Source organism: Oryctolagus cuniculus, chromosome 19 (assembly GCF_051225735.1).
Source record: "Oryctolagus cuniculus isolate XC-2025 breed Fujian yellow rabbit chromosome 19, ASM5122573v1, whole genome shotgun sequence".
NCBI classification, from domain to species: Eukaryota; Metazoa; Chordata; class Mammalia; order Lagomorpha; family Leporidae; genus Oryctolagus; species Oryctolagus cuniculus.
In genome coordinates, this window is record NC_142885.1 from 47,527,916 (window position 1) to 47,786,939 (window position 259,024).

The window sequence follows — 259,024 nt, forward strand, 5'->3', positions numbered from 1 at the left end:
TACAAGCTCAAATCCAAGTTGATAGGCCTATGATGTCCCAAATCATATAAGCCAGGGAGGCTCCACTATGAAAGCAAGGATGCAGATAATATATAGTGCAGTTTTGCTACATTAAAAGGCAGTAGAATTTTGGCAAGCAAAATAGCTGAGTTGGTCAGGGAGGTTAGGCCAGTAGCACAGGTATCAACAGTGATCCACCAAAGGGGGTACTCCAACGTAAGGGTATGGATGGTCCAGTCTGAGGCCACAAAAGGCCATTAGCAATTGGTGATGTCCCTAGAATTGGTGGACATGTGACTTTCAAGATGCCCTTGAGTGTGGCTGGACTGCTCAATGTCAAGTAGGATGATCACAAGTTCTACCCCTTGAGACACATGACACTACCCCTGTATCTGGAAGGAGGTAGCTGATGTGAGATGACTGATGGTGGCTCTCCAAATAGACAAAGTGTCTGACATCCTCATTAAGGACACAGACTCCTCAGGGTGTGGGTTTGTTTGGTCTCTGAAATACCACTTCCATTTAACAAGAGATTCTCAGTGGCTGGAGGCAAGGACCCAGCTCATGATGCTGAGGGAGGTAGTCCAAACTCTCTGTGAGTCAAACAGTAGTGTCACTAATAGCTCAAAGCTAATTTGAAGTCCTTTACCCATGTGACCCTCAGAACCAAAAACTATCCACAGAGTAGTCCTTAGTGTTTTTCTTTGGAAGTGTGCCTGACCAAGGTGCATCCTTGTGGGTGACTGGTGAGATAAGTGGGTTTTAGGGTTCACTAGAGGTGAGGAAATTGGTGTTACCAGAAGGTGAAAATGTGCTGGGCTTCCTTGGTTGAAACCGAATCACTGAGGAAAAGGAGATATATGTGGATTTCTTGAGGATTTTTTCTGAATTCCTTTTTCAAAATATAGACCAAAAATTTGAGGTTGCAAGATCTCATCTCGTGTGGAACTAAGGTCCACACCCACTCGGTCAAGAAGTCCGTTGCTGATGTTCGAGGCCCATTTTTCCTCCTCCTCTTGATTATCAGTTGAAACGATGTCCTCAACATAGTGTCACAGGTGGATGCTAGGTGACAACTGAAGGCCAGCCAGATCCTATTAACAGACCATGAGCCCTGCAGGACCATAGAAGCAGCCCACTTGAAGTCTCATAAAGGTGCATTGTTGGCCTTTAAATGAAAAAGTAAATGCTGGGGCTGGTGCTATGGTGCAGCGGATTAATGCCCTGACCTGAAGCACCAGCATCCCATGTGGGTGCTGGTTCAAGATCCACCTGCTCCACTTCCCATCCAGCTCTTTGCTATGGCACAGTAGGTAAGGCTTCAGATAACAATGCTTCCATTTCATACTGTAGTGCTGGGTCATGCCCAGCTACTCTATTTCCAGTACAGCTTCCTCCTAAGGTGCATGGATAGACAGTTGGTGATGTCGGAAGATCTCAGCCCTCTGCAACCTATGTAGGAGAAGATGATGGAGATCCTGCTCCTGGCTTCACCTTGGCTAATCTGTAGCTTTGCAGCCATTTGGAGAGTGAGGTAGTGGGTTGGATGATCTGTCTCTCCCTCAATAATATTTTTTTCCAAACAAAAAATCATTAATATATAACAATGGCCAAGGAACTGTGACAGAGTTGTTAAGATGCCATTTGGTTTACCCATGTCCCATATCAGAGCACCTGGATTTCAGTATAATCTTCCTGCAGTCAGGTTTCCTGCTAATGCACACTCTGATGGAGAGCAGGCATTGCGTCAGTTACTTAGGTCTCTTCCACCAATATAAGAGAACTGGATGGAGTTCCTGGCTTCTGACTTTGGCCTAGCCCTTCCATAATGTTTGCAGGCTTTGGTCATGAGGTCAACAGATGGAAACATCTTTCTCTATCTCACACTGCCATTCTAATCAGAATATAAAGGCTTCAATTCACTGTATTTGGCATGGGAATTAAAGACATCATTTTTGGTGGCAGCACCCCATCACAGAGTATCCAGGATCAATACCTGTCGCATTCAAATCCAGGTTCCTGCTCATGCATACCCTGGGAAACAACAGAGGATGGCTCAGATACTTGGGCCCTTGCCACTCAAGTGGAGTGATCCAGCCAATGGGAAATCTGTTTTCTTGTCTTTCAATGAAACATAATGAATAATGCTTAAGTAAGTGAATAAATAATTCCACTGGGTCCAAGGCAGATTGTTTGGGACTGTCCTAGGGGCAGCTTTGCCATTCGGGGGTGGTGGCTGCACATACTCGCTGAAGAATGCCTAACAGCCTCAGTGGCTCTCTTTTGTTCTTAATTGTACACTGTCCATTGAAACAAAGAGGCTCCTGCTGTAGTGTGGTGTTTCACATGCTCTGGACACCCACTGCAGCAGAAAAAGGGACAGTTTATGTTCACCCTCTGCGCAAACATGACACCATCTGTTTGAGCTTTCCAGACAAGTTGGACAGGAACTTGATGTAGTTCAGTGAGAGCTGCCAGCTGCCAACTCTGTTGCCTGGTGATTTATAGACTACATCCTGTCAGGAACACAGCAAGGTTGCCCTTCTCAATATGGCCCTGTCCAGTCTTTGAGCAGGCTTTGTGTCTCCATCCACAGCAAGGTGGGTACATCTGTGTGGACTTCCTTGGTGTCTGAGATACAGCACTTCACCACCTGAGACAGTTGCAGATGAGGCATCAACTTTTTTAACCATGTCGTGGGTGGTACTTGGCAGCATGTGAGGGGCAGCCAGCAGTCATCTGGTGCATCCAGACTTACCATCCCACAGCACACAAGACTCTGCATTACCCAGGTGGAGGTGCCAATGTCTGAAATGATCCCATGAGAACATGTTACTTAGATGCTGCTGCCAGCAACACTCTGCACACAACCTTGAGTATAGGCCTTCCCTTAAGAAGCTTCACTGTCTCACTGGGAGTCTGTGGAGGGACACGGAAAGCAGTGATAAACCAAAATATTGAGGTTGCAAGCTCTCATCTCGTGTGGAACTAAGGTCCACACCCACTCGGTCAAGAAGTCAGTTGCTGATGTTCGAGGCCCATTTTTCCTCCTCCTCTTGATTATCAGTTGAAATGATGTCCTCAACATAGTGTCACAGGTGGATGCTAGGTGACAACTGAAGGCCAGCCAGATCCTATTAACAGACCATGAGCCCTGGAGGACCACAGAGGCAGCCCACTGGAAGCTGTGTGGGTGCATGCACCCATTAGCAATGGCAGTCCACAAGTCTACCAGGTACTACTCTAATTCCCATATGGCAAACGACAGAGAAATTTTCCACAGGTAACCTTCAAGCATTTTTGACATGTTCTTATATTTATGACATTACATATTCCTCAACACAACTGTTAACAATAACTGAATTCAACAACATTGTAGAATACATGATGTTGTGCATGGAAAAATGGAAACACTCCACCAAAAAATGGTTCAAGATAAAAAACCAATTCAGTGACGTTACAGGTTACAAATCAACATACATAAACAGTTGCTTTTTTATATTCTAATAACCAGCTTGCCAAAAATGAAATCTAACAATTAATCCCATACGCAATAGGGACAAAAATAAAACATTTAGGAATAAATGCAACCGATTAAGTGAAAAATATCTACAATGAAAATTCTAAAACGCTGAAGAAATAAATCATCAAGGACTCCCAAAATGGAAAAATATAACCTACACATGGATTGGAAGAATTAGTATAATTAGAATACCTATATTACTTAAAGCAACCTACAAAATAAATGAAATTCCTATCAAACACCAATGACATGTTTTACAGAATGAGAGAATAATCCTAAATTCCCCAAGAAAAAAAAAGTGGAAGTTCTCTCCTCCTTTCAGAGAAAGGCACCTCCTTCTTTGATGGCCCGTTCTTTCCACTGGGAACTCACTTGCAGAGATCTTTCATTTGTTGTTGTTTTTTGTTTTTTTCTTTGTCTGTTTTTTGGCCAGAGTGTCTTGGCTTTCCAGGCCTAAAATACTCTCGTGGGCTCTTTAGCCAGATCCAAATGCCTTAAGGGCTGATTCTGTGGCCAGAGTGCTGTTTAGGACATCTGCCCTTCTATGAGTCTGCCGTGTATCCTGCTTCCCATGTTGGATCGTTCTCTCCCTTTTTAATTCTATCAGTTAGTATCAGCAGACACTAGTCTTGTTTATGTGATCCCTTTGACTCTTAGATCTATCAGGGTCAACTGTGAACTGAAATTAATCACTTGGACTAGTCAGATGGCATTGGTACGTGCCACCTTGATGGAACTGAATTGGAATCCCCTGGCACGTTTCTAACTCTACCATTTGGAAGCCCTCACTTTTTAAATTTTTGGTTTGTTAAGAACAGTGTGCAAACTGAAATGGCTCCGCAGTGATTCTCAAAAAACAGTAAAATCCCAAATATGAAAAAAAGCTTATCTCCTACTCATTGTATTGCTCTGATGCTATTCAATTACACATACACATGAAAACATACTACCATTTTTCTTAATTAGAGGAAACAATCTAAAATAAATATCCATTCCCATCTTAAAACACAGCATAGTAGCCTTTCGAATGAGCATGACAAGAAAGAACAGTTCAGTTATTTACAGGTTCTGGTTTTGCTTGTCTTAATTAACCATTTTCAAATACCATAATATCAGTTGTGACATTAATCATTTAAACCCCTTAACTTTATACACCAAGTAACATGCTGCTATTTTTACTTACATTTTATCAACAAGAGTTGTACAGATTTATGGGCTAGTGTGACATTTCAATACTCATATAAAATTTGTACTGATCAAATCTACATTAATCTTTCGACATTATTTTATGGATAGAGCCTTGAGCTAACCTTTATTTCATTTTCTAATAACAGATGTAATGGATTACTGTGAGCTACAAACATCCACCTGTATGATTCTAGGAAATTACTCAATAATCTAATGCTACTGCAATAATCATCCGTGTCTATGTTTCCTCCTAGTTTTAATATTGCAATTCATTTCAATCAATAAGGGGGAGGAGCAGAGAGAGAGAGAGAGAGAGAGAGAGAGAGAGAGAAAGATAAAGACACCACCCATCTAGTAGTTCATTACCCAAATGCTCAAAATACGCAGGGCTGATCTGACCCAGGCTGAAGCTGGGAGATGGTCTCCAATGTGGTAGCAAGAATCCCACTACTTAAGCCATCACGGGCTGCCACTGGTATCCTGAGCATTGTCTTTCCCACTATGCCAAATGTCTACCCTTCAAAAAACTTTTGGGACATACCCTCATATAGCCCTGGCTTCCAGAGGAGGAGGCCACAGTCCCCTGTCTTGACCCCATCACTGCATGGACTCCTACTCCCCAATCACCACACATGTCAAGCTCCTCCTCAACTCCAGCCACAGCATCTGGTTTAAGGGATCCAAATGAAGACACTGGGAACCCTGGCCCACCAGGGTTACCAAACATGCAGTCACTGGACATAAAGGCCCACATCTGAGACAAAAGCAACCTGGATAACCACATGTCCAAAACTGAAACTGCATCATTGTTACACCACATATTAAAATCAACTCAAAATGAACTGGAAGTCCACACAGAAGATCTGAACACTTACAACTTATAAAATAGAAAATTCCTTGACATTAGCCTCAAGAGCGGTTGCTTATGTGTTAATTAAAAACAGAGAGCAAAAGCAAACAAAAGGAAATGAAACTACAACAAACTAGTAAAGCAATAAAGCAAAGATCAATGAAATGAAAAGGCAAACCAATGAATAGGAGAAAATATTAACAAAACATATGTGTGATCAAGGAAGTAATACAGGGAATGCATACACTAAGAAGCAAAGAATACAATTACAAAAGGACAAAGGACTCAATCAATGTTTTCCAACAAAGACAGACAATGTACCCAGTGGGTATGTGAAAAAGTTCTGAACATTGCTATCATCAGCAAAATGCAAATCAACATGACAATGGTTATTATCTCATATCTGTTAAACGGCTACTATTAAAAAGTTAAAAGATAAGTATTGGGCACAATGTAGAGCACACAGAACACACAGTATTGGAGGGAATGTAAACTGTACCATCCATTAGGAAAAACAATATGGAAGTTCCTCAAAGAAAATCTAAAAAGGAACAACCTTTATTAGCCATGAATCCAAAAGAAAATCACCATCTCAAAGAACTGTCTGCACCTCCACATTCACTTCAGCATCATTAACAATTTCACCATACGGAAATAACCCAAATGTTTGTTGATGGACCCATAAGGAAAAATGGGATACACATACAGTGGAATCCTCGCCAAACCTTAAAAAGTAAATGTTTACAAAGTTTAAATGTCTTTGAAAGCTGCACTCTGAAAACTACACATATACCAATTCATTGCAGGATTTCCTGGACTCCATGCCTGTTCTCTCACTATAGCACTTCAGTAGAAAGCTTCAAATATTTCCAATATTGAACTGCAAGTCACAGTTTTAGTTTTCCCATTCATAATCATTGAGGCCTACATAACTCACAAACAAAATTGTATAAAGGTGAAACAAAGGCATTGTTTGTAGCAAACTCACCATCCAGTTTTCCCCCATAGATCTGACTTTCATTAAACAGAGGAAAAGCATCTTAAAGATGTCTGGCATAAAGCACTCTAATTTTGGAATTTCCCCAGAAAGCTTCTATATTTTAACTTCTTCTTAGTAGTACACTAGAAATTGCTAGCCTAGGATTTTTGTGGGAGACGCTAAAGTTTAATGGTGGTCACAGGAGCAGAGGCGTGGAAAAAGTGATGGAATTGAGACATAAAAGCAAAAAGCAAAAGATTCCCACATTCCTGCGGCTTTGAGAAGGGTATAGGGACCAGCCAGCCTTTGAGATGCCTGGTGATTGTTATCAGAGAACATCTGTGGATTGGGAGCATGAGACAACAAAAGAACAGATGTTTCTTGGTGTGTTGTGTGTGAGGGAAAGGAATTATGGAATCAAGGATCAAGTTTGAAAATAGCCAAAAGGAGAAAACCATGGGCAATATAAACAGGTCTAGCTAATGATGGGAGAAAAAGCCAAGACCTTCCTGAAACACAGTACAGAGATAAGGCTGTCTAGGATGAGAAGACCAGTGTGAACAAACACTTAGTTTTAACATGGGGTCATTTCAACTTCTGGATTTGAACAATCAGCACTAACAGGAACACCAAGAGTGGATAATGAGGAAACTGGAACATCCATGAGGACTTGCATCAAGGGGTGGTTTCTGAGTAGTCACTGGTCAGCATCTCATAAGATGAGGTTCAAGGAATGACCCTTGGGTGTCAACACTAGTAACTGCTAACCAGAAGGAAGGCAGACTTCATTCACCACATACTGTAAGATCCAAACCACAAAACACAATACCTACGGATTTTGAAAATTTGTGTTGTTTAAAACACAGGGACAAATAGGGATTTCATTTCATCAACCGAAGTTTTAGAACCAATTACGTGGCAACCATTGTGGATACTGTGCAGAAACAATGCCCCTGCCTTCTCAGACCTAAAAATGCTCTAAACATATCATAATCCAAATGATTTCAATATTTCATATTTCAAAATCTAATGTAGAAGTAAAAAGAACCTGTATTGAGTTATTCAGAACCTTAATAGTTTTATAACTGCAACAAATATACTTAGGAAGTAATGCTGACTTCTAAAAATTTCGGTGCCATCCTCTGACTAGGAGTCCCCATACTCCTAGTCAATGCAATAATATGACTGGGACATGTAAATTTTGCATGATATGTCTCCCCACATAACCACATTCATTAACACAATATAACAATGTATTCCTCAGGAACTTTTTCAAAAAATTAGGGAAACACTGGATAGCACAGAGGCAGAATCAGATTTCAGTGGGGCAATGACAACAATATGCAACCATCTTTTTGGGTTTACCACTCAATGCTCTCACTGCTGTGTGGCAGAACCTTCAATGCAAACTGAGATAAACTATCTTAGCAAATTAGGAAAAGCAGGAAGCAAATCCTGCGAGCAGGAATTTCCTTTCTCGATGACCAGATCCATTTTCTCAGCTCCTATACACTAAGTAGAACTATAAACCCAGAAAATAAAACAAGAGACCTGGAAATTAACACAGTCACTGGGCATCTTAATTGCCCACCCAAAAGAAGATGACTCACCTGCTGCTTCACCCATCCTGGCATCAGAACTCAGCCAGGTAGGCTCACACCTCCTGGAACTCTATGTGATACCTCCGAGCACATGTATGTTTTACAATATACAATTTAAAATCTCTTTAGAACATATGATATAAAATTTATAATATATAGTAAAAATTTATAACAATATATAACATTCAATTTATAATGGACAATATAATACACAATTTTTTCTTCCTTCCCCCTGGCTCCTGAAGGCCCAAGTATCCCCTGCCTGTGTCCAGGACTGGCATATGATATGCACAAACATTTCAAGAAGACTCACCAGGTGAGGATGGTCAAACCTGAGGGTCCTGTGGAATCCACTGCCACTCCCCGACACCAGCAGTCCGGCCCTTGCTGCAGTGTTGTTCTTGGCTGCTCACCTCCTTATTCTTAGTGCTAGGGCTTAGCACACGTTCCAATGAAGAACTCCATGATGCTGGACACCAAGAAGAGAAAAGGCAAACAGCAGCACTGAGCACCCTTTTTATAAACTCAGAATTCAATGGCATGCATCAGTTCTGATTGTCCAATCAGAAAACAAAGACCAAGCCTACGCAGGCCTGCACAGCAGGTATGGCTCCAGGCTTCTCCTGAGCTCTTACTGTCAGTCCCAAGTAGGAAGTGAGGCCAGGCTCCAGTGCGGTGGGGCCACAGGTTGATTGTTTGTTTCACTTTTGTCATGGAAATTATTCCACCATTCCATTTAAAATTTGACAGAGTTTTTCTCTTTCGGTACCGTATATACTCAGCTGCTTTTTCTCCTCAGAGTGTTAAATAAAGTGAAATTGCTTTCATATGACTCATGCATTGGGAGTGGTGGTTGTTTTTCAACCTCTGGATTACAGAAAGAAAACAAGTATGGGATGCTGGCATTGCAGGTGGTGGCTTAACCCCCTGCACCACAACACTAGCCCCTACCCACAGAATTTTAGAAGCCCAACGATTCAGAAACAGATTGTCTCATATGTGGAAGGAAGGCAAATGTATAGTTCCGGTAAGTCAGAATTATTTTCACTGCAGTAAACAAGAAAATACATGATATTTCAACTAGATGAGGTGTCAGATATCACACAAAGGATTCATTTAGCATCATCGTTACCACTGCTGTATCTTTTCCTCTAACAATTGGTTTAGACCCTTGCTTTAAGTTTGTGGCCAGCCTTGGAAAGCTGGAAATCTTGATGCCAAACACATGTGAGATGAAATTTAATACAGAGGCATACCAGCTAGAACCACAGCCTAGACCTAATTCTAGTGTTTACCTCTTGGCGATAATTGGAAATCATGAACTGTATATAAGTAAGAAAACACCATCTCCACCTCCAGATTCCACATTAAGCACCATGTGCACTGACCAATAATGCTTTACTCCCTCCTCTTTACTAAAAGAATAATAAAAATAAGTCTATGATTGCTGCACTATGTTTATAAGATACCCCTGCTTAAAGATCCACCATTAAATACAAAATTTCAAGGTTGCAGAATAACTCTAAGAGGTTTCTAACTCAGAGAAAGTTCCAGGAGGCAAGATCAGGCCTATCCTAGTCTCTAGAAAAGTGGGCAAACCCTCAGGGCCGCAACTATTCCCACAACCCCCGAGGGGACTCAAAAACATGTGAGGGAGCAATATTGAAAAGTCACAAGTTGAGAGACTGTGGACTAACGGAACCCTGACAACCATCTAAATTAAAAGAGAACCATCATGCAGACATTGTGCAGATACCACACCACCTGTGGGTAAGACTTCCCAAGTGTGCACAGCACCAGCCCTGGAAATGCCAGTCACAGAGTGTAATGGTGCCCACGGGAGCTGTGCAGTGTGACCACTTTGCCAGTAATAACATCTCTACCCAACAGCTCTCAAGTAGCTCATGAGTATAACAGCTACATCGTGTAAAAACTAGCAGAAGTGATTTTTACAGTTTCAAGAATATCTACCAGCTCACCTCACACAAGTCAGTATGTGTCATTTCTGGGGAACACTTTATCAGCAAACTTCAACAAAAATTTCAGTCAAGGTTTTAGGTCAGTGAGTACTGTGGGTCTGCAAGATTCTTTTTCTTTCTACTTGAGGCTTTCTTTGAATGGTTAAAGGTTCTTGTTTTAAAACATTTCATATATTTTAGAGGAAGACTTACAGAAAGAGAGGGAGAGACAGAGAAAGAGGAACGGCTTCCATACACTAGTTCACTCCCCAAATGGCCACAATGCCCAGGGCTGTGCCAGACTGAAGCCAAGAGCCAGGGGCCTCTTCTGGCTTTCCGACGTGGGTGCAGGAGCCCAAGCACTTGGGCTACCTTGTGCTGCCCTTCCAAGTGCATTAGCAGAGAGCTGGATTGGAAGTTTAGCTGGGACTTTGAATCAGTGTCCATATGGGATGCTGGCATCACGGGCGGTGGCTTTACCACCTAAGCCACAATGCTGGCAACAAATGTTCTTATTTTTTACTTTAAGATTTACAAAACTACCCAGAAATCTAGAAATTTTATAACACAGCTAATAACTCTGACAGGAAGAGAGTTAATAATGGGTGCAGTAGGGCATCTGGTACAATGGTTAAGCAGAAACTACCTGACCTGCTGAGTGGACAGTGCTGCCTGTGACTGTCCTCCAAACTTACTTTATTTTCAGCTGTGAGCACCAGAGCTTTGAAAGCACATTTAATAATGTACAACACAAGGAGGCAGAACAAAAGGCAGTCAGGCACAAGAGTGCACTGCTCTAGTCTTATCTACACTGAAGGTGCGGAGGTCTGTTCAACACCTGTGTAAATTTCAACAAAGTCAGCCTTGTGGTAGGGAGAGAGCTGGCATGCAACGCCACTTCATTCTACAGAATGCTGACAGAGACTTGCTGTCTAGTGGTTCAGATGCTGCGTTCTAGTGGTTCAAGTGCTACTGTACATGAACAGCATCACTCTTTCAAAGACACACACATGAGGTTCACAGTTTCATTTGCCTTAACGTAGCATTTGACAAAGAAAGTAGGTAGCTCAATTATCTCCCTCTAGCAAATCAAAAGTCAGTGCAGCTCCCGGGATTCTTCTGGAACCTGCCTAACTGGCTCTTTTCTCAGGCTTTCTGTACTTGCTATTGCCAGACCCAGCTGGATGGGGCCTTCTACAGGTTATCATGGGGCTCAGGCTTTACTGCACATGGGTCTCTATTCAAGAGTCCCATCAGCAAAGAACCTTCCAAGACCATCTGAATGGCATCCTTTCCTGCACCTCGTCTCCCCACACACACCTCCTCCCTTGTCCTTTTCTCTGCTTTATTTTTCATCTGAAGTCTTCACCATACTTGACATTATATCCTACTGGATGTGTTCAAGGCTGACCCACTCTAGAATGCAAGCTCATAAAGGCAGACCATGGTCTTGTTTATCAAGCTATTCTCAGGGTCCATGGCCAGTAACAGCCTTCAATAAACATTATCTGAATTAATAAACAGGAATGGAAGCCAAACACTTCTGTTTCCAGCTTAACAGATGCTCACCTCCCTGTTAGCTTTAACAGACTCCTCTACACTGCCTGCCCTTGGTGTGCCAACAGGCAGTGATGGAAGGGCAGCTCTCCCCTTCCAGATGTCTTGTGCTAAAGCAGAGATGTGTCACTGAAAGGAATGTGAATTATAAAACCTGGTGTTGATGAAAGCACAGGAGATTTACCTCACTGTTTGTGGAAGTGTAGATGGATGCAACCCTGGAGGATAATTTAGAAGGACATAGCAACATTTTCAACAGGACTGTACTTGACCTAGTGATTCTCAAATAACACAGGTCATCAAAAGAGCAGTTCCAGGGATGCTCAGGGTATGGATATTCTAGGTTTCTCACTGCAGTATTGTTTTCATGGTGAAAAATCAGAATTCTCACACAAAACAGCAACCACTTATGTTGGAATACAATGTAATCTTATACAGCCACTGAAGAGAATTAGATCTATATGTTTATAATGATACAAAAATTACTATACTGGCAAGTATAAAAGAGAAGATGGAAAACCATCCTTTAAGAGCACAGTTCTGCACAAAGTCATTTCTATGTGCATGTGAGCACTGTACACATACAAATACCCCTCCACACACAAACACAAACACAAACACAAACACAAACACACACTTTTATTAATGCAGGGAAATCACCTGTAAAGGGGCACACAAAACTGTCAACAGTGCCTTGGACATCTCCAAATAAAACTGAGGGTAACTTCCATTTTCTTTTTTTCAACTTCCACTTTCTAAATCATAAATTTTGTAATGTGCACACTTTAGGGACAAGTAAATCACATTCAGAATAACAAAAAATATGCTAAACTTCATTTAAACTCTAGAGCCAAACATTTTCAATATTTATAAAACTAAAATTCTGGGCTCTGGTATCAAGTTCCAGATGAACAAATGCAGCCACTATTTCAGGCTTTATTTACTCCTGACCCAATGAGGCTGGGAACACTTTTCCTATCCTCTGCTCAGGGATAAAGCCATAGGAAGAATTAAAAGCGAAAACAAAACAAAGAACTTAGGGGCGAGCGCTGTGGTGTAGTGGTGACTCCTGTGGTACCAGCATACCATATGGGCAGCAGTTTGATTCCTGGTACTCCGATTCCAATCCAGCGCCCTGCTAATGTGCTTGGGAGAGCAGCAGAGGATGGCCCAACTCTTGGGCTCCTGCAACCCCTAATGGGAAACCTGGCTCCTGGCTCTTGGCTTCAGTGCACCCAGCTCCAGTCATGGCAGCCATTTGAGGAGTGAACCAGAGGATGGAAGATACCCCTCTCCCTCACACCCTCCCTCAATTCTTGCCTCCCTCTCTCTCTCTCTGTCTCTCTCTCTCTCTCCCCATCTCTCTGTAATTATGCCTTTCAAAAAAATCTTTTAGGGGCTGGAGCTGTGGTGCAGTGGGTTAACGCCCTGGCCTGAAGTGCTGGCATCCTATATAGGCACTGGATCAAGACCCAGCTGCTCCACTTGATCCAGCTCTGTGCTATGGCCTGGGAAACCAGTAGAAGATGATCCAAGTCCTTGGGCCTCTGCACCCACGTGGGAGACCCGGAGGAAGCTCCTGGCTCCTGGCTTCAGATTGGCGCAGCTCCAGCCATTGCAGCCAATTAGGGAGTGAACCAGCAGATGGAAGAACACTCTCTCTCTCTCTCTCTCTGCCTCTCCTCTGTGTAACTCTGACTTTCAAATAAATAAATAAATATTTAAAAATATTTTTACAAACCCTTGAATTTTGACATTAATTTATTGTTAATAATAATCATACATCTTTATGGGCTACAGTGTGACATTTCCAAATGCATATACAATGTCTACTGATCAAATCAGGGTCACCAACATTCCTTTGCCTGATATCGCTTTTTGGATACTGGAGTCCTGAAACTGCCCTATTCTGCTTGTTCACGTAACCCATAATGGGTTACTGTGAAATACAGTCAGCCAGCCATGCCTGAACACCAGGGAGGGGGTTTTTGATCAAACTCTAATTTGATGTGTGTTATGAAACTCCCTCTATCCCCACCACCCATCTTCGAGTAAACATCGTTTGTGTTCAAACTGAGGTTTTTAGCTTCCACTTCTGAGGGATAATGCGAAGTATTTATCTGTCTGGCCTGTTCCACTTAACATCCTATCCTTTTGAAATATGCTGAAATCGTTATTAAATATCAAGTGGCTTATTTTCACTTAACATGATGTCCTTTGAGAAACATTTTTACAACACTGTTAAGTCTAAAGAGGTCATCACGTATATGCATTACATTTAACTTACACCCACGAATACTCTCTAAGGATTACTTTGGCTTTCACAGAAGATGAAACTAGGGCATGGAGAAATTAAGTTTTGTCCTCAGAATGCAGAATTAGAATCAAATGCTCTGACTTGAAAAGTAGCTCTGTGGGGGCCGGCGCCGCGGCTCACTAGGCTAATCCTCCGCCTAGCGGCGCCGGCACACGGGGTTCTAGTCCCAGTCGGGGCGCCGGATTCTGTCCCGGTTGCCCCTCTTCCAGGCCAGCCCTCTGCTGTGGCCAGGGAGTGCAGTGGAGGATGGCCCAGGTGCTTGGGCCCTGCACCCCATGGGAGACCAGGATAAGCACCTGGCTCCTGGCTCCTGCCATCGGATCAGCGCGGTGTGCCGGCCGCAGCGCGCCGGCCGCGGCGGCCATTGGAGGGTGAACCAACGGCAAAGGAAGACCTTTCTCTCTGTCTCTCTCTCTCACTGTCCACTCTGCCTGTCAAAAAAAAAAAAAAGTAGCTCTGTGGGCCAACACTGGTAAAGTAGGTAAAGCTTCTGCCTGCAGCACCAGCATCCCTTGTGGGTGCAGGTTCGTGTCCCGGATGCTATTCTTCCAATCCAGCTTTCTGCTTATGGCCTGGGAAAGCAGCAGTAGATAGCCTAAATTCTTGGGCCTCTGAAACCATGTAGGGGACCTCAAAGAAGCTCCTGGCTCCAGTTTTTGAATCGGTTCAGCTCTGGCCACTGTAACCATTTGGGGAGTGAACCAGTGGATGGAAGACCTCTGTCTGTAACTCTACCTCACAAATAAATACATCCATTTGTAAAAATTTGCCCTATCTCCCACTGCTTTTCAGAGAGAAGGTGGATAAAAAGGCGCGCTGGACTCTAAACCCGTTTGACAAAAAGGACTAAGATTCTGATCAGGAGCAGTAGTAAGCAGGCTTTGAACCACAAGATAGAATAAAAACTATGTTTCTTATCACACCAAGGGTTGGTCCATTACCACTCAAAAGCAAAGCAGTTCATCCTTGTAATTATGCTCACACAACATGCTTGTGTATACCCTAGCACATACTCAAGATTTACTTTTAAAGATGAGAAAATGCCAGCTTTGATAAAATGAATATGCCAGCACTTGAAGGGAAAATAAAACCTTTAGAAAAAAAGCAATGAAACCACCAGATTGTGAAATGAATACCTTATCCGCCAGCAAGTTTCTGAAAGCTGTTTTTCTGTCATATACAAACAAGGTGTCCAAACTCAGGACTGAAAAACACTTTCTACCAGTGCCACACAGCCACAATCCTAAATTATTGTTCTTGCCAAGGCTTCAAATAGAGGCTACATTTCTAATTATTCTGGGTAAGCTCCAAATCCCCTCAGGTTCGAGCAAGCAGCAAATTGTATTCTAATGCTGCAAAGTTCTATCAAGTTCCTAGTACCACGGGTTCAAAAAGTTCTAATAAACTTAAGATGGTGAATTTACTGACAACAAAAGATTGCCAAAAAGACTTTTCACATCCATTTCCTCAGGTTTTTACACAAAAGGCATTTTAACGTTGCTATCACAATATAAAGGATAAGTAAAGAATGACCAATCACACCGCCACTGTTAAAGTCAGAGATGCTCTGCTCATCTGCATTCCTTGTATGTTGAGTCCTATTAGTGAGTCTCAAACACCATTCTGCAGAACTTCATAGAGTTTTTAATTTCACAAGGCTGTAGTGATTGTATCTGGTGCCCAATACAGACAACCTAGTGCTATACTGCTCAAAAAATCCCAGCAAACCTTGTGGTCAGTTCAATTCTAGAAGTCTTTTCTGCATTCTCATTTATTGCTACTTATATTTCTCTGCTTTTTTATGACTTTTGCACATGGAGCATTCTCTGTAATAACTTCAGGTCAGACTTCAGCCCCTGGATCCTCAAGCGTGCAATAATGTACAGTCTGCAGGGCACTGTAAGAAGTCAGCAAGAAGTCCCCTGGTGTTAACAGCTTGAGCAATATTGTTTTCTCCTTTAGACCACACCATTAAATTGCTTTCATTATCTATAAAGGAATTCTTTATGTCACAGCAAGTAAGATCCAACGCTAATTCAAATAAGCTAATTTCAACCTAACAAAATAACTTATTCCTAATAACTAAAGGAACAAGACAATCACAAAGATTTGTAGGTCGGCGCACCACGGCTCAATAGGCTAATCCTTCACCTGCGGCGCCAGCACACCGGGTTCTAGTTCCGGCTGGGGCTCCCTGACCAGGACTAGAATCCAGGGTGCCGGTGCTGCAGGCGGAGGATTAGCCTATTGAGCCATGGCACCAGCAGCAGTAAGTTTTTATAAGACCATCTCCCCACCTTTTGAGGCTCTGCTCCATACTAGTGAAAAGACACAGTTTTACCATCTAAGCTACACACAGATTCAGCGAGAGCAACATGGGTTGCTGTGCCACCCTGGCATCCCAGCAAGATCCCATAGTCCCCGCAGGAAGCACTCAGCTCCACCCTGAGGTAGCACTCAAATCCACCATGTGTGTCTGCAATCACAGTTGGATATCCAAGTGGTCACACAGATCCGAGGAACTCTGTTACATGTTTTCTGGCATCTGAACACTCAGAAGTCAACTCAGTACAACATTTCTAGCGGCCAGAGCCTCTACACCTAGGACCAAGCAGCTCAGAACATGTCCTGGGGGTGGGGGCAGTGAACTTCCCAAGGCAGGAAATATTCAAGTTGCACAGAGTCTTGACCTCTGATCCAGGATCCATTTGTGGGGCCTGGAGGTCACCTTAGTTGTAAGGGGGCTGTTCTGGATGCAACATTTCTATCATCGGCCTTGTGTGGACCTTGATTGCAGGCTCAGGGCAGCAACAGAGCAGGAATATCCTTCTCCCCTGAGTCATTTGCCAGTACAGTTCTGAAAGTGTCGTGCCAAAGAAACATCAAGCAGAGTCGTGGGGACTCAGTACAGCTCACAGAAATTGCAGGGGGCCTCTGTCACACAGCAGCATTCCAGTTCCTCTCAGTGCTCAAGGTCGGGGAAGAGCAGCCAGGGACTTTATCCAGTGCTCCATTCTGGGTTTCACGGGCCTAAGACCTTGGACCATCTCCATCTGCTTTCCAAGGCATGTTAGCAGCCAGCTGGATCACACGGGGAATGGCTTCTGGGAGGGCCTGGCACGCTGGGGTAGCAGGTAAAGCCACCGCCAACAGTGTCGGCTTCTCATATGGCTGCTGGTTGGAGTTCTGGTTGCTCCACTCTGATGCAGATCTCTGCTGTGGTCTGGGAAAGCAGTACAAGATGGCCCAAGTCCTTGGGCCCCTGCACCCATGCAGGAGATCCGAGGGAGGCTCCTGGATCCCGGCTTTGGATTCACTCTGCTCCGGCCATTGCAACCAACTAGGGAGTGGACCAGCAGATGGAAAACCTGTCTGTCTCACTGTCTGTCTGTCTGTCTCTTTCTCTCTCTCTGCATCTCATCCTCTCTGTGTGTAACTATGAATTTCAAATAACTAAGTAAGATATTTGAGAAGAAGTAAAAAATTTTAAAAAGGAAGACATAGCTATAAACAAAATACTACATCAAGGCCATCTACTAGAGCATATGTCAAATTGGAGACTATATGCATTAAATACCCTATTAACACCGAATTTGAAAAGCTATCTAACTCCGTCTTAGAAAACATTCAGGTAGCCATTCATTGTGTTCTTCCTTAAAACATTCTGTGTGGTTTACCTGTGACTTACGCACCAGGAAATATTTGTAATTTATTTATTCAACACTTATGTACCCAGTCACACAGGACTTGAAACACCTGTGATCTACACAGTTCTCCACTGAACACAGGTCTACTTTCCAATACCCACCTTCCACAGTCTAGCCCTGCATTTAATCTATGGATCATATTTGAAACAGGACAAATCATGTCTTCCACGAAGCAAGAGAGAATACAGAAAGATAGCATCTGAGGTCACTGCTGACTTTTTCCATGAGCATGTTATCATGTTGGTACTTTTTCATTCATTTCTCAATGTCAGATGAAAATTGGGAGGGAGGAAGTCCAGCTATCCCTATTTGCAGATGACATGATTCTATACGCATGAGATCCAAAAGATTCCACTATTGAAACTCAGACTAGAGGTTGGCAAAATGGCAGGATAGAAAATCAACAGCCTTTTTATACACAGACAAGGTCATGGCTGAGAAAGAACTTCTGAGACCAATCCTGTACACATAATGACAGAATAAATAAAATGGCTACGAATAAAATTAACCAAGGATGTTCAATATCTGAGAATCACAGAGGATTAACGAAAGGGATAGAAGAGGACAACAATAACAAACCAAATAGAGAAGCTTCTAAACTGTAAAAGAAACACTCAGCACTGTGAAGAGACAACTAACAGAAAGGGAGAAATTATCTGCAAAGCATGCTACTGATAAAGATCAATGGCAGAAATTAACAAGAAACTCAACATCAGAAAAACAAACCAGCGACACAAGAAAAGGGCAAAGGACTTCCACAGGCATATTTCAATGAAGAAAATCTAAATGGACAAAAAACAGAGGCAAAAATGCTCAGGATCGATAGCCATCAGGGAAATGAAAATCAATAATAGAACAGCCTTAGGAACTGGGGGAAAAGGCACCCTCATCCACTGTTGCTGGGAACGTAAACTGGAATAGACCTACGAAATGAGCCACCCATGTGCAAAGAGACTGTAGCAGCAGGGAAAGCGAAACAAACAAACCAAACAGACATGAAGAAAAGTCCAGGACCAGATGGCTCCACCAGTGACAACGCCCAGGGAAAAGATCATTAAAATCCGTGATTCGCAAACCCTTCCAAAAAGGAGATGAAGAGGAAAAGCCTTCCAGTTCATTCCATCAGACCAGCCTTATCCCAACATCCAACACAAGCACATCATAAGGAAAATGGCACACACATATCCGTCATGAATGTGTCACATGCCTCAACAAAATATTACCAGACGCCATCCAGAAGCACAACCAAAGCTTAGCACACTGTGCGCAACCGACAGTTACTCCGGAAATGCAAGGGTGGCTACCCTACAAAATCAATCTATCCAAGAACAGAATGCACATGGGGAAAGCCCACAAACTATTCCGATAGACACAGAAAACCTAGTTCACAAAAACTTCCACGACGTTTGCGATACGAAAACACAACTCATCACATCAGGAACGGAACGTACACCTCGGCCTGACGAGGCTCTTTCATGAAAAAACCCACAGAGCGCGAACGTCACAAACAACGCGAGGAACCCGAAACTGGCCTCCTAGACCAGGAAACAGACACGCACTTTCGCTCTCCTTCCTCCCATCAACAGTCTCTGACGTCTAGAGCAGGGCGGCTGGGCCCTCCAAAAGCAAACAGACGGGAACGCGGGGCCGTTCCGGGAGGAGACCGAGCCACCTCTGCTCCCGCACAGCTGCTCGCACCCTGGGGACCCATCCAGACCGTCCGCACAGCACGACCGCGACCCCACCCGCGCCTTCGGGACCCAAGAGCAACAGGCACGCGGCCAGCCAAGACGCCCAGCGGGTAACCGCAACAGCCGCGCGTCACTCACCTCCAAGGGGGTCCGGTCTGCTGCCGGGTCAGTTGTTGTCCGCGAAGGCCGTTGCTTCCAGAAGGGGCCAAAGAAGAGCAACGCGCCTGGGAAACGGCACGGAAGCCTCGGACGCGCAGCCTCTCCTGATCCGGCCTGCCCCTGGGGACGCTGGCTCTCCCTCAGGCTCGGCCAGCAGCGTCGAGGACGGCTCCTCTCCTCACGGCTTGTGCAGGCTCTGGAGCCGGAGAGGACCCGCGGCGCTGACTCCCAGCGGAGCCCCACGGGGCAGTCGGCGCCAGGCTGCGTGCAGGTGCACTTCCGGGTCACAGTGCCAGGCGCAGGCGCACTCCCCACGGGCCGTCACCATGGCAACCCAGGACGCACCTGCACACTGCTGCATCCAGCGTCCCAAGCCCCAAGGCCCAAGGCCGCTTCCAGTCCCGCCTCTCCAGGCTGTGACCAGGGACGCAGACGCTGATGGCCCAGGTTCTCTGGACCCCAGCTCCCTGCCTCGTGGGAGTCCTCAATGGAGCTCCTGCCTTCTGCCTCCTCGCTTCTGCCTGGCCCTGCGCTGCTCGTTCGTTGCTGCCACGTGGGGAGAGAAGCAGTTCACGGGGCATCGCCAGCTCGCTCGCGCTCGCTCTCTCTCTCTCTCTCTCTCTCTCTCTCTCTGAGTGATCATCCATCTGGGGGTTCACCCCCGAGGTGGCTACAAAGGCCGGGACTGGGACAGAAGCCAGGGACTTTAGCCGGCGCTCCATTCTGGGTTCAGGGGCCTAAGTCCTTGGGCCGTCTCCCTCTGCTTTCCCAGGCGTGTTAGCAGATAGCTGGATCCCATGGTGAACAGCTTCCGGGAGGGTCAGCACTGTGAGGTAGCGGGTAAAGCCACCACCCGCAGTGCCGACTTCCCATATGGGCGCCGGTTCGAGTATGGCTGCTCCACTTCCGATGCAGCTCTCTGCTGTGGTCTGGGAAGGCAGCAGAAGACGACGCCCCAAGTCCTTGTGCCTCTGCACCCAGGAGGAGACCCCGGCGAGGATCCTGGCTCCTGGCATCAGACACTCTCAGCTCCGCCCATGGCAGCCAATTGGGTAATGGACCAGCAGATGGAAGACTTCTCTTCACTCTCTCTCTCCCTCCCTCCCTCCCACCCTCCCACCCTCCCTGCCTCGCTCTCATCTGCTCTGTGTGTAACTCTCAATGTCAAATAAATAAATATGATCTTCAAGAAAAGTAAAGAAATTCAAAAGGGAAGACATAGCTATAAATAAAATACCACATCACGGCCAACTACTAGAGTTTTTTTAGAATGTGGTATTATATGCATTACCCACCCGATTAACCCAGAATTGGAAAGAGTTTAACTCGGTCTTAGAAAAGATTTTGGTACCCAGTCATTCCCTTCTTCCTTACAAACATTCTGCGCGGCATTATCTATGACTTGCGCTGCTGAGGAAATCTTTGGAATTTACATATTCACACGCTTATGTACCCACTCCCACAAGCACTTGAAACACCTGTGGTCCACAGAGTTCTCCCCCCGGAACACAGCTCTGCTTCCCAGACACCACCCTGCAGAGTCAAGCCCTGCCTTTAATGTATGGATCATGTTGGAGTCAGATGAAATCATGTCTTCCACAAAGGAAGATTAATACCGAAAAGCAGTGTTTGATGTCCCCTGGCTCTTTTTGAAATTGTTTTACAGGCAGAGTCGACAGTGAGAGAGAGAGATACAGAGGAATGTCTTCATTTTTCGTTTTTCACCACTTCAATCGGAAGCCAGCACCCCGGTGCATCTCCTGGTCTCCCATGCGGCTGCAGGGCCCAAGGACTTGGGCCACTTTCCTTCTCAGGTCTAGGAATGCCCGACATTCAAACAAAGGCACCTCGCAGCTTCTGTCCGCCTCTGACCTTTTATGAGGCTGGGTTCTGTACTCGGATGGAGGGTGGTAGCAGACCCCGAGTTTTCTTTGTAAAAGCTTTTTGAAAATTCAAGTTGAAGCATTTAAAAAATTTGTTTATTTATGTAAGAGGCTGAGTGACAGAAAAAATGCCTGCAACAGCCAGGGCTGGGCCGGGCCAAAGTTAGGAGCCCAGAGTTCCTTGTGGGTCTCCACGTGAGTGGCAGGGACAGAAGCACTTGAGCCATCACCTGCTGCCTCCCGTGGTGCACGTGAGCAGGAAACCAGATCTGTAGCATGGAGCAACCGAGACTTGATCCAGACTCTCCAGTGTGGGATGTGGGTGTCCCAAGCTGCAGCCTTACCTGCTGCACCACAATGCCTGCCACAGTTGGAAGCATTTTAATGAAAAATTTTAGCTTACAAATTATGTATGTTCCTTTTAGAAATCTGGAAAAATATAAGTGGATATTAAAAAATTAATTCCTCATCCTGCATCCTAACTGTGCATAGACAGGCACACTTAACATTTTATGTGTGTTTATTTAGTATTGTTTGTTCTTTTACAAAATTGGATTGATTTTATAAATTCAATTTATTGTCCGGTGCCGTGGCTAACTTGGCTAATCTGCTTGCAGCGCTGGTACCCCAGGTTTATCCCGTTTGGGTCGTCAGATTCTGTGCCGGTTGCTCTTCATCCAGTCCAGCTCTCCGCTGTGGCCCAGGAGGACAGTGGAGGATGGCCCAAGTGCTTGGGCCCTGCACCCACATGGGAGACCAGGAGGAAGCACCTGGCTCCTGGCTTCGGATGGCACAGTTCCAGCCATAGCAGCCATTTGGGGGGGTGAACCAACGGAAGGAAGACCTTCCTCTCAGGCTCTCCCTCTCTCACTGTCTAATTCTGCCTGTCAAAAATAAATAAATAAAAAATTTACAAAATTGAATTTGTTTTATAAATCTGTATTCTGATTTTTGAAGTAGCTTAAGCCTTTTTCATATTATGAAGGTTTTTTTTTTTTTATAAATGTCACTTTTATTATTTTTTAAAGGTTCAAGTCCTGGACACTGTGATTCCAACCCTTCTTCCTACTAATGCACACCATGGGAGGCAGCAGATGGTGGCACAAGTACTTGGGTTCCTGTCAGTCACATTCGAGACCTGGATTCAGATCTAGGCTCCTGGCTTTGGCCTGGCCCAGCCCTAGCTCTTGTGGGTATTTGGAGAATGAACCAGAATATGGAGGATTCCTCCCTCTTCCCTCACTTTCTCTTTCTCTCTCTCTCTCTCTCTCTCTCTCTCTCTCTCTCTGTCTTCCTCCCTCCCTCCCTCCCTCTCTCCCTCCCTCCCTCCCTCTCTCCCTCCCTCCCTCCCTCCCTCTCTCCCTCTCTCCCTCCCACCATTGCTATCTCCCTCCCTCCCTCCCTTGAAATAAAATGAAAAACATTTTTAAATTACATCAAAAAGAGTAAAAATAGCCATACATCTACTATTTATCGACAATCACTATTTTGGAACAATTCAACATTCATTTTACTTCACATTCCCTACCTTTTGTCTCCTGAATTATATCAAGTAAATGCAGACATGATGCTCTTTTACCCATAACTACACCTGCATATATTTTCTAAGAACAAAAACATTCTGATATAATTTCACTTTGATAATCACATTCAGTATAGTTGTGATTATACAATAACATCAGGTCGAGCACAGCATACATTAAATTTCTCCAATCATTCCAAAAACATCTTTAACCTTTTATTTTAATCCAGAGTACAAGGAGTCTTCAGAAAGTTCATGGAAAATGAATTTTATGAAAAACATCTATTCTTGCATTTCCATTTTTTGCACCAAAATAAGTTTATTTTCATTCTATTTTTCCAAGAACTTATATGAGTAAGGACAGCGTGGGCCGGCACTATGGCAAAGTGGGTTAAAGCCCTGGCCCGAAGTGTCGACATCCGATATCGGTGCCCGTTGAAGTCCTGGCTGCTCCTCTCCCAATCCAGCTCTCTGCTATGGCCTGGGAAAGCAGTGGAGGATGGCCCAAGTCCTTGGGCCCCTGTACCTACCTGGGAGACCAGGAAGAAGCTCCTGGCTTCACAGCAGCACATCTCTGGCCATTGCGGCCATCTAGGGAGTGAACCACTGGATGGACGATCTCTTTCTCTGTCTCTACCTCTCTCTGTAACTCTAGCTTTCAAATAAATAACAAATCTTTTAAAAAATGACAGTGCATAGCACTGAATTGTTCTCTCTCTTCTGTCTTTAAGCAAGAGCAGTCTTTACAACTCTTTCTACTAAGTGAGGATTGAAATACCAGTATCTACCTTACAGAGTTAGTGGGAAAGGGCACCTAACGACGGCCAGCACCATGGACTCCCCCACTGCCTCCACGGCATCCAGCAGCCTGCTCTCTGTTGCACTTGTTGGTGGGAGAGGGCACATAATGACGTCCAGCACCATGGATTCCTGCTGTGCCCCACAGCATACAGCAGCCTGCTCTCTGCTGCACTTTTTGTTGGGAGAGTCAACAGGAATCACAGGAAGAAAGAGCCCAGCACAGCCTCCTACACCTAAGGACGCCCAGCACCATGGACTCCGCCGTGCCCTTGTGGTATCCAGCAGCCTGTTCTCTGCTGCAAACAGCAACACCTCATTCCAGAAGCCTGTGAGCCGTGTGAGTTCTTCCCAAGGAGCAAACGGGGCCCACATGTGCTCCCCAGTAAAATGCTTCTGAGAGGGGCAGACTGAGAGCCACTGCAGGGTCAGTTCCTGCTGGCAGGAGGCCACAGATGAGCCTCTGCCCCTGAGCCAGACGCTGTCCCTAGACGAGGGCTTCACGGTGGCCTCCTGACTGCAAAGGTGGAACCGCAAGTGATAATTCACAGCCTGGACCAAAATCCCCAAGGGCCTTGGCTGTCCATCTTGCTCTCCCATGACACTGGCCTGTTCTGCCTTTTTCTGTGCAGGAGGATGGGGTCTCCCCATGATAAGAAGAGGTAGAAACACCAGAGTTTCCCTCGGCCTCCTCCAAGTGAAGAGACACCAAGTGGGAAACCCACTCTTCCAGCACTGTGGTCTCGGCCTTCCCAGTCTCCAGATGTGAGAAAGCAATTTCTGCTGCCTGAGACACTCGTCCTGTGGTGATCTGTTCCAGCAGCCCGAGCTGCCCAACATGGAGTAGCAGGAGAGACCCCAACAAGCTCCCTGTTACAGGAAAACAGATGAAACGGCCATGCAGGGAGCTGAGCCACAGACGCGCGATCAGAGCTGTGAAAACTTCAACAACTCCCCAGAGAAGCTGGGGGCAATTCTGAGGGGAATATGCTCACAAGAAAGAACAGGAGCCGGCACCGTGGCTCACCAGGCTAATCCTCCACTTGTGGCGCTGGTATCCTGGGTTCTGGTCCCAGTTGGGGTGCCAGATTCTGTCCCGGTTGCTCCTTTTCCAGTCCTGCTCTCTGCTGTGGCCTGGGAGGGCAGTGGAGGATGGCCCAAGTGCTTGGAACCTGCATCCGCATGGGAGACTAGGGGGAGGCGCCTGGCTCCTGGACTCAGATCTGCGCAGTTCACCGGCCAGAGCGGCCATTTAGGGGGTGAACCAATGGAGGGAGGACCCTTCTCTCTGTCTCTCTCTCACTGTCTAACTCTGCTTCTCAAAAAAAAAAAAAAAAAGAGGATAGAACAGAAACACAACTCAGAAGCCACACACTCAGGGGAGGAGCAGGAGAAAGAGGCCCCGTTCATGATCCATGCCACAAGACACAAAGCCTTTGCCTGTGACAGCCAAAACACTGGGAACACAGGACAGAATGAGACAGGGTCCTTGTGCCACACACCTATAGGATAGCATCTGGCCTAATGCTTAGGACACCCATGTCACACATCAGCGCTCGGGCAACTGACTACAGGTTCCTGCCAGGGCAGTCCCTGGGAAGCAATGGTGATGGCTCAAATAACTGGGTTCTTGCCACCAATGTCAGAGACCTGGATTGAGTTCCTGATTCCTAGTTTCAGCCCTTGGGCCATTTTGGGCATTCTGGGAGTTACCTAGAAAATGGGAGATCCCTCTTCTCTCTCTCTCTCAGACTCCTTTGCCTTTCAAATAAGATGAAACAAATTAAAACTAAATGCCTGTGATAGTGGTTTGTGCTAGAGACTTGATATCTTTATAGGTATACATTTACACATACATACAATCATATCCCAAGAAGTAAATAAATAAATTCTTAATCATAAGACCCAAAACTCTAAAATGACTAGAGAAAAGCAGAGGGGAAGGTCCATGCCATTGGTCTGAGCAGTAATTTCTTGGATGTGACCCCAAAGGTATGGGAGACAAAAGCAAAAATTAACATATGAGATTGCATACAAGAAAATCCTTCCACAAGCAAAGGAAACAAGCTACAGTTCTCTCAGTAGAGAACCAACTCACACACTGAGAGAGGATACTTGAAATCATTTATCAGCTGAGGGGCTAGTATCTTAATACAAAGAACTCAAATGAATCAGTAACAAGAAAACAAACAGCCCCCGAATGGACATTTCTCGAAAGAAGACATACAAGTAACCATCACCAATTATCAGAGAAATGCAAATTAAAATCACAACAGAGAGGCCAGTGTTGTGACACGGTGGGTAAGCTGCCACCTGAGACACTGACATCCCACACAGGCACTGGTTTTTGTCCCACTCACTTCACTTCCAATCCAGCTCTCTGCTAATGACCTGGGAAAAGCAGTGGAGGACAGCCCACATGTATGGGCCCCTGCATCCAGGAGCTCCTGGCTCCTGGCTTTGGCCTGGCACAGCTCTGGCCATTGCAGCCATCTGGGGAGCAAACCAGCAGATGAAAGAGCCCTCTCTCTGTCCCTCCCTCTCTCTTCCAACTCTAACTTTCAAATAAACATATAAATCTTCAAGATAGATAAACAAAAATAAAACCATATAAGATGGCATGTCACTCCACCAGACTGGCTATTACCAAAAGACCCAGGCCACAGGTGCAGAAAGAAGGATCTAGCACACTTCTCAAGGGAAGGTCAGTCAGTGCAGCATGTTGAAAAAAAGCATGGGGGGTTCAAAAAAGCTAAAAACAACTCAAACTCTCCCATGACCCCACCATCCCACATCCAGATTTATGTACATGTGCATGTAAGGTGTATATGTACATGCATGTAATGTGTGTGTGTACATGCGTGTGGAATATGGGACATGTATATGTGTGATATGTTTCTGTACATGCATGTGATATGTACCTGTGAATATAATGTGTGCATATGGTGTATACATGAATACATATGTGTATATGGAAGAGCCATGTCTGCAATCACATGTCCACTGCAGCACTGCTCACCACAGTCAAGACAATGGAAACACATGAATGCCCCTTGGCAGGTGAACAGACAAGGAATGGCAGCTGCAGCGCACCCAGGAATACCGGACCCAAAACACCCACAGGAGGGTAGTCATTTGCAGCATGTTCATGGAGACGAAAGTCACGTACTGTATATGAAGACTCCAAAGTCCTTAAAACACAGTATTGAAATGTTCTTACTGGGGCTAGTGTTACAGCACAGGGGGTTAATTCACCGCCTATGTCCCCAGCACCCCATGTGAGCACTGGTTCAAGTCTTGAATACTCCACTTCTAATCCAGTTCTCTGCTAACATGCCTGGAAAAGGAGCAGGAGATGGCCCAAGCTTAGGCCCCTGACACACACACTGGAAACCTAGATGGTGTTCCAGGTTCCTGACTTCTGCCAGGCACAGTCCCAGCCATTGTGGCTATTTGGGGAGTGCACCAGCAGATGCAAGATTTTTCTTCTCTCCCTCTGTGTGTGTGTCTGTATGTGTGTGCACACGCGTCCTGTCTGTGTCTACTCACCCCACACCCATAACTGCCCTTCATGTAAATAAGTAAATCTTAAAAAACAAACAAAAAAAACAGGCAGGGGAAGAAATACAAGAGAGCTAGTCTGTCTCCAACCCATGAGAACACAGCAAGAAGATGGCCGCCCTCACCAGGAACCCAACCATGTGACCACCTGGGTCAGACTTGCAATGCTGAGAACCATCAGTAAATCAATGCATGTGGTCGGGCCAGGCCAGGTGTCGGATTTGTTACAGCAGCCTGAGCTGACTAACACACCCCCAACACCTCTAGAAGAGCATGTGACCACCTGACACAGCTAACCCGTGAACTCATGTCCCCACACGGCCAGACCTGGTGCTGCAGCAGATACAATTCCCATTGCCCTTGGCTCTATCTCCTTACTGCCATCACCAGATGGGAGAATCCATCATTGCCACTTGGGGGGAAAAATCACAGAATTCCACTCCCTTAGGATGACCACCTTGCTAATCTGGACAAGAAAGTCAAGAGTGGGAATTGAGAAATTGTCTCTTTAATGTGCCTGCAGTAAGCCACGCTGCTAAAAAAGTGCCGGGGTGACATCTTTGATGGGCGAGTCACATGGCCGGTGGCAGGCGCCATGGAGAGCTGACTACAATGCACACCTGGGAGCAGGTGAGCTCTCAGAAATGAGGAAGCTCCTTACCGTCACTCAGGTCCAGCAGGAGACCCTTCTGGCAGGAGAAGTCCAGGCTCGCTTTCATGGTGACAGTGAAGGTGGCCGCCTGCCCAGGCTGCAGAGGAAAGTGGGTGAGGGTTTCTTCCAGCTTCCAGCTCAGGAAGTCGCCATACAGTACAGTTTCTCTGCAATGATAACAACAATAGTGATGTTGATGGTGATAGCAGAGCAGAGGCACAATGAGACTGACACCAACCCAGCTGGGAAATTCTGGCACACGCTCAAAAACAAAGACGACAAGCATTCAAGATGTAAGAGAGCAAAAACTCCAGGAAAAGTCCTGAATCAGAAGAGGCCATGAGGCACAAAGAGGAGGGAGAATGCGTCATGCTCGGGCACGGGCCCCCCGCCAGGCCACCATCCCTCCTGGGGAGCCGTGGGACCTGCGGACGAAATGAAGGCCTGTGGCTCTGGCAAGTGAAGCTAAGTTTCCCCACCATGAACATTTCTGTATTGTACTGCTGTGAGGGAAACAGACCCATGTTAAGCAGGGACACCGCTTCAGAGAAAGAAATCCAGAATCAGAAACACACAGCTAAGAGCAGAGCGTAAGGCAGGGCCGGCGAGGAAGCGGCCTTGGGCCTGGAGCACCGTGTAGAATGGTAAATCCTCAGAGCCGAGATATGTCCACAGACAGCATGGGGAGAAGGCCACTGCATCTGGGGCTGGTGCAGAAGCTGCCCACGGTGACCTCTGCAGAGAATGGGGCCGGGGGTCATCATCACTGAGAGCAAGGCACCCTCTGGAAGGATGGGAAGAGACACAGGGGACACCCAGTGTGGCCTGGAAGCAGCCATCCCTCCTTCATTAGCAACTGGGAGTGAGGTGTCAGACAGCCAACCAAGGCCCAGTATTCTCTGCAGCCAGCACACCTGGGAAAACTGACAACCTCCAATGGCTGCGCCACAAGGTCCCCTTCCAACTCTGCTCCACTGAGAAGCTACCAGCCCCACTGCCCTCCTGCTCACAGGGGCAAGCACAGATGCTGCACAGCCCTGAGCAGTGAGGTCCAGTGTTTGGCCAGCCAGCAGAACAACACACACACACCGATCACATGAAGGGTGGGTTGGTCATGGCTCCCGGGGAGTGCACTGCAGAGCCCAGCGTCCAGGAATGCAGCACCAGGAAACCTTCCCAGAGAGACTTGAGGGGAGGAGGAGAAGCCAGGGATGGTTACTAGGAGGAAGATTCTGGACTTGTGCTGTGTCCAGCACGGTCTCGGTATGTGGCACAGCTTAACAGATGTCACACTCAAAACCGCCTTCACACACTGGTTTTGTGGTCTGCCTCCTGTGTAGCTGCAGCACCTGGGGACTTCAGACATTCAGAGCAGCTATCCTTGGTAGGCATGGCACCGCCCTAGCCACAAAGATCACTGAAGCCTTGTGTGTGTTCCTACTCTCCAGTCTGCACCGCAGCCCTGAGGTCCAAACTACCCCGGGACACCTGATCTGGGTGCTGTACCAGCTCCAGTCAGAAGTTATGCCATCCCTCCCGCACCACAGATGGGACCGAGACCCTCCAGCGACCCAAGAAGTCTACAAACATGTTACGTGGATTTTAATGAACTCCACTTTTTTGCTTTTGAGCCAGTCAATCCACTCAGGATGGAATGGGTAAGAGACGCCAGGTGACAGAGAGCCAAATGGGCCTGCTTACTGGGGCCAGTTCCAAGGCCCCAAGAACACAGGAAATGCAAGCTGACTGCCTCCACGGCCTGTGCATGAGCTACACCAGCAGCCACCCCCTTCCTAAGCACAGCTCATGTCAGACAAGACACCAAGCCTTGCAAAACCTCACCTCCCAACATTCTCTCCAAGCTGTTTCTAAGAGCACAGTCTGAAACAGCAGCCACTGTGTCAGCTGCCAGGTTCACACAGCAGGGGGTGGGCAGGATGGTCAGGTAGGCCCTGAGCGAGCACACTGCAGCAGGAGGAGCACAAACACTGAGACGCCTCAGGAGGGCACTCCAGCCCCACATGCTGCCAGCTCTCCTCCAGCAGCACAGCCTGTTGCCTCTGTGGAGAGGGCCAGACCCACTGTCACCACAGTGGGGTCCCACCTGTCTTTCACAGTCCCACTCACGGGCTGCATTCCTGTGGGCCTTGTCTCCCCCCCACACACACATACACCCAACCCTTCCACGCACTGACAAGTAGTATACTATATCCAAGGGACTCATTCTCCTACCAATCAATCAATGGAAGCCACCAGCTCCCACCACTGAGAACCAGCACCTGCCTGGAGAGGCAGGCACTGTGAGGGTAACGAGTACCTGCTTTAGGACAGGGCATCTGGGCTCACCTACCAGCCCTGCCTACATGTCCTAGGTGAGCCACCAAACTTCCGTGTCTGTCAGTTTAGCCATCTGCAAGATGGGCTGTCATGCCAGGTCAACAAGGTAATAGAAGCCAAGTGCTTAGAACACAACCCAGACTAGAACAGCACTTGGCCAGTGTTAGTGATTCCTCCCGTGCCTCAAAAACCCCTCTCTCCTTGTCCTAAGTCAGTAGTCCCTCCCCAGGGCCATGTGAGCATGAGCTAGCCCTGCAGAGTTTGGGACCCTGGCCCAGCAGTCAGCAGGCACACTCTAGCACTAGTTGCCACCAGAGTTCTGCCCCTCCAGCCATGAACAGTACCTGGCACGGGGAAGCATACAATAGTGACAACAGCGTGGACCAAGTCACGGTGTTCAGTTTATAAATAGAACAGTTGGAAACAAGTTCCACGGGAAAAAAAAACAGGATGCCACACTGAATGTACAATGTAATTTCAAACGCATAAAAGTACTCAAGTAGAAAAAAATGAAATATATCTGTACACCAATATTAGTGTGCTTTGAGTCAGGAGATCACGGGTAGTTTCAAATGGTTTTGTATTTTTTGAATTTTCTACAATGAGCTTTTATCATGCTTTTATAAAGAAATACACAGAAGGATACTTCAAGAAGTTCACAGAAAATAGAATTAAAGGCTAAGTTTATTTTGATGCCAAAAAATGAAATGCGTGCATATGAGGAACCTTCAAAATGTTCATGAGATATGTACATTATGAATAAAGCATGCATGGATTTCAAAAGCGTCTGGCACCAAAATAAATTACTTTCAGTTCTGTTCCTCCATGAGCTTTGGGAAGTCCCCTTGAGCCTGTGCGAACATACACACACACACACACAAATGCATATTTGTATAAAGCTGCGCTAACAGCTCTCTAAGTCTAGGCCCCTGTCCCCCTAACCTGGTTTCATGCAGGGAGAAGCCTGTGGGTCCAGCCTGCACATCCACATGCAAGACCAACCACACCAAGGCCTGTGGCCCACCTGACAGAGAAAGGTGGGTGCTGAGCCAATGCAGATGCCCTCATGGTGCCCCACGCTACAGCAGGGCAGTAGTGATTCCTGATGACAGGGGCAGCAAATCACAGGGACTGTGTGTCCCCTAGTCCGAGGCTTGTCTCAGCCAACTGAATAGAATTCCCTGGGGCAGCGGATTACCTCTGTGGCAGCCATGCCCATTGGCAGGCAATCAGATGCCTACAAAGAGTTTGGCTAGGCTAAGGAAAAACTAGCCCTCCTACACTAATTAGGTGAGCTCTGCCTCTCCACACCACTACTGCGCTCACTTGGCAAGGCAGGGACCATCCGGAGGGACCATCCAGCAGGAACACCCCAGGCAAGCAGGGCAGGAATTGGAGCAACTGCCTAGTGAGCAGCTTCCCAACAGAGACGCTCCATCCCAAGTCACAAAAGAGCCGATTACAGGTCGGCGCCATGGCTGACTAGGCTAATACTCCACCTGCGGGGCTGGCATAGAGGGATCTAGTCCCGGTTCGGGGGCCGGATTCTGTTCCGGTTGCTCCTCTTCCAGTCCAGCTCTCTGCTGTGGCCCAGGAGTGCAGTGGAGGATGGTCCAGATACTTGGGCCCTGCACACGCATGAGAGACCAGGAAGAAGCACCTGGCTCCTGGCTTTGGTTGACATAATGTGCCTGCCATATTGGTGACTTGGGGAGTGAACCAATGGAAAAAGGAAGACCTTTCTCTCTGTCTCTCTCTCTCTTTCACTGTCTAACTCTGCTTGTTAAAAAAAAAGAGCTGATTACAGCACAGAGAGTTCCAGCAATTTGCCCAAAGCCAAGCAGCTGGGAAGTCGTGGAACCAGGAGTCTGCCTAGCAATGGCCTCCTCCTGCCTATCTGAGGTTCTGAACAGAGATAGAGTGAACTCCAAAGTGGAGGCTGTGTACAAGGGAACTTCATGGAGGGCATGCAGAAAACAACACGGAACACTCAAGCACGGGAGCTCTGGTGTCCGCCGACCTGAGTGTGAAGCCCAGCTTTGCCCTTCAGCAGCTCTCGGGACAGGGAGGGCTGTGAGTCCTCTGACAGCCAAGATGCCCTGTCCTCAGAGGAGGTGGTAACAGAGTCGGCATGATGGTAACACGAAGCAACTATCCCTATTTGCAGATGACATGATTCTATATATATAGGAGATCCAAAAGACTCCACTAAGAGACTATCAAAACTCAGAGTAGAGTGTGGTAAAGTGGCAGGAGAGAACATCAGCAGCCTATTTATATACACAGACAATGGCATGGCTGAGAAAGGACTTCAAAGACCAATCCCGTTCACATAGCTACAAATAAAGCAAATAGCTTGGAATCAATTTAACCAAGGATGTTCAATATTAAGAATCACAAAACATTAAAGAATGAAGTAGAAGAGGGCACCAACACACACACACACACACAACAATAAAAAATTGAGCAGCCTCTGCACTGCCAAAGAGACACTCAGCAAAGTGAAGAGGCAAACTAACAGTTGCAAAGCATGCAACTGATAAAGAATCAACTGCCAGAAACTTTCAAGAAACTCAACACCAGAAAAACAAACCACCCACTCAAGAAATGGGCAAGGGACTTCAGCAGGCAAAATATTTCAAGAAAGGAAATCTAAATGGCCAGCAAACACATGCAGAAATGCTCAGGATCACCAGCCATCAGGGAAATGCAAATCGATACTACAACGGCCTTGAGGATGTGGGGGAAGAGGCACCCTCATCCACTGCTGGTCAGATTGTAAACTGGTATCGCCACTGTGGAAGAGAGTAGGGAGGTAAGTCAGAAATCTGAATACAGACATAGCATATGAGCCAGCCATTCCACCCCTGGAAATAGACCCAAGGGAAATGAAATCAGCATACCATAGAGAGTGATCTCTGCCTGCATATTTACTACAGCTCAATGCATAGTAGCAACGATGTTCAATCAGCCAAATAGCCCATCATCCGGAGAATGAATAAAGACATTATGGGCTATGGACACCATGACATGCATATACGGACTGCATAGCCTGGCTACTGTGCATCCTACTGCAGTAAGCATAGCCCTGTGAAATCCTCTCTGTCTACACAATGACTTCTTTTCCTTCAATATGTTCCCAGTAGTGGGTACAGCCATACAGTTTTCCATGTTGACAGGACTAATTTCACATGGGAAACTGGATTGCTACACAGAATACAGACATCGGATCCATGAACCCAATTTTACCTTCAAACACTAGAACAGCAAAGTATACCTTGAGAAACTGGAAGGAGGAAAAAGATTCAAGCGGAAATCCACCCAACAGCATAGAAAATACCACAACAGACATTCAGTGAGACCAAACTACAGTGCTTGAAAACTCAGTCAACCTGACAAAACGTTTATCCACAGGAAACAGGGGAAAAAAGGAAAACAGACTCAAGTGACTTGACAAAAGAAATGACAGGGAGGACATCGCTACCAACCTTCCAAAAAAAAATGATCCAAAAACACTATGGAACAACCACGGCACAAGGACTTGGTCAACCTAGATAGAGTGCATTGACTCACAGAAAGATGCAAACCACTAAAACTGGATACAGTGAAACAAGAAACTCTGAATATACTTATAGTTTGCAAAGAGACTGTAGTAGCAGGGAAACCAAAACAAACAAACCAAACAGACATGAAGAAAAGTCCAGGACCAGATGGCTCCACCAGTGAGAATGCCCAAGGAAAAATAATTAAAATCCGTGATTACCAAACCAGGAGATGAAGAGGAAAAGCCTTCCATTTCATTCCATCAGACCAGCCTTATCCCAACATCCAACACAAGCACATCATAAGGAAAATGGCACACACATATCCGTCATGAATGTGTCACATGCCTCAACAAAATATTACCAGATGCCATCCAAAAGCACAACCAAAGCTTAGCACACTGCACAACTGGCAGTTACTCTGGAAATGAAATGGTGGCTATGCTACAAATTCAATCTATCCCAGAACAGAATACACATGGGGAAAGCCCACAAACTATCCCGATAAACACAGAAAACCTAGTTCACAAATTGTCCATGTCTCTTGCAATACTAAAATACAAATCATCACATCAGGAACAGAAGCTACACCTCGGCCTGACAAGGCTCTTTCATGAAAAGCCCACAGAGCGCGAACATCAGAAACAACACGAGGAACCCGAAACTGGCCTCCTAGACCAGGAAACAGACACGTACAGTGGAAGCCCCCAACATAGACCAGATGGAGATGAGGCTCCCGTGAATCTGAGTAATGTGTAAGTATCACCACCACTGCATCATAGAGAACGGGGACAGTAACTGCCTGCTGAATTCACTGCCCACATCTGGGGGCCCAGAACTAAAGGAAGACTCATTGCCCAGTGGCTTGAACTGCTGGGTCCCAGACTTGGTGGCTGCCCATCTAGCCTATCAGGAATCCATAACTAGTGGGGCGGAGGGCTACATGTTACAACCAGCTACAGCACTCTCCTCGCCTGTCCAGAGGGCTTTTCCTTCCTCAAAAATGCTTCACTGGAGAGATGAACTCTGGGGCTGAGGCCACACAGCCCTAGGGGCAGGAGGAATGAGAAGAGGTGGTGTGTGGCAGAGAAGGGAGGTACGAGGAACATCAACCCTGACTGTAGCTGACCTGCAGGAGGCACCTGCCAACCAGAACCCCAAAGGAAGGGGAGGAACAGGTGGCAAACGTGGGCTCAGTGCTAAGTGCTGTCACCGAAACACCACGAGCCAGGCAGCTGGTGTCTGTGCATGCTCCCCTGAGCAGGTACCTGCTAAGATCGGTGTATATATTTTCCCCCTGACTTCTGCATGGGCTCTGCTCCCCATCCCATCTTAGGGAGGTCACCAAGTCCACACAGCATCCAGCACTCTGTGGTCCAACCCTGACCGCAAGCCTGTGAAACGGTGCCATTCTTTCAAGTATAATTCTTTTCGTGAGTGTGGTACACTGAGATCCCAGGATAACCGCCTGGGAATCTGGCAGCCAGTGGTCTCCGAGCTGCAGGGCCAGGCATCCTGCTTTCTCCTGCCCTTCTGCCCTGCTCACTTAGGTCCCATCTGTACTCCCAACCAGCGGAACTTAGCAAGCCCCACAGTGTGCGCCTAAAGGCCTTCCACTTTCTCTTGAGATCAAATTTCTCCATCATGACCCTGGGAAGAAAGCCACTGCCATCTGGCACACAGTGGGCCACCAGGCTGGAGGGCTCTTAGTCACTCAGGAGTTTCCAGGTCCTTCTAGGAGACACATCCAGAAATCCACTCACTGTGGCAAGTGGTGTGGAGCAGGAAAACATAGGATGTATAACAAGAGCTCCATTCCATTAGGTGAGCAGGTCTGACTCCTACACCCCGCCGGTAGTCCCCCAGCAGTGTTTATGTACTAAGTACATGCCTGGTGTGGCGACTGGCATGTAAACGTGGTGCACATACGTTCAACTGTTGCCAAGTGAGGTGAGCATCTCTGCAACAGAGGACAAGCAGACCATGTGAGGTTGGAGAGGTGGAATTCATTCCGCTGGATGGGGAAGCTAAGCATTCAGGAGGGGACACATGGCCTGGGCTGCAGAGAAGAAAGAACTGGACATGCACAGAGGACAGCCAGGAATGAGTGGAGCCCAGCAAGCAGTGAGTGCAGAGGCCATGGAGCCTAGTGGCACAGAGGTGGGTCCAACTCATCCTGCAGTCTCCAGGGCACAGGCATCACCAGCAGTGGGAGGCACTCACTGTGGGCTCACCCAGCAAAAGATGAACAGCTGATGGCAAAGGACAGACACCCGAACAGGCAGAGGCAGTAATGGTGGGGAAGGGGAGCGGAGCGCCTAACCCCTCCCTGGACAGCCCGCCCTGTCCCTCTGCTTGACCAGGACATGCTGCACCTGCCCCTCTACAGCTTCGGCACCACATCCTCAGCCACATGAGGACACAGATCACAGTCCCTGAAGCACATTGGGCACCATGGGAGAACAGAGGGAGAAATGTGGGCAGGGAGCCTCTGAGTGTAGGCTAAGAAACTGAGTAGAGGAAAACGATTTTAAAATGTTCAAGAAAGGTGGAGGCCTGCGCTGTGGCATGGCAGGCTAAGCCTCCACCAGTGACGTCAGTATGTCATATAGGCACCCATTCGAGTCCCAGCTGTTCCACTTCTGATTCAGCTCCCTGCTGATTGCCTGGCAAAGCAGCAAAGGATGGCCCAAGTGCTTGGGTCCCTGCCACCCATGTGGGAGACCCAGAAGAAGCGGCTGGCTCCTGGCTTCAGTTTGGTTCAGTTCTGGCCGACGTGACCCTCTGGAGAGTGAACCAGCAGATGAAATATTTCTCTCTCACTCTCTCACTCTGCCTTTCAAATAAATAAAATAAATATTAAAAAAAAAAAAAGAGTTCTAGGGGCCGGCCCTGTGGCGTAGTGGGTAAAGCTGTTGCCTGCAGTACAGGCATCCCATATGGCTACCAGTTCAAGTCCTGGCTACTCCTCTGCCAATCTAGCTCCCTGCTAATGCACATGGGAAAGCAGGAGAGGATGGCCTACATGCTTGGGCCCCTGCACCACACGGGAAACCTGGATGGAGTTCCAGGTCCCTGGCTTCAACCTGGTCAAGCCCTGGCCATTACAGCCATTTGGGGAGTGAACCAGAAGATGGAAGATCTCTTTATCTGTCTTTCCCCTCTCTTTGTAACTCAGCCTTTAAATTAAATAAATGCAATTCTTTGTAAAATAGATGATAGATAGAGAGAGGACAGACAGACAGAGAGAGACAGATAGACAGATATACAGATCAATATGACCTGAATATCTATGATGTCTCCCAGACACCAGCAGACCAGGGCAGCATACCTCAGCTCTTGTCCCCACTCACAGCAGTGGTGACATGGCACTCACTCTTCAGACACTCTGGGGAATTACTCATTCTGGAATTACTGCATGAGGGGAAGACTAGATCCCAGTGAGTATCAGGAGCGCATTAAGCCTCCAGCAGTCAAATGGCTCAAGCTAAGTCAGGCAGCTGGTCACTAGCAGACAATCCAGCAACAGCAACATCCAGGAGAGGGAAAGCAAACCCTGAGGAATCTGAGCAGTGTAAGGGGCTGGGCTGTCCACCACACACACGTGCAGCAGGAACAGTGTATGAGAAGAGGTATGGAAACTGCTGCCTGGTCTATGACCCACCCGGGCACAAGGACAGAATGTCAATCACGCTCCAGTTCTCACACACACAACCCTGGGAGGCCAGCATGAGGACACTCAGACACCGAACACTCTGCTTATGTTGTAGGAAACTTGTGCCTTACATGATGTGTGAAAGATACAGGGAGTGCCACACTCAGGGACCACCTGATGACAAACAACCAAAGCCTTTATGGCTAACACACAGCACACAGCAGCGGGCAGGCCAGTGAGCAGTCTCTGTGGCTGCAGTGTCATGGAAAGCTACACAGCTCAGGTACCAGATTCAAGACCAGACCCTGCCTTGTAGGATGCCCTTCCTGTTTGTTTCTGTGCTAACAGACAGAATGAAGAAAGCACCTTCTCAAAATCCCACAGAGGGTCGTGCTGCCAGAAGGAACAGGAGAAACAGAAGTCTACTGTGGGGCACACGTCATTCATTCTCCCCCTGAGAAAAGTAGTGTCAGCATCTTAACACCGAGTAGCACTGGATGACGATGCAGGGACCACTCAGCTCTGCCTGTGGTTGCCGGCTTCTCCCTGCACCCGGCCTGAGCTCCAGCATCCGTGGGAAAAGACGCAGCCCAAGAAGCTCGGCCCAATCAAAACCTGCATGAATCTTCAATTATGCTGGCATGGAGTCAGCACTTCTTGTTGAAGAAAAATGACATCCAGGAGTGTGGGGGGGGTGGCTACATATGTGCATGTGTCTGCATGTGTCCACACCCTCGCACACGTGGATGACAGGACATTTGTAGGAAAGCTTAAACAAACAGTAGAATTTCTGAATCTGGGACTATTTAAGCAAGAGTGAGAACTGACATCTTCATAAGTCTACAAAGGATGACTTGTTGCCACTGAATTATAAGTATAGGGTTAAATCACTAGACAAACCTGGTCCTGAAATGCGGTGCAGTGTAACAGCTCATCTCCCTGGAAGGAATGTGTACACACGGAGACAAAAGACTCCACTAAGAGACTATCGAAACTCAGAGTAGAGTGTGGTAAAGTGGCAGGAGAGATCACCAACAGGCTATTTGTATAAACAGACAAGTCATGCCTGAGAAAGAACTTCAGAGACCAATTCCGTTCACATAGTTACAAAGAAAAGAAAATAGCTTGGAATCAATTTAACCAAGGAAGTTCAATATCTGGAAATCAAAAAACATTAAAGAATGAAATAGAACAGGACACCAAAACAAACAAACAAACAAATTGAGCAGCTTCTGCACTGCCAAAGAGACACTCAGCAAAGTGAAGAGGTAAACTAATAGTTGCAAAGCATGCAACTTTCAAGAAACTCATCACTAGCAAAACAAACCACCCACTCATAAATGGGCAAGGGACGTCAACAGGCTAAATATTTCAAGGAAGGAACTCTCAATGGCCAACAAAAACATGCAGAAATGCTCAGGATCACTAGCCATCAGGGAAATGCAAATTGATACTACAACAGCCTTAAGGATGTGGGGGGGAGGGAAGAGGCACCCTCATCCACTGCTGGTCAGATTATAAACTGGTATCGCCACTGTGGAAGACAGTATGGAGATAAGTCAGAAATTTGAATGCAGACGTACTGTATGAGCCAGCCATTCCACCCCTGGAAATATACCCAAAAGAAATGAAATCAGCATACAAAAAAAGTTATCCCTGACCCCATATTTACTACAGCTTACTTCACACTAGTAAAGATATGCAATCAGCCAACATGCCAATCCCCTGAACACTGAATAAAGACATTATGGGAATAGATACCATCCACGCATATGCATACTGCATAACCTGACAATTGTGCATCCTACTGCAATAAGCAAGGGCCTGTGAAATCCTCTTTCTCTACACAATGACGTCTTTTCCTTCAATATGTTCCCAGTAGTGGGTACATCCATACAGCTTTCCATTTTGACAGGACTAATTTCACATGGGAAACTGGATTGTTACACAGAATACAGACATCAGATCCATGAACCCAATTTTACCTTCAAACACTAGAACAGCAAAGGACATCTTAAGAAACTGGAAGGAGGAAAAAGATTCAAACACAAATCCACCCAACGGCATAGAAAATATCACAACAGACATTCAGTGAGACCAAACTACAGTGCTTGGAATCTCAGTCAACCTGACTAAACATTTATTCACAGGAAACAGGGGGAAAAAGGAGAACAGACTCAAGTGACTTGACAACAGAAACGACAGAGAGGACGTCACTACCAACCTTGTTAAAATAATAATCCAAAAACACTATGGAAAAACCACTGCACAAGGATTTGGTCAACCTAGATAGAGTGGATTGACTCACAGAAAGATGCAAACCACTAAAACTGAATACAGTGAAACAAGAAACTCTGAATACACTTCTAATTTGCAAAGAGACTGTAGTAGCAGGGAAATCAAAACAAACAAACAAAAATATACGAAAAAAGTCCGGGACCAGATGGCTCCACCGGTGAGAACTCATATGGAAAAGAGAATGAAAATCCGTGATGCACAACCCTTGCAACAAGGTGATGAAGAGGAAAAGCCTTCCATTTCATTCCATCAGACCAGCCTTATCCCAACATCCAACACAAGCACATCATAAGGAAAATGGCACACACATATCCGTCATGAATGTGTCACATGCCTCAACAAAATAGTACCAGACGCCATCCAGAAGCACAACCAAAGCTTAGCACACTGTGCGCAACCGACAGTTACTCCGGAAATGCAAGGGTGGCTACCCTACAAAATCAATCACTCCCGGAACAGAACACACATGGGGAAGCCCACAAACTATCCCGATAGACACAGAAAACCTAGTTCACAAAAACTTCCATGACGTTTGCGATACGAAAACACAAATCATCACATCAGGAACGGAACGTACACCTCGGCCTGACGAGGCTCTTTCATGAAAAAACCCACAGAGCGCGAACGTCACAAACAACGCGAGGAACCCGAAACTGGCCTCCTAGACCAGGAAACAGACACGCACTTTCGCTCTCCTTCCTCCCATCAACAGTCTCTGACGCCTAGAGCAGGGCGGCTGGGCCCTCCAAAAGCAAACAGACGGGAACGCGGGGCCGTTCCGGGAGGAGACCGAGCCACCTCTGCTCCCGCACAGCTGCTCGCACCCTGGGGACCCATCCAGACCGTCCACACAGCACGACCGCGACCCCACCCGCGCCTTCGGGACCCAAGAGCAACAGGCACGCCGGCAGACAGACCCCTAGCGGGAAACCCCAACAGCCGCGCGTCACTCACCTCCAAGGGGGGTCCGGTCTGCTGTTGGGACAGAGGTCAGCGAAGGCCGTGGCTTCCGGAAGGGGCCAAAGAGGAGAAATGCGCCTGGGAAACGGCGCAGAAGCCTCAGACACACAGCCTCTGCTGATCCCGGCCTGAGCCTGGAGCCGCTGGGTCTCCCTCAGGCTTGGCCAGCAGCGTCGAAAATGGCTCCTCTCCACCCGGCTTGTGCAGGCTCCGGGGCAAGAGCAGACACTCAGCGCTGACACTGAGTGGAGAACCCGAACCAGTCAGCGCAGGGCGTCCGGGTGCACTTCCGGGGCACAGCGCCAGGCGCAGGCGCACTCCCCACGGGCCGTCACCATGGCACCAGAGGACGCACCTGCACACTGCTGCATCCAGCCTCTGAAGCCCCAGGGCCGCTTCCAGTCCCGCCTCTCCAGGCTGTGACCAGGGACGCAGACGCTGATGGCCCAGGTTCTCTGGACCCCACCTCCCTGCCTCGTGGGAGTCCTCAGTGGAGCTCCTGCCTCCTGCCTCCTGCCTCCTGCCTGGCCCAGCGCTGGCCGTTCGTTGCAGCCACTTGGGGAGAGAAGCAGTGCAGGGGGCATCGCCAGCACCTACTCTCTGATCGTCCATCTGGGGGTTCACCTCTGAGGTGGCTACAAAAGCCGGGACTGGGACAGAAGCCAGGGACTGAAGCAGAAGCCAGGGACTTTAGCTGGCGCTCCATTCTGGGTTCAGGGGCCTCAGTCCTTGGGCCGTCTCCCTCTGCTTTCCCAGGCGTGTTAGCAGATAGCTGGATCCCATGCCGAACGGCTTCGGAGAGTGTCGGCACTGTGAGGTAGCAGGTAAAGCCACTGCCCAGAGTGCCAGCATCCCTTATGGGCGCCGGTTCGAGTACGGCTGCTCCACTTCCAATGCAGCTCTCTAATGTGGTCTGCGAAGGCAGCGGAAGATGCCCCAAATCCTTGTGCCTCTACACCCAGGAGGAGATCCCGACGAGGCTCCTGGCTCCTGGCATCAGACACTTCCCAGCTCCGCCCATGGAGCCAACTGGGTAATGGACCAGCAGATGGAAGACTTCTCTCACTCTCTCTCGCTCTCTTGCTCTCTCTTGCTCTCTCTCCCTCGCTCTCACTCTTTTCCACCCTCCCTCCCTCCCTATCTCCCTCCCTCCCTCCCTCTCATCTCCTCTGTTTAACTCTCAATGTCAAATAAATAAATAAATAAGATCTTCAAGAAAAGTAAAGAAATGTAAAAAGGGAGATATAGCTATAAGTAAAATACCACATCAAAGGCCAACTATTAGAGTTTTTTGTTTTTGTTTTTAGAATTTGGTATTACATGCATTACCCACACTATTAACCCAGAATTTGAAAAAGAGTTTAGCTCGGTCTTAGCAAAGATTTTCGTACCCAGTCATTCTCTTCTTCCTTACAAACATTCTGTGTGGCATTATCTCTGACTTGCACATGATGAAATTTTTAGAATTTATGTATTCAGACACTTCGTATCCACTCCCACAAGGACTTGAAACACCTGTGATCTACAGAGTTCTCCACGGAACGAACACAGCTCTGCTTCCCAGTCCCCGCCCTCCACAGTCTAGCCCTGCCTTTAAAGTATGGATCATGTTGGAAATAGGCCAAATCCTGTCTTCCACAAAGCAAGATTAATACCGAAAAGTAGTGTTTGAGGTCCCCTGGCTCTTTTTGAAATTTTTTGACAGGCAGAGTGGACAGAGAGAGAGAGAGAGAAATACAGAGAAAGGTCTCCCTTTCTGTTGGGTCACCGTGCCGATCCGAAGCCAGGAGCCAGGTGCTTCTCTTGGTCTCCCACGTGGGTGCAGGGCCCAAGGACTTCGGCCACCTCCCACTGCCTTCCTGGGCCAAAACAGAGAGCTGGACTGGAAGAGTAGCAACCGGGACAGAATCAGGAGCCCCAACTGGGACTAGAACCCAGGGTTCCAGCATCACAGGCTAGAATAAGCCAAGTGACTTGCGACACTGGCCGCAGTTAGTTACTACCTTTCTAAAATACAGGTAAATGCACTGTAGGGGATCATTACTGAAGGTATAGTGAAGTAAAATGTTTTTAAGTTAGTAAACCTCTATCCTATCAAAAATAACTTCCTAATTCATTTGTCATCAATTTAACACATGCAAATTAACTTTATTTCAAATAAACACTGACAAAATTAAATCTTCTTTGTTGCATTTTTCTCTTATATTAAATTAAAATAACTTACTTTTCACTTTTTGTGAAAATCTGGCGCCCTGACTGAGACTAGAACCAAGGGTGCCGGTGCCGCAGGCCGAAGATTAGCCTAGTGAGCCATGGTGTTAGCCGGTCCCCTGGCTTTTAATGGGAGCTTAATTCACTATCTCCTCTGTTCAATTTTCTGTCATTTCCTCCTGAATTTCCTGTTTTGACTCAAGGGTGCTACCATCTTCTTAGTCTTGGAAGTCTCTGCACACTCTATGTGCCTGCTGTGTCCTGTGTCCATGTGAGTTGATCTCACCTTGGCCCCTCCTGCCTGGCGTGTCCTCTGTCCATGTGTGAGCTGAGCTCACCTGGGCCCCACCTGCCTGGCGTGTCCTATGTCCATATGAGCTGATCTCACCTGGGCCAGTTCTTCCCCTTTCCACTCTCATGGCCCTGGTGCAGATCTCAGGTCCCTCCTGCTCTGCAAGCTGCAGCACCCTCTCAATGTCATGCCTCATCCCCTGGCTTGGCACTTCCCAGCCTACTCATCACAGGGTAGGGAGAGTTTGTGCCTTCTCCTTAACTCGGGACCTGTGGGACTGGCCTTGTGTACCCTGAGAAGTCTGGGCTTTATCTCAAGGACACTCATGGTTTGCTTCAAGCCATGTTTTTAGCCTGGTTTCATACTTTCCCCATCTACATAATATGTATTTGGTTTACTGGGCATTTTTGCTTCTCGGAGCCCGTCATGTAGTTTGGTGCTGTTCCTGCTGGAGCAGAAACTCTGTGCTACTCCTTTCCCCAGCTCCCCTGCTGTTAAGAAGTCAGCAGATTCTTCCTCCTCTCCTTTTGATTACCTGGCTGAGTTCTCAATGAGATCAGTTCATTAGGCTCCTAGCGTCCCTTAGCTAGCTGATCTCTCCCTGGGTTGTGCACTCCCGGGGACAGGGAACCTGCTGTCCTTCTTTCCCTGTAAGCCAGCCAGTCTGTGTGGGGCTGAACAACTTGACATTGTCTTTTCTGAAGGTTTAATAACCCAGGCAGAGTGAGAGCCAGGAGTTAGAGGACTGCTGTTTCTCTTCAAGAGATGGAATCTCGCTGAGTGGTGTCAGGGAGGGTCTTCCTCACAGGATGATGGCTGCTTAGGCAGTGTCTGCGTGCTGGGGGGAGTGGAGTGAAATCTGGGCACGTGGTGGGAGAAGTGGCAGACCCCTGACCTGGGGTGAGTCTCTGATCTGTGGAGAAGGGATGTCAGTGACTGTGTGTGTCCCGGGTTTGCACTGTCTTGGATACCTGTTGCTGCTGCCGCAGTCATCTCAGGTCTAGGAATGCCCGACATTCAAACAAAGGCACCTCGCAGCTTCTGTCCGCCTCTGACCTTTTATGAGGCTGGGTTCTGTACCCGGATGGAGGGTGGTAGCAGACCCCGAGTTTTCTTTGTAAAAGCTTTTTGAAAATTCAAGTTGAAGCATTTAAAAAATTTGTTTATTTATGTAAGAGGCTGAGTGACAGAAAAAAAGAGAGAGAAATCTTCCATCCAGTGGTTCACTCCACAAATGCCTGCAACAGCCAGGGCTGGGCCAGGCCAAAGTTAGGAGCCCAGAGTTCCTTGCAGGTCTCCACGTGGGTGGCAGGTACAGAAGCACTTGAGCCATCACCTGCTCCTCCCGTGGTGCACGTGAGCAGGAAACCAGATCTGCAGCATGGAGCAACCGAGACTTGATCCAGACTCTCCAGTGTGGGATGTGGGTGTCCCAAGCTGCAGCCTAACCTGCTGCACCACAATGCCTGCCTCAGTTGGAAGCATTTTAATGATAAATTTTAGCTTACAAATTATGTATGTTCCTTTTAGAAATCTGAAAAAATATAAGTGGATAGGAAAAAAATATTTCCTCATCCTGCATTCTAACTGTGCATAGACAGGCACACTTAACATTTTATGTGCTTATTTAATATTGTTTATTCTTTTACAAAATTGGATTGATTTTTGAATTGAATTTATTGGCCGGTGCTGCAGCTCACTTGGCTAAGCTGCCTAAAGCGCCGGCACCCCAGGTTCTAGTCCTGTTTGGGGTGCCGGATTCTGTCCCGGTTGCTCCTCTTCCAGTCCAGCTCTCTGCTGTGGCCCAGGAGGGCAATGGAGGATGGCCCAAGTGCTTGGGCCCTGCACCCACCTGGGAGACCAGGAGGAAGCACCCGGCTCCTGGCTTCGGATCAGCACAGCTCTGGCCATAGCAGCCATTTGGGGGCTGAACCAATGGAAGGAAGACCTTTCTCTCTGTCTCTCCCTCTCTCACTGTCTAATTCTGCCTGTCAAAAATAAATAAATGAATAAATTTACAAAATTAAATTTGTTTTATATATCTGTATTCTCATTTTAAGTACCTTAAGCCTTTTCCATATTATGAAAGTTTTTTTTTTATAAATATCACTTTTATTATTTTTTTAAAGGTTATTTATTTGAGAGGCAGCAGCTAAGCCATTAGCTGGGACACCCACATCCCCCATCAGAATGCCTGGTTCAAGTCCTGGACACTGTGATTCCAACCCTTCTTCCTACTAATGCACACCCTGGGAGGCAGCAGATGGTGGCACATGTACTTGGGTTCCTGTCACTCACATGCGAGACCTGGATTCAGTTCTAGGCTCCTGGCTTTGGCCTGGCCCAGCCCTAGCTGTTGTGGGTATTTGGGGAATGAACCAGAATATGGAGGATTCCTCCCTCTCTCCCTTTTTCTCTCTCTCCCTCTCCCTCCCTCCCTCTCCCTCCCTCCCTCACCCTTCCTATCTCCCTCCCTCCCTTGAAATAAAACGAAAAAAGTTTTTAAATTACATAAAAAAGAGTAAAAATAGCCATCCATCAACTCTTTATCTACAGTCACTATTTTGAAACAATTCAACATTCACTTTACTTCACATTCACTGCCTTTTTGTCTCCTGAATTATATCAAATAAATGCAGACATGATGCTCTTTTACCCATAACTACACCTGCATATATTTCCTAAGAACAAAAACATTCTGATATAATTTCACTTTCATAATCACATTCAGTATAATTGTAATTATACAGCAACATCAGGTCGTGTACAGCATACATTAAATTTCTCCAATCATTCCAAAAATATCTTTAACCTTTTATTTTAATCCAGAGTACAAGGAATCTTCAGGAAGTTCATGGAAAATGAATTTTATGAAAAAAATCTATCATGCATTTCCCATTTTTTTGCACCAAAATAAGTTTATTTTCATTATCTTTTTCGAAGAACTTACAAGATAAAGGACAGCGTGGGCCGGTGCTGTGGCAATGCATTTAAAGTCCTGGCCTTAAGTGTCAACATCCCATATGGGTGCCAGTTGAAGTACCAGCTGCTCCTCTTCCAATCCAGCTCTCTGCTATGGCCTGGGATAGCAGTGGAGGATGGCCCAAGTCCTTGGGCCCCTGTACCTCCCTGGGAGACCAGGAAGAAGCTCCTGGCTTCGGATCAGTGCATCTCCAGCCATTGCAGCATTCTGGGGAGTGAACTAGGAGATGGACAATCTCTCTCTCTCTGTCTCTACCGCTCTCTGTAACTCTGGCTTTCAAATAAATAAAATAAATCTTTTAAAATAAAGGACAGTGCATAGCACTGGATTATTCTCTCTCTTGTATCTTTAAGCAAGAACAGTCTTTCCAACTATTTCTACCAAACGGGGATTGAAATACCAGTATCTACCATAGAGAGTTGGTGGGAGAGGGCACCTAATGATGCCCAGTACCATGGACTCCCCCGTGCCCCTGCGGCATCCAGCAGCCTGTTCTCTGCTGCAAACAGCAACACCTCATTCCAGAAGCCTGTGAGCCATGTGAGTCCTTGCCAAGGAGCAAACGGGGCCCACATGTGCTCCCCAGTAAAATGCTTCTGAGAGGGGCAGACTGAGAGCCACTGCAGTGTCAGTTCCTGCTTGCAGGAGGCCATAGATGAGCCTCTGCCCCATAGCCTGAAGCTAGATGAAGGCTTCACGTTGGCCTCCTGACTGCACAGGTGGAACCGCAAGTGATAATTCACAGCCTGGACCAAAATCCCCAAGGGCCTTGGCTGTCCACCTTGCTCTCCCAGGACACTGGCCTGTTCTGCCTTTTTCTGTGCAATCAGCATTGTACTTCTGTTAACCATGGTCAGCAAGGAGGGAATCACACACACACACACATGTCGTGTCCCACGTATGTGTGTGGCTCCCTCATGGCATTTACAAACCACAGGGTATCCAGCATGCTACTTCTGACTCACTTTTATTTCAAAAGACAGAGGAAAGTGTTCCCATATGTGAGCCACAAACTGCCACTTCGTTCTAAACTTAGGATGGCAGAGGGAATGCCTGAGCCTTTCCCATGAGAGACGCCAAGGCTACGACACCACCAAGCAGGTCAGCATCGAGCATTGAAGGTGCCACCCCTGGAAATATACCCAAGGGAAATGAAATCAGTATACCAAAAAAGAGTGATCTCTGCCTGCATATTTACTACAGCTCACAGCTCACTTCACACTAGCAAGGATATGCAATCAGCCAACATGCCCATCACCTGAAGACTGAATAAAGACATTATGGGCTATGGGCACCATGACATGCATATACGGACTGCATAGCCTGACTACTGTGCATCCTACTGCAGTAAGCATAGCCTTGTGAAACCCTCTCTGTCTACACAATGACTTCTTTTCCTTCAATATGTTCCCAGTAGTGGGTACAGCCATACAGTTTTCCATGTTGACAGGACTAATTTCATAAGGGAAACTGAATTGCAATACAGGTATATATTACAGAATAGAGGGAGCGGATCCATAAACCCAATTTTACCTTCAAACACTAGAACAGCAAAGTACATCTTAAGAAACTGGAAGGAGGAAAAAGATTCAAACACAAATCCACCCAACGACATAGAAAATATCACAACAGACATTCAGTGAGACCAAACTACAGGGCTTGAAAACTCAGTCAACCTGACAAAACATTTATCCACAGGAAACAGGGGGGAAAAGGAGAACAGACTTAAGTGACTTGACAACAGAAACGACAGAGAGGACATCGCTACCAACCTTCCAAAATAATGATCCAAAAACACTGTGGAAAAACCACTGCACAAGGATTTGTTCAACCTAGATAGGGTGGGTAGACTTGCAGAAAGATGCAAACCACTAAAACTGAATACAGTGAAACAAGAAACTCTGAATACACTTATAATTTGCAAAGAGACTGTAGTAGCAGGGAAAGCGAAACAAACAAACCAAACAGACATGAAGAAACAAAGTCCAGGACCAGATTGCTCCACCAGTGTGAACACCCACGGAAAAGATCATTAAAATCCGTGATTCCAAACCAGGAGATGAAGAGGAAAAGCCTTCCATTTCATTCCATCAGACCAGCCTTATCCCAACATCCAACACAAGCACATCATAAGGAAAATGGCACACACATATCCGTCATGAATGTGTCACATGCCTCAACAAAATAGTACCAGACGCCATCCAGAAGCACACCAAGCTTAGCACACTGTGTGCAACTGACAGTTACTCCGGAAATGCAAGGGTGGCTACCCTACAAAATCAATCTATCCCAGAACAGATACACATGGGGAAAGCCCACAAACTATCCCGATAGACACAGAAAACCTAGTTCACAAAAACTTCCATGACGTTTGCGATACGAAAACACAACTCATCACATCAGGAACGGAACGTACACCTCGGCCTGACGAGGCTCTTTCATGAAAAAACCCACAGAGCGCGAACGTCACAAACAACGCGAGGAACCCGAAACTGGCCTCCTAGACCAGGAAACAGACACGCACTTTCGCTCTCCTTCCTCCCATCAACAGTCTCTGACGTCTAGAGCAGGGCGGCTGGGCCCTCCAAAAGCAAACAGACGGGAACGCGGGGCCGTTCCGGGAGGAGACCGAGCCACCTCTGCTCTCGCCCAGCTGCTCGCACCCTGGGGACCCATCCAGACCGTCCGCACAGCACGACCGCGACCCCACCCGCGCCTTCGGGACCCAAGAGCAACAGGCACGCGGCCAGCCAAGACGCCCAGCGGGTAACCGCAACAGCCGCGCGTCACTCACCTCCAAGGGGGTCCGGTCAGCTGCCGGGTCAGATGTCCGCGAAGGCCGTTGCTTCCAGAAGGGGCCAAAGAAGAGCAACGCGCCTGGGAAACGGCACGGAAGCCTCGGACGCGCAGCCTCTCCTGATCCGGCCTGACCCTGGGGACGCTGGCTCTCCCTCAGGCTCGGCCAGCAGCGTCGAGGACGGCTCCTGTCCTCACGGCTTGCGCAGGCTATCCGGCAGGAGCGAACGTGGTGCTGACTCCCAGCAGCGCACCACCTGGCAGCAGGTGCCAGGCGTGCAGGTGCACTTCCGGGTCACAGTGCCAGGCGCAGGCGCACTTCCCACCGGTCGTCACCATGACAACCCTGAACGCACCTGCACACTGTTGCATCCAGCACCCGAAGCCCTTAGGCCACTTCCAGTCCCGCCTCTCCAGGCTGTGATAAGGGAAGCAGATGCTGATGGCCCAGGTTCTCTGGACCCCACCTCCCTGTCTCGTGGAAGTCCTCAATGGAGCTCCTGCCTTCTGCCTCCTGCCTCCTGGCTTCTGTCTGGCCCAGCGCTGCTTGATCGTTGCAGCTGCTTGGAGAGAGAAGCATTGCATGGGACATCACCAGCACTTTCTCTCTCCCTCTCTGAGTGATCGTCCATCTAGGGGTCCATCCCCGAGGTGGCTACAAAGGCCGGGACTGGGACAGAACCAGGGGCTGAAGCAGAAGCCAGGGACTTTAGGCCGGCGCCATGGCTCAATAGGCAAATCCTCAACCTAGTGACGCCGGCACACCGGGTTCTACTCCCGTCACGGCGCTGGATTCTTTCCCGGTTGCCCCTCTTCCAGGCCAGCTCTCTGCTGTGGCCCAGGCAGGCAGTGGAGGATGGCCCAAGTACTTGGGTCCTGCACCCCATGGTAGACCAGGAGAAGCACCTGGCTCCTGGTTTTGGATCAGCGCGGTGCACCAGCCGCAGCGCACCAACCCTGGTGGCCACTGGAGGGCGAACCAACGGCAAAAGGTCCGGCAAAAGGAAGACCTTTTTCTCTGTCTCTCTCTCTCACTATCCACTCTGCCTGTCAATAAATGAATAAATAAATAAATGAAGCCAGGGACTTTAGCCCGCGTTCCATTCTGAGTTCAGGGGCCTAAGTCCTTGGGGCGTCTCCCACACCCATGGCTTTCCCAGCTGTGTTAGCAGACAGCTGGATCCCATGGCAAATGACTTCCGGGGGGAGGGTCAGCACTGTGAGGTAGCAGGTAAAGCCACCACCTGCAGTGCTTGCATCCCATAAGGGCGCTGGTTCGAGTACAGCTGCTCCACTCACTTCCAGTGCAGCTCTCTGCTGTGGTCGGGGAAGGCAGCAGAAGATGCCCCAAGTTGTTGTGCCTCTGCACCCATGAGCAGATCTCAATGAGGATCCTGGCTCCAGGCTTCAGATACTCTCAGCTCCGCTCAATGCAGCCAACTGGGTAATGGACCAGCAGATGGAAGACTTCCCTTCTCTCTCTCGCTCTCGCTCTCGCTCTTTCTCTCTGCCTCCCCCCATCTCTCTCCCTCCCTCTCATCTGCTCTGTGTGTAACTCTCAATGTCAAATAAATAAATAAATAAATAAGATCTTCAAGAAAAGTAAAGCAATTTAAAAAGGAAGACATAGCTATAAATAAAATAAATACCACATCAAGGACAACTACTAGAGTTTTTTTTTTTTTTTTTTTTTTTTTTTTTTTTTTTTTTTGTTTTTTTTTTTTAGAATTTGGTATTATATGCATTACCTACTCTATTAACCCAGAATTTGAAAAAGAGTTTAACTCGGTCTTAGAAAAGATTTTGTTACCCAGTCATTCTCTTCTTCATTACAAACATTCTGTGTGGCATTATCTATGACTTGTGGAAATCATTGGAATTTACATATTCAGACACATACTTACCCACTCGAAGAAGGACATGAAACACCTGTGATCTACAGAGTTCTCCACGGAACACAGTTCTGCTTCCCATTCCCCGCCCTCCACAGTCTAGCCCTGCCTTTAAAGTATGGATCATGTTGGAAATAGGCCAAATCGTGTCTTCTGCAAAGCAAGAGAGAATATAGACAGGTAGCATCTGAGGTCACTGTGGACATTTTCTACATGCTCATTATCATGTTGGTACTTTCTCCTCTCATTGCTCAATGTCACATACAAATTGGGAAGGAGGAATTCCAACTATCCCTATTTGCAGATGACATAATTCCATATACAGGAGGTCCAAAAGACTCCACTAAGACACTATCGAAACTCAGAGCAGAGTGTGGTAAAGTGGCAGGAGAGAACATCAGCAGCCTATTTGTATACACAGACAATGGCATGGCTGAGAAAGGAGTTCAAAGACCAATCCTGTTCACATAGCTACAAAGAAAAGAAAATAGCTTGGAATCAATTTAACCAAGGATGTTCAATAGCTGAGAATCACAAAGGATTAAAGAATGAAATAGAACAGGACATAAAAAAAAATAAAACCACCACAACGAAAATTCAGCAGCTTCTGCACTGTCAAAAAAACACTCAGCAAAGTGAAGAGGCAAACGAACAGTTGCAAAGCATGCAACTGATAAAGAATCAACTGCCAGAAACTTTCAAGAAACTCAACACCAGAAAAACAAACCACCCACTCAAGAAATGGGCAAGGGACTTCAGCAGGCAAAATATTTCAAGAAAGGAAATCTAAATGGTCAGCAAACACATGCAGAAATGCTCAGGATCACTAGCCATCAGGGAAATGCAAATTGATACTACAACAGCCTTGAGGATGTGGGGGAAAAGGCACCCTCATCCACTGCTGGTCAGAATGTAAACTGGTCTCGCCACTGTGGAAGACCCTATGGAGATAAGTCAGAAATCTGAATATAGACGTACCATATGAGCCAGCCATTCCACCCCTGGGAATATACCCAAGGGAAATGAAATTCGCATATGAAAAAGAGTAATCTGTGCCTGCATATTTACTACAGCTCACTTCACAGTTGCAAAGGTATGCAATCAGCCAACTTGCCGATCCCCTGAAGACTGAATATAGACATTATGGGCTATGGACACCATGACATGCATATACAGACTGTAATGCCTGGTTTCTGTGCATCCTACTGCAGTAAGCATAGGCCTTTGAAATCCTCTCTGTCTGGCCAGCACCGCCATAGCTCAATAGGCTAATCCTCCACCTGAGGCGCCGGCACTCTGGGTTCTAGTCCTGGTCGGGGCGCCGGATTCTGTCCCAGTTGCTCCTCTTCCAGTCCAGCTCTCAGCTGTGGCCCGGGAAGGCAGTGGAGGATGGCTCAAGTGCTTGGGCCCTACACCCGCATGGGAGAACGGGAGAAGCACCAGGCTCTTGGCTTTGGATCAGTGCGGTACTCCGGCCATAGCGGCCATTGGTGGGTAAACTAACGGAAAAGGAAGACCTTTCTCTCTGTCTCTCTCTCTCACTGTCCACTCTGCCTGTCAAATAACAAAAATTAAAGAATTCCTCTCTGTCTACACAATGACTTCTTTTCCTTCAATATGTTCCTAGTAGTGGGTACATCCATACAGTTTTCCATGTTGACAGGACTAATTTCACATGGGAAACTGGATTGTTACACAGAATACAGACATCGGATCCATGAACCCAATTTTACCTTAAAACAGTAGAACAGCAAAGTACATCTTAAGAAACTGGAAGGAGGAAAATTTTCAAATGAAATCCACCCAACGGCATAGAAAATATCACAACAGACATTCAGTGAGACCAAGCTACAGTGCTTGGAATCTCAGTCAACCTGAAAAAATGTTTATCCACAGGAAGCAGGGGGAAAAAGGAGAAGAGTCTCAAGCGACATGACAACAGAAATGACAGAGAGGGCATCGCTACCAACCTTCCAAAATAATGATCCAAAAACACTGTGGAAAAACCACGGCACAAGGATTTGGTCAACCTAGATAGAGTGGATTGACTTGCAGAAAGATGTAAACCACGAAAACCGAATACAGTGAAACAAGAAACTCTGAATACACTTATAATTTGCAAAGAGACTGTAGTAGCAGGGAAAATGAAACAAACAAACCAAGAAGACATGAAGAAAGTCCAGGACCAGATGGCTCCACCGGTGAGAACTCCCATGGAAAAGGTAATTAAAATCCGTGATTTCCAAACCCTTCCATCAATAAGGAGATAAAGAGGAAAGGCCGGAGGCTAGGATTAGCCAAGTGAGCTGCAGCACTGGCTGCAGTTAGTTACCTACTAAAATACATGTAAATACATTGTAGGGGATCATTACTGAAGGTATAGTAATGTAAAATGTTTTTAAGTTAAGAAACCTCTATCCTGTCAAAAATAAGTTCCTAATTCATTTGTCATCAATTAAAACATGATGAATTAAGTTTATTTCAAATAAACATTGACAAAATTAAATCTTCTTTGTTGCATTTATCTCTTATATTGAATTAACATAACTTGCTTTTCACTTTTTACGAAAATATGGTGCCCCGACTGGGACTAGAACCCAGGGTGCCAGCACTGCAGGCGGAGGATTAGCCTAGTGAGCCATGGCGCCGGCCGGTCCCCTGGATTTTTTTTTAAATTTTTGACAGACAATCCCACTCCTGACACCAAAAAAAAAAAAAAAAAAAAAAAAAAAAAAATTTTGACAGACAGATTGGACAGTCAGTGAGAGAGAGAGAGAGAGAGAGAGAGAGAAAGGTCTTCCTTTTCCGTTGGTACACCCTCCAATGGCCGCCCCTGCTGGCACGCTGTGGCCGGTGCATCGTGCTTATCTGAAACAAGGAGCCAGGTGCTTCTCCTGGTCTCCCATGGGGTACAGGGCCCAAGGACTTGGGCCATCCTCCCCTGCACTCCCGGGCCATAGCAGAGGGCTGGCCTGGAAGAGGGGCAACCGGGACAGAATCCGCTGGTGGATTCTGTCACCACTGGCAGCCTTGCCATGTACAGCAAAAGCACCAGGAATTATTCCCTTTGTATATTCTGGAAGCAGATGGTTTGTTTCCATTAATTTAATTCCACATGTAGATGTATGGCAGCTTGGGAGGAAACTAAAGAAAGAATGATGGCTTTAATTTTTCACTGGCAACTGTGTTGCTCTGAGATGGCTACACCGGGCAGTGTGTTACATGATTATTGTGCTTCTGCCTCCTAAGGGTGACTACACCAAAGCTGAGAATCAGGAGACTATGGTCCTCCCGCTGGTTCCCCACCCACCTGCTGTGTGACCTTAGTCAGTCACCTCTTCTGCCTTTACTTCCCCTGTCCATAAAAAGGAGGAGAGTAACACAGGCCCCAGCCATCCTAGGCCTAACTAGAGACAAGGGCCTTTGGCCCTTTGGAAGTTAGACAATCTATGGATAATCTTTGTCTCTCTGTCTTTCTGCCTTTCAGGCAAACGAAAGTAAATTTCTGGCCGGCGCCGCAGCTCAATAGGCCAATCCTCCACCTGCAGTGCCGGCACACCGGGTTGTAGTCCCGGTTGGGGCGCTGGATTCTGTCCCAGTTGCTCCTCTTCCAGTCCAGCTCTCTGCTGTGACCTGGGAGTGCAGTGGAGGATGGCCCAAGTGCTTTGGCCCTGCACCCACATGGGAGACCAGGAGAAGCACCTGGCTCCTGGCTTTGGGTCAGCGCGGTGCACCAGCTGCAGTGCGCCAGCTGCAGCGGGCATTGGAGAGTGAACCAACGGAAAAGGAAGACCTTTCTCTCTCTCTCTCTCTCTCTCTCTCACTGTCCACTCTGCATGTCAAAAAAAAAGTAAATTTCTTTTTTAAAAAGATTTATTTTATTTGAAAAGCAGAATTACAGAGAGAAAGACACAGAGAGAGCACTCTTCCATCTGCTGGTTCACTCCCCAAATTGGCTCCAACAGTCAGAGTCAGACCAGGCCAGAGCCAGAAGCCAAAAGCCAGGAGCTTCCTCCAAGTCTCCTACAGGGATCCAAGCACTTGGACCACCTTCCATTGCTTTCCCAGGCATACTAGCAGGGAGCTAGATCAGAAGTGGAGCAGCTGGGACACAAACCGGCACCTACATGGGTTATCAGTGCCACAGGTGGTGGCTCAACCAGCTACACCACAGTGCCAGCCTGAAAATAAATGTCTTTAAAGATTTTTAAGACCGACCAGGTGTGGGCAAGACCCAGCGGAAAATTAAACTCAAGGCAGGGAAGAGAAGGTGACTGGGCTGCATGTCTGCCAATTGCCACCTGCCAGTTGCCATGCATGTCACCCACACCCTGCATCACCAGCAGTAAACACCCAGTGGGGTTGCCCAGTACACAGACGAGAGACAAGAGTGTTTGCTCCCGGGGTTGCACCGGGACTTGCTGGGAAGAAAGCTGGGGAACTTTCTGGGGTGATGGAAATGTTCTATATTATAGAGAGGCTATATTATATAGCCCTTGATGAGGGCTTAGATTACACAATGACTTGGGCTAGCATCAGTTGAAACTCATTGGATGAAACATGCTAGAGCTGCACATTTCAGCACATGTGCATTTTATCAAAAACATTGAGCTCAGAAGCAGTCACAGGTGCTTCTGAAATCTGGAACTTTAGACAAGATATTGGGCGCGGGGTTGGGGGGTGTAGGTAGGAGGCCAGAGAGATGTGTTACAAAGCAAATGCAGCAAAATGCTAAGTATGGAAGCTACACAGCAGGCACACAATTGTTTAGATAGGATTCCTGCAAGTCTGCAATGAATACTGTCCTGATAGAAGGCAGGAAAGAAAGGGATGGCTGACACGGGACTGAGTTCCAGAAAAGTTCAAAGGCACAGCAACAGCAAAGGAAACAGCAGCCCAGAGAGGTGGAAAAGCTACACCTTGGGCTTGGCACTGTGGTGCCGAGGGATAAGCAGCCTCCTGCAATGCCAGCATCCCAGATGGGCATCAGTTCGAGTTGCAGCTGTTCTACTCCTGATCCAGCTCCCTGCTAATGAGCCTGGGAAAGCAGCGGAGGTTTGTCCAAGTGCTTGGGCCCCAGCTACCCACATGGGAATCCTGGATGGCGTTCCTAGCTCCTGGCTTCGGCCTGGCCCAGCCCTCAAGTGCTGAATCAGGAGGCGGCCCTGGGCTGTGGGAACCATGGGATCGGCCTGCTCCTGTCTCCCAGTCTTCCACTCAGTAATTGGTCTTCTGAGGATCTGACCCCTGTTCAGATCCAGTAATGGGAACCAAGGGCACGAAGGGGTCAGCATCATGCCTGTAGCATGTGGTGTGTGATCTCCACTCCAACCAGGACTGCACCAAACTAAAAGAAGCTTTGAGGTTTTCTGAACAGTAGCTATGTAAAATATCACTTGTGCAAGGCAACAACACAAACTTCCCAGGGTCTGATGCACTGACCACACCTACCCTTGGTGGGGAGCAGTTTGGAGGTGTCCAGTGTCTCCAGGGGTTCCAGGCCAATGTTTTCTAAGGTGACAACGAGTTGCTGAGTCTCCCTGTTGAACAGCTGCACAGACCCGTTGGTAGATATCTCGTCACCAGAGGAAGGCTGCAACGAGTGTGCCGATCTAAACCAAAAGCAAGGAGAATAAACTGAAGGAAGAAACCAATGCTGTGCAGGAATGATTCACATCAGGGGCCGCTGCTGAGGTGCAGTGGGTAAAGCCGTTGCCTGCAGCACCAGGCAATTCAAATCCCAGCCGCTCCACTTCCAATCCAGTTCTCTGCTAATGTGCCTGGGAAAGCAGCGGAAAACGACCCAAGTGCTTGGGCCCCTGCACCCATGTGGGAGACCCAGAAGAAGCTCCTGGTTCCTGGCTTTGTCCTGGTCCATCCCCAGTCATTTGGGGAGTGAACCAGCAAATGGAAGATGGATTCTCTCTCTCTCTCTCTCTCTCTCTCTCTGGATGATCGATTTTCTCTCTCTCTCTCTCTCTGCCTTTCAAATAATAAATTAAAAAATCATTCACATCAGGTAAAAGGATGACCACATTTTGGCATTCAGAAATAAGTGCTAGAGAATCTTGGCTTTGAATGAGAAATTTGGGAGCCAACCATGCTGAGAACAAGTAGGGTTCTGTAAGCCAGGCACACAATGTACCTCGGCTCCAGGCTCCGATCAGAGGCACTTTTTTTTACCAAACCAAATCCTGAGAAAATAACAGCACAACAAGTTGGGGCGACTTCCTCTGTACCATCTGTAACAGCGCTCCTTGCTCCTAGGTCAGGGAAGGAAAGCCAACGCACAACCTCCCTGCATGACCCCTGTGCAGCTTGCACATCAGTGGCTCCTGGGGGAAGGTGTCAGGACGTAACAAAACTCGGCCGGGACTAATCACTGGGCATCTCACACAGCAGGGTGCCCAGGCCCTCTGTGCTTCAGGAGAGAGGGGCAGAAGGAGGCACCCACAGTGCAGGAGCCCCGGAGCTGTGAGGAACGGTGTCAGAGTGAGACTGCAGCTGGCACTGCTGCAAAGGCACACTTGGGATGTGGCACTGGGACCCAGCTCCCACCGGCAGCACTGTCCTCCTCGGCCCTGTGCTGGCCCCAGAGCCTTCCCAAGGCAGGAATGCTATCAGCTCCTAGCCAGACACCTAGTGTCTAATAGGTACTTATTAAGAATGTACTGAGCCGGCGCTGCGGCTCACTAGGCTAATCCTCTGCCTGCGGCGCCGGCACACCGGGTTCTAGTCCCCTGTCAGGTCCCGGATTCTGTCCCAGTTGCCCCTCTTCCAGGCCAGCTCTCTGCTGTGGCCCGGGAGTGCAGTGGAGGATGGCCCAAGTCCTTGGGCCCTGCACCCCATGGGAGACCAGGAGAAGCACCTGGCTCCTGGCTTCGGATCAGCGCAGTGCGCCGGCCGCAGCACCGCGGCGGCCATTGGAGGGTGAACCAACGGCAAAGGAAGACCTTTCTCTCTGTCTCTCTCTCTCACTGTCCACTCTGCCTGTCAAAAAAAAAAAAAAAAAAAAGAATGTACTGAACAGACTGATAAGCACCTCAACTCTGAACCTCCTGTGTGGCACACAAAAGCATTTCGGCAGTGACTGCCCGAGCCCAGGACAGAGTGACCACTGCGTGTTCAGTGGCTGCTTGCTTGGTGCCTGGCCCGGTGCAGCATCTCTCAAGGTGTGGAATGCAGGGGCTGGTGTTGTGGCATAGCAGGTTAAGTCGCTGCATGCAACACTAGTATCCCTTAATGGGTGCCGGTTCAAGTCCCAGCTACTCCACTTCCAATCCAGCTCCCTGCTAACACACCTGGAAAAACATTGGAAGATGGTCCAAGTATCTGAACTCCTGCCACCCACATAGGAGAGACCAAAATGAAGCTCCTAGTTCCTGGCTTCAACTTGGCCTTTGTGGCCATTTGGGGAGTGAACCGCAGATGAGATCTCTCTCTCTCTCTCTCTCTCTCTCTCTCTCTCTTTCTCTCTGGGTGCATGTGTGTGTGTGTTTCTCTGTAACTCTGCCTTTCAAATAAAAATAAATAAATCTTTAAAAAAAAGAGACTGGAAGGCAGGCAGAGCCGCATTGTGCCCACACACGAGCCATCAGGCCACACGCCCAGCCTCAGTCCTCCTGCCAGGCTCTGTGCCCCCCCAATGCCCACAGGGTTCTGCTCCTTTGCATGGCCAACCTACAGGGAGGCCTGTGCACACTGTGCCCTGTGCTGAGCTCCTTTCTGTCTCTGGGGAGCTGCCTCTCCAGGGCTCTGCATCTGCCCCGTCCTTCTCTTCTCAGTCACATTTCACTCCCTTCCTTACGGTCTGTGTTTGACCATACTTTGTAAATCCCACACTTTCTATGGAGCCTTCCTGAACCCCACAAGACAGGGTCGGCATCCCCTCCTCTGGTTCTCACATTACAGGAGCAGTCAGCAAATCCTGATGATCGCACCAACCCCCTAAACCCCCCATCCCCCCGACAGAGAGCTCTTCTAAAGGGTCATGGCCTAGGTCAGGGTCCTGGAGCACAAGGTGGCACCCACAGATGCTGGTGAGTGGATTCCACCAGTCACAGGGACCTTTATAGCAGCTTAGTTACAATCAACACTTAATTAATCAAGAGTCACTTGAAAAAACATTTATTTATTTGAAAGGCAGAATTAAAGAGAGAGAGAGAGAGAGCGAGAGAGAGAGAGCACTTCCATCCACTGGCTCACTTCCCAAATGGTTGCAAAGGCCAGGGCTGGGCCAGACCAAAGCCAGGAGCCAGGAGCTTCTTCTGGGTCTCCCACCCATGCAGGTGCAGGGGCCCAAGCACTTTGGTCATCTGCTGCTGCTTTCCCAGGCCATAGCAGGGAGCTGGATTAGAAGTAAAGCAGCCGGGACACAAACCAACACCCATATGGGATGCCAGTGTTGCAGGCAGCTGCTTTACCCACTACACCAAAATGGCTAGCCCAGAGAAATAGGGGACCTTTTTGTAAAATATGTCTTATACCATTTTTTCAGTAAGAGACAAAAGGCAGCCAGCCTGGCCTTCGATGCCCCTGCTGGAGCATGCATCAGGAGCATGTGTCAGTGTGTCTCTACTGCTCAGCTGCACTCCAGGTGTAAATGGGCCATATTTGGTTCCTATGTCAGGAGCCCTGCTTGCCTGTCTTGCTCAGCGGCAGCCCAGGTACAAATGTGCCACATTTTGTTCAGCCATTTGCCCGGCAATGGGCATCCAAGTTCTGCCCGCTTTCTGGACTATTACAAAAATGCAGCTGTGAACATTCATATACAAGTTTCTGAGTCACTGTGTGCTTTCCTCGGTCTTGGGTAGACACTGAATTTCTGAGTCACATGGTCAATTTACATTCAACATTTGTAGAAACGGACAGGGTTCCTTGGAGATGGCACCCACATGGCGAGGGTGCAAGCTTCTCCAGCACCACACATGGCTACCGCCTGTCTTCTGACGACAGCCACCCTGGCAGGTGTGAGCAGGAACCTCACACGGTACCAGCTCCAGAAAGACTGATGATGCCACACACCTTTCCAGATTGCTCATTAGCTCCTGGGAAGTCTTTCATGGGGAGAGAGCTAGCCCATTCTTCTGTCAACCTTTCTAATTGAGTTGTTTGCTTTCTTAGTACTGAGTTTGGGTGTTAAGTAGCAGCTCCTTACCAGAGACATGATGTACAAATATTTCCTTCCAGCCTGTGAGCTGTCAGGTTCATTTTCTTAATGCTATTTCTGGAAGCACAGCAGTTTTTAATTTTGATGAAGCCGATTTTTTATCAGTGTTTTCTTTTGTGGATCTTGCTTTTGGTGACATGTCAAAGACCTCTTTGGCCTAATACAAGGTCGTGAAAACTCTCACCAGCTTTCTTTTCAAAGGCTGGTGTTCTGAGCCCTCACAGTCAGGTCTGGGATCTGCTTTAGAATTCATGTTTCCTGCATTTCACTGCATTCCCCAATCACCTGATGCTTTCTCCACCTCTGACAAATGCTCCCAGCTGCCCACTGTGCGTGGCTAACTCCTGCTCCCAGCTCCTCGTGGCCCGCAGTGGGGTCCTGAGGGCAGTGCCCATGCTGGTTCTGCCTTCTCCATCTCTCCCACTGAACACAGCCTCCTTGAGCACCAAGCCCCAAAATGCTGGGTCCACGGTTTCAGCTCTGGCACCTGGCCCGCTGCCTAGCAGGCAACAAACATGCATCAGACACACAAACGAGCTTAAAACCTTTCAGAAAACCCCAGACACATCTGATAAAAATAGCCAAACGATGTCCAAGAAGTGTCACCCCTGAGGGCAACAATGAGAACGCCCCAAATCCAACAGCAAGGAAAGAGCGGTTATGCAATCCTGAGATATCTTCAGGGTGTCCTTTTTAAAGCAACTAAAACCGGGTTTTTTAAGACTCTGTGAAAGTGTGAGGAAAAGCTTATTGGCCGGCGCCGTGGCTCACTAGGCTAATCCTCCGCCTTGCGGTGCCGTCATACCGGGTTCTAGTCCCGGTCGGGACACCGGATTCTGTCCCGGTTGCCAGGCCAGCTCTCTGCTATGGCCCGGGAGTGCAGTGGAGGATGGCCCAAGTGCTTGGGCTCTGCACCCGCATGGGAGACCAGGAAAAGCACCTGGCTCCTGGCTTCGGATCAGTGCAATGCGCCGGCCGCGGCAGCCATTGGAGGGTGAACCAATGGCAAAAAGGAAGACCTTTCTCTCTGTCTCTCTCTCTCTCTTACTGTCCACTCTCCCTGTCAAAAAAAAAAAAAAAGCTTATTAATGTGATTTCACAAAAACTCATCTATGACTCCGTGTTCAGACAAGTGTTTTCTAAAGTGGCGGGAAGCACCTCCAAGCATTTACGGTGACTGGCTCCAGGCCTCCTGACACCCACTTCCCTTTCTCCTTTACACTTCCCTGTGATGCTGAAAATCTAAAACAAAAATAAAACAATCCCATATGGGTGCCAGTTCAGGTTCTGTCTGCTCTACTCCAATCAAGCTCCTGGCTAACAGCCTGCGAAAAACAGCCCATGTGTTTGGATCCCCACACCCACACGGGAGACCTGAATGAAGTTCATGGTTCCTGGCTTCGACCTGGCCCAATGCTCCCCGTTGCGGCCATCTGGAGAGTGAACCAGAGGATGAAAGAGTTCTCACTCACTCTGTGTGTCTCTCCCTCTCTTTGTGACTCTTTCAAAATAAATAAATATTTCTTTAAAAAATAAAATAAAATAATTCTGTCAGAAGAGTGATTTTCTTAGATGCCCTAAGATCCTGACTGTTTTTGGAAGAATAATTTCACATTTGGTCCTAGCCTTAGTATGGGAGATCTTGACTGCTCTAATTTGTTCTGGGTAAAACGTATGAACTACTGCAGACTCTCAAGGCCCCCTCCTGCAGATTCTGGGCCTGCAAATTCTGGACGCATGCAGAGCCTGTGTGCCTCACGAGGGAAGGCTCCACAGGGCTGCTTCCTGCCCGCAGCTGGACACCTGCACTCACCAGCTACCTGGGCAGGGAGGTGCTGATCTGCAGTCTTCGCAAAGCAGGGATAACTTCCATGGTAGAGCTGCTGGTCTTTATTCCCAGGAGGTGGTCCAGCAGGCAGTCACTGACAACACCAAAGACGGTGGTGTGGTAACCTGGGACACAGGAAAACAAAGACGTCACAACTCCCAGCAAAGCTCCATGCCCCACGTCCACCTTCATGTCCACTGCTGAAGTCCCCAACCAGCAAGGGCAACCCTGCAGAAGACCTGGGTCTTGGTGCTGGCTCCGTCACCTGCTAGTCCCTGCCCACAGCCTCAACATCCCTCGGGCTCCTCCTTTGTGGTGGGGGTTACAACAGCACCTGTACTCCCATCCCACCAGGCTGACTGGGCCCAAATGGAGAAGCTCCTGTAAGCCATCAATCTCTGCACAACCCGTAGTCAGCATCTCAGCCCGGGACTCATTTGCTTTTCAGATTTATCCATCTCCACAGGGAGGATGGCAGTTAATATTCCTTCCCGGGATATAATGCAATTTAATGAGTATTTGAAAAATGCTTCAGAACCTTCTGTTGAAAGACGAAAGTTCAAGAGCCAATCATTATTATTGCAGCGGCTTCGTGATGGGGTGAACTGGCTGTGTGTGTGTGAGCACTGCCGTTTAAGATGAGCAAATTTTCCACTGGTGAGATAAGCACTTGAAACTATTTAAGCAAAGCTGTAGAATGGCTTTTGAAATTTAGCTAATTATTATCAACAGCATTTACTGTGCAACAAAATGAAACCATACCCAATGGCTCGAGGCTCAGGTGACAACCTGCCTACACTTGTGTGAGCCTGGGGTGTGCTCAGTGGAGAAGGCAGCATGGCTTTCAAGGGCTCCTGGGGCCCCAGCAGCCTCCTCAGTCCTCCTGTGGCTCCTGCTGGCTGGAAGCTGCTCTCTCAACACCACTCCAGCTCACCCCCCTTCAGAGAGTGGGCTTGTCAAAACACCCCTGCAATGGGCAAAACACTATTCTCCCCACAAACCCACATCTGGAACCAGGGTCTCTCGCATTTCTCTTTCTTTTCTTTTTTTTTTTAATTTTAAACACACTCTTTTATTTATTTGTGGCTCGATTACAGTTTTTTTTATCTTTTATTTAATGAATATAAATTTCCAAAGTACGACTCATGGGTTACAATGGCTTCCCCCCCCATACCGTCCCTCCCACCCACAACCCTCCCCTTTCCCACTCCCTCTCCCCTTCCATTCACATCAAGATTCATTTTCGATTCTCTTTATATACAGAAGATCAGCTTAGTATACCTTAAGTAAGGATTTCAACAGTTTGCTCCCACACAGAAACATAAAGTGAAAAATAATAGATGATTTTTTTAAATGATGATGAAATCAGAGCAGACCTATTGTCATGTTTAATCCCAGTGAGAGTCAAGTTGGGAATTGATAATTTCTTTTCTTTTTTTTTTTTTTTACAGAAGATCAATTTAGTGTACATTAAGTAAAGATTTCAATCGTTTGCACCCCCATAGAAACACAAAGTGAAATATATTGTTTGAGTACTCGTTAAAGGATTAAGCCTCAATGTACAGCACATTAAGGACAGAGATCCTACATGAGGAGTAAGTGCACAGTGACTCCTGTTGTTGACTTTACAAATTGACACTCCTGTTTATGGCATCGGTAATCTCCCTATGCACCAGTCATGAGTTTCCAAGGCTATGGAAGCCCCTTGAGTTCTCTGACTCTTATCTTGTTTAGACACGGTCATAGTCAAAGTGGAGGTTCTCTCCTCCCTTCAGAGAAAGGCACCTCCCTCTTTGAAGACCTGTTCTTTCCACTGGGATCTCACTAACAGAGATCTTTTTGCCAGAGTGTCTTGGCTTTCCATGCCTGAAATACTCTCATGGGCTTTTCAGCCAGATCCGAGTGCCTTTAGGGCTGATTCTGAGGCCAGAGTGCTATTTAGGACATCTGCCATTCTATGAGTCTGCTGAGTATCTCACTTCCCATGTTGGATCACTCTCCCCTTTATTTATTCTATCGGTTAGTGTAATACATTATCCCTCTTAGTATTTTTTTTGTCTGTTCTACTTAATATGACTGGTTTAATTCTGTAATTATCACACAGTTATTCTTAAGTGTTGAAAATTAACTGAAATGTGATCCCTGTTAAACATAAGAGTGGGAATAAGAGAGGGAAGAGATGTATAATTTGGGGCATGCTCGGGCTGACTTGCCCCAATTGGTAGAGTTGGAAACATACCAGGGGATTCCAGTTTAATCCCATCAAGGTGGCATGTGCCAATGCCATCTCACTATTCCAAGTGATCAATTTCAGTTCACAATTGATCATAATGAAAGGACTAAGAGTCAAAGGGAGCACATAAACAAGTCTAGTACCTGCTAACACTAATCGCATTTCTCTTTCAATAGGAGCCTGATATATGTTTCGCCTGCTGAGCAACCACTATTTTATAATCCCTAATTAGAATCAGGCCTTTCCTTACCATTGCTGAAAATTGCTATCACATAATAGTCTGATGACAAAGACTTGGGGTCCACACATTACTGTGCCCAGCAGTACAGAGTCAGCCCATCTAGCTTCGTGCACAAGACACACCAAAGAACAATGCCAACTGCTCTGCACAGAGATGCACAGCTCAGGGACCACTAAGCCTGCGCACATATCGGAGGAAGTAGAAAAGGGTAGGGCACTCGCAATACAGCAAAGGTAGAGGAACAATGTGTAACTCAGCAGGAAGGCTCGGCAGAGGAGCACAGGAACACACAGGGCTGGGGAACTCGGCCTGATGACGAGGGAAAGTGACTCCCACTGGCTGACCACGACACCTTCAGAGGAGAGAGAGGGGTCTCAGAGGAGAGACCGCTTTGGGGAGGGGAGGCAGTACACTTGGGTTGGACATGTTGAACATGCATGTCCCACCCATCGGACACCAGGGGGATAGCTGGGAAGTGCTGGGGCACAGGCCAGGGAAGGGCACCCGACCCCGGGGGTGGTCAGCAGTCTGCAGGGCTGTGAGGTAGAAAAATGCTGTGGGGCTGGGGACACCCTCACCACAGGTGACTTACAGAGGACAGAGAGGAGGACAAGAAACACAGAGCGAGGAGCACCTGTCAGAGGGCTGGGCTGCACGGGGACACCTGCACAAGACCAGAAAGACTGAGGAAGAAGGGCCAAAGAGACAGCGGAAAATCTGGAGGGTGTGGTGTCACCAAGGCTGGAGGACACAGCTCGCCACACATGCAGGGTGGCAAATGAGCACTAAAGCTCCAAGCAAACCAAACAACTGGTCCCAGGTTTAGGCAGGTAAACGCTACTAGTGACGCCACAGATGTGTTCTGGTGAAGGGATAAGGGATAAACTCAGGATGTGGAGGGGTACAGGACCATGGCACCAGTGGCAGAAGGGACTCAACGTGCACAGCCAACTCTCCCAAGATATCCAGCAGATGACAGGGGCTTCCTGAGAGCACATGGGACATCGTGGCATCAGGAGAGGTCAGGGTGCAGAGGTAGGAACCAAGCCATTGGAAGACTGTCTGGAGGAGGAGGCAGACAGAGCACAGGGAGGGCCCCGCCCACCGCAGCAGGAGCCTGGCAGGTGCCAATCACACCCACCAACTTGCACCACATCCCAAGGAAAGGCAGTCGTTCCCCATACCTTGATGGACGAGGACAAATGAGATGGGTGAGAGGCTCTGGACCCTGGTGTATGGAACAGCAGTGTGGCAGCCCTCAATAGCAGCAATCAGAAAAGCCCTTACTGTTCACAGTGATCGTTCCAGTCGTCTGCAGGACCCCTACGAGCGTCACTGGGTACAGACCAGACTTGGCCAGAAGGGAGAGTGCTGCGGGGAGCGACTTGAATTCCACTCCGCTGGTCAGCAGCCCCTGCAGCAAGGCACAGAGCAACGTGAGCAGAACCAGCCTGCACCGCACACCTGGCAACCAAGAACAAGGCAGTGGAAGGCTGTGGCTTCTTAGAACCCACAGAGAGGCCGGTGCCGTAGCTCACTAGGCTAATCCTCCGCCTAGCGGCGCCGGCACACCGGGTTCTAGTCCCGGTCGGGGCGCCGGATTCTGTCCCGGTTGCCCCTCTTCCAGGCCAGCTCTCTGCTGTGGCCAGGGAGTGCAGTGGAGGATGGCCCAGGTGCCTGGGCCCTGCACCCCATGGGAGACCAGGAAAAGCACCTGGCTCCTGGCTCCTGCCATCGGATCAGCGCGGTGCGCCGGCTGCAGCGCGCCGGCCGCGGCGGCCATTGGAGGGTGAACCAACGGCCATTGGAGGGTGAACCAACTCTCTCTGTCTCTCTCTCTCACTGTCCACTCTGCCTGTCAAAAATAAATAAATAAAAAAAAAAAAGAACCCACAGAGAACTGCGAGACCATGCACACGTGATGCACGGGGCAGTCAGATCAACAGCCGCTGTCCTTGATTTTGGTCCTCTCCACCATGTTTCTGATGTTTGGTTTGCTTTCTTCTTGTACCAAATGGGAATATGAACACAAAGGAAAAATTTTTATTTATCTTTTTTTGAAACACTTATTTATTTATTTGAAAGCAAGAGGGAAACAGAGACAGAGAGATCTTCCATCTACTGTTTTACTCCACTAATGGCTGCAATGGCCGGGGCTGGGCCAGGCCAAAGCCAGGATCCAGAAGCTTCTTCCTGGTCTCCCACAATCTAAAAGATGTCAACAATCACCAGTCAACTATTGGAAAATAAAATGTTTAAAAAAATGAACAAGACACCAAAAATTCCAACTACCTTGGAGTAAATCTAACGAATAACGTGCAAGATTTCGTCACAGTTACAGGACCCTGCTGAGATAAATTAAAGAACTCAAGACACAGAGTCCTGCCCTGTTTGTGGGGGGTCCGCTTTCCGCAGCATGCAGTCAAGGAAGCCCTCAAACTCTCAGACCCAGGGCCAGCATTGGGGTGTAGCAGGTAAAGCCGCTGCCTACAACACCAGCATCCCATATTGCTGCTGGTTTGCATCCTGGCTGCTCCACTTCCGATCCAGCTGCCTGCCAATATGCCTGAGAAAACAGCAGAAGATGGCCCAAGTGTTTGGGCCTCTGCCACCCATGTGGGAGATCCAGACAGAACTGTCTTCAAGCCTGGTTCAGTCCTGGCTTGGGCAGACACCTGGGGGGTGAACCAGCAAATGGATTCTGTGACTCAACTTTCAGATAAATAAATAAATAAATAACTAAATAAATAAATAAATAAAATTTTAAAACAAACCTCTTTTATCTGTGGCAGGACAAGGCATGTAGTGGGTGTGCTGGGAGGAAGGGCACAAACATGGAACGCAGGAAGGCAAGATGCCGGGCCTCGATGTGAGTTCAGGATGTATGAAAACTGCATGCACAGATGTGCGCGTGGTGTAGACAGCTGGATGTGTGGAATGCACATACACTGTCTCTAGCTCTGTGCACAGGAAACACCGGCAGCAAAGACACTCTGGGGGCAGTGAGTACGCCTGCCGCCCACATGTGAGGCAAAGGCGTGAAGTGATCTGCGTGTGTGCGTGTGGAGGGGGCGCAGTGGGCAGGGCGCACTCAGAGAAGCTGATCACATGCCTTTCATCTCTAACAGACACACTGGCCTCTCTGTCTTTAGAACAGCCAGGGCAGTGTGGCCACCGCTGCCTGCCTGAAATGTGGGTGGCGTGTGCACGTCTGAAGTGTTCCATGAGTCAGCTTTCGACACAGCACCATGGTATGCCAGCTATATCCAAGTGGTGCTTTTCTCTTGTCTAAGTCTCTACCCTTCCTGATTTATTAAAACACATAATTTATTACTTTTAAACCAGGTAAAAATGCTACTTTTAAAAATGAAAAATATTTATAAGAAACAGTAGCAATCATCTGACACTTTAACTACTTTGGGGTAAATTCCCCCCTTGGATTCCAAGAGTCAGACAGCCACAGCAGAGGCACGTCTGCACGGCCATGTCCTGAGGCCAGTGCACCCTTGTGTAACAGTTGGGGGAACACCGGTCCTCAGTCTCAGGACTGCAGGCTTAACACAGGCTCGGGGAGCAGCCACATGCAGCAGAGCTGCCCAACAGTCCTGGCTTGCAGAAAACTGTGGCTCCACCTGGCAGTCTGGCCCAGCCAGCAGGGGCATCTCTCCCAGGCAGGCGCCATGCATCCCCAACACAGCTCATTGTGTTCCCACCAGGGATGAGGCCTATGGGCCCTCGTATCCCCTGGGTGCCACGCACCCTGTACCTGGCACAGGGCATGACCCTCAGTGAGACACCAGCAGGAAGAGCCTGGTTCTCACATGGAACACGATTATGATTCTGGTCGCAGTACAGAGAACCTTGGGAACGGATCCCATGGTAGTCTGAAGGCGGCACAAGTCCGCCAAGCAAGCATGGACCCAGGGCATGAATCTTCCACACCCTACATGCCGTAACACAGCACCTCTCTCTACAGCTCCCCCTGCGCCTCGATCCCTGTGTCACCTCACAGCAGCACAACAATCTCCAGTAAGCTCCTGTGAACTCCGAAGTGCTGACTTCCAATCTCATAGCCAATGGGCAAAGCTCAGTGCGTGTACAAGCCCAGGGTTGCTCTGTGCCTCAGACATCTACTCGGCAGCAAGCATGAGACACGGTAATGACAAAATATGGACTTCACTCCCCAAACACTTACCATCTTGGGCAAAGCAGACATGTGTGCAAAAATTAGTGCCTCTAACACTAAGCAAAGACGCATATTAGTGACACGCTGGAGTTCTCGGTCACAGAGGCCACTAGTGGTACATACCATATTCTCCACTCTGAGCTCAAATGGCATGGGGTTGTACACCATCAGCTGGACTTCACACACGTCCCCTTGAACCCACTGGACATCTAGACACACACATGCAAAAGAACCCTGGGGTTAGCAGGTAGTTTTGAACTTTTCATGGGGTTTCAGATCAGCCCGCTGATGATTTTCTTCCCACAAAGGTGGTGGCCACCATGCCCATTGTGAGGTGGGAAGTTCAGAGCTTGGTATGCCCTGCTTTCTCTGAAACCATGCAAAGCAAGGTATTGCCACTGTCCTGACACTACACACAGGGTGCCTCCTCCACCCTCTGCAGGCTGAGCTCCTGCTGGCAAAGCAAGGCCACCTCACAAAGCTACAGCTGGACCTGGTGTGGCTCCTTACGGCACACAGCACCCCAAGGGCCCACAGGCTCTCAATGCAGGAAGAAGGCTGGGGTCATTGGCAAGAGGCCCAGAGTGTGGGTCACCTGTGCCCCCAAGACCATGACTTCTCCACCCAGCCCACCTCCTTGTTAGTTGTAAGTCAGCAGCTGCTGGGGAGACAGAACTCTGAAACAACCCCAAGACCGCAAGAAACCCCAAAACAACCCAGAGACGACCTGAGTGTGAACATGATGACCAAGCCACATGACAGGACACAGGTGAATGGTTCCTGTAGACTTAATAGAGGTCCCCAACCAGCTGACTGAGTTCATCAAAAGGGAGATTGCTGTAGATGGGACAGATGTGATCAAGTGAGCCCATAAAGGGGGCCAGACCCCTCCTGGAGGGGTGGCCCCTAGGAACTCAAGCCAGCAGCACAGGGAACTGAGAGAGGGACTGGGGCCAGCAGGGAACAGGGACCTGAGGGGCGGCTGGGGGCCAGCAGGGAACAGGGTCCTGAGGGAGGGGCTGGGGCCAGCAGGGAACAGGGACCTGAGAGAGGGGCTGGGGGCCAGCAGGGGTGAACAGGGACCTGAGGGAGGGGCTGGGGGCCAGCAGGGGTGAACAGGGACCTGAGGGAGGGGCTGGGGGCCAGCAGGAGTGAACAGGGACCTGAGGGAGGGGTTGGGGGCCAGCAGGGGTGAACAGGGACCCGAGGGAGGAGCTGGGGGACAGGGGTGAACAGGGACCTGAGGGAGGGGCTGGGGACCAGCAGGGAACAGGGTCCTGAGGGAGGGGCTGGGGCCAGCAGGGGTGAACAGGGACCTGAGGGAGGGGCTGGGGGCCAGCAGGGAACAGGGACCTGAGGGGCGGCTGGGGGCCAGCAGGGAACAGGGACCTGAGAGAGGGGCTGGGGCCAGCAGGGGTGAACAGGGACCTAAGGGGGGGAGCTGGGGGCCAGCAGGGAACAGGGTCCTGAGGGAGGGGCTGGGGCCAGCAGGGGTGAACAGGGACCTGAGGGAGGGGCTGGGGCCAGCAGGGTGAACAGGGACCTGAGGGAGGGGCTGGGGGCCAGCAGGGTACAGGGTCCTGAGGGAGAGGCTGGGGCCAGCAGGGGTGAATAGGGACCTGAGAGAAGGGCTGGGGCCAGTAGGGGTGAACAGGGACCTGAGGGAGGGGCTGGGGGCCAGCAGGGGTGAACAGGGACCTGAGGGAGGGGCTGGGGGCCAGTAGGGGTGAACAGGGACCTGAGGGAGGGGCTGGGGGCCAGCAGGGGTGAACAGGGACCTGAGGGATGGGCTGGGACCAGCAGGAGTGAACAGGGACCTGAGGGAGGGGCTGGGGGCCAGCAGGGGTGAACAGGGACCTGAGGGAGGGGCTGGGGGCCAGAAGGGATAACAGGGACCTGAGGGAGGGGCTGGGGGCCAGCAGGGGTGAACAGGGACCTGAGGGAGGGGCTGGGGGCCAGCAGGGGTGAACAGGGACCTGAGGGATGGGCTGGGGCCAGCAGCAGTGAACAGGGACCTGAGGGAGGGGCTGGGGGCCAGCAGGGGTGAACAGGGACCTGAGGGAGGGGCTGGGGGCCAGCAGGGGTGAACAGGGACCTGAGCGAGGGGCTGGGGGCCCGCAGGGGTGAACAGGAACCTGAGAGAAGGGCTGGGGTCAGTAGGGGTGAAGAGGGACCTGAGGGAAGGGCTGGGGGCCATCCGCAGTGAATAGGGACCTGAGGGAGGGGCTGGGGGCTAGCAGGGAACAGGGACCTGAGGGAGGGGCTGGGGGCCAGCAGGGGTGAACAGGGACCTGAGGGAGGAGCTGGGGGCCAGCAGGGGTGAACAGGGACCTGAGGGAGGGGCTGGGGGCCAGCAGGGGTGAACAGGAACCTGAGAGAAGGGCTGGGGTCAGTAGGGGTGAACAGGGACCTGAGGGAAGGGCTGGGGGCCATCCGCAGTGAATAGGGACCTGAGGGAGGGGCTGGGGGCTAGCAGGGAACAGGGACCTGAGGGAGGGGCTGGGGGGCCAGCAGGGGTGAACAGGGACCTGAGGGAGGGGCTGGGGGCCAGCAGGGGTGAACAGGGACCTGAGGGATGGGCTGGGGCCAGCAGGGGTGAACAGGGACCTGAGAGAGGGGCTGGGGGCCAGCAGGGGTGAACCGGAACCTGAGGGAGGGGCTGGGGGCCAGCAGGGGTAACAGGGACCCTAGGGAGGGGCTGGGGGCCATCTGCGGTGAATAGGGACCTGGGGGAGGGGCTGGGGGCCAGCAGGGGTGAACAGGGACCTGAGGGTAGGGTTGGGGCCAGCAGGGGTGAACCGGGACCTGAGGGAGGGGCTGGGGGCCAGCAGGGGTAACAGGGACCCTAGGGAGGGGCTGGGGGCCATCTGCGGTGAATAGGGACCTGGGGGAGGGGCTGGGGGCCAGCAGGGGTGAACAGGGACCTGAGGGTAGGGTTGGGGCCAGCAGGGGTGAACAGGGACCTGAGGGAGGGGCTGGGGCCAGCAGGGGTGAACAGGGACCTGAGGGATGGGCTGGGGGCCAGCAGGGGTGAACAGGGACCTGAGGGAGGGGCTGGGGGCCAGCAGGGGTGAACAGGGACCTGAGGGAGGGGCTGGGGGCCAGTAGTGGTGAACAGGGACCTGAAGGAGGGGCTGAGGCCAGCATGGTACGGGGGACCTGAGTGAGGGGCTGGGGCCAGCAGGGAACGGGGACCTGAGGGAGGCCACCTCAGGGAAATGGCTGAGGACTCCATGAGGGGTATGGACACAGACCTCCCCTGATTGAGCCTGAGATGTGGACACAGCCTGGGCATAGGACTGCACTAGATGTCCCGATCTCACTGACAGTGAGGAACTCAATCTGTATTGCTCTAAACTGGGAAGTTGGTGATTTCTTGCAAAGCAATGAGACACCAGCAGAGTACCCATGACGGGTGTCCCAGATATGCCAGCAGGCAGAGCCTGGCTCTCACCTGGAACACCAGTTGTGAAACTGGAAGGCAGAGAAGGAAAGTCAGACCCCGCATGAGGCATGCAGCCCTTCCACACGGCTGCCCCACTGCTGTTTGTAATCACCTCGGGGGAACAGCAGTGACCCTGGGATCACAAGGCAGGCCCTCGGGCTCTTAGCAGGTGAGCAAACCTGCCTGGGAACACCACCGCCAGCATCTCGTGCCACAGGGACTCGGGCCCAGGCCTGGGAACTCCGGGCAGGGCCTAGCAGATAGGTGTTGGCAGAAGGGGAAGCAGAGGCTTTTCCAGCATTTGCTGACCGGAATTCCTCAGCTTTCACGGAGCCTTCAGCTTTTGCAAACACCTTGTGCCAGGCAGCCTGCACAGGATCCAGGACCAGCTCCACCACACCTGTGATGATGACCGGGAGCTGGCATCTTGGATCCATTCACAAGATGATGGCACAGAGTAACACAGTGCAGGACCAGCTGCCACCTGGTCGGAACCAGCACTTGTCTTATTTTACGAAGAAGGAAAACTCTACCTGACAGGTGGGGCGGCCTGACCATCTTAGGCCCTGATAAATCATTGCTCAGACTCAAAACACAAGGCTGTCAGCTCTGGAACCCATGCTCTTTCTCCCTCTACCAAGCTGCCCCTCGGTAGCTCCTGGGACTCAGGCTGCCCTCTCTCTGACGTCAGTCTCTGATAAGCTGCAGGGGCTTCTCCACAAAGGAGCCAGGGCAGCTGTGCTCATCTCACCTGCCCCCTCCACCCTTAGCAGCCTCCCTTGGCCTGCAGGACACTTGTACCCTAGTCCACCCCCAACCGAAGATGAAGAACTCATTGTCTCTTAAACAGGTCCTTATGCCTGGTATCACAGATTCGTTCTCTCTCATAGTCAAAAAAATGATCATTGTGCTTTCCAGGGTGCCAAAAAGAGTAATTTGTACTTTGACAGCCACTACAGGTAAGTCTAAAGTCAATCACTGAGTCTGTGAGAAGTGATTTTTGTCAGAAACAGACAATCCCCTGCCCGTGCCCCTGCCTCAACAGTCCCTCCCTGAAACAGCAAGGGAGCAGGAGTCAGCAGCGGTGAAACCAGCTGTCTCAGGTTCAGCCCATCCCCTGCGCCTGTTATCATCTGTGCAGACACGTGCTTCCATGGCCACGTCTGCCTCTGCCTGTGGGAGGAAGCGCTCCTGATTGCCTGCTGCATCCCGGTACCGAGCCCCAGGCACACGAGTGCCGCTGCAAACATCATCTGCAGGGACTTCAGGAACTCTCTCACCTGACCCTCAGCGCAATGCTCCCCATGAGCTCCCAGCGTGCCCACAGCATGGAGGGCACACGTGCTGACCAGGTGGCCCTGTCGGCTGTCCAAGGTCACATGGTGGGGAGTGGGGGTTGCAGGGCTAGGCTGCAACCCCAGGCTGCCACGTCCTGTCCAGGCCACCCTGCCTGGCAGCGGTGACGTCAGACTGAATCTGGGGATACCGCAAGGTCCTTTCACAAGAGGGAGGAATCTCTTCACTGGTCCAGGCCTTGCCTGGCACCTTGGTTGCCATCATCTCTTCTCAGAGCAGGGCCCAGACGAAGCCTGCACACAGGCACTCAGGCCAGGAATCAGTGCAGGGGGAGGGCAGGTGGTGTCAGCACTGGCCCTCAGGGTCTGCCTCAGCTCCAGTACCCAGTTAAAGATGGACTTACAGAGACTAGAATCTCAGGCAAAAGGGACACGAGTCCACACCATAGGCAGAAAATTGTCCAAAAGATATCAGAAGTCATGGAACACAAAGTACATTCTACTATCCATGAGTATTCAACAAATAATATGCATCTCAGCTGAGTCTTTGGTTATATATTTCAGAAAAAAAACACAAAGTTTGACATTATCCACTGAATATATGAGCAGGCACTTTTTACTATGATGAAAAACTGTATCACAGAGGACAAGGGTGGAGGGCGTGTGGCGTGGCGGTTCAGACACCACTTGGGATGCCTGCATCCTGTATCAGAATGCCTGGTTTCAGTTCCTGCTCCACCTCCAATTCCAGCTTCCTGCTAACATGCACCCTGAGGGGCAGGAGGTGCAGTTCCAGCTTCCTGCTAACACGCACCCTGGGAGGTAGGAGGTGACAGCTGGGGTACTCAGGTCCTTGCCACCTGGATCATTGAGTTCTGGGCTCCCATCTTTGAACTGACCCAGCCCTGGCTGTTGTAAGCATTTGAAGAGTGAACTTGTGGATGGAAGATCTCTCTCCACGTCTCCCTCCCCGCCTCGCTTTCTGTCTCTCCCTTTCAAATAAAATGAAAAGTAAACAAACAAACTTTTAATCCCTGAGTGCCGAGTTCTAAGCCGAGGGAAGGAGACAGGGCCCTGCCGTGCCCTGGCAGGCTGGCTCAGGGCAGGCGATGTGCACCCCTGTCTCCACCCTCTCCATGAACAGGCACCTACAGCACCAGAATCCCACCACGATGAGAACTCCCACCTGGTGTCGTCTTTGGGCCTCATTCACGAAAGGAAGCCTCATCAGTTGCTTAAGAACAAAGAACAGAAATGAGGCTGGATGCTGGGCACGAGCCACAAGGACAGAGACTCCAAGCCAAGCTCCAAGGCTTTGAGTTTAAGGCTCTGATGTCGCTGTCTTTGAATCCTTAATAATGTTGTAACCAGGGGCCCCCTATCCCCTGCTGTGCTGGGCCCGGCGGATCACACAGGTGGCCTCAAGAAGAGGAGCCTGGCCTCCAGCCCCTAAGCCCTCTATACAAGTCTGCTCTAGAGCCTCTCTGGCCCTGCCTCCCCAGTGCACAGTCTTTGCTCAGGTTCAGAGGGGAGGTACCCAGGAGCACCTCTGACACCGACATCCCGTCTCTCTGTTCGACTTCCTATGCACTTGTTCGGCCTGCATGAACTGGGTGGGTAGGGGCAGGCTGTACCCCTCTGGCTTAGCTCAGTGCAGCCCAGTGTCAACGTGCTTGGGACACTTGCACTAGCCAGGAGCTGGGCTCGCATGATTTACTGAACACTGACAGCAAAGGACAAACGGTGTACAGGTGGCTGCCACACCACCATGAAGCCAGGACGCTGTACCTGAGCCCTCAGGAGCCAGGCGTCATCTGCAGCTAACTGGGGCCCACACCAGGTGTGCGTGCACATTAGAGCAAACCAGAGAGCACCTGTCGGGGTGGGACACTTGGTCTGGGGATGTGTGAGCCCAGCTCTTGGCTTTGCCACTAACCAGCTAAGTAACCTGTAGGAAACTATCTCTCTGAGTCTGTGTTTTTCCGTCTGTAAAAGGAGATAAAAATCAACTCCTCCAAAATTAATGTGACAACTAAAGGCACAAAAATACAAGTCAGCCTCTTCTCAAGCAGCATCTGAATGAAGAAGTGATCTCCAGGGACAGAAAGCACAGGTCTGTCTAGGACTCCCACCTTGGTCTCGCCCTGTAGCTGAGCAAACAACTTTTCTTCCAAAGATGCACTGTTTTCAGGGAGTTCTGACAACCTGCAACTTGTTGGTGATGTTTACAGTGAGGCCCTACTAGGAGCTACGGCCAGCCGGTGCTGGAATCACAGGAGAAACACGACAATGAGGAGCTCTACACAGTGCTCCAGTGTCCCTTCTGCCAGGGACAATGCGGCACTGTGGACAGCACAGACTGAGCAACAAGGCCAGTTCCCCTGGCAGTGAGGTCCTGGACAAGCCCTGTCCACTCCATTCACTCTTTCATTGTGCTGTGGGCATTGGGGACGGGGCAGGGAGCAGCACAGAGCTCCCAGCCTCTTGCTACATTGCGGGAGGGAAGCCATAAAGAGGCAAATGTCTAATTGAGTTAAGGAAAGGCACTACCGAGGGGCAAGCTAGGGATGCTGAGGGCAGGGTGGCCTCCAAAGTGCTGGGAGCAGCAGATTCCCCCTCTGAGAAGGCGATATTTGAACAGAGACCCAAGCAGCGTGACTGTGAGTGAGGCAGCGACAGCAGCGGGATGAGGTCCACGCAGAGACCAAACCATGGGACAGGGACAAGTCATGGTGTTCAAGGACCAGAAAGGAGTCATGTGGCTGGATCTGAGAAGCAGAGGTGAGAGAGGCGGGGGGTCAGGACAGGCAGGCAGCAGGGGTGGTATGCGAGGCAGGGCCCCTAAGGAATGAAGGTGCCTTTTCCCTAAAAGGAGGCATGGAATCAAAAACAGAAATAAAGAGGAAGCACAGAAAGCTCTGAGGATCAAAAACCAAGAGCGAGAGAGCTGCTGGCAACCTTGGGCCTCCACACCAGGAGGGGACCCAGGGCAGTCAGCCTCTGGGCAGGGCCCGGCCTTCCCTAAGCTCAGGCTCCTTGTCTAGGAAATGCAGGCCCCTGTCCCTGTAGATCTATCGTGGGGATGCACAGTCCAGCCAGCATGACGGGCAATCCCCGCCCCACATGCAAGGAGGCCCTGGGGTCTGTCTCCAGGGCAGTGAGGGAGAGAGCTCGAGCCATGGCCAGGCCTTGCAAAGGACACCAGGACACAGGACAGGGCAGGCCTGGGGCACACTGTCAGTGGCAGGGAGACATGAACGGCCGCAGGCTGGGAAGGGGCGGGGAGCTTGGAGCTGGAAGAGCAGAGGCGAGGTCTTCAAGAGAACCAGGGTTCTGCTGCTCCTCTCCCCGCATTCACGGGGAAACGGCACCAGGGACACGGCCCAACCCCAGAGCAGAGCTTTCTCTGCTGGGTGGGAAGTCAGCACGGACCCTGTGAGATCACGCTGGTCTCCACTGCCACTCTGACGTCATCTGTGTTAAGTCTCCATAAACACAGCTCTTTCCAGTTCCTGGGACTTTCCTGAAAACGCCTTCAATGAAATAGATCTTTAAAACTCAGCTCCACGGGCAGCTGCCTGCCAAAGGCAGCAAACCAGACAAGCTTCTGTGGGAGGAAAGGCACACACACGGCCAGCCTGGAGCTTTGTGCTGACATCCAGAGGTGCTAGGGGCAGCGGGAGGCAGGGTGAGGGGACAGAGCTGGGGCCACGGGGCCTACCTATCTTCTTGTTGCGCTCTTCCCCATGTTTGTGTGCGATGACCGGCGAGTAGATGAAGGGACTCTTGGCCGACATGTTCTGACCCAGCAAGCTCTTCATTTTCTGTGGCAGGAGGCTGGCGGGGAGGTTCAACAGCTTCACACGCCTGTGACAATTGGCACAGACATCAGCGGCCACGCTGGCCTGGCCTCAGGGAAACAGGACGTGTGGGAGCAACAGTGGATCCGTCAGAGGAGATGAACCAAAGGAAGGGAAAGCACTCAAAATCAGCAGCAGGGCAAGGCAGCCGAATGTCACACACAGTGAGCCCAGGAAGTCCCAGGAACACCCCCTGCCCTGGGATGGGGGCACAGCCGCTTTCTGCTGGCCCCACAGACAAGGCCCAGGGTGAGTCCCCACTGCTACTGCAACCAGCAGGCTGGGCTGCCCTGGGCTCCAGGAGGTCAGAGGCCAACAGCACCTCTACTTTCCCGTCAGCACCACCCGACCCTTACCCTGCCTCCCTGGGGTGGGTCGGCTCACAGACACTCAGAACCAACCCCACACTTCATCTGTGTGTTCTCACTGATGCATCACATCCACTGTCAGCTTGGGTGCCGTTAGTATGATCTCCACATAACCAGTTTTCAAACAAGAGATTAAGTGCACAACCCAAAATCCCATGGCTGGACATGGATGACAGCAAGAGATGCTGGGTCTGAAACCATGGCTTGGGGGGGCGGTTTCTCCTGGGAGATTGTCTTGGCAAGGTGGTAGATCAGCTTAGGAATATTGCTGGGTCTGGTACCCAGATGACAAGGAACCCTCTTTGGATGGGGGAGAACAGCTATGACATCAACACTGCCGGCATCACACCTGCATGACTCTCCACCCCTACCTCCCAGATATAAGGCCACGGGAGCAGTTCTGCCCACTGGGTAAGGGGTGGGAGCCATGCAGGTCCCTCCCAGAGGAAGCCCGGGCCTCCTGCTTTCTCCTTCCGCAACTGTAAGGCCAGACACAGGGAAGGTGAAGCAGCCAGGATCATGGAGCAACCCCAGAGAGCTCAGGGGCCTGGAAAAGGGCCCGGCTGGCATCAGACTTAATTGCAGCAAAGCACTAAGACTGCAATGAGACTTCAAGGGAAATTTCTGCTACCGTGTAGCCCAACCTCTACTGGAGAATGAGGACTGCTGTACCAAACCCACAAAGCTACAACCTTGCCGGGCTCCAGATGGCTTGTACAGTCCACTCCCCTACCCGCTACATACACTCACATACAGCATCCCCACTGCACCCAGCAAAAACACCCGACAACTTTCCATCCCCATCTTTGGAGAGTCTGGGTCACAGCTGTGATTTTCAGCCAGTGTCCCTGGCATTCACAGGCAGGAGCTGCAGCTTACAAACCAGCATCCTGTAAACCATGGGTTACATCCAACATGCCCTGTCCACCTCCCTTCTCCTGTGGGCACCCTGTGTGGCGTTTATCAGGGAGGGTTAGAACCACGCATCTTTTGTCTGCTTCAATTCCGCTGGAAGATTGCAAAGGACAGCTGTGCCAGAGCCCTCTCTGTGTCCCTGCCGGGCGCCCAGTCCTGGACTTTGACTTTGAATAGAATCTCAAGCTTCCACATCTTTCAGAAGCTAAGCTCAAGGCTAAGCAGCTCGTTACTGACTACTGCAAATCCCAGCCCTGTGAACGTTCCGGAAATACCAGCTGCACCACCCGTGGACTCAGATGGGCCCCTCTGAAGGCTGGGCTGAGCCTCAGGCCCATGCCTGGCCAACTAGGGGAACTGCCTGTGGCCAGTGCTCACCATCTGCCTGGGAGACATTCTCAGGTAGGAGAAAGATCATGACCACAGGGCAAGGAGTTGCCAGCGTCCAATCCCAGAGGCCACTGGCACTGCGTGGCCCTCGGCTCTTTCACTGGACAGGTTGGAAAAGTGAGAAGTCCCTGAAAAATAGTAAGATCCCCATGTACCTCAACAGTCACTCCAAGACTAAAGCTGGGTAACACATGTCAGGTACCTGTATTAGCACCTGACACGTAGTAGGTCAACAGAATCCCCTCCTCTGCCCCTTCTTAAAACAACATTTACTTATGCTCACACAGAGCAGAGTCCCTGGTGTAAAAATCACAGTACTGGACTGGAGTGAAGACACAGGTTTCGGATCCCTGCTGCTGACCCCTGGGCTAGGGAGCCTGGAGGGAATTCCTGGATCCTGGCTTTGGCCCAGCCCAGCCCTGGTGGGAGGAGGCAGATGAGTTAATAACAGCCAATAGACGGCCAGCACCATGGCTCAATAGGCTAATCCTTCGCCTTGTGGCACCGGTACACCGGGTTCTAGTCCCGGTTGGGGTGCCGGATTCTGTCCCGGTTGCCCCTCCTCCAGGCCAGCTCTCTGCTGTGGCCAGGGAGTGCAGTGGAGGATGGCCCAAATGCTTGGGTCTTGCACCCCATGGGAGACCAGGAGAAGCACCTGGCTCCTGCCTTTGGATCAGCACAGTGCGCCGACCGCGGCAGCCATTGGAGGGCGAACCAATGGCAAAAAGGAAGACCTTTCTCTCTGTCTCTCTCTCTCTCACTGTCCACTCTGCCTGTCAAAACAAACAAACAAACAAAAAACAAAAAACAAAAACCAGCCAATAGAAGGGGAAATCTCTTTTTAAGATGGCACAAAACGCTTCCGTCCCCCCAAAAGCTGCCTTTAGCAAGACAAAAGTGCCAATCCCACTCCTTTTCCATGAGAATAGCAAGGAAGTAGTGATTCCACCCTCTGAGTTTTCAGTTTACAGTGAAAACAGAAAGAAGGCCCTTTTTGTTTTATCACAAGCAGGCAAGACAGGACAAACAAGATTACAAACCCAGCCTTTTGATGCGTTTTGTCTCAGCCTCCTGACTGTTAGCTATTATTCTGTTTTTTTACCCCCAAAGTCGTACTTAAGAGACTGGACAGTTTCTGGGGGCTGTCTCTCTTGGATAACCCTCCTGGCTGCAGTGGCAGCAGGTTCCTGACTTAAATAAAATAAAGCTCGCTTTGCTCACTGCTGTGTCCAGGTGGAAATGCTTCTTTCACGGGAGACAAAGAACTGAGGATGCCTTTCTTCACTGCTGTTTTACCCGGAATACTGGCTGTGGCAGCCATTTTGGAGAGTGACCCTGCAGATGGAAGATCTCTCTCTCTCTCTCTCTCATTCTTATTCTCGCTCTCACTCTCACTCTTATTTTCTGTCTCCCTGCCTTTCACATAAAATGAAAATAAATTAAAAAAATTTTTTTAAATATGTAAAAGCATTCCAAGGGCTCTTGATGCAACAGTCATGTTTGTTCTTGAGTGTTGATTATGTGTGAGGTCAGAGAATGAAAAACTCATTTACCTGTACACATGTGTGTACTTCTTGGTATGTATACTGTTTTTCAACAAAAATTTTTTCTTATAAATGTGAAACTGTACATATTATATTGTGTCTTTTTTATTTATTTATTTTTATTTGACAGGTAGAGTCATAGAGAGTGAGAAAGAGACAGAGAGAAAGGTCTTTGTTCTGTTGGCCCCTAATGGCCGCGATGGCCGGCGCTAAGCTGATCTGAAGCCAGAAGCTGCGTGCTTCCTCCCATTCTCCCATGCGGGTGCAGGTACCCAAGCACTTGGGCCATCATCCACTGCCCTCCCTGGCCAAAGCAGAGAGCTGGACTGGAAGAGGAGAAAATGGGACTAGTATCCAGCGCCCCAACCGGGACTAGAACCTGGGGAGCTGGTGCCACAAGTGGAAGATTAGCCAAGTGAGCCACGGCGCCAGCCTTCAACAAAGTTGTTTAAAAGAGGGGGGGGGCAGCGCTGCAGCTCAATACGCTAATCCTCCTCCTGTGGCGCCAGCACACCAGGTTCTAGTCCCGGTTGGGGTGCCGGATTCTGTCCCGGTTGCTCCTCTTGCTGTCCAGCTCTCTGCTATGACCCAGGGGTGCAGTGGAGTATGGCCCAAGTCCTTGGGCCCTGCACCTGCATGGGAGACCAGCAGAAGCACCTGGCTCCTGGCTTCAGATTAGCGTGGTGCGCCAGCCTCAGTGCTCATTGGGGGGTGATCCAACAGAAGGAAGACCTTTCTCTCTGTCTCTCTCTCTCACTGTCCACTCTACCTGTCAAAAAATAAAAAATAAAAATAAAAAATAAAAAAATAAAAAGGGGGGAGGGCTCTGAGGGCAAGATCAGCCAGAAAAGTACGCATGCTGAGTTGTCATAGCATAAGTTTTTGCATCTATGTCATTTTATAAAATACGCCCCCCACCACTACCACAGAAAACTGTCCAAGGTTCCTGCTCTAAAGGCAACATAATTTGTTTGGCACAGATCACCACAAAACTCAATCACTCAGCCTGTGACACTGCCTATGGCGGAGTAGGAACCCTGGGGTAAGCAGTCCCAGAGAAGGAATGTTCTTCCAGATTCTATCTGGAAAGACTGGCTCTGCTCAGCACACAGTGGCTAACTGGAATCAAGCAAAGCAATCGTGGGATGCTAGTTAGCAAACTGACAGAAAATCAAGTGGATAGGAGGGAAAAGACAGAACAAAGAGCACTCTTTTCTCTTCTCCCCTCTTACTTCTTCAGCCTGCCTTGGGGGAAGCGTGGAAGACAGCACCAGAGAGCAGGTAACAGAAGGGCGATAGCCGTGAGAGGCCAAACTTGTCCTGCAGGTGAAGCAGCAGGGATATTGAGAGTCACACACAGAGGGGAAGAAAGGGGGGAAATGAGGGAGGGAGGGAGAGAGAGAGAGAGACAGAGAGAGAAAGAGAGATAGAGAGGGAGACAGAGAAAGTCTTCCACCTGCTGGAGCACTGTTCAACTGGCAGCAGTGAGCTGAGCTGAGAGTATTGGAAGCCAGGAGCCAGGAGCCATGCCAGGAACTCCTCATGGGTGCAGAGGCACAAGGACTTGGGGCGTCTTCTGCTGCCTTCGCAGAACACAGCAGAGAGCTGCATTGGAAGTGAAGCAGCCGTACTCGAAACCACACCCATATGGGATGCCTGCACTGTGGAGGTGGCTTTACCCGCTACCTCACAGTTCCACCGTCCCGGAAGCCTTACGCCGTGGGATCCAGGCAGGAGGCAGGAGGCAAGAGGCAGAAGGCAGGAGCTCCATTGAGGACTCCCACAAGGCAGGGAGGTGGGGTCCAGAGAACCTGGGCCATCAGCGTCCGCGTCCCTGGTCACAGCCTGGAGAGGAAGGACTGGAAGTGGCCTTGGGGCTTGGGACGATGGATGCAGAAGTGTGCTGGTGCGTCCTGGGTTGCCACGGTGATGGCCCCTGAGGAGTGCGCCTGCGCCTGGCACTGTGACCCGGAAGTGCACCTGCACGCCTGGGCAGTTCTCCGCTGGCAGTCAGCGCCGCATCCACTCCTGCCAGAGAGCCAGCGCAAGCCGTGAGGAGAGGAGCCGTCCTCGATGCGGCTGGCCGAGCCTGAAGGAGAGTCAGCGTCCGCAGGGTCAGGCCGGATCAGGAGAGGCTGCGTGTCCGAGGCTGCCGCGCTGTTTCCCAGGCGCATTTCTCCTCTTCAGTCCCTTCCGGAAGCAACGGCCTTTGCGGACCTCTGACCCGCCAGCAGACCAGACCCCCTTGGAGGTGAGTGACGCGCGGCTGTTGTGGTTTCCCGCTGGGCGTCTTGGCTGCCCACGTGCCTGTTGTTCTTGGGTCCCGAAGGCGTGGGTGGGGTCGCAGTCGGTCTGGAAGGGTTCCCAGGGTGCGCGCAGCTGGGCGAGAGCAGAGGTGGCTCGGTCTCCTCCCGGAATGGCCTCGCGTTCCCGTCTGTTTGCTTTTTGAGGGCCCAGCCGCCCTGCTCTAGACGTCAGAGACTGTTGATGGGAGGAAGGAGAGCGAAAGTGCGTGTCTGTTTCCTGGTCTAGGAGGCCAGTTTCGGGTTCCTCGCGTTGTTTGTGACGTTCGCGCTCTGTGGGCTTTTTCATGAAAGAGCCTCGTCAGGTCGAGGTGTACGTTCCGTTCCTGATGTGATGATTTGTGTTTTCGTATCGCAAACGTCATGGAAGTTTTTTGTGAACTAGGTTTTCTGTGTCTATGGGATAGTTTGTGGGCTTTCCCCATGTGTATTCTGTTCCGGGAATGATTGAGTTTGTAGGGTAGCCACCGTTGCCTTTCCGGAGTAACTGTCAGTTGCGCACAGTGTGCTAAGCTTTGGGTGTGCTTTGGGATGGCGTCTGGTACTATTTTGTTGAGGCATGTGACAGACACATTCATGACGGATATGTGTGTGCCATTTTCCTTATGATGTGCTTGTGTTGGATGTTGGGATCAGGCTGGTCTGATGGAATGAAATGGACGGCTTTTCCTCTTCATCTCCTGGTTTGAGAATCACAGATTTTAATTATCTTTTCCATGGGCGTTCTCACCGGTGGAGCCATCTGGTCCTGTGAACTCCACTCCGGCTCTGTTCAGGCCCTCAGATAGGTAGGGGGAGGCCATTGCCAGGCAGGCGCTGACTCCTGGTTCCACGACGTCCCAGCTGCTTGGCTTTGGGCAAATTGATGGAACTCTCTGTGCTGTATTCGGCTCTTTTATGACTTGGGATGGAGCGTCTCTGTTGGGAAGCTGCTCACTAGGCAGTTACTCCAATTCCGGCACCGCTTCCTGGGGCTGTTCCTGCTGGATGGTCCCTCCAGATGGTCCCTGCCTTGCCAAGTGAGTGCAGTAGTGGTGTAGAGAGGCAGAGCTCACCTAATTAGTGTGGGCGGGCTAGTTTTTCCTTAGCCTGGCCAAATTCTTTGTAGGCATCTGATTGCCTGCCAATGGGCATGGCTGCCACAGAGTTAATCTGCTGCCCCAGGGAAGTTTCGAGCTGGCTGAGACGAACCTGGCACTTGGGGACAAACAGTCCCTGTGATTTGCTGCCACTGTCACCAGGAAACATTAGTGCCCTGCTGTAGCGTGGGGCACCATGAGGGCATCTGCATTGGCTCAGCACCCACCTCTCTCTTCAGGTGGGCCACAGGTCTTAGTGTGGTTGGTCTTGCAAGTGGATGTGCAGGCTGGACCCACAGGCTTCTCCTTGTATGAAACCAGGTTAGGGGGACAGGGGCCTAGACTTAGAGAGCTGTTAGCGCAGGTTTATACAAGTGTGTGTGTGTGTGTGTGTGTGTGTGTGTGTGAAGGCTCAAGGGGACTTCCTAAAGCTCATGGAAGAACAGAACTAAAAGTAATTTATTTTGGTGCCAAACGCTTTTGAAATCCATGCATGCTTTATTCATAATGTACGTTTCTCATGAACAGTTTGAAGATTCCTCATATGCAAGCATTTCAATTTTTTTGGCATCAAAATAAACTTAGCCTTTAATTCTATTTTCTGTGAACATCTTGAAGTATCCTTGTGTGTATTTCTTTATAAAAGCATGATAAAAGCTCATAGCAGAAAATTCAAAAATTACAAAACCTTTTGAAATTACCCATGATCTCCTGACTCACAGCAAACTAATATTAGTGTACAGATATATTTTCATTTTTTTCTACTTGAGTACTTTAATGTGTTTGAAATTACATTGTACATTCAGTGTGACATCTTTTTTTTTTTTCCCGCGGAACTTGTTTCCAACTGTTCTAATTATAAACTGAACACCGTGACTTGGTCCACGCTGTTGTCACTATTGTCTGCTTCCCCGTGCCAGGTCCTGTTCATGGCTGGAGAGGCAGAACTCTGGTGGCAGCTAGTGCTAGAGTGTGCCTGCTGACTGCTGGGCTGGGGTCCCATACTCTGCAGGCCTAGCTCATCCTCAAGTGGTCCTGGGGAGGGACTGCTGCCTTAGGACAAGGAGAGAGGGGTTTTTGAGGCACGGGAGGAATCACTAACACTGGCCAAGTGCTGTTCTAGTCCGGGTTGTGTTCTAAGCACTTGGCTTCCATTACCTCGTTGACCTGGCATGACAGCCCATCTTACAGATTGCTAAACTGACAGACACAGAAGTTTGGTGGCTCACCTAGGACATGTAGGCAGGGCTGGTAGATGAGCCCAGATGCCCTGTCATAAAGCAGGTTCTCCTAACCCTCACAGTGCCTACCTCTCCAGGCAGGTGCTGGGTCTCAGTGCTGGGAGCTGGTGACTTCCATTGATTGATTGGTAGGAGAATGAGTCCCTTGGATATAGTATCCTACTTATCAGTGTGTGGAAGGGTTGGGTGTATGTTTGTTGGGGGGGACAAAGCCCACAGGAACACAGCCCATGAGTGGGGCTGTGGAGGACAGGTGAGACCCCACTATAGAGACATTCAGCCTGGCCCTCTCCACAGAGGCAGCAGGCTGTGCTGGTGGAGGAGAGCTGGCAGCATGTGGGGCTGGAGTGCCCTCCTGAGGCGTCTCAGTGTGTGTGCTCCTCCCGCTGCAGGTGCACTTGCTCAGGGCCTACCCTTGCTTCCTGCCCACCCATGGCTGTGTGAATGGGCAGCTGACACAGTGGCTGCTGTTTACAGACTGTGCTCTTAGAAACAGCTTGGAGAGGATGTTGGGAGGTGAGGTTTTGCAAGGCCTTGGTGACTTGTCTGACATGGGCTGTGCTTAGGAAGGGGGTGGCTGCTGGTGTGGCTCATGCACAGGCCATGGAGGCAGTCAGCTTGCATTTCCTGTGTTCTTGGGGCCTTGGAACTGGCCCCAGTAAGCAGGCCCATTTGGCTCTCTGTCACCTGGCATGTCTTACCCTTTCCATTCCTGAATGGATTGACTGAGCTAATAAGCAAATAGTGGAGTTCATTAAAATCCACGTAATAGGTCTGTAGACTTCCTGGGTCGCTGGAGGGTCTCGGTCCCATCCGTGGTGCAGGAGGAATGGCATAACTTCTGACTGGAGCTGGTACAGCACCCAGAGCAAGTGTCCTGGGGTAGTTTGGACCTCAGGGCTGCGGTGCAGACTGGAGAGTAGGAACACACACAAGGCTTCAGCGATCTTTGTGGGCTAGGGCGGTGCTGTGCCTACCAAGGAGAACTGCTGTGAACGTCTGCAGTCCCCACGTGCTACAGCTACACAGGAGGCAGACCACAAAGCCAGTGTGTGAAGGCGGTGTTGAGCGTGACATCTGTTAAGCTGTGCCACATACCAAGATCATGCTGGACACAGCACAAGTCCAGAATCCCCCTCCTCCTAACCATCCCTGGATTCTCCTCCTCCCTTCAAGTCTCTCTGGGAAGGTTTCCTGGTGCTGCATACCTGGACGCTGGTCTCTGCAGTGCACTGCCTGGGAGCCATGACCGACCCACCTTCATGTGATCCTTGTGTGTGTGTCGTTCTGCTGGCTGGCCGAACACTGGACCTCACTGATCAGGGCTGTGCAGCATCTGTGCTTGCCCCTGTGAGCAGGAGGGCAGTGGGGCTGGTAGCTTCTCATTGGAGCAGAGTTGGAAGGGGACCTTGTGGCGCAGCCATTGGAGGTTGTCAGTTTTCCCAGGTGTGCTGGCTGCAGAGAATACTGGGCCTTGGTTGGCTGTCTCACAGCTCACTCCCAGTTGTTAATGAAGGAGGGATGGCTGCTTACCAGGCCACACTGGGTGTCCCCTGTGTCTCTTCCTGTCCTTCCAGAGGGTGCCTTGCTCTCAGTGATGATGACCCCCAGCCCCATTCTCTGCAGAGGTCACCGTGGGCAGCTTCTGCACCAGCCCCAGATGCAGTGGCCATCCCCCTATGCTGTCTGTGTACATATCTCGGCTCTGAGGATTTACCATTCTACACGGTGCACCAGGCCCAAGGCCGCTTCCTCGCCGGCCCTGCCTGAGGCTCTGCTCTTAGCTGTGTGTTTCTGATTCTGGATTTCTTTCTCTGAAGCGGTGTCCCTGCTTAACGTGGGTCTGATTCCTTCACAGCAGCACAATACAGAAAATGTTCATGGTGGGGTAACTTAGCTTCACTTGCCAGAGCCACAGGCCTTCATTTTGTCTGCAGGTCCCACGGCTCCCCAGGAGGGATGGTGGCCAAGCGGGGGTACCGTGCCCGAGCATGACGCATTCTCCCTCCTCTTTGTGCCTCACGGCCTCTTCTGATTCAGTACTTTTCCTGGCTTTTTGCTCTCTGACATATTGAATGCTTGTCATCTTTGTTTTGAGCGTGTGCCAGAATTTCCCAGCCGGGTTGGTGTCAGTCTCATTGTGCCTCTGCTCTGCTATCACCATCAACATCACTATTGTTGTTATCATTGCAGAGAAACTGTATGGTGACTTCCTGAGCTGGAAGCTGGAAGAACCGTCACCCAGTTTCCCCTGCAGCCTGGGCAGGCAGCCACCTTCAATGTCACCATGAACTCGAGCCTGGACTTCTCCTGCCAGGAGGGTCTCCTGTAGGACCTGAGTGACGGTAAGTGGCTTCCTCATTCCTGAGAGTTCACCTGCTCCCAGGTCCGCATTGTAGTCAGCTCTCCGGGGCACCTGCCACCAGCCATGTGACTCGCCCATCCAAGACCTCACCCCGGCACTTTGTTAGCAGCGTGGCTTACTGCAGGCACATTATAGAGACAATTTCTCAATTCCCTCTCTTGACTGGCTTGTCCAGATTAGCTAGGTGGTCATCCTAAGGGAGTGGAATGCTGTGATTTTTCCCCCCAAGTATACCTGCTGTGTCGGTGGGATACACAGTGCTGATGATGGAGTTCTCCCATCTGGTGATGCCAGTAAGGAGATGGAGCTGGGGGCAATGGGAATTGTATCTGCTGCCGCACCAGGCCTAGCCATGTGGGGACATGAGTTCACGGGTTTGGTGTGTCAGGTGGTCACATGCTCTTCTAGAGGTCTTGGGGGTGTTTTAGTCAGCTCAGGCTGCTGTAACAAACCCCACACCTGGCCTAGTCCGACCACAGGCATTGATTTACTGATGGTTCTCAGCATTGCAAGTCCAACCCAGGTGCTAGCATGGTTGAGTTCCTGGTGAGGGCGGCCATCTTCTTGCTGTGTTCTCATGGGTTGTAGAAAGATCAGCTCTCTGGTATTTCTTCCCCTTCCCTTTATTGTTTTTTAAGATTTATTTATTTACTTGAAGGGCAGTTACGCATGTCTGGTGAGGGAGACAGACACGGGGACATGTGTGCACACACACACACACACACACTCCCCAAATAGCCACAATGGCTGGGACTGTGCCTGGCAGAAGTCAGGAACCTGGAACACCATCTAGGTTTCCAGTGTGTGTCAGGGGCACAAGCTTGGGCCATCTCCTGCTCCTTTTCCAGGCACATTAGCAGAGAACTGGATCAGAAGTGGAGTAGCCAAGACTTGAACTGGTGTTCACATGGGTTGCTGGAGCACAGGCGGTGACTTAACCCCTGTGCTGTAACACCAGCCCCAGTAAGAACATTCAATCCTGTCTTTTAAGGACTTTGGGGTCCTCGTATACAGTGTGTGACTTTCGTCTCCATGAACATGCTGTAAATGACAGATCCTCCTGTGGGTGTTTTGGGTCTGGGTATTCCTGGGTGCGCCGCAGCTGCCATTCCTTGTCCATTCACCTGCCAAGGGGCATTCATGCATTTCCATTGTCTTGGCTGTGGTGAGCAGTGCTGCAGTGGACATGTGAGCGAAGACATGGCTCTGCTATATACATATATGTGTTCATGTATATACCATACACACACATTATATTCACAAGCACATATGACATGCTTGTGCACAAACATATCACACATATACATGTCACATGCATATTTCACACGCATGTACATGCACACATTCCATGCATGTACATATACACCTTACATGTACATGTCGTAAATCCGGACGTGGGTTGGTGGGGTCGTGGGACAGTTTGATTTCTTTTTAGCTTTTAGGGATGCTCCGTGCTTATTTCAACATGCTGTACTGACTGACGTTCCCTTGAGAAGTGTGCTAGACCCCTATTTCTGCACCTATGTCCTAGGTCTTTTGGTAATAGCCAGTCTGGTGGAGTGACATGCCATCTTATATGGTTTTATTTTTGTTTATCTATTTTGAAGATTTGAATGTTTATTTGAAAGTTCGAGTTGGAAGAGAGAAGGGGGGACAGAGAGAGGGCTCTTTCATCTGCTGGTTTGCTCCCCAGATGGCCGCAATGGCCAGAGCTGTGCCAGGCCAAAGCCAGGAGCCAGGAGCTCCTGGATGCAGGGGCCCATACACGTGGGCCGTCCTCCACTGCTTTTCATTTCAGGTCATTAGCAGAGAGCTGGATTGGAAGTGAAGCGAGTGGGACAAAAGCCAGTGCCCGTGTGGATGTCAGCGTCTCAGGTGGCAGCTTACCCACCGTGTCACAACACTGGCCTCTCTGTTGTGATTTTAATTTGCATTTCTCTGATAATTGGCGATGTTTACTTGTATGTCTTCTTTCGAGAAATGTCCATTCAGGCGCTGTTTGTTTTCTTGTTACTGATTCATTTGAGTTCTTTGTATTAAGATACTAGCCCCTCAGCTGATAAATGATTTCTAGTATGCTCTCTCAGTGTGTGGGTCAGTTCTCTACTGAGAGAACTGTAGCTTGTTTCCTTTGCTTGGAGAAGGATTTTCTTGTATGCAATCTCATATGTTTTTTTTGTTTTTGTCGCCCATACTTTTGGGGTCACATCCAAGAAATTACTGCTCAGACCAATGCCATGGACCTTTCTCTTTGCTTTTCTCTAGTCAATTCAGAGTTTTGGGTCTTATGATTAAGAAATTATTTATTTATTTACTTCTTGGGATGTGTGTATGTATGTGTGAATGTGTACCTATATAGATATCAAGCCTCTAGCACAGATCACTATCACAGGCATTTAATTTTAATTTATTTTCATCTTATTTGAAAGGCAAAGGAGGTTGAGAGAGAAAGAGAGAGAGTGAGAGGGGAGAGGGATCTCCCATTGTCTAGTTCACTCCCACAGAACCTTCATAATATGGAAACGGCTTATACTACTTCAAAAATCAGAATACAGATTTATAAAATAAATTCAATTTTGTAAATTTTTTTATTATTTATTTAACAGGCAGAATTAGATAGTGAGAATTGAGAGACAGAGAGAAAGGTCTTGCTTCCATTGGTTCACCCCCCAAATGGCTGCTCCGGCTGCTCCGACCAAGAGCCAGGTGCTTCCTCTTGATCTTCCATGGGGGTGCAGGGCCCAATACTTGGGCCATCCTCCATTGCCCTCCTGGGCCACAGCACAGAGCTGGACTGGAAGAGGAGCAACCAGGACAGAATCCGGCTCCCCAAGCGGGACTAGAACCTGGGGTGCCGGTGCTGCAGGCGGATTATCCAATTGAGCCGCGGCGCTGGCCAATAAATTCAATTTTTAAAATCAATCCAATTTTTTAAAAGAATAAACAATACTAAATAAACACATAGAATGTTAAGTGTGCCTGTCTATGCACAGTTAGGATGCAGGATGAGGAATTAGTTTTTTTCCTATCCACTTCTATTTTTCAAGATTTCTAAAAGGAACATACATAATTTGTAAGCGAAAATTTATCATTAAAATGCTTCTAACTGCAGCAGGCAATGTGGTACAGCAGGTTAGGCTACAGCTTGGGACACCCACATCCCACACTGGAGAGTCTGGATCAAGTCTCGGTTGCTCCATGCAACAGATCTGGTTTCCTGCTCAAGTGCACCACAGGAGGCCCCAGGTGATGGCTCAAGTGCTTCTGTCCCTGCCACCCATGCAGAGACCTGCAAGGAACTCTGGGCTCCTAACTTTGGCCTGGCCCAGCCCTGGCTGTTGCAGGCATTTGTGGAGTGAACCACTGGATGGAAGATTTCTCTCTCTTTTTTTCTGTCACTCAGCCTCTTACATATAAACAATTTTTTAAATGCTTCAACTTGAATTTTCAAAAAGCTTTTACAAAGAAAACTCGGGGTCTGCTACCACCCTCCATCCGGGTACAGAACCCAGCCTCATAAAAGGTCAGAGGCAGACAGAAGCTGCGAGGTGCCTTTGTTTGAATGTCGGGCATTCCTAGACCTGAGATGATTGTAGCAGCAGCGACAGGCATCCAGGACAGTGCAAACCCGGGACACACACAGTCACTGCCATCCCTTCTCCACAGATCAGAGACTCACCCCAGGTCAGGGGTCTGCCACTTCTCCCACCATGTGCCCAGATTTCACTCCACCCCCCCCAGCACGCAGACACTGCCTAAACACCCATCATCCTGTGAGGAAGACCCTCCCTGACACCACTCAGCGAGATTCCATCTCTTGAAGAGAAACAGCAGTCCTCTAACTCCTGGCTCTCACTCTGTCTGGGTCATTAAACCTTCAGAAAAGACAATGTCAAGTTGTTCAGCCCCACACAGACTGGCTGACTTACAGGGAAAGAAAGACAGCAGGTTCCCTGTCCCCGGGAGTGCACAACCCAGGGAGAGATCAGCTAGCTAAGGGACACTAGGAGCCTAATGAACTGATCTCATTGAGAACTCAGCCAGGTAATCAAAAGGAGAGGAGGAAGAATCTGCTGACTTCTTAACAGCAGGGGAGCTGGGGAAAGGATTAGCACAGAGCTTCTGCTCCGGCAGGAACCGACCAAACTACATGACGGGCTCCGAGAAGCAAAAATGCCCAGTAAACCAACTACATATTATGTAGATGGGGAAAGTATGAAACCAGGCTAAAAAGATGGCTTGAAGCAAACCATGAGTGTCCTTGAGATAAAGCCAAGACTTCTCAGGGTACACAAGGCCAGTCCCACAGGTTCCCAAGCTAAGGAGAAGGTGCAAACTCTCCCTAGCCTGTGACGAGTAGGCTGGAAAGAGCCAAGCCAGGGGATGAGGCATGACATTGAGAGGGTGCTGAAGCTTGCAGAGCAGGAGGGACCTGAGATCTGTACCAGGGCCATGACAGTGGAAAGGGGAAGAACTGGCCCAGGTGAGATCAGCTCATATGGACATAGGACACGCCAGGCAGGAGGGGCCCAGGTGAGATCAACTCACACACGGACAGAGGACACGCCAGGCAGGAGGGGCCAAGATGAGGTCAACTCACACGGACAAAGGACACAGCAGGCATATAGAGTGTGCAGAGACTTCCAAGACTAAGAAGATGGTAGTACCCTTGACTCAAAACAGGAAATTCAGGAGGAAATGACAGAAAATTGAACAGGGGAGATAGTGAATTAAGCTCCCATTAAAAGCCAGGGGACTGGCTGCCACCGCGGCTCATAGTGCTAATGCTCCGCCTGCCGTGCTGGCACCCTGGATTCTAGTCCCAGTCGTGGCGCCGGATTTGCACAAAAAGTGAAAAGTAAGTTACGTTACTTTAATATAAGAGAAAAATGCAACAAAGAAGATTATATTTGTCAATGTTTATTTGAAATAAAATTACTCATCATGTGTTAAATTGATGACAAATGAATTAGGAAGTTATTTTTGACAGAATAGAGGTTCACTAACTTAAAAACATTTTACATTACTGTACCTTCAGTAATGATCCCCTAAGTGCATTTACATGTATTTTAGAAGGTAACTAACTGCGGCACGTGCTGCAGCTGACTTGGCTAATCCTAGGCTCCGGCGCCAGCATCCTGTGTTCTAGTCCTGGTTGGGGCGCTGGATTCTGTCCCGGTTGCTGCTCTTCCAGTCCAGCTCTCTGCTGTGGCCCAGGAATGCAGTGGAGGGTGGCCCAAGTCCTTGGGCCCTGCACCTGCATGGCAGACCAGGAGAAGCACCTGTCTTCTGGCTTCGGATCAGCGCGATGAACCAACGGAAAAGGAAGACCTTTCTCTCTCTCTCTTTCTCACTGTCCACTCTGCCTGTCAAAAAAAAAAAAAAGAGCTAGGGGACCTCAAATGCTATCTTTCAGTATTCTATTTTGCTTTGTGGAAGACACAATTTGGTCTATTTCCAACATAATCTATATTTTAAAGGCAGGGCTAGACTGTGGAGGGTGGTGACTGGGAAGCAGAGCTGTGTTCCGTGAAGAACTCTGTAGATCACAGGTGTTTCAAGTCCTTTTGTGAGTGTGTATGTAAGTGTCTGAATACATAAATTCCAATGATTTCTTCCTGAGCATGTCAGAGGTAATGCCACACAGAATGATTGTAAGGCAGAAGAGAATGACTGGGTACCAAAATCTGTTCTAAGACTGAGTTAAACACTTTTTCAAATTCTGGGTTAATATGGTAGGTAATGCATGTAATACTAAATTCTAAAAAAACTCTAGTAGTTGTCCTTGATGTGGTATTTTATTTATAGCTATGACTTCCTTTTTTAATTGCTTTACCTTTCTTGAAGATCTTATTCATTTGACATTGAGAGTTATACACAGAGGAGATGAGAGGGAGGGAGGGAGATAGGGAGGGAGGGAGGGAGGCAGAGAGAGAGAGAGCGAGAGCAAGAGTGAGAGAGCGAGAGATAGGAGAGAAGTCTTCCATCTACTGGTCCATTACCCAATTGGCTGCCATGGGCATCGCTGAGAGTATCTGATGCCAGGAGCCAGGGAGCCTTGTTGGGATCTGCTCATGGGTGCAGAGGCACAAGGACTTGGGGCATCTTCTGCTGCCTTCCCTGACCACAGTAGAGAGCTGAATCGGAAGTGAGTGGAGCAGCCGTACTCGAACCGGCGCCCTTATGGGAAGCCAGCACTGTGGCGGTGCTTTACCTGCTACCTGACAGTGCCGACCCTCCTGCCAGAGCCGTTCACTGTGGGATCCAGCTGTCTGCCTGGGAAAGCAGAGGGAGACGGCCCAAGGACTTCGGCCCCTGAACCCAGAATGGAGCACCAGCTAAAGTCCCTGGCTTCTGCTTCAGTCCCTGGCTTCTGTCCCAGTCCCGGCTTTTGTAGCCACCTCGGGGGTGAACCCCCAGATGGACGATCACTCAGAGAGAGAGAGAGAGAGAGAGGGAGGGAGGGAGAGAGTGCTGGCGATGCCCCCTGCACTGCTTCTCTCTCCAAGCAGCTGAAAAGATCGAGCAGCGCAGGGCCAGGCAGAAGCCAGGAGGCAGGAGGCAGGAGGCAGGAGGCAAGAGGCAGGAGGCAGGAGCTCCATTGAGGACTCCCACGAGGCAGGGAGGTGGGGTCCAGAGAACCTGGGCCATCAGCATCTGTGTCCCTGGTCACAGCCTGGAGAGGTGGACTGGAAGCGGCCTTGGGGCTTGGGACGCTGGATGCAGCAGTGTGCAGGTGCGTCCTGGGTTGCCATGGTGACATCCCGTGGGGAGTGCGCCTGCGCCTGGCACTGTGACCCGGAAGTGTACCCGTAGGCCTGGCGCCTACTGCCTGGCGGTACTCCGCTGGGAGTCAGCACCGAATCCGCCCCTGCCCGGGCGCCTGCTCAAGCTGGGAGGAGAGGAGCCGTCCTCGACGCGGCTGGCCGAGCCTGAAGGAGAGTCAGCGTCCCCAGGGTCAGGCCAGATCAGGAGAGGCTGCGTGTCCGAGGCTTCCGTGCCGTTTCCCAGGCGCGTTGCTATTCTTTGGCCCCTTCCGGAAGCAATGGCCTTTGCGACCCTCTGTCCTGCCAGTAGTTCGGGCCGCCGTTGAGGTGAGTGACGCGCAGCTGGGCGTCTTGGCTGGCCGCGTGCCTGTTGCTCTTGGGTCCCGAAGGCGCGGGTGGGGTCGCGGTCGTGCTGTGTGGACGGTCTGGAAGGGTCCCCAGGGTGCGAGCAGCTGTGTGAGAGCACAGGTGGCTCGGTCTCCTCCCGGAACGGCCCCGCGTTCCCGTCTGTTTGCTTTTGGAGGGCCCAGCCGCCCTGCTCCAGACGTCAGAGACTGTTGATGGGAGGAATGAGAGCGAAAGTGCGTGTCTGTTTCCTGGTCTAGGAGGCCAGTTTCGGGTTCCTCGCGTTGTTTGTGACGTTCGCGCTCTGTGGGTTTTTCATGAAAGAGCCTTGTCGGGCCGAGGTGTACGTTCCGTTCCTGATGTGATGATTTGTGTTTTCGTATCGCAAGAGTCATGGACGTTTTTGTGAACCAGGTTTTCTGTGTCTATCGGGATAGTTTGTGGGCTTTCCCCATGTGTATTCTGTTCTGGGATAGATTGAGTTTGTAGGGTAGCCACCCTTGCCTTTCCGGAGTAACTGTCAGTTGCGCACAGTGTGCTAAGCTTTGGGTGTGCTTTGGGATGGCGTCTGGTACTATTTTGTTGAGGCATGTGACACATTCATGACGGATATGTGTGTGCCATTTTCCTTATGATGTGCTTGTGTTGGATGTTGGGATAAGGCTGGTCTGATGGAATGAAATGGAAGGCTTTTCCTCTTCATCTCTTTTTTGAAAGGGTTTGCGAATCACGGATTTTAATGATCTTTTCCATGGGCATTCTCACCGGTGGAGCCATCTGGTCCTGGACTTTTCTTCATGTCTGTTTGGTTTGTTTGTTTTGGTTTCCCTGCTACTACAGTCTCTTTGCAAATTAGAAGTGTATCCAGAGTTTCTTGTTTTACTGTATTCAGTTTTAGTGGTTTGCATCTTTCTGTGAGTCAATCCACTCTATCTAGGTTGACCAAATCCTTGTGCCGTGGTTTTTCCATAGTGTTTTTGGATTATTATTTTGTCAAGGTTGGTAGTGATGTCCTCTCTGTTGTTTCTGTTGTCAAGTCGCTTGAATCTGTTCTCCTTTTTTCCCCTGTTTCCTGTGGATAAATGTTTTGTCAGGTTGACTGAGTTTTCAAGCCCTGTAGTTTGGTCTCACTGAATGTCTGTTGTGATATTTTCTATGCCGTTGGGTGGATTTCCGTTTGAACCTTCTTCCTCCTTCCAGTTTCTTAAGATATACTTTGCTGTTCTAGTGTTTGAAGGTAAGATTGGGTTCATGGATCCGATGTCTGTATTCTGTATAGCAATACAATTCTCATGTGAAATTAGTCCTGTCAACATGGCAAACTGTATGGATGTACCCACAACTGGGAACATATTGAAGGAAAAGAAGTCGTTGTGTAGACAGAGAGGATTTCACAGGCCTATGCTTACTGCAGTAGGATGCACAGTAGCCAGGCTATGCAGTCTGTATATACAGCATCTTATGTTGTCCATAGCCCGTAATGTCTTTATTCAGTCTTCAGGTGATGGGCATGTTGGCTGATTGCATATCTTTGCTACTGTGCATTGAGCTGTAGTAAATATGGGGGCAGAGATAACTCTTCTTCTGTTAGCTGATTTCATTTCCCTTGGGCATATTATCTTTGGTGGAATGGCTGGCTCATATGATACGCCTATATTCAGGTTTCTGACTTTTCTCCCTACTCTCTTCCACAGTGGCAATACCAGTTTACATTCCCACCAGCAGTGGATGAGGGTGCCTCTTCCCCCACATTCTAGGCTGTTGTAGTATCAATTTGCATTTTCTTGATGGCTAGTGATCCTGGCCATTTCTGCCTGTGTTTGCTGGCCATTTAGATTTCCTTTCTTGAAATATTTTGCCTGCTGAAGTCCCCTGCAGTTGATTCTTTATCAGTTGCGTGCTTTGCAACTGTTAGTTTGCCTCTTCACTTTGCTGAGTGTCTCTTTGGCAGTGGAGAAGCTGCTCAATTTGTTGTTGTTGTTTTGTTGTTTCTTGATGTCCTCTTGTATTTCATTCTTTAATCTTTTGTGATTCCCAGATATTGAACATCCTTGCTTAAATTGATTCCAAGCTATTTATTTTTAGCACGTGAACGGGATTGGTCTTTGAAGTCCTTTCTCAGCCATGGTGTTGTCTGTGTATACAAATAGGCTTCTGATGTTCTCTCCTGCCACTTTACCACACTGTACTCAGAGTTTCAATAGTCTCTTAGTGGAGTCTTTTGTCCCCGCGTGTACACATTCCTTCCAGGGAGATGAGCCATTGTACTCTACCACATTTCAGGACCAGGATTGTCTAGTGATTTAGCCTTTTAATTTTAAATCACTGGCAACAAGTCATCCTTTTTAGGCTTGGGAACTTGTCACCTCTCACTCTTGCTTAAATAGTCCCAGATTCAGAAAAGTCTAAAGTTTTTTAAGCTTTCCAACAAATGCCCTGTGATACACGTGCATAAAGCTGTACACACATGCAGACACATGCACATATGTAGTCACACGCACACACAGTCCTGGAAGTCTTTTTGTTCAGCAAGAAGTGCTGACTCCATGCCAGCATAATTGAAGATTCATGCTGGTTTTGATTGGGCCGAGCTTCTTGGGCTATGTCTTTTTCCACGGATGCTGGAGCTCAGCCTGGCTGCAGGGAGTAGCCGGCAATCACAGGCAGAGCTGAGTGGTTCCTGCATCGTCATCCAGTGCTACTTGGTGTTAAGATGCTGACACCACTTTTTTCAGGGGGAGAATGAGTGACGTGCGCCCCACAGTTGACTTTTGTTTCTGCTGTTCCCTCTGGCAGCACGTCCCTCTGTGGGATTTTGAGAAGGTGCTTTCCTCATTCTGTCTGGTAGCACAGAAACAAACAGGAAGGGCCTCCTTTGAGGAGGGGCCTGGTCTTGAATCTGGTGCCTGAACTATGTAGCTTTCCATGATACTGCAGCCACAGAGACTGCTCACTACCCTGTCCGAAGCTGCGTGCTGTGTCCTAGCCGTAAAGGCTTTGGTTGTTTGGCATCAGATGGTCCCTGAGTGTGGCACTGCCTGTGAGTTGCACACATCACTTAAGGCACAGAATTTCCTACAACATAAGCAGAGTGTTCGGTGTCTGTCTGAATTTCCTCATGCTGGCCTCCCAGGGTTCTGTTTGTGAGACCTGGAGCGTCACTGGCCTGGCCTTGTGCCGGGTTGGATCGTAGAGCAGGTGGCAGGTGCCGCATGTGTGTGTGGGATGCCCCAGCTCCTTAGACTCCTCAGATTCCTCCGGGTTTGCTTTCCCTCTCCTGGATGTTGCTGTTGCTGGGTTGTCTGCTAGTGACCAGCTGCCTGACTTGGCTTTAGCGATTTGAATGCTGGAGGCTTAATGTGCTCCCTGATACTCACCAGGATCTAGTCTTCCTCTCATCAGTAATTCCAGAATGAGTAATTCCCCACCTCTGTGCCAAAAGGCTCCAGGCCTCTGCACTCACTGCTTGCTGGGCTCCACTCATTCCTGGCTGTCCTCTGTGCATGTCCAGTTCTGTCCTCTCCGCAGCCCAGGCCATGTGTCCCCTCCCGAACGCTTAGCTTCCCCATCCAGCGGAATGAATTCCACCTCTCCAGCCTCACATGGTCTGCTTGTCCTCTGTTGCAGAGTTGCTCAGCTCACTTGGCAACAGTTGAACCTATGTGCACCACGTTTACATGCCAGTCGCCACACCAGGCATGTGCTTAGGACATAAACCCTGCTGGGGGACTCCCGGTGGGGTGTAGGAGTCAGACCCTCTCACCTAATGGAATGGAGCTCTTGTTATACATCCTGTGATTTCCTGCTCCACGCCACTTGCCACAGTGAGTGGATTTCTGGGTGTGTCTCCTAGAAGGACCTGGAAACTCCTGAGTGACTAAGAGCCCTCTAGCCTGGTGGCCTACTGTGTGCCAGATGGCAGTGGCTTTTTTACCAGGGTCATGATGGAGAAGTTTGATCTCAAGAGAAAGTGGAAGGCCTTTAGGCATACACTGTGGGGCTTGCTAAGTTCCGCTGGTTGGGAGTACAGATGGGAGCTAAGTGAGCAGGGCAGAAGGGCAGGAGAACGCAGGATGCCTGGCCCTGCAGTTTGGAGACCACTGGATGCAGATTTCCAGGTGGTTATCCCGGGGTCTCGGTGCACCACACTCACGAAAAGAATTATACTTGAAAGAATGGCACCGTTTCACAGGCTTGTGGTCAGGGTTGGACCACAGAGTGCTGGATGCTGTGTGGAAATGGTGCCCTCCCTAAGATGGGATGGGGAACAGAGCCCATGCAGAAGTCAGGGGGAAAATATATACACCGATCTTAGCAGGTACCTGCTCACGGGAGCATGCACAGACACCAGCTGCCTGGCTCTTGGTGTTTCGGTGACAGCACGTAGCATTGAGCCCACATTTGTCGCCTGTTCCTCCCCTTCCTTTGGGGTTGTGGTTGGCAGGTGCCTCCTGCAGGTCAGCTACAGTCAGAGTTGATGTTCCTCGTACCTCCCTTCTCTGCCACAAACCACCTCTTCTCGTTACCCCTGCCCCTAGGGCTGTGTGGCCTCAGCCCCAGAGTTCATCTCTCCAGTGAAGCACTTTTGAGGAAGGAAAAGCCCTCTGGACAGGCGAGGAGAGTGCTGTAGCTGGTTGTAACATGTAGCTCTCTGCCCCACTAGTTATGGATTTCTGATAGGCTAGATGGGCAGCTGCCAAGTCTGGGACCCAGCAGTTCAAGCCACTGGGCAATGAGTCTTCCTATAGTTCTGTGCCCCCAGATGTGGGCAATGAATTCAGCAGGCAGTTACTGTCCCCATTCTCTATGATGCAGTGGTGGTGATATTTACACATTACTCAGATTCACGGGAGCCTCATCTCCATCTGGACTATGTTGGGGGCTTCCACTGTGCAGTCAGGGACCTGTCCCCCGACCCCTCTTGAGGGCAGGGGTCACATCTTTCTGGTCTCCTTGTCCTCAGAACCTTGCCTCGTGCCTGCCATGAGGCTCCTTGGTGGCTGTGCAATGAATGCTCCTTGCACGAGTGAAACGGGCAGTGTGGAATGTGAGAAGCACACCTCACTGGGGCCCGGGCTTTCTCATCCATCATCCCAGCAGTTTCTGGGTGCCATGTTGTTGTGTCTTCGCCTTGCTTCGTGTTACCATCATGCGGACTCCATTACCACCTCCTCTGAGGACAGGGCATCTTGGCTGACAGAGGACTCACAGCCCTCCCTGTCCCGAGAGCTGCTGAAGGGCAAAGCTGGGCTTCACACTCAGGTCGGCGGACACCAGAGCTCCCATACTTGAGTGTTCCGTGTTGTTTTCTGCATGTCCTCCTTGAAGTTCCCTTGTACACAGCCTCCACTTTGGAGTTCACTCCATCTCTGTTCAGAACCTCAGATAGGCAGGAGGAGGCCATTGCCAGGTAGACTCTTGGTTCCACAACTTACCAGTTGCTTGGCTTTGGGCAAATTACTGGAACTCTTTGTGCTGTAATCATCTTATTTTTTTTTTTACAAGTAGAGTTAGACAGTGAGAGAGAGAGAGAGAGAGAGACAGAGAGAAATGTCTTCCTTTTTCCGTAGGTTCACTCCCCAAGTGGCTGTTATGTCAGGTGCAATGTGCCTACCGAAGGCAGGAGCCAGGTGGTTCCTCCTGATCTCTCACGCGGGTGCAGCGCCAAAGGACCTGGGCTATGCTCCACTGCACTCTCGGGCCACAGCAGAGAGCTGGACTGGAAGAGGAGCAACCGGGACAGAATCCGGCACCCCAACCGGAACTAGAACCTGGGGTGACGGTGCCGCAGGTGGAGGATTAGCCTAGTCAGCCATTGCGCCATCCTGTAATCAGTTCTTTTGTGACTTGGGATGGAGCGTCTCTGTTGGGAAGCTGCTCACTAGGCAGTTGCTCCAATTCCTGCCCTGCTTACCTGGGGCTGTTCCTGCTGGATGGTCCCTCCGGATGGTCCCTGCCTTGCCAAGTGAGCACGGTAGTGGTGTGGAGAGGCAGAGCTCACCTAATTAGTGTGGGCGGGCTAGTTTTTTTTTTAGGCTGGTCAAACACTTTGTAGGCATCTGATTGCCTACCAATGGGGATGGCTGCCACAGAGTTAAGCCACTGCCATAGTGAAGTTTATTCAGCTGGCTTAGACGAACCTGGGACGTGGGGACACACAGTCCCTGTGATTTGCTGCCACTGTCACCAGGAAACATTAGTGCCCTGCTGTAGCGTGGGGCACCATGAGGGCATCTGCATTGGCTCAGCACCCAGCTTTCTTTGTTGGGTGGGCCACAGGCCTTGGTGTTGTTGGTCATGCAAGTGGATGTGCAGGCTGGACCCACAGGCTTCTCCCTGCATGAAACCAGGTTAGGGGGACAGGGGCCTAGACTTAGAGAGCTGTTTGTGCAGGTTTATACAAATATGTGAATGTGTGTGTGTGTCTGTGTGTGCAGTCTCAAGGGGACTTTCAAGGCTCATGGAGGAACAGAACTAACAATAATTTATTGGCTGGCACCACGGCTCAATAGGCTAATCTTCTATCTAGCGGCGCCGGCACACTGGGTTCTAGTCCCGGTCGGGGTGCCGGATTCTTTCCTGGTTGCCCCTCTTCCAGGCCAGCTCACTGCTGTGGCTCAAGAAAGCAGTGGAGGATGGCCCAAGTGCTTGGGCCCTGCACCCCATGGGAGACCAGGAGAAGCACCTGGCTCCTGCCTTTGGGTCATCGTGGTCGTCGGCGGCAGCTTGCCAGCCGTTTTGGCCATTGGAGGGTGAACCAATGGCAAAAAAAGAACTTTCGCTCTGTCTCTCTCTCTCACTATCCACTCTGCCTGTCAAAAAAAAAGTAATTTATTTTGGTGCAAACATTTTTGAAATCCGTGCATGCTTTATTCATAATGTACATTTCTCATGAACAGTTTGAAGGTTCCTCCTATGGAAGCACTTTAGTTTTTTTTGGCATCAAAATAAACTTACCATTTAATTCTATTTTCTGTGAACTTCTTGAAGTATCCTTGTGTGTATTTCTTCATAAAAGCACTATAAAAGCTCCTTGCAGACAATTCAAAAAATACAAAACCATTTGAAATTACCCATGATCCCATGACTTACAGCAAACTAATATTAGTGTACAGATGTTTTTTCATTTTTTTCTACTTGAGTACTTTATGCATTTGAAATTACATTGTACATTCAGTGTGGCATCCTGGTTTTTATTTTTTTCCATCGTGGAACTTGTTTCCAATTGTTCTAATTGTAAACGGAATTAGAAGCTGAAGGTAATGACGTGGCCCATGCTATTGTCACTATTATCTGCTCCCCCATGCCAGGTCTTGTTCATGGCTGGAGGGGCAGAAGTCTGGTGGTAGCTAGTGCTAGAGTGAGCCTGCTTTTTGATGGGCCAGGGTCCCACACTCTGTAGGGCTAGCTCATCCTCATGTGGTCCTGGGGAGGAACTACTCACTAAGGAAAAGGAGAGAGGGGTTTTTTGAGGCACGGGAGGAATCGCTAACACTGGCTAAGTGCTGTTCTAATTCCGGGTTGTGTTCGAAGCACTTGCCTTCCATTACCTCGTTGACCTGGCATGACAGCCCATCTTACAGATGGCTAAACTGACAGACACAGAAGTTTGGTTTCTGAGGACTCTCCAGACTGACTTCCATAGTGGCTTGACCAGTTTGCATTCCCACCAACAGTGGGTTAGTGTCCCTTTTTCCCCACATCCTCGCCAGCATCTGTTGTTGGTAGATTTCTGTATGTGAGCCATTCTAACCGGGGTGAGGTGAAACCTCATTGTGGTTTTGATTTGCATTTCCCTGATTCCTAGTGATCTTGAATATTTTTCATGTGCCTGTTGGCCATTTGGATTTCCTCTTTTGATAAATGTCTATTGAGGTCCTTGGCCCATCTCTTAGGTGGGTTGTTGGTTTTGTTTTTGTGGAGTTTCTTGATGTCTTGGTAGATTCTGGTTATTAACCCTTTATCTGTTGCATAGTTTGCAAATATTTTTTCCCATTCTGTTGGTTGTCTCTTCACTTTCCTGACTGTTTCTTTTGCAGTACAGAAACTTCTCAATTTGATGCAATCCCAATAGTTGATTTTGGCTTTGACTGCCTGTGCCTCCCGGGTCTTTTCCAGAAACTCTTTGCCTGTGCCAATATCTTGAAGGGTTTCTCCAATGTTCTCTAATAACTTGATGGTGTCAGGTCATAGATTTAGGTCTTTAATCCACGTTGGGTGGATTTTTGTGTAAGGTGTAAGGTAGGGGTCTTGCTTCATGCTTCTGCACGTGGAAATCCAGTTTTCTCAGCACCATTTATTGAATAGACTGTCCTTGCTCCAGGAATTGGTTTTAGATCCTTGATCAAATATAAGTTGGCTGTAGATGTTTGGATTGATTTCTGGTGTTTCAATTCTGTTCCATTGGTCTATCCATCTGTTTCTGTACCAGTACCATGCTGTTTTGATTACAACTGCCCTGTAGTATGTCCTGAAATCTGGTATTGTGATGCCTCCGGCTTTGTTTTTGTTGTACAAGATTGCTTAGGTATTCGAGGTCTCTTGTGCCTCCATATGAATTTCATTGTCATTTTTTCTAGATCTGAAAAGAATGTCTTTGGTATCTTGATTGGGATGGCATTGAATCTATAAATTGCTTTTGGGAGAATGGACATTTTGATGATGTTGATTCTTCCAATCCATGAGCATGGAAGATTTTTCCATTTGTTGGTATCCTCTTCTATTTCTTTCTTTAAGATTTTGTAATTCCCATCGTAGAGATCTTTAACGTCCTTGGTTAAGTTTATTCCAAGGTATTTGATTGTTTTTGTAGCTATTGTGAATGGGATTGATCTTAGCAGTTCTTTCTCAGCCATGGCATTGCTTGTGTATACAAAGGCTATTTTTTTTTGACAGGAAGAGCGGACAGTGAGAGAGAGAGAGACAGAGAGAAAGGTCTTCCTTTTGCCGTTGGTTCACCCTCCAATGGCCGCTGCAGCCGGCGCGCTGCGGCCGGCGTACCGCGCTGATCCGATGGCAGGAGCCAGGAGCCAGGTGCTTTTCCTGGTCTCCCATGGGGTGCAGGGCCCAAGCACCTGGGCCATCCTCCACTGCACTCCCTGGCCACAGCAGAGGGCTGGCCTGGAAGAGGGGCAACCGGGACAGAATCCGGCGCCCCGACTGGGACTAGAACCTGGTGTGCCGGCGCCGCTAGGCGGAGGATTAGCCTAGTGAGCCGCGGCGCCGGCTTACAAAGGCTATTGATTTTTGTGGATTTATTTTATATCCTGCCACTTTGCCAAACTCCTCTATGAGTTCCAGTAGTCTCTTGGCAGAGTTCTTTGGATCCTCTAAGTACAGAATCATATCGTCTGCAAAGAGGGATAGTTTGACTTCTTCCTTCTCAATTTGTATTCCTTTTTCTTGTCTGATGGCTCTGGCTAAAACTTCCAGAACTATGTTAAATAGCAGTGGTGAGAGTGGGCATCCCTGTCTGGTGCCAGATCTCAGTGGAAATGCTTCCAACTTTTCCCCATTCAATAGTGTGCTGGCCGTGGGTATTTCATAAATTGCTTTGATTATATTGAGGAATGTTCCTTCCAAACCCAGTTTGCTTAGAGTTTTAATCATGAAAGGGTGTTGAATTTTATGAAATGCTTTCTCTGCATCAATTGAGATAATCATCTGGTTTTTCTTCTGCAGTCTGTTAATGTAGTGAATCACATTGATTGATTTGCGAATGTTGAACCATCCCTGCATACCAGGGATAAATCCCACTTGGTCTGGGTGGATGAATTTTCTGATGTGTTGTTGTATTCTATTGGCAAGAATTTTATTGAGGATTTTTGCGTCTATGTTCATCAGGGATATTGGTCTGTAATTTTCTTTCAGTGCTGCATCTTTCTCTGGCTTAGGGATTAAGGTGATGCTGGCTTCATAGAAAGAATTTGGGAGGATTCCCTCTTCTTCGATTGTTCTGAATAGTTTGAGAAGAAATGGGATTAGTTCTTCTTTAAATGTCTGGTAGAATTCAGCAGTGAATCCATCTGGTCCTGGGCTTTTCTTTTTTGGGAGGGCCTTTATTACTGTTTCAATTTCTGTTTCAGTTATGGGTCTATTTAGGTTTTGTATGTCTTCATGGTTCAATTTTGGTAGATTGCATGTGTCCAGGAATCTATCCATTTCTGATAGATTTTCCTGTTTGCTGGCATACAAGTCCTTGTAGTAATTTCTGATGATTCTTTTTATTTCTGTGGTGTCTGTTGTTACATTTCCTTTTTCATCTCTGATTTTATTGATTTGGGTCTTTTCTCTTCTTTTTTTTAGTTAGTTGGGCCAATGGGGTGTCAATTTTGTTTATTTTTTCAAAAAACCAGCTCTTCCCTTGGCTGATTTTTTATAATTTTTTTTGATTCAATCTCTGATTTTAATTATTTCTCTTCTCCTACTAGATTTGGGTCTGGTTTGCTGCAGTTTTTCTAGGTCCTTGAGATGTGCTGAAAGCTCATTTATTTGGTACCTTTCCAATTTCTTGATATAGGCACCTATTGCTATAAACTTGCCTCTCAATACTGCTTTTGCCGTATCCCATAAGTTTTGATATGTTGTGTTGTTATCCTCATTTACTTCCAGAAAGTTTTTGATTTCTGTTTTGATTTCTTGAATGACCCTGTGTTCATTCAGGAGCATGTTGTTCAGTCTCCATGTGTTTGCATACTTTCTGGGGTTTCCTGAGTTGCTAATTTCCAGCTTCATTCTGCTGTGGTCTGAGAAGCTGCATGGTATGATTCTAATTTTTTTAAATTTGCTGAGACTTGCTTTATGGCCTAGTGTGTGATCAATCCTAGAGAAGGTTCCATGCACTGCTGAGAAGAATGTGAAGTCTTTAGATGTAGGCTTGAAAGTTCTGTAGATATCTGTTAGATCCATTTGGGCAATAGTGTCGATTAAATCTGCTGTTTCCTTGCTGATCTTCTGTCTGGATGATCTGTCTATTTCTGGGAGTGGAGTATTGAAGTCCCCCAGTACTATTGTATTGGAATCTAAGTCTCCCTTTAAGTCCCTTAACATATCTTTTAAATAGACCGGTGCCCTGTAATTAGGTGCATATACATTTAAAATAGTTACATCTTCCTGTTGAATTGAACCCTTAATCATTATATAGTGTCCCTCTTTGTCTCTCTTAACATTTTTTGTATTAAAGTTTATTTTGTCTGATATTAATATGGCTACACCTGCTTTTTTTTTTTGGTTTCTGTTGGCATGGAATATCTTTTTCCAACCTTTTTCTTTCAGTCTGCATGCATCTTTGTTAGAGAGATGTGTTTCTTGTAGGCAACAAATAGTTGGGTTTTGTTCCTTAAGCCAATCAGCCAATCAGTGTCTTTTAACTGAAGAGTTTAGTCCATTAACGTTTAATGTGACTATTGATACATAGTGACTTTGCCCTGCCATTTTCCTGGAGATATTTTCTAGTATATGCTTTGAGCTTCCCATGCTCTTTTACTGGTAGGTGTTCTTCCTTTACCTTCTTTCATATTGATGGCCGTGTTTCTGTGTTTCTGAGTGTAGCACATCTTTAAGTATCTTTTGCAGGGCCGGATGAGTGGCGGCAAAGTCTTTCAATTTCTGTTTGCTATGAAAGGTCTTTATTTCACCTTCATTCACAAATTAGAGCTTGGCAGGATGTAATATTCTGGGCTGGCAATTTTTCTCTCTTAGCACCTGTGCTATGTCTCGCCATTCGCTCCTAGCCTGTAGTGTTTCTGATGAGAAGTCTGCTGTGAGTCTAATTGGAGATCCTCTGAGAGTAATCTGACATTTCTCTCTTGCACATTTTAGGATCTTTTCTTTATGTGTCACTGTGGTGAGTTTAATTACAATGTGTCATAGTGAGGATCTCTTTTGGTCATGTTTACTGGGGTTTCTATGAGCTTCCTGTACTAGGATGTCTCTGTCCTTCTCCAAACCCGGAAAGTTCTCTGCTAGTATCTCACTAAAAAGGCCTTCTAATCCTTTCTCTCTCTCCATGCCTTCAGGAACTCCTAGAACTCGAATGTTGGTTTTTTTAATAGTATCCTGTAGATTCCCAACAATATTTTTTAGATTTCTAATTTCCTCTTCTTTTCTTTGGTTTGACTGTATCCTTTTCTGTTCTCTGTCTTCTACGTCCGATATGCTCTCTTTTGCTTCACCCATTGTGTTTTTAAGGCTCTCTAATGTGTTTGTCATTTGATCTATTGAGCTCTTCATTTCATTTTGATTTCTCTTCACAATCACACTTTCCTGTTCTACTAGTTTCTGCGTTTCATTTTGATTCTTCCTTAAAATTTGATTTTCACGAGAGAGATTTTCAATCCTGTCCAATAAGGATTTCTGTAGTTCAAGGATTTGCTTTTGAAAACTTCTAAATGTTCTTATCATAAATTTTTTGAAATCCGTATCTTGCATTTCTTCTATCTCATCATCTTCATAATCTTGGCTTGGGGTGTTTTGTTTATTTGGAGGTGTCTTAGTGTCATCGTTGATCTTGTTCCCTTGATTTTTGTGTTTGTTGCTTGGCATAGTTAATTCTTCTCCCCTCACTGTGAGGTGTTTTTTTTTCTTTACTATGTCGGTGTTAAGTGGACTGCCTGCTGTTGGAGGAGCCTTGGAGGCTTGAGATGGGTGTGGCCTGAGAGCTCTGCTTGGTTCTTCTGGGTTACAGGTGTGCAAAGGTGACACCCTCAGGTTATGTGTGGTAAATCTCTCTTTTTTTATTCATTTATTTATTTATTTATTTTATTTTTTTATTCAGGAGGTAAGTAATACTTCACGGCTGAGCAGAATTGATGATATTTAGCTTCTGATCTCTGGCTTCTACCCAAAGAGTCTGTGCAGGCTCAGTTTCTCCTCTGGACTCCCACTGGGTTGCCTAGGCTACTGAATTGTAGCCTTAGCTCTCTCCTTTTATTATGTATATCCCAAGTGGGGCTTGCTCTTTGTCTCTGGCTCGCCTTTGCAAGTTTTGCGGAGAGAGAAACTTGTCTATACCAGTACCACCCCCCCACCCTTTTTATTTTCTTCCTTCTCTCCTGTAGTCAGTCTGGTGAACTTTCCTGCTTCAAAGCCCGCTTCCCTCTAAATTCTGTCCGCTGTTTCCCCGCCAATGTCTCCAGTTACTGAGCTCACCTCCTCTTCCAGCATCGATGTGTGGACTCGGAGCCCTGGGCGTCCCTCCTCTCCCCGCTGGTGTCTGTTTCACATCCACTCCCCTTTCCGCACTGGCGCACAGACCCTGCAGCTCCTGCGGTTCAGCTTCCACGTGGTGGGCGACCCTGCTCTCCCAGTAGGTCCTACGAGTCACAGCCACTAGATCCGGAAGAGTTTCCTCTGCAATTTTTTCCTGATCCTTTTTCTGAGGCTACTGTAACTCCACTTTTATTAAACTAAATTTTACCGGACTATCGGTGCGCGCCCTCACTATTCTGACTTCTTGGCTCCGCCCTTCTTTCCTTTTTTTTGACAGGCAGAATTAGACAGAGAGAGAGAGAGACAGAGAGAAAGTCCTCCCTCCATTCATTCACACCCTAAATGGCCACTATGGCCGGTGTGCTGCGCCAATCCAAGGCCAGGACCCAGGCGCCTCCCCGGGTCTCCCATGTGCGTGCAGAGCCCAAGCACTTGGGCCATCCTCCACTGCCCTCCCGGGCCACAGCAGAGAGGTGGACTGTAAGCGGAGCAACTGGTCAGAATCCGGCGCCCCAACCGGAACCAGAACCCAGGATAGCAGCTCCACAAGTGGAGGATCAGCCTAGTGAGCCGTGGTGCCACCCCCTGTTCTATCTTGTGAGCATGTCCCCCTCAGAATTTCCCCAGCTTCTCTGGGGAGTTGTTGAAGTTCTCAGATTGTGGCTCAGCTCCCTGCATGGCCATTTCATCTGCTTTCCTTTAACAGGGAGCTTGTTGGGGTCTCTCCTGCAACTCCAGGTTGGGCAGCTGGGGCTGCTGGAACAGATCACCACAGGACGAGTGGCTCAGGCAGCAGAAATTGCTTTCTCATGTCTGGAGACTGGGAAGGCCGAGACCACGGTGCTGGCAGAGTGGGTTTCCCGCTTGCTGTGTCCTCACTTGGAGGAAGCCGAGGGGAACTCTGGTGTTTCTACCTCTTCTTATCATGGGGAGACCCCATCCTCCTGAGCTTAGCCACCCCGGCCACCTCCCAAAGGCCTCGCCTCCTCATGCCCTTGCCTTGTTTTCCAGGGCCTCAGGACAAGGATTTTAGAGTGACAGTCAGTTCAGTCCATGGAAGCCTGCATAGAATTTGCTTTCTCTAAGCAGTGTTTGACCAACCATCGGGAAATTCCTTTGGCTCGTGCTGGTGCTTAAGAAAACATTCTCTTTATGTTGTTCACAAGCAGGCTTAGCACTGGGCGCGTTAGCAACGGAGAAAGTCAAGGGGACGTCTTACCAGGCTTCAAGCATCAATCAGATGCGGTGGATTTTCTCGGTTTGTGCAGTGCTCTGTGCCTCTGCCTTGGGTGTTCCTCTCTGTGGGCAGTGGGTAAACAGATCCCGACTTCTCCCCCATAAGGGAGTTGGGCATAGTGATTGTGCCCAGGCCCGGGGTCCTGGGCAGGCTCAGCAGTCAGACTGCCAGTGGGGATTGTTTGTGAGCAGCGGGGGGCAGTACCTCCCATGTAATGTCGTTCCCTAGGAACAGCAGAGAAGCTTCCAGTGGACCTCTGAGCTGTGTGGGTTCTGGTGGCACCTTCAGTGCTCGATGCTGACCTGCTTGGTGGTGTTGTAGCCTTGGCGTCTGTCATGGGAAAGGCTCAGGCATTCCCTCTGCCATCCTAAGTGGAGAACGAAGTGGCAGATTGTGGCTCACATATGGGAACACCTTCCTCTGTCCTTAGAAATAAAAGCAAATCAGAAGTAGCATGCTGGATACCCCCCATTTTTTTTTAACAGGCAGCGTGGATAGTGAGAGAGAGAGAGACAGAGTAAAAAGTCTACCTTTTACTGTTGGTTCACCCTCCAATGGCTGCCACGGCTGGCACGCTGCAGCTGGCGCACCGCACTGATCCAAAGGCAGGTGCCAGGTGCTTCTCCTGGTCTCCCATGGGATGCAAGGCCCAAGCACTTGGGCCATCCTCTACTGCCTTCCCGGGCCACCGCAGAGAGCTGGCCTGGAAGAGGGGCATCCAGGAAGGAATCCGTGGCCCGACCGGGACTAGAACCCAGTTTGGATGTGCCGCTAGGTGAAGGTTTAGCCTATTGAGCCACGGTGCTGGCTGGATACCCTGTGGTTTGTAAATGCAATGAGGGAGCCAAACACATATGTGGGACAGGACATGTGTGTGTGTGATGCCCTCCTTGCTGATCATGGTTAACAGAAGTACAATGCTGATTGTTTGCAGAGAAAAAGGCAGAAGAAGCCAGTGTCATGGAAGAGCAAGGTGGACAGCCAAGGCCCTTGGGGATTTTGGTCCAGGCTGTGAATTATCACTTGCAGTTCCACCTGTGCAGTCAGGAGGCCACCGTGAAGCCTTCATCTAGGGACAGCTTCTGGCTCAGGGGCTGAGGCTCATCTGTGGCCTCCTGCCAGCAGGAGCTGACCCTGCAGTGGCTCTCAGTCTGCCCCTCTCAGAAGCATTTTACTGGGGAGCACATGTGGGCCCCGTTTGCTCCTTGGCAAGGACTCACATGGCTCACAGGCTTCTGGAATGAGGTGTTGCCGTTTGCAGCAGAGAACAGGCTGCTGGATGCCGTGGATGTATGGGGGGAGTCCATGGTGCTGGGCGTAATTAGATGCCCTCTCCCACTGACTCTGTAAGGTAGATACTGGTATTTCAATCCCCGTTTTTTAGAAACGTTGGAAAGACTGTTGTTGCTTAAAGACAGAAGAGAGAGAACAATCCAGTGCTATGTACTGTCCTTTATTTTTAAACATTTATTTTATTTATTTGAAAGCCAGAGTTACAGAGAGAGGTAGAGACAGAGAGAGAGAGATTGTCCATCTCCTGGTTCACTCCCCAGAATGCCGCAATGGCCAGAGATGCGCTGATCCGAAGCCAGGAGCTTCTTCCTGGTCTCCCAGGGAGGTACAGGGACTTGTGCCATCCTCCACTGCTTTCCCAGGCCATAGCAGAGAGCTGGATTGGAAGAGGAGCAGCCGGGACTTCAACAGGCACCCATATGGGATGTCGACACTTCAGGCCAGGGCTTTAACACGAATTGCCATAGTGCCAGTGCTGGCCCATGCTGTCCTTAATCATATAAGTTCTTGGAAAAATAAAATGAAATTGTCTGCATTTATTTGATATAATTCAGGAGACAAAAAGGCAGTGAATGTGAAGTAAAGTGAATGCTGAATTGTTCCAAAATAGTGATTGTAGATCAATAGTTGATGCATGGCTATTTGTACTCTTTTTTATGTAATTTAAAAACTTTTTTTTCATTTTATTTCAAGGGAGGGAGGGAGATAGGAAGAGAGAGGGGGAGGGACGGAGAGGGAGAGAGATAACATGGGAGAGAGAGGGATGAATCCTCCTTATTCTGGTTCATTCCCCAAATACCCACAAGAGCTAGGGCTGGGCCAGGCCAAAGCCAGGAGCCTAGAACTGAATCCAGGTCTCGCATGTGAGTGAAAGGAACCCAAGTACTTGTGCCACCATCTGCTGCCTCCCAGGGTGTGCATTAGTAGGAAGAAGGGTTGGAATCACAGTGTCCAGCACTTAAACCAGGCACTCTGATGGGAGATGTGGGTGTCCCAGCTACTGGCTTAGCTACTACCTCTCAAATAAATAACCTTTAAAAAAATAATGAAAGTGACATTTATAAAAAAAAAAAACTTCATTATACAGAAAAGGCTTAAGCTACTTCAAAAATGAGAATAGAGATTTATAAAATAAATTCAATTTTGTAAATTTTTAAATTTATTTTTGACAGGCAGAATTAGACAGTGAGAGAGGAGAGAAAGAGAGAAAGGTCTTCCTTCCATTGGTTCACCCCCCAAATGGCTGCTACGAACTGGCGCCCTTATGGGATGCCAGCACTGCGGGCGGTAGCTTTACCTGCTACCTCACAGTGCCGACCGTGCTCCCGGAAGCCGTTTGCTGTGGGATCCAGAAGTCTGCTAACCTGCCTGGGAAAGCAGAGGGAGATGGCCCAAGGACTTAGGCCCCTGAACCCAGAATAGAGCGCCAGCTAAAGTCCCTGGCTTCTGCTTCAGCCCCTGGCTTTTGTCCCAGTCCCAGCCTTTCTAGCCACCTTGAGGGTGAACCTCCAGATGGACGATCACTAAGAGAGAGAGAGAGAGAGAGTGCTGGCGATGCCCACTGCACTGCTTCTCTACCCAAGTGGCTGCAACGATTGAGCAGTGCTGGGCCAGGCGGAAGCCAGGAAGTAGAAGGCAGGAGGCACGAGGCAGGAGGTCCATTGAGGACTCCCACGAGGCAGGGAGGTTGGGTCTAGACAACTTGGGCCATCAGCGTCTGCGTCCCTGGTCGCAGCCTGGAGAGTTAGACTGGAAGCGGCCTTGGGGCTTCGGACGCTGGATGCAGCAGTGTGCAGGTGCGTCATGGGTTGCCATGGTGACAGCCCCTGGGGAGTGCGCCTGTGCCTGGCTTTGTGACCCGGAAGTGCACCCGTAGGCCTGGTGCCTACCGCCAGGCGGTACTCCTCTGGGAGCCAGCACTGCGTCCGCTCCTGCCTGGGAGCCTGCGCAAGCCGTGAGGAGCGGAGCCGTCCTTGACGCTGCTGGCCGAGCCTGAGGGAGAGCCAGCGTCCCCAGGGTCAGGCCGGATCAGGAGAGGCTGCGTGTCCGAGGCTGCTGCGCTGTTACCCAGGCGCATTTTTCCTCTTCAGTCCCTTCAAGAAGCAATGGCCTTCGCGGCCCTCTGTCCTGCCAGCAGCCCGAACCCCCCTTGGAGGTGAGTGACGCGCGGCTGTTGCGGTTTCCCGCTGGGCGTCTTGGCTGGCCGCGTGCCTGTTGCTCTTGGGTCCCGAAGGCGTGGGTGGAGTCGCGGTCGTGCTGTGCGGATGGTCTGGAAGGGTCCCCAGGGTGCGAGCAGCTGGGCGAGAGCAGAGGTGGCTCGGTCTCCTCCCGGAACGGCCCCGCGTTCCCATCTGTTTGCTTTTTGAGGGCCCAGCCGCCCTGTTCTAGACGTCAGAGACTGTTGATGGGAGGAATGAGAGCGAAAGTGCGTGTCTGTTTCCTGGTCTAGGAGGCCAGTTTCGGGTTCCTCGCGTTGTTTGTGACGTTCGCGCTCTGTGGGTTTTTCATGAAAGAGCCTTGTCGGGCCGAGGTGTACGTTCCGTTCCTGATGTGATGATTTGTGTTTTCGTATCACAAACGTCATGGACGTTTTTGTGAACTAGGTTTTCTGTGTTTATCGGGATAGTTTGTGGGCTTTCCCCATGTGTATTCTGTTCTGGGATAGATTGAGTTTGTAGGGTAGCCACCCTTGCCTTTCCGGAGTAACTGTCAGTTGCGCACAGTGTGCTAAGCTTTGGTTGTGCTTCTGGATGGCGTCTGGTACTATTTTGTTGAGGCATGTGACACTTTCGTGACGGATATGTGTGTGCCATTTTCCTTGATGGGCTTGTGTTGGATGTTGGGATAAGGCTGGTCTGATGGAATGAAATGGAAGGCTTTTCCTCTTCATCTCCTGGTTTGGTAATCACGGATTTTAATTATTTTTCCTTGGGCATTCTCACCGGTGGAGCCATCTGGTCCTGGACTTTTCTTCATGTCTGTTTGGTTTGTTTGTTTTGGTTTCCCTGCTACTGCAGTCTCTTTGCAAATTGTAAGTGTATTCAGAGTTTCTTGTTTCACTGTATCCAGTTTTAGTGGTTTGCATCTTTCTGTGAGTCAATCCACTCTATCTAGGTTGACCAAATCCTTGTGCCGTGGTTTTTCCATAGTGTTTTTGGATCATTATTTTGTCAAGGTTGGTAGCAATGTCCTCCCTGTCATTTCTTTTGTCAAGTCGCTTGAGTCTGTTCTCCTTTTTCCCCCTGCTTCCTGTGGATAAACCTTTTGTCAGGTTCACTGAGTTTTCTTTTTTTAACTATTATTTAATGAATATAAATTTCCAAAGTACAGCTTATGGATTACTATGGCTCACCCCCCAGAACATCCCTCCCACCCACAACCCTCCCCTCTTCCGCTCCCTCTCCCCTTCCATTCACATCAAGATTCATTTTCGATTCTCTTTATATAAAGATTTCAACAGTTTGCACCCCCATAGAAACACAAAGTGAATAATAACTGTTTGAGTACTAGTTATAGCATTAAATCACAATGTACAACGCATTAAGGACAGAGATCCTACATGAGGAGTAAGTGCACAGTGACTCCTGTTGTTGACTTTTCAAATTGACCCTCGTGTTTATGGCATCAGTAATCACCCTAGGCTCTTGTCATGAGTTGCCAAGTCTACGGAAGCCTTTTGAGTTCACCGACTCTGATCATATTTAGGCAAGGTCATAGTCAAAGTGGAGGTTCTCTCCTCCCTTCAGAGAAAGGTACCTCCTTATTGAAGACCTGTTCTTTCCACTGGGATCTCACTCGTGGAGATCTTTCATTTAGGGTTTTGTGTTGGTTGTTTTTTTTTTTTTTTTTTTTTTTTTTTTTGCCAGAGTGTCTTGGCTTTCCATGCCTGAAATACTCTCATGGGCTTTTCAGCCGGATCTGAATGCCTTTAGGGCTGATTCTGAGGCCAGAGTGCTGTTTAGGACATCTGTCTTTCTATGAGTCTGCTGTGTATTCGCTTCCCATGTTGGATCGTTCTCTCCCTTTTTTATTCTATCAGTTAGTATTTGCAGGCACTAGTCTTGTTTATGTGCTCCCTTTGTCTCTTAGTACTTTCATTATGATCAATTGTGAGCAGAAATTGATTACTTGGACTAGTGAGATGGCATTGGAAGTCCTTTCTCAGCCATCCCATTGTCTGTGTATACAAATAGGCTTCTGATGTTCTCTCCTGCCACTTTACCACACTCTACTCTGAGTTTCGATAGTCTCTTAGTGGAGTCTTTTGTCCTCGCGTGTACATATTCCTTCCAGTGAGATGAGCCATTACACTCCACCGCATTTCAGGTCCAGGATTGTCTAGTGATTTCACCCTTTACTTATAATTCAGGGGCAACAAGTTGTCCTTTGTAGACTTGGGAAGATGTCAACTCTCACTCTTGCTTAAATAGTCCCAGATTCAGAAAAGTCTACTGTTTGTTTAAGCTTTCCTATAAATGTCCTGTCATCCACATGTGGGAGGGTGTGCACACATGCAGAAACATGCACATATGTAGCCACATGCCCACACACTCCTGGATGTCATTTTTCTTCAACAAGAAGTGCTGACTCCATGCCAGCATAATTGAAGATTCATGCAGGTTTTGATTGGGCCGAGCTTCTTGGGCTGCGTCTTTTCCCACAGATGCTGGAGCTCAGCCTGGGCTCAGGGAGAAGCCAGCAAGTACAGGCAGAGCTGAGCGGTCTCTGTGTTGTCATCCAGTGCTACTCGGTGTTAAGATGCTGACACTACTTTTCTCAGGGGGAGAATGAGTGACGTGCGCCCCACAGTTGACTTCTGTTTCTGCTGTTCCCTCTGGCAGCACGTCCCTCTGTGGGATTTTGAGAAGGTGCTTTCCTCATTCTGTCTGGTAGCACAGAAACAAACAGGAAGGGCCTCCTTTGAGGCAGGGCCTGGTCTTGAATCTGGTGCCCACAGCTGTGTGTTAGCCATAAAGGCTTTGGTTTTTTGGCATCAGATGTTCCCAGAGTGTGGCACTGCCTGTAACTTGCTCACATCATGTAAGGCATAGAGTTTCTTACAGCATAAGCTGAGTGTTCGGTGTCTGTCAGAGTGTCCTCATTTTGGCCTCCCAGGGTTCTGTGTGTGAGACCTGGAGCGTCACTGACATTCTGGCCTTATGCCGGGGTGGATCCTATGCTGGGTTGCTGCTAGTGACCAGCTGCCTGACTTGGCTTGAGCCATTTGACTGCTGGCGGCTTAATGTGCTCCCTGGATACTCACTGGTATCTAGTCTTCCCCTCATGCAGTAATTCCAGAATGAGTAATTCCCCAGAGTGTCTGAAGAGTGACTGCTGTGTTACCACCCCTGTGAGTGGGGACAAGAGCTGAGGTATGCTGCCCTGGTCTGCTGGTGTCTGGGAGACATCAGATCTACATTTCTTTCTTTCTTTCTTTCTTTCTTTCTTTCTTTCTTTCTTTCTTTCTTTCTTTCTTTCTTTCTTTCTTTCTTTCTATCTATCTTTCTTTCTATCTTTCTTTCTATCTTTCTTTCTATCTTTCTTTCTATCTTTCTATCAACTATCTATCTTACAAGAATTTCATTTATTTACTTTAGAGCCCGAGTTACAAAGATAGGGGAAAGACAAAGTAAGAGATTATCTGCTGGATCACTCCCCAAATGGCTGTAATGGCCAGGGCTTGGCCAGGTTGAAGCCAGGAACCTGGAACTCCATCCCGGTTTCCCATGTGGTGCAGGGGACCAAGCATGTAGGCCATCCTCTCCTGCTTTCCCATGTGCATTAGCAGGGAGCTAGATTGGCAGAGGAGGAGCCAGGACTTGAGCTGGTAGCCACATGGGATGCCTGTACTGCAGGCAACAGCTTTAACCACTATGCCACAGGGCCGGCCCCTTGAACTCTTTTTTTAAGAAAAAAAATTTAATATTATTTATTTGAAAGGCAGAGTGAGAGAGTGAGAGAGAAATATTTCATCTGCTGGTTCACTCTCCAGAGGGTCACGACGGCGAGAACTGAACCAAACTGAAGCCAGGAGCCAGCCACTTCTTCTGGGTCTCCCACATGGGTGGCAGGTCCCCAAGCACTTGGGCCATCCTTTGCTGCTTTGCCAGAAGTGGAACAGCTGGGACTCTAACGGGTGCCTATAAGAGATACTGATGTAGCTGGTGGAGGCTTAGCCTGCCCTGCCACAGCGCCGGTCCCCACCTTTCTTGAACATTTTAAAATCGTTTTCCTCTACTCAGTTTCTTAGCCTACACTCAGAGGCTCCCTGCCCACATTTCTCCCTCTGTTCTCCCCTGGTGCCCACTGTGCTTCAGGGACTGTGATCTGTGTCCTCATGTGGCTGAGGATGTGGTGCCGAAGCTGGACAGGGGCAGGTGCAGCATGTCCAGTGCAAGCAGAGGGACAGGGCGGGGCTGTCCAGGGAGGGGTTTTGCGCTCCACTCCCCTTCCCCACCATTACTGCGTCTGCCTGTTCGGGTGTCTGTCCTTTGCCATCAGCTGTTCATCTTTTGCTGGGTGAGCCCACAGTGAGTGCCTCCCATGCTGGTGATGCCTGTGCCCTGGAGACTGCAGGATGAGTAGGACCCACCTCTGTGCCACTAGGCTCCAGGCCTCTGTACTCACTACTTGCTGGGCTCCACTCATTCCTGGCTGTCCTCTGTGCATGTCCAGTTCTGTCCTCTCCGCAGCCCGGGCCATGGGTCTCCTCCCGAATGCTTAGCTTCCCCATCCAGCGGAATGAATTCCACCTCTCCAGCCTCACATGGTCTGCTTGTCCTCTGTTGCAGAGATGCTCACCTCACTTGGCAACAGTTGAACCTATGTGCACCATGTTTACATGTCAGTCGCCACACCAGGCATGTGCTTAGGACATAAACCCTGCTGGGGGACTCCCGGTGGGGTGTAGGAGTCAGACCCTCTCACCTAATGGAATGGAGCTCTTGTTATACATCCTGTGATTTCCTGCTCCACGCCACTTGCCACAGTGAGTGGATTTCTGGGTGTGTCTCCTAGGAGGACCTGGAAACTCCTGAGTGACTAAGAGCCCTCTAGCCTGGTGGCCCACTGTGTGCCAGATGGCAGTGGCTTTCTTCCCAGGGTCATGATGGAGAAGTTTGATCTCAAGAGAAAGTGGAAGGCCTTTAGGCATACACTGTGGGGCTTGCTAAGTTCCGCTGGTTGGGAGTACAGATGGGAGCTAAGTGAGCAGGGCAGAAGGGCAGGAGAACGCAGGATGCCTGGCCCTGCAGTTTGGAGACCACTGGATGCAGATTTCCAGGTGGTTATCCCGGGGTCTCGGTGCACCACACTCACGAAAAGAATTATACTTGAAAGAATGGCACCGTTTCACAGGCTTGTGGTCAGGGTTGGACCACAGAGTGCTGGATGCTGTGTGGAAATGGTGCCCTCCCTAAGATGGGATGGGGAACAGAGCCCATGCAGAAGTCAGGGGGAAAATATATACACCGATCTTAGCAGGTACCTGCTCACGGGAGCATGCACAGACACCAGCTGCCTGGCTCTTGGTGTTTCGGTGACAGCACGTAGCATTGAGCCCACATTTGTCGCCTGTTCCTCCCCTTCCTTTGGGGTTGTGGTTGGCAGGTGCCTCCTGCAGGTCAGCTACAGTCAGAGTTGATGTTCCTCGTACCTCCCTTCTCTGCCACAAACCACCTCTTCTCGTTACCCCTGCCCCTAGGGCTGTGTGGCCTCAGCCCCAGAGTTCATCTCTCCAGTGAAGCACTTTTGAGGAAGGAAAAGCCCTCTGGACAGGCGAGGAGAGTGCTGTAGCTGGTTGTAACATGTAGCTCTCTGCCCCACTAGTTATGGATTTCTGATAGGCTAGATGGGCAGCTGCCAAGTCTGGGACCCAGCAGTTCAAGCCACTGGGCAATGAGTCTTCCTATAGTTCTGTGCCCCCAGATGTGGGCAATGAATTCAGCAGGCAGTTACTGTCCCCATTCTCTATGATGCAGTGGTGGTGATATTTACACATTACTCAGATTCACGGGAGCCTCATCTCCATCTGGTCTATGTTGGGGGCTTCCGCTGTGCAGTCAGGGACCTGTCCCCCGACCCCTCTTGAGGGCAGGGGTCACGTTTTCCTGGTCTCCTTGTCCTCAGAACCTTGCCTTGTGCCTGCCATGAGGCTCCTCGGCGGCTGTGCAATGAGCTCCTAGCACAAGTGAAACGGGCAGTGTGGAATGCGAGAAGCACACCTCACTGGGGCCCGGGCTTTCTCATCCATCATCCCAGCAGTTTCTGGGTGCCATGTTGTTGTGCTAAGTCTTCGCCTTGCTTCGTGTTACCATCATGCGGACTCCATTACCACCTCCTCTGAGGACAGGGCATCTTGGCTGACAGAGGACTCACAGCCTTCCCTGTCCCAAGAACTGCTGAAGGGCAAAGCTGGGCTTCACACTCAGGTCGGCGGACACCAGAGCTCCCATACTTGAGTGTTCCGTGTTGTTTTCTGCATGCCCTCCATGAAGTTCCCTTGTACACAGCCTCCAGTTTGGAGTTCACTCCATCTCTGTTCAGGGCCTCAGATAGGCAGGAGGAGGTCATTTCCATGCAGACTCCTGGTTCCATGACGTCCCAGCTGCTTGGCTTTGGGCAAATTGCTGGAACTCTATGTGCTGTAATCAGCTCTTTTTTTTTTTTTACAAGCAGAGTTAGACAGTGAGAGAGAGAGAGAGAGAAACAGAGAGAAATGTCTTCCTTTTTCCCTAGGTTCACTCCCCAAGTGGCTGTTATGTCAGGTGCAATGTGCCTACCGAAGGCAGGAGCCAGGTGCTTCCTCCTGGTCTCTCACGGGGGTCCAGGGCACAAGGACCTGGGCTATGCTCCACTGCACTCTCGGGCCACAGCAGAGAGCTGGACTGGAAGAGGAGCAACCGGGACAGAATCCGGCACCCCAACCGGAACTAGAACCTGGGGTGACGGTGCTGCAGGTGGAGGATTAGCCTAGTCAGCCAGGGCGCCGACCTGATAATCAGTTCTTTTGTGACTTGGGATGGAGCGTCTCTGTTGGGAAGCTGCTCACTAGGCAGTTGCTCCAATTCCTGCCCTGCTTACCTGGGGCTGTTCCTGCTTGATGGTCCCTCCGGATGGTCCCTGCCTTGCCAAGTGAGCACGGTAGTGGTGTGGAGAGGCAGAGTTCACTTAATTAGTGTATGTGGGTTAGTTTTTCCTTAGGCTGGCCAAACTCTTTGTAGGCATCTGATTGCCTACCAATGAGGATGGCTGCCACAGAGTTAAGCCATTGCCCCAGGAAAGTTTATTGAGCTGGCTTAGAGGAGCCTGGGACCTTGGGACACACAGTGCCTGTGATTTGCTGCCCCTGTCACCAGGAAACATTAGTGCCCTGCTGTAGCGTGGGGCACCATGAGGGCATCTGCATTGGCTCAGCACCCAGCTTTCTTTGTTGGGTGGGCCACAGGCCTTGGTGTTGTTGGTCTTGCAAGTGGATGTGCAGGCTGGACCCACAGGCTTCTCCCTGCATGAAACCAGGTTAGGGGGACAAAGGCCTAGACTTAGAGAGCTGTTAGTGCAGGTTTATACTAATATGTGTTTGTGTGTTTGTTTGTGTGTGCAGGCTCAAGGGTACTTCCCAAAGCTCATGGAAGAACAGAACTAAAAGTAATTTATTTTGGTGCCAAACATTTTTGAAATCCATGCATGCTTTATTCATAATGTACATTTCTCATGAACGGTTTGGAGGTTCTTTATATGCAAGCATTTCTATCTTTTTTGGCATCAAAATAAACTTAGCCTTTAAATCTATTTTTTGTTAACTTCTTGAAGTATCCTTATGTGTATTTCTTTATAAAGCATGATAAAAGCTCATTGCAGAAAATTCAAAAAATGCAAAACCATTCCGAATTTCCCATGATCCCATGTCTCAAAGCAAACTAATATTAGTGTACAGATATAATTTGATTTTTTTCTACTTGAGTACTTTTATGCATTTCAAATTACATTGTACTTTCAGTGTGGCATCCTGTTTTTCTTTCCCGCGGAACTTGTTTCCATCTGTTCTAATTATGAACGGAATCATAAACCGAAAGCCATGACTTGTCCCACGCTGTTGTCACTATTGTCTGCTTCCCCGTGCCAGGTCCTGTTCATGGCTGGAGGGGCAGAACTCTGGTGGCAGCTAGTGCTAGAGTGCGCCTGCTGAAAGATGGGCCAGGGTCCTGCACTCTGCAGGGCTAGCTCATCCTCATGTGATCCTGGGGAGGGACTACTCACTTAGGCAAGGAGAGAGTGGTTTTTGAGGCACGGGAGGAATCACTAACACTGGCCAAGTGCTGTTCTAGTCTGGGTTGTGTTCGAAGCACTTGGCTTCCTGTACCTCGTTGACATGGCATGACAGCCCATCTTACAGATGGCTAAACTGACAGACACAGAAGTTTGGTGGCTCACGTAGGACATGCAGGCAGGTCTGGCAGGTGAGCCCAGGTGCCCTGTCCTGAAGAAGGTGCTCCAACCCTCACGGTGCCTGCCTCTTCAGGCAGGTGCTGGGTCTCAGTGCTGGAGGCTGGTGCCTTCCATTGACTGATTGGTTGGTAGGATGATAAGTCCCTTGGATATAGTGTCCTACTTGTCAGGGCATGGAAGGGTTGTGTGTATTTGTGTGGGGAGACAAGGCCCACAAGAACGGAGCCCGTGAATGGGGCCCTGGAGGACAGTTGGGACCCCACTGTGGAGACCTTGGGCCTGGCCCTCTCCACAGAGGCAGCAGGCTGTGCTGCTGGAGGAGAGCTGGCAGCATGTGGGGCTGGAGTGCCCTCCTTAGGCGCCTCAGTGTGTGTGTGCTCCTCCCACTGCAGGTGCACTTGCTCAGGCCCTGGCAATTCTTTCTGTCCACCCCCGGCTGTGTGAACCTGGCCGCTGACACAGTGGCTGCTGTTTACAGACTGGGCTCATAGAAACAGCTTGGAGAGGATGTTGGGAGGTGAGGTTTTGCAAGGCCTTGGTGACTTGTCTGACATGGGCTGTGCTTAGGAAGGGGGTGGCTGCTGGTGTGGCTCATGCACAGGCCATGGAGGCAGTCAGCTTGCATTTCCTGTGTTCTTGGGGCCTTGGAACTGGCCCCACTAAGCAGGCCCATTTGGCTCTCTGTCACCTGGCATGTCTTACCCTTTCCATTCCTGAATGGATTGACTAGGCTAATAAGCAAAAAAGTGGAGTTCATTAAAATCCACGTAATAGGTCTGTAGACTTCCTGGGTCGCTGGAAGGTCTCGGTCCCATCCATGGTGCGGGAGGAATGGCATAACTTCTGACTGGAGCTGGTACAGCACCCAGAGCAGGTGTCCCGGGGTAGTTTGGACCTCAGGGCTGCGGTGCAGACTGGAGAGTAGGAACACACACAAGGCTTCAGCAATCTTTGTTGCTAGGGCGGTGCTGTGCCTACCAAGGAGAACTGCTGTGAACGTCTTAAGTCCCCACGTGCTACAGCTACACAGGAGGCAGACCACAAAGCCAGTGTGTGAAGGCGGTATTGAGCGTGACATCTGTTAAGCTGTGCCACATACCAAGATCATGCTGGACACAGCACAAGTCCAGAATCCTCCTCCTACTAACCATCCCTGGCTTCTCCTCCTCCCCTCAAGTCTCTCTGGGAAGGTTTCCTGGTGCTGCATACATGGACGCTGGTCTCTGCAGTGCACTGCCTGGGAGCCATGACCGACCCACCTTCATGTGATCCTTGTGTGTGTGTCGTTCTGCTGGCTGGCCGAACACTGGACCTCACTGCTCAGGGCTGTGCAGCATCTGTGCTTGCCCCTGTGAGCAGGAGGGCAGTGGGGCTGGGAGCTTCTCAGTGGAGCAGAGTTGGAAGGGGACCTTGTGGCGCAGCCATTGGAGGTTGTCAGTTTTCCCAGGTGTGCTGGCTGCAGAGAATACTGGGCCTTGGTTGGCTGTCTCACAGCTCACTCCCAGTTGCTAATGAAGGAGGGAAGGCTGCTTCCTAGGCCACACTGGGTGTCCCCTGTGTCTCTTCCTGTCCTTCCAGAGGGTGCCTTGATCTCAGTGATGATGACCCCCAGCCCTGTTCTCTGCAGAGGTCACCACGCGCAGCTTCTGCACCAGCCCCCGATGCAGTCATGATGACCCCCACCCCTTTCTCTGCAGAGGTCACTGTGGGCAGCCTCTCACCAGCCCACGATGCAGTGGCCATCTCCCCATGCTTTCTGTGGACAAACCTCGGCTCTGAGGATTTACCGTTCTGCACGTGCACCAGGCCCAAGGCCGCTTCCTCGCCGGCCCTGCCTGAGGCTCTGCTCTTAGCTGTGTGTTTCTGATTCTGGATTTCTTTCTCTGAAGCGGTGTCCCCACTTTGCGTGGGTCTGTTTCCCTCACAGCAGTACAATACAGAAAATGTTCATGGTGGGGAAACTTAGCTTCACTTGCCAGAGCCACAGGCCTTCATTTCGTCCGCGGGTCCCACGGCTCCACAGGAGCGATGGTGGTTAGGCGGGGGTCCCGTGCACAGGCGTGACACATTCTCCCTCCTCTTTGTGCCTCACGGCCTCTTCTGATTCAGGACTTTTCCTGGACGTTTTGCTCTCTGACATCTTGAATGCTTGTCATCTTTGTTTTGAGCTTGTGCCAGAATTTCCCAGCTGGGTTGGTGTCAGTCTCATTGTGCCTCTGCTCTGCCATCACCGTCAACATCACTATTGTTGTTATCATTGCAGAGAAACTATGTGGCTGCTTCCTGAGCTAGAAGCTGCAAGAAACCCTCACCCAGTTTCCCCTGCAGCCTGGGCAGGCGGATACCTTCACTGTCACCGTGAAAGTGAGCCTGGATTTCTCCTGCCAGGAGGGTCTCCTGCAGGACCTGAGTGATGGTAAGCGGCTTCCTCATTCCCGAGAGTTCACCTGCTCCCAGGTGTGTGTTGTAGTCAGCTCTCTGTGGCACCTGCCTCCAGCCATGTGACTCGCCCATCCAAGACCTCACCCCGGCACTTTTTTATCAGCGTGGCTTACTGCAGGCACATTTTAGAGAGAATTTCTCAATTCCCACTCTTGACTGTCTTGTCCAGATTTGCTAGGGAGTGGAATGATGTGATTTTGCCCCCCAAGTGTACCTGCTGTGTTGGTGGGACACACAGTGGTGATGATGGAGTTCTCCCATCTGGTGATGCCAGTAAGGAGCTGGAGCTGGGGGCAATGGGAATTGTATCTATTGCAGCACCAGGCCTGGCCATGTGGCAACGTGAGTTCATGGGTCAGCTGTGTCAGGTTGTCACATGCTCTTCTAGAGGTCTTGGGGGTGTGTTAGTCAGCTCAGGCTGCTGTAACCAACCCCACACCTGGCCTGGCCCGACCACAGGCATGGATTTTCTGACAGTTCTCAGCATTGCAAGTCAACCCAGGTACTAGCATGGTTGGGTTCCTGGTGAGGGCGGCCATCTCCTTGCTGTATTCTCATGGGGTGGAGACAGCTCAGCTCTCTGGTATTTCTTTCCCTTCCCTTTTTTGTGTTTTAAATTTATTTATTTAGTTGAAGGGCAGTTATGGGTGTGGGGTTCGGGAGAGACACACAGGGATGCTTGTGCACACACACACACGCACACAAACACACAGAGAGGAAGAGAAGAAAGATCTTGCATCTGTTGGTGCTACTCCCAAGTAGCACAATGGCTGGGACTGTGCCTGGCAGAAGTCAGGAACCTGGAACACCATCTAGGTTTCCAGTGTGTGTCAGGGGCCCAAGCTTGGTGCATCTCCTGCTCCTTTTCCAGGCACGTTAGCAGAGAACTGGATCAGAAGTGGAGTAGCCAAGACTTGAACTGGTGTTCACATGGGGTGCTGGGGACACAGGCGGTGACTTAACCCCCTGTGCTGTAACACCAGCCCCAGTAAGAACATTTCAATCCTGTGTTTTAAGGACTTTGGGGTCCTCGTATACAGTGCGTGACTTTCGTCTCCATGAACATGCTGTAAATGACAGACCCTCCTGTGGGTGTTTTGGGTCCGGGTATTCCTGGGTGCTCCGCAGCTGCCATTCATTGTCTGTTCACCTGCCAAGGGGCATTCATGCATTTCCATTGTCTTGGCTGTGGTGAGTAGTGCTGCAGTGGACATGTAGTGCAGACATGGCTCTGCCATATAGATATATGTATTTGTGTATATACCACATACACACAATACATTCACATGTAATATCGCATACATGTACACATGCACATCACACATATACATGTCACATACAAATATCACACACAATACATGCATGTACATATACACCTTACATGCACATGTACATAAATCCAGACGTGGGCTGGTGGGGTTGTGGGAGAGTTTCAGTTGTTTTTGCTTTTAGGGACCCTCCATGCTGTTTTCAACATGCTGTACTGACTGACGTTCCCTTGAGAAGTGTGCCTGTGGCCTGGGTCTTTTGATAATAGGCAGTCTGGTGGACTGTCTTACATGGTTTTATTTTTATTTATCTATTTTGAAGATTTATATGTTAATTGAAAGTTAGGGTTGGAATTGAAAGGGAGGGACAGAGAGAGGGCTCTTTCATCTGCCTGTTTGCTCCCCAGATGGCCGCAATAGCCAGAGCTGTGCCAGGCCAAAGCCAGGAGCCAGGAGCTCCTGGATGCAGGGGCCCATACACGTGGGCTGTCCTCCACTGCTTTTCCCAGGTCATTAGCAGAGAGCTGGATTGGAAGTGAAGTGAGTGGGACAAAAACCAGTTCCCGTGTGGATGTCAGCGTCTCAGGTGGCAGCTTACCCACCGTGTCACAACACTGGCCTCTCTGTTGTGATTTTAATTTGCATTTCTCTGATAATTGGCAATGGTTACTTGTATGTCTTCTTTCGAGAAATGTCCATTCAGGCGCTGTTTGTTTTCTTGTTACTGATTCATTTGAGTTCTTTGTATTAAGATACTAGCCCCTCAGCTGATAAATGATTTCTAGTATGCTCTCTCAGTGTGTGGGTCAGTTCTCTACTGAGAGAACTGTAGCTTGTTTCCTTTACTTGGAGAAGGATTTTCTTGTATGCAATCTCATATGTTTTTTTTGTTTTTGTCGCCCATGCCTTTGGGGTCACATCCAAGAAATTACTATTCAGACCAATTCCATGGACCTTTCTCTCTGCTTTTCTCTAGTCATTTTAGAGTTTTGGGTCTTATGAGTAAGAATTTATTTATTTATTTATTTATTTACTTCTTGGGATATGTGTGTATGTGTGTGTGAATGTGTACCTATATAAATATCAAGTCTCTAGCACAAACCACTACCACAGGCATTTAATTTTAATTTATTTTCATCTTACTTGAAAGGCAAAGGAGGCTGAGAGAGAGAAAGAGGGAGAGGGAGATGGGGAGGGGTGGATGGGAGGAGGGGAGGGTAGGAGAGCAGAGGAGAGGAGAGAAGAGAAGAGAAGAGGGATCTCCCATTTTCTAGTTCACTCCCACAATGCCCAAAATGGCCCCAGGCTGAAACTAGAAGTCAGGAACTCAATCCAGGTCTCTGACATTGGTGCCAAGAACCCAGTTATTTGAGCCATCACCACTGCTTCCCAGGATCTGCCCTGGTAGGAAGCTGGAGTCAGGAGCACGAGCCCTGATGTGTGGCATGGGTGTCCTAAGCATTAGACCAGATGCCATCGTTTAGAAGGTGTGTAGCACAAGGACCCTGTCTCGTTCTGTCCTGTGTTCCCAGTGTTTTGGCTGTGACAGGCAAAGGGCTTTGTGTGTTGTGGTGTGGATCATGAACGGGGACACTTTCTCCTGCTACTCCCCTGAGTGTGTGGGTTCTGAGTTGTGTTCCTGTTCTTTCCTTTTTTTTGACGAGCAGAGTTAGACAGTGAGAGAGAGAGAGACAGAGAGAAAGGTCCTCCCTCCGTTGGTTCACCCCCCAAATGGTCACCATGGCTGGCAGGCTGTGCCGATCCGAAGCCAGGACCGAGGCACCTTCCCTGGTCTTCCATGTGGGTGCAGGGCCCAAGCACTTGGGCCATCCTCCACTGCCCTCCCGGGCCACAGCAGAGAGGTGGACTGTAAGCGGAGCAACTGGTCAGAATCCAGTGCCCCAACCAGGACCAGAACCCAGGATAGCAGCTCCACAAGTGGAGGATCAGCCTAGTGAGCCGCGGTGCCAGCTCCTGTTCTTTCTTGTGAGCATATTCCCCTCAGAATTGCCCCAGCTTCTCTGGGGAGTTGTTGAAGTTCTTAGAGTTCTGATCCGCGCTTCTGTGGCTCATCTCCTTGCCTGGCCGTTTCATCTGCTTTCCTTTAACAGGGAGCTTGTTGGGGTCTCTCCTGCAACTCCATGTTGGGCAGCTGGGGCTGCTGGAACAGATCACCACAGGACGAGTGGCTCAGGCAGCAGAAATTGCTTTCTCATGTCTGGAGACTGGGAAGGCCGAGACCACGGTGCTGGCAGAGTGGGTTTCCCGCTTGCTGTGTCCTCACTTGGAGGAGGCCGAGGGGAACTCTGGTGTTTCTACCTCTTCTTATCATGGGGAGACCCCACCCTCCTGAGCTTAGCCACCCTGGCCACCTCCCAAAGGCCTCGCCTCCTCATGCCCTTGCCTTGTTTTCCAGGGCCTCAGGACAAGGATTTTAGAGTGACAGACAGTTCAATCCATGGAAGCCTGCATAGAATTTGCTTTCTCTAAGCAGTGTTTGATGAACCATCGGGAAATTCCTTTGGCTCGTGCTGGTGCTTAAGAAAACATTCTCTTTATGTTGTTCACAAGCAGGCTTAGCACTGGGCGCGTTAGCAATGGAGAAAGTCAAGGGGACGTCTTACAGGCTTCAAGCATCAGATGCGGTGGATTTTCTCGGTTTGTGCAGTGCTCTGTGCCTCTGCCTTGGGTGTTCCTCTCTGTGGGCAGTGGGTAAACAGATCCCGACTTCTCCCCCATAAGGGAGTTGGGCATAGTGATTGTGCCCAGGCCAGGGGTCCTGGGCAGGCTCAGCAGTCAGACTGCCAGTGGGGATTGTTTGTGAGCAGCGGGGGGCAGTACCTCCCATGTAATGTCGTTCCCTAGGAACAGCAGAGAAGCTTCCAGTGGACATCTGAGCTGTGTGGGTTCTGGTGGCACCTTCAGTGCTCGATGCTGACCTGCTTGGTGGTGTTGTAGCCTTGGCATCTGTCATGGGAAAGGCTCAGGCATTCCCTCTGCCATCCTAAGTGGAGAACGAAGTGGCAGATTGTGGCTCACATATGGGAACACCTTCCTCTGTCCTTAGAAATAAAAGCAAATCAGAAGTAGCATGCTGGATACCCTGTGGTTTGTATATGCTATGAGGGAGCCACACACATACGTGGGACAGGACATGTGTGTGTGTGTGTGATGCCCTCCTTGCTGACCATGGTTAACAGAAGTGCAATGCTGATTGTTTGCATAGAAAAAGGCAGAACAGGCCAGTGTCATGGGAGAGCAAGTTGGACAGCCAAGGCCCTTGGGGATTTTGGTCCAGGCTGTGAATTATCACTTGCGGTTCCACCTGTGCAGTCAGGAGGCCACCGTGAAGCCCTCGTCTAGGGACAGCTTCAGGCTCAGGGGCAGAGGCTCATCTGTGGCCTCCTGCAAGCAAGAGCTGACCCTGCAGTGGCTCTCAGTCTGCCCCTCTCAGAAGCATTTTACTGGGGAGCACATGTGGGCCCCGTTTGCTCCTTGGCAAGGACTCACATGGCTCACAGGCTTCTGGAATGAGGTGTTGCTATGTGCAGCAGAGAACAGGCTGCGGGAATCCGCAGGTGCACCGGGGAGTCCATGGTGCCTTGTAGGAGGCTGTGCTGGGCTCTTTCTTCCTGTGATTCCTGTTCACTCTCACAACAACAAGTGCAACAGAGAGCAGGCAGCTGGATGTTTTGGGGGCCCGGAGGGAGGCCATGGTACTGGGCGTTGTTATGTGCCCTCTCCCACCAACAAGTACAGCAGAGAACAGGCTGCTGGATGCCGTGGATGTATGGGCGGAGTCCATGGTGCTGGGCTTCATTAGGTGCCCTCTCCCACCAACTCTGTAAGGTAGATAATTGTATTTCAATCGCCGTTAGGTAGAAACAGTTGGAAAGACTGTTCTTGCTGAAAGATAGAAGAGAGAGAACAATCCAGTGCTATGCACTGTACTTTTTTTTATAAAGATTTATTTTATTTATTTGAAAGCCAGAGTTACAGAGAGAGGGAGAGACAGAGAGAGATACCGTCCATCCTCTGGTTCACTCCCTAGATGGCTACAATGGCCAGGGATGTGCTGATGTGAAGCCAGGAGCTTCTTCCTGGTCTCCCAGGTAGGTACAGGGGCCCAAGGACTTGTGCCATCCTCCACTGCTTTCCTAGACCATAGCAGAGAGCTAGATTTTGAGAGCAGCAGCCGGGACTTCGCTGACACCCATATGCGATGCCGGCACTTCAGACCATGGCTTTAACATGTTTTGCCACAGCGCCAGCCCATGCTGTCCTTAATCATAAAAGTTCTTAGAAAAATAGAATGAAAATAAACTTACTTGGTGCAAAAAATGGAAATCCAAGAATAGATGTTTTTCATAAAATTCACTTACCATGAATTTTCTGAAGACTCCTTGTACTCTAGATTAAAAGAAAAGGTTAAAGATATTTTTGGAACGATTGGAGAAATTTAATGTATGCTGTACTCGACCTGATGTTAGTGTATAATCACAAATATACTGAATGTGATTATCAAAGTAAAATCATAGAAAAATGTTTTTGTTCTTAGGAAACATGCAGGTGTAGTTATGGCTAAAAGAGTATCATGTCTTCATTTATTTGATATAGTTCAGGAGACATAGAGACTGTGAATGTGAAGTAAAGTGAATGTTGAATTGTTCCAAAATTGTAATTGTAGATAAAGAGTTGATGGATGGCTATTTGTACTCTTTTTCTATGAAATTTAAAAACGTTTATTCATTTTATTTCAGCGGAGGAAGGGAGATAGGGAGGGAAGGAGGGAGGGAGGGATAAAGAGAGGAGAGAAGCCTTCCACCTGCTGGTCCATTACCCAATTGGCTGCAGTGGGCGTAGCAGAGAGTATCTGAAGCCAGGAGCCAGGAGCCTTGCTGAGATCTCCTCATGGGTACAGAGGCAAAAGGATTTGGGGCATCATCTGCTGCCTTCCCAGACCACAGCAGAGAGCTGCATTGGACGTGAGTGAAGCAGCCCTACTTGAACCAGCGCACATATGGGAAGCCGGCACTGCGGGTGGCGCCTTTACCAGCTACCTCACAGTGCCGACCCTCCCGGAAGCCGTTCACCTTGGGATCCAGCTGTCTGCTTCTTGGTTGTGCTTCTGGATGGCGTCTGGTAATATTTTGTTGAGGCATGTGACACATTTGTGATGGATATGTGTGCGCCATTTTCCTTATGATGTGCTTGTGTTGGATGTTGGGATGAGGCTGGTCTGATGGAATGAAATGGAAGGCTTTTCCTCTTCATCTCCTGGTTTGCGAATCACGGATTTTAATTATCTTTTCCATGGGAGTTCTCACCGGTGGAGCCATCTGGACCTGGACTTTTCTTCATGTCTGTTTGGTTTGTTTGTTTTGGTTTCCCTGCTACTACAGTCTCTTTGCAGATTATAAGTGTATTCAGAGTTTCTTGTTTCACTGTATCCAGTTTTAGTGGTTTGCATCTTTCTGTGAGTCAATCCACTCTATCTAGGTTGACCAAATCCTTGTGGTGTGGTTTTTCCATAGTGCTTTTGGATCATTATTTTGTCAAGGTTGGTAGCAATGTCCTCCCTGTCATTTCTGTTGTCAAGTCACTTGAGTCTGTTCTCCTTTTTCCCCTGCTTCCTGTGGATAAACGTTTTGTCAGGTTGACTGAGTTTTCAAGCTCTGTAGTTTGGTCTCACTGAATGTCTGTTGTGGTATTTTCTATGCCGTTGGGTGGATTTCCGCTTGAATCTTTTTCCTCCTTCCAGTTTCTCAAGATATACTTTGCTGTTCCAGTGTTTGAAGGTAAAATTGGGTTCATGGATCCGATGTCTGTATTCTGTATAGCAATCCAGTTTCCCATGTGAAATTAGTCCTGTCAACATGGAAAACTGTATGGACGTACCCACAACTGGGAACATATTGAAGGAAAAGAAGTCGTTGTGTAGACAGAGAGGATTTCACAGGCCTATGCTTACTGCAGTGTAGGATGCACAGTAGCCAGGCCATGCAGTCCGTATATGCATGTCATGGTGTCCATAGCCCATATTCTCTTTATTCATTCTTCAGGTGATGGGCATTTTGGCTGATTGAACATCGTTGCTACTGTGCATTGAGCTGTAGTAAATATGCAGACAGAGATCACTCTTTTTTGGTATGCTGATTTCATTTCTCTTGGGTATATTCCCAGGGGTAGAATGGCTGGCTCATATGGTATGTCTGTATACAGATTCCTGACTTATCTCCCTACTGTCTTCCACAGTGGCGATACCAGTTTACATTCCCACCAGCAGTGGATGAGGGTGCCTTTCCCCCCACACCCTCAAGGCTGTTGTAGTATCGATTTGCATTTCCCTGATGGCTCGTGATCCTGAGCATTTCTGCATGTGTTTGCTGGCCATTTAGATTTCCTTTCTTTCAATATTTTGCCTGTTGAAGTCCCTTGCCCGTTTCTTGAGTGGGTGAGTGGTTTTTCTGGTGTTGAGTTTCTTGAAAGTTTCTGGCAGTTGATTCTTTATCAGTTACATGCTTTGCAACTGTTAGTTTGCCTCTTCACTTTGCTGAATGTCTCTTTGACAGTGCAGAAGCTGCTCAATTTGTTATTGGTGTGTGTGTGTGTGTGTGTGTGTGTGTGGTTTTTTTTTTTTTGGTGCCCTCTTCTACTTCATTCTTTAATGTTTTGTGATTCTTAGCTATTGAACATCCTTGGTTAAATTGATTCCAAGCTATTTTCTTTTCTTTGTAGCTATGTGAACGGGATTGGCCTTTGAAGTCCTTTCTCAGCCATGGCATTGTCTGTGTATACAAATAGGCTGCTGGTGTTCTCTCCTGCCACTTTACCACTCTCTACTCTGAGTTTTGATAGTCTCTTAGTGGAGTCTTTTGGATCTCCTATACATATAGAATCATGTCGTCTGCAAATAGGGATAGTTGGAATTCCTCCCTCCCAATATGTAGCTAACATTGAGCAATGAGAGGAGAAAGTACCAACATGATAATGGGCATGCAGAAAATGTCCACAGTGACCTCAGATGCTTCCTTTCTGTATTCTATCTTGCTTTGTGGAAGACACGATTTGGCCTATTCCCAACATGATCCATACTTTAAAGGCAGGGCTAGACTGTGGAGGGCGGGGACTGGGAAGCAGAGCTGTGTTCCGTGGAGAACTCTGTAGATCACAGGTGTTTCAAGTCCTTGTGGGAGTGGGTACGTAAGCGTCTGAATGCGAAAATTCCAAAGATTTCCTCAGCACAAGTCAGAGATAATGCCACACAGAATGTTTGTAAGACAGAAGAGAATGACTGGGTACCAACATCTTTTCTAAGACCGAGTTAAACTCTTTTTCAAATTCTGGGTTAATCGGGTAGGTAATGCATGTAATACCAAATTCTAAAAAAATACTCTTGTAGTTGTCCTTGATGTGGTATTTATTTTACTTATAGCTATGTCTTCCTTTTTACATTGATTTACTTTTCTTGAAGATCTTATTTATTTATTTATTTGACATTGAGAGTTACACATGGAGGAGATGAGAGCGAGGCAGGGAGGAGAGGAGAGGAGAGGAGAGGAGAGGAGAGGAGAGGAGAGGAGAGGAGAGGAGAGGTCAGGTCTTCCATCTGCTGGTCCATTACCCAATTGGCTGCAATGGGCGTCGCTGAGAGTATCTGAAGCCAGGAGCCTCGTCGGGATCTGCTCATGGGTGCAGAGGCACAAGCACTTGGGGCATCTTCTGCTGCCTTCCCAGACCACAGCAGAGAGCTGCATCGGAAGTGGAGCAGCCATACTCGAACCGGCGCCCATATGGGATGCCAGCACTGCAGGTGGTGGTTTTACCGGCTACCTCACAGTGCCGACCCTCCCGGAAGCCATTCGCGGTGGGATCCAGCTATCTGCTAACACGCCTGGGAAAGCAGAGGGAGACGGCCCAAGGACTTAGGCCCCTGAACCCTGAATGGAGCGCCAGCTAAAATCCCTGGCTTCTGTCCCAGTCCCGGCCTTTGTAGCCACCTCGGGGGTGAACCCCTAGATGGACGATCACTCAGTGAGTGAGAGAGAGAGAGAGAGAGCGAGCGAGCTGACGATGCCCCCTGCACTGCTTCTCTCCTCAAGTGGCTGCAACGAACGGCCAGCGCTGGACCAGGCAGGAGGCAGGAGGCAGGAGGCAGGAGCTGCATTGAGGACTCCCACGAGGCAGGGAGGTGGGGTCCAGAGAACCTGGGCCATCAGCGTCCTCGTCCCTGGTCACAGCCTGGAGAGGCGGGACTGGAAGCGGCCTTGGTGCTTGGGATGCTGGATGCAGCAGTGTGCAGGTGCGTCCTGGGGCGCCATGGTGACGGCCCGTGGGGAGTGTGCCTGCGCCTGGCGCTGTGACCGGAAGTGCACCCGCAGGCCCGGCGCTGACTGCCCCGCAGTGCTCCGCTCGGAGTCAGCGCCGCGGGTCCGCTTCTGCTCCAGAGCCTGCGCAAGCCGTGAGGAGAGGAGCCGTCGTCGACGCGGCTGGCCAAGCGTGAGGGAGAGCCAGCGTCCCCAGGGTCAGGCGGGATCAGGAGAGCCTGTGTGTCCGAGGCTTCCACGCCGTTTCCCAGGTACGTTGCTCTTCTTTGGCCCCTTCTGGAAGCCACGGCCTTCGCGGACCTCTGACCCGGCAGCAGCCCGGGCTGCCGTTGGCGGTGAGTGACGCGCGGCTGTTGCGGTTACCCGCTGGGCGTCTTGGCTGCCCGCGTGCCTGTTGCTCTTGGATCCCGAAGACGCGGGTGGGGTCACGGTCATGCTGGGCAGATGGTCTGGAATGGTCCCCAGGGTGCGAGCTGCTGGGCGAGGGCAGAGGTGGCTCAGTCTCCTCCCGGAACGGCTCCTTGTTCCCGTCTGTTTGCTTTTTGAGGGCCCAGCCGCCCTGCTCCAGACGTCAGAGACTGTTGATGGGAGGAAAGAGAGCGAAAGTGCGTGTCTGTTTCCTGGTCTAGGAGGCCAGTTTCGGGTTCCTCGCATTGTTTGTGATGTTAGCGCTCTGTGGGTTTTTCACGAAAGAGCCTTGTCAGGCCGAGGTGTTGCTTCTGTTCCTGATGTGATGATTTGTGTTTTAGTATTGCGAGAGTGATGGACGTTTTTGTGAACCAGATTTTCTGTGTCTATCGGGATAGTTTGTGGGCTTTCCCCATGTGTATTCTGTTCTGGGAATGATTGAGTTTGTAGGGTAGCCACCCTTTCATTTCCGGAGTAACTGTCAGTTGTGCACAGTGTGCTAAGCTTTGATTGTGCTGTTGTTGATTTTATTGAAAGTTTCTGGTAGTTGTTCCTTTATCAGTTACATGCTTTGCAGATTATTTCTCCCTTTCTGTTACGTGCCTCTTCACATTGCTGAGTGTTTCTTCTGCAGCGCAGAAGCTTCTCTATTTGGTTTGTTGTTGTCCTCTTCTATCCCTTTCTTTAATCCTCTGTTATTCTCAGATATTGAACATCCTTGGTTAAATTTATTCCAAGCCATTTTATTTATTCTGTAACTATGTTAACCGGATTGGTCTCAAGTTCTTTCTCAGCCATGACCTTGTCTGTGTATAAAAAGGCTGTTGATTTTCTATCCTGCCATTTTACCAACCTCTAGTCTGAGTTTCGATAGTTGAATCTTTTGGATCTGCTATATATAGAATCATGTCATCTGCAAATAGGGATAGTTGGACTTTCTCCCTCCCAATTTTTATCTAACATTGAGAAATGAATGAAAAAGTACCAACATGATAACATGCTCATGGAAAAAGTTAGCAGTGACCTCAGATGCTATCTTTCTGCATTCTCTCTTGGTTTGTAGAAGGCATGATTTGTCCTGTTTCAAACTTGATCCATAGATTAAATGCAGGGGTAGACTGTGGAAGGTGGGTATTTGGAAGTATAGCTGTGTTCAGTGAAGAACTGTGTAGATCACAGGTGTTTCAAGTCCTTGTGTGAGTGGGTACATAAGTGTTGAATAAATTACAAAGATTTTCTGTTGTGTTAGTCACAGGTAAACCACACAGAATGTCTTAAGGAAGAAGAGAATGAATGGTTACCTGAATGTTTTCTAAGACAGAGTTAAATACCTTTTCAAATTCTGTGTTAATAGGGCATTTAGTGCATATAGTCTCAAATTTGACATAAGCTCTAGTAGATGGCCTTGATGTAGTATTTTGTTTATAGCTATGTCTTCCTTTTTTAATTTTTTACTTCTTCTCAAATATCTTACTTAGTTATTTGAAATTCATAGTTACACACAGAGAGGATGAGATGCAGAGAGAGAGAAAGAGAGAGAGAGAGAGAGAGAGAGAGACAGAGAAACAGGTTTCCATCTGCTGGTCCACTCCCTAATTGGCTGCTATGGCTGCAGCAGAGCGAATCCAAAGCCGGGATCCAGGAGCCTCCCTGGGATCTCCTGCATGAGTGCAGGGGCCCAAGGACTTGGGCCATCTTGTACTGCTTTCCCAGACCACAGCAGAGATCTGCATCAGAGTGGAGCAGCCAGGACTCGAACCAGCGCCCATATGGGAAGCCGACACTGCAGGCGGTGGCTTTACCTGCTACCTCACCATGCCAGGCCCTCCCAGAAGCCATTCCCCGTGTGATCCAGCTGGCTGCTAACATCCCTCGGAAAGCAGATGGAGATGGTCCAAGGTCTTAGGCTCCTGAACCCAGAATGGAGCACTGGATAAAGTCCCTGGCTGCTCTTCCCCGACCTTGAGCACTGAGAGGAACTGGAATGCTGCTGTGTGACAGAGGCCCCCTGCAATTTCTGTGAGCTGTACTGAGTCCCCACGACTCTGCTTGATGTTTCTTTGGTACCACGCTTTCAGAACTGTACTGGCAAATGACTCAGGGGAGAAGGCTGTTCCTGCTCTGTTGCTGCCCTGAGCCTGCAATCAAGGTCCACACAAGGCCGATGATAGAAATGTTGCATCCAGAACAGCCCCCTTATAACTAAGGTGACCTCCAGGCCCCACAAATGGATTTTGGATCAGAGGTCAAGACTTTCTGTGCAACTTGAACATTTCCTGCCTTGGGAAGTTCACTGCCCCCACCCCCAAGACATGTTCTGAGCTGCTTGGTCCTAGGTGTTGAGGCTCTGGCCACTGGAAATGTTGTACTGAGTTGACTCTGAGTGTTCAGATGCCAGAAAACATGTAACAGAGTTCCTGGGATCTGTGTGACCACTTGGATATCCAACTGTGATCATAGACACACATGGTGGATTTATGAGTGCTACCTCAGGGTGGAGCTGAGTGCTTCCTGGGGGGGATTGTGGGATCTTCTGGGATGCCAGGGTGGCACAGCAACCCATGTGCTCTCGCTGAATCCGTGTGTAGCTTAGATGGTAAAACTGTGTCTTTCCTTTTTTTTTATCTTTTATTTAATGAATATAAATTTCCAAAGTATGGCTTATGGATTACAATGGCTTCCCCCCAATAATGTCCCTCCCACCCGCAACCCTCCCCTTTCCCACTCACTCTCCCCTTCCATTCACATCAAGATTCATTTTTGATTCTCTTTATATACAGAAGATATGTTTAGCATACATTAAGTGAAGATTTCAACAGTTTGCTCCCACACAGAAACATAAAGTGAAAAATAATAGATGATTTTTTTTAATGATGATGAAATCAGATCAGACCTATTGTCATGTTTAATTCCAGTGAGAGTCAAGTTGGGAATTGATAATTTCTACTTTTTTTTTTTGAGAAGATCCGTTATTATACATTAAGTAAAGATTTCAACAGTTTGCACCCCCATAGAAACACAAAGTGAAATATACTGTTTGAGTACTCGTTATCGCATTAAGTCTCAATGTACAGCACATTAAGGACAGAGATCCTACATGAGGAGTAAGTGCACAGTGACTCCTGTTGTTGACTTTACAAATTGACACTCCTATTTATGGCATCAGTAATCTCCCTATGCTCCAGTCATGAGTTTCCAAGGCTATGGAAGCCCCTTGAGTTTTCCGACTCTTATGTTGTTTAGACAAGGTCATAGTCAAAGTGGAGGTTCTCTCCTCCCTTCAGAGAAAGGTACCTCCCTCTTTGAAGACCTGTTCTTTCCACTGGGATCTCACTCGTGGAGATCTTTCATTGAGGTGGTTTTTTTTTTTTTTTGCCAGAGTGTCTTGGCTTTCCATGCCTGAAATACTCTCATGGGCTTTTCAGCCAGATCCGAATGCTTTTAGGGCTGATTCTGAGGCCAGAGTGCTATTTAGGACATCTGTCATTCTATGAGTCTGCTGAGTATCTCACTTCCCATGTTGGATCACTCTCCCCTTTATTTATTCTATCGGTTAGTATTAGCAGGTACTAGACTTGTTTATGTGCTCCCTTTGACTCTTAGTCCTTTCATTATGATCAATTGTGAACTGAAATTGATCACTTGGACTAGTGAGATAGCATTGGTACATGCCACCTTGATGGGATTGAATTGGAGTCCCCTGGTATATTTCTTTTTTTTTTTTTTTTGACAGGCAGAGTGGACAGTGAGAGAGAGAGACAGAGAGAGAAAGGTCTTCCTTTGCCGTTGGTTCACCCTCCAATGGCCGCCGCTGCAGCCGGCGCACCGTGCTGATCCTGGCAGGAGCCAGGATCCAGGTGCTTTTCCTGGTCTCCCATGGGGTGCAGGGCCCAAGCACCTGGGCCATCCTCCACTGCACTCCCTGGCCATAGCAGAGAGCTGGCCTGGAAGAGGGGCAACCGGGACAGAATCCGGCGCCCCAACCGGGACTAGAACCCGGTGTGCCGGCGCCGCAAGGTGGAGGATTAGCCTATTGAGCCACGGCGCCGGCTCCCTGGTATATTTCTAACTCTACCATTTGGGGCAAGTCAGCTTGAGCATGTCCCAAGTTGTACATCTCTTCCCTCTCTTATTCCCACTCTTATGTTTAACAGGGATCACATTTCAGTTAAATTTCAACACTTAAGAATAACTGTGTATTAATTACAGAATTAAACCAGTCATATTAAGTAGAACAGACAAAAAAACTACTAAGAGGGATAATGTATTGAGTTGTTCATTAACAGGGCTATGCTGATCAAGTCACCGTTTCTCATATTGTCCATTTCACTTCAACAGGTTTCCTTTTTGGTGTTCAGTCAGTTGTCACCAATCAGGGAGAACATATGGTATTTGTCCCTTTGGGATTGGCTTATTTCACTCAGCATGATGTGTTCCAGATTCCTCCATTTTATTGCAAATGACTGGATTTCGTTGTTTCTTACTGCGGTATAGTATTCTAAAGAGTACATATCCCGTAATTTCTTTATCCAGTCTACCACTGATGGGCATTTAGGTTGGTTCCAGGTCTTGGCTATTGTGAATTGTGCTGCAATAAACATTAGGGTGCAGACCGCTTTTTTGTTTGCCAATTTAAATTCCTTTGGGTAAATTCCAAGGAGTGGGATGGCTGGGTTGAACGGTAGGGTTATCTTCAGGTTTCTGAGGAATCTCCAGACTGACTTCCATAGTGGCTTGACCAGTTTGCATTCCCACCAACAGTGGGTTAGTGTCCCTTTTTCCCCACATCCTCGCCAGCATCTGTTGTTGGTAGATTTCTGAATGTGAGCCATTCTAACCGGGGTGAGGTGAAACCTCATTGTGCTTTTGATTTCCATTTCCCTGATTGCTAGTGACCTTGAACATTTTTTCATGTGCCTGTTGGCCATTTGGATTTCCTCTTTTGAAAAATGTCTATTGAGGTCCTTGGCCCATCTCTTAAGTGGGTTGTTTGTTTTGTTTTTGTGGAATTTCTTGATCTCTTTGTAGATTCTGGTTATTAACCCTTTATCTGTTGCATAGTTTGCAAATATTTTTTCCCATTCTGTCGGTTGTCTCTTGACTCTCCTGATTGTTTCTTTTGCAGTACAGAAACTTCTCAACTTGATGCAATCCCAATAGTTGATTTTGGCTTTGACTGCCTGTGCCTCCCGGGTCTTTTCCAGAAACTCTTTGCCTGTGCCAATATCTTGATGGGTTTCTCCAATGTTCTCTAATAACTTGATGGTGTCAGGTCGTAGATTTAGGTCTTTAATCCATGTTGAGTGGATTTTTGTGTAAGGTGTAAGGTAGGGGTCTTGCTTCATGCTTCTGCACGTGGAAATCCAGTTTTCCCAGCACCATTTATTGAATAGACTGTCCTTGCCCCAGGAATTGGTTTTAGATCCTTGATCAAATATAAGTTGGCTGTAGATGTTTGGGTTGATTTCTGGTAAAACTGTGTCTTTTCACTAGTATGGAGCATAGCCTCAGAAGGGTGGGGAGATGGTCTTATAACAACTTAATGCTGCAGCGCCACGGAAGGGGAGAGCTGCCCTTCCATCACTGCCTGTTGGCACACCAAGGATAGGCAGTGTAGAGGAGTCTGTTAAAGCTAACAGGGAGGTGAGCATCTGTTAAGCTAGAAACAGAAGTGTTTGGCTTCCATTCCTGTTTATTAATTCAGATAATGTTTATTGAAGGCTGTTACTGGCCATGGACCCTGAGAATAGCATGATAAACAAGACCATGCTCTGCCTTCATGAGCTTGCATTCTAGAGTGGGTCAGCCTTGAACACATCCAGTAGCATGTAATGTCAAGTATGGTGAAGACTTCAGATGAAAAATAAAGCAGAGAAAAGGACAAGGGAGGAGGTGTGTGTGGGGAGACCAGGTGCAGGAGAGGATGCCACTCGAATGGTCTTGGAAGGTTCTTTTCTGATGGGACTCTTGAATAGAGACCCACGTGCAGTAAAGCATGAGCCCCATGATAACCTGTAGAAGGCCCCATCCAGCTGGGTCTGGCAATAGCAAGTACAGAAGGCCTGAGAAAAGAGCCAGTTAGGCAAGTTCCAGAAGAATCCCGGGAGCTGCACTGACTTTTGATTTGCTAGAGGGAGATAATTGAGCTACCTACTTTCTTTGTCAAATGCCATCTTGAGGCGAATGAAACTGTGAACCTCATGTGTGTGTCTTTGAAAGAGTGATGCTGTTCATGTACAGTAGCACTTGAACCACTAGAACGCAGCATCTGAACCACTAGACAGCAAGTCTCTGTCAGCATTCTGTAGAATGAAGTGGCGTTGCATGCCAGCTCTCTCCCTACCACAAGGCTGACTTTGTTGAAATTTACACAGGTGTTGAACAGACCTCCGCACCTTCAGTGTAGATAAGACTAGAGCAGTGCACTCTTGCGCCTGACTGCCCTTTGTTCTGCGTCTTTGTGTTGTACATTATTAAATGTGCTTTCAAAGCTCTGGTGCTCACAGCTGAAAATAAAGTTTGGAGGACAGTCACAGGCAGCACTGTCCACTCAGCAGGTCAGGTAGTTTCTCCTTAACCATTGTACCAGATGCCCTACTGCACCCATTATTAACTCTCTTCCTTTCAGAGTTATTAGCTGCGTTATAAAATTTCTAGATTTCTGGGTAGTTTTGTAAATCTTAAAGTAAAAAATAAGAGCATTTGTTGCCAGCATTGTGGCTTAGGTGGTAAAGCCACCGCCCGTGATGCCAGCATCCCATATGGACACTGATTCAAAGTCCCAGCTAAACTTCCAATCCAGCTCTCTGCTAATGCACTTGGGAGGGCAGCACAAGGTAGCCCAAGTGCTTGGGCTCCTGCACCCACGTCGGAAAGCCAGAAGAGGCTCCTGGCTCTTGGCTTCAGTCTGGCACAGCCCTGGGCATTGTGGCCATTTGGGGAGTGAACTAGTGTATGGAAGCCGTTTCTCTTTCTCTGTCTCTCCCTCTCTTTCTGTAGGTCTTCCTCTAAAATATATGAAATGTTTTAAAACAAGAACCTTTAACCATTCAAAGGAAGCCTCAAGCAGAAAGAAAAAGAATCTTGCAGACCCACAGTACTCACTGACCTAAAACCTTGACTGAAATTTTTGTTGAAGTTTGCTGATAAAGTGTTCCCCAGAAATGACACATACTGACTTGTGTGAGGTGAGCTGATAGATATTCTTGAAACTGTAAAAATCACTTCTGCTAGTTTTTACACGATGGAGCTATTATACTCATGAGCTACTTGAGAGCTGTTGGGTAGAGATGTTATTACTGGCAAAGTGGTCACACTGCACAGCTCCCGTGGGCACCATTGCACTCTGTGACTGGCATTTCCAGGGCTGGTGCTGTGCACACTTGGGAAGTCTTACCCACAGGTAGTGTGGTATCTGCACAATGTCTGCATGATGGTTCTCTTTTAATTTAGATGGTTGTCAGGGTTCCGTTAGTCCACAGTCTCTCAACTTGTGACTTTTCAATATTGTTCACTCACATGTTTTTGAGTCCCCTTGGGGGTTGTGGGAATAGTTGTGGCCCTGAGGGTTTGCCCACTTTTCTAGAGACAAGGATAGGCCTGACCATGCCTCCTGGAACTTTCTCTGAGTTAGAAACCTCTTAGAGTTATTCTACAACCTTGAAATTTTGTATTTAATGGTGGATCTTTAAGCAGAGGTATCTTATAAACATAGTGCAGCAATCATAGACTTATTTTTATTATTCTTTTAGTAAAGAGGAGGGAGTAAAGCATTATTGGTCAGTGCACATGGTGCTTAATGTGGAATCTGGAGGTGGAGATGGTGTTTTCTTACTTATATATAGTTCATGATTTCTAATTATCGCCAAGAGGTAAACACTAGAATTAGGTCTAGGCTGTGGTTCTAGCTGGTATGCCTCTATATTAAATTTCATCTCACATGTGTTTGGCATCAAGATTTCCAGCTTTCCAAGGCTGGCCACAAACTTAAAGCCAGCGTCTAAACCAATTGTTAGAGGAAAAGATAGAGCAGTGGTAACGATGATGCTAAATGAATCCTTTGTGTGATATCTGACACCTCATCATCTAGTTGAAATATCTTGTGTTTTCTTGTTTACTGCAGTGAAAATAATTCTGACTTACCGGAACTATACATTTGCCTTCCTTCCACATATGAGACAATCTGTTTCTGAATCATTGGGCTTCTAAAATTCTGTGGGTAGGGGTTAGTGTTGTGGTGCAGGGGGTTAAGCCACCACCTGCAATGCCAGCATCCCATATTTGTTTTCTTTCTGTAATCCAGAGGTTGAAAAACAACCACCACTCCCAATGCATGAGTTGTATGAAAGCAATTTCACTTTATTTAACACTCTCAGGAGAAAAAGCAGGTGAGTATATATGGTACCCAAAGAGAAAAACTCTGTCAAATTTTAAATGGAATGGTGGAATAATTTCCATGACAAAAGTGAAACAAACAATCAACCTGTGGCCCCACCGCACTGGAGCCTGGCCTCACTTCCTACTTGGGACTGACAGTAAGAGCTCAGGAGAAGCCTGGAGCCATACCCCCTGTGCAGACCTGTGCAGGCTTAGTCTTTGTTTTCTGATTGGACAATCAGAACTGATGCATGCCATTGACTTCTGAGTTTATAAAAAGGGTGCTCAGTGCTGCTGTTTGCCTTTTCTCTTCATAGTGTCCAGCGTCATGGAGTTCTTCATTGGAACGTGTGCTAAGCCCTGGCACTAAGAATAAGGAGGTGAGCAGCCAAGAACAACACTGCAGGAAGGGCCGGACTGCTGGTGTCGGGGAGTGGCAGTGGATTCCACAGGACCCTCAGGTTTGTCCATCCTCACCTGGTGAGTCTTCTTGAAATGCTTGTGCATATCATATGCCGGTCCTGGACACAGGCAGGGGACACTTGGGCCTTCAGGAGCCAGGGGGAAGGAAGAAAAAATTGTGTATTGTATTGTACGTTATATATTGAATATTATATTATTATAAATTTTTATTATATATTATAAATTTTATATCATATGTTCTAAAGAGATTTTAAATTGTATATTGTAAAACATACATGTGCTCGGAGGTATCACATAGAGTTCCAGGAGGTGTGAGCCTACCTGGGTGAATTCTGATGCCAGGATGGGTGAACCAGAAGGTGAGTCATCTTCTTTTGGGTGGGCAATTAAGATGCCCAGTGACTGTGTTAATTTCCAGGTCTCTTGTTTTATTTGCTGGGTTTATAGTTCTACTTAGTGTATAGGAGCTGAGAAAATGGATCTGGTCATCGAGAAAGGAAGTTCCTGCTCGCAGGATTTGCTTCCTGTTTTTCCTAATTTGCTAAGATAGTTTATCTCAGTTTGCATTGAAGGTTCTGCCACACAGCAGTGATAGCATTGAGTGGCAAACCCAAAAAGATGGTTGTATATTGTTGTCATTGCCCCACTGAAATCTGATTCTGCCTCTGTGCTATCCAGTGTTTCCCTAATTTTTTGAAAAAGTTCCTGAGAAATACATTGTTATATTGTGTTAATGAATGTGGTTATGTGGGGAGACATATCATGCAAAATTTACATGTCCCAGTCATATTATTGCATTGACTAGGAGTATGGGGACTCTGTTTATCATCAGAAGCACCTAGATCAGAGAATGGCACCGAAATTTTTAGAAGTCAGCATTACTTCCTAAGTATATTTGTTGCAGTTATAAAACTATAAGGTTCTGAATAACTCAATACAGGTTCTTTTTACTTCTAAATTAGATTTTGAAATATGAAATATTGAAATCATTTGGATTATGATATGTTTAGAGCATTTTTAGGTTTGAGAAGGCAGGGGCATTGTTTCTGCACAGTATCCACAATGGTTGCCACGTAATTGGTTCTAAAACTTCGGTTGATGAAATGAAATCCCTATTTGTCCCTGTGTTTTAAACAACACAAAATTTCAAAATCCGTAGGTATTGTGTTCTGTGGTTTGGTTCTTACAGTATGTGGTGAATGAAGTCTGCCTTCCTTCTGGTTAGCAGTTACTAGTGTTGACACCCAAGGGTCATTCCTTGAACCTCATCTTATGAGATGCTGACCAGTGACTACTCAGAAACTACCCCTTGGTGCAAGTCCTCATGGATGTTCCAGTTTCCTCATTATCCACTCTCGGTGTTCCTGTTAGTGCCAATTATTCAAATCCAGAAGTTGAATTGACCCCATGTTAAGTCTAAGTGTTTGTTCACACTGGCCTTCTCATCCTAGACAGCCTTATCTCTGTACTGTGTTTCAGGAAGGTCTTGGCTTTTTCTCCCATCATTAGCTAGACCTGTTTATATTGCCCATGGTTTTCTCCTTTTGGCTATTTTCAAACTTGATCCTTGATTCCATAATTCCTTTCCCTCACACACAACACACCAAGAAACATCTGTTCTTTTGTTGTCTCATGCTCCCAATCCACAGATGTTCTCTGATAACAATCACCAGGCATCTCAAAGGCTGGCTGGTCCCTACACCCTCCTCAAAGCCGCAGGAATGTGGGATTCTTTGGCTTTTTGCTTTTATGTCTCAATTCCGTCACTTTTTCCACACCTCTGCTCCCGTGACCACCATTAAACTTTAGCATCTCCCACAAAAATCCTAGGCTAGCAATTTCTAGTGTACTACTAAGAAGAAGTTAAAATATAGAAGCTTTCTGGGGAAATTCCAAAATTAGAGTGGTTTATGCCATACATCTTAAGATGCTTTTCCTCTGTTTAATGAAAGTCAGATCTATGGGGGAAAACTAGATGGAGAGTTTGCTACAAACAATGCCTTTGTTTCACCTTTATACAATTTTGTTTGTGAGTTATGTAGGCCTCAATAATTATGAATGGGAAAACTAAAACTGTGACTTGTGGTTCAATATTGGAAATATTTTGAAGCTTTCTACTAAAGTGCTATAGTGAGAGAACAGGCATAGAGTCCAGGAAATCCTTCAATGAATTGGTATATGTGTAGTTTTCAGAGTGCAGCTTTCAAAGACATTTAAACTTTGTAAACATTTTCTTACATATGATGTTAAATTTCAAATTGCTGCTTCAACAAACATTGAGCTTTATGTGATTGGCAACCTCTCCTACACTAATGAATCTCCTTGCTTGATTTCCCCCCTGATTACTGTGGAAGATGACATGTGAGTGTCAAATGGGGAAAGAAAGGTTGTTTTGAAGATTTATTTATCTATTTGAAAGGCAGAGCTGCACAGAGGTAGGGGCAGAGAGAGAGAAAGAGAGAGGTCTTCGATCTGCTGGTTCACTCCCCATAGGGCCGCAGTGGTCAGAGCTGAGCTGATATGTAGCCAGGAGCCCGGAGCTTCTTCTGGGTCTCTCACGTGGGTGCAGGGGCCCAAGCTCTTGGGCCGTCTTCCACTTTCCTAGGCCATATCACAGAGCTGGATCGGAAGTGGAGCAGTGGGGACTCAAACGAGCGCTCTTATGAGACGCCGGCACTGCAGGCAGAAGCTTTTCCTGCTCTGCCACAGTGCCGTCCCCAAGAAATATTCTTGTGGTAGACTAATGTTCATGGTGTATAGCCCTCTGCTCTATGCAGGTAGAATTTGAGTAATTCTTGGCAGACCCCTACATTTTTGAGGTACATAGAGATAACATGCTAAATGTAATGGGATCCACAGTTTTCCAGTAAAATACCTCATGATATCTGCTGGGGTCCTGCCATTTATGAAAATGGGTTGTAAAGCAGCCTGAGCAGTGAAGACATTGCCACCTATTGATCCAGTGAAGCAAGTGCAGAGTGAGCACCTCTAACCCTGGCAGAGGCTCCACCCCTGGTGACTAAGATGCTGTAGACCTGTGCTGCTACTCATTCCACGGGGAAGGCCCTGCCATACTGCTGTGAGCATCCTGGTTTAATATTTTGGTATTGTCATGTTTTGGTTTGTTCTTTAACTTAAATACTCGGAATCTCCATTTGGTTTGTATATTTCATCTTGCAGTTTTCACAACTAAATTTCTTTTTTTAATAATTTTTATTTATATAAAGGTGAAGAGATACCATGTATTTCATATACAGAGATTGAGGAATGTAGTGATACTTCCCACCTTCCCCTCCTCCCCCCAGCATCCTGCCCTCCTTCCTCCTTCCTTTCTTGTGATTATAAAATGAACTGAAAGAATGTCATTGTGAAAATTGTAAGAAAGTGTAAATTCTAAACCTTGACAGAACTAACTCCATAATGTGTAGCTCCTAGTAGGAACTGAAAATGCAGATTGTGTTGTTTAAAAATTTGTCATGCATTTAAATATGGAAACCCTAGATATTGAGATTGAGTTTAGGTGAGAAACTACCATGGTGCCTCCCCAAACGTGTGTTCTCTAAACATAATATGCCCACAAGCAAGTATTGCTTTGAACCAAGGGCCACAGTGGTCACCAGTGATGGGAAATGGAAGGCTTTTTAGGGCAGTGAACCTGAGGACTGTGACCAAGACCTGTCCCAGTGAGTCAGTGAGAGCTCAACCTGTGCACTTGCCCCATCTTCCTATCAGACTTCATTTACGAAGCACAAATTCCAGTTAAATTCAGTAAGAATTTGGACAGCAGGGAGTATACTCTTTTGAGATTGGTCCAGTTGCAGTGTCACTGGTCACATACTGATGAAGCAGGCCCTGCATTTCAGTTCCATACTTTAATTGGGCTAATTCTCAACCTGCCTGTAATATGTAATTATGTTATATGCACATAGGAATGTACACACCTGGGTGGGAGAATAGCATGTAGGAATTTATAATTCTCATTTCACTGTTCACTTTCCTGGTTTCCTTCAGATACACTTCCTTTCCTTTTCTATTTCTGAGTTTTCAGTTTGAGGGAGGTGAGATGACAGTGTAATATGTTAACTTGGATATTGTCTTAAATATTCTCTTGATAGACTTCCTGAATCTTTACTTTCAAGGTATAAACCGCCTGAAATTTAGTTTAGTCATGTTCATGAATTTTTTTTTAAGATTTATTTATCTGAAAGTCAGAGTTACACAGAGAGAGAAGGAGAAGCAGAGAGAGGTGTTTCATCTGCTGGATCACTCCCCAGTTGGCCGCAATGGCCAGAACTGTGCTGATCTGAAGCCAGGATCCAGGAACTTCTTCCAGGTCTCCGATGTGGGTGCAAGGGCCCAAGGACTTGGGCCATCCTTTACTGCTTTCTCAAGCCATAGCAGAGAGCTGGATCGGAAGTGGATCAGCTGGGACTTGAACTGGTGCCCATATGGGATGCCGGCACTGCATTTGGTGGCCTCACCTGCTACACCACAGTGTCTGCCCCAATCATGAATGTTTTAAAAATCATTGCTGTCCCATGAAGCCTACCAAAACCCCACAATATTAACCTAAGTTCCTTAGTTTTATTTACATCTTAAGAATAGGAACCTATTTTTGCATGTTTTATTTTTCCAGCCTTATTACAGTATAACTGAGAAATAAACATTGTGTATATTCAAGGCACGCAGTGTGTGTTTTGATATGAGTCTGATCTTTATACATTTTCACACAAACCTTCCTTTTTTAATTTTTTTAATTTTTATTTAATGAATATAAATTTCCAAAGTGCGACTTATGGATTACAATGGCTTCCCCCCCATACCGTCCCTCCCACCCACAACCCTCCCCTTTCCCACTCCCTCTCCCCTTCCATTCACATCAAGATTCATTTTCGATTATCTTAATATACAGAAGATCAGCTTAGTATACATTTAGTAAGGATTTCAACAGTTTGCTCCCACACAGAAACATAAAGTGAAAAATAATAGATGATTTTTTTAAATGATGATGAAATCAGATCAGACCTATTGTCATGTTTAATCCCAGTGAGAGTCAAGTTGGGAATTGATAATTTCTTCTTTTTTTTTAAAAGAAGATCATTTATTATACATTAGGTAAAGATTTCAACAGTTTGCACCCCCATAGAAACACAAAGTGAAATATACTGTTTGAGTACTTGTTATAGCATTAAGCCTCAATGTACAGCACATTAAGGACAGAGATCCTACATGAGGAGTAAGTGCACCGTGACTCCTGTTGTTGACTTTACAAATTGACACTCCTGTTTATGGCATCAGTAATCTCCCTATGCACCAGTTATGAGTTTCCAAGGCTATGGAAGCCCTCTGAGTTCTCCGACTCTTATCTTGTTTAGACAAGGTCATAGTCAAAGTGGAGGTTCTCTCCTCCTTTCAGAGAAAGGTACCTCCCTCTTTGAAGACCTGTTCTTTCCACTGGGATCTCACTCACAGAGATCTTTTTGCCCAAGTGTCTTGGCTTTCCATGCCTGAAATACTCTCATGGGCTTTTCAGCCAGATCCGAATGCCTTTAGGGCTGATTCTGAGGCCAGAGTGCTGTTTAGGACATCTGCCATTCTATGGGTCTGCTGAGTATCTCACTTCCCATGTTGGATCACTCTCCCCTTTATTTATTCTATCGGTTAGTGTTAGCAGGTACTAGACTTGTTTATGTGCTCCCTTTGACTCTTAGTCCTTTCATTATGATCAATTGTGAACTGAAATTGATCACTTGGACTAGTGAGATGGCATTGGTACATGCCACCTTGATGGGATTGAATTGGAATCCCCTGGTATGTTTCTAACTCTACCATTTGGGGCAAGTCAGCTTGAGCATGTCCCAAATTATACATCTCTTCCCTCTCTTATTCCCACTCTTATGTTTTTCAGGGATCACATTTTCAGTTAATTTTCAACCAGTGTGAAATGGTTACCTGATGCATATATTATATTTTCAAAACCTTATATCATAATTGTAAATTTGACTTTTTAAGATTTATTTCAAATGCAAGGGCTGGCACTGTGGCTCACTTGGTTAATCCTCTGCCTGTGGTGCTGGCATCGCATATGGGCGCCAGGTTCTAGTTCCGATTGCTCCTCTTCAGTCCAGTTCTCTACTGTGACCTGGGATGGCAGTGGAGATTGGCCCAAGTGCTTGGGCCCCTGCACCCGCATGGGAGACCAGGAGGAAGCATCAGGCTCCTGGCTTCGGATCGGCGCAGTGCCAGCTTTAGGGGCCATTTGGGGAGCAAACCAACAGAAAGAAGACCTTTCTCTCCATCTCTCTCACTGTCAATAACTCTACCTGTCAAATCAAAAAAGAAAGGCAGGAAATAGAGAAAAGAGAGTAAGACAGAGACAGAGAGAGTGAGAGAGAGGATGAGGAATATCTCATCTCATGCATTATTTCACTCCTCAAATGTATTCAGTGGCAGGGCTGGGCCCCAGGTCTCCCACTTTGGCACAGGGGCCCAAGTCATGGGGTCATCTTCTAGTGCTTTCCCATAGCAGGGAGGTGAATGGGAAGTGGAGCAGCTGGGACTCGGTCTGGTGCCCATAGGAGATGGTGGCAGTCAGGTGGAGGCTCAAGCTTTTACACCCCAGCTCCAGCACCATAACCATATATTTGTATCTTTTGACTAACATTTCTTCATTTCCCTGCTCCCAGTTCATCACAAACACCATCCTGCTCTCTGACTGTGTTAGTTTGACTTTTGTATATTCCACATGTAAATGCGCTCATGTAGTATTTCTTATTTCTGTGTCTTGTTTCACTCCTTGTAATGTCCTATAGTTCCATGATTTTGGATCCATCTTGTGCCAAGTAGTAGTATTTTCTTTCTTTTTAAGGTTTGGCGAGGATTCCACTGTGTGTGTATCCCATTTTTCCTTATGGGTCCGTCAACAAACATTTGGGTTATTTCCGTATCGTGGAATTGTGAATGATGCTGAAGTGAATGTGGGGGTGCAGACAGTTCTTTGAGATGGTGATTTTCTTTTGGATTCATGGCTAATAAAGGTTGTTCCTTTTTAGATTTTCTTTGAGGAACTTCCATATTGCTTTTCCTAATGGATGGTACAGTTTACATTCCCTCCAATACTGTGTGTTCTGTGTGCTCTACATTGTGCCCAATACTTGTTATCTTTTAACTTTTTAATAGTAGCCGTTTAACAGATATGAGATAATAACCATTGTCATCTTGATTTGCATTTTGCTGATGATAGCAATGTTCAGGACTTTTTCACATATCCACTGGGTACATTGTCTTTGTTGGAAAACATTGATTGAGTCCTTTGTCCTTTTTAATTGTATTCTTTGCTTCTTAGTGTATGCATTCCCTGTATTACTCCCTTGATCACACATATGGTTTGCTAATATTTTCTCCTATTCATTGGTTTGCCTTTTCATTTCATTGATCTTTGCTTTATTGCTTTACTAGTTGTAGTTTCATTTCCTTTTGTTTGCTTTTGCTCTCTGTGTTTAATTGTTAACACATAAGCAACCGCTCTTGTGGCTAATGTCAAGGAATTTTCTATTTTATAAGTTGTAAGTGTTCAGATCTTCTGTGTGGACTTCCAGTTCATTTTGAGTTGATTTTAATATGTGGTGTAACAATGATGCAGTTTCAGTTTTGGACATGTGGTTATCCAGGTTGCTTTTGCCTCAGATGTGGGCCTTTATGTCCAGTGAGTGACTGCATGTTTGGTAACCCTGGTGGGCCAGGGTTCCCAGTGTCTTCATTTGGATCCCTTAAACCAGATGCTGTGGCTGGAGTTGAGGAGGAGCTTGACATGTGTGGTGATTGGAGAGTAGGAGTCCATGCAGTGATGGGGTCAAGACAGGGTACTGTGGCCTCCTCCTCTGGAAGCCAGGGCTATATGAGGGTATGTCCCAAAAGTTTTTTGAAGGGTAGACATTTGGCATAGTGGGAAAGACAATGCTCAGGATACCAGTGGCAGCCCCTGATGGCTTAAGTAGTTAGATTCTTGCTACCACATTGGAGACCATCTCCCAGCTTCAGCCTGGGTCAGATCAGCCCTGCGTATTTTGGGCATTTGGGTAATGAACTACTAGATGGGTGGTGTCTTTATCTTTCTCTCTCTCTCTCTCTCTCTGCTCCTCCCCCTTATTGATTGAAATGAATTGCAATATTAAAACTAGGAGGAAACATGGACACGGATGATTATTGCAGTAGCATTAGATTATTGAGTAATTTCCTAGAATCATACAGGTGGATGTTTGTAGCTCACAGTAATCCATTACATCTGTTATTAGAAAATGAAATAAAGGTTAGCTCAAGGCTCTATCCATAAAATAATGTCAAAAGATTAATGTAGATTTGATCAGTACAAATTTTATATGAGTATTGAAATGTCACACTAGCCCATAAATCTGTACAACTCTTGTTGATAAAATGTAAGTAAAAATAGCAACATGTTACTTGGTGTATAAAGTTAAGGGGTTTAAATGATTAATGTCACAACTAATATTATGGTATTTGAAAATGGTTAATTAAGACAAGCAAAACCAGAACCTGTAAATAACTGAACTGTTCTTTCTTGTCATGCTCATTCGAAAGGCTACTATGCTGTGTTTTAAGATGGGGATGGATATTTATTTTAGATTGATTCCTCTAATTAAGAAAAATGGTAGTATGTTTTCATGAGTATGTGAAATTGAATAGCATCAGAGGAATACAGTAAATACAAGATAAGCTTTTTTTCATATTTGGGATTTTACTGTTTTTTGAGAATCACTACGGAGCCATTTCAGTTTCACACTGTTCTTAACAAACCAAAAATTTAAAAAGTGAGGGCTTCCAAATGGTAGAGTTAGAAACATGCCATGGGATTCCAATTCAGTCCCATCAAGGTGGCATGTACCAATGCCATCTGACTAGTCCAAGTGATCAATTTCAGTTCACAGTTGACCCTGATAGGTCTAAGAGTCAAAGGGAGCACATAAACAAGACTAGTGTCTGCTGATACTAACTGATAGAATTAAAAAGGGAGAGAACGATCCAATATGGGAAGCGGGATACACAGCAGACTCATAGAATGGCAGATGTCCTAAACAGCACTCTGGCCTCAGAATCAGCCCTTAAGGCATTTGGATCTGGCTAAAGAGCCCACGAGAGTATTTTAGGCCTGGAAAGCCAAGACGCTCTGGCCAAAAAACAAACAAACAAAAAAATACAAAAAACAACAACAAATGAAAGATCTCTGCAAGTGAGTTCCCAGTGGAAAGAATGGGCCATCAAAGAAGGAGGTGCCTTTCTCTAAAGGGAGGAAAGAACTTCCACTTTTTTTTTCTTAGGGAATTTAGGATTATTTTCTCATTCTATAAAACATGTCATTGGTGTTTGATAGGAATTTCATTTATTTTGTAGGTTGCTTTAAGTAATATAGGTATTTTAATTATACTAATTCTTCCAATCCATGTGAAAGTTATATTTTTCCATTTTGGGAGTCCTTGATGATTTATTTCTTCAGCGTTTTAGAATTTTCGTTATAGATATCTTTCACTTAATTGGTTGCATTTATTCCTAAATGTTTTATTTTTGTTCCCATTGCGTATGGGATTGTTAGATTTCATTTTTGGCAAGCTGGTTATTAGAATATAAAAAAGCTACTGTTTCTGTATGTTGATTTGTAACCTGTAACGTCACTGAAGTGGTTTTTCATCTTGAACCATTTTTTGGTGGAGTGTTTACATTTTTCCATGCAGAACATCATGTATTCTACATTGTTGTTGAATTCAGTTATTGTTAACAGTTGTGTTGTGGAATATGTAATGTCATAAATATAAGAACATGTCAAAAATGCTTTAAGGTTACCTGTGGAGAATTTCTCTGTCGTTTGCCATATGGGAATTAGAGTAGTACCTGGTAGACTTGTGGACTGCTGTTGCTAATGGGTGCATGCACCCACACAGCTTCCAGTGGGCTGCCTCTATGGTCCTCCAGGGCTCATGGTCTGCTAATAGGATCTGGCTGGCCTTCAGTTGTCACCTATTATCCACCTGTGACACTATGTTGAGGACATCATTTCAACTGATAAGAGGAGGAGGAAAAATGGGCGTTGAACATCAGCAACTGACTTCTTGACCGAGTGGGTGTGGACCTTAGTTCCATACGAGATGAGAGCTTGCAACCTCAATATTTTGGTTTATCACTGCTTTCCGTGTCCCTCCACAGACTCCCAGTGAGACAGTGAGGCTTCTTAAGGGAAGGCCTATACTCAAGGTTGTGTGCAGAGTGTTGCTGGCAGCAGCATCTAAGTAACATGGGATCATTTCAGACATTGGCACCTCCACCTGGGTAATGCAGAGTCTTGTGTGCTGTGGGATGGTGAGTCTGGATGCACCAGATGACTGCTGGCTGCCCCTCACATGCTGCCAAGTACCACCCACGACATGGTGAAGAAAGTTGATGCCTCATCTGCAACTGTCTCAGGTGGTGAAGTGCCGTATCTCAGACACCAAGGAAGTCCACACAGATGTACCCACCTTGCTGTGGATGGAGACACAAAGCCTGCTCAAAGACTGGACAGGGCCACATTGAGAAGGGCAACCTTGCTGTGTTCCTGACAGGAAGTAGTCTATAAATCACCAGGCAACAGAGTTGGCAGCTGGCAGCTCTCACTGAACTACATCAAGATCCTGTCCAACTTGTCTGGAAAGCACAAACAGATGGTGTTATGTTTGCACAGAGGGTGAACATAAACTGTCCCTTTTTCTGCTGCAATGGGTGTCCAGAGCATGTGAAACACCACACTACAGCAGGAGCCTCTTTGTTTCAATGGACAGTGTACAATTAAGAACAAAAGAGAGCTACTGAGGCTGTTAGGCATTCTTCAGCGAGTATGTGCAGCCACCACCCCCGAATGGCAAAGCTGCCCCTTGGACAGTCCCAAACAAGCTGCCTTGGACCCAGTGGAATTATTTATTCACTTACTTAAGCATTATTCATTATGTTTCATTGAAAGACAAGAAAACAGATTTACCATTGGCTGGATCACTCCACTTGAGTGGCAAGGGCCCAAGTATCTGAGCCATCCTCTGTTGTTTCCCAGGGTATGCATGAGCAGGAACCTGGATTTGAATGTGTGACAGGTATTGATCCTGGATACTCTGTGATGGGATGCTGCCACCAAAAATGATGTCTTTAATTGCCATGCCAAATACAGTGAATTGAAGCCTTTATATTCTGATTAGAATGGCAGTGTGAGATAGAGAAAGATGTTTCCATCTGTTGGCCTCATGACCAAAGCCTGCAAACATTATGGAAGGGCTAGGCCAAAGTCAGAAGCCAAGAACTGCATCCAGTTCTCTTATATTGTTGGAAGAGACCTAAGTAACTGACGCAATGCCTGCTCTCCATCAGAGTGTACATTAGCAGGAACCTGACTGCAGGAAGATTATACTGAAATCCAGGCGCTCTGATATGGGACATGGGTAAACCAAATGGCATCTTAACAACTCTGTCACAGTTCCTTGGCCATTGTTATATTTTAATGATTTTTGTTTGGAAAAAAATATTATTGAGGGAGAGACAGAGATATCATCCTACCCACTACCTCACTCTCCAAATGGCTGCAAAGCTACAGATTAGCCAAGGTGAAGCCAGGAGCAGGATCTCCATCATCTTCTCCTACATAGGTTGCAGAGGGCTGAGATCTTCTGACATCACCCACTGTCTATCCATGCACCTTAGGAGGAAGCTGTACTGGAAATAGAGTAGCTGGGCATGACCCAGCACTACAGTATGAAATGGAAGCATTGTTATCTGAAGCCTTACCTACTGTGCCATAGCAAAGAGCTGGATGGGAAGTAGAGCAGGTGGATCTCGAACCGGCACCCACATGGGATGCTGGTGCTTCAGGTCAAGGCATTAATCCGCTGCACCATAGCACCAGCCCCACCATTTACTTTTTCATTTAAAGGCCAACAATGCACCTTTATGAGACTTCAAGTGGGCTGCTTCTATGGTCCTGCAGGGCTCATGGTCTGTTACCAGGCTCTGGCTGGCCTTCAGTTGTCACCTAGCATCCATCTGTGACACTATGTTGAGGACATCGTTTCAACTGATAATCAAGAGGAGGAGGAAAAATGGGCCTCGAACATCAGCAACTGACTTCTTGACCGAGTGGGTGTGGACCTTAGTTCCATACGAGATGAGATCTTGCAACCTCAAATTTTTGGTCTATATTTTGAAAAAGGAATTCAGAAAAAATCCTCAAGAAATCCACATATATCTCCTTTTCCTCAGTGATTCGGTTTCAACCAAGGAAGCCCAGCACATTTTCACCTTCTAATAACACCAATTTCCTCACCTCTAGTGAACCCTAAGACCCACCTATCTCACCAGTCACCCACAAGGATGCACCTTGGTCAGGCACACTTCCAAAGAAAAAACTAAGGACTACTCTGTGGATAGTTTTTGGTTCTGAGGGTCACGGGGGTAAAGGACTTCAAATTAGCTTTGAGCTATTAGTGACCCTACTGTTTGACTCACAGAGAGTTTGGACTACCTCCCTCAGCATCATGAGCTGGGTCCTTGCCTCCAGCCACTGATAATCTCTTGTTAAATGGAAGTGGTATTTCAGAGACCAAACAAACCCACACCCTGAGGAGTCTGTGTCCTTAATGAGGATGTCAGACACTTTGTCTATTTGGAGAGCCACCATCAGTCATCTCACATCAGCTACCTCCTTCCAGATACAGGGGTAGTGTCATGTGTCTCAAGGGGCAGAACTTGTGATCATCCTACTTGACATTGAGCAGTCCACCCACACTCAAGGCCATCTTGAAAGTCACATGTCCACCAATTCTAGGGACATCACCAATTGCTAATGGCCTTTTGTGGCCTCAGACTGGACCATCCATACCCTTACGTTGGAGTACCCCCTTTGGTGGATCACTGTTGATACCTGTGCTACTGGCCTAACCTCCCTGACCAACTCAGCTATTTTGCTTGCCAAAATTCTACTGCCTTTTAATGTAGCAAAACTGCACTATATATTATCTGCATCCTTGCTTTCATAGTGGAGCCTCCCAGGCTTATATGATTTGGGACATCATAGGCCTATCAACTTGGATTTGAGCTTGTAGGTTTCCTGTTGTATCCAAGTCAGTTGTGGAATTCTCCCAGGAATGCCTGCTGTACAGAAAAAACTGTCATTCCTCCTTCTCGCATGGTTACATTTAGAGTGGTGATTATTCACATGCTACCTGGCAAGTGGATTTTATTGACCTGCTGTAGCAAATGGCAGGTGCTTACTGTTATGTAAGCCTATACCAGACTTCTCGTTGCTTCTTTGTTAATGGCTGAAATTGTCATCAGATTCTAGGTACTACATCCCTGGTGCATAAAACATGGCACCAAAAGTATCTGAAATACTTAGTTCCTGTCCATTTGGTGTTTACACAGTGATGGAGTTTCTAGTTCATGTGAAGGGTTTTTTAAAAAAAAATTTGAAATCAATAATTATACATACTTAAAGGCTACTGTGTGACATTTTGGTACATGTCTGCAATGTGTCCTGATTAAAAAGGGATGATCAATATTTCCCTTTATTTGTCAGTACTTATGATTGAAGTCTTGGAATTTCTTGTATATGCTCATTCAACACATACTCAGTTATTGTGAGCTATCCTCTCCATTATTCTGTGTAACATTAGAAAGTTACTCCTTGATCTAACTCTGATTTGGTACCCATCATCCAAACTCCTTGCATTTTCCCTCTAATCTCTTACATCCCTTATTAATTATTATGTATTCACATAGGTGTATTTAAAGATTTATTTATTTTTATTTGAAAAGCTGAGCTACAGAGAGAGGGAGAGACAGAGAGATGTTTTCCTTCTGCTCATTCATTACCCAAATGGCTGCAACAACTGCATCAGAACAAATTCAAAGCCAGGAGCCAGGAGCTTTTTCTGGGTCTCCCAAAGTGGATGTAGGAGCCCAAGCACTAGGGCCATCTTCCATTGCTTTCTCAACCCATAACCAGTGCGCTGGTTCAGAAGAGGAGCAGCAAGGATGTGAACTGATGGGTGTCCACATGGGATTCTGGCACCACAGGCAGAGCCTTAACCTACCATGTCACAGCACTGGCCCCTGATTGTTTTAGCTTGTGTTTGTGAGGGAGTGGGTACAGTATTTCTCTTTCTGTGTCTGGATTGTTTTTTTTTATTTTTTTTTATCTTTTATTTAATGAATATAAATTTCCAAAGTACGACTCATGGGTTACAATGGCTTCCCCCCCCATACCGTCCCTCCCACCCACAACCCTCCCCTTTCCCACTCCCTCTCCCCTTCCATTCACATCAAGATTCATTTTCGATTATCTATTACAGAAGATCAGCTTAGTATACCTTAAGTAAGGATTTCAACAGTTTGCTCCCACACAGAAACATAAAGTGAAAAATAATAGATGATTTTTTTAAAACAATGATGAAATCAGATCAGACCTATTGTCATGTTTAATCCCAGTGAGAGTCAAGTTGGGAATTGATAATTTCTTTTCTTTTCTTTTCTTTTCTTTTTTTTTTTTTACAGAAGATCAGTTTAGTGTACATTAAGTAAAGATTTCAATCGTTTGCACCCCCATAGAAACACAAAGTGAAATATACTGTTTGAGTACTCGTTATAGCATTAAGCCTCAGTGTACAGCACATTAAGGACAGAGATCCTACATGAGGAGTAAGTGCACAGTGACTCCTGATGTTGACTTTACAAATTGACACTCCTGTTTATGGCATCAGTAATCTCCCTATGCACCAGTCATGAGTTTCCAAGGCTATGGAAGCCCCTTGAGTTCTCCGACTCTTATCTTGTTTAGACACGGTCATAGTCAAAGTGGAGGTTCTCTCCTCCCTTCAGAGAAAGGCACCTCCCTCTTTGAAGACCTGTTCTTTCCACTGGGATCTCACTCACAGAGATCTTTTTGCCAGAGTGTCTTGGCTTTCCATGCCTGAAATACTCTCATGGGCTTTTCAGCCAGATCCGAGTGCCTTTAGGGCTGATTCTGAGGCCAGAGTGCTATTTAGGACATCCGCCATTCTATGAGTCTGCTGAGTATCTCACTTCCCATGTTGGATCACTCTCCCCTTTATTTATTCTATCGGTTAGTATTAGCAGATACTAGACTTGTTTATGTGCTCCCTTTGACTCTTAGTCCTTTCATTATGATCAATTGTGAACTGAAATTGATCACTTGGAATAGTGAGATGGCATTGGCACATGCCACTTTGATGGGATTGAATTGGAATCCCCTGGTATTGGATTGTTTTCACTTACCTCCAGTTCCATACGTCTTGCTTCAAGTGACAGGGTGTCATTCTTTTCAAATGGCTGGATAGTATTCTGTTTCATATATATACAACAAACTCTTGACCCCTTCATCTGATGAACTCTCAACTCATTTTGTTTGCCAAGATACTATTCCCTTTTAGTGAGACAAAAATGCAGTCTACTTTTTCTGCATCCCTGCCCTCATAGTGGAGACTGTGGTACCAAAATGAGTTTGAACTGCTGGGCATATCTGATTTGGGGACATTGTCCTATTGTGGTACCAGAATGAGTTTCTTGACCCAGGCATATCTGATTTGGGGACATCTTATGGCTGTCATTTTGGATTTCTGATTGTGGTTTTCCTATTCCATCCAACTCAGTTGGAAAGTCCCCCAGGAATGTCTGCTTTGCAGACAAAACTTCCATCATTCCTTTTTCTCCCGTGGTGGCATTTGGAGAGGTGATTACTCTCACATGCCACCTGGCGGGTGGATTTGATTGGTCTGCTGTTGCAAGAGGCAAGTGATTATTATCCTTGATAACCACACCAGACTGCTCCCTGCTCTATCCCTCATGGCTGAAAATGTGCTTCAAAAATGGGACTGTAGATAGGTGAACTGCTTAGTTCCTTTCTGTGGGACATGTACCCAGTGGTGGTGTTGCTGGTTCATGGTATGGTTCTGTTTTCTGAAAATTTTGACATTAACAATAATTTCACCTACCTAAGGGCTACAGTATTAGGTCTGGGTGCATGTCTGCAATGTGTCCTGATGAAAAATGAGATAATCAACATTTCCCTTCCTTTGTCAATATTTTATGATGGAAGACTTGGAATTTCTTCTGTATGTTCATATAATACATTCGAGGTTATTGTGAGCTAGTCTTCTTACTGTGCTGTGTAACAATAGGAACTTATTCCTTTGATCTAACTCTGATTTTGTGCCCCTCATCAAAACTCCCTTCATCCCCTGCAGTGGCTGCCATCCTGTATTAATCATTATGCATTCGGGTTTTTAGCTTGCTTATGTGAAGGTTTGCATGTGTTATTTGTCTTTCTGTGTCTGGCTTTTTGCACTAAACACGATATCCTCCAGTTGCATACATTTTGCTGCAAAGGACAGGATTTCATTTTTAAATGGCTGAATAGTATTCCATTTAGTATATACACAACAAATTCTTGATGTCTTCATCTGCTGGTGGATACGTTGATTGATTCCATATCTTGGCCATTGTTAACAGTGCTGCAGTAATCATGGTGGAGCAGGTATGTCTTAGATACAATGATTTCATGTCTTTTGGACATATACTGAGTATTGAGATTGTTGAGTCATATGGCAGTTCTATTCTTAGTTTTTAGAAATCTCCACGGTGTTTGCTGCAGGGGTTGTACTCATTTGGATTCCCATGCTCAGTATACGAGAGTTCTCCTTTCTCCATATCCTTGTGAGAATTTTTTACTTTTTCTTTATGATAGGCATTGTAGCATTATGAGGTGATATCTCTTTGGGGTTTTGATTTGCATTTCTTTTTTAAAGTTTTTTTTTTAAATTTATTTGAGAGACAGAGTTAACAGACACAGAGGGAGGCACACAAAGGTCTTCCATATGCTGGTTCACTCCCCAGATGGCTGCAATGGCGAGAGCTGAGCCCATCCAAAACCAGGAGCCAGGAGTTTCTTCCAGGTCTCCCACGTGGTTGCAGGGACCTAAGCAGTTCAGCCATCTTCCACTGCTTTCCAGGCCATATTCAGAGAGCAGGATCAGAAGAAGAGCATCCGGGACATGAACCAGTGCCCACATAGGATGCTGGCCCTGCAGGCAGAGGCTTCGCCTACCGTGCCACAGTGTGAGCCCCTCTTTTCATTTCTCTGATGGCTAGTAATAGTGTTTTTCATATATTTGCTGGCCATTTGTATTTTTTCTTTTGAGAATTGTCTTTTTAGGCCCCTTGTGCCCATTTCTTAACTGCATTGGATGCTTGATTTTGAGTTTGTTGAGTTCCTGATATATTCTGAATATTAATCCTTTGTTGGATAAGTAGTTTGCAAGTATTTTATCCCTTTCCATTGGTTGTTTATTCACTCTGTTACTGTTTTCTTTGCTGTACAGAAGCTTCAGTGTTTGATGTAGTCCCATTCATCTAGTTTTACTTTTGCTGCCTGAACTTCTGGGGTTTTAACCAAAAAGTCATTGCCTCTACCACTTTTAAGAGATGTCTCCCTATGTTTTATTCCAGCAAGTTTGTATTTTCAGGTCTCAGTTTTAGGTCCTTGATCCATCTGAGTTGATTTTTATGTGTGGTGAAATGTAGATATTTAATTTCATTCTTCTACATATGTATATCTGGTATTGTCAGCACCACTTATTGAAAAGACTATGGGATTCTCATCAAAATCATTTAGCTGTTATGTATGTATGTTTGTATTTATGTATTTTTCTCTGTTTTCGTTGATCTTTGTATACATCTTCATTCCAGGTTCATCCTATTTTATTTACTAGACCTTTGTGAAATCAGGTATTGTTATGCCCCCAGCTTTGTATATTTTTTCTTGTGTAGGATCACTTTGGCTGCTCTGGGTCTTCTGTAGTTCCTTATGAATGTTAGAATTTGTTTTTCTGACTGTATAAAAATGCCATTGGTATTTTGATAGGACTTGCGGTTTTTCTGTAAAGTTCCTAAGAAATATAAACATTTTAATGTTAATCCTTCTAATTCATGAACAGAGGATGTCTTTCCATTTTCATGTGTCTTTGATGATTGTCAGCTTTCCCACCACCAATGACTGTCCAGGACGATGTCGAAGGGTTCACAGAGGAGACTGAGAAGAATCAGGTTAAATGCTCTTTATTGTTACACTGGCACTAGGAGGGAAGGCCACTCAGCTGGCTCCAGCGGGCACTAGGCTCTACAGACAAGGAGCTTCTCCCAGTGGGCACTAGGCTCTATGGACCAGGAAGGGAGGCTGAGTAGTGCTCCCATTTACAAGCATCTGAGTGTCTTCTTAAATGCACTTGTTTAGGGTCAGCGCTGCCTGTGTTCCCTCCCTTTGGTCCCCGTAGTTATAGCAGCAGCGGTTACATAGTTATAACAACAATTTGTGGTTAGGCCATTTCCTCTTGCAAGCTTTGCTATAGTGCAGTTTCTTTCCCTGATAAATGATCAGTTTCGCTCCCTTTTCTTTTTCTTTAAATGCTCTCATAGCCCTGTAAAGCCCATTGAGCCGTTGGGCCAAAGGGATGAACATTCTTGAGCATATCCCGGATTGATTTCCAGATTTGAGGTCTTCTTTTTCTTCTTCTTCCATTTCCGGTGGGCTGGGTTACTCTCAGAAGGCCAGGTATCCCTTGGCGAAATTTTGTCCAGTTGAGAAGAGGTGCTGTAAGATAGGCAAGCATACAAGGACTATACAAAATATTGCTCCTATTTTAAACCATTTCCAGGATGGGAGCCAAGAGAAAACTGTGTCAGTCAGAGTATTTATTGTCTGTTCCACTGTTTTGACTTGACCTACCTTAAATGCTGCTATATTTTGAAGCTGTATTATATGTAGAGATCTCTTAGTAATGTTAGCCTCAAGATGAGCGGTTGCATTTACCCACTCTAGCCAGGTAGAATGGTTGTGTTTGAACATACCAGCTAGTTGTGTTGCATTAGGAATGGATAGATTGTTCCACGGAATGGTGGTAATGCAAACTCTTCCAGTAGTTTCACACTTGAGTTCTCTTTCCAAAGCTAGTGTGGTAATTATCTGTTCTATTTGTACCACGTGTGCTTCAAGCATTTGGAGCCCCATAGCATGTGTCTTAAGCAGTGTTGACTGGTCATCTAGCTGAGCCTGTTGCTCCTGAATTATCTTCAGAAGGGACTCTAAAGCATCTCCCTGTATTTGGGTAGTGCTTAGAGCCAGTGCTCCAGTCACAGCACCAGCTACCGTGGCTGCTGACACTGCTGTAGCGACAATGGCTGCTGTTACTCCAAAGTCTCTTTTTTTGCACATTTTTGTGCATTTGTTTATTGGTATAGTCAAATCAGACATATTTACTGGCACATATGTGAAGGGAGTTGCCTTTACCACCATATATGCAGCCAAGAATGTTATCATTCTCTTTTCCCATTCCAGGTCCCTTATGTAACAATGGATCTCCTTTTTAGAATCTAATGGATGTGTGCATCTAGCATACAATACCTCCCCTTCGGTCCTGCATGTCCAGTTTCCTGGGTCTTCCCTTACTGGAGTTTTTACAAAATGTTTGTGGAACATTTCATATCCTGCCTGCCTGCCAAAAACAATGTGTTGACTGATTATTACTTGGAGGTCTGCATCTAATATACCTATGCTCTGAGCCATTTTTACAAATAAAAGAGACAGAAAACTCATCTCGAAATGTTGACCATTGTATTTTATGTCTCGTTCATATACATGCTATATCCAAAGTCTGGAGTTGATAAATTTAGGGTATGTTTGATTCGTTAAGGTAGTAACTCTCATTTTCATAATAGAAGGAACACTCTACATGACTAATTCTCTCTAGATCCTTTTCTTGTCCCTCCCCTATTTGGACTCCCCTGTTTTGTTTGGAGGTCATCCACACTAAAGAGTCCTTTACAGCTACCCAAGAGCAATTGATATGCCCCTGAATCTTTGTTATAGTAAAACTAGGATCTATGTCATGGGCAAATGCAGTTTCCCATTCTGAGTAATCCATCCTCTCCTTAGTATTATTAACATACAGTTCTAAATATGAATGTTCTAACCCTAATAGGGTTAGATCTGGCCCTAAGAAAGGTATTTCTTGTGTGCACGTTGTTGCTACCCACAAAGTACAGTTAGGCTTTCCCCAGTAAAATTTGTCATCTCTGCTCAGGCTATATGTCTTATATTCTAAGCATTTAATTAAGGCAAATGGGGGTCTGGCCCACAGTCTACTTAATCCTGTTTCAAACATTGTTTGTTTCAACTCATCACATGCTTCATAAATAGTTCCTTCCAGTGGGCATCCTCTCATTGTGTAAGTTAAGGGGGTATTTTTCTTAATCTCTGTGATGTCTATACATTCCATGGATCCTGCATCAGTCAAAAGGATATACTTTGTTTTGTTTTGTTACTAGATTTAAGGGCCCTGTCAATTTTGGTACTACACCACTGCACGTCCAATTTGTATAATTGTTGTGTGCATGACAAGTATAATTACCGCATTCTACTTTAGACCGTTTACAGTTGCTACAGAAAAATTGTTCAATTAAATCTCTCCAAGGTCCCACCGATTCCTTAGCATGGGTTAGCCAAGGAATAGTATAATTTTTTACTTTTGTCTTAATGAGGGATGGAGTGCCTGTGGGCTCACATCCTGACCTTGGTATGTTTGATTCACAGGTAAAGGGTACATTATTAATATCAGGGTGTGTATAGGCTGGTGGGTTTTCTACTAAGCCTAACATTTGTTCTTCTGTTTTTACCCTGGGCAATATAATGAAGATGATAATTGTCATTATTAATCCATAAGCTCTGAGCATAGGTAGTTCAAATCTTTCCCACAATCTCATTAAGTTACCTAATACTTTAAATTGTTTAAGTGTTTGCTTACCTTCAATTAACTTACCTTTATCTGGGTCCCATCTCTTTAATTCTTCTTTTACCTGTTGTAGATGTTCTTGTAGTCGGGCTGCTACTTCATCTTGTTGGTCCTCGGACAATCCCTCAAAAGGATTTACAAGTGGTGTATTTTCTTCCTCCTTAATTGTTTAAGTATATACTGTTCATAGAGGTCTTTAGCTTGTCTTCCTTTAATGTGCATTTCTCCATTTGCTGCTGCTGTTGCCATCTCTGGAGTTCTTTAGTCCTAGCTCTGGAATATGAAATCCCTAATTCTTTCTGTAAAAAGCACAACTGACAGTGGTATCTACATTTCTTACAAACACATGAATTCTTTTGACAGGATAATTGCAATTGATATTCCATTAGTGCCTAATTGGAAATTCCCAAGTCCTGAGGTAAGACCAACACTTGTATATGTCCTTATATGCAAGAATATCCAAAGGTTCCTTTATGTGTGCATGCTTCAGAAGGAAAATCAATGGTTGTTACAATGTGTACGCTAAGGCTGCCAATCTTTGCAATGTTCCTTGAGGTGTTAAGCAGCACACCAAAAATACTCTACGTATCACATCTTCTTCCAATTTTCCTATTCTAATCACCTTTTTCCAATTTTTACTTTTCTTGCAAAACCAGCAACTAGTTGCCCTCGAAGCAAGCCCATACATTCCAGGTACCCATCATTGCTCTGCTAATGGTCTAACATCCCTGTCAAATTTCCCATATTTTCCATTTGCTGTTATTATAGTCCTAGTATCTTTGGTTGTTAGAATAGCACTAGTCCATGGCCAGTGATCATACAATTTTTCACTAGGTTTCCATGGGGGATTTCATATGGATCTTCTAATTTATAAGCTATACATATTTGGCTGTGGTCTATTCTTGTCCAATCTCTAACTTGTGTCTTCTGGAGCTGGAACTACCCTAACATGTCTGTGGGGCAAGCTAATAATCCCCTTTTCAGGTGTGTTGATCACTACTGCTCCTTCTCCTCTCCAAAGGATGATAGTGGGCCCTTTCCAGTCTTTACTGTTTGGTAATCTATAAAAGCAAGAATATTTTTCTGCATGTAGTTTTTGTAATGCTAGCTTTTGATTAGAAGCAGTCCATTGTTGATAATAATATCTCTCCATTGGGGTGTATCCTCCTATTCCTCCCCTTCTTTCTGGTTAAGAGCTATTAGTACCAACTGTAATTGAGCCTCAATAGTCTGTACCTCGTCCATAAATTTGTCCATCATACTTTTCAATGTTTGATTAGCTCGCTCTATCTTTCCCTGGGGTTGTGGGCAATATGGAGTACCAGTTGTATGGTTGATGTTTAAATATTTACATAGTCCCTCAACAAATAACAGAGAAACAGTCTGCCTTACTCACCTTTCCAATGTATCTGAGTCCATCCAAGTCATGGCACCAATGATGCTGCAGGAATTTCAAGTCCATTCTTTGTCTCACAGCAATAAATAATCCCAACATGGATCATGAGATTGGGGGAGCAAAGCAAAAGTAGGTTTTGTTGAGAAAACGATACTCCTGCTAGCCAGGATGGGGGGAATAAGTGAGGGGTCCCATAAGGCCTGGGTACAGGAAGTTTAATTAGGGAGTGATATTAATGGATTCATTTTCGAAACAGAATCGAACACCATGTGTCTGTATCTTCTCGCTTGGGAAATGGTCATGACCCCTAACCATGAAAAAATGTTCCCTTATTGACCATCTGAAAAATGGGACAGTATATTCCCTCTCTGCCTATAATTTCTCTTACTGCCTCCTCACCTTCCCTCCTCCCAGACAGGATTCCATGAATACCCCTTCATTGTTTCATTTCTCATATAAGGGCCCCTCCTCTTGGGCATTTCCCAAGAGGCTACTGAGAGGCCACTTTCTACTCTGGACTCGAGGGCTTTCCTCTGGGGCTGGCTGGATACAATACATCCAGGTGAAGAATTTGACGATCCTCCTGCCAATCCCCGGGCGACCCTTGCTCTTTTTAGCCTGAGTGTCTGAGGTCCCTGCCTCCTTCTCCTCCTCCTCTTCCTCCTCCTCCTCCTCTTCCTCCTGCTGCTGCTGCTGTTTGCCTGGGATGCTCTGTTTCTCTGATGCTGCCTGTGAGCAGCTCCTGACTTCTAAATCATCCTCACTGCTGTTGGTGCTCAGTGTGGTGGAGAGGGAGGTCAGAGGATCCTGGCTAAGGACTGCACAGGCAGTGGGGGTCCTTGTCAACATGGCCAGTTGGGAACTATCTATCCTGCAGGACTCACTGCTACTCATACTGGGAGTCCCACGGCAAGGATTCTGCCCCGATTGGTCTTCTGCAAGTATCAGTGGTTGGGAGCTGAGAGCAGCACACTCATGGGCTCTGCTGTTGCAGCCTGATTGTCCCTGGAGGCAATGGAGAATGGGACTGCTTTGAACACTGGGGATGGCATGAGGCATGGGCTTCACTTTATTGCGGTTCTTCTGAAGTCCTGGGGACAGGCACTGACTTGGAGCCTGGGTGGCAGGGAGCCTGCTTTATGGTCCAGCTGGTATCCCAGGTCCTCAAAAGACCTTAGAGCTTCAGGACCCTGAGGAGATACTGAAGTTTCCACTTCACTATGTCCATGTATTTCTTGCATGCTATAGCCCTGCTGTTGGGATTTCACCCAGTGTGGCACAGAAGACAAGGGGTCATCCAGTTCTTAAAGGCACAATTGAGAGCATAGGCCCCCTGGGAATTCCTGTATTTCCTGTTCCTGGGGGAGAAACAGAAACTCTTCACTTGTTTCAGGTACTTCATGTCCTGCACTGAGCCACTGGTAGCCCATGGTGTCTCCCACTATGGGCCTCACCTCCGGGTCATGGGTCAGTAACCTTTCCAACAGGTTACTAAGCTCTAGGTTTACACAGGTGAGAATTTGGTAGTGTCCGGACAGGATGTTTTCTTTGAGCTGCACAAAATCCTCCCTGTCAAAAGGTAGTGACCATGTCACCATGGTGTACAGGTCCACGCCCAGACTCCAGACATCAGCCTTGTACCCACTGAACTCCTCCTCTAAGAATTCCTCAGGGGCACAGTACTCAAATGTCCCAGACAAATCTTTCAGGTTTTCTCCATCAGCCAATTTGCAGCTGAGCCCCAAATCGGTCAACTTAATATTTAGATTGGCATCTAGAAGGAGATTTTCTAACTTTAAATCTCTGTGCATGATACGCTGCTCATGGCAGTAATGCACAGCTAATAAAGTTTGGTTAAACAGCCGATGTATCTCTTCATCCTGTAGGCAGCCTTGCTCTATCATGTACCACCTAAGCTCCCCGCGATCACATACTCCATAAAAATGTAGGCTCTCTCTGTCGTGTGCCTTAGCTGCAACAGTTTTATAATGTGAGGGTGATGCAGCCTCTTCATTATTTCTGCTTCTGCCTGCTGCTCTCTACGGGGCAGCAGGTCCGATGGAGCTCCTCAGGGCCAGCCTAGGGAGCTCGAAGGCCTAGCGGGATGATGAGTGTCAGCGGCAAAGGAACCACACCAGAGCTGGGAGATCAGTCAATGCCCAGGGCGCAGCTGGGTTCTCAACTTTATTGGGAGGGGGAAAAGCTTTTATAGACACAAAAAGGGGGCTGTCCAAGGCACAAGGGAACCGAGCCAACCAGCTGAAAGGTCAGGCAGGACACGAGCCGGGCACGCCCTCAAGGGCCTATCACATATACTGTTCACGAGTACGGAAGTCTCCTGTCAGGCTAGGTACCTCCTCCGGGGGCCATCTTGAGTTGTTGGAAACGCTGCCACTGGAATGCCGAAGTGCAGCAAACTCGAGCAAAGGCTTAGTGGCCTTGTCAAGCGAAGGCTTAGTGGCCTTGTTTCCTTTTCAATTGGAGCCCCCCGCATCTCCCCCTTTGCTTTTACTTTGAGGGTAACCGTGCCTGTCTTAGGTTGTCTCCACCAGGAGCTGGAAGTTGCCTGTCACTGGAGAAGCCAGGAGGGAGGGCCTGGCCATCCCGTCTTAGGTCGACCATTCCCGGGGGATCTTACCTGTCATTGGCTACCAGTACCCTATTTAGGAGATGAGGGGGTAAGCGGAGAGGTTTGGCTAGTAACCCAGGGGGGTATCCTGTTGACTAACAAGGGCCTGGTACCTGACTTCCAGCTGGTCGACGTGGGTTGAATGAAGCTGTTTTCTAACAAAGGAACCTAAGGCGTTAACCACACAGGGGCCTATTAGCAGAAGTGCAATTATGGCAGTGATTGGACCAAACAACGGCAGGAGGTGGGGCAGCCACCCTCCCCACATCCCTCGCCAGCCATTGTAAGAGTCCATTAGGCGTCGCCGGTGACTTTCAAGGTTGTCTTGAAGTTGTTTAATTTGATCCTGGACAACTCCAGATTGGTTAACAAAAAAGCAGCGCTCCTCCTTGAGGAAGACACAAAGGCCTCCCTCCTTTGTCGTTAGTAAATCCAATCCTCTTCTGTTTTGAAGGACTACTGAGGCCAGGGAGGAGATCAGTTCCTGTAAGACTCTAAGCAATTGGGTTATTTCTCGCAGGTCCCCGACAACCTGAGAATGTAATCGGTTGTTGAGATAAAAGGCGGAGATCCCAGCCACACCAGTACCCATTCCAGCGGAAACACCCAACCCCACAAGCAAAGGGATAAGGGCCAGCGCCCGGGCTATCCGGGCTTTTCTGGAGAGGGGAATCGGAAGGGGCTCAGTAGCCAAGGCAATTTCAACCTGTGGAGAAGCAACAAGACAGGGGAGCAGATTTGATTGCCTCTCATGGTACGGGTTAATAGATGCTGGCATAGGAAGGAAGCATTTCCGAGTGCACAGTAAGACTGATTAGGCAGTAGAGTTGCATTATCTATTTTTTTTTATTTTTGACAGGCAGAGTGGACAGTGAGAGAGAGAGACAGAGAGAGAAAGGTCTTCCTTTGCCGTTGGTTCACCCTCCAATGGCCGCCGCTGCAGCCGGCGCACCGCGCTGATCCGATGGCAGGAGCCAGGATCCAGGTGCTTTTCCTGGTCTCCCATGGGGTGCAGGGCCCAAGCACCTGGGCCATCCTCCACTGCACTCCCTGGCCATAGCAGAGAGCTGGCCTGGAAGAGGGGCAACCGGGACAGAATCCGGCGCACCGACCGGGACTAGAACCCGGTGTGCCGGCGCCGCAAGGTGGAGGATTAGCCTATTGAGCCACGGCGCTGGCCACATTATCTATTTTTTTTTATGTTTTTTTTTTTTTTTGACAGGCAGAGTGGACAGTGAGAGAGAGAGACAGAGAGAAAGGTCTTCCTTTACCTTTGGCTCACCCTCCAATGTCCGCTGCGGCTGGTGCGCTGTGGCCGGTGCATCGCGCCGATCCGAAGCCAGGAGCTGGGTGCTTATCCTGGTCTCACATTGGGTGCAGGGCCCAAGGACTTGGGCCATCCTCCACTGCACTCACGGGCACAGCAGAGAGCTGGACTGGAAGAGGAGCAACCAGGACAGAATCTGGTGCCCCAGCCAGGATTAGAACCCGGTGTGCCAGCGCCACAGGCGGAGGATTAGCCTATTGACCCGTGGCACCGGCTGTATTATCTGTTTTTTTTTTTTTTTTTTTTTTTTTTTTTTTTTTTTTGACAGGCAGAGTGGATAGTGAGAGAGAAAGACAGAGAGAAAGGTCTTCCTTTTGCTGTTGGTTCACCCTCCAATGGCCGCTGTGGCCGGCACACCGTGCTGATTCAAAGGCAGAAGCCAGGTGCTTCTCCTGGTCTCTCATGGGGTTCAGGGCCCAAGGACTTGAGCCATCCTCCACTGCCTTCCTGGGCCATAGCAGAGAGATGGCCTGGAAGAGGGGCAACCGGGAAAGAATCCGGCACCCCGACCGGGACTAGAACCCGGTGTGCCGGCGCCCCAGGTAGAGGATTAGCCTATTGAGCCGTGGCGCCGGCCTAAAGTCCCTGGCTTCTGCTTCAGCCCCTGGCTTCTGTCCCAGTCCCGGCCTTTGTAGCCACCTACAAAGAGGGGCACGGGACAGAGCTAGCCTTTAACTCCATCCCAATGAGCATAATAGGGGGTCTCCTTTGGTGAGGTATGCATAGCCAACAGCCTTGCCGGACAGGTAACTTGGAGGTGTTAAGCAGCTGGTAAGTAAGGTTAAGCGTCTCTAGTCAGGTCAAAAAGGGCTATATGGGCTATTTTCCTTTGCCACATTACTGATTAGCTGGGATGTATTTTTGCTTATTGAAGCACTTCCTCAGTGGGGGAGGAAGTAGGAGCAGGGATCCATACCTTTATTATTCTAACGAAGCCCTATGGATCTCTTCCTTTCCCGCCCACTCGAATTCCTGCATCCTCTCCTGAGAGCCATTTAGGATCATCGGAATTTCTTATCTTATAGTTTACTGGGTTGCAAGCTCCTCTTTTACAGGAGCTCCCCTTTGGGCGGAGTAGCTCCAAAGGACTCTTAAGCGACCCTGTGTGTGAATGTGGGCAGCTCCAGTAGGGGCAATACCTTCCTGGCTATTCACATAGTCTCCCTTTTGTAATGTTTTCCAGCATATGTATTTATGGTTAGTTGCATAAGTTTTTCCCAGTCTGCACAGGACCCCCACCTGGTGGTGGGTTGGCAGGCGTCAAAGTAAAGCTCAGCTTCCTTTGAGGTACATTTGGAAGTGTTGAGGACTCCTGGAGGATCGATCCCGATAGCCAAGATCCGAAATTCCCAGTGTCCCCCGCCGGATGACGTCTCACCAGGCGACAATTCCAATAGCAGGGTTGGGAGGACCGCCCCTGCAACAGGTAGCCACAGGTGTCTCATCGTTCCTGTGAAAAAGAGAGAGAGAGATAAGGCCTCAAGAGGGCTGGGCTCTTGGATTAAGGTCATTAATAAGGTCAGTGGGGGGAAGGTGTTTGAGGTCTCTGGCAGGGACCCAGATGGGCTTGTCTTCATTTTGGGGGAAGACACATCCAAAGCCTCTGCCTGCCGTTAGGAGTGGGTCAGGGCCCCTCCAGGCCCCCGTGAGGGGTCTCTCCATCGGACCTTGGACCTTAACAGTGGAGTACTTAAGAGTAGTTGTCCAGTGTCGCTGGAAAGGAGTGAGGTTGTCAGTCTTTGAAAAATTTAAAATATTTAAGGTGCATAATGCCATCTTTAGCTGGTCATGAGGGGGTGTTGCTCCCCCTTTTTGTTTTAAAAGTTGGGCCTTTAATGTTTTGTTTTGTCTTTCAATGATTGCCTGGCCCGCAGGGTTATAGGGGATACCAGTGATATGTTTAATTTCCCAATGTTACGGTCGAATTAGAGTTGAATTGCTCTTGCCACCCCAAAAACGCTCCAAGAGACCTTCTCTCATGTAATTAACAAAGGGTAAAGTTTATTGATGTTCCGACATGTCGGGGCCCCCGTCCCAGTACAGGCGAGCGGCCTCGAATAGTCTTGGGTTGGGGTTTTTATACACGTTTAAACAAAGAAAATCAATCATTGCGTAGAGCAGACAGTGGTATAGAGTAAACAGTTGATACAAGTTAAGTGATTTTACAATCAGTTGATTTAGGAACACAGGGAGTATCAAAAAGCCTCCTATTGCCAAAAGGGAGGGCCACACAAGATTGCAGGAACTGCCTTGATGATACCTAGGAATGCAGCCGAATGGCGATAAGGGACACCTGGTGGGGTCAGGGTTCCAGGAGGCAAAGAGATATATGGTGACTTCTTCTATCTTACGTAGGTGAAACTAAGGTTACGCTCACATTGGGGTAATTTACTGACCAATTAACTTTATAGAGAATGGCTATGCAGAGCAAGTCTAAGGAGGTCAGGAAAGTTCACCAGAGGAGGTTGGGGGGGAGCGGCTTTTAACTTTTTAACCCTTCATTCCCCACTCCTCTTAGGCCAGGGTCTCTAATCTTAGAGACCATCTGTTTCCCCTTCTCCGTGTGTTACATATTGTTGATGAATTACCATGAGTTTAACATTTTCAGCTAGGGAGACTTAGTGAACCACAACTCAAATCATCCCTGTTGCTGAAGTCTGTCCCACTGTCTTTTCTCTAAGCGTTTACGTAGTTGAGCCATGTTGTCCCTCGCCACCCCTGTCTTGTCTACATAGAAGCAGCATTCCTCCTTAAGGGCTGCGCATAACCCCCCCCTCCTCTATGAAAATGAGATTCAACCCCCGCCTATTCTGCAATACTGAAATGCAGATACTGGGCTGTATCTGGGAGGTTGTGGAAGCTTTGTCAGGCAGAAGGGGTGGGGATCTCCACCTGGCAGGCCATCAGGTAGAAGGGGGCAGGGCAGGATGCAAAGGCCGGGCTTCCAGTGAAACATTGTCAGGATGACTGAGGTGCAGATGCATATGCTGGACACATTAGGCCTTTATGTCACACACACATAAGCTCATAACTGACTTTCTAATATTTTCCCCTCAAGAGGTAATACCCAAAATTCTTCCTTGGGATTATGGATGGAGTTCCGTTTTCTGTAACTTCTTCGAAGCTGGCATGTGGGCGTCGAGGGGGGTTTGGGTATTTCCTCTTGCTACCTGTCTTATGGTGTGCAACAGTGGCCTTGGAAAGACGGTGCCAGTCGGTCCAGAGGGCTGCTCAGGTAGTCCAGTGGAATGGGCTGGAAGCCTTACCTGATGACCATTTGGAGTTTAACAGCTTTTAGTCTGTTAGAGACAAAATGAACAAGGGCATTAAAAACACACAGTGCAAAGAGAAGCATCAAGATTGCAGAAGTTATTGGGCCAAGGAGAGGAAACAGCCAGGATTTCCGTGACCAGATATCAGGGCAGAAATCCCAGCCCTGCTTTGCCTGGTCCTGGAGCTGTTTGGCTTTTTCCAGGAAAAGTACGAATTCGGATTTGTACCTGTCTAGTCTGATTGACCCAGAGACAACATTTTTCCTGGAACATGGCACAAATAGCTCTTGGAGCAGTAGTTAGCATGTTTAATATTTTTTTTATAACCTTTTGTGACTTCACACACCCTCTTCAACTTACTTGAAACATTCCATCATTTCCATTCCAGTCTAGAGTAAACTAGCCATCAGGATTCTTACAAACCATGCCCTTTCCTTATTTAAAAAGCTCTTTCCTTTTAAACCTTACTTACTAAGTACTTATTTTTATCCTTGTGATGTTTTCCATAGAGCCTGGTTGGCTCTTTCTGCCTTACCGGAAGACTGAGGTCTCCATGCAGAGTGAAGGTGCCTTACAAATCCCTTGTGTGATCTAGAGCTTTGGTTAAGGCAATTCTGCTAAATGAGCAAAAGTCCCTGGGGGCAGAGCACTCTTCAATAACGTGCCATGTCATAACTATTGCATACCCTGAGAAGCAGGTCCAGTCTGACAAAGCTGCTTCCATCTGTGACCCAAACCTCATCTGCGTTAGTCAGGGGGTTGTCTCTTGGGTCCCTTCTGCTGGCATAGATCAAGTCTATAGTCTCAGTACAGGAGTGGAGGGGACCATTTTCCCCTGGAACTGGCAGGGAGGGTTTTTTTAAGTTTAATACTATTGGATGGACTTTTAAGGTCTGGCTGGGTGTGTGAGGCCCAGACCTATCCATGAGGTGCTGTTAAGAGAATTGTAAGAGATGCAAATCTCCCTTAAGGGAGGCACCCTGTTGACTTGCATTACATGGCTGGACTAGGAGGAGAGCTGAATAGGAGGCTGATGGAAATAGGCAACTTGCATTTTACTGACCCTAGGCCATCCCCAATAGCAGTGGCTGGAGCTGGAAGCTGGGCAGAGCCAAAGGCTTTTTAGCTCGGGGCCACAGGGCCACAGGGTCTGCGGTTCTGAACCAGGAGTCCTTCGACACCCAGGGCAGTTCCATGTCCAGTAGCCTTGCTCTTGGCAGAGCTGACAGAAGGCAGTCGCTGTTACAACAGCTGCTTGCCCAATGCCCTGGCTCCTTATGTCAGCAACAGGCGCCATTTGGGGTGCATTGGCTTTGCTGGGTTTCCTTGACAGTGGATCACCGTGTAAAGCAGCCACTGATTGGCCTGTTGCCCATCCTTACATCGCTCCTGCTGCTAGCTTGCTCCTCATTTTCCCGGTCTCTAACAAAGTGGACCAAGGAGGCAGCCTCTATGATGTCAGTCAAGGGGGTGCTCAACCCCGTCCCTGATTTTTGGAGTTTTTTTTTTTTTTTTTTTTTTTATATCAGGGTGAGCTAAAAAACTATGGTCATGGGCAAATTCTGACACTTAGTATTTTCCTGCGAGTTAAGACCATGCCCATGTGGAGAACTATGATCTTTTAGGTAAGATCAACTGTGGTGACCTGCTTGCATACTTTGAGGTCATCAGTACAACTTCCTATCTATCCCTCAATTTGGTTTAAAAGGGGAGTTCTGCCGATCTGCCACGCACACCGAAAAATCAACCTAGCTGTCACATTTTAACCTCTTATTCTGGCTATGTTGTTTGGTCCTCTATACTGTGACCAGGCATTATTATAGAAATGGTCAGTCATTCCTTACATAAGGTCTGGGGATCAAATTGTATATCACTGTGGAGAGTCCTGCAGAACAGTGGTAACTTCCCTTCTGGAAAAGAAAAGAGGAGAAGTGAGGCAGCGAGTCGGGTCTCTAGCCTGACTTCCTGGGATTTCAGATTTAACCAGCGTTTAACCAGTGCTTACTGCGTAGCCTGACTTAGAGGAGAAATTGTGGCAGAGGTCTCTGCCATCCTTTGGCCTCCAGATATTTACCGTGTAGCCAGTGGGTTATGGGCCTGGGTCTCTGGGTTTTCACCGTGTAGCCTGTGGACACTAGAGCCTTTTTGGGCTCCTGGAACCCAGTTTTTTAGCATTTGCCGCATAACCATCTCCCGTCGTCTCTAAGTCTCTTTTGGCACACTTTTTCCCTTTTGGCTAGACCTCCATTTGATCTACATTTGAACTAGCAATGCCTGGTTGTTACACAATAAATTACTTAGGCAGAACATGAATTTTATGTCTTTTGTTGTCGAATAAACCAGAAATAAAAACCCTGAACATTAGAGTTAGTACACAAAATTATCACATAACTCAGAATAATTTAACAGAGTCAAAAAGAGCTTACAGGACCTAATTTTAGAAATGGCAGGGTAGCCGATTAAGCAGACACTGTTAAAATAGACATTACAGTTTTTGTGAAAACAGATTTTAAGATTTATGATTTAGACTATTTTTAAACATTTTAAAACTTTTTATGACTTGTTTACACCTCTGGAAACTTTACACCCGTAGTTACTTTTATATAGCCTTGAATTGTCATGTGTGGACAATCTATGAGAATACATGCTAACAAACTCAAACAGTCTCCCTTATCGAATTTGAGATGTTAAAAGTACACATAATACATTTTTCCAAGTTTTACTTAGTACTGATGCCTAGATGACTTAAGACACAGAGTTATTAATGAATACCATACCAGTATCTGAAATAGAAGTCAAAATTACATTTCCATGCTTTTAAGTAATATAAGGACAACACCTCCTGAGCAGCAAACATGGTCACTAGTGCATGGTTACAACTTTGAAAAGATCTTTATCATTAAAAGAAACAAGTTTAAAGCACATCAAAGACATGTAAAACTGAGCAAGCAAGCCACTGAGCAAACCGAAGGGCATTTGCATTATCTCAATTTTCTGAACCAATCTGCATTGGCTTACTTTAGTTAACAACATAAAGGCTTGTATACACAGAATTTACTCTTATTTTTATAAGACTATTTTAGCTGGAAAGCAAAAACATGAATACAGCATAGGTCTGACACCATTTATAACATTTTAATACATTTTACATAGTCTGAATTGACTCAAGCAACTGTTACTTTAACAAATTCAGAGTCTCATCCTTTGAGAGTTCCAGGGATCCGACTGGAAGCCCAAAGTTGGAAGACTCGATTTAGAATTTAAGCTGTCAGAGTCAAACCATTTAGCCAAAATTAGTACATTTTTGATCAGTTGGGTAATCACTCAAACATTAAAAACAGATAAACAACGTAGTCTCAGTACTACAAATAGAAAAACATGAAACCTTCAAGACAAATGAAACTCTTATCAGCTAAGTCAGGGACAGCAGCACAGAAAAGAGCTGATAAAAACCCATTTACATTTTGGAATAACCTGTTAAGAATTTTTAAATTAAGACAACATTTTTAAAGTTTTTATTATACAGTTTAGAACAGTTGGTTCTGAATGGAATTTTCCCATAATGTGTCCCCCTTGGTTGTACAGAACAAGAGATAAAGACCTCCGGAACAGGCACTGATCCGGAGTGAGATTGCTTCGCCTGCCTGGTGAACACGGAGCTGCAGGTTACGGCCCATTTAGACTCTGTAGCTGCAGGGCCGTGGAGCCACAAACACATTTACACCACACACACGCTGTTTTCCATTGCAGACACCAGGCAGGTCCCTGGTAGAGGGGCAACAGAAGCCCCCCCTTCCGCACAAAGGCGGGCCTGAGTACTGAGTGCCCCAGGGTGATATCCATTTGCCCCATTTGGTCGGCCATGGGGAGTCAGTCTGGGGGGACGGGTATGGCTCGGGGAGTTAGGATCCTGAGGAATAAGTCAGGAGGCGCGCCTTCCCATCCTCCGCCTGCCATTCCTGGGCCCCAGCTGAGTCCTGCAGGTTGAGGCTCACAGGGCCAGCTTTGTTTGAACACACAGGGGGTTTCAGCACTGGCTAATGGCACAGCAGGGGTTTCCCTGCTGCCTGTGAAGGGAGAGTGGAGGGATCTGCTGGCCCCTGGGGAGCTGCTTCTCTTAGCCTCTCCTGTGGCCCCCGCTGCCGGCCCCACAGCCAGGGCCGGGCGGCTGGTAGGGAGGAGGGAAAATCAAATCTTCAGAGTCGCCCTGTAAAACAGAATAGAGCGGCGCCGAGGCTGAAGTCTTAGTTTGTTTTATCTGCTTTGCTGGGACGGTCCTGGACGACTAAAATCTTTTTTTTAAGGTTGTTTCTGAGGGAGTAAAAGAGGCTTTAACCAGGAAAGGGAGTTTTTACCAGATCTTGCCAGACCAGGATGTCAAGGGTGCCCTTAGGCGCCCACCCTACTTCAAAGGTAGGCCAATCTGCAGAACAAAGGGTGGTTAGTCTCCCTTTCTAAGAGTTGTCTAAATCCGTCCCATTGTCTGAATTTCAGAAAGGCAAATACAAATAGCCAAAAACAAACACCAAAGAGACTCACAAAAAGGCACTGAACAAAACAAAAAAGACAAAAATGGAACATCGGCCTCACGCCTGGGAAGCGACCCGCTTCGTTCCTACAGAGGTGGGGAGCCTGGCCCCCTACAGAGTTCCAGATGGGGTCCGAGAACCACACTGACACACAGACACAGATACGAATGCAAGTTCCGGAACCACTTCAGAACCTGCAAATGCAGACTCTGGGACCACTTCAGAGTCTCGCAACAATGCAACACACAAAGACCTACAAACACAGACTCTGGAACCGCATCAGAGCCCTGTGACAATGCCCGCAATACAAATGCAAGTTCCGGAACCACTTCAGAACCTACAAATGCAGACTCTGGGACCACTTCAGAGTCTTGCGACAATGCCACACACAAACAGACAAACACAGACTCTGGAACCGCATCAGAGCCCTGTGACAATGCCGGCAATAAAAATGTGAGTCTGAAAACAGTTTATGCAATAGAAGTAAAACCTGAAAGAGAAAGGATGAATACTGATGCTGGCACCAAATTCCCGACCGCGGGAATTCCAGATGGGAGTTTCGCTGAGCGTCCTCAGTCTCCCGGTCCTCCCGAGGCGTCCCTCGAGGCTGTAGCGTTGTGGCTTCCGGGCACGTCTGCCAGCCCAACGTCTACCGTGCCAGCCCGAAACCGCTTCAGGCCTGAACCAGATACAGAAACAGAAATGCACGTGCACAGAGTCCCTATCCTTTAGGCGCCTTTACTTACCCCGAGAGATGTCCATTGGAGATGTCCGTGGGCAGCAGAGCCATCTCGGTGGAACCTCCATATGTTACAGTCGAATTAGAGTTGAATTGCTCTTGCCACCCCAAAAACGCTCCAAGAGACCTTCTCTCATGTAATTAACAAAGGGTAAAGTTTATTGATGTTCCGACATGTCGGGGCCCCCGTCCCAGTACAGGCGAGCGGCCTCGAATAGTCTTGGGTTGGGGTTTTTATACACGTTTAAACAAAGAAAATCAATCATTGCGTAGAGCAGACAGTGGTATAGAGTAAACAGTTGATACAAGTTAAGTGATTTTACAATCAGTTGATTTAGGAACACAGGGAGTATCAAAAAGCCTCCTATTGCCAAAAGGGAGGGCCACACAAGATTGCAGGAACTGCCTTGATGATACCTAGGAATGCAGCCGAATGGCGATAAGGGACACCTGGTGGGGTCAGGGTTCCAGGAGGCAAAGAGATATATGGTGACTTCTTCTATCTTACGTAGGTGAAACTAAGGTTACGCTCACATTGGGGTAATTTACTGACCAATTAACTTTATAGAGAATGGCTATGCAGAGCAAGTCTAAGGAGGTCAGGAAAGTTCACCAGAGGAGGTTGGGGGGGAGCGGCTTTTAACTTTTTAACCCTTCACCAACACTTTAGAAAAGTAGCAAATGAGGTGCTGGTAAAACAAGGTCCATTATCAGTTTTAATTTGTTTAGGAATGCCAAGAACCGCAAAGCATTGTAATAGATGATTGTTAGCGTGTTTAGCCTTTTCGCCTTTGTAGGCTGTAGCCTAGCAGGCGTGAGAAAAGGTGTCAACAGTTACAAAAATATACTTAAGCTTTCCATAAGAAGTGAAATGGGTGACATCAGTTTGCCAGGTGGTTGGGCGCCAGTCCACGAGGGTTGACCCTGGGCCCCTGTAAGGGAGGTAGCTGTAAGGATGGTGAGCAGGACTTACAAGTTGACGATTTTCTTTAATTCTTTAATTGGGATATGGGGGTATCGATGTTGTAAACCCCTCCAATTGACATAAGGTCGTGAAAGGAGATAGCCTCATCTTGTGTAAGGTAGCACTGGGATGAGGACGCTAATGCATCCGCAATGGCATTACCTTGAGACAAAATATCCGGGAGGTGGACAAGGCTTTGTCCTTTACTTTAGAAAGTTTCTGGTTTGAATCCTTAAAGGAGTGATAGGGTTATCATCAAGTTTAATGTGTGAACAAGGGAGGTTGGGGAGTGGATTGGCCACGTAAAGACTGTCAGTAAACAGGTTAAAGGGTCCCTGTATTGTTTTCAAGACCAGGACAATGGCATAAAGTTCCTTGAATTGGGCCGACATTTGAACATAATGAACTACTTTTTTTGGCACTTCCTGTCCCTGCATATGGGGCGGAAAGACAGCAATTGCTGCTCCTATTTTTCCCCGTCAGTGAACACAGTGTGAAAGGATGGGTCAGCTTCAGCCAAAAATAATTTGGGTAGTATCCAGTCAAGTTTGGAGAAGGAGTTCATCCATTTATAGGGGCCACAGTGGCAATCAGTCTTCCTCGGGAAGCCTTCTAGAGAAATTGCAATGCGGCTATTGTTTCGTTGTAACCACTCGAAATCAGTGGACCAAAACGGTACAACAAGGGTATGTGGCTGATGACCAAAGAGACGATCAGACAGGTCCCTACCCTTTATGATGCAGTCAGCGAGGTGGTCTAGGGCGGCACAGATCTGGGGGGCCCCTCCCATGGACAGATGAACCCAGTGGATGAGCTCTCCATCTTGAGCCAAAAGGCCGGTGATGAGGGATTTTCTACTGAAGATATAGAAGAGTAGGGGCGTGGAAGGGTCATAACGCCTTAGGCAGGAACAATCTATATAGCCTGTTGGAGCTTAAGGAGAATGTGTTGGTGTGTTTTTTCTAAAGTAATAGTCTTATACAAGGTACCTCCCTTAAGGAGGTCAAACAGGGGAGTAAGCTCCTTGGTTCGAATAGGGATCCAAGGTCTCATCCAGTTAATTTCCTCAAGGAGTTTTTTTTAACTGAGATAAAGAATAGGTTTGTTGGATCTGAAGCTGTGGTCGAGTGGGGGAGACCGTATCTAGTTCTCTTTTTTTTTTTTTTTTGACAGGCAGAGTGGACAGTGAGAGAGAGACAAAGGTCTTCCTTTGCCATTGGTTCACCTTCCAATGGCCGCCACGGCCGGCGCGCTGCAGCTGGCGCACCATGCTGATCCAATGGCAGGAGCCAGGTACTTATCCTGGTCTCCCATCGGGTGCAGGGCCAAAGTACTTGGGCCATCCTCCACTGCACTCCCTGGCCACAGCAGTGAGCTGGCCTGGAAGAGGGACAACCGGGACAGAATCCGGCGCCCCGACCGGGACTAGAACCCAGTGTGCCAGTGCCACAAGGCAGAGGATTAGCCTATTGAGCCGCGGCGCCAGCCATATCTAGTTCTAAGACAGCCCCAAAAACCTTAAAGGGGGGTACCTTTTGAACCTTTTCAGGGGCAATCTGGAACCCATGTTTAGTTAGCAATTGTAAACAGGAGTATCTGGGGACCTGGGAAGATCCAATCTGTATCTGGGGACAAAGAGGGACTGCTGCAGAGTTCTCGTCCCATCCGTAAGGTCTTTGGTCTCCTTCAAACTCCCGGAGGTTTGGCCTCGGAGCAGTTGATACCTTCTGTAATACGACCATCTAAATCTGTCCGTGGAAGTTCTGTACGGGCCCGTGTTTTGTCCCGCCCCCCCCCCCCCCGGTGCTGCACAGTCTCCTCCCTGCCCCAGTTCCGCCCCTTGGGCCAGTTCCTCATGGTGCCTCGCCTTGGCCCAGCGCGTAGTAGCCGACTTAGAACTGGTGTGGACCAGGGGATTCCAACTGTTTAATTGAAACAAAGCATAGCGAGGGCCGGTGGCGTGTGTTGTTGCAATGTGATTTCTGCCCAGTGCTCTGAGTGTGATAGTAAAGAAATTCAGTGAAGTGTGGAGAAGCCAGCGGGAGCCCTGAGGGCCATCTGCGGCATCCGGTGAGCTCTTGCTGGCCCTCAAAAATCCGGGGAAGAGGGTGTAAATCTCTCGCCAGGCCATGCCCATATCTCCAGCAGGTCTCCAAGGTGAACAGCCATCTGGCATGTTGGAACAATGTAAATGTTAAAAAGGAGAATTACAGTTGGGTTAATTTCTGTAAAGGAAAGGCTCCATGTCTATCACCAGGCTCTGTTGGCTGGTCTCAAAGTGGCAGCATGCAAGATTGGCACAAAATTCGAATTTGGCCTTAGAGACTGGTGTGGACTGGGTAACTCTCCTCCTGCTTGCCTTATCTCAGAATTTGAACTTCACCTTAGAACCAGGTCTGGTGCAAAGTCTACTCTCCCTGTCTTATCAATGAAACAAATCGTGTCTCCCACCCTTCTGATGGCTCTTCTGTTTTATCTCGTGCAAGCCAGAAGATATTGCTTTGTAACTTGCTGAACTTATTTTGCAGTTTGTTTTAACAAATTTCTGGGTGGTCAGTACTCAGTGAAACAGTAAGGTAATTAGCACTTGTTTTAGATAAATACAATTTTAATTTTAATTAAATTCAGATACAGATATATAATATCAGCATCTTAAGTCATTTAGGTATAACTGCTAATTTAAATTGGGTAAAGACAAATGAGATAAGTGTCCAAATGTAAACTTTGGTACTTTCAACACCTTATGTTCTATAGAAAAACTGTTTGAATTTGCTAACATGTTTTCATAGATTGTCCATATTAAAAATAGTTCAACATCACTTAAAAGTAATTAATGCTGAAATTTGATATGTTACCTTGTTTAAAAATGTGGTCTTGATTTAAAGATTTTTAATAGGTTATTTCAAAATGTAAAGCAAGAAAATTGACAGATGAAAAACATCACAAGTATAAAAATAAAATGTTTCAAGTAAGTTAAAGAGGGTGTGTAAAAGTCACAAAAAGTTATAAGAAAAAAAATTTTTGGACACGAAAGCTATTACTGATTCTCTATTAGAGCAAAAAGTTAATCTGTTGTGTTCTCTTGATGTCTCTGTTAAATTCTAATTGTTTAAAAACAACTGAGTTTTTAGTAAGAGCTATGGGTTATTTAAATATGTGCTTATTTTCAAACCTTTTAATAATCACCTTGTAACAATGATCAAATTTGGCCTGTATTATGTCATGATATAAAATAGTATTGATACATATCTGAAAATTATAAAGTCTGGTAATCTAGCATTACTAAACATAATGGTCATCTTGGTGAAGGGGCCCCAGAGGCCTAAAAGAGTTAAGTGTGCCTTGTAAAATCCTACAGGTGCTTTCAAAAATGCTATGTAAAGTAAATAAGTGTCTCTTCTTGGTTAACAGGTTTGTAATTTTAAATATGACAACGTAAGGTCTTTTGTCATCCACAGTTTTGTATATCAGATTTACTGCTCATAAAACTAAAGCGTTGTTGGTTCTGTGTTTAACTGTCCTCCTATAGGTTGCAATGGACTTTTTCCAGCTACATCTGTTGTATTCAGTACTTTGGGATGACTCTCTAAACTGATAAAGCCAATAATGTATTGCAGGTACCAACTGGGAAAAAAGTATAGTTAACTGAGGTTACTAAGATCAGAAAGTAATTCAAATCAATTGGTGATTTATAAAAAAGGTTATAGATTCTAACAACTATCACTGAAACTGCTTTATTGTTCTGATGTATGTGACCCTGTAGTTTGCTGTGAAACTAAATGCATCTAACTAATCAACTCCTCTGTATCATTTATGTATGTTTTTCTAATGTCTCTGCTGGTCTAAATGTTCTGTATACAAGAAAGTTATTTCAAGTGTTACATATTGCTGTAGAGCTTGATTATATTGTAATCTGTAACAGAATGTTTCCCGTAAATTTAAAAGGCTAAAGTTGATCGAAAATTCGTGTAACCTAAACCTTTGTAAACTTGTTAAAAGAAAAAAAAACTGAAAATATTTTATATACTTGTGCATAAATTTGCTGGTTAAACAAGCTACAGCATGTTGGGTATTTAAGAGATGTTTCCGAGTACATGTATTCTTAAAATTTGTGAAGGACATTGGGCCTTCTGGTAGGTGTTTTCCTAAGTTGTTGTCTAATAATTGAATCTGCTTGCTAAGTTTATTTCATTTGCTATTACTCTTAAAATATTTGTGTATGATAGAACTGCCCTGCCTTTTTGACCCTGTTGCCATGTATGATTATTCCTTGTGAGATTACTTAATTACTTGGATTAAAGACTAGCGTAGAAAATTAAAGCCACTGCCAGGCAACACCACACAGAGTAACGTATCTGTTTTGCCTCTGGTGGTGCAAGGTTTTTTAAGCATGGCTGGTAACTGGTAAGATTTTGTAGTGACAGTCTGGCAATATCCTTGCATAGCTATTTGGGTAAGGACATAAGTCAGTTCTGTTAAAGGTCAACCATGTTCAGAAATCAGAGTAGCTCAACCCAGCTAAATATTTATAAGAAACATGCCTATAACTCTGGACTTCTAGTCTAGACAACAAAAATTAGAGGTGGGACTGAGCACTCCTTTGACTTGCATTCTCTGGTCTACTTTATTTTTTTTATTTATTTTTTTTTAATCTTTTATTTAATGAATATAAATTTCCAAAGTACGACTCATGGGTTACAATGGCTTCCCCCCCCATACCGTCCCTCCCACCCACAACCCTCCCCTTTCCCACTCCCTCTCCCCTTCCATTCACATCAAGATTCATTTTCGATTATCTTAATATACAGAAGATCAGCTTAGTATACCTTAAGTAAGTATTTCAACAGTTTGCTCCCACACAGAAACATAAAGTGAAAAATAATAGATGATTTTTTTTAATGATGATGAAATCAGATCAGACCTATTGTCATGTTTAATCCCAGTGAGAGTCACGTTGGGAATTGATAATTTCTTTTTTTTTTTTTACAGAAGATCAGTTTAGTGTACATTAAGTAAAGATTTCAACAGTTTGCACCCCCATAGAAACACAAAGTGAAATATACTGTTTGAGTACTCGTTATAGCATTAAGCCTCAGTGTACAGCACATTAAGGGCAGAGATCCTACATGAGGAGTAAGTGCACAGTGACTCCTGTTGTTGACTTTACAAATTGACACTCCTGTTTATGGCATCAGTAATCTCCCTATGCACCAGTCATGAGTTTCCAAGGCTATGGAAGCCCCTTGAGTTCTCCGACTCTTATCTTGTTTAGACACGGTCATAGTCAAAGTGGAGGTTCTCTCCTCCCTTCAGAGAAAGGCACCTCCCTCTTTGAAGACCTGTTCTTTCCACTGGGATCTCACTCACAGAGATCTTTTTGCCAGAGTGTCTTGGCTTTCCATGCCTGAAATACTCTCATGGGCTTTTCAGCCAGATTCTCTGGTCTACTTTAACAAGAACCAGGAGGAAAAAAAAACTGGACATCAGAAGCAATGTGAAGATGGATGGCAGGCCTATTACAGGCAGCCGTGTACAGTGATCTGCCCTCAGGGAGACCCAATAGGCCAGGCCACTGCAGTGGCTTTTGATGTGGTAAGCCTGGGCTTCAGCAGAAGTCAGCTTATAAAGAGCCCTGGCAGCTCTGCCAGCCAGGAGTTGGATCACTGGAAATGGACCTGCCCAGCAATCGAAGGACTTCAGGTCAGAGCCACAGATCTTATTGGCTCTAAGCTGAAAATCCCTTCACGTAGCTCAGCCTTCAAAGTGACCACCACTGTTGAGAGAATGGCCAAGTAGGGTCAGTAACATTGCAGACAGAGCTTTAAATTTGCTGTTGGAGATGCCACCTACCTTTACCTGGCCAGCTCTCCTCCCAGGCCAGGTAAGTAATGAAAGTCAACAGGGTGCCTTCCCCAAGGAGGTTCACACCTCCCTTAAAATGTACCCTATGTAAAAAGATAGATAGGTCTAGTGTTGCCGTTGATTTCTCAACAATGTTGCAGTGGATTGGTTTCTGAGAGGAGCAGGGTGGTGGGGGCAAGAGGCGTGGAGTCACCAGGCAGACCCCGGGGTGAGTCGGGTGAAAGCAGGCTTGAGGCGAGCAGCTGGCAGACTCGTTTATTTCAGTTGGTACAACATCTTATATAGTCAAGACCAGACAGTCTGGTCAAGGGGCGGTCTATGCCCCAACCAATCACAGCCTGTTGCCAGGAAGTTTCCAAAGCCATTCCTGAGTAACTGACGCTCGCTTGCCAGTGGCCACCTTAGCATGACCTTCTCATTCCACCACATTTCCCCCTTTTCGTTTATTTTTGAGCAATGGGATGCATGACTCTTGGTCATACCATTGTTGACCCCGTTTCCATGTGGTCTTAGGTTGTCCCCCAGGGGATCTTACCCGTCATTGACTAACCAGTGCTCAAATCGAGAGATCACAGGATTGCTTGCTCAGATAGGGGTAGGGATGAGGAATAATGGTTATCAGGAATGGCATGACCGCACACAGGCTGTGGGCCATTTGAGTGGCTGACCAAAGCTAGTGGGGTACAAAACAGTAACAGATGTGGCTATGGGCAGTTTCTCAGGGTAGGATGATAGGGCAGGTGCGTCTGCTAAAAAGGCGGATTCTCAGTCTTGTTCAGCTGGTTCTTGTTGGCTGTCAGTTGCAGGCTTGATGTTTCTGGCTGGTACCCAAATAGGCTGTTCTGCGTTCTCTGGAAAGACACAAGCATATCCTCGACCTTTGGTTAGCAGAGGGTGTGGTCCTTTCCATTCTCCTGTCAGGGGGTCTTTCCACCTAACCATAGGGGCTGGGGTCTGGGATGGAAAGGATCCCCAATGTTTATAAGCTGGGCTGATCCCTGGGGAATCAAAAGTAAGAAAATTGATAGTGAAAAGGACCTCAGTCAAAGCAAGCTATGGGTCTGAGGGCATATGATTATTTTTTTGTCTTTGTAAGAGATCTTTAATCGTCCTATGAGTTCTTTCAGTAATTGCCTGTCCCTGTGGGTTGTATGGGATACCTGTGGCAGACTGTATGTTCCAAGATTTCAGGAAGGAATTAAATTCCTGTGATGTATACGCTGGCCCGTTATCAGTCTTTATGGTCCAGGGGACACCAAGGACCAGCATGGCTGATTTCACCACCTTTATCACATTACTAGCCTTTTCTCCGGATTGGGCTGTTGCAAATACAGCCTTTGAATAAGTATCTACCACCACATGGACAAACTTAAGTTTACCAAAGGAATTGATGTGGGTGACGTCCACTTGCCATAGTTTATTAGGAGCAAGGCTTCGCGGGTTTACTCCTGCTTGTTGCAGTGGGCCTAACGGGGCGAGGGGTGCACAATTCTTGCAAGAGTGCACTAGGTATTTGCATTGGCTCATTGTTAGCTCTGGGAAAAGCAATTTTATGTTGCTTGCTGACATATGAAATTTTTGGTGTAAAATACGGGCTTGTTCTAAGTGTCCAATGGAAGCCGTGTTGCAGGAGATAAGACGATCAACCTTTCTGTTGCCTTGGAAAATAAAGCCAGGTAACCCAGTATGTGATCTTACGTGTGAGATATACCATGGGTATTTTCTGTTCTCAATTAGCTCTTTAAGTGTTGTGAACATCTGGTCAATTGGCTTACTGGTCGGGTTAAAGACTGCAAAAGGGATCGTCTTTGCTACCTGTACTGAGTATTTGCTGTCCGAAAATATATTTACCAGTCCATCTTGGCTAAGGAGTAGAACCTTGACTATTGCTTTTATTTCTCCCAACTGTACTGATCCCCCATGGGGTTCTACATGGATCTTAACTTTTTCTGTTAAAGATTTGATCACTATTCCAAAGAGTGACTTGTTGGCATCCGTAAACGCACATGGTGCCATGGGTATAGGTTGATTAGCAGGGAAAGCATGTTTTGGATAGTCTGTTTCTAAGGTTTCTAGTGTCTGGAGTAGCCTATCTGCTGGCAGGTGATTGTCAATCTGTCCTGGAAAATTTATCATTAAAGTTTGAAAGAGCGTGCTATTCTGCATCAGTGTCGACAGTTCTAATTGTCATAGTGGTAGGACCACTGTGTCTGGCTCTGTGTTAAATATCTTATTGGTATAATATCTTAATTTAAGTCCCATCATAAGGATGGCATCTACTTTGTTTGCTATTTTAGGACAATCGCTCCAGGCTATGTGCACCCAAAAAAGTGGTCCGTGTTGTTGCCAAATAACTCCTAAGGGGGCCTTGAGGATAGCTATGGTTATGGCAAATAGAGGCACCTGAGGGTCATATCTAAAGGTTTTTAAATTTGACAACTGGTGTTAATCTTTTCTATAGTGGATTTGGCTGCAGGTGTCAATGTGATTTTTGAGGAAGGGCTGTTTCCCTTAGTCAGTAAATCGTATATAAGTTCTGCAGGTGTTAGGGGAAGGAAGGGCTTCAGCCAATTGATTTGGCCACATAGTTGCTGAAGTTCATTAAGTGAGTATTTGTGCTTGACTTTTAGGTTTGGGCCCATTGGAGATATATGGGAGGAGATTTGATAACCCAAGAATTGAAAGGGAGGAAAATGTTGTACTTTTTCTGTGGCAATAGACAAACCCAGGAATTGTAAATTTCTTACTGTCTCACTTAGACAGGTATTTAGAATTGCTGCATTCTTGTGAGCAAGTAAGATATCATCCACATAATGTATGACCAAGCACTGATCTTTAAGTGTGCTGGTTGCATGAGAAACGTATCTTTGGCAAATGGCAGGGCTATTTTTCATGCCTTGTGGGAGTACTGTCCACTGGAATCTTTTTGCAGGGAGCTGGAAATTGGGCTCCCATACTGTAAAGGCAAAGTAAGCCTTATCCTGCTCTAATGGGAATGGAAAAGAAGCAATCTTTGATATCAATGGTAACTATGTGATATCCATTAGGAATGGCCCCTGGATGGGGAATGCCAGCCTGGAATGTTCCCATCTTTTTTATATTTTTGTTAATAGCTTCTGAAATCCTGTAGAAGCCTATATTTTCCCTGTTTCTTTGGTATCACAAAAATGGGCATGTTATGAGGGCTAGTGGAGGGTTCTGTGTGTCCCTTTTCCAATTGTTCCTGTACCAGTTCTTTAAGGATGCTAAGTTGGGTTGTATTATTGGCCACTGTTCTACCCAGATGTTTCCTGTTTTTTCCCATTCAATGGGGATTGGGCATGGCTTTTGTATGAGGTGAGCAGTGGCCCCTAGAATTGGGGGTGAATCTTACTTATAGGTTCTCAATTAAAGCTGCTGGCTTGTGGAGATTTGTGATCCATAGTGAGGGCCGCTTGCATTTGTGAGAGTACATCTCTCCCCCATAAGGTCATGAAAACTTCAGCAATTAGTGGAAAGATGGTTCCTGTATCTCCATTGTCATCTAAATATAGAGTCAGTTTCGGCCTCAGATTGAAGATGGGCATCGACCAGTTAATGGTAGTGGGACTCCCTCTTACTTGCTGGGCTGAGGGCCGCCCCACTGGGAGTTTAAAGGTTTGGTCTTGCCATCTTTTGCCCAGTGAAAGCCTTTTTTACATAGTAAGGTCATTTATGGCTTTTGGAGTCCAGGGCCTGAATTTTGTGTCCACTCTGACATTAACAGCAAATGTGCAGGTGGGATGGGGTCCTAGCAGCTGCCCTAAGAGCTTGGGGTGTCCAAGTACTGCCACAAATGTGGGGATCCTCACTGGGTGCAGATGGGATGACCTTGCATGAGTTATTGTCTAGAGGTCCTTTAAGTTCATCCCACAGGTATGTGGGGGGTGGCTGACTAGGCGTTGCTACATTGTTTGCTACCTTATTTTTTTCACAGTAGGAGCTGTCTCTCCCTAAGTCATCAACTGTTTGTGAGGCAGAGGCCTGGAGTGTCAGGCTCTTATCACTCACAGATTCACTATGTTTGATAATCTGCTCAGGATTCTGAGAGGGGGGGTATCTTTCCCATGTCTGAGCACTTAAGAGCCGCACGGCACGCCAACTCTAGCCAAAGGAAAGACACGTACAGCACTGCTGCCATAACAAAGCAAATTCCTAGCACCTCAGCTGTTGATGGCATTTTGCAGGAGGTTTCCCTACGTTAGACAAACAGATAGTGGTGTATCAGATTGTAAGTATGTCCTGTGCTTAGTGGGGGACTTCCTTGATTCATTAGCTCAAGGCCGGATGGCCACACAGTGTCTCCGGAGCGTCACCTCTCTTGAGTGAGGGAAGATGACTTGGTTCCGAATTCTGGGATGATCAGTCCCTTATGTGAATTCTCTGGGCGAACTGAAAGTTAAAGGAGGAGCCGAGAAGCGACGTACGCTTCTGGGCGGTGTGTGCCTAACCTGGGGTCGCTTAGACCGAGGACAAGGACAAGGAAAGGGGCGTAGGAGGGGGTTCTGTGCTCACCCTCACAGAACCGAACAGCACACAAAACACCGAGGGGCCTACTTGCCGAAATCCAGGGGGGACCTTGCCGAGTCCGACATGCTGTCTTTCTCTCAGTCAAGTTGGCATGCCATATGTTGCTGTTGATTTCTCAGCAATGTTGCAGTGGATTCGTTTCTGAGAGGAGCAGCGTGGTGGGGGCAAGAGGCGCGGAGTCACCACACAGACCCCGGAAGTCAGGTGAAAGCAGGCTTGAGGTGAGCAGCCGGCAGACTCGTTTATTTCAGTTGGTACAACATCTTATATAGCCAAGACCAGCCAGTCTGGTCAAGGGCGGTCTATGCCCCAACCAATCACAGCCTGTTGCCAGGCAGTTTCCAAAGCCATCCAATCACATCCTGTTGCCAGGCAGTTTCAAATCCATCCAATCACAGCCTGTTGCCAGGCAGTTTCCAAAGCCATCCCTGAGTAACTGACGCTCGCTTGCCAGTGGCCACCTTGGCATGGCCTTCTCATTCCACCACAGTCTAGGTCCCTTAACTTACAAGGCCCAAAGCCACCAGGTTATTATCTAGCCCCTTTTATCAGATTCTCTTTGCCTCTCAGTCGGAAAACTTATTTGTAACTTGGACAACACTTTTCTTGACTCCTCCAATAGCAACTCTGTCCTTTGTTCTGGACCCTGTCTTGCCCACTCCTTGGCCTCATTCCTTTGTAATTTTGTTGCTTATTAAAGTCAGTGTTTTACATACATTCTGTACATATTCTGTGGGGGCAGCAGTAGTATCTTTTAAACAGTAGTACCGTAAGTAGTGTACTTCAAAGTGTAAATTACCTTGTTTAAAACTGTGACTTTAACATCTGTGTAATTAGTGCATATGGTTTCTACTCTCCATTATCAAGGTAATTCATTATTAGGTAAATTTGGCTAGTAGGGAGTACAGTTATGTGAGCAGTGTTTCCTATTAAATATCAACTACTGTCTCAGTTACACATAGCAACAGCAGCTGCGCCTTGTTCAGGAAAAGTAAATGCACAGAGTTAAAAAGTTAAAGACATGCTGCAAATAACTAGTCATTATTCTGTGTATAAAAGTAGAGCAGAAATTAAACGCTGAGGATTTCTGTAAATTCTTTGTTCTATGTAGTAGATTGCCGTTTATACTCCCAACATGTGTGTACTGATAACCCTCTCCCACACTAATGAGTGGCTTTTCTCCTGGTTTTGCCTGGAATCTGCTTTATTCTCACCCTGCCTCTATACTACAGTGTCTGTTTAAGTGTTTACAGCTGGTGATGGAGCGAACCAAGGCCTTCCGCAACCAGGCGGTCAACTAAGTGCTACTACAGGAATGTGCTCAGCTCCCCACCCAGGAAACAGTGGCTTAAAATATCGCCCCATGGCAGTAAAGAGTGCCTCTTTGCTCCACGTCAGCAGAGGATGGATCATCATCCCTCTGCACCTCTTGGACTTCTGGGACTGATGTGGTAGGCTGTGTGCCACTGTGGGAAAGAATGCTGCTTTTACGCAGATCACTCGGGCCTAATAAAAGATAACATGGCTGGCTAAGGTCAGGGAGGGGCTGGCAAAATGAAAAAGAATGGGAGGCCTCTCCGGGGTGGTTTGAGTCTTGGTTCAGTTCTTCTCCGTGGCAAGCCACCCTACTATCAGGACTCATAGGGCCCCTTGTTCTCCTGATTTTAATTTTAACCTTTGGCCCTTGCATTGTTCACAAACTTGTACAGTTTATGAAACAGAGATTGGGCACCATTCAATTAATGGTCCAATGGTCCCAATATAAACCCTTAAATGTTTGTAAAACCAATAAAATGTCAGTCCAAACCCATGATTGGGATTGGGTTTTTCAAACATGTGCAAAAACAAGGGGGGGATGGAGAGCCAAAGTGACTCCATTTTAAAACAGTAAAGAAAGCAGCCTCCGTTTCCTATAGCAGACCCGAGTCTTTGTAAAAGCAGGCATTCAGGCATTCCGGAGATATCAAAGCTTACCAGGGACAGCTAGCTCCGTAGACCAAGGACAGCACAGTAGAGATTACTAAACAAAGTAACTCCCTGTACCCAAAGCTCCTGTGCTGTAAGCCCCCGCTGTAACTCCCTCTGCCCAAAGCTTCCATGCTGTATGTAACTCTTTTCCTGCTGATGCAGCCCTTTTTTCCTTTAAAACCTCTCCCAAACAAAGACTGGGGCCTCACTCCTTCCTCCTCTGCGTGGGTTGGTTGGATGGCGTCCCTGTCGCGGCTTGTACTCCTGAATAAACCTTGCTTGTGCAGTTCAGTGTGATCGACTCTCTGGGGGTCTCTGCGGGGATCTAATGATCTGGTCACAGCACCCCCACCCCTGCAATCTGACACTAGGAATACTTACAGTCACCCAAGTTAACAACAAAAACTGTGAAACAAAAATCAAGAAGACACAGTATGCTAATATTTCTAACAGATAATGCTAATGATATGAACCACAGTATACTAATCACTAAAACCAATTGTATCCAAATTAAGAATTAAAAGTTAGAAAACACACAGAATGCTAAAAATGGTAAAGTGAAACAACAAATATCTTAACTATGGTAACAATTCTAATCAGTAAGTCTTAAAATGATCTTATCTAAATCAAAGGATGAAAAATGAGAAAAAATCAAAAACATGGGGGAGACACACCAAGAATGATAAATGAAAACAGCATAAAATACATTTAGCCAGTAACAATAAAAACAAAAAAGAAAATAAAAAACATTTAAAAAAATAAATACACAAGTATACAATGTAGAAATAGGCAGCGGAGAGAAATTGAGAAAATAGAAAAATAATAAAACAAGTAGAAAAAAAAGAGAAAAGAACCAATTAGTAAAAAGAACAAAGAGGTCAGACAGACAAAACAGCGATACAAACGACAAGACGAGAAAACCAGTAATGTCATCCAAGTCCTTCAGGCTGCCTCCACAGAGCTTCCTAGGCCAACTGAACAAGAACTGAGGCCAAGCCAGGGGACTGTTAAGGCAGTCGGAATGACATAACAATGGCCCCCCTGATGTCAGAGCAAGATACAAACCAATCACAGCTGGGGATACACCATGGTGGTTTTCTCAAGAAACTTTCTACTTGGTTAAAGTGAAAGGACCCCCAAATTTTTTTGCTTAAGTTGGTGATAGCAATTGATATTTAGGTTTTGATAAATTAACACCTGAAGGCTATTTCAATGGACTTTTCATTTCTAGTTTTAAACTTTGTAAATAACTCTTGGCTTTGGTAGGACTCCTCAAGCCTACACTCAGAATATCCAACATGATAGGTCTCAACACGTTGGTACCACTTCACTGGCATAATGACAATACAACAATATATTATGTTTGCCAAGTCATCATCAGGTGCATGGTTCATATCCATAGAGCTGAGAGGGAGGTTTCTTTCATCATTTACCCTGAAGTTCATCATCAGATTGCTCCTCAGTAACCCTGGAAAGCTGCACAGTAGTGCGTTGATGTATTCCAGTGCAAATGGCAAAGTGAGAGCAAACTGAAATCTATAGCCTCCAAAAGTGCTTCAAATCATAAGGAGGAAGAGAAGACATTCCAGGATGTTCCAGTCCTTTGGGTTACCATAACAAGACCCTGACCTGGGTGACTGAAAAAGAACAGGAATTCATTTTTCAATGTTTTGGAAGTCGGGAAGTCTAGATCAAGGCCCAACAGATTTACGATCTGGGAAGGGTGCACTCTCTGCTTCTAAGATGGTACCTTCTTAAAGAAAAAAAACACTGATAAGGAAATGAAAGGCTGGTGGCCAAGTGTGGGCCATTCAGCCCAGGTGTAGGTGTTGAAATGTTGCACAATTTTGTCCAATACCCGGATGCTACTTGCAGAAAAATACGGTGCCTTCTTAAGGTTCCTCATGAGGAATGGCCTTCTTAAGCTGTCTTCACCTTATAGAAAGTTCCCCATCCTGGGGCTGCTGTTGTGGGTGGGGTAAGCCACCACCTGTGATGCTAGCATCCCATATGGGTGCCGGTCCTAGTTGTAAGGGTGTTGGTGGTAGGGGGAAGAGGACATAGAATTACTTACATAGCTGTTCCATAGGGGAAATACAAATCTCCATAGAGAGGCTCCTTTAAGGAGCTGAAATTCTATGAACAATTGTTCAATGAGGCTACAGCCATCTACAAAGAGCACGGGCTTCAGCATCAGATCTGGTCAAACCCAGCCCTGTCACAGCTGCTTTAAACTAGGCAAGTTTCTGAATTTCTCTGAGCCATTCTTCTATAAAACAGAGACAACAGCACCCACCTTGTATGGGATTCAGTCATCTAAATCACACAGTGGCAAATGTGGCACTCAATAAAATCAGCTGTGGGGACCACTATTCAGAAAAATGTATCTAAATCCTCCATTCTTAAAGAAAACTCTAAAAATATAAATAAAGCTTATTTAGGTTTTATATTTTAAGTGACTTAAAAACCTATTTTTCTTCACACTTTCCCCCATATTAAACTATTCCAGTCATTGTCAGGCTTTTTCTGTTGTTTCAGTATACATATATAAGTACTGATCCTTTCATTTTCTATTTTCACCCTCATTTCCACTCCCCTTTTTCATTTCCTCTTGGTTCATGTCCATTAAACAACTCAGATGTCTTATACACCTAACAAGTACCAGGGTTCTAATCCTGTTTTTGAATTAACTCATTTGACACACTCTTCTCCATCATGATGGTTCTAGTAAAACCATCTAAAGTTTTTCATTTTCCCCAAATTTGAAAGCTACATGTAACTGTCCAACTTCCCCTTCCTGTAATGTTTCATAAAATTTTCATTGTTAAGGTGCTAAATTTAGCATAACATCTGATAAATAAGGAAAATGAGGACCAAGAGCTTTGACAAAGAGAGGACCACAGGGAAGTAACTGTCTGAGAATCCTAAGAGTACATGATCTTGACTTATGAGAGGGTCTGTTACAAGAGTAAATATGAAAGAAACAGCCTTCTAATTCATGAACAGAGGATGTTTTTCCATTTCCATGTGTCTTTGATGATTTATTTCATCAACACTTTATACCTTTATTGTGATCTTTCACTTATTTGGTTAAATTTATTACTAAATATGTAATTTTTGTAGCTATTGTAAATTCGGGCTTCTTTTTTCCCGTTTCATACTTTTTTATTTTATTTTATTTATTTACTTTCTTTTTGACAGGCAGAGTGGACAGAGAAAGAGAGAGAGAAAGGTCATCCTTTTTCCGGTGGTTCACCTCCCAGTGGCCGTTGCGGCCAGCGCACCGCAGCCGGCTTACTGTGCTGATCCGAAGCCAGGAGCCTGCTTTTCTCCTAGTCTCCCCTGAGGGTGCAGGGCCCAAGGACTTGGGCCATCCTCCACTGCATTCCTGGGCCATAGCAGAGAGCTGGACAGGAAAAGGAGCAATCAGGACAGAATCCAGTGCCCTGACCAGAACTAGAACCCCGTGTGCCAGCGCCGTAGGCAGAGGATTAGCCTATTGAGCCGCAGCGCTGGCCACTTTTTAATTTTATTTAAGATATACAAACTTCATGTATTTCATATATACAGATTCAGGAAGGTGATGAAACTTTCCACTCTCCTCTCCATCCTCCTTGTATTCCCACCCTCTTCCTCTTCCCTCTACTATCCCCATTCTTACTTTTTACAAAGATCGTAGACTTAACTTTACAGAGGATCATTATTAGTGTGTAATTGTTTTGTACATTGATTTTGTATCCTGAGACTTATTGGTTTATCACTCCCAACATATTTTAATGCAGTGTTTTAAGTTTTTTCTGTCTAAAATCATGTTTTCTGAAAAAACATATTTTGACTTCTTCCTTCCCAATTTTCATCCTTTACTTCTTTGCTTTGCCTGAGTACTCTTGTGAGTACTTGAGATACTATATTGACTAAGAATGGTTTATGTGGAGTTCTTTTCTTGTTCGACACTCAGGAGAAATGTTTTCAGGTTTTTCCCATTCAGTATGGTATTGGCTATTGTTTTATCATATAGCTTTGATAATTTTAAGCTATGTTTCCTCTGTACCTTGTTAGTTCCAATTTTTTTTATCATGAAGGGATGTTGAATCTTCTGATGGAAGCATCCACTGCATCTATTGAGATGTGCATTTGTTTTGTGTTGTTCATTCTGCTGATGTGATTTCATTGATTTTTATAGATGTTGAACCACACTTGCATGCCTGTGATAAAACCCACTTCATCATATTACATGTTGTAGATATATATATATGTATGTATGTATATATAACCTACATATGTATATCTGTGATACCTTTTGGATGTTTTGTTGCATTCATCATGTTTCCAGAGCCTTCACAGCCTAGAAAGTGTTTGAAATAAGAAAACTCGAACTCACTACCCATGCCTTTTCAATCCCAAAAAGTCCCAAACATTTTCCCAAGGTCACAGAATGACAGACTGTACTAAGGAAAATCTTCAAAACCTAATTGCAGGTCTGGCACTGTGGTGTGGTAGGGTAGGCCTCCACCTGCAGCACTGGCATCCCATATGGTCAGCAGTTCATGTCCCAGCTGCTCCTTTTCTGATCCAGCTCCCTGCTATCACCTGGAAAAGCAGTAGAAGGTGGCCCAAGTGCTTGAGCCCCTGCACTCATGTGGCCATTTGGGGAGTGAAGCAGTGGATAGAAAAGCTTTTTCTCTGTCATTCCCACTCTTTAACTCTGTCTCTCAATTAAATAAATCTTCAAAAAAACCTATTTCCAATGACAGTAAATCTTTCTGCACAGATATAACAATGTTAAATTCCTTCTATATGGATAAGAATAAGTTGCATGGTCTAGTTTTGTATTCATTCAATAATTTTTTCCATACATTGCATACTGAACCATTGAAACTTCATCAATAATTGGAAATTTAAATCAAATGAATAGGGTCTCCTATAAATTTCATCAAGATTTTTCTAAAGCCATGAGAACAAGCATCCTGACAAAAGTAACTAAAAATGTATTCCAAAATTTTGCTGGAAAGGAATCATGCTTTCCTTGGTTGTTTCTACACAATAAGCAGTAGCTTTCTGCATGTTCTTATATATTCGAATCCTCTCTGATAGGACTGCTGGCCAGAATCAGTAAAGTGTCATCAGGTTTGCGTATTTGGTTTATTACATGCTGTCTTTCTGTGACCTTGGGAAATGGCTTCAAGTTTCTGGGATTGAAAAAGCATAGGTAGTGAGTTCAAGCATTCTTATTTCAACCACTGTCTAGGCTGAGAGGCTCTGGAAATGTTACTAAGTCTTAGTTTGGTTGTACTGTTTGTGCAATTCTTCAAGCCTAATGATTTCTTCTAAAAAGTTTAGAAGCAGAGATTTTTTTATGAGTCAATATACACGTGAATGAACCCTCACATCATCAGATTGTTTTGTGTGCTCAATAAAAAAAATACCTATTTTCAACTTTGTGCTATTTAAAGGGTAGAATGTTCTAAGTTTAGAGTCTGTTTATCATAAAAGTCATGACTTTTGTTTGTTCAAACGAGGGAAATAAACTTTGTAGCTAATCTCAGGTGACACCAAGTTGGCATTATATTTCTTGATAAATTCAGAGCTCCTTCAATTTCCTGATTAGTAGTGTATTTATAGTGAACGGCACACAGTTGAATGCTTCAGAAGATTTATCTACTTATCTGAAAGGTGGAGTTACAGAGAGGGAGAAGCAGAAAGAGAAGCTTTCTATCAGCTGGTTCACTCCCCAAATGGCTGCAATGGCCAGGGATGGGCCAGGCTGAAGCCAGAAGCCAGGAGCTTCATGTGGGTGTCCCACATGGGTGCAGGGGCCCAAGAACTTGTGGCCATCTTCCATCGCCCTCCTAGATGCATTAGCAGTGAGCCAGATCAGAAATGGAGCAGCCAGGACTTGAACTGCCACCCAGTTGGGATGCTGGCATTCCAGATGGTGACTTAACTCACTGCATCACAGCACCAGCGCCACACAGTTGAATTTTTAATGTTATGCTTAGCTGGTAACATCATGTCTTTCTTCAGGTAAGGGAAATCCCTCTTTTCACAAGGACGATTGCATAAAAAGTTGACAGGTGTATCTGTTGTCTTCTTTTCCAGAGTGTTTGGTTATCTTTGCAAGAACTCCTTTTCTTTCTCAGAAACAAACATCTGAGGAGTTACTGAGATGAACATTCTATTTCTTTATGTGTTAATGGTTTCTTATCATTGGAGGAAGTCTTCATTGATTTTTCTCATCAGTACAATCCCAGACATTCACCTAAAAATCCACCCCAGCAGTTCTTTGTTCTTTATGGTGAGAGCTTTTGTGTTTAGATAACTAAAATTTGAGGGGTTCCAGCGCTGTGGTGTAATGGGTAAAGCTGTTTCGTGGAATGCTAGCATCTCATGTGAGTGCTGGTTCAAGTCCTGGCTGCTCCACTTCGATCCAGCTCCCTGCTATGGCCTGTGAAAGCAGTAGAAGATGGCCCAAGTCCTTGGGCCCATGTACCCACGTGGAAGACCTGGAGGAGTCTCCTGGCTCCTGGCTTTGAATCGGCGCAGCTCCAGCTGTTGTGGCTAACTGGGAAGTGATCCAGCAGATGGAATACCCTCTCTCTCTCTCTCTCTGCCTCTGCTTCTCTCTTTGTGTAACTCTTGACTTTAAATAAAGATTAAAAAATTAACATTTTGAGCTATGTTTTACTTTTGCCCAATAATTTTATTGAAAAGTGCTTTGGAAAAAAAAGTATTTTGAGAAATCAAAAATAAAACTATCCATGAAAAACTTACTTATCCTTACTATATTACAGCTATTTTTACTGTATTATGTAGCTATGATTTTAATGTTTTAATAGTAAAACATGCATTAGGATTTTGCATATTTTTCTTTCCTACAAGTTTAGTTATTTCAATTTAATTCATGCAGATGGTATTTATCCTATAGTAGAATGGAGAAAAAGTGTATAGATAAAAATGCAAACGTGCAAATTTTCAACTTCAAATATGTAATTTCTTTTTCAAGACTGGTTTTATTTGAGTGGTAGAGTAAGAGACAGAGAGAAGAAGAGACAGAGAGAAAAGTCTTCCATCTTCTGGGTCACTCCACAAATGGCTGCTACAGCCAGAGCTGAGCTGATTGGAAACCAGGAGCCAAGAGCCTCCTTGGGGTCTCCCACATGGGTGCAGGGGCCTAAGCACTTGAGCCAACTTTCATGGGTTTTCCTGGGCATAGCAGAGAGCTGGATTGGAAGAGATGCAGCCAGGTCGAACTGCTGCCCATATGGGACGTGGGTGCTGCAGGTGCTGGCTTAGCCCATTACACTACTGCACTGGCCCCAGTAATTCCTTTTGTAAGTTAAATGTATCATATTTGTTAGATGCTCTTTACACACACACACACACACACTCAAAAATTTGTAACCAAAAAATCTTATTTGTATTTTATGTTTGGAAAATACAGCAAGTCGATCTGCAAAGACACTTAAGCAGGTCAAGGGTACACAATAATGAGACATTTATTAGGATGACTTTATGGAGAAGGTGATCTGCATGAATGAGAGCCATCAGAATAAAACCATCTTCTGCAATTTTGGTCAAAGCTTTCTTATTCTTTTCTTGCTTAGTCTAATAAGGAATGAAATTGATAACAAATAGATGGTCTGTTTCATAGTATTACATACATTTTACTAACACCAGATGTGTTGGAAGTGATATTTGTAGGAGAAACAAGGTTGCGACTTATAAACATAAATTATGATAATCGTTGACTCTTAAAAGGTACTGATGATTTTGGAAGAGAATTTTGGAAGGAGTAGATAAGCACCAGTGATGATCTAGTTACACAGATTAATTCTCAGAAGTTGTGCGCTTTATAAAAACTGCAGGATAAACAAAACATTATTAAGATTTGTAGTTCTATTTAGTCCCACTTAAAAAGTTTTGCTTTTGTGGCCTGGGATTTTGGAGTTTTCCTCCTACATTGTCTCCTAGGAGTTTTACAATTTCTATTCCTAGAGTTATTCATTTTGAGTTGTTGTTGTGTATGGTAGAATGATCCAATTCCATTCTTTTGCTTATAGAAATCCAGTTTATCCATAACTATTATTTTAAAAGATTTATTTTATCCTTTTGAAAGGCAGAGTTAGAGAGAGGAAGAGACAGAGACCTTCCATCTGCTGGTTCACTCCCCAAATGGATGCAATGGCCAGAGCTGGGCCAGACCGGAGCCAGGAGCCAGGAGCTACTACCAGGTCTCCCATGAGAGTGCTGGGGCACAAGTACTTGTTCCATCTTCAACTGATTTCTGGAAATGGAGCAGCTTGGAGTCTAACCAGTGACCATATGGGATGCCATCATTCTAGGCAGCAGCTCAGCTCGTTAGGCCACAATGCCGGCCCCCATTTATTTATTTTTTAAGAAGTTGAAAATTTTATTTTGCTGCAGATTTGTTGCTTCACCGTATGAAATACCATTAGCAAGACAGCACATTGAAAGGTTAATATGGTATTGTTCTCTGATACTGTAAAACTAGCAAAATCCTTTCTCTGCTTCCACCTGTTTTCTTTTTTTTAAGGGAAAGAGTTTATGGGGGGAAACCTGACAAACTGGAGAGAAGGGACGGAGAAGGAAAAAGGCAGAAAGAAAGTGTAAGAGAGAGACAGAGATCAGGAGATGGAGAGGAAGAGAGAGCTGTGTGCTCAGGAACAGCTCCCTTTAAAACGTTGCCAGGGGGTGGGCAGGGAAGTAGAAGCCTCGAATCCCATTAGGATGTGGGTGGGGCTGACATTGATGTTTGGACCATGTGGCCACCTGGCTTCCTGCCATGGCAGTGGGGGCTGGGGCATAGGATGGTGTCAGGGTGTAGATCACACAGTAGATAAGACTGCATCATTTTACTAACATCCACCCATTTGTTTTTTATGAAGCAGGAGTTTTATGGGATTACATTAGCTCCAAAAATCCAGCAGGGGTAGAGGGGATGATGATCTGTCTTAAGCTACTTCCTGCTGACATGGGGCGATGAGGTACTCTTCTCTGGCATGGGGCAATGTCTCAAGCCTCTGTCTCCAGGATGGGGAGCCAAGTATATCCCTGTAGCAGCATTTCGTGGCACCTGGGGACTTCCATCGCAGGAGGGGGCAGATCCTGAGAACATTGGGGAGTGCGGGTGCCAGGAGGGCTGGAGTCCACGGAAGGGTCTCCCTGTCTCTGTGCCCTGCCCACTGCTCACTGAGTCTGGTCCACATTTGGGCCTCCCTGGCCCTGCCCCATCCTCTTTATCAGTCAAAGCAGTGCCACCTGAAACTTTCCGGGGTCACTCAGAGATGCCAGCCCTCTGCGCCCACTCCCCACAGCTGAGGAGGAGGGCCTGCCTCCTCCAGTTGCAGCCACGTGGCTGGCCTTGGTCCACCCATGCGGGGTCCACCACAGGCTGGGGCTTCATCCCGCCAGTGTCAGCTCCATGCAGGCTTGGCTGGGTTTGTCCTCCCCACGGAGAGGTCGTGGCGGCTCTGTGGCCAGCATGAGGCAGCTGGCAGGGTTCCCTGGGAGCCCGCAGAGACGTGACCATGGCCAGCGTGTGGGGGTGCAGCGTCAGGAGGCTGTGGTCAGAGATAGGAGGTCCCAGTGCCCTACTTCCTGGCGCCTCACTGGGGAACAGCACAGCTTCCTGGGCAGCTGCTGAGGCACAAGGGCTCACAAGTGGTCCACAGAGAGGTGGATGGGGACGGGGCAGGGGCAGGGGCAAGGATGGCTGCTGCTCTGTGTATCCTCAGGCAAAAATCGACCCAACCCTGGAAATTCTCACCCTGAGTCATGGCTGCTCCTGTGGCTGGTGAGTGTCGCATCCCAGGAGGCATTGGGTCAGGGATCCTGGAGCCAGCGTCCCTCTAGTCCCTGCTGCTCATCACTGCTGTGTTGTTCAGATGATAGGAAATCACATTTCTGGAGCAAATTAACTTCCTGTGATCAGAAACGTAGAAGGTCGCTTCCTCCACAAATGAAAGCCGGAGGAGCATCTTCCCAGCAGAGCAGCGACACCCTCCCTATAGGTGCAGGACAGGGTCCCTGCAGCAGCCTTGGCTGTGATGGAGGCAGACTTGGTGGCCAGAGAGACCAGGGGCTGGGGCAGGGGTTGCTCCACTGCCTCCTCTGCCGCGTAACTCAGGCAGAGCCCAGGAGGGGCCTGGGACCCAGTCCAGAGTCCTGGGGTGAGGGCAGGACTGCAGGCCTTCCTTGGTGGACACCAGCCGGCGTGGCTGGGTGGGTGGAGGATGTCAGAAAAGAGAGTGCCCGGGGTCCTGCTGCTGACCCAGAACAGGGAGGGGCCACAGCCTCCTGCCCTGGGCTGGGACACGGAGCCCACACAGAGCCCCAGCAACATGTGGAAGACACAGACAGCGGCCCCCCGCAGGTACAGAGATGGGGAAGGAGAGTGACCGCTGCCAGGAACCAGCACCCGGTGTGGTTGCTGGGGGAGGGAGGGACGCCCCCTGCCCTGACCCTGGAGGCAGAGGCCACTGCCGGCTGGGCGGGAAACCCAGACCCCCTGGTTCAGACGGGCAGCTGTCATGCCCGAGTGATGACCCAAGTCTGGCTGCTCAGCTCGGCCCCTGCCAGGGCCAGGCCCGCACACGCTACAGGAATCTGCACAGAAGGGGGGAACAAGCCATGGGGGCGGGGCAGGGATGGGGTGGGCAGGCGCTGACCACAGAGGGGGGCCGAGGGAAGGGATGGTGATGGGAGTTGGGTGAGACTGGAACGGCAGCTCCCGCGGAAATCTCAGCTTTGTAAGGTTCCTGCAGAAAACCAGCAGGTGCATCCAAACCCCGCCCCCGTGGCCTCCTCTCCCTGGGTCCTGAACTTTGGGCCTACGCCCAGGGACACCTCAGTGCCCTTCTGGATGGAGCTTCCCTTTCCTCCAGGAATCTCAAATCTCCACCTAAGGCGGAAGCAGAGGCCCTGGGGGGCAGGGCTTGGGGGCCACGCTGTGACGTAGGAGGCTATGACTTCGGGGGCACACGTAGGGTGGTCTCTCGGCCCCGCTGTCTCCAGCCTCTCAGGGCCACCACGTCAGAGCACCCCTGGCTTCGACATCGCATTACTGCCCAGCGGGGAGTGATGCGGAAACGCAGGACACGCGGACAAGGACTGAGTCCCGCAGGCATGACCAACTGCAACCAGGAGAGACCCGCCCCAGGGGAGGATCCTCTCGCAGTCCTAGCTGGTGAGCGCATTCTTCTGCCCCCTTGCGGTCTCAGCTGGTAGCACAGGCGCCCCTGGCCTCCCGCTCAGTTCAGCAGCTCCCCGGGTCCGCGGGTCCTGACAGGACCCCCAGCCACCAAGGCACCGGGGTTTCGGGGTTAAAAAAAAAAAGGCTGAAGTAGGCGCCAGTGTGGTGGGTTAGCTGTGCCTGGATCACTCTGGGTGCTCCACTTCCCACCTGGCTCCCTGCTGCTGTGCCTGGGACGCACCCACGTGGGAGACCCCCATGGAGCTCCCAGAAGCCAGGCAGCACCTCTCCCATGGCTGTTTCCTACCGGGGATTTTCCTTCTCCAAAACTCGGGAAATCCCTGCTGGCCGCCTTTGTGGTTGCTGTGAGGGGGGTGGGGTTTCTGTTTTCAGCAGCTCTGCCTCCACCTGCAGCTACCTGCTCCGTGTCTGAGCCAGCTCTGCAGTGAGCTGCTGGGCACCTGCGGGACGCTTGGAGCAGCTCCCAGCACGAGATGAGCGAGAAGACATTTGTCTCCCGCACAGGTGGGCATCTGGGCGAGTGAGATGGATGGATGATTGATGATGGATGATGGATTGACGGACTAATGGATGGAAGGATGGATGATGGATGGATTGATTGATGGATGGGTGGCAGATGGATGGTGAGCACAAGAGCCCAGGCTGAGCAGGGCTGAAGCCAGGACCTCTGTCTGGGTCTCCCATGAGGGTGGCAGGGACCCGAGTACTTGAGCCATCACCACCGACTCCCAGGGGGACCATTAGCACCTGGATCAGAAGCAGTGGAGCCAGGACAGGCATCCAGGCACTTGGACGTGAGATGTGGGTGTCTGTAGATGCAGGCAAATGGAAACAGCCTGGAACCATGACCACGGCCAGGATACCAGGCCCCAGCACCCCATAGGCTGGCTGTCGGCTTCCCGCGGCCATGGTCTTGCCGCCTCTGGGAGGTCGGTGGCCGGGTGCCTTGTCCTCAGCACACGGTGGCTGCCACTGCTCTCAGCGGTGATGGCGGCTGTTCTCAGACTGTGGAGAATGTGAGCTGTGTCCACTCTGGGCCTGTGTGGACATTCGTGTGCGGGTCTTCCTGGGAGCACAAGGTCTTTCCTGGGGTAGCGCCTGGACGTGTGGCAGGTATGTGTCAGACTCAGAAGCTACACACTTCTCTCCAGGTTCCTGCGCCAACAGACATTTTAACATATAAGAGTAACTAAAAAGTTTCATGGAAAAATGCAAAAAAGACAAGTTTGGGGGCTTGCATTGTGTTGTAATGGGTTAAGGCACAGCCTGGAGCACAGGCATCCCATATGGGCGCTGGTTTGAGCCCTCGCTGCTCCACTTCTGATACAACTCCCTGATGATGCTTCTGGGAAAGCAGCAGAAGATAGCTCAAGTGTTGGGTCGCTGCAACCTCCTGGCTTCGACCTAGCCCAACTCTGGCTGTTGTGGCTGTTTGGAGAGTGAATCAGTGGATGGAAGACCCCTTCTCACATTCTGTTCCCACCCCATAACTCTGCCCCTCAAATAAATCTTAAATACTTGAGTCCTGCAGCACTTAAACAGAAAGAATACGGTTATGAGCTCTTGGAATAGCTTCCCAATTTGTTGGAATGCATACTTTGTGATACTTCCTGTTCCACGATTGGTTGCCAACTCAGATATTTCCAGTTACATCTGAGAGTCACTAAACTGTGTCTTTCTGTGTCACACTATGATAATAAATGTATTGGGGGGCCGGCACCGTGGCTCACTTAGTTAATCCTCTGCCTGTGGCGCCGGCATCCCATATGGGCGCCAGGTTCTAGTCCCGGCTGCTCCTCTTCCAGTCCAGCTCTCTGCTGTGGCCTGGGAGGGCAGTGGAGGATGGCCCAGGTGCTTGGGCCCCTTCACCCACATGGGAGACCAGGAAGAAGCACCTGGCTCCTGGCTTTGGATCGGCGCAGTGCCAGCCATTTGGGGGGTGAACCAGCGGAAGGAAGACTTCTCTCTGTCTCTCTCTCACTGTCTGACTCTATCTGTCAAATAAATTAAAAAAAAACCTAGCACAGCATCTAAATATAATAAAATAGACAAAAATTTTAAAAAATGTATTAGGAAGGTGCATTCTTCCTTAAGTGTTACATTAAATGATGTGTTATTTAGGGTATTTTTCAGTAACATATTCACACTTGTATATCTTACTTTTTATATAATTTCTACAGAAACATTTTCATACTTAGATTTTTATAAAAGTCAGAATTTTCCAAATACACAATTTTACTAATGTGTATGTTGTATCTTTCATTTTCTCTGTAATGTGCTTGCTTATTTTTTCTGTAAGATTCCATTAACCACTGACATTGTCTCCGGTGGATGTGTATATATTTTTAGGGTTAAACAAATTCTTCAATATAGTTTATAGCTTGATTCTAAGAATAAAGCCATATTCCCTTTTATCTGCTCTCATTCCAACACTGTCTCTCCCAGTGTTTCCCTTCCTTCCTTCCCTTCTTTCTTTCCTTGTTTGCTTCCTTCCTGTGTTCCTTCCTTCAATTTTTAGATAATATATTTTAAATTTATATTACAGTAATAGGACTAATATGAAGTTTAAGAACAGGTGGCCCCAAGCTGTGGCATCCCATGGGGGAGCCGGTTCAAGTTTCATCTACTCCACTTTTGATCCAGCTCCCTGCTAATGTGCTTGGGAAAGCAGCAGAGAATGGCCCAAATGTTTGGTTCTCTGCACCCATGTGAGAGACCCAGAAGAAGCTCCTGGCTCCTCCCTGTCCCAGCCCAGGTTGTTGTGCTCATTTGGGGAGTGAAGCAGCAGACTGAAGATCTCTCCATCCATCTCTCCCTCCCCATTCACCTCTCTCCTTGGTTTCTTTTCCTTTCATCAACTTGTGCAAGACATAATTTTAGTCCACGTTATATTCACGGGCTTACTTCACCACTAACCTTAGTATTTATCAGGTAAAAGGTGAGAAGGCCACAGTTCCACATGAGCAATATAATGTTCTTTTTTTAAAAATATATATATATTTTCTTAATCGTCCACTGTTTTCGCAGACCATCAGCAGGGATCTGGATCTGAAGTGGGGCAGCTGGACTTGCACTGGTGCCTAAATGGGAAGCCAGCACCACAGGTGGATGCTTAATCTACTGTGCCACAATTCCAGGCCCAGTGTTATGTTCTTAACCATTAGTCTGTCAAGGTCATCAAAGTTTTATAGGAGTATATATGCCCCAATAGGGACACGCACTGGCATTTATTTTCTTGTTTTGGTGTTTTGATTTTTTTAAAAAAGTAAACTTCCATATATAAGGTAATACATGTGATATTTGTATTTCTCTGGCTGATTTCTGGAACATGATGTCCTCCAGTTGCATCCATTTTGATGCACTTGATAAATTTTATTGTTTATTATTATTATTATTATTATTATTATTTATTTTATTATCCATGGACTCAATGGGACTCTGGGGAGAACAAGAGAGCAGATGGATGAGGGGCTCCAACTGCCAGGGGTCCTTAAGGGCTCAGATCACCAGGCTTGTGCAGGAAATGGGGCTAAGGGTTCTCACAAGCCAGAAGCACCTCTGGACTCAGGGAGACCCCTCACCAGCCCTGATCCCTAGAAACTAGAAGCACCCTTGCCCATTCATCCCAGTCAGCACCACACTCTTGGGTTTGCCCTGCTGTCTGCGTCCTCAGCACACACCTCTCTACAACCAGAACTGGGATCGCTCAAGCCAAGGTCCGGTCCCTGCTGAGGCATGTGGCTGCCTAGCCTCCAGAGTGCTGGGCCTAGACACTGGAAAAGCCAGAGCTAGGAGTCTGACTGGGACTGCACCCTCCATGCACCGTGGAGCTGATGGTGGGAGTCTTGGCCCGACAGCTGCACCTGTGCCTGTGGGCACATGTCACCTCCGTCTCCCTATCCCAGGTTGAGGCACCAGGCACTAGGGATTTCTGGGCATCAGGGAGGGTCCGAGGGGCAGGACCTGCTCCAGGGAGAAAGGGGTTGGCTCGGGTGTGATGGTTTATACTCCCAGGTCCAGACTCTTGGTTCCGGGCCCTGGGTACATGTGACAGGATAGGAGGGCTAGTCCTGACATCCCAGTGGTGCCCTGGGAGGGGATCACAGCTCTTACGTGAGGTAAAAGGTGGTGTGTTCCCTCCTGGTTCCTCCATAGCCTCGGCACTGGCAGCTGAGAGCCCCGGATGAGCCAGGAACCTTGCACGGTGGCAGGATCCACCAAGCTAGGTGGCCTGTCTTGGCCTCCAGCAGGTGTTGCTGCCTCGTGGACAGAGGATGAGAAAGACACCCAGCTAGGTGCACACACAGCCTACCAGCACACTTGCCAATGCTCCCTGTCACCTCTCCCAGGGTCCCTAGCCACACATGTCTCTGAACTCAAGGGCACACCACACTCCCTGCTGCTCGCCCTGCCCCCAGCCAAGCTCACCTTGCCATGCTCACCTCTGTGCCCACCCTCACCCACACAGGTGCTCACACCCGATAGGCACACTCTGCCACCTCCAGGCACACCATAGGATTTCTCCACTCACTGGGGAGATGCTCTGGGCTCGGCCTCATCTCCCTGGCCCCTGCTCACATGTGTACCCCTCTACACAAACACACACACACACACACGCCCTCATACCCTCACACCTTTGCATGTGTGCACACACACACATGCACACACACCTGTGCCCAGTCACTCCCCCTTGCAGGCCCTCATCCTGGGCACCCTCCAGTGCCCAGGCTCCCGGTGCTCCTCCTGGCTTCCTCCACTGCCTGGCAGCTCAGTGCTCTCTGGTGGGGCCTGGAGCCACTGGGCAGCAGGGAGCAGAGGGCGCAGCCCCACTGCCTCTGCTGGACTCAGCTCTCTGCCTTGCTGGTGCCACGCCCCCCCACCTCCTCAGGAGAGTGGCCTGGGGAAAGGCAGCCCTCAGGGAGGGGGTTCAAAGACAGCTTTGCAAGGTGCTTACACTTGGGGTGGTGGGCAGAAAGGTTTGGACAGAAAAGTTACCTGGAATCAGCTAAATTCCTGTGCTTAGTGTGGACGTTGGAGGCAAGTCCACGGTGCTCTGTCTTTCTTCCCGGCAGCCCCTGATGATAAGGCTGCAGCAGGCTGAGGTTGCAGCCCCCAGGATCGTGGAGCAGAGGGATGGTGCTGCGCCTTTCCTAAGAGAGCACAACATGAACTTTCTCAGGGTCTTAGGCACAATGTGATGGTGCTAAGCCCAAGCTTGCATGGCCATGTTTTGCATGAACATACGTGATGGTTTGATTTATGCCTTCTTGACCTTTACTTCAAGGGAGCCTGGATGTTTGATGTCTACAGAAAGGCTGCTGGGCGTGTGAATTCCATACGAAGCGTGTGTACATCTCCCCATGTGGGCATCCCAGTGTTTGGAGGGGAGTCGATGTCTCTCTTTTTTCCTTGTCATTGTTTGAACGCAACAGGATACAAATTCACAAGGAACCCTCAGAAGAAGGTTAGCAGCGTGTACCCATTTCCTGTTAAGGAGGCTGTAGGAAAGGAGTTTGGGAAAGTGTGTGTGCATGTGTGTGTGTGTGTGTGTGTGTCCTGGGCCTGTGGCCCAATGATCCACAGCTTGCTTCATGATGCCAGTTTTATGCCTGCCTACCCAAATCGTGTAGACACAAAAGAAACCCCCAGGGCCATGGGAACCCTGCACTACCCCCAGACCAGCCCCTTTCTGGGATAAGGGATGCCATGCAATGTGAGATTGTGGAAAGTCAGTTTCCAGATGCTCTCCCCTGAGGTCATTGAAGGGCAGATCTTGGTGACGTGTGGCACTTTTGCTGCATGTGACACTTTTCCTGGCTCGCATCAATGCTCAGATTAGGTGTCCGACCCCAGGACGGGCTGTCTGGTCATTTTTTGGTCCTCTGCTCCCCAAACAGAAGCTCTTTAATAGTTGACTCCCTGCAGCAGAGGAAGATGTACTTCCCATTTGCAGTGCTGTTTGCCTTTGTCATTTCGGAGCTCACCTATTTGGAAGGTCTCTTCCTCAGCTTCCCTTCCCCCTCCTCTTTCCCGCTGTCAAACTCTTCTGCCAAAAACAAAAATAGCTTCTGATTTTTCATTTGTAAGGCATCCATGTCCTAGTAAAACTTTGGCATCTGAGGTATGTGCAGTGCCATTGGCTGGAAATGGGGCTGCACTGTTGTGCGTATTGCAGGAATTCCGTCAGGCCGGCTCCAGGAGGTGTCAGTGCCTGTCAGGGCTGAGTGCTGTGACAGGAGCCATGAAGAAGCCCTACTTGAACCGGATCAGGCCTGCATGGTTGTGTGGTATGCATGGCCAGTGTGGACTTGGCATGGTATCCTGTTCAAACTTCAGGTGCTCTCTCACACACACCCCCCCACACACACAGAATCTTGATGGGGCAGTTGCCCTGTTTTGGGCACTTTTATAAGGGAGACAGGTTCTGGGCCTCTGGAGACAGCCTGGTGCTTGTCCGTCCTTCTATAGAGAGATTGTGCTGGATTAATGTGAGGCAAAACTTTGGCCTTGGGACCAGAGAACTTCACGATAAGGAATAGATTCCTTTTGTGTTCTTATGCTCTCAAGTATCCCTCTGACAGTGGTGTATTAAACACTCAGGGCCCTTGGAGCAGAGGAGATTGGTGGCACGGGGAAGGGGCTGGGGCTCAGCTTGGCAGGGGTAGGTCATGGTGTTGAGATGGGACTCAGGGTAGAGCAACCCCCAAGATTGGCCTGGGAAGGGCATCCTCCAGTCAGGGCACAAGGTGCCTGCTGAGTCAGCAGTCTCTTGGTCTTTGCCACCTGACCCCTTCAAGGTGTGTGACTCTGAGCCCCATTCCGGGATACTGCAGGGTTGTAAAGGGCAGGGGTCCAGGGCCCAGCATCTGAGAGCCTGGACCCCTCTACTCCCCAGGGGGGTGAGCAGGGTTCTGTGGTTTGGACAAGGCCTTGGATTACCCTGGGTTCCAAGTGATGCCAGTAACATGCCCAATTCCACAATGCCCAGAATTCCCTTTGCTAAGAGGCACAGGCCAACTCCATCAGCACGGCAACCAGCTCAGATACTCCCCACCTTGCATGGGCAACTATCATGACGAGGGCTCTGTGAGACTTGAGCTATATATAGCCTTGATGTCTTGGATCCAGCAGAATCAGGGATTATTTGAACCAGAGGGTTCCTTGCCACTTTCTTGTCCAGTTCCCTCGTTTTACAGATGAGGGCCCAAAGCCCAGAGGGTGACAGTGACTTGTTTTCACAAGGTCAGGATTGATTGGGAACTGGAATGCAAAGCCTCCTGAGCCCTTGCTCCTGGCTGCCTGGGGAAGGCAGGAAGGGGAGTGTCTCCCAATTTAAATCTGTAATAACGCCATAACCTTTCAGAGCTGATGATTACCCGCGTCTTCCCAGGTCTTTCTGTGAAAGCGGCTTTCCCTGTTCACGCTCCTGAGCCCCCTCGGAACTTGGCAATTTGTCAGGCTGTGGGCAACATCTAGCAGCCCTGCCACCTTGCCATGTGCTGGGTACCCTCCCCACGCAGGTCAGGATTCAGATTAACCAGGCCTCCTCCCCGCGGTGGTGGTTGGTGGTAGTGGTGGTGATTGCGTGTGTTGCTGCTGCCCTGGCCTCGGGCACGTGGCACTTGAGCCTGGCCTGTGCTGTCCCATTTTGCAGGGCAAGTCCTGGTGCACAGCAGCAGAACTGACCCCTTTCTCTGCTCTCTCCTCCTGCCCCCCAGGGGTCACTGGACTGACTCTAAGCTGGTGTGCCGAGTGTCCGTGCAGCTGCCAGAGTGTGGGAGTTGGCATGGCTGCCCTTCACCCGGGTGGCAACCATTGGGTGGATGCCAGTGGCCAACTGCCCCATGTACTGGTCCCGCCAACAAGAGCAAGTGGCAGGGTGAGCTGACCATGCTGAATGTGAATGGGCGCCGCTTCCAGACATGGAGGACCACACTGGAGCAGTACCTGGACATGCTGCTGGGCAGCACAGAGAAGTTGTTCTTCTTCAAAGAGGACGCCAAGGAGTACTGCTTCGACCATGACCCCAGGGTCTTCTGCTGCGTGCTCAACTTCTACCACACGAGCAAGCTGCACTACCCCTGCTATAGGTGTATCTTGGCCTACAATGACGAGCGGGCCTTCTACAGCATCCTGTCCGAGATCATTGGTGACTGCTACTACGAGGAGTACAAGGACCACAAGAGGGAGAAGGCCGAGTGCCTCATGGACGACAGTGACTCGGAGAACAACCAGGAGCCCATGCCCTCACTCAGCTTTCACCAGACCATGTGGCGCGCCTTTGAGAACCCCCATACCAGCACCCTGGCCCTGGCCTTCTTCTCCGTCATGGGCTTCTTCATCGCTGTCTCAGTTACCATCAACATGGTGGAGACGGTGCCCTGTGACACAGTGCCCAGGAGCAAGGAGCTGCTGTGTGGTGAGTGTTCCTTGGTGGCCTTCTTTTGCCTGGACACAGCCTGTGTCATGATCTTCACTGTGGAGTACCTGCTGCAGCTCTTCGCCACGCCAAGCCGCTACTGCTTCATTGCAGCATCGTGGGCATCATAGACGTGGTGGCCAGCACGCCCTGTTACATCCACTGGTCATGACCGACAACAAGGACGTGTCCGGAGCGTTCATCATGCTGTGCGTTTTCTGTATCAAGTTCTCCCGCCACTCGCAGGGCCTGCGCATCCTGGGCTACATGCTCGAGAGCTGCGCCTCGGAGCTCAGTTTCCTCCTCTTCTCCCTCACAATGGCCATCATCATCTTTGCCACTGTGATGTTTTACGCCACGAAGGGCTCCTCCACCATCAAGTTCATGGCATCCTGGCCTCCTTTTGGTACACCATCATCACCATTACCACCCTGGGGTAAGTCAGCACCTGTGCGGTGCACCTGGGAGGTTGCGGGTGAGCCCTGGATGATGGGGGTGGGGGGTGCCAGGCAGGTTGCTGCAAAAGGAGAAAGCCCAGGAGTGATGGGTCAGTGGCCTGTGGCTTTGAATAGAGTGTTTCTCTTTGGGACAGGGTCTTGTGTTTTGTAGAACAACTGTGACTGCTCCTTCTTCCAGCTGCTCCCTGCCTGGGCCTGTGAAGTACCAGGGCAGGTGGCTGCACTGGAACCTGCAGCTGTGTGTATCCTGGTAGCCACAGGGAGGAAGAGGGCTGTGGGGAGAAAGGAGAGTGCTGTGAGGAGTGTGCAGGTTTCCACTGGCAGGCAGCGCCTTCTTCGTAATTCTTCTCCGTAGTGCATCCGAAGGCTGTTGTCTCTTTGGCCTGACTTTTCTCCTCTGCCTGGCTGGCAGAGGCTCCAGGGTTCTGTGGCTTTGAGCAGGGTTTCTCTAAGTGACTCTGGAACTGGACTTTCTGCAGAGCAAGGTGCCTTGTTGGTTTTTTCCTCACTGCAGGAGGAGCAGGCTGTCTCTCTCAGCCTGAGTCGGTGATTGAGTGACTTTGGCTGGCCTGGGTGACTGTGAGGTCTGAGTGCGGTCAGACACAGGAGCGGCAACTGCATCCAAGTGGGAGACAGGTGCTCAGAGGGGCGGCGGGGGACTCGGCCAGGTCCCTCGCTCCCAGGCCCCCTCTCCGGCAGAGGTCCCAGACCTGCATGCGTAGCCCCCATGTGAGGCAGGGGTCTCAGGAGGGGAGATGACAATCTTCACCCTAACAGGATCAGAGCCCATCAGAGCAGCTTTATGGAGACAGATTTCCTCGGGGTTGCTGCTTCCACTGCTGGGCGCCACTACGCCCCACTGTGACAGAAGTGACACCCTCCACAATTCACGAACTGGGCCTGTGTTTGCTTAGACCAGGAAGCGTTATATTGCTAATGGGGAATTCACGAAGCTTTTTATTTGGTCTTTGACAATTCAGTTGGTGGCATCCTGGTGATTCGATTTTTCCCTAGACAGAAGTCAGACCTTCAGGGCTGTGACTTTTTTTATTATGGCCTCTGGGTGTGATGTTCTGTTCTGGTCATTTTGCGAGTCAATACAGCATCAGGCCAGTGAATACAGCCTGCTGGGCGCTGTGCTAGGTACACGGAGTGCTGTGAACAAAACACTCCCTTGTGGCAGCTTGGAGATACTGCCTTAGAAATGAGTGGTTGCTCATATCCAGAATCCATGTTTTATTGCCATTGACGAAGCTGCTGCCTTCCTTTGGCATCGCTCAGGAATCGAGTCTGACACCAAGGGGCAGTCGGTCTTGACCTCAAACTTTCTTTCTTGGAGATGGGGACAGGCTGAGGGCAGCAAGGAGTGCAGGCTCCTGTGCTGGGGAGGGCTGTGTTCCCCCAGGCTGTGAGCCCCTCCCTCCACACTGGGCCAGAAACGAGCTTGCTTCCTCTTCCCTGCACATCAGAAGGCCTCTGGGAACACCAAATGGACGAGAAGGAACCCTTGAGCAGTGTCTTCCCTCAGCTCAGAGGAGTAATAGGAAGGCAGCCTTTCTCTTCCCTTCCACCCCAGTGGGGCAGCTCCGCGCTGGATCAGGCTGCTTTGACTCTGACCTGAGTTGGCAGTCGGCACCATTACTAGACTCGTTGCTTGGCTATACATAGCAGGTGCTTGGCAAGATGCTTTTTAATGGAAGGGTCAGTGTAAATGGGGCACCTTCTCCATTTGCTCGGCCTGATGCTGTTTTCATTCCTAGACATGCCCTCTCTTGGGGCTGGATCCAGGACTTGAACCTGCAGCCCCTGCAGCCCCCTCAGCCCTCTCGGCCCCCTCGGCCCCCTCGGCCCCCTTGGCCCCCTCAGCCCCCTCGGCCCTTGTGTTCTGCCCTCGCCCAGGCCCCTCAGAGAGAAGCGAGTGGCTTCTACTTGCTGTCTGATCCATCACCAGGTGTAACCTGCAGGACTCTGGGAATCTTACCTTTATTGGAGGTCTTGCTGGCCTAACCCTGCAAACTTTTCCCTCTCCCCTGGCTGGTTGGAGACTTGTTCTACCATTGCAGAAAGCCCTTCTCTTTTTTGTACTGTTACATTGGCATTTGAGACATGGTCCAGCTGCCTCCAGCAGCTCCCCACAGACCCCCACCTGTTCCTCTTCGCAGACCCTCCCTGCCCTGCTCTTTCCCTGAATTCCACTTTCTAGTGCACAGAGAGGTTGTCCTTGGCTCATTGTGGAGTGAGACCAGCTGGCAGGCCAAGAGTCGATGTGCCCCACGAAGGCATTTGCTCTTCCCAGCTCTGGTTGCCATTCCTGCTTTCCGGGCACCTTGCTGATGAGTTACTCAGTTATCCTCCAGCGAGGAATCTCCTAGAGCCAATTATTACTGTTTATTTAATATCTCAAAATACCTTAAGCACAAAAGAGCAATAGCAGCCCGACCGCTGTCAGGGCTGGATGATGGCTTTCCTGCATGTTCTCCGACACTGGTGGGCCCTGTAATTCCCACCCAGGTTTCCCTGGGTGCCCCGTTAACAATTGTGTTCCCAACTGCACCATTCAGGATTAACTTCTGTGCTTGTTATTGATGCTGTAAATAAATAAATTTGCAGTTATCTCAGTTAACAGAGGGAAGGGCTAACACAGAAACTTTCAGTATTAAATAACACCAATGGAACTGGTTTGGGGATGTATTCTATGATGTAAACGACTCAAAGCAGATTTTCCTGTGTGGTTTTCCTTGGCATCACAGTGGGCCTGGACTGCATAAGTTGGTCTGTGGAGGAAGCTCCGGTGGGGGTGTGGGAAGCATGGGTGAGGAAAGCCTTAGGAGCCCGTGGCCAAGGAGTGCCAGCTGCAGTGCAGATGCCCCTTGATCCTCTGGGCTTGGGGAAGTCACAGAGCAGTGCTGGTTGCTGCCCCATTGGCTCAGTGACAGAGTTGAGACCAGCAGCCTAAGTGTCACCTCATGCTCTGAGATGAGAGAGTTTGACAGTGCCCCCAAATCACTTTCAACAAAAACAGAATCTAGTTCCTTCTTCCAAGCATGAAGCAGCCCCCAGGTTATTTGCATTTCCCTTTAAATTATGATCCTGGGAGGGCCTGCCTGAGGTTCCAGGAGGCCTAGATAGAGCCTGGCCTGGGAGATCAACATAGGCAGCTACAGAATGTGACATTGGGGCTCCCCCCAGGGCCAGTAAGTGGAGCAGATTCCATCCTGGTTGTTGTTAACCTTTCAGTTCCCAAAGTCTCTGCCTCCATCAACTGCCTCCAGGGCCCATCAGCCCTTCTCCCAACACCCAAGTGTCTTGCCCTAGACACTGGTCAGCAGTTCCTCCTGTGTGGTGGGTCTCTTACCCAGAGAACTCTGATCATGGGATACTTAACCAGGAACAAGTAACCTCCACGTTTTTTCTTTGTGGACATTTCCTTACTGATGGTTCGCTGGTCCCAAAACTCCCGAGACAGGATGGAGACCTGTGTTTCTTCATTTGTTCAACGTTTACTGAGTGCCTACTGTGTGCCTGGCAGCACGGGAGGCTCTGTGGGACCAGACACTGTGATCACATATCAGTCCAATGTAAGGCACCCACTCAGTTCTCCTCTTTTGAACTGGAGCATGCTTCTCACTGTTCCTGAGAACACCTCCTGTCCCACATTATCTTGTCCAAGAGCTGGGTACTCCCTCCTGCCTCCCATCACAGCCCTTGCACTCCTCTTTCTTGCTGTTGCCACATCTTGTTAACCTGAGCTACCTGTGCATCTCTCCTGCAGGTCATGAGCCCTCTGAGGGCAGATCTCCAGTCCAGAGATCATTGCATGATTCGTGCCTAGCCCAGGGCTGGGCTGTGGTGGGCCTCAGTGAACATTCACTCAGTCATGCAGTTTGGGTGGCCCCCTGGCTTCCCCAGCTTCAGTGATAGCCACACTGTCATGTCGGAGGGCATTTGTGGGCAGGGCAGAAACAAGGAGGCCAAGCAGGGTGTGCAGTAGTTCTGACTTCAGCTGTAGCAGACTGGGGGCTGCTTTTCTCCCCACTCCCCTCCCCTTCCCTCCCCTCCACTTTCTCCTCTCCTCTCCTCTCCTCTCCTAAGATTTATTTATTTATTTATTTGAGAGGCAGAGTTAGAGAGAGAGAGAGGAAGAGTAAGAGAGGTCTTTCATCCACTCGTTCACTCCCCAAATGGCTGCAACAGCTGGAGCTGGGTCAATCTGAAGCCAGGAGCTTCTTCTGGGTCTCCCACATGAGTGCAGGGGCCCAAACACTTAAGCCATCTGCCACTGCTTTCCCAGGCCATAGCAGAGAGCTGGATTGGAAGTGGAGCAGCTGGGACTCGAACCGGCCCCCACATGGGATGTTGGCACCACAGGTGGAGACTTAGCCTAATACGCCACAGCACTGGCCCCACAGGGGCTTTCTTGCAGAGTATGTCTGCACCCATCTTTGTCATTGCTTTTGGCTACTTGGCCATGCTGCCCCTTCCACACGACACTCCCCTTCATTCAGCAGATAGCTACTGAGTCCCCTCTGGGCACTGGGAATACAGGGCTGAAGAAAGTACTCTGATCTTGGGGAGCTTTTGCTCTGGTGGATGGGGACTTGTGATCACTGCCATGAGTGGGACAGAGGCGCCACACTAACCGTCTGCCAGGGGTGGACAGGGCTTCTGGGCTGCAGAGGGGGGGAAGATGAACTCACACAGTATGTTTGTGTGTGGATGCAGGAATGTGAGCCTCTGGGGGCTTCACACCAGGACCCTCACATTGGCTGTGTCTTCCCATCCAGCAGTTCAAATGGCTGCAACTTCTTCAGGGAGGTGTTGAGAACGGCACCCACCTCACAGCTCTCTTCTGGAATCTCTCAAAGTCAATCTCAGTGCTCTTCACCCCTACCCAGCTCTCTGTGCTTTTGTTTGGGTTTACCTCTTGAAACACACCAGTAAACATAGAGTTCTTCCCAAGGAGCAGCAATTATTCTGCCTCACCATGGTGTAAACAGAAGGCAGAAGAGGAGGAGCCCCTCAGTCTCCCTCACCTGCCACAGAGCCCTGGTCCCTGCTCCATCCTGGCTGGGAGATCTTCCTGGCCAGGGAGAGGAGCCTCTCTCTCCACCTGTGCCCATCCTGGGGCAGGTGGACAGATGCTCGACAGCATGTGGTAGCTTCCTGGTGGAAAGAATGTGACATTAAGTTCCTGGAACATAACCTATTAGTGGCTTTCCACAGGGCCACAGCTCTAAGTCAAAATCAAAACACTTGGTCTGATCAAAGATTTATTTTTATTTGAAAGTCAGAGTTACAGAGAGAGAGAGGTCTTCCATCTGATGATTCACTCCCTAATTGGCCCCAACGGCCAGAGCTGCGCTGATCCGAAGCCAGGAGCCAGGAGCTTCTTCCAGGTCTCCCACATGGGTACAGGGGTGCAAAGTCTTGGGCCATCTTCTACAGCTTTCCCAGGCCATAACAGAGAGCTGGATCAGAAGTAGAGCAGCTGGGTCTCGAACCAGCGCCCATATGGGATGCCGGCGCTTCAGGCGAGGGCATTAACTCACTGTGCCACAGCATCGGCCCCAAAATACTTGTTCTCTGGTGTGCCTTTTCCAAACACACACACTGCATATTTCTAAACTTCTCAATAATTTACTAGAATTTTTCAGTTTTCACCCACGGCTTTATTAGGTAGATTCAGGCTGAATTCTGTTCACCTGCTACATGCTGGATATTCAGATCCTTGCTTGAGAGCTCACTGAATTCAGTAAGAAATACCCAAGTGAATGGGCTGACCAACTGTGAGTTTGGGACAGCAGATACGCAAGAGCTAGGTGGCCAGTTTTCTATCAGCTCAGGTAAACACCACTGGTGGGCTTTATCTGCAGTTTTTATATTGAAGTTTCAGCAGCCACGTGTTCCATTGATGACGCCTTCCTTTCTGTCCAGTCTCCTCTCCAACTGCTGTTTTCTTTGAACTGTTTCTTGCCTTGATTACCACAAAGTCTCATCTGTTTATCTTCAAACCTCCATTCCACATACACTCAGGGTGTGTAATTCCTGCTCTGTCTTAACTTCATTCCCCCAAGTTACTTCCCCACACACACTGAATATCCCTACCATTATAAACTGATTGTAACTTACTTAATGCATCATGGTGTTTTGTGGTTGTCTGCCTTTTACTTTGCATTTTCCTTCATGCAACGTGTCTTCTCCCTTTCCTCTGCCATCCATCTGCCTAACCCTTAGTGTTTCTTCCTGATACAACCAAAAAATCTAGTGCTTCTTTTACTGATTTTAGCCTTAGATTCTCAATAGAATTGACCCTATTCTCTTTACCAACTTAGTACATATCTATTTTTACAGTTAGTATTCTTTGTTGCTATTGTTGATGTCCCTCTCCATGTCTTGAAAACCAAAGTGGGTTTGTTTGTATTTCGTTAATTTTCCTAAGAGTTTCTACACATTGTGTGATGCATAGTAGGCACTCAAATATATCTATTATATGCAAAGGAGGATCAGTGGATGGAAGAAGGGAAAGAAGGAAGGAGGGAGAGAAGTACTGATGGGTAAATAGAAGGAATGAAGGAAGCAAAGAAAGAATGAAGGAAGTGGGATGGAAGGAAGGATTGGTGGGTGAATGAGTGCATAGATAAATATTAATGGATGAATGTACTGATGGATAAATAGATGGGCTAATGTATTATTGATAGATGGATGGAATTTCTAGTGATAATCTCTCAGCTACCAGATTCTAACTGAGCCCTATTCCAAACAAGGTGATAGAGCTGAAAATAACAGTGGAGAACAAAACCAAAATATCAGCTTGAAAAAATAAAAACAGTCTAATTTAGGCTCCAAAATAACCACTTTGAAATCTTGCTGATAATGAGGTTTAACCAAAGTGTGATTCTTCTCTAAACTCCCAATCCAAGCAGGTATCTAATCAAGAGCCTCAGTAAGGGGACTGAAGTGGAACATTCCTTGGGTGTGCCTGTCTGGACAACATCAACTGGCTCCTGAAACACCAGCCAGTATCTTAAAAGGGAAGAAGGAATAAAAAATTCCCAGCTTCAGTTGTTTAGAAGATAACAAATAACCATTAACAAAACAGAGAAGCCTTTTTACTTCTGTTTCTATTGTCTGCAAAGTTGAGCATATCATTCTTCTACCTAAAGATCTCCATGGTTTTTTTTTTAAGATTTATTTATTCATTTATTTGAATGTCAGAGTTACACATAGAGAGAAGAGGCAGAGAAAGATAGAGATAAACAGGGAGAGAGGGAGAGAGAGGCCTTCCATCCATGGGTTCACTCCCCAATTGGCTACAATGGCTGGAGCTGAGCCAATCCAAAGCCAAGAGCCAGGAGCTTCTTCTGGGTCTCCCACACAAGTGCAGGGGCCCAAGGACTTGGACCATCATCTGCTGCTTTCCCAGGCCATAGCAGAGAGCTAGATCATAAGTGGAGCAGCCAGGACTCGAACCAGCACCCATATGGGGTGCTGGCACTGCAGGTGGCAGCTTTACCTGCTATGCCACAGCACCGGCCCCTCCATGGGCTTTTGAACACAACCCAGACACCTCAAAATGTCTTACAAGCTTTATGATTTGGCTTCAGGAATTCTCTTCACCCAACCCACAGTGTGGCACACAACATCACAGTCAGCCCTGCTAAGTTCTGTCCTATTTCCCCACGTGTATCACTCTGTGCCTCTGCTTCAGACACTCCGTTGCTCAGAATACCTCCTCCTACCTCTTCCATTCTTTCACCCTTCGAGAGACCCTAGGAAGACCTTCTAAGGGTCCCTAGGTTGAGTTAGGGTCCCTTCCTCTGTGTCCTCACAACTTCTCACACTTACAGCTTCATCAGTGAACAACTGGCAGTCTAGGCCTCATCATCATTTATGAATCTTTATCATTGAATCTGAAGAATGTGAGTGGGGCTGGCATTGTAGCTTGGTGGGTTAAACCACCACCTGTGATGCTGGCATTCCATATAAGCATTTGTTCAAATACCAGCCATTCTACTTCTGGTTCAGCTCCTTTCTAATGCACCTGGGAAAGCAACAGAGGGTAGCCCAAATGTGTGGGCCCCTGCCAGCCATGTCAGAAATCCTGATGGAGTTCCAGGCTACTGGCTTTGGCCTGGCCCAGCTGTGGCCATTGCAGCCATCTGGAGGAATGAACCAAGGGATGGAAGATTCATTTCTCTCTCTCTCTCTCTCTCTCTCTCTCTCTCTCTCTCTCTAACACACACACACACACACACACACACAATGAATGTGGTTAAAAGGGTAGATAGGCACAGTATTTTATTCCTTTTTTATTTTAATTAACATGTAATTGGACATATTTATGATGTTCAGTGTGATAATGCAATACATGTAAACAGTGTGTAGTGATTGAATCAAATAATTGGGATTTCCATCTTCCTATCCTTTCTCTTTGCTTGGAGCCTTTAAGCACATCTGTTCTAGTTCTCCAATATCTAATAGTCCATTGTAAACTGTACTCATGAGAGCTTACAGCTCTTTTGTACTAGACAAGCTCTGCTTTTACCCTCTTTTCTGCTTGTTTAACATTAAATACTGAACACTTTCTCCATGCTATTAACTCATGTTCAAACACATGATTTTTTTAATGTCCCAATAGTCCATTGAATACTTACACAACATTTGTTCTTTGCTTTTCCCTTCTGTCCTTAGAAACTTGATTCTCCCCTGTACAGTGTGGTCAGACTCTTCTGTACTGTGGAGGATCAGGGATGGATGTGTGGCCTCTTTCTGAAATTTCTTGTACCCTGATCTTCCATAACTTTTAAAAAAATTAATTCAGCTGCACTTGACATTAAGGGAATATAAAACATGGAAATACTGTGGCTTTGAGTTGCTGTGTCTTTCTGGGGGTGTCTTTAAATGCTGCAGGCTACCAGACTGTACTTTACTGCGTGTCTCCTAAGTGGTTATGATGGCATTTTCTTTAGTTCCCTGAGTCCAGCCTGACCACAGGCAAGGTGGCTTTGAGGAGTGGCAGAGATAGGAGTGCCATAGGCAGACAGACATTACCTGATATGAAAACACAGAAGCAGAAAGTTGGCCGCATGTATCAGGAATCATCCCTGATATCTCTCCCGGTATCATCCTCACATCTGATCTCTCTAAACACCCGCCACACCTCTTCTCTCTTGGTCCTGTCTAGCACTGTGCCTTTTCTGCCTCCTCCTTTTTCTTCTCTCTCTTTGCTACAATTACGGTTAAAACAACTAGTATTTTTCATCTTGACGACAAGAACACAGTAAATAGGTTCCTTGTATCCGCTCTAGTCTCTTTCCAATCCATTTCCTACGCAGACATCAAATGAGATTATAAGCTATTATAAAAGAGACATCTGATTTTGCTGCCTACTTGATTAAACCCTCTAGTGCCTTCCCACTGTTTTAAGACAAAGGTAAAATTTAGCATGGCTTACAAAATTCTGCACTCTCTGTCCCTATTCATCTTCTCAGCCTCACCTAATGCCATATTTGCTTGTCTCTCTCTTTTCAGCTTTGTTGTTCTGCCTTCAGTTCCATACATGCACTACCACAGGGCCTTTGCACATGCAGCCCACTTGCTTGCTTCCATCTTCTTTACCTGGTTAGTGTGGACACATCCCCAAGGTCAAACTGTACTTCCTCAGCCTTGCCTGATTGCTGTTTCTCCTTCACACAGCAACTCTCCTCCCTTTTATTATAACAACTTGCATAGGTCTATGATTAATCAGTTTATTTGTCCTTTCTCTTCTTATAGACTGTAAACTTCATGAGGGCAAGGATCATGTTTGTTTCTTTATCCCTGGCCAACTAACTGATTCACAAAATGTAGCAACTGCTTAATAAATGTAAGTTTAATTCATATGAATGGATAGGATATCCATTCATTGATGTTGAATATCATGTGGTTTATCTGCAAGTAGTTTCCTTCAGGGAAGCTGGTTAATACATATCACCAGAATGGTTACAGATCTGCCAAAGAAACTCATTTGAACATGGGCCTCTGGATCTGACAAGGACAAAGAGGTTGCATTCCATGTGCTAATTATGATCAGTGACTAATGCCTTGGTGATTCCTGAGTGTGAATTCAGATTCATGGAGAAGAGTTATGGATAAGTTACTGTGCCTGCTTGGGTACCAGTGCTTCCACAGCTCGTGGGTACTTGGGATGGTAGTAGCACTGTGCTTTTATACTTTTTCATTGATGATGGCATCTTTCCATTTGTCTGACACCTCGTTAATCCTTCCCTAAAAATGTGCCTTTCTCTCTTCCTCTCTCTCTCTAAATTTATGGTCAACGTGACATGGGTGGCAAAGACCTGTCCTTCACTGAGGAGGGCTATCAGGTGCACCCCAGGCTGGTGATGATCGTGCTGAACAAGGACTAGGAATGGGAAACGGTGGGCATCCTTCATGCAGAATGCAGGGAGGGAAGACAGTGTGGGCAATGGAGGGGTTCACACCACCGCTTTTCACAAAGCACTTCTTGTGGTGCTGCTGCAGACTCCATCTCACAGCCAAGGGTTCTGCCTGGAACAAGGCAGACTAAGTATTGTAAGGTGCAAGTTGGAATGCTTTCCCCGGATGAACTGTGATAGTTGTGTGTTCATATTCCTGTTGGTTCTCAAATTCCAGTAGGAAATATCCTTGAAGGATTTAGAATAATTTCAAGACAGTCACTCTGGTTCACACTATCATAGTACAAATGCTGACAGCATATCAGTTTGCCTAGACTGCAGAATTGTGTACCACAATCACTGTTGCCAAATGGATGAAGCTCCTTTGTTGTCATTTACTTAGTATTTTACTTTACGTAAATGAATTTTCAAAGCTTAAGTGTGTCAATTCTGTAAGTCATAGGTTAGAGAGGGGTGGGTTTATAATTCTTATAAAGCATATTTTCTGGTATGTATGCAAAATGTGAAATGTCAGTGTGCCAAAAAAATCATGTAGTATGTAAACTGTGTGCTGAGTCAGAGAAGGGAGACGTCTCTTTATCGACATCCTGAATGTGGTGTTCGTGTCTGAAACAGTTACACTGCTTCTCCTGTAATGCAGCTGATTAGACGTGACAGTCTCACAGAAGAGTGGAAGAAAAGGGACTGAAAAGCAGGTCTAGTATTGTTATTTTGTCTTTGACAAGCAATACCTGAACTGTAAATTCTAGTTTCTTGAGATTTATCTTCACTTTGCAACTCAAATGGAAGCCTGTAGAGGGTAGAAAGATACAGGATGTTTTGTGGGAGACATAATATAATTAACTAGCACCAGGAAAATGTACAATGCTCACAGAAGCATTGGCTTCAGGGAGACAGTGGCAGATTCCTAAAAGGGAACAGTGAGGAGGAAGTTCAGGAAAAATGTATGCTGCTTCCAGTAGCTACAAGATACAAATTCCTTCAAGTGCATGTGAAAAAATGCATCATAGTAGGCTTCACTCTGGAGCATAAAACAACTCTCAGTATATATCAGAAGATGTGAATGATGTATAATGCATTCTTTGACCATACAGCATTAGAAAAATAGTGAATATAAAAACAGATCTAGAAAAATCAAGAAATGTTTGCAAATTGCTACACATTTCTGTCGCTCCCCACTCACGGAGGAACGACACTGGACCCTGTGCTGTTCTTTTTCCCTGGCCCTTCCCGGGTTTGCTGCCGCCCCCCCCCCCCCCCCCCCGCCTCCGCGGAGGGGCGGCACCCTTGGCAACTTCCCCGCTTCCGCGGAGGAGCGGCATACCGCCGGCCGGCTCTCTCGGGGGTTCCTCAGGTGTTCCTTCCGCATGTTGTCTCTCTCCTCCTTTATAGTCCTCTTCCACCAATCCCAACTCTGCTGGCATTCTCTCCTCAAGCGCTGAGCATGCTACTCTCCTCCAATCAGGAGCAGGATCAGCTCCTGCAACTTGTTAGTCGAATTGGTGAGGCAGCTGTGTGGAAGTTGTTTATTCCCTCTCAGCGCCATATGGTGGGAGATCAGATGCATAGAATTAGTCTTAGCAGTTCCAGTAATTTAGTCTAGTCTCAGTTGCTCCCCACAATTTCTAAATAAACAATGGTCATAGAAAAAAATCAGAAAGACATTACAAGGTATTTTGAGCAGAATGATGAAAACATAAAATACCAAAATCTGAGGAAAAAAACTTAAGGCATGCTAAGAGAAGTCCATGGCTTTAAATACCTACAATAAGAAAAGGAAATTGCAAAGTCTAGCTTCTACATCAACAGTCTAGAGAAAGAACAAGTATACCCAAATGAAGTAGAAAGAAATAGTGACTATAAAAATGAAAATGAACACAGTAGCATACAAGCCATAGAAAATCAACAAAGCCAAAGTCTAGTTCTTTCATAAGATTAATAAAATTCACAATACCTATGATAATGTTCACACGAAAGAGAGAAAATGCAAATGACCAATATTAAAAATTCAAGAGTGGATATCACCACAGACATTACTGATCCTGTAGGCATTAAAACAACAAAAAAGATTATGTAAAAAAACTAGACAACAAATTCAACAGTGTAGATAAATTGGGTAAATTCGTTGAAAAAACAGAATTTTTCCAAAATGACAAAAGATGAATTTGACCATCTGAATAGTTCTATATTTGCTAGAAAGTTGAATGTATGACTAAAATCTGTTCCATTTATAAAAAGAAAAAAGAAAAATTCTTGGCCTAGATGGTTTCACTGTGAATTCTTTGAAATACTTAAAAAAAGAACAAACACCAGGCTACCCAACGTTATTCAATATGTTACTAATCATAGTCCAACTATATATATATATATATATATAAAAAACATATATATATATATTTAACAGGCAGAGTGGACAGTGAGAGAGACAGAGAAAGGTCTTCCTTTTGCTGTTGGTTCACCCTCCAGTGGCCGACGCGGCTGGCGCGCTGCAGCCGGCGCACCGTGCTGATCTGAAAGCAGGAGCCAGGTGCTTCTCCTGGTCTCCAATGGGATGCAGAGCCCAAGCACTTGGGCCATCCTCCACTGCACTCTCGGGCCATAGCAGAGAGCTGACCTGGAAGAGGGGCAACCGGGACAGAATCCAGCGCCCCAACTGGGACTAGAACCCGGTGTGCCAACGCCACTAAGTGGAGGATTAGCCTATTGAGCCACAGCACCAGCTCCAACAGCATGGATAAGTGGAGTATATCTTAGGAATATAAGATTGGTTGAATATTCAAAAATAATTCAATGTAATTATCATATTAACAGAATAAAGGAGAAAATTTTGCAGTTATCTGTCTATAAATGCAGAAAAAGCATTTGGCACAATCCAACATCCATTCACAATAAAGAACGTAGATTCCTTAATATGACAGAAGAGTATTTAATTTGATGAGCAATGAAAATAGTTCCACAATATATTCTTGAATTATTCTTTATAATTCTTATTTATCTTTCTTTCTTTTTTTATTTTATTTTTTTTATTTAATGAATATAAGTTTCCAAAGTACGAATAATGGATTACAATGGCTTCCCCCCATACCGTCCCTCCCACCCACAACCCTCCCCTTTCCCACTCCCTCTCCCCTTCCATTCACATCAAGATTCATTTTCGATTATCTTAATATACAGAAGATCAGCTTAGTATACATTAAGTAAGGATTTCAACAGTTTGCTCCCACACAGAAACATAAAGTGAAAAATAATAGATGATTTTTTTTAAATGATGATGAAATCAGATCAGACCTATTGTCATGTTTAATCCCAGTGAGAGTCAAGTTGGGAGTTGATAGTTTCTTTTCTTTTTTTACAGAGGATCAGTTTAGTATGCATTAAGTAAAGATTTCAACAGTTTGCACCCCCATAGAAACACAAAGTGAAATATACTGTTTGAGTACTCGTTATAGCATTAAATTTCAATGCACAGCACATTAAGGGCAGAGATCCTACATGAGGAGTAAGTGCACAGTGACTCCTGTTGTTGACTTTACCAATTGACACTCCTGTTTATGGCCTCAGTAATCTCCCTATGCTCCAGTCATGAGTTTCCAAGGCTATGGAAGCCCTCTGAGTTCTCCGATTCTTATCTTGTTTAGACAAGGTCATAGTCAAAGTGGAGGTTCTCTCCTCCCTTCAGAGAAAGGTACCTCCTTCTTTGAAGACCTGTTCTTTCCACTGAGATCTCACTCGCAGAGATCTTTTGCCAGAGTGTCTTGGCTTTCCATGCCTGAAATACTCTCATGGGCTTTTCAGCCAGATCCGAATGCCTTTAGGGCTTATTCTGAGGCCAGAGTGCTATTTAGGACATCTACCATTCTATGAGTCTGCTGAGTATCTCACTTCCCATGTTGGATCACTCTCCCCTTTATTTATTCTGTCGGTTAGTGTTAGCAGGTACTAGACTTGCTTATGTGCTCCCTTTGACTCTTAGTCCTTTCATTATGATCAATTGTGAACTGAAATTGATCACTTGGACTAGTGAGATGGCATTGGTACATGCCACCTTGATGGGATTAAATTGGAGTACCCTGGTATGTTTCTAACTCTACCATTTGGGGCAAGTCAGCTTGAGCATGTCCCAAATTATACATCTCTTCCCTCTCTTATTCCCACTCTTATGTTTAACAGGGATCACATTTCAGTTAAATTTCAACACTTAAGAATAACTGTGAATTAATTACAGAATTAAAGCAGTCATATTAAGTAGAACAGACAAATAAACTACTAAGAGGGATAATGTATTAAGTTGTTCATTAACAGTCAGGGCTATGCTGATCAAGCCACCATTTCCCATAGTGTCCATTCCACTTCAGGAGGTTTCCTTTTTGGTGTTCAGTCAGTTGTCACCAATCAGGGAGAACATATGGTATTTGTCCCTTTGGGACTGGCTTATTTCACTCAGCATGATGTGTTCCAAATTCCTCCATTTTGTTGCAAATGACTGGATTTCGTTGTTTCTTACTGCGGTATAGTATCCTAAAGAGTACATATCCCATAATTTCTTTATCCAGTCTACCGTTGATGGGCATTTAGGTTGGTTCCAGGTCTTAGCTATTGTGAATTGTGCTGCAATAAACATTAGGCTGCAGACTGCTTTTTTGTTTGCCAATTTAAATTCCTTTGGGTAAATTCCAAGGAGTGGGATGGCTGGGTCGAACGGTAGGGTTATCTTCAGGTTCCTGAGGGATCTCCAGACTGACTTCCATAGTGGCTTGACCAGCTTGCATTCCCACCAACAGTGGGTTAGTGTCCCTTTTTCCCCACATCCTCGCCAGCATCTGTTGTTGGTGGATTTCTGAATGTGAGCCATTCTAACCGGGGTGAGGTGGAACCTCAATGTGGTTTTGATTTGCATTTCCCTGATTGCTAATGACCTTGAACATTTTTTCATGTGCCTGTTGGCCATTTGGATTTCCTCTTTTGAAAAATGTCTATTGAAGTCCTTGGCCCATCTCCTAATTGGGTTGTTGGTTTTGTTTTTGTGGAGTTTCTTGATCTCCTTGTAGATTCTGCTTATTAACCCTTTATCTGTTGCATAGTTTGCAAATATTTTTTCCCATTCCGTCGGTTGTCTCTTCACTCTCCTGACTGTTTCTTTTGCAGTACAGAAACTTCTCAATTTGAGGCAATCCCAATAGTTAATTTTGGCTTTGACTGCCTGTGCCTCCCGGGTCTTTTCCAGAAACTCTTTGCCTGTGCCAATATCTTGAAGGGTTTTGATAAAATACAACACCCGTTCATGATGAAAACTCTAAGCAAACTGGGTTTGGAAGGAACATTCCTCAATACCATCAAAGCAATCTATGAAAAACCCACAGCCAACATCCTATTGAATGGCGAAAAGTTGGAAGCATTTCCACTGAGATCTGGGACCAGACAGGGATGTCCACTCTCACCACTGCTATTCAATATAGTTCTGGAGGTTCTAGCCAGAGCTATTAGGCAAGAAAAAGAAATTAAAGGGATACAAATTGGGAAGGAAGAACTCAAACTATCCCTCTTTGCAGATGACATGATTCTTTATTTAGGGGACCCAAAGAACTCTACTAAGAGACTATTGGAACTCATAGAAGAGTTTGGCAAAGTAGCAGGGTATAAAATCAATGCACAAAAATCAACAGCCTTTGTATACACAGACAATGCCATGGCTGAGGAAGAACTTCTAAGATCAATCCCATTCACAATAGCTACAAAAACAATCAAATACCTTGGAATAAACTTAACCAAGGATGTTAAAGATCTCTACGATGAAAATTACAAAACCTTAAAGAAAGAAATAGAAGAGGATACCAAGAAATGGAAAAATCTTCCATGCTCATGGATTGGAAGAATCAATATCATCAAAATGTCCATTCTCCCAAAAGTAATTTATAAACTCAATGCAATACCAATCAAGATACCGAAGACCTTCTTCTCAGATCTGGAAAAATTGGTGCTGAAATTTATATGGAGGCACAAGAGACCTCGAATAGCTAAAGCAATCTTGTACAACAAAAACAAAGCCGGAGGCATCACAATACCAGATTTCAGGACATACTACAGGGCAGTTGTAATCAAAACAGCATGGTACTGGTACAGAAACAGATGGATAGACCAATGGAACAGAATTGAAACACCAGAAATCAACCCAAACATCTACAGCCAACTTATATTCGATCAAGGATCTAAAACTAATTCCTGGAGCAAGGACAGTCTATTCAATAAATGGTGCTGGGAAAATTGGATTTCCACGTGCAGAATCATGAAGCAAGACCCCTACCTTACACCTTACACAAAAATCCACTCAACATGGATTAAAGACCTAAATCTACGACCTGACACTATCTTTCTTTCTTTAAATGGCAGGGAGACACAGAAAGAGGGAGAGAGAGAAACTTCTTATCAGCTGATTGACTTTGCAAATGCCTGCAAGAGCCAGGGCTCTGCCAGACCAAAGCCAAGATGCAGACATTCAATCCAGGTCTCCGTGAGTTGGAGGGATGCAGATATTTAAATATTTGAGCCATTATCATCACCTGCTGCCTCCTTGCGTGTGCAGTAGCAGCATATGAAATTGGGCACTTAAAAAGGAAGTGGATGTCCCAAGAAGTGTCTTTTTTCAATATGTTTTTATTTAAGGTATACAAGTTTTATGTACCAAGGGAAAGATTAACATACTATGTGGGGCCTTTGGGTGCAGCAGTTAAGATCTGGTTGGGACAGCTACACCCATATCAGAGTACTTGAGTTTGAGTCCTAGATGCATTCCTGATTCCAATTTCCTGTTAGTGCACGTATTTGGGAGGCCCCAAGTGATGACCCAAGTTGTTGGTTTCCTATGACCCTTGTGAGAGACCTGGACTGAGTTCCTGGCTGCAGTCTGCCAGGCCATAACCATTGTAGCCATGTGGGATTGTACTGGTGGCACACACTCTCACCCTTTCCTATCTGTCTGTATTCCAAATTATTAAAATTTAAAACACAAAATGCTGTATATATTTTCCTCACACATATACAAAAATATTTTCTTTCAGTAAAAGTTTTTATGCCATATTTTACAGAGGAAACATTAAGGTATTATATAAACATTTCACAAGAAAATTTTATTATCTCACAGAATATATAATATTTCTTTCAAGTGTGTAAACATTAATTCTTTTAAAACTCGATCTTGATTTTGGTTTGACTTCTCATTAGACATTAGATAAAGGTTCTGTAAGATCCAGATCCAAGTTCAGCAATATCTGGAAAGAAAAATAAATTTTATGTCAAAGACTTCATAGTTAAATAAGTCAGTATAAAAATGAAAACTTTATCACTGTTGAAGAAAAAAATATATAACTACAGTACAAAATTACCATTGTACATGTTATTTGCCCATAGTTGCACATGGAATTAGGTACTATTGTGAGTTAAGTTTCAGAGCTTCTAATTTTCTGATTCTTCACCAATTTATTGGGCAACCATTTGCTGAAAAGTGGAACTACATAATGAAGATGATACAGTCCATCCCTCCATAATAGATTAGTACACATGACAGGAATGGAGTAGAGTGCTGCTAGAACACACATAAGGAACATGTGTCCTGTTTTCATAATATTGCAGGATTTTTGTGGAGGTTACATAACGCTGATAACTGCAGGACAAGTAGAAATTATGACAGAAGGAGGGAGAAGCAGAATAGTTGCAAAAAACTAGACATGAAGAAGACGACTGTGGAATTATAAATAGTGTAGTCTGGCTTGACAAGAATTTGGCTGTTTTTATTTCATGCCCAGAAATGTGGAATTTCCTGGGAGGTGAAAGGTAAACCAGTGACAAGGGAAATGACTAGAGAAGTTAAATGCCATCTATCAAGTAACAGCTTATGAACTGTTAACTGCTTGGCTAAGTATTTCCAGATGAGTTGGGATTTTTTTCTTACTGTGTCACTACTATACACCTGAAAACCTGATGGTGCCATAGTTTAGTTTTCTTTGAATAGTTTCAGTATGCAGGCTAACAATGTCAGATGGATGGCAGAAGTCAAGAAAGTGTAGAGACAGAAAAGTTGCTGAGACTTTTTGAGATTTTTAAAAAACTATATAGCATGATGACTAAGGAATAAATATATTACTCATTTTGAATGTTTGTTTTTACATGTTTTATTAGATGCATATAAGAAGTTCACCCTAGCATCTATTAACCAAACATTGGATAATGATGTCATTTCCTGCTTATAGTTTATTTCAGAGGCCAATTACTCTAAATTTAATTGGCACATTTTGGCAACATACCTCATCTAGGTCTCTACTTAAATCGGTTTGCATCTCCTCCAGCATCTGAAACAAGTTAAATATAAGTTATCATTGGAATGAGATATTATAAAATGTGACCTTTAAATAATACTATGACTAACTTGCGGATGCCTTAAATAATTTCATAAATAAAGATGGCAGAATAGCAACAGGGAGGCCTGTTCTAGGCTGCATAAACTGATAAGAAAAAGTGGAGAAGGTACACTCAGGGAAAACTTCAGTGGAAGATCCTGTGAAAGCAGTGGAAATGGCATGGACCTCAGTGAAGGGACAAACGTGCAGCAGTGACATGGAGCAGAGAGTCTGAACACAACGAAGTACACAACAGCCCACTCTGGTGAGCAAGGTGAGTTCAGACTGCACTGGCTCACACCACTGTTGATACAGCTGGAGGGAGAGATTAGTAGATTGCACCATGTTTGAGTCTGACCCGGAACCCTCAGGGGAGCTGGGCAACTGCTCACCCAGAGGGAGGAAAAAGAAAGAAGTGTGTTTCCCTCTCTCCATTTCTTCCCCTTCCACTCCAGGGAAAAGACTGACATCATTTTGGACATAAACAGGAGAAGCTGCTCTAGCTCTTCCGTGCACACCCAACATCTTAACAGGGACTGTTGGCAGAGGCAACCACAGCAGTTTGAGTCAGTTGGTGGGGCCTGTCCCCACCTTGTCATCAGGGAAACAACAGCTCTGCTGTACACTCTGGGTAGTGGGCAGAGAGGGGGAGCCATCTCCACCAAAGGGAAGTGCCCCATCCCCTCTTGTACCCACCCAGTACAATTGTGAAAGGAGTAGGGCTGCAGCCAGTGGGTACTGTGCATGCTTGTGATCCAGGAATTTTACCAGAGGGAAAAATCCACATTCCTCAATGACTTTGAGTCTGGCTGGGGGTGTGGGGAGCAACTCAGACTATACTGTTACTGGAATTAAGACTTATTCTATGCATCTGCTCTCCCACAATATGGCGCTGGGAGAGGAGAAAACAGCTTCTACACAGCTGCCTCCAGTTCAGCCAATAAACTGTAGGACTTGCTCCTGATTGGAGGAGAGCAGCGTGCTTGGCGTGTGGGCAGCCGAGTTGGGATTGGCAGAGGAGGACTATAAAGGAGGAGAGAGACGGCATGCACCAGGAACATCTAAGGGGAACACCTGTGCAGCCCCCGAGAGAGCCGGCCAGCGGTGTGCCGCTCCCCTGCGGAAGTGGGGAATGTGGCCAGGGGGAACTGCCCTTCCACGGAGGTGGAAGGGATAGTAGCCAACCCGGGAAGAACCAGCAGCAAACCCGGGGAGGGCCGAGCAGACAGAAAGAACAGCGCAGGGTCCTGTGTCGTTCCTCCACGAAGAGGGGGAGCGACAGGGGGGATCAGACTCATTCCGTCCAGGTGAAACACATACAGGCGGTGGCTCTGGGAACCCCCTAGTTTTTCTATGGACTATACAGGCTAGGGGGGTGGAGTGGACTCTTGCACTGTTTGACCATGGGATCCCTGGGTGCTGAGGCTGTGAAAACACTGTAACTGGGGCCAGCACTGTGGTGCAGTGGGTTAAAGCCCTAGCCCGAAGCCCCGGCATCCCATATGGGCACTGGTTCTAGTCCCGGCTGCTCCTCTTCTGATACAGCTCTCTGCTATGGCCTGGGAAAGCACAGAAGATGGCCCAAGTGCTTGGGCCCCTGAACCTGTGTGGGAGACCCAGAAAAAGCTCCTGGCTCCGGATTGGTACAGCTCCAGCTGTTGCAGCCATCTGGGGAGTGAACCAGTGGATGGAAGACCTCTCTCCCTGTAACTCTTTCAAATGAATCAAATAAGTAAAAAGAAAGAAAAAGAAAACCACTGTGACTACGTGAGAGGGGGCAGGATGTAATTGGGGTTCAGGGCAAGCTCTGTGCAGAGCCACACGATTGGAACTACTTGGTTGCTGGAGCAGCTCGTTGCATCCATAACCATGCTCACAGGGAGGACTCCACAGATTATTCACGACAGTGAGTGTTGAGCAAACTGTTGACTAACACACAGTCATTGCTCAGCTTAAAGGAGGGGAGGTGAGGGAGTGATCACACTAACAGACGTGACCCCCTCCCACCTTTGGTTAGTAAGAGGAGAGCTACCACCCTCAATCTGAGTGTTACCCTGGATACTTGCTGCACTCCAGAACACTTACCAGGGTCCCCTGTACACACCCACCACATACCTCTCACATTCAGGGAAAGCACTGACATTCCCCCAAGCCACAGAGGCACAGCTCAAAGATAAAAGCCATCAGAGGGGGAAAAAATTAACTCCACAAATGCCAAAAATAAACGCAGAAATTCAAGAAACAAGGATAAGGAAGACACCATGACCTCCAGAAAGGAACACAACATTTCAATAATAGAATGTGAAGATGAAGAGATTGATGAAATGTCAGAAATGGAATTTTAAAAGTTAATTATAGGATTACTCAAAAGCAGTCAGAAGCAAATTCAGGAACTAGAGAAAACCATACATGACATGAAAGAAAGTTTTTCTCATGAAATTGAGATTTTAAAGAGAAATAAAAAAATTAGAAATAAAGAATTCAATAGATCAAATAAAATGTAGTGGAAAGCCTTAACAGCAGATTTGGGGAGGCAGCAAAAAGAATATTCAAACTAGAAGATAAATCGTTGGAAATCCTACAGTCAGACCAAAAACCATAAGAACAAAACAACAACAACAAAACCTAAGAAGAAAATAGAAAATTTAGTATCAGTGTTGGAGATTTATGGGATACTACCAAATAACAAAACATATGGGTCTTAGGAGTTCCTGAAGGTGTGGAAAGAGAGAATGGACTTGAAGGCCTACTTAGTGAAATAATTACAGAAAATCTCCCCAGTTTGGAGAAAGAAAGGGATGCCCAAGTAGAGGAAGCACATAGAACTCCTAACAGACATGACAAGAAAAGATTTTCATGACACATTGTAGTAAAACTCTCCACAGTGAAACAATAAAGAAAACATTGCAGAATATGCAGGAGAGAAATGCCAGATTACTTTCAGAGTATTTTTAGACTGTAGTTGACTTCTCATTAAAAAACCATACAAGGTGGAAAGGAATGGTGAAATATAGTCCAAATCCTAAAAGAAAAAAAGAAAACTAGAATACTGTATCCTAGTAAGTTATCATTTATGAATGAAGGTGAAATAAAGGCCTTCCACAATAAACAGAAAGTGAAAGAATTTTTCTCCACTCATCCAGCCTTACAAACAATGCTAAAGGATGCATTACACACTGAAACACAGAAAGATAGCCACCATTATGAAAGAATGGTAAGGCAGAAAATCCCACAATACAAATACACAAGAAATCCAAAGTAAAAACAGGAATATTTAAGGGAAAATGGCAGGGCCAACTCATTATTTATCATTCCAATTTTAGTATATGTGCTGCCAAAGTGAGCACTCATTATTTATCAATAGTCACCTTGAAGGTATATGGCCTCAACTCTCGAGTTAAAAGATACAGACTGGCTTAATGGATTAAAAAGCAAGACCCATCTATTTTCTGCTCACAAGAAATACATCTCATCAACAAAGATACATGTAGAGTGAAAGTGAAAGAATGAGCCAGCGCCACAGCTCAACAGGCTAATCCTCTGCCTTGCAGTGCCGGCACACCGGGTTCTAGTCCTGGTTGGGGCGCCGGATTCTGTCCCGGTTGCTCCTCTTCCAGGCCAGCTCTCTGCTATGGCCCGGGAGTGCAGTGGAGGATGGCCCAAGTGCTTGGGCCCTGTACCCCATGGGAGACCAGGAGAAGCACCTGGCTCCTGCCTTCAGATCAGCACGTGTGCTGGCCGCAGCGCGCCGGCCGCGACGGCCTTTGGAGGGTGAACCAACGGCAAAGGAAGACCTTTCTCTCTGTCTCTATCTCTCTCTCTGTCCACTCTGCCTGTCAAAAAAAAAAAAAAGAAAAAAGAAAAAAGAAGAAAGTGAAAGGATGGAAAAAGATATACTAACAGAATATCTTTGCTAACAGAAACCAAAAAGAGCTGTTGCCACCCTAATATCAGACAAAATAGACTTTAACATAAAAACTATTAAAAGAGATGAACAATTTGCAAACTATGCAACAGATAAAGGGTTAATAACCAGAATCTACAAAGAGATCAAGAAACTCCACAAAAACAAAACAAACAACCCACTTAAGAGATGGGCCAAGGACCTCAATAGACATTTTTCAAAAGAGGAAATCCAAATGGCCAACAGGCACATGAAAAAATGTTCAAGGTCACTAGCAATCAGGGAAATGCAAATCAAAAGCACAATGAGGTTTCACCTCACCCCGGTTAGAATGGCTCACATACAGAAATCTACCAACAACAGATGCTGGCGAGGATGTGGGGAAAAAGGGACACTAACCCACTGTTGGTGGGAATGCAAACTGGTCAAGCCACTATGGAAATCAGTCTGGAGATTCCTCAGAAACCTGAATATAACCCTACCGTTCGACCCAGCCATCCCACTCCTTGGAATTTACCCAAAGGAGTTTAAATTGATAAACAAAAAAGCGGTCTGCACCCTAATGTTTATTGCAGCACAATTCACAATAGCCAAGACCTGGAACCAACCTAAATGCCCATCAATGGTAGACTGGATAAAGAAATTATGGGATATGTATTCTTTAGAATACTATACTGCAGTAAGAAACAACGAAATCCAGTCATTTGCAACAAAATGGAGGAATCTGGAACACATCATGCTGAGTGAAGTAAGCCAGTCCCAAAGGGACAAATACCATATGTTCTCCCTGATCAGTGACAACTGACTGAACACCAAAAGGAAACCTCCTGAAGTGAAATGGACACTATGAGAAATGGTGACTTGATCAGCATAGCCCTGACTGCTAATGGACAACTTAATACATTATCCCTCATAGTATTTTTTATGTCTGTTCTACTTAATATGACGGGTTTAATTCTGTAATTATCACACCGTTATTCTTAAGTGTTGAAAATTAACTGAAATGTGATCCCTGTTAAACATAAGAGTGGGAATAAGAGAGGGAAGAGATGTATAATTTGGGGCATGCTCGGGCTGACTTGCCCCAATTGGTAGAGTTGGAAACATACCAGGGGATTCCAATTCAATCCCATCAAGGTGGCATGTGCCAATGCCATCTCACTATTCCAAGTGATCAATTTCAGTTCACAATTGATCATAATGAAAGGACTAAGAGTCAAAGGGAGCACATAAACAAGTCTAGTATCTGCTAACACCAACCGATAGAATAAATAAAGGGGAGAGTGATCCAACATGGGAAGTGAGATACTCAGCAGACTCATAGAATGGCGGATGTCCTAAATAGCACTCTGGCCTCAGAATCAGCCCTAAAGGCATTCGGATCTGGCTGAAAAGCCCATGGGAGTATTTCAGGCATGGAAAGCCAAGACACTCTGGCAAAAAGATCTCTGTGAGTGAGATCCCAGTGGAAAGAACAGGTCTTCAAAGAGGGAGGTGCCTTTCTCTGAAGGGAGGAGAGAACCTCCACTTTGACTATGACCGTGTCTAAACAAGATAAGAGTCGGAGAACTCAAGGGCTTCCATAGCCTTGGAAACTCATCACTGGTGCATAGGGAGATTACTGATGCCATAAACAGGAGTGTCAATTTGTAAAGTCAACAACAGGAGTCACTGTGCACTTACTCCTCATGTAGGATCTCTGTCCTTAATGTGCTGTACACTGAGGCTTAATGCTATAACGAGTACTCAAACAGTATATTTCACTTTGTGTTTCTATGGGGGTGCAAACTGTTGAAATCTTTACTTAATGTACACTAAACTGATCTTCTGTAAAAAAAAAAAAAAAAAGAAAAGAAATTATCAATTCCCAACTTGACTCTCACTGGGATTAAACATGACAATAGGTCTGATCTGATTTCATCATCATTTAAAAAAAATCATCTATTATTTTTCACTTTATGTTTCTGTGTGGGAGCAAACTGTTGAAATCCTTACTTAAGGTATACTAAGCTGATCTTCTGTATATTAAGATAATCGAAAATGAATCTTGATGTGAATGGAAGGGGAGAGGGAGTGGGAAAGGGGAGGGTTGTGGGTGGGAGGGACGGTATGGGGGGGGGAAGCCATTGTAACCCATGATTCGTACTTTGGAAATTTATATTCATTAAATAAAAGATAAAAAAAAATAAAAGAGATGAACAAGGGCACTATGTAATATTAAGGATCAATTCAACAGGAAGATGTGACTGTAAGAAATATATACATACTTAAAAAATACAAGGTGCCTGGCTGCCTGGCTATTTAAAAGAAATGTTAATGGATCTAAAGTGAGACAAAGACTGCAACACATAGTAACAGGGAACCAGTACCCCACTTTTAGCAATGGACACATAAACCAGACAGAAAATCAGCAAAGAAAAAACAGAGTTAATTGACGGTATAGACCAAATGGACCTAACAAATATCTACAGAACATTTCACCCCACAGTGGCACACTGTGCATTCTTCTCATCAGTGCATGGAACATTCCCTAGAATAGAGCATATACTAAGCCATAAAGCAAGTGTCAATAAGTTCAAAAAATTGAAATAATACCATGTGTCTTTTCTGGCCACAATGGAATAAAGCTGGAAATCAACAGCTCAAGAATCTCTAGATCATATGCAGACACATTGGAACTGAACAACATGTTCCTGAATGAATTGTGAGTCATAGAAGAAATGAAGAGAGAAATAAAAAGATTTCTGAAAACAAATGAATACATCATATAAAAAATGGGATATAACAAAAGGAGTGTTAAGAGGGAAGGTTATAGCAATCGGTGCCTATGTGAAGAAATTGGAAAGGTACCAAATAAGTGAGCTATCAGTGCATCTCAAGGACCTAAAAACCAAGCCAAACCTAAATTAGTAGGAGAAAAGAAATAATTAAAATTAGAGAGCAAATAAAATTGAAACAAAAATACAAAAAATTGGTGAAATGAAGAACTGGTCTTTTGAAAAAATAAAATTAATACAGCATTGACACAATTAACCAAAAATAAATAAATAAAAGAGGGAGAAGACCCAAATCAATAAAATTAGAGGTGAAAAAGAAATGTAACAACAAATCCTAATGAAATAAGAATCATCAGGAATTACTACAAAGAGCTGTATGCCAACAAATTAGGAAATCTAGTAAAAGTGGATAGATTCCTAGACACATACAATCTACCAAAATTGAGTCATGAAGACATAGAAAGTCATCATTTAACATTAGCCAGATGTACTTTGCATTACAGAGATCCTGAAAACACCATCAAAACTATAATTCAGTGTGCATCAATTAAATAGCAAGAATACAAATCGCAAACTAGTTGCCATGAGTCTTTATTTTTTGCTTGAACAAATGTTGAATTGTTTTGTAATTTCCCCCAGTCAAAAAATGGTCAAGGCATAAAGCAAATGTCTTAAACTGGGTCAGCTGGGTTTTACCAGCTTCACAATTGATATATTTTGTCACTGTGGGATCCATTTCTACATACCCAGAAGTGGACTTATACCATGAATGAGATTGTTTATACTTGATGTTTCCTGTTACACCTTTGTTGGAGCGGGGCACAATGTGCAGTTTTACACAGGATTCTGAGATGGAAGAAGAGAAATGATTTTGTTTGATGGTAGTTGCAATTGATAGTTGCCACCTTAATCATTAGTCATCCAAGTGATGGCAAGATAGGTGAACTTCATTTTACAAATCCAAATATTTGCTTCATCTAATTACTTAACATTGTACATTTTCCTGGCAGTAAACACATTTAGCAAATATTGTGGTAAAACTGCTTTATTAATGAGAAACAATTAAGGACATACTGTTACTGAAGAAAAGATCCAAGAATTAGAACTTAACAAAACTTGATCTTCTTTGTTGCTACAGGTTTAATATATAAAAATGTTTATCTTGAAATCCTTCAAACAGTAAACATCCGTCTGTTGTTAAAAGTTTATATGTCAGCCGGCGCCGTGGCTCACTAGGCTAATCCTCCGCCTAGCGGCGCCGGCACACTGGGTTCTAGTCCCGGTCGGGGCGCCGGATTCTGCCCCGGTTGCCCCTCTTCCAGGCCAGCTCTCTGCTATGGCCCGGGAGTGCAGTGGAGGATGGCCCAAGTGCTTGGGCCCTGTACCCCATGGGAGACCAGGATAAGTACCTGGCTCCTGCCATCGGATCAGCATGGTGCGCCGGCCGCAACACACTGGCCGCGGCGGCCATTGGAGGGTGAACCAACGGCAAAAGGAAGACCTTTCTCTCTGTCTCTCTCTCTCTCACTGTCCACTCTGCCTGTCAAAAAAAATTTAAAAAAATTAAAAAAAAAAGTTTATATGTCAATCACTCACTAATGATTTCAGGGCAGGGGACTAATGGTGCAACAAAACCATAAAAGTGTTTTTAACTACAGTACAGTGAAAATCAACTAGAAACGGAGCCAAATACTTCAAAGTATATCATGTTATTAAGCAGAATTACTCAATTTCTAAAGCCCAATTTAAATGCAATTTTAAAAGAAACTTAAAATGTTTCAGTTTGGTTAAATTTATTGAATGAAATATTAAAAGGTTGATGATATAAAATTTATTTTCTTTCTGTGTTAATTAATTATGACATTAACATACATGTCAATTAATAGTTTTTTTTTTTTTTTGACAGGCAGAGTGGATAGTGAGAGAGAGAGACAGGGAGAAAGGTCTTCCTTTTTGCCGTTGGTTCACCCTCCAATGGCCACCACGGCTGGCACGCTGTGGCCAGCGCACCGCGCTGATCCGATGGCAGGAGCCAGGTGCTTCTCCTGGTCTCCCATGGGGTGCAGGGCCCAAGCACTTGGGCCATCCTCCACTGCACTCCCTGGCCACAGCAGAGAGCTGGCCTGGAAGAGGGGCAACCGGGAAAGAATCCGGTGCCCAGACCGGGACTAGAACCCGGTGTGCCGGCGCCGCTAGGTGGAGGATTAGCCTATTGAGCCGCAGCGCCGGCAACATACATGTCAATTAAATTCAGTGTTTTGCCAAATAAAAACTAAAATGACAGACCCAAAGGAAAAAGAGAAATTCTAACCATGAACAAATAGTCCACCATGCTGTTATATGAAGACTGCTGTCTTGAAGTTGGTATCATTAAGTTTTCTTTTGGAGTAAGATTTCTATTCAACACTGAGCTATTATTAAAATTTCCACCACAAGTTGACTCTAGGGTGGGTCTCACAGTAAGAGTGTTGAGTAAAGCTCTGTTCCGCTGCTTCTCCAGAAGAAGTTTGGTTCTGACCTCTGCCAGTGTGACATTCGTCCTGTTAAGATTACAGAAGGTAAACACTTAGTATTTTGATTTTTGCCCCTAATAATTACCAAATAACTTGCATTTAAAAGAAACTGGTAAGAGTAAATGGAGTTTCCTGTTACACAGTGGTTTTTTTAATCCCTGCCACCCGCAACCCTCCTCTTTCCGTCTCCCTCCCCGCTTCCATTTACATCAAGATTCATTTTCAGTTCTCTTTATATACAGAAGATCAGTTTAGCATATATTAAGTAAAGATTTCAACAGTTTGTACCCACATAGAAACACAAAGTGAAAAATACTGTCTGTGTACTAGTTATAGCATTAAATCACAATGTACAGTGTTTTAACAGTAAAGTGTATCAGGACATATCTATTGTACACAAAGGTTTTAAATTATTCAAAATAATTCATGTTTTAGGGGGATCACTGAAGAACAGATGATTCGAAGAAATTGAGAAGAAAAATGGCTATCAGTGATGTATGGTTGACCTGATGCCTCTGGAATGGCTCTACTTACAAGATTCTTGGCAATGGCATTTAAAGGATAACTATGTGAGATGATGAACATGTTGATTTTGTCAACTAAAATCACCTTATTTCTCTATAAAATATATCAAAACCATCATGTTGCAACCTTTATATATATACAATTAAAAACTTGTTTAAAAGGCCAGCCAGTTTTAAGATTTAAAGAACATCCTCAAAAACAGTTTCAAGAATTTGCTTTGAGAACCACTGCGCTTTTCACATGTTTTTCCTATTTCCTGAGAAAAACTAAAGCATTGAGGGATAATTTGGAGCAATATTTTCTAGGGGAGAATCACATAGTTGAGTCAGTGATCAAAAACTCCACAGCACTTCCAAGGGCATTTAGGGCATAACATTGCTACCAGTGCATCAGAGGTGGACTTCGACTTTCTGTCTTCCACACACTTCCTCCAGCTGGCAAACATTTTAATTTGAAACACTCTGAATTACACTTCACTTCTCTAAAGTAAACTTTCCCTATTCCACAGTAGAATGGAAAACCTAGAGGATCGTTTGTCTTCAAGGCACTTTCTAGTGATAATGTCAGCAATAACAATGAAAGAAAAGTTAATTTACCAAGTGCCAGTAGTGCTAGGAGTTGTTGTGGTAGTTGACCCCGTGGGTTTAAGTAGCAATCTTCTCTAAAATAATTAGAATAATTAATATTTACATAAACTGTTCTAAAGTTATGTTAATTTCATCAGGTACCATTTCATGAAATTATCTAGTTAACTCATTTCCTACTAATAGCATGAACATATCTCAATTAAAATTATACCTGATGCATATTAATGAACTTATTTTCTATGCCTATGATTTGACTTACTCATTTAGCTTATTATATAATGTTTTTCTAACTTGCACTTCTTCTAGATACAGTTGCTTATATTTTTCCAGTTCTCTTATGATAGAATCTTCTTGAACAGCTTTCATTTTGGAGAGTTCATATTCCAGTTCTTTAATTCTGAGTTCCTTTTGATTCATTATTGAAGCATTATTAGTCTCTTTTAACTGCTGCATTTTTTCTTTGGATGATGCTTGTTCCTAGAGAAAATTTAAAAAATAATTACCACTTGAATAGTTATTGTATATTTGTTTCCTTTAGTTTTGGATCAATGATTCAGAGAGAAATTTTTAAAAATGTGAAATAAGAAGTTTGAAATATGTACTTTGTTACCCATGAATGAACTATGAATTGTAATAAAAAGTAAATCATTCTTATGTTATTACTTATGTAATACAATAATCAAAAAAGTAGAATCAATTTTAATTTTTAAATTCAAAATAATGTCATATAAAATTAAAGAATATAACAATTTCTATATCATATTTTTCATTTCATGGATTTAATGAGAAATCGCATCACACAGTATACAAACTTAATGAGCTGATCTATGTATTTTCCTGAATGAAAGTAACTCAGTCAATAAAGCTGTCTTGTCAACTTTTGATATTTTCCACTAAACAACAATGGTAGCAACAAAACTTGCTGAAAATTCAGTGATTTTTTTTTTATTTTTGACAGGCAGAGTGGACAGTGAGAGAGAGAGAGAGAGAGAGAGAGAGAGAGAAATGTCTTCCTCTACTGTTAGTTCACCCTCAATGGTTGCTGCGGCCAGCGCGCTGCGGCCGGCGCACTGCACTGATCCAAAGGCAGGAGCCAAGTGCTTCTTCTGGTCTCCCATGGGGTAAGGGCCCAAGCACTTGGGCCATCCTCCACTGCACTCCCGGGCCACAGCAGAGAGCTGGCCTGGAAGAGGGGCAACCGGGACAGAATCCGGCTCCCCGACCAGGACTAGAACCTGGTGTGCTGGCACCGCAAGGCAGAGGATTAGCCTGTTGAGCCGTGGCACTGGCTTTCAGTGATATTGAGAAATAACTGATTCCCTTTATAAATAGTCATTATCAGATTGTAAGAGAAGGTGACATTTCTTCCATGATGTGCTGTCACCTGAATATGAACTGACTGTGGTTTCTGCTGGACAGAATATGAAACACTATTGGGTGACCTTCCTTAGGATAGAAGATGAGATGTGATACAGCTTCCACCTGAGTTTTTCTACTGAAGCTCACCCTTCTAGTCCAGCCCTGATGTTGTGAGGAAACCCCAGCCAAAGGCAAATCATCACATAGGTGTTCCGACTGCCCAGTGAATGACCTTATCAAACCCAAGCTTCAACTGCTACACATGTTAGTAAGTAAACCTGTGATGATTCTGTTCACCAGCTTCATCTCAGTTGATGCTAAGTGCATAATAAATGAGTGGCCCTTTGACTCTTGACTAAATTGCAGTTTGTAAACAAAATAAATGTTGCATTGAAACTGAATTACTTTTTGGAGAGAGAGAGAGTCAAAGAAAGAAGAGGAGTGCGGGGTGAATGTGGAGGGAGAGGCTGAACCCAGCAACAAGGAACTAAATCCAGGTCTCCCATATGGGTCGCAGGGATCCAGTAACTTGAGCCACCACCTCTGCCTCCCAGGATCTACAGTGGAAGGAAGCTAGAATTTGGTGCCAGAGCCAAGGATCAAACCAAGGCATTCTGGTATGGGACATGGGCCTCTTAACTGCCAGGTCATACACCTGTCCCAGAAATACTGACTGATGAGATTTTTGCTACACAGTAATAGAAAACTGATACTAAATATGGAGGGTTACAATTATTTTTTAAAAAAAGAAACCAAGATCTAAAGCACATACTATGCCTTCAGACAAGAGAAAGGTAGAAGTTGAAAAGATAGAAGAGTAAGAATGAAAAACAAAAGCACTTCAAAGGGATGTGAGTGGAAGCTTAATGGAATTTGAAGAGATTGACAGGAAGAGCTTCAGGCCAGTGAAGAAAATGACACTAAAACCTGGAGGCAAGAGACTTCTGGCTACATAGTGGTAGAAACTAAAATTGATGTGAGACATAAGCTTAAGGAAGACTATTAAATGTAAAGAAACCAGAATTTACTGCATTAAAATATCTGTGTCTCATTTACAAAATCAGTTACCCTCAGACTTTGAAAAATATTTTAAAGAAAATTATTTTTTAATTATAAAGACTCTTAAAATATCATTTTTATGAGTTATGGGCAATATGTTCACTAAAATCCTGATGCTAAGCATGTTTCTAAAATAATGACCTTTTAAAATAGCTCACATTGTTTTACATTTTTTATGATCATTTCTGGACCTTAAATTGCCAGTGTTTATTTGTTAAAATAGTGATTTTGAGGCAGGTATTTTGCACAGCAGTTAACTTGCTGCTTGGAATGTCCAAATTCCATATCTCCATCTGACTTTTGGCTACTGTAATCATCTAGCTTCCTTCTAAAGTGTAACCAGGGAGGCATCAGCTGTGAATCATGGGCTTGGGCCCCTGTCAACCATATTGGTGACTCAGGTTGAGTTCTGGGACCCTGGCCTTGGCCTGGCCCAGCCTGGGCAATTGTGGGATTTTTTAAAAAATATATTTATTTATTTAAAAGTGAGAGTTACATAGAGAAAGGAGAGGCAGAGAGAGAGGTCTTCCATCCATTGGTTCACTGCCCAACTGGCTGCAACGGCCAGAGCTGCACCAATATGAAGCCAGGAGCCTGGAGCTTCCTTCAGGTCTCCTATGTGGGTGCCTGGGCCCAAGGATCTGGGCCATCTTCTGCTTTCCTAGGCCATAGCAGAGAGCTGGATCAGAAGAGGAGCAGCCAGGACTAGAACCGGCGCTTCAAGCCAGGGCGTTAACCCGCTGCGCTACAGCGCCAGCCCCAGTTGTGGGATTTTGAGGTGTGACCCAGTGGATGGAAAATCTTGCTCTCTCGCGCTCTCTCTCTCTCCCCTTCCCTCCAAATCTACCTTTCAAATGAAAGTGAAAAATAGAAGGTTTTGCACATAAAATATTGTGTTAATGAATTACTTTTTAAATAACGTCTTTAATTTATCTTTTTGATTCAAAAGATGCCCTAAAAACTCATTAAAAAGAAATACTGTATGGTCTCCCTTATATGTGGGAGCTAAAGTGAAAAACAAAAACAACAAAGAAATGCCTGTATCAGTATTGCTGTAAATATGCTTTTTACAACTTTGTTTTATATCTTTTTCAAACAAATTGTTAAGAATGGTATACTACTATAATTTTAATGATCTGTGATTATTTTGAAATTCACCATGTTAGTGAAATTGACATATTTTAATTTGATGGCAGTTTATAGTCTTTGCCTATATTTCTGTTGAACCGTGATATTTTTAGTTTTTACTTGTTGAATTCTAGTGGAGCATTAAATCTTTAACTGTAATGTAAACACAAAATTTTATCTCAGAAATTAAAAAATGAAAAATTATATATTTGAGTTTCAAAATATTGTAGGCTTTATTCATATGGAGTTTTTTGAAAATTCACATCTGGTATCTATTTTTTAAAAAATATTATAATTTAATTATTTGAAAGGCAGAGTTACAGAGAGAGAGGGGTAGAGGCAGAAGCAGAGAGAGTTCTTCCATTTGCTGGTTCATTCCCCAAATGGCCACAATGGCTGGAGCTGGGCTGATCTGTAGACAGGAGCCAGGAGGTTCTTCCAGGTCTCCCACGTGAGTGTAGGGGTCCAAGGACCTGGACCATCTTCCACTGTATTCCCAAGCAGATTAGCAGGGAGCTGTATCAAAAGTGGAACAGCTGGGACTTGAACCGGCATCCATATAGGATGCCAGCACTCTAGATGGCAGCTTTACCCAGTATGCCACAATGCCAACCCCTTTTAAATTTTTGATCCTTACTTATCTTTAGTTTTTCTTTTTCCATTTCTCTTTAGGTATAAAGCTTAAGTCTGCTGTATAAGACAAAAAAATAACTTGCTTGATTCTAATTACTTTTACACTGTTTTTCTCCTTTTGTTGGACTCTCATAGCCTTTAACGCATGGTCTCATCCACACATCTCTTTTAAAAATCAATTACTGTGGGCCGGCGCAGTGGCTAAATAGGCTAATCCTCCGCCTTGCAGCACCGACTCACCGGGTTCTAGTTGCGGTCGGGGCACCGGATTCTGTCCCGGTTGCCCCTCTTCCAGGCCAGCTCTCTGCTGTGGCCAGGGAGTGCAGTGGAGGATGGCCCAAGTGCTTGGGCCCTGCACCCCATGGGAAACCAGGAGAAGCACCTGGCTCCTGCCTTCGGATCAGCGCAATGCGCCGGTCACAGCGCACCGGCCACAGTGGCTGTTGGAGGGTGAACCCACAGCAAAAGGTAGACCTTTCTCTCTCTCTCTCTCTCTCTCTCTCTCTCTCTCTCTCTCTCTCTCACTGTCCACTCTGCCTGTCAAAAAAATCAATTATTGCTTTCTTTAACTCTAAAATCTGGTTTTATATCCTACAGTTGCAGTCACAACTCTTGAGGGTCACCCGGTGCTCTTTCAGTCCTTGTTCTACCATCCTTCTCAGTGGCAATGGCTAATAGCAAGCACATCCCTCCCTCTGCTCCCCTAATACCACTTCTTTTTGTTTTTAAAGATTTATTTATTCGGGGCCTGGTGCCACGGCTCACTTTGTTAGTACTCTACCTGCGGAGCCAGCATCCCATATGGGCACTGGGTTCTAGTCCCTGCTGCTCCTCTTCCAGTCCAGCTCTCTGCTGTGGCCCGGGAGGGCAGTGGAGGATGGCCCAAGTGCTTGGGTGCCTGCACCCGTGTGGGAGACCAGGAAAAAGCACCTGGCTCCTGGCTTCAGCTTGGCACAGCACCGGCCATAGCAGCCATTTGGGGGGTGAACCAATGGAATGAAGACCTTTCTCTCTGTCTCTCTCTCACTGTCTGTAACTCTACCTGTCAAATTAATAAATAAATAAAATCTTTAAAAAAGATTTATTTATTTGGAAGTCTGAGTTATACACAGAGAGAAGGAGAGGCAGAGAGAGAGAGAAAGAGAGAGATTGAGAGATTGAGAGATTTTCCATCCATTGGTTCACTCCTCAATTGGCTGCAATGGCCGGAGATGTGCTGATCCGAAGCCAGGAGCCAGGAGCGTCTTCCGGGTCTCCCACACGGGAACAGGAGCCAAGGACTTGGACCATCTTCTACTGCTTTCCCAGGCCATAGCAGAGAGCGGGATCTGAAGTGGAGCTGCTGAGACTCAAAATGGCACCCATATGGGATGCCGGCACTGAGGTGGTGGCTTCACCCCCTATGCCACAGCACCACTGCTCCCCCCACTTCACAGCTAAAGGGAGCAACCCCTGAATTTTAGTTCCTTCACTTTCTGTTACTCTTTAAAAATTCTCTCAAGGTTCCTCAAATATCAGGGCTTCAACTAACATTGTGTAATCTGTATTTCTAGACCAAGACCTCTTCCCTGGGGTTAGTTATACTTTGGTCTCTTCATTCTAGTTCACTTCTTAACCCCACACTCAGTTTTCTCCATGTGGATTACTTCTGTAGATACCTGGTATTGTACTCTTCTGTTGATTTTGTAAGAGTTAACTTTCTAGTGTTGTTTTCATTAACGTTACATTTTGTCTTTTACTATTTTAGGTTAGATTTCTCGATATGAGCATAACAATTTTTTTTCAAAACCTAAAATAATGTGATACTTTTTTATTCTATATTAGTACAAACTAATTGTGAGCTGAGTAGAAAACTGGGTTAATGTCAGGACTTCCTTGGAAATGATAGAGACTAAACCTATAGCAATTGTCTCATATTGTAATACTAGCATCAGTACAAAAAAGTAATACTTACATACAATTTATCCATGAGTACTAGCAGATTCTTTTTTTATAAAAATAGAAAATAAATGTAGATGGTATTTACTGACAGAATGCCACCACCACCACTTTCAACCAGATGTGGTTTGAAAATGCATTATACTTTCAATTATCCTTGCTACTGTATGAATACATATACATATGAAAACACAGATTTCAAAATGACTAAAAATACCTCATCATTCATTTTCATTTTAGTCATTTCTGTCCCTTTTTGCTTGCCAAGGTGAATGATCAGAATTTCGTCTTTGAATACTATGGCCTTCTCTTTTGCAGAAAGATGTCTCTGGGTGTTGTTTTGCTCTTCTTCAACCTAGAGACACATTTCATTAACTTTTTGGTCTTAAAACATTTGAAAAGAAAAAAATCATAAAGAGTAAGAGCAGAACCTAAGAAAAAATAAATGTTACAAGAAAGCAACCTACTAAAGACCTTCTTGTCACTTGAATTATTCAAAATTTTTAGAAATATTTATATATTTATAAGTCAGAATACAGGGTGGAAGACACACACACACACACACACACACACACAAACCGATTTTTATCTGGTTCACTCCCCAAACGGCCGCAATGTCTGGGCCTGAGTAGGCTGAAGCCAGGAGCTAAGAGATTGTTCCAGGTCTCCCACATAGGTATAAGGGCCCAAGCACTTGGGCCATCTTTACTGCTTTCCCAGGCACATTAGAAAGGAGCTGGATCAGAAGTGGGTCAGCTGGGACTCAAACCAGTGCCCATATGGGATGTCAGCACTGCAGACGGCAGCTTAACCTGCTGTCCCACAGTACCTGCCCCAATTATTTAAAGTTTAATAGGAGAAATGACAGCCAAATTCTTCAAAGCAAAAATACTTTAAGTACAGTCACATGTTATCATAAATGAAGTTTATTTATAAAACATTTTGCTAGCTTCACTATAATTTAAAAGCCATTTATAAACTATTTATTTAACATAAAATGTCTACATTAACACGTGAGTGACTAATCTCAATTCGCCATTTTTTGCTTCATGCAGGAAGCATGTACTGAGTCTCACTAGGCGCCGTGATTTACAATCAATAATTTTAGCAGTAAATATCATAATTCATCTTTAGGATAACAATTTGTGTTATGTTAAATCTAAATGATATCTTTTTTAAAAAAGATGTATTTATTTATTTGAAAGGCAGAGCATACAGAGAGAGAGGAAGAGACAGAAAGAGACCTTCCATCTGCTGGTTCACTTTTCAAATGACTGCAACAACCAGGTCTATGCCAGGCCAAAGCCAGGAACCCGGAATCGGTTCTCGAATCATAGGGATGACAGGGACCCTAGTACTTGGGCCCTCTTCTGCTGCTTTTGCAAGTGTATTAGGGAGCTAGATCAAAGTGGAATAATGGCCGGCGCCGCAGCTCAATAAGCTAATCCTCCGCCTAGCGGTGCCGGCACACTGGGTTCTAGTCCCGGTCGGGGCGCCGGATTCTGTCCCGGTTGCCCCTCTTCCAGGCTAGCTCTCTGCTATGGCCAGGGAGTGAAGTGGAGGATGGCCCAAGTCCTTGGGCCCTGCACCCTTGGGAGACCAGGAGAAGCTCCTGGCTCCTGCTTTTGGATCAGCGTGGTGTGCTGACCTCAGCGCACTGGCCGCGGTGGCCATTGGAGGGTGAACCAACGGCAAAAGGAAGACCTTTCTCTCTGTCTGTCTCTCACTGTCCACTCTGCCTATAAAAAATAGTGGAATAATGAGGATGGGGACCAACACTCTGTGTGGGAATGCCAGCATCTGCAAGCAGCAGCTTAACCTGCTACGCCACAACACTGACATTAAAGTTTATATAGATACATATATAGATATAAATATAGATATAGATGTAATGATATTTATAAAGAATAAAGCAAAGATTAATTTACCTGATTAAAATTATTTCTTACAGCCTCCAAATCCATTTTTAGTGTTCTTAGGGTCAGTTCAAGTTGTTTCACTGTCACTTCCTTACTACATTGTTCTTCTTTCCTTCTTAACTGCTCCCTAAATTTTTAGACAATGCATGAGCATTACCTGTTCTATTTTACTTGTTTTAAGGTAAATATACAGTTACATATGCTTATCTTAAAATTCAGTTTGTTAGAAACCAAAAAAAATCATTTTGTTATCATGATGTTAGTATGTTTATTATAATGAAATGTCTATGTTCTCAAGTATCTTTATTTTTTAATTTTCCTGTTACTAATTTATCATTTTAATATCTTCCAAAGGCAGATATACTTGAAAGGTAGTGGTGAAAGAACGTTCTGATAATTGATAACCAGTTTATCAAAAGGAATTTTGAAGTAAAGTTACAAGTCAAAAATTACCTTTTCTTCACATATTCCTAATTAATTTTGATTTACGAAAGGTGATTTAAATTAATGAATCTTTAATGATTGCTATTTATAGTTGTACATAGTGGATAGAAAAGATTAATCTTTGGGAAATACATGTATCTCTAAAAACGATTTAGTTTGAGACATTACCTTCGGATTTCTTTCACAAAACTTTGATTACTGTTATCCAAGAGTGGCTCTTGGATACCCCATACATTTTATGTATCCTTCTTTTCAGTATGTTTAGTTCATATTGTTGACTACAGTGTAACCTTGTAGGAAATTTAAAAATTCATTTTGGAACAAGAAAGGAGTTAAGAGTCCAAGCTAGATATCAGACCCAGGTACTCTGATAGGGGATGACATCTCAATGGACATCTTGTCTGCTGCACTTAGGCTTGCCCCTGAAGGCAATTGTTAAATGGAAAGCATCTTGTTAAGTTTTCCCTGTAGCCATGGTAAGAAATAATCACCCAGAACCAGTTTTAAATCTCTTCAGTTAATTAATGACTACTAGCCTCACTCTCCAACTAATCAAGTCAAATTTTCATTTCTGAAAGATGGCCTGTCAGAGATAAGCCCTCTCCATAAATGTATCACAAAGGTCAACCAATCTCACAGCTGGGGGCTATAGGAGACACCAGGTTTAGAGAGTGAGGTAAGGGCAGACTGTGGCATCCCATGCCACTGGGGATATAGTGCTTGAGGGAGAACCTAGCAAGCTGAAGACCAATATCACTGATGAACAAGATAAAAAAAATCTCAGCAAAATACTAACAAATGTGTGCTAACAAATGTATGCAAAATAGGCCATGTTTTCAAGTAGGGCCTAGTCCTAGAGTGAATCTATTGCAAGGTTAAAGGGATAACATATACCAAATTTTGATACATACTACTAAGTTACCCTTCAAAAGGACTTCCAATTTTATTTACCAACACTCTATGAAAATGTTTTTGTCCTCATATTCGCTTGGTTATTGTCTTTTTTTTTTTTTTTGACAGGCAGAGTGGACAGTGAGAGAGAGAGACAGAGAGAAAGGTCTTCCTTTTTGCCATTGGTTCACCCTCCAATAGCCGCCACAGCCAGCACTCTGCAGCCAGTGCACCGCGCTGATCCGATGGCAGGAGCCAGGTGCTTCTCCTGGTCTCCCATGGGGTGCAGGGCCCAAGGACTTGGGCCATCCTCCACTACACTCCCTGTCCACAGCAGAGAGCTGGCCTGGAAGAGGGGCAACCGGGACAGAATCCGGCGCCCCGACCGGGACTAGAACCCGGTGTGCCGGCGCCGCAAGGCGGAGGATTAGCCTAATGAGCCGCGGCGCCGGCCAGTTATTGTCTTAAAAATATAACATGCATCAATATGATTAGGAAGATAATATTTAAATATTTATTTGTATTTTTTATTATAAGGCAAGACTGAAGATCCCTAGTACATGTGCAGAAGTTTATATTCATTAATATTAGCCCAAATCAGAATTAGTTTGATAGGACAATAATGGTCATCTGTAAAATATTGCTGCAGGCTCACCCATTATGTTTTTCATCCTCTTTAGTAGGAAATTGCTGGTAATCAGTTTTTCCACTCTCTCTTTGTTGAGTTAATGTACCACCACCACCATGATCATCATCATAAGGAAGGTTTTCTGATGTTCCCATTTCATTACTTTTGTGTGTCTTTATTTCTTGTTCAAACTTTAATGAAAAATTTCATATTAAGTTACTCCTTGTGCAATAAAAACATTTTTATGGATGTTACTATTTATTAGTTTTATCATGATTTCAGTCAATGAAATATTTTTGGTTTACTTAGTTTCATCAATACATGTCATTGAAGTTTTTGTAAATTTTTGGTTTCAATTATTCTTGAATTTTCAAAACTTCCAAATGGGGCCCCTCTTAATTTTACTGTTTTGTTCCCACTTACTCTTCACTGTATAACATTTTTATTCCTTATTTGGCATAAATAAGAAGACAAAGACATAAAACGTGTTGTGTTCTGTCTTCACCACCTGGATTTCATAGTAAGCAGCCAGATGAGAGGATGTGCCATTGTGGAGCTTCACTAACAACACTTTCCCTTCTCTGCAATAAGCTGTTCTCCTGCTCTGCTGCTTTTTAAGAAAAATTTATTTCATTTTTTTGAAAAGAAGAATGACAGAGAAGAAGGGTGGAGGGGGGAGAGATACTCTCTCCTATCCACTTCTTCACTCCTTACATGGCCACAACAACTGGGGCTGGGCCAGGCTGAAGCCAGGAGGCAAGTGCTTCCTTCCCGGTCTCCCATGTGTGTGCAGGGGCCCAAGCACTGCAAGCGGGGGTCTTAACAAGTCTTCACTCATTTGCATCCTGGGATATCAAAGAAGTGAAGGAGTCCCTGAAATATATCAACCAAAGTTTGCCTTAAAGGAACAAGTGGAATCTACTGAAGTGTAATGTGGTATTCACAAAAATGAGGTCCTTCCGCTGGCCCCGTGGCTCACTAGGCTAACCCTCCACCTGCGGTGCCAGCACCCCGGGTTCTAGTCCCGGTTGGGGCATAGGTTCTGCCCAGTTGCTCCTCTTCCAGTCCAGCTGTCTGCTGTGGCCCGGGAAGGCAGTGGAGGATGGCCCAAGTGCTTGGGCCCTGCACCTGCATGGGAGACCAAGAGGAAGCACCTGGCTCCTGGCTTTGGATCAGCGCAGCGCTGGCTGTAGCAGCCCTCTGAGGGGTGAACCAACGGAAGGAAGACCTTTCTCTCTGTCTCTCTCTCACTGTCTAACTCCACCTGTCAAAAAAAAAATGAGGTCCTCCCTACAGTTCATATTTAATAACTGTAAAATTTTATAGCTAGAATATATTTAAGTATTTATTTTAGTACTGATAATGAGACTAGCACAAAGAAGGGTTAACGATTGATCAGAGCTCCCAAAGTGGCCTTCCCTGGCATTTTATGGCACTATAATGGTGATAATATAATTCCATAATGCAGAATCATATGAATTCATCAAATTAATCAGATAAATTAGGATTGTGTTATTGGGAAATTATTGAATACCTTCATGGGGGGGCATAAAACCTCATCTACTTTCACTGTTAAAGGTAATATTTCTAAATTTTTTGTTTGTTTTAAAAACTCAGTGTACCTTCAGAACTTAACTTTCTACTTTGGAGTTAAATACTGAATTTTTGGTGAAGGTTTATGGTATGTATTTAAAAACATACTCATCAAGGCTTATTGTTCTTTATTAACCAACATGATCTAAAATACTTAAAGTGAGTGGTTGTGAACTATAACTTCCAATGGTTGGAGTGAAACAGATAAAATTACATAATGAAGGCACAATAATCATATTCATTAGTTTTTTGCAAATCTCATGGTTAGATACATTTTTGTATTCCTTCTCCATGACTGTTTTTTCCTATTGTATTATCATTTTATTGCCTTTTTGTTTGAAACATGTGCCTCTTTTCATTTCTGTTGAGCTGGTATGCCCAAATTCCAAAAGCTTCTCTTGACTACCTGGCTGAGGCATTCATCTGGTGTCTAACTTCCAAGTAGTGATATTCCTCTTGATTTTTTTGTGTGTCATTTGAAAGTTAACTCTTGGTATTCATTCATTTAAACTGTGGCTACTACTTCTGGATTCATTTTTTTCCATTTTATGTATCACAAAAATTTTCACTTGTGTTAAAAATGTTTAGTGTTTACTCTATTATCATTTTCACATTATAATTCATAATGAAGATCAGAAAGATTAGCTAGTACATTCTGGGGACCTTGGATAGAAATACGCCCTAAAGACATTTTAAAATCTAGGTTCTTCTTTCCCCAGGAAATGCCTGGACTAATAAAGAGATGGACACTCCAATTGCATCTTTTTCCCATAATCAAATTATTAATCATTAGAAGGTGTATCATTTTTATCACAACCCATATTCATCTCTGGTTCTTGAGATTTCTAGTCTCAATGCAAAAGTAGAAAATTAAATTGGTTGTTGTTGTGACTCTCAAATGTATTTTATGACAGTGAAAGTTCTTAAATGAAATTTATGTAATCAAGTGTGGGCAAATAAAACATAGAAAGTAATTATAATATAATTGTTGAACTTCTTACTGTATATTTAGCTACTCCCAAATCATTGGATTGTTAAAAAAGTACAAAGTAACTTATGTTAATTTAATAGAAGAGAAAAATGCAAACAAGAAGACTTAATTTTGTCAGTGTTTATTTGATACTGCACTTGATCTTAGCCAAAAAGCCGAGAAGCGATAGTGTCAGTGTCTATTTGAAATAAACTTAATTCATCATGTGTTAAATTGATTACAAATGAATTCGGAAGTTATTTTTGATAGGATAGAGGTTTACTAACTTAAAAACATTTTACATTACTATACCTTCAATAATGATCCCCTACATATATTTTAGAAAAGTAACTAACTGCAAGGTAGGCAAATGTTAAATTATTAGGGACAAAATAAATTGATCCTAATTAAAGAAATTCCTAAGCTTAATTCAAATTATTTACTATGACAGTTTGAAGTACCTGTTCATATAATCTGTCCCTGTCTACTTCTACTATATTATAATATCCAATAATGACAGTGGCTAAAATATTATACAATACTTAGCTTTTTTCTGCTTACAATATAACAAGTTAGAAAGTTGTCTGTACTTATCAAAGGTCCCATGCTAGAAATTGTGACTCTTAGTAAGCAACTGGGGGCCAGTGCCGTGGCTCACTAGGCTAATCCTCCGCCTGCGGCACTGGCACACCGGGTTCTAGTCCCATTCAGGGCGCTGGATTCTGTCCCAGTTGCCCCTCTTCCAGTCCAGCTCTCTGCTGTGGCCCGGGAATGCAGAGGAGGATGGTACAGGTCCTTGGGCCCTGCACCCGCATGGGAGAACAGGAGGAAGCACCTGGCTCCTGGCTTCAGTTCTGCGCGGTGCACTGGCCACAAAGCGCCAGTAATAGCGGCCACTTGGGGTGTGAACCAACAGAAAAAGGACCTTTCTCTCTCTCTCTCTCTCTCTCTCTCTCTCTCTCTCTCTCTTTCTCTCTCTCTCTCTCTCTCTGTCTAACTCTGCCTGTCAGAAAAAAAAAGCAACTGGGTTGATTTTTTACCGAATTTTCTCCCTGAATGTAGATGCTCAAGCATTCCAAGCAGATGAAATTTTTAACTTTGACATTGAAGTCTAGGAATAAAAAACTGCAAATTTGAACCATTGGCAATGATTATTTTTTCAGCCAACTCAATGGTCAACAACATAATGTACAAAAATTAATGACTTAATCATATGAGTCAGTATTTTACATTACTTTTTGTATCATGGAAGAAGTATATATGAATGGGAAAGCAAATAATAGTTAGGGTTTTTTTCCTCAATTCCAAAGTTCTGAATTCCAAATTCTTGTTTTTAACTAAATATTTTATATTGACTATTAAATTATGATCTATTAATTTTAAATCTGGTATCAAATATATTTTCACTTGGTGTATGCTGTAACAATAATATACTAAAGCAAATTAAAAATATCAAACTGTAAATTTAAGTTTATACAGACCTGCGTGGCTGGTTATTTTGATTTCCTTTAAGAATTTCTTGCTTTTCCCAGGCTGTAATTTGTAAGTCATTGTGTGGTAGAGAAAAACTATTTTTTTCTATTTCAGCTTCTATGTGTTTATCATTGTTTTTACTCCAATTGTCACATAGTAGCTTCTTGATCGTTTTCCTCTTTGGCTTTGTTTTCTTGTAAGAGTCTGTAATGGCAGAAAAAATTGTTCCTGTATAGTGACTTTTATTGTAATCATATGCTGCGTTTCCTTGGTGTAAGTAAGCTCCAAATATAAAAAGGCTTTCTAGACCACCATAGCGAGGAATGTGTCCTAAGTCTAATACATTTAATGGATTGTAATTTGCATTGTTAAGACTAGTTTCCTTGACAGATCTGTATAATTACTTTAATGTGCCACATGGAACAGTTAGATATAATCTGTAATCTTTATAAAATAAAGATATAAAATAACCACAATATAGAATCAATCCAGGTGTTACATTGACAGATGAACAGATGAATGGATCAAGAAAACATGGTTATATATACACAGTGGAATATTATTCAGTCACAAGCATAAAATCCTGTCATTTGCAACAACATGGATGAATCTGGAGGACATTATATTAAGTGAATAGATCAGGCTAAGAAAGATAAAAACTGTGTGTTCTTACTTGTGAAAGCTGAAAAAATGGATCTCATAGAAATACAAAGTAAAACAGTGATTATGAGAGGCTGGAAAGAGGAGGGGGGAGGGAATGGAGAGAGGTTGGTAAATGGGTTCAGGAGTACAGTTGGATACAAGGAATAACTTCCAGTGTTCTAGAGCAGAGTAGGATAACCGTCTTTGTACGAATAGTCTTTACTTATTTTAATCAGCTTTTATTGTGTGCCAGATAAGTGTTAGGCACTGGGGTTTAAAGGATGTAAATTAAGATGACATAGATGGCTCTTTTATGGATGATTCCTGACCTGAGATTTAAAGACTGAGATTAGTTTAAAATATGTAGAGGACAGAAAAAAGTGACAGCATGCAAGGCATTATCAAGAGAGGGGAAAACGTGAAACAGGGATGTAGTTGTCTGAAAAATAGGGGCTGGTGAAGCGGACATCACCAAGAAGTTCAGTGATGCCAGAGAGAAGGACAGACATAGGGCTGGCGCTGTGGTGTAGCAAGTAAAGCCGCAACCTGCAGTGCCGGCATCTCATGTGGGCACCAGTTTGAGTCTCGGCCACTCTACTTCTGATCCAGCTCTCTTCTATGGCCTGGGAAAGCAGTACAAGATGGCCCAACTCTTTGAGCCTTTGAACCCACATGGGAGACCTGGAAAAGCCCCTGGATCCTGGCTTCAGATTTGCATAGCTGTGGCCATTGAGGCCATTTGGAGAGTAAACCAGCAGATGGAAAATCCCTCCCTCCCTCTCTATTTCTCTCCATCTGCCTCTCTGCAACTCTGCCTTTCAAATAAATGAATAGTAAATGTTCACCATTGTTACTCAGTGGAAGTTTTAGAGCCATTAAGCATGAGAAAGTACTCAAAGGGATACAGCTGGGAAAGGAGGAAGTGAAATTATCCTTATTTGCAGATGACATGGTCCTGTATATAGGGAAAATGAAAGTCTCCACTAAAAGACTATTGGAATTCATAAAAAGTTTTTTAAAGTTGCAGGACCAAAAATCAACAGCCTTTGTAAACACAGAGAATGCCATGGCTGAGAAAGAGCTAGTGAGAGTATTCACAATAACTACAAAAAATTTAATACCTTATAATAAATTTAACTAAGGATGTGAAAGATCTCTACAATGAAAAACATTATAAAACATTTATAAAAACATTATAAAACATTAAAGAAAGAAGATAAAAAGTGGAAAAAATCATACTTGCTTCTGGATTAGGAGAATATCACCAAATTGTCCAAATACCAACAGCAATTAAGAGACTCAAAGAGATGCCAATCAAAATAACAGCATTTTTCTCAGATCTAGAATAGGGATATTAAGATTGCTATGGAAGCTATGAGACCCTGAATAGCTACAACGATCTTAAAGAGAAAAAGTTGGAGGCACAACCATACCAGATTTCAAGACATACTAAAGGGCAGTTATAATCAAAGCAGCCAGGTACTGGCACAAAAATAGACATGTAGACCAGTGGAACAGAATAGACACTCCAGAAATTAATACATGCATCTATAACTAATTAATCTTTGACAGTTAGCTAAAATCACTCATTGGAGAAAAGAAAAGGTGCTTGGAAAATTGGATCTACATGTGCAGAAGAAAGAAAAAAGATTCCTACTTTATGCTTTCTACAATAATAAATTCAAAATGAATCAAGGATATAAATCTAGGGCATGATGCTATCAGTTTATTAAAGAAAAATGTCAGGGTACCTCTGCAAGACATTGGCATAGGAAAAGACTTCCTGATAGGGGCTGACGGTGTGGCGTAGTAGGTAGAGCTGATGTCTGTGGTGCCAGCATCCCCTATGGGTGCTGGTTCAAGACTTGGCTACTCCACTTCCAATCCTGCTCTCTGCTGTGGCCTGGGAAAGCAGTGGAGGACAACCCAGGTCCTTGGGCACCTGCTCACACATGGGGGACCCGGAAGAAGCTCCTGAATTGTGGTCATTTGGGAGTGAATCAGCGGATGGAAGATTCTCTCTCTCTCTCTCTCTCTCTCTCTCTCTCTCTCTCTCTCTCTCCCCCCCCTCTCTCTCTCCCCCTCTCTCCCCCTCTTTCCCCCTCTCTCCCCCTCTCCCCCTCCCTCTTTCTAACTCTGCCTTTCCAATAATAAAATTAATTAAATAAATAAATAGCTCAAGAAAACCATCAGCAACAAAATAAGCAATCCAATTAAGAAATGGGCATCAGGGCTGTCACTGTGGTGTAGCAGAAGAAGCCACTCCCTGTAGTGCCAGCATTCCATATGTCTGTCAGTTTGAGTCCTGGCTGCTTCACTTCTGATCCAATTCTCTGCTATGGCCTGGGAAAGCAGTAGGTGATGGCCTAAGTCCTTGGGCCACTGTACCCACGTGGGAAGACCCAGAGGAGGCTTCTGGCTCCTGGCTGTAGATCTGTGCAGCTCTGGCTGTTGCAGCTAATTGAGGAGTGAACCAGTGGATGGAAGATCTCTCTCTGCTCTCTTTCTCTCTCTGTGTAACTCTGACTTTTGAATAAATAAATAAAATCTTTAAAAAAATGGGCAAAGGTCTTGACCAGGCATTTTTCAAAAGATCAAATTCAAATGTCAAATAGCTACATGAGAAAATACTCAGGATCACTAGTCATCAGGGAAATATAAATCAAAACCACAATGAGGTTTCACCTCAAACCTCTTTAGAATGTCTCTTATACAGAAATCAACAACTATCAAATACTAGAAATGATGTGGGGAAAAAGTTACCCTAATCCACTGTTGGTGAGAATGTAAACTGCTATAACCACTGTGGAAGACAGTATGGAGATACCTCAAAAATCTGAACTTAGACCCACTGAATGTCCCAGCCATCTGCTTCCTGGGAATTTACCCAAATGAAAAGAAATCAGTGTATGAAAGAGTGATCTTGTAATCCAAAAGCTGTACTTTGGAAATTTATATTTATTAAATAACAGTTAAAAAAAGAGTGATCTGTACAACCATGTTTATTGCAGCTCAATTCGTAATAGCTAAGATATGGAATCAACCTAATGTCCATCCACTGATGACTGGGGAAATAAAATGTGGTATATGTACTACAAGGATGTAAAAAGAATGAAGTCCTGTGTTTCACAACAGAATGGATGCAACTGGAAACCATTATACTTAAATAAGCCAGTCCTCAAAAGACAGATACCATGTTTTCTCTGATATGTGGCAATTAATATAGAATACAAAAAATTTACAGGGATGAAAGGGAATCTTGTGATATGATTGCTTATATACCTGTGGAACTGTGGTCTTCCTACTTTCTATTTGTTGAATGTTGTAGTTAGTGGTGAATTAAGCATGTGATTATAGAGTGGATTAAAATTATGTCATTGCAAAAAAATTCACTATTTAAAAGGTTAAAAACAATTATTTTATCATCCTCCACCCGATATACATGTTTCAACTACTTTTTTTTACTTCCTGTATCCTCTACCTTTCTTACTCTTATTTCCTCTTTTTCACTTCTGTGTGTCTTGATTTTCCTCAGATCAAAAATTCCCTTTAAATGGAACTGAAATTCAGTTTCTTCAGTGGCACTCACAATTTAAGCTGTTGTTGATGGCTGATAAAATGCAAAACTTATCAGCATTTTACTTACCTTTTTCCTTACTATGCATATAATAGGTTAGTTCCTTTTATTATTAGAACTTATCTGTGCTCATATTTTAGACAAACATTCTGTCAAATGACTTTTAAAAAATTAGCTCTTACCTTGTAGTTGTTCATTTATATCTTTCCTTCTTTGATCAGCAGGCCCATATTTGCCAACATATTTCTGAAGAGGACATTTAGAAATATGCTGTAATAATTAGTGTCAACAATAAGTTATATAACTACTTCACAGGTTCTAAGCAAAGAAACGAATTTCAAATTTTAAAAGCAGTTCAGCTTACAAGTGAGAGAAGCATATATTGATACTAAAGTGAGTTTTTCCCAGTAAATATCTTCAAAAAGTTATAGCAATATTTAAGAGCAGTATTTATTTCCTTAGCTTCCCAAATATGCCAGGCACTTATTTACACATTTTTCTTTACATATAATATAAAAATGACAGGAAATATGGTTATCCCGTTTCATATGTCCTGGCCATTCCCCAGTGCTAAAAACAAATTGATATTTGAATGAGATCCTCTGTTCCAGGACTCGGTCCATTCTTTCCTCTTCCTAGACTATCACAGGGATGGTGCATTCTTACCCTTCAGGCAGCAGCTTCAGTACCAAACTCAGAAGGATCTTCTCTGACTATGAAATTCCACACCCATTTCCATGCCCAGGGTGAGCCCACAGTGACTACACTCCCCACCCACACGTTCACAGGAACCACAAAAAGGATCTGTTTGCCTCAGTGTGAGCCCAGAACCCTCTGCAATGACCCACCCCAGGCCCTCAGTGAAATCTGAGCCTCAGAGGCTGGATACAGTGATTCCTAGAGAACCAGCTATCCCCCATGCCCTATCATGGCATTACAGCACGCTCAGTCATAGCATGCAGGGCTCCACAGGCACAGGGAGAAGGCTGTCCTGTCTATAGCCTAGAGGTTTTCCCAGAGCCAGCTGCTTGTCAGTGCTCCACCTTGGTAGGTTGAGTCTGGGTGCACATGATAGAGTAAGGGGCAGAAAGCACCTCTCAAGCCTAAGTGGGCATCCTGCCCCCTGCCACCCAACAAGCCAGAATCAAAGTCAGTGGGGACTTTAGGTTTATCCCTCCAATAACATTCCCTAGTTGTGCATGCAAGCAAGCCACAACAGCCTCTGCTTGTCTTATTAAGATGGTGTTTCTTCCCTGCTAGTTGCCAGATGCCTTTATGGGGGGATCAGAAGAAAACCATGTGTTCTCCCTTCATGAGGTTAGGTGGACACCCTGACCCTGCTAGTGTTCCAGGACAAAATCAAAAGTTTGGTTTGCAAAGATCTCCCTTTGGTAATATCACCAGTCAAACAGGCTGCTGCAGACTCCTCTCATTTCGCTTCAAGAAGATGGTATCTCCTACAGTCCCTGGCTGTGGCAGTTGCTGGTGATG

The 259,024-nt window shown here is 46.5% G+C and overlaps 1 long non-coding RNA gene and 1 pseudogene across 3 annotated transcripts; one reads left to right on the plus strand and one right to left on the minus strand.

The window, feature by feature from the left end:
* Nucleotides 1-4,320: 4,320 nt before the first annotated feature.
* LOC149120569 (uncharacterized) lies at nt 4,321-49,349 on the minus strand. 2 transcript variants are annotated; one of them, XR_016226053.1, is made up of 3 exons: nt 49,019-49,349; nt 27,956-28,113; nt 4,321-8,610 (listed from the first exon to the last, which is right to left on the minus strand). It is a non-coding gene; the product is annotated as an uncharacterized LOC149120569 (long non-coding RNA). The 2 variants fall into 2 exon arrangements; XR_016226052.1 differs by lacking the exon at nt 49,019-49,349 and adding an exon at nt 40,733-41,091.
* Nucleotides 49,350-82,348: 32,999 nt separating this feature from the next.
* Nucleotides 82,349-212,154, plus strand: LOC149120570 (A-type voltage-gated potassium channel KCND3-like; annotated as a pseudogene). The gene is made up of 7 exons (XR_016225735.1): nt 82,349-82,637; nt 87,203-87,354; nt 122,935-123,087; nt 141,810-141,953; nt 206,555-206,734; nt 208,989-210,125; nt 211,908-212,154. The product of XR_016225735.1 is annotated as an A-type voltage-gated potassium channel KCND3-like (transcript).
* Nucleotides 212,155-259,024: the final 46,870 nt, after the last annotated feature.